Source organism: Myotis yumanensis, unplaced genomic scaffold, assembly GCF_028538775.1.
Source record: "Myotis yumanensis isolate MYYU_CA2020_CCGP unplaced genomic scaffold, mMyoYum1.0.hap1 SCAF_7, whole genome shotgun sequence".
Classification (NCBI taxonomy): Eukaryota; Metazoa; Chordata; class Mammalia; order Chiroptera; family Vespertilionidae; genus Myotis; species Myotis yumanensis.
The window spans coordinates 41,455,690-41,677,095 of record NW_027223758.1 but is presented as its reverse complement, the minus strand read 5'-3'; the positions used below and the strand labels follow the sequence as shown (position 1 = coordinate 41,677,095).

At 43.2% G+C, this 221,406-nt stretch overlaps 3 protein-coding genes and 1 long non-coding RNA gene across 7 annotated transcripts; 3 read left to right on the top strand and 1 right to left on the bottom strand.

Moving 5' to 3' along the window:
• Nucleotides 1–3,830: 3,830 nt before the first annotated feature.
• Nucleotides 3,831–15,450, bottom strand: LOC139014566 (uncharacterized). Its single transcript, XR_011472244.1, has 3 exons — nucleotides 15,057–15,450; nucleotides 11,064–11,209; nucleotides 3,831–4,229 (listed from the first exon to the last, which is right to left on the bottom strand). It is a non-coding gene; the product is annotated as an uncharacterized lncRNA (long non-coding RNA).
• Nucleotides 15,451–16,089: 639 nt separating this feature from the next.
• On the top strand, nucleotides 16,090–125,996 carry ATP8B1 (ATPase phospholipid transporting 8B1). Of its 2 annotated transcripts, none has more exons than XM_070420361.1 (28): nucleotides 16,090–16,356; nucleotides 70,274–70,476; nucleotides 79,401–79,498; nucleotides 81,043–81,156; nucleotides 83,188–83,286; nucleotides 83,403–83,464; nucleotides 85,461–85,533; nucleotides 85,637–85,707; nucleotides 87,148–87,230; nucleotides 87,346–87,504; nucleotides 87,675–87,763; nucleotides 89,820–90,010; nucleotides 92,884–93,092; nucleotides 94,491–94,534; nucleotides 95,163–95,319; nucleotides 102,505–102,693; nucleotides 104,801–104,913; nucleotides 106,826–106,990; nucleotides 107,951–108,062; nucleotides 109,067–109,142; nucleotides 111,968–112,100; nucleotides 112,744–113,032; nucleotides 117,116–117,339; nucleotides 118,597–118,680; nucleotides 119,690–119,935; nucleotides 120,250–120,388; nucleotides 122,635–122,765; nucleotides 124,302–125,996. In XM_070420361.1, exons 2-28 carry the CDS (start codon nucleotides 70,296–70,298, stop codon nucleotides 124,524–124,526), a joined length of 3,756 nt encoding a protein of 1,251 aa, XP_070276462.1. In that variant the 5' UTR covers nucleotides 16,090–16,356; nucleotides 70,274–70,295; the 3' UTR covers nucleotides 124,527–125,996. The 2 variants fall into 2 exon arrangements, with proteins under 2 accessions (XP_070276462.1, XP_070276464.1); XM_070420363.1 differs by lacking the exon at nucleotides 16,090–16,356 and adding an exon at nucleotides 17,520–17,537.
• A 9,145-nt stretch (nucleotides 125,997–135,141) lies between these two features.
• Nucleotides 135,142–151,853, top strand: NARS1 (asparaginyl-tRNA synthetase 1). 2 transcript variants are annotated; one of them, XM_070420360.1, is made up of 15 exons: nucleotides 135,142–135,304; nucleotides 136,328–136,407; nucleotides 138,665–138,730; nucleotides 138,826–138,918; nucleotides 139,005–139,094; nucleotides 140,077–140,155; nucleotides 141,123–141,193; nucleotides 142,058–142,144; nucleotides 143,897–144,118; nucleotides 144,221–144,420; nucleotides 144,818–144,953; nucleotides 145,731–145,844; nucleotides 149,015–149,146; nucleotides 150,097–150,228; nucleotides 150,758–151,853. In XM_070420360.1, the coding sequence occupies exons 1-15, from the start codon at nucleotides 135,262–135,264 to the stop codon at nucleotides 150,887–150,889; spliced, it is 1,677 nt and encodes a 558-aa protein (XP_070276461.1). In that variant the 5' UTR covers nucleotides 135,142–135,261; the 3' UTR covers nucleotides 150,890–151,853. The 2 variants fall into 2 exon arrangements, with proteins under 2 accessions (XP_070276461.1, XP_070276460.1); XM_070420359.1 differs by having other exon boundaries at nucleotides 136,325–136,407.
• A 7,534-nt stretch (nucleotides 151,854–159,387) lies between these two features.
• On the top strand, nucleotides 159,388–192,456 carry FECH (ferrochelatase). Of its 2 annotated transcripts, none has more exons than XM_070420358.1 (11): nucleotides 159,388–159,612; nucleotides 165,890–166,019; nucleotides 172,494–172,613; nucleotides 173,787–173,932; nucleotides 177,168–177,302; nucleotides 180,023–180,129; nucleotides 183,963–184,061; nucleotides 187,305–187,412; nucleotides 187,824–187,988; nucleotides 190,599–190,658; nucleotides 191,139–192,456. In XM_070420358.1, the coding sequence occupies exons 1-11, from the start codon at nucleotides 159,546–159,548 to the stop codon at nucleotides 191,271–191,273; spliced, it is 1,272 nt and encodes a 423-aa protein (XP_070276459.1). In that variant the 5' UTR covers nucleotides 159,388–159,545; the 3' UTR covers nucleotides 191,274–192,456. The 2 variants fall into 2 exon arrangements, with proteins under 2 accessions (XP_070276459.1, XP_070276458.1); XM_070420357.1 differs by having other exon boundaries at nucleotides 159,389–159,612; nucleotides 173,784–173,932.
• Nucleotides 192,457–221,406: the final 28,950 nt, after the last annotated feature.

Here is a 221,406-nt window from a genome sequence, read left to right as displayed (position 1 = left end):
AGCAGAGCAGGACCAGGAAACTGAATGGCAGGATCAATTTATAAGTAGATACACCTCTCAAAGCAAATTAGTATCTATAATAATAAAAGCGTAATACGCTAATTAGACCGGACAGTCAAAGGACCTTCCAGAAATTATTCTGGATGTCCTTCCGGATGAAGCAGAGAAGGTTAGGGGCGATCAGGCAGGCAGACAGAGTGGTTAGGGGTGATCAGGCAGGCAAAGAGGTTAAGGGTGATCAGGCAGGCAGGCAGAGTGGTTAGGGGTGACCAGGCAGGCAGGTGAGTGGTTACGGGTGATCAGGCAGGCAGGCAGGAGAGCAGTTAGGAGCCAGCAGCCCAGATTGCAAGGGGGATGTCCCTGACTGCAAGAGGGTACAGGCTGGGCTGAGGGGACCCCCCCACCCCCATGCACAATTTTGTGCATTGGGCCTCTAGTTATTTATAAAATATCCTATACAAAAAAAGGCTAATATGCAAATTGACCAAACAGCAGAATGGTCAGTCGCTATGATGTGCACTGACCACCAGGGGGCAGACGCTCAATGCAGGAGCTGCCCCCTGGTGGTCAGTGCACTCCCACAGGGGGAGCACCCCTCAGCCAAAAGCCCAGCTCAGGGGGGGGGGGGGGGGGAGGGGAGAGTGGGCCTAAACTGGCCGTCGGACATCCCCTGAGGGCTCCTGGATTATGAGAGGGCACAGACCCGGCTGAGGGACAACCCCCTCCCAAGTGCATGAATTTGGTGCACCAGACCTCTAGTTCAGCAGTTGCCAACCAGTGGTCCTTGAGGTCCAAAAGGTTGGCGACCACTACTCTAGTTAGTTCTATAAATGTTTATGAATACTCTAAGGTGATTTTAAATTTAAAAATTCTTTTATATCCAAATGCAGTTTTTAATTTTTTTATTTTGAGATAACAATGGATTCACAAGAAGTTACAGGAGAAATAAGTACAGGAAAGCTGGCCAGTGTGGCTCAGTGGTTGAGCATCAACCTATGAACCAGGAGGTCACAGTTTGATTCTCGGTCAGGGCACATGCCCTGGTTGCTGGCTCTATCCCCAATGTGAGTGTGCAGGAGGTAGCTGATCAATGATTCTCATTAATGTATCTGTCTTTTTTCCTCTCCCTTCCTCTCTGAAATCAATAAAAATAAATTTAAAAGTACAGGGAAGTCCAATGTACCCTTTGCCCAGACTCCCCCTGTGGTAACATCTATGATACAATATCAAAACCAGAAAACTGACACTGATATGATCCACAGAGCTTTTTCAGATTTTAGCAATTCTACAAGCACTCGTGTGTGTGTGTTTCCATGCAATTTTATCCCATGTTTAGCTTCATGTAATCACCAATACAACTAAGATACAGAACTGTTCCATCACCACAAGGCTGCCTCATGTTGCCCTTATATATGCCTCCTACTCCTATCCTTAATTTATTCTCCATTTCTATAACTTTGTCACTCTAAGAGTGTAATAGAAATGAAATCATACAGTATATAATCTTTGAGAATGGCTTTTCTCTTGAGATCTATCTAACTTGTGTGTATCAATAACAAAATTCCTTGATATTGCTGGGTAGTGTCCCATAACATGGCCACTCTACAGTTTACTTAACCATTCACCTATTGAAGGGCATCTTGGCTGTTTCCAGTTTGGGGCTATTATGAATAAAGCTGCCTTGAACATTTGTGTACAGGTCTTACATGAACATAAGCTTTCATTTCTTGGGATAAACGCCAGGGAGGAAAATTGCTGAGTCATATGCTAAGTGTATGTTTAGTTTTTTAAGAACCTAACAAACTGTTTTCCAGAGTGGCTGTACCATTTTATATTTCTACCAGCAAGTTATGAGAGAGACAGTGATTCCATATCTTTCCCAGCATTTTGTGTTGGCATTAATTTTTATTTTGTAATAGGTGTGTTGTATGATCTCATAGTAGTTTTAATTTGCATTTCCATACTGGCTAATAATGTTAAGCATCATTTGTGTGCTTTATTTATCATTTGTATATGCTTTCTAGTAAAATGCCTGTTTATTTTCTGATTGGATTGTTTGGGTCATGGTTTTTTAGCTGTTGAGTATTGAGAGCTTTTAATGTATTCTAGATGAAGTCCTTTGTCAGATATGTGGTTTGAAAATACAGGAATGGGCAAAAGTAGGCTTACAATTGTTTGTATGAAAAAGTAATATAATAATTAATAAAAATAATATAAGAATAAGCTCTGTGTTTCGTGTACTCACAACTGTAAACCTACTTTGGCCCACCCCTGCATTTTCTCTCAAGCTTGCCTTTTCATCTTCTTTCACAAAGCAAAAGTTCCTAATTTTGATAAGGTCCAATTTATCAAATTTGCCTTTTATAGACTGTGCTGAGTTTTTTTTTTGTTGTTGTTGTTGTTTTGTTTTATTTTTGGAGTTGTTGTTTTGCTAATCCTCACCTGAGAACATTTTTCTCCAATGAATTTTAGAGAGAATGGAGAGAAGTGGCAGGGGAGGGGGGGAGGAGAGAAGGGGTGTGGGAGGAGAAACATTGATGTGAAAGAGACACATTGATTGGTTGCCTCTGGGGATCGAACCTGCAACCCAGGTATGTGCCCTTGACTGGGAATCAAACCCATGGCCCTTCGGTGTGTGGGACGACATTCTAACCATGGAGCCACCCTGACAAGGGCCTGGTTGGATTTTTTTAATGGTAATTAACATGACAAATGTTATGCTTCTATTTTCATGACTGAGTACACTGAAGTAAAAGAAATGGAACAATGCACTGTAGGTCACTATGAGAAATGCCCTGCTTTTGAACTTGTGATTTCTCTCAGGGAGACTTTTTCTGGCACTTGTTGGGAGGAAACGTACAACTCCTTTCTTTCCTATCCCACACGCAGAAAGATGCTCCTGGACTTAGGTAAAAGAGCATGAGTCATCATTTTTCTTTATCACTTACGTGGTTAAAGGAGCAACCCACACAGACACCGTGGGGCCAAATGATGGAAACGGAGACCCCCTTCCCCCATGCAGCCCATTTATCTGAATAAAGTAACTTTTAAGTCGTGAGAACATGTTTAAAACACCCAGTGAGAAAGTACTCTTTAAATTATGTAGTTTCATCAAACTAAATCTTTTGATTTATTTGTTTGGTAACTTCTGGAGGGCGGGGTGTGTTTGTTTAATTTTTTAAACTATATTTTTATTGACTTTAGCAAGAGAGGAAGAGACAGAGATAGAAAAATTGATGAGAGCCAAACCAGTTTGGCTCAGTGGATAGAGCGTCGGCCTGCAGACTGAAAGGTCCCAGGTTCGATTCCGGTCAAGGGCATGTGCCTGGGTTGCGGGCACATCCCCAGTGGGAGATGTGCAGGAGGCAGCTGATCGATGTTTCTCTCTCATCGATGTTTCTAACTCTCTATCTCTCTCCCTTCCTCTCTGTAAAAAATCAATAAAATATATTTTTTTTAAAAAAAAGGAAAAAAAAAGAAAAAAAAAAAAAGAAAAATTGATGAGAGAGAAATATTGATTGGCTGCCTCCTGCAAGCCCCCCCCCCCACCCCCCCCGCCCCTGGGGATTGAGGCTGCAACCCGGGCATGTGCCCTGACCGGGAATTGAACCTGTGATCTTTAGATTCATGGGTCAATGCTCAACCTCTGAGCGACACTAGCTGGGTACTCCTGTGTTTTGTTTTGTTTTTGTCTACTGGGTTTCTCTATAGTGGAATATAACTGTGTTTATGCACAAACTTTTCAATCATATTTGGTGTTTACATTATCCTCCATGTTTTTAAGTGCTTATACCTTCAATCATACCGCCTTCAATCCATTAAACCTTCAATCATATTCCTTTAATACACTTAGGAATCCCATCTCTTTTTAATACACTGGAATTATGAGAGGGCAGTACAAAGAACTGACCTTCTTGCCAATATCACATCAAACAAATTGTGTGACTTGAACACAGGGAAAAGGAAGATTACTATTTTTGTCTCAAATGTTCTTGTGAATAAAACTGATGATCCCAGACTCCAGAGGATGGTGGACTAATGGTTTAGTGGGTGGAAGAAGGTTCCAATCACTGCAAATTCCAATCATGTAAGTGTAGGTGAGCCTGAGCGGCCCTGGTTCTTACAAGCTTCCTGACGATGCTGCTGCTGCTGGTTCAGGGACCACTCTTGGAGTAACATGGCTGAAGACAGTAGGCAGCACGCTCCATGACAGTGCAACAAACGAGCAACTGAAAGAAAAATAGGTAAGACTTTTTAAAAAAATCTTCAAACACATTATATTTTTACTAGAGGCCCTGTGCACAAAATTTGTGCATGGGAGGGGGATGGGTGTCCCTCAGCCCAGCCTGCACCCTCTCCTATCTGGGACTGCTGGCTCCTAACCACTCGCCTGCCTGCCTGCCTGGTCACCCCCTTACCACTCCCCTGCCAGCCTAATCACCCCCAACTGCCCTCCTCTGCTGGCCTGGTTGCCCCCAACTGACCTGCCCTGTCAGCCTGATTGCCCACAACTGCCCTCCTTGCTGGTCATTTTGTGGTGACCATCTTGTGGTGGTCATCTTCTGGTAGCCATCTTGTAGTGGCCATCTTGTTGCAATGTGGGGGCAGCCATCTTGTGATGACGTAGCGGTGGCCATATTGTGACAATGTTGCGTGACGCCATCTAGGTTTTATTATATAGGATTGTAGTAAAATAAATAAATCTAAATTTATGATTTTAACTATTTTCAGGTGTGCAATTCAGTGGCATTAAGTACATTCACATTGTTTTTGCAACTATCACTACCATTCATTTTCAGAACTTTTCCATCTTCCCAAACTGAGACTGTATCGATTAAATACTCACTTCTCTTTCCCCCTTCTCCCCTTAGCCCTGGCAACCTCCATTCTATTTTCTGTCTCTATGAATTTGACTACTCTGGGAATGTCCATAAGTGGAATCATATAATAATCATCCATTGGTGACTGGCTTACTTCACTTAGCATAATGTCCTCAAGGTTCATTCATGAAGCATGTGTCAGAATTTCCTTCCTTTTGAAGGCTGAATATTCTATTGTCTGTACAATAAATGTTGGTAAATGTATCTCTGTGGGAAGCAGACATGTACCAGCAGTTTTGATTACAGGAGAACATATGGAGAGTGCTTCAGGACAAAGGGAAATGTCATTAAGTAAGGCAAACGTCTCCTCCCCTACATGGGCTGTCATTGCGAAATGACAGTGACATACTGCCAGGAGGCCGGACCGACCATTCTTTTCCCATGTATCATTAATTGAGAAATCCCTGGTTTGGAAAAGAATTAGTAATGACCTAACCATGTTAGCAAGAAGTCAGCCACCCTCACTGCGATGACAGAGCTCACGGCTGCTGGACCAGGGCCAGAGGATGAGATCACCAATGAGCCTGGCTCATGTGCTCTGAGGCCACCTCAAAGTGACGGAGAAACTTTCGGTGGAAATGCTTCAGTAACAATTATGCAAAAGCAGCCAACCTCTGGGGACTGCTCTGGTAGCCAGTGTTTCCTGGTAGAGGTACTGCCTCCTAAAAAAAGAAAAGAAATCCCCGCAAAGGAAATGAACAGTTGAGTTCTTTGCTGGACTGAAATGAAAAGGGTAACACCCGAGATTAAAACAATGTAAGAAAATTCCAAAGGAAATACGCTGTCACCATTTAGAGGCATAGGAAGGGACTTTGAGCAAGCCAATTAGAATGAAACTGACCAACAGTGGGGAGGTCCTTCTTAAGAGTCTCAAGTATCAGGAAGCTTCTCTGAAGGCCCCATCCTGATACAGCCTGATACATCTGGTGATCTCTGCAACCCTTGGTTTATGCTTTCCTTGAGCACAGACTTTTGCCCCATTGCTCTTTTTCTGTGTTTAATAGGCATTTGTAAACAGGGGCTTATCTGATCACTGTTGAATGGAAGGCATCTGTGCTATTGATTCCAGAAACAGTCTGGTATTAGTGGAAAGATCTTAGAACTGAGAATTCAATAGGCCCAGGATAAAATCTTCCTCTTGCCGAAATGCCAGTCAGGGCTCCTCTTGTCAGCTTTGGGCAAGTTATGTGTTTATACTGTCCCAGCTTCACTGATCTCATTGGGAAAATGAAGCTGACAGTACCTTCCACACAGGATTATTATAGGGATTTCATGAGCCACTGTTTGTAAGTGCCCGGTTATGGGGGCACTCCATAAATGTTGGTATCTACATGCTTTCTGTATTTATAATATAGATAATATAGATACTATTAGGTAGAAGGGATCTATTGTGAGCAAAACCAGACAATGGCCCACCCTCAAAGAGTTTCAGTCTAGAGGGAAGGCAGATCTTAATCAAACACTCACAGATGTCCAGTTGAACCTGGGTTAAGCTTGGTGACAAAGGAAAGACAGAATGCTATATGAGTTATGAGGGATGTGAACATGACCACCTTGGAACTGGCCTGAGATCTGAAGGATAATCAGGCATTAGTCAGGGGAAGAGATGGAAGACTATGCCAGGCAGAGGCCTCCAGATGGGATAGGGGGTGGGGTTGGGGCGGGCGGGGAGAGAAACCACAACAAGTAAGAGGGCTTGAGAGAAGATGGGGACAGATGGAGCCAAACGGGAGAAGCTGCTGCGATGGGTGTTGGGGAGACCAGACTGGAGGAGTGCTGTTGGCCACACCCAGGAGTTCTGTCTTTATTCGGAGACCAAGGGAAGACATTGAGGGAGGGAGGTCACTGTTGGCTAACATTTCCATTTGGAAATGTTCCCTGGTCCAGGAGGCAGATGATGGTGGTGATGGAGATGGAGACATGGAGATGAGTTAGAAAGTTTTTGGTGACATAAAACCATAGGCATCACATGGCATTTGCTCTATTCATGTTTGTAGCACAAGTTGATAATCAGTGGCATATTTTTATGTATAGGACTGATGGTTAGCCCAGATGCCAACCTGAAGCACATGAAAAATGATAGATGTGTATAACTTGGCTATAAAAAGGAACAAACACATGCACTACAACACAGATAAACCTTGAAAATATTATGCAAACTGGAGAAGCCAGTCATAAAAACTCATATAATATGATTCCATTAAAATTTGATTGATTGATAGATTGATTGATTTTTTAGAGAGAGAGAACTGACGGGTTGATTCCTGCACATGCCCTGACAGAGGATTGAACCTACAACCTGGCACATCAGGACAATGCTCCAACCAAATGAGCCACTCGGCCAGGGCTATGATTCCATATTTCTGAAATGTTAAGAATAGGGAAAAGCTGTGGAGACAAAGTAGGTTAGTGGCTGCAGGGGCTGAGGGGAGCTGGGGAATTGAAGGTGATAGCTAAAGGGTATGGGACTTCTTCCTGAGGTGATGAAAATGTCCTAAAACTGAATGTGGAGATGGTTGAACAACTCTCTGAATACACTAAAACCTATTAAGTTGTACACTTAAAAGGGTGAATTACAGGTTTTTAAATTATATCTCAATAAAGATACACACACACACACACACACACTTAACAGCTGATATCTCAATTGATGCTTTTTCCTTTTCAGATTTAACCCATTGGAATTAGTAATTATTCAAAGTGTGTATCCATGTTTTGGGACATCCTGCATATCCCAGTCATAAACACTGTTGCCAGAGCAGTCCAATGGGCATGACTCCAAGGTGCCAAGGTTGGCATTTCCTGACCCAGCATCCTCAGGGGAGGAAAACAACCCTGGCCCTTAGCCCCTCTCTTGACCCTGGTTTCTGATTTCTTCCAGGGAAAATGAGATGGTATTGACTGCAGACTTCAAGGAAAGGAAGAAAAAAGGCATTTTATTTTTCTAACCACCTCATGGCTACCTACCTCACTCGATGAAACTGGAGTAAAGAAATATCAGGTAACAGCAGTGACTAAGGGGAGGACAGAAACTCCTACTCATCCTCCACATCTCTATTTCGATGTCACCTTCTCCAAGAAGCCTCATGTGACTTCTAAGAATGAGTCAGGGGCCCCTCCTGTCTGCCCATGTGCCTTTCCCCTTGGGGGCACTCACTTCCTAGGTGCTGATTGCTGTTGTACCCCAGCTCTCCTCTGGGGGCTGGCACATTGGGCGTGCTCAGTGAGTCCTTAGTGCATAAATGAGACAAACACCGCCCTGAATGCCTTCACAGAGAAGATGAAATCCCAGCTTTCCAACAATGGCTCATGAAGTCTTAGAAGATTTTGCAGGCGCAGTAGCAGAAACAGAAATTGGTCTGAGGGAGGAACCCGGGAGCCAGGTCCTTCAAGTGCAGAGAGAACATGCATCATCACATACAGATGACCTCATGCTTCCCCAGAGCAGGAACGGTGTTCTCGCTGCTCATGCGTTGGGAATCTCCCTTCCTTCCAAAACAACTCCAGGTTGTAACACGGGTGACATGTGACTGACCACCTTGTCTTCCGCCCTGTGTGGGAGAAGCAATAATCCACCAATGCTGAGGGGAAGGTGTGTCCATTTTTTACCTTTTTCCTTTAGATACACGGTCTGAGTTTCTGGGATTTGGGGTTTAAATGAAGATCTTGAGTAGATCCCAATAAAACATTATCTAGAAAAATGGATATATACTAACCTACTTTGGGCTTCTTTAAAGCTACAAGTGTCTGAAATACCCACTACCAATGACAAAGTGTCATTTGGCATTATTAATAGCTAAAAAGCTATTAATTGAATTGGAACAAGTCACACCTACCTGTACTTTAAAAGGGGGAAGTGGGCTGTGCAGGGCCCATTGAATCTGTCCATTTGTTTGCTCTGCCACACCCTGCCCTCTGGCCTCAGTTTCTTCTGTAAAATAGGTGATTGGTTGAGAGTTTTAAGGTTCATTTTAGTTCTCATAGATTACATTATATTTTTACTTTCTGACTTGACTCTTTAAAAGGTGAAGTCTTATCATTTAGTGTTACCTCAACCACAGTGAGAAACTATATTCAGCCATAAGTGAGAAAACTGAACAGTAGTGGCTTAAACACAAAAAACTTTATTTTTTCACATAAAGTAAGTCCATCAGGAGGCTGGGATGTTAGTGGCCCCAGGGGAAGGTGTGGCAGAGCCAAACAAAATTAGCAGTCTCAATTAACCTAAACCCGTTGGCAAACTGCGGCTTTCGAGTCACATGCGGCTCTTTGGCCCCTTGAGTGTGGCTCTTTCTAAGCCTGAGGAGTACCCTAATTAAGTTAATAACAATGTACCTACCTATATAGTTTAAGTTTAAAAAATTTGGCTCTCAAAAGAAATTTCAATCGTTGTACTGTTGATATTTGGCTCTGTTAACTAATGAGTTTGCCGACCACTGAATTGTGTTAGTACGAATGACATTCCCAGTGAGATGAAGTTCCCGTGTCCAGGTTGACACCGCTCTTGTACCTGGGTTGGTCTATTGCTTCCAGAACAATGGGCAGTGACCCCTTGTGACTTGAGGGGTTTGAAAAAAAACGCCTGCTTCAAAAGTGCAAGGATCTCTCAGCTTGACTGCAGTGACTGCCTAACATTTCACCACTAAGACATTCATTTCTCTTTCTTCTCCCACAGGCCCAGGACAGCTTTCCTTGTTTTGAAACTCTGGGGACCTGGTGGGGTGGGGGGGAGGGGGCAGTGCCTGATAGAAGACAGTGGTTCTTGGTGGGTGCAGCATATTTAGAGCCAGTGATGACAGCAGGAAAGTACTGGGTTGGGGGTGCTCACTCCTGGCTCTTAGGCGACCTGTCTGTGAGCTCCCTCCGGAACTGGCCTCTGGGGATTGCCTGCCTTATGGGAGGAATTTGTGGGAATCATGACACAGGGTTATACAGCAGGGGATGCCTCAAGGTGGGGAGCCAAACTGATAAATTACGGGTTTGCCTCTCCTGAGAGAAGCTTGGGGTTATGTGAGAAATCTGGGGACTGAATTAATGGTAGGAACATGGTATATGGCAGGGGGGAGGAGGGGGGAGAAAAAGGGGCAATTATTAACTTCAGATCCCAAACCTTCTGAGCGATGAAATAGAATTAGAACATTCCACATGACGTAGCTGCAAACAATATTTCCATAGTCAGAATAATGTACCCACTGAATATGATTTAGTCATAAATGGAAACTAATTATGATAAATGGAGGGAGAGTGAGAGTGTGTGGGCATGCACAGGTGGCTGGAGTGGGATGCATAACAGTTAAAGAGTCTTCACCAATAACAGGATGTCACTAGATAAAGTCTAAGACAGCAAAACATAAAAAAAAATGGCAACACAACTATGTTGTTAAAAGTTAAAAAAAAATGATTGTCTGCCCTTGCTGGGTGATCTAGTTGGCTGGAGTAGCTGGTTGGAGCATCATCCAGATGGATGCACCAGGGTTGCAACTTTGGTCCGGGTCAGGGCACATGCAGGAGTCAACCAATGAGTGCATGAATGAGTGAAGCAGCAGATCAGTGTTCTCTCTCTCTCTCTCTCTCTCTCTCTCTCTCTCTCTCTCTCTCTTTCTCTCTCATCACTAAATTTTTAAAAAAGTTTTTTAATGATTGTCTTTGGGGAACAGAGTGTGAGAAGTGGTGGGTGAGGAATTTGTCTTTCATTAGAAACTTTGTATAGCTACTTGAGTTTTTAAACTACATATATGTGTTATTTTGACCAAAATAAGAAATTAAAACTTATACAGAACACAGTAAAAAAAATTCAGCTATATAAAGACATTTGTAAAAATTAGTCTCCTTCCATAGAGATAAGAATTTTTTAAACCAATTTCTTGTGTATCTTTCCAGTTTATCTATCTCATATAAATATACAATACATATTTATTATTTATCTGTTACACAAATGGAATCAATCTATAAACACCACACACATACTTTATACACACACACACTCTTCTGTGCTTTGAATTTTCATGTAATAATATGTCTTGGAAAGGTTCTGAATGACAACATAACTGGATCTCTGTAAATTTTTTTAAATGGCTGAGTATTATCCCATTGTATAGATGTGACCTCTATTAATGGACATGGAGGCCACCACTGATCTTTGTAGTGAAAAACATGCCACATTGAATATTTATGCGCACTTACCTTTGTGTAATACATCTGTAGGATAACTTCTTAGACATGAATTTGTTGGGTACAAGGCATGTGTGTTTAAAATTCTTTTATGTGTTTCTGAATTTTCTTCCAAAGAAGTTGCACAATTTGCACAGCCGCTGACAACAGATGAGTGCCTGTAACACATATAACATATATGAACATTGCCCATGCAGTGTAATACCAGACTTTTTCTCTTTAATAATGTGATAAGTGAAAAATTGTTTCTCATTTTTTAATGCATTTAGCTAGAGGGCCAGTGCATGAAATTCACTGCTGGCTGCTGGCCAGGGCCTCCCTTCCCCTGGCTGCCTACCGCTGGCCAGGGTCTCTTTTCCTGCGGTTGGCTGGCTGGCCCCGCCCCCTGGTCAAATTCCAGGTTGAACTCCAGGTAGAGGAGACAATTTGCATATTAGGCTTTTATTATATAGGATTTGCTTTTCTTTAATTGGGAGAAATGACCATTCATGTTAGCTATCTCACTATGTATCTATAATATATAAATATTTTAACATACACACATATTTATATGTTATACAAATAGAGACATCCTATAAACATCACACAAATATGTTTTATTTATACAAACATATATAAGTCTGAAAGAATTTGGAAAATTATTTGTGCAGAGACAATATATCATCTGTATCTATTTTAAATACCACTTAAAAGAAAGTGGGGCAGACTAGTGGAAGCTTCTAATTTTACTTATGCAAAGACAGGCTCATGTAAGAGGTGCCTCCTTATCATGTTTACAGGTCTGGAGCTAGTCTAGACAATGGCTGTGCAGAATTCACCTTCCAACTGAGTTAATCTTGACTGCCAAACAGGGGTTACAATAACACCTGGTGAGGCGCGACTACCTTTCCATTGGCATTAAATGCTTTAGCTTAAATGACCAGTGACTTTAGCAAAGATCTGAATACAGGCAGTATCACCTCCCTTTAAACATATCTTTTATCCCTTAGCTCTTATCTTGCAGACAATTCTAGAAAATGAATTTTCAGTAAAATTGAGCTAATTCTCTTGGCAAACTCCCCAGCTTTTCTACGCATATCATGGAAATGCACAGGAGTGTTGCCAAAAAAAGGAAAAACAAAAACAAACAAACAAAAAAAAACAGAGGAAATGACAAACTACAAAAGCTGAAAAGCAAGCATTATCACCGTGTGTGTGTGTGTGTATGTGTGTGTGTGTGTGTGTGTGTGTTTAGAGGTAGAGGAAGGGGGAGGGAAAAACATCGATCCTCCTGCATGCACCCATTAGGGATCAAGGCTACAACTGGGGCATGTTCCCTGGCCAGGAATCAAACCAGCAACCTTTCAGTGCACAGGATGACACCCAACAACTCAGCCACACTGGCCAGGACACACTGTCACCCTTTTAGAAATGACTGTTTCTGTTAAGTTTAATTATTTCCTCCAGCAGTGTCTTCTAAACAAAACCAAAGCAATCCCATCTGGGAATGCAGACAGAGTATCTGGGGCCGGTGGGATCAGGGCTGCTGCCTGGGCAAAGCAGCCATCTCTCCAGTGACTCATGTCAGACACATTTCGATATCAATCTTTGCTGCATGCATGAAACACATTCAATGATTGACCTGACAAGTCACCCTGAAATTTGGCACAGTTCTTTCAGAAAGGACAAGGGTCAGAACTTCCAGGTAAACTTCTTCTTTTATCAGCAACATCACCTGACATGCTCTGAGAGTCTCTTTTCAACGACCAAGAAGGTACAGAGGCTTAGGTGAGGTAAACTTGCCAGGACAAGGTTTGAACACGCTCTTTTCTGGTGAGATGGGGTTGCAAAGAATTTCTCTCACCGAGGGTGAAACCCCTTAACTTTCTTGCAAGTCTTTTTCAAATGCAAATTTTCATGAAGACTTCTCTGACCACATAATTTAAAATTGCAACTCAAGCTCTGGACTGTATGGCTCAGTTGGTTGAGCATTGTCCTATACACTGAAAGGTCACCAGTTCGATTCCTGGTCAGGACACATGCCCAGGTTGTGGGTTCAGTCCCCAGAATGGGTGCCTATGGGAGGCAAGTGATCAATGCTTCCTTCTCTCTCTCTCTCTCTCTCTCTCTCTCTCTCTCTCTCTCTCTCTTTCTCTCTCTCTCTCTCTCCCTCCATTCCTCTCTCGCCAAAATCAATAAAAACATTTTTTTTAAAAATGGCAACTCATTCTCCCACTCCTTTTTTTTTTAACCCTGCTCTATTTTTCTTATTTTATAGTCTAGAAATCTCAAGGGTACAGGTTGATGAATCCTCTTATATCCTCACAGAAGCACCACCCAAGTCAAGACAGAGAATTCCTACAGCACCTTGAAGGCTCCCTCAGGGGCTTCCTCCCAGTCAGTCCCGCTTTATTTTTCTCAAAGCATTTGTCACCTTTTAAGATACAATTTGCCTGACCAGTTCACTGATGTATCTAAGCAAGTAGAACAGTGCCTAGCACATAGGAGGCATCTAATAAATACTTGTTAATATTGAAACAATACCCACAGTTTCCCTTTGTCCACATTTCCCCCCTCCAGTGGTCTGTAAGAGAAGCAAACTAGCTTGAAGTCTCAATGTCTACACAGGAGTGTTAAATGGTTGGACCAGGGGCCCTGGCCAGTGTGGCTCAATTGGTTGAGTGTTTGTCCCATGCACTGAAAGGTGGCCAGTTCAATTCCCAGTCAGGGCACATGCTCAGATTGTGAGTTCAATCCCCAGTGCCATGCAGGAGGCAACCAATACTCTCATCACTGTTTCTATCTCTCCCTTCCTCTCTCTCTCTAAAAACAATAAAAACATATCCTCCTATATAATAAAAGCCTAATATGCAAATTGTTTGATGGGGAGTTCGACTGCTCACTATGACGCGCACTGACCACCAGGGGGCGGTGTGCATCATGGCGAGCGTTGGTGATGTGGCAGCGGCAGTAGAGGCACTGCTGCCCAGAGGGGCCCCAATGAGAGCGGGACCACAGCGGGATGGTGGAGCAGGTGAGGGGGTGGCACCAGGCATAGCTATGGGGCTGCGAGGCTGGGGGCATGTGCTGGGGCCCGATCCCCACAGGCCACCCCAAGGAACCCTACCCGTGCATGAATTCATGCCCCGAGGCCTCTAGTTTAAAAATAAAATTTAAAAAATGTGAGGGTAGGTGTGGATTGGATGTGTCTTAGTGTAGTCTCTTATCTAGGCAGTGTTTTCCTGGACAGATTGAGCACTTGCTGGTTGATCTACATGAAGAAGGGATCCTTCCTTTAGTTGAGTCATTGCTTGATTCCTAGGTTTACAGAGCCCTCCTCAATGGCCTCCCTCCTCCTGACTCTGCTGTTCCTACTAATGCCATCACCCAGCCTGCTGAACTTGGCTCACCATCCATGCTTCTGTCTGCCAGTCAGTTGCAAGTTCTGGCCACTCTGTGTCTGCCATTTCTCCCAGGCTGTCCCTGGAAACGCATCTGTCTTTTCATTTCCACTGTCTATTTTTCTCAAAGCATTTGTCATCTTTTCAGATACAATTTGCCTGATTGGTTCACTGATGCATCCAAGCAAGTAGAACAGTACCTAGCACATAGTAGGCACTTAATAAATACTTGTTAATTGTGAAACAATACCCAACTCCTTCAGGCTCACCTTTTGTTACTATATTAGCCCCCTGAGTAGTATTCCCATCTTCAGTCTTATCCTCTTCCAAACTATCCCCACTACTTTCCCTAAACACAACCTTGATCATGTCACTGTCGTGGTCATAAACTTTCAATGGTTTGCAGGTGCTGCCTGCATTCAAGGGTTTCCAAACTCCAATTTCCTCATAAGCCTTATGCAGTGCCATTGCATTGCCAGCCAACTGGTCTACCCCACTGTCATTAAACAGGCCCTGTTTCCAGGTCTCTGTACCTTTGCTCTCTTGTGAGTTAGAAAATAAGCACTGGAGGGAACCATTTCAGATCATCTAGGGTCTAACTGTATCAGTTGAATCTTTCATATACCTTAAGATCACATGGTGGAATACCCTCTTCATGCAACTCTGATCCCTGAAAGTGTTCATCTTTGAGTCCCGCCTCAAGCATAGCCTTCTCAATGAAGTCTTCCTTAAGCCCCAGTTGTGAGTCTGAACCCTCAGGCCAATAACCTAAGCCAGTGACCTGCAGGTAACTAGAGTCCTTACTACAGTTTAAGCAACCTCTGATTCATCTTCGACTTTCCTTCATTCTTATCCCAGAGACTTGCTGAAGGGGAGCTTCTGGCGTGTGGAGGAGCGTAGTGTGCTATGTCCTGCCGGGGAGGTGCGGTTCACATGCCGGGTCACCAGCTGTCAAACACGCCTGCGAGCCCAACTCTTCCAACTACACCGCACCATTCACATGCCGCACCTTGGCTCCTACGGACTCCAAACCTGTAAAGGTGAGGAAGTTTGGTCTCAGCAAGAGCCTACTTGCTGCAATTACAGATTATGTTTCTCGAAATCTTTTGGCACCGTCTCTTTCCCCACCCTCCGCGCGACGCGCATTCAGCGACCTGTCGCGGAACGTGACTTGGCATCGAGAGAGTACAGCTCCCCTTACCGAGGGAGCTCAGGTCCCGGGCGAGCCGTGACCAAGACAGCTTTTCGGGCTGGCGCGGTCACCGACCCCGAGCGGCGGCCAGGGCAGCCGAGGGCAGCGGAAAAGGGACGCGGGGCTGGTGGGCGGGGTGGCGAGCGTGGCCCCCAGGGAGGCGGAAGCATCTGGGAGCCGAGAGCGGCCGCAGCTACCGGGTCGCGGAACTGGCGAGGCGCAGGCCACCGCCAGGGCGCCCGCCTGCCGCCGGGGGGCACCGAGGGCGCGGGGCTCGACCCGGGCCGCGTCTGCCAGCCCTGGGTTTCGCTGTCTAGCTCCTCTCAGCCTCCAGGAGGGACATAGGGAGGGCCGACGGCTGGGCCCGCCCCCAACCCCTGCCCTGCGCGGGGCCGTGGCTGCCGGAGGGAGACGGGAGGCACCAACCCGGAGCGGAGAAACCAGTTTGGCCGGTCGCTGGGAGCGGGGAGAGAAAAGGGCGGCTGCGGAGGGAGGGCGCGCGGACGCGGGGCGGGGATAGGCGAGGAGCCATTGGTGAGCCGCGAGAGCCGGAGGAGCCGCGGCCAACTGGACAAGCTTCCCGGGGCCCCGGGCCAGCCCCGTGCGCCATGAAGCGCTAACTCCGCGGCCAGAGCTGGAGCCGGGCGGGCGGCAGCGGCGGCCAGGTGCGCAGCGATCGCGCGGAGAGGCGCGCACCCGGCGGATGCCCCAACCGGGGCCCAGCGAGCGCCAGGTAAGTAGGGGCGCGGCGTCGGGGGCCTCCGACCTCTCCCCACCCCGTCGCCCCCGTAGGTCTAATGTCTGTCCCGGGGCCGGCGTTCTCTGGGGATCCGGGATGCGGTGGCAGCAGCTGTCCGCGAGCCTCGAGCTCCGGAGTCCTCACGGGTGGGACTTGGGTGAGAGTACGGGAGCCTTCGCGGCCTCGGAGATGGGGAGGCACAGCTGGACGGCAGACAGCGCTGTGGAGAGGTCCACGGGGTGTTCGCCTGTTGGGAAGAGTGGGAACTCGCGGGAAGTGTTTGGGTCCTTCGCTCACTGGTAACACACATGCCCAGGGTTAAGCTCGGAGGGTCAAGCTTGGTGGGGCTTGCGGGTCCCTGGGACGTGCCGCTGGCTTCCCTGCAGTGTCTGTCGCCCCTCTGGAAGTTCCCATGGCCGGGTTCTGCTGGAGGCCCCTTTGGGAACCGATGTCAACGCGTCCAAACACTCCTTGGGGCCCTATGTACCTGGCCGCACCTGCGGAGAAGGATGGTGAGGGCACCTGCACCGCGCCTGCTGCTGGACCAGGCGTCCACCCGACACCTTCCGCGCGCCTTTACGCAGGCTGGGAGGTGGTGGGGAAGAAGTCACATTTTCCCGGTGGTTGTAGGGTGGTATCCGCCGGCTCCCATGACCCCACTACAGCCCATCTACTTTTCCCAGTTTGGTGCCCAGACGCGTCACCTCGTTTTAGGTGTGCGGAGGGACAACTTGTTGGGGGTGGGGGGGTTGCAGAGAATGGCGAGTGTTTCCACTTCCCCGCTCCCCACTCCTCCCCAAGTGAAAGAAAAGCTTGAATGGTCCGGACAACTTATCCTAGGGGGTGTGCGCGCATGGTCCTCGCGGGGGGGGGGGGGCGGGGGGGGGCCTCGGAATGCAGATTCGTGACAGCTGTAGACTAGGGTATAGAACGGGGGGGCGGGGGGGGGAGGAGCGGGGTTGACCAGCGCCAAGTAAGGGGAAGCTGGCCACATTTCCACCCAGTGAGCCCCCCTCGACCCGACCCGACTCTCTCCGCCTGCCCGCGCTGTCCCTGGCGGGCTACAAGCACTTGGGTAGCTCCGGACGCCGCCAAGTTCCCTTCCCCGAAACCGCCCGTCGCCTTGGCTGGAGAAGAGACTGTCTCCCATCTTCCTGGCTCCATTGCCTTCCAAGGTCTGTCTCACTCCTTGAGAATGAAAGCACACAGCACAGGCGAAGTGCTTGCATACCGCCCGCCACGCAGTAGGTTTTGGGCCAAGGGTAGCTGTTTTTAGGAGCAAAAACTAAAAAATGACGTGTGATCAAGTCTGCAGTGGTAGTAAATACAAGCGCATATAAAAAGAGGAAACAACACAAAACGTGAAGTAGAAGTTCTCATTTTCACGGTCTCAAGAGTACTTTTGTGTTAGACCTAAAATGCCATTCATTAACTCTGGGCCTATTGTTGCAGGCCTTATTAAAACCCATTATAACTGTATATACTGTGCAAAGGATGATGAATGGTTATTTGCTGCTTACTGTCTGGGGAGAAGCCAGCCTGCCTGCAATAGCCCCTTTGAATTCTCCTAATGGTTTTCACTGCGTAGGGGAGGCTTTCTTCATTTAGTGGTTGGTGCTTTGGTGAGTTTTAGTGATTCTTTGTGTGTGTTATTAAGGGTCAAACAAGATTCATGTGGCTCAATACCAGTGAACACAAGTGCCATCTGTGTGAGAGCAGGGGTGGCTACCTTCAACGTTCAAGCTTTCCATCTGGTTTTATTTTCAGGAAAATGCATACAGGTGTGTACTTATTACCTGTTAGTTACTGATAGAATTAGAAGGGGGGGGGGTTGTTTTTAAATATATTTTTATTGATTTCAAAGAGGAAGGGAGAGGGAGAGAGAAATAGAAACATCAATGATGAGAGAATCATTCACCGGTTGCTTCCTGCACACCCCGTACTGGGGATAGAAACTGTGACCGCCTGGTTCATAGGTGGACACTCAACCACTGAGCAACACCGGCCGGCCAGGCTTGTTTTGTTTTTAAACCGAGGCTTTAAAATAATGATTTGGTAAAGCAAAAGGCTTAACCAAAAGAAGCCTGCAGGTGTAAGTCAAGTTTAGGATTAGTTCCATGTTTTGCCTGGATTTCAGGCTCTGGGATCTTAGTGATAATGACACTGACCATTACTTTCCCTGTCTGTCTGCAATCCTTTCTTTCCTTTTTCCTTCCTTCCTTCTCAAGCAAAGAATAGTGGAAAACACGTGGATTTAAATTCCCACAGACTTTGATTCTTTTCCTTACTTTAAATTGTATTTAATTTTTACAATTTATTTTTAATATACTTATTTACTTTTAAAATTGTACAGCCTCAGGTGAATTCCTAAATTTTCTGAACCTCAGTTTACTCATTTGCTGAGGTAAAAAAGATAGCAACATGCTTGGGTAATTGAGAAAATTAAATGAGAGAACAGGTGAAAGTCTCTTGTACATGGTAGAGGTTCAAATGTTGTTTTCTTACTTTCTTAATAAACATGTTTTTTTAAGTAGTATGATGCCCAGGCATTTGGAGTATTTTTAATGGTTTATTGCCTTATTAATATGAATTCCATTTTGTTTTTCATGAACAACACTCACGGAACCCAGATGATCCTTATAATCTGCCCCAGAGATATTTTAATCTACTAGTTACCTTTGCTCTCTAGTTTCAATCATTATAAAAGAAGCCTATGCTCTTATGAATGCAGAGGAACTTGCTTTTTAGGCACCAGAACAAGTTTTATGGGGTTCATTCATAACCTGTATCTCTAAAGAGATGTGCCGTTAAAGTTTCTTAAACACTTAATTTTAGAATTTGCTTCTAGATTTGCCTCTAGATTAATCTCCTGGGAAGTTTTAATTTATGGTATCTTTAGGTATCTTGTGAGTTTTAAGGCCTGTTTGTTGGCAACATTCAATTAGATTAATTGTATTCATGCCTGTAGGTGTTATGTTACTTATTAAGATAACTAAAAATTAATTTGCTGCCAGAGGAGTTTTAATAACACAAAAAAGATAGCTTGTCCTTTCTTATTCTGTTAACTGTGTTATTCCTGAATTCCCATCCCTGTCCTAGCTAAAAATAATGCCCAGTCTAAGATCTTTGAGGTCCTGTGTCCCTGAAGACCTGGCATTATGGAGGAGTACACACACACACACACACACACACGTGCATGCTCATGCCTTGTTTCTCATTTTTATTCTTAGAAGACAAAGAAAGTTTTCTCTTGTCATTTAGGAACATATAAGTACTGTTCCTAGTACTTCTAAAATACACTGCACTTTTATTTTTACTTTTTAATTTATTATTATTATTAATCCTCACCTGAGGACATAACTTAGAGAGAGGAGAGGAGAGGAGAGGAGAGGAGAGGAGAGGAGAGGAGAGGAGAGGAGAGGAGAGGAGAGGAGAGGTCAACCGGTTGCCTTCCATGCATACCCCAACTGGGGATTGAACCCACAACCCAGATATGTGCCCTGACCTGGAATGGAACCAGCAACCTTTTGGTGCACAGGATGACGCTCAAGCAACTGAGCCACTCCATCCGGGCAATGCATTGCACTTTTAAATAAATTGTTGCCAAAACCATGCCCAATGGGGGCTAGTATGTTTGATAACTGGTCACAGCGTGTACTGAGCCCAGAGGCAGTGGTAAATACAGATGGTTCACACACTCTGGATTCCTTTGACCTAGCTTGGAATACAGGTCTCATCAAAACCTAGAGTAAGTCACTTAATCCCTCCCTCTGGCTTCAGTTTCCTTACCTGTAACATGGAACAGCAGCAGTTACTGCCTCTCACGGTTGTGTGATGAGTTCCAAATGAAAGAATTAATCAAAAAGGTTTAGCACACCGCTCAATAAAGTGTAGGAATTACTGTTGGGTTGTTAATATCACTCAGTAAATATTTATTGCTCACTTATCAATTCCCTTTCTCCTACACTATGAGGAACCAGAATCACTCTGTTAGTCTTTATTTAGCAAACATAGGTGCCTATTCACACCAGACATTGCTCTCACCCTAGCGTAGGGGTGAGGTTCTGGAGCACGGGTGTCCCAGGGTGACCCAAAGGACCAGGGTGCTCAGTGACCTAAGGACATGCCCCCTCAGTCACAGGCACGTGGTCCCGGGTTGCTCTCATGTGGGTGCTCCTCCTCCACAGTGGAGGCCCTTGGGACTCCTGAGTACTGCTGTGTCTCCTTTATCCCCCACTTCCTATCTGTCTTTCCTCTCCCTCAGCCTCTGTCCTTGTTTAAAAACATATACCTATTCTTCCCTTTCTAAATCTTGAGTGTTTTTTATAGGATCTGTGCTCCCTATGTGGTTTCTTAGTGATGGTGCCTGGTAGGTGTTGCTAATGACAGAGGCCCATTCATTCAGTCATTAGTTTTTAAAATGACTTGAGCATCTTCTCCAGGCACTACACTATGGATTACCTCCCTGCTTCATGGAAGCCTGTGAGGTTTTCAGAAGGTCTGAGTTGTGTGTTCTTGTCCTTCTTCAGCAGGAAAGTGGATCAGATGTTCTCTCTCTCCCTGCTCTGGACTTTGTTCTTCTTGCATGGAGAAAGGGTTGCCTTAAATCCTGGAGGATGGCCCAAGTCACTTCCAGCTCTGAGCTCTATTTCACAATCAGTCTCCAAATCTAGTGAATTTGCATCGACTAAGGGAGAGCTGGGCCTGGAAGCTGTGGAGGGTCAAGGTGGGAAGCCCACTGACTTTGGCGGAGGGGGGGGGGGGCAGGGGGGGGCGCGGAACAGAAGTCCCCCTTGTTCTGGGGCAGTCCTTCAGTGGCCACAGCCACCTGCCCAGCGGGACTGAGAAGCCTGGCACTTCTGCATTGAGTGCTTGTGTCGCCTGACCTTTGGTTGGTAGCTCAGGTCGTTATTTACAGGGCTGTCATTTATGGCTTTGTCTCTTTACTGAGTGGCTTTTGTTCACCCGAGTTGAGGTTTGTTTGATTTAGCGCAGGCCTTGTTTGAAATCAGTTTCTAACCTTTACTCATATTGAGTTGAGCTGGAATATCCTCATTGGAACTTCTCAGGCACCCAGCATTCCCCTCACACAGTCTCCGGAAGCTTCCATGGGTTGGGTGCCTATTGATTTTATAAAGTGCAATGTGACTTGTACACAAACCCTTCCTCTGTCTTCTTGGGACACAGTGAACTCACACTATTCTCTGAGATCTGTATATGATTGGTGGACCCAGAAAAAAATGTTCAGTGTTCTCTATAAGAAAACAGATCACCATTTGAGGTGGGGGGTTTAAAATGAGGGTATGGATGGGTCAGGTTTCATATGGACACAAGCGTGAGGGCCTTTAAGCCAGGCACTAAGAACTTTTGTGGGCCTCTAAGCCTCTAGAATTTGTGATGAACAAGGAGAATAGTGTGTGGGTTATATCAGAGTGCAGAAATTGTGAGAATTAAGTGAAAATCTATCCTCTGTTTTTGGAACTAGAACAACTCTGGGTAGAGAGGAGGTTCCTTATGATCTCCCCTTAGGGCAGAAATTTATTTTCTGGGAGTTGTGTTAATTGTGGTAAAATGTTTATGAAATTTGCCATGTTAAAGTGTGAATTCAGTAGCATTAAGCCCATTCACAATATCATGCAATTATTGCCACTATCCATCTCTAGAACTTTTTCATCATCCCCACCTGAAACTCTGTAACCATTCAACAGTAACTCCCTCATTCTCCTTCCTCACCACCCCTGATAACATCTATTCTGTTTGTCTCTGTGAATTTGGCTATTCTAAGGTACCACATATAAGTGGCATCGTGCAATGCAGATATTTGTCTTTTGTGACTGGCTTATTTCACTCAGCGTCATGTCCTCAAGATTCATCCATGTCATAGCCTATATCAGAATTTCCTTCCACTTTTCCAGGCTAACATTCTACTGTATATACATGATCCGTTTTGTTTACCTGTTCATCTGTCGATGAACACTTGGGGTGTTGTCTACCTTTTGGCTATTGTGAATAGTGCTACTATGAACATGGGCATACAAGTCTCTGCTCACGGTGGTAGTTGAGATCTTATCTGGTTTTGTGAGAATTATCTTTCATAGAAAATGGTTAAGATGGGCAGAGACATGTGGTATACTAGTATAACATCCCATTTCAAAACATCCTGTAGATAAGAACTCAGGAAGCTTCGGGGAGGATGGTGGTGTGAAGACACGTGTAAGGCAACCACTCGCTTCTCCTTTTCCCTGGCAGCTGCTCTTACGAAACCGGTAGTCCTTTGGGCATTCCATCACCCACCTGCCCGCGGTGTGGCTGCCACTGTGCTGGGTGCCAGCGTGGGCATGAAGCTCGGGAGACCTCTGCTGACCACAGCTGCCTTCTAGGAAGGATATTCTGTAGTGGAGGGGAAACAATCCTTCACTTTCCTCCAGAAATAACTTGGATTTTAAAAAACATTATTTTGGTGGGGGGGGGGAGGTTTAGAATGTGAGGAAAACTGATAAATGTTAGAAAAATTGAATCATTAAAAGTCAGTTTTTTCTACCTTAGGGCAGAACCCGTGGTTTTCAAAATCAGCTTTAAGGTGAAAGGTCAGTCGCAGACTATAGGATGGCTGGATGATCGAAGGTTGCATCTGTGTGAGAATGCGCTTGTATGCATAGCAGGATGAAACCAGAGGCCTTTCTGTAATGGGATGTGAGTCTGCGTTAAAGACATCTTTAACTTTCTAGAGAGCAATAGACTCTCGTCTGAGTTTATGCTCAGACTGTGCCCTGAAAATTAGCCAATGTAAGGGTTTACATGTTTAATATTAGCAAACACCACCATCCTTGGCTATTATTCCACCTTCCTATCCTGTGCCAGTAGCAGCCACAAAAAAGGATGTTGGGGCTGGCATGGCTCATCTCTCGGCTTTGATACTTTGTCTAGCTCAACTTGATTAAGAACACTGAGTTTTTTTTTTAGCAGTCTTAGGCTCCTAGAAAAACCATGGCGATAATTCCAATGTGTCTTTGAGATTACTCGGACCAACACTCTTTTGAAAGCTGAAGAAAGTTTGCCCAGCCCCTAACTCTTAGTTAACTATTGGTCTTATTTCCTGAGTTCTGTCTTGAATGGCTAAAGAAATATAAACTCATGGCTTCTCCTAGGGAACTTCATGTCTCCCCAGTCATTCCACATCAGAGACCCTCCTCCCTTAGCCTTATAAATTCTGAAACAAGCAGGCCTCACTTCCCCAGCCAGCTAGACAGCCAGCAGATGCTTAGCACATCCTGTGTGTCAGGCACTTGGTGCCTCTTAGTGAGTCAAGCTTGAAGAGCCTGCCCTAGGGGAGCTCGCATTCTAGAGAGGGGAGAATAAAGATACGTTATAGGTAGATTATATGGTGCTTGAAGTTAAGTGCTTCAGGGATAAAAAGAAGAGGGTAAAGGGGATAGGGAGGAGGCCCAGGGAGCGGGATGTAGTTGTAGAGTGGAGGCGATGGTATGTGAGCAAAGACTGTATGTACCAAGGAGAGGGTGAATCATGAAGGTTTCCAGGAAGGTGTCCCTGGCAGAGGGTAGGGAGCCCCCTCAGCAGGGCTGCCTAGTGAGGAAGGACTTTGGCTTTGACTTTATGCAAAAGGTGGTGGGAGAATCAGTGCAGGACATTGCCCATTGGAGCAGCGTGATCTGTGATCTGACTTGCATTTTCAAAGGGTCCTCCCGGTTGCTAGGTGGAGATCAGGCAGGGGAGGGCTCCCAGGTAGGCGGTCATTCGGGAGGCTTGGACTCACCTGGGTGAGGTGTCTGAGAGGGAAGGTTGTGGATGTATATATTTAAAGGTAGAGCCAACAAAATTTCCAGACAGGTTGGATATGGGATGTGAGAGAAAGAAAAACCAAAGGTAACTTTCTTGGCAGAGCCTGGGCTGTACACAGAAATCTGATTTTGTAAATTCAATGGGCAGCATTCAGATCACTCATAAGTAGGTTACAAAGAGGCTCTTCAGAAATGTGTATATTCATATAAGGTTTTGGTTGGTTCAGAGAACTTTAACTGTTTATCATCTGAGTATGTCTTCCTACTTTGGTGGGGATGATGGTATACATGAAGCAGCGGCCTCTACTTGTATTGGAGGGAAGATGTTTTGGAGGATGGTCTAGCACAGTGGTTCTCAACCTTGGCTGCACATTAGAATCATCTAGGAATCTTTTTAAAATCCTGATTTCTGGGCCTCATCCTCCGGAAATTCTGTTTCCTTGTTACTAATGTTGTGGCCCCACCCCATAACAAAGAAACAGAATTTCCGGAGGATGAGGCCCAGAAATCTGGATTTTAAAAAGATTCCCAGGTGATTCTAATGTGCAGCCAAGATTGAGAACCACTGGTCTAGCAGGTGCTGGCTGGGCCCTGCTCTCTCCCTCGCCTGCTGTGCATGTGTTGAGAAGGCAAACTTCCCAACTATCAAGAAGGTAGCCCCAATATTTACGGAGATATAGTTCCTAGTCCATACAATTCATCTTTTTTTTTTAAAGAGTACAATTCCATGGTTTTTAGTATATTTCAGAGTTGTACAACCATCCCCAGAATCTATTTTGGGAAATTTTCATCACCCCCCAAAAGATAGCCTGGGCCCTTTAGCCATCACCCGTGTTCTTTTCTGCCCTCAGCTCCTGGGAGCCTCTCCTCTGCTCCCTGACTCTGTGGATCTGCCTGTTCTGGACATTTTATGTAAATGGCATCATACAACATGTGGTCTTTTGTGTTTGCCCAGCTTAGCATAATGTTCTCAAGGTTCATTCATGTTGTAGCATTAATCAATACCTCCTCGATTGCTTTATATTGCCGAATATGCAAGTTACTTTTGCACATGATGCATTCTGGAAAAGAACACAGGCAGTGGAGCTGTGTGCCCGTCACAAATAGACTGACTTCCACGTTACAAAGAGAATTAAAGGTGCCAGAGAATTAAAGGTGTCCGTGCATGTGTGTGCACACATTAATTTGTTCTCTTTCATAGTTGAATACAAAGTCCATGGAATTTGCCAGGGAACATAGGCTAGTGGCTTTCTGGTGGCCTAATGATTTTCTTTCATTCAATGATTGAACAATTATTTATTAATCACCTATTACACTCCAGGCCGTGTCGGGAACTGGTGATTAATACAGGGATGAACAAAACAGACATGCTTCTCCCCATTGTGGAACTTACAAGGTTGTTGGGGGTGGGGTGATAGGAGTAGATGATAAAAAAAAATGTTGAACAAAAGAGATGTGAAACAAGCTGATATTAGAATTATGATCTGTGAGAAGCATTGAAAAGAAAATAAGACATGACTAAGATAATAAAGAGAGCTTACTTTAAAATGCTCTGAGAGAAATGAGATGGCCTTTGAGGGGTGAATAGATAAACAAATTATTGGGTATCTATACAATGGAATATCATTTAGACTTTAAAAAGAAGGAAATTCTGACCCAGCATGGATGAACCTTGAAAACAATGCTGAGTGAAATAAGCCAGATACAAAAAGACAGATATTATATGATTCCACTTATGTGAGGTACTTAGAATAGTCAAATTTACAGAGACAACCCTAGCCAGTTTGGCTCAGTGGATAGAGCGTCGGCCTGTGGACTGAAGGATCCCAGGTTTGATTGCGGTCAAGGGCACATGTCCTCATTGCAGGCTCGATCCCCAGTGAGGGGTGTACAGGAGGCAACCAATCAATGATTCTCTCTCATCATTGGTGTTTCTATCTCTCCCTCACCCTTCCTCTCTGAAATCAATAAAAAAATATATTTTTTAAAAATTTACAGAGACAAAAAGTAGAATAGGGGTTACCAGGGGCTGAGAGGAGAAGGTATGGAGAATTAATGTTTTATGGGTACAGAGTTTCAGTTTAGGATGATGAAAAAGTTTTAGAGATGGATGGTGGTGATGGTTGCATGACAATGTGAATTTCTTATTATACTGACTGTATACTTAAAATTGTTTTAAAATGGTAATTTCATGTTATATATAACCACACACACACAAAGCTCAGGAGGGTCTCTTGGAGGAAATTATACTTAAGTTGAGACCTGAAGGATGAGAAGGTGCCAGTCAGGGCTTCCCTGGTGCAGCCAATAGGAACAGCATGTGCAGAGACCCTGTGGTGAGAGCTAGGTGCTGTGTGTGACCTTGGAACTGTGATAAGGAGTGATCATGGGGCCAAGAAGCCTCGGGTGTAGGCAGGGACCAAGCCGATAGGGAGGCATTAATATATTTTTTAAGCAGTGGGACCAGATGTGATTTCTGGTTTCAGTGGGTAACTCAGCAATGATGTGGAATGGACTGGGGGCAGGGCCAAGACCATTAGGTAACTACTGTGCCCATGAGAGATGGTGGGGGTTGGGCCAGGGTGACAGGAGTGGAGTAAGAAATGGAGGGTAGGAGCTGCATTCTAGAATTAGAATGGGAATCTTGGTCTTGGAGATACATCAGATTGAGAACCTCTGAGAAGGGAAGTGTCAAGTGATTTCCAAATTTCTAACACAAGCAGCTAAAGATAATGGTGTCAGAGACGGAGGCCCAGACTGGAAGATTAAGAATTTAGCTTTGGCCGAAACCGGTTTGGCTCAGTGGATAGAGCGTCGGCCTGCGGACCGAAGGGTCCCGGGTTCGATTCCAGTCAAGGGCATGTACCTGGGTTGCGGGCACATCCCCAGTGGGAGATGTGCAGGAGGCAGCTGATCGATGTTTCTCTCTCATCGATGTTTCTAACTCTCTATCTCTCTCCCTTCCTCTCTGTAAAAAATCAATAAAATATATTAAAAAAAAAAAAGAATTTAGCTTTGGTCACATTCAGTTCCAATTGCTGGACACCTAGAAGTGGCCAGAGGTCAAGCTTGACAGATTCAGAAGTCTTGGCTGGAGACATGAAACCTCACAGAGGATGGAATTGGGTTTGAGGAACTCTATAGGGACAGCCTTTAAATTTTGACTATTTTTGTGAAATCACACATTCAACTATTTTTGAGCAATAAAGCACTTACATTTGAACCATAAAAGCACTTGTGCAAATGCACAAGCCCTACTTTCTGGGCAAAGAGGACAATGGAGAGCTAGTTCGGGGTCATTCTGTAGACAAGCCCACCATATACGGAGCAAAATGCTTATCAGATTCAGGAGACGGCCGGTTTGTATTCAATGAGACTCTTGAAAGTTAGGGAATTCCTCGTGGAAAATAGGATATTTGAATTGGCTTGTGTGACCTTACCTAAAAACCAAAGTGTTCTTTCTAATAGTGTGTATAGGGTGATATGACAAAATGGTGTTGCCTTTGTTAGTGGAATACTGTACTTTCCACATGTAGCATTTACCCACTCAGTCCTGTGGTATTTATTGGCCTCTTCTTGTAAGTGAAGGAACTAGAACTTGCGTGAGGTCTCGGAACTAGTAATTAATAAAACCAGAAATTGAACTCAGGTTTCTACAGTCAAGGTGAGGGTTCTTTCCAGGACCTCATAGCTGATGGTTGGAAAAACAGTACAGATGGTACAGAAATAGATTAGCAAATAAAAATATAGGACAGTTAAGTTCGAATCTCAAATAAATACTGTTTTAACATAAGTATGTCCCATGCCATACTTGGGACATACTTACACTGAAATTATGTATTATTTATTGAAAATTCAAATTTACTTGTGTGTCTTATATTTCATTTGGCAACACTGCTCAAGAATGAACTTCTGGAACATAGAGCTGTATGTTTAAGCTCCACTTGACCACTCCTGGATCGTTCATGCAAGGTTTTGAAATTTGGGAATGGGGTGGAAGGAGGATTCATTTTCCTAGTCTCTCAAAATGACTGTGTGGTGTTATTCTCCTGCTCTTGGATTAATATTTATGATTTGTAATAAAAAGCAGCCTGGTATTGGGGAACAGGGCTTGGGTTCAGAGATGTCAAATTTGGCCAACTCATTCTCCAGTTCTCTGGCCTTGGCTGGTAATAACAATGCTTATTGTTGATATGCCACTTCAAAATTTTCTCATTTGGGAGCTATTAGGACAGATATCCCCATGGAACAGACGAGGAACCCAAGGGAAAACAGGGTGTGGGTGGGTGGTCAGTGGTCTGGATTGGGCTCGAACACTCCCGGATTTCACTTCAGTGATCATCTTCAGTTCATTTTCTAAGCTTCCATTTCTTCGTGCTTCAAATCAAGGCCCTGATGTTTTACAGGTTACCCTTCTGATGTAATTCCATGACTTTTTGTGGTGTCGTTGGCCATAAGATTCCAGTTTTAAATGTACGTGATGTAAATTTCAAGCATTGCAGGTTAAGAAGGCAATGAAACATGTGCTTTTCTGATGGCAGATAAATACAATAGGTTCTGTTTGATATACTCACATTTAAAAAGTATTTTTATGTTGACACAATGAATACTACAGGTTCCTTTTGGAGGTTTATAAAATTTCAAATGAGGCCTTTTTACTATAAAGGTTTTCCCCCCTCCATTTTGAGAGATTCTACATCTTTAGAAAAATAAAACCAACATTCATGTTTCTGATCATGGAGGTTTGACAAAATTTAGGGCATTTTTAAGTGACAAGACTCCTTTTATTTAAAGTTGAAAATTTGTAAAGCTATGCAATCAATAAGGCGCTAAAAGCCAGTTTTGGAAAAGAAACTCATGGCAAAGACCAAGGGAGAATAAGAAGAGGAAATCCACAGTGTGCCCCGGGCTGCCCAGCCTTAGTGCTCTGGACTAGCTCTTAATACTCACTTGATGAAGTTATGTCTTCTTCCATGTAAGTTCCTTTGCATGTGACGTAAGGAAACCAGTAAGTATAATATGGCTTTAATTGCACTTGGCACAGGACAAGGCAATATAAAGGTTACAAGAACTGAAGTACATTTTGCTTGCTAGTAAAATTTTGTTTGCTACGTTGTCTTAGGCATTGTGCAATGATCTCCAGTCCAGAGTACCCTTTGAATTTAATATGAATGTCATAACATTTATTGTCTTCAAGTTTTTATATTTGAATGTTTCACATCTTTTAAATAATATTTCTCCTCTAACTTCCTGTTGGCAGCCTTTGTATTCTTTAGAATTTGTCTGACTAAGCTCTAAGTTGTTACATATCATTTTTCTGTTCCAATGTGTTCAAAGGCAATGTTATCGCCCATATCTGGCTGTATTTTAACCTTTCTTACTAGGCAGAGATGATAGTATCTCTCCTTTGTACTCAAGCAACTCTCGATTTTTTAAAACTTCCTTTAACATGTGGGGGGTTCCTATTTCTCATGAACCTTTAGAAGACCACATGTCATTATTGAAAGGAAGGGGCTGAATGAAGAAGATAATCAGCAAAATTCCCAGCTCTAACATTTCTCTTTATGTTCCTTTTGCTGGATCCTTCCCTCTGTCCCAATCAGTTTCTATTTAAAAGAGATTTTTTTTATTTCTTTGTTCATTTTCTGGACTGTTGCAGGCACCATCTTTAGGCTAACTGAGCATCCCACATTTTCGCATATTCTTAGTAGTGATATTCAAATGTCAGGGTTATTATTATTTCATAATCCTGGCTTTGGGATTCACTCTTTTAAGCTTGGGCTATTGTATAAGGAGGCAAGCATTTGGTACAAAAGGAAGAAGAATGACAACGAAATACAGTCATCCTTGATATCTGCAGAGAATTGGTTCCAGGACCCGCAAAACTTGTAGAAGGTCAAGTCCCTTGTATACAATGATATGGTATGTTTGTATAGGTTACAGCAGGGTGTGTCTACACATCACTTCATTCACTTCATTTGAGTGGATTCAAGGTTTGCTTTTTGGAACTTTCTGGAATTTTTTCCCCCCAAATATTTTCAATCAGTGGTTGGTTGAATCTAAGGATACAAAACCTATGGATATGAAGGGTCAACTATCTTTGATCATTAAAATGCTTTCAATAGAAGGAATGTTTTTATTCCTGATGGTGCAGTTGCTTTTGCTAACCTTGCCTGATAGCGAATGTAATTTCTCTTCTTAGAATTCTATTGGGACGGGGCTTGTTCCCTTTGTCTCAGAGCATTGGCTCTCCTTCCCCACCCCCCTCTATCTGCTGACCAGGTGCTGCCTCCTTCTGGAAGATGTCCTGATCTTTTCAGCTTTACTCATCCTCCCTCCCTCAGTCTCTCCCTCCCTCCCTCCCTCCCTCCCTTCTTCCTCCCCTCCCTCCCAGGTCAAAGTGAGGGGCCCCTCCCTTGTTCTGGTGCCTGTCTGTCCCATCCCTGTCCCGGCTCGGATGGTGTCATTCCAGAGACGGTAGCTAGCTTTTATTTCATGTACCACCTTGGCCTAAGTATTAGTAGTGGCCTAGACACTGGTTTTCCTGGACCAGCAGCGTGGGCATAACTGGGCCCCACCGAGACTCACCAAATCAGAAACTGCCGGTAGGACCCAGCAATCTGGGTCTGAATGCACCTTCCAGGGGCATCTGATGCTGGCCCCAGGTTGAGACACTGCCCTAGAGGTTATTTGATGAGAAGGATTCCAAGGTAGTGTCCGGCCACCGCAGAGAAAGGCGTGTTAGGATTCCTTAGTGACCTCACCCTAAGAAGGTGAGAAGCCGGACAGATGTGGGTCCAGGGGGTGTCATTCCTAAACTGCATTGTCATTGCTCGTCTGTCTGTCTGTTTGGACTAGACTAGACTGTGACCTTGGTGAGAAGAGTAGCTTTTCAAGGTTTGCTAAAACAACCCAGGCCCCAGGCAGTGCTTAAATTGTAGTAGCTGTTCTACAGAGTAAACCAGGGAGCCAGAAGCATGCCTTCCCCACACTTCCAGGCACTGGTTTTAGCTGCCATTATTAAAAGACTAGAGGCCGGGTGCATGGGATTTGTGCACTGGTGGAGGGTGTGGCATGCGGGGATGGCCCGCTGTGGGAGTACCGCTCATCCCGGTCAGCCAAACGGCTGTGGACCTGCCCTCTGAGCAGCTGCTCCCTGGTCTGGCATCTTCCTTGGAGCCAGAGCACTCGCCTGTCCAGGAGACCCGATAGGGGCTGGGCCCAGGGACAACAGCACTGAGAGGCAGAGGAGTAGACCTCAGTCCCGCGGCAGCCATGAACCCACCTCCCAGCCTCCAGGGTCAGCTCTGCGAGCTCAGCGGCACTGCGTGGCCTGTGGGCATCTGGAGGAGGCGGCAGGGAGCGAGGAGGAGGAGGAGCCTGGGGTGAGGAGGCCATGATCACAGCCCGGTTCCTGCCCGTTGGCCCGGGGTTCACAGCGGGAGCAGCCGCTCATCCTGGTCAGCCAAGTGGCACTTCCACTGTGGTAATGCACTGACCACCAGGGGGCAGCTCCTGCGTTGAGCATATGCCCCCTGGTGGTCACTGTGTGACATAGCGACTGGTCAATTGGTCGTTCTTGTTGTTCTCCCTTTCCGTCACTGGGCTTTTATTATATAGAACTAGAAGGCCCGTGCACAAAAATTTGTGCACTGGCAGGGGAGGGGGGGTCCCTCAGCCCAACCTGTGCTCTCTCACAGTCTGGGACCCCCTCGGGAGATAACCACCTGCTGGCTTAGGGCCGTTCCCCAGGTGGCAGATGGCACGCCCAATCCCTCAGTGTCTGCCCCATCTCCCCTGGTCGCAGATGGCAGGCCCAGATCCCACGCTGGGGCAAGCGGCCACTCAGATTGTGCTGCCGCCCGCTCCGCCCACCCCACCCAAGACACGGCAGGCCAGGATCCCATGCTGGGGTGGGTGGCAGTTCGGATCTTGCTGCCGCCCACCCCGCCCACCCTGCTTGCCCCTCCCTGCACATGGCAGGCCAGGATCTTGCGCTGGGGCAGCGCAGTGGGATCTGCCTGCAGTATGCAAATTAGCCACCATCTTTGTTGGTGGTTAATTTGCATATCTCCCTGATTAGCCAATGGGAAGCATAGCGAAGGTACAGTCAATTACCCCTTTTTGTCTTTTATTAGATAGGATGATCTATAAGAGGAGGCTTCGAAGTTGGCTATATTTGATAAAAAGAACCCACCTTGGCCTGATCACATAAACTCTAGGACTTTCGTTCCTTCAGTAAGATTCCAGAGGAGAATAAGCAAGTTCTCGGACCTTGTTACTTAGTAAAAGTGGGTGAGCGAATGAATGGGGACTAGCCTGAAGACATGAGGCTCTGGGAGCACAGAGAAGGAAGTTACTAACTCAGTCAGGGGTGTTCAGGAAGCTTTCCAAGAAGGCATTCCATTGGAGTGCAAGCTTGAAGAATGATTTGGGGTTCTTCAGACTTGGGAAATAATAAGATGTTCCAACTGGGGTGGGGGAAGTACTTGAAATTAAAGAAAATCTGGCCTCTGATCATGCCCCATATGGATGCCAGGGACCTTCCAGAGAGTGGCTCCTTCCACCGTGTACCCCAGTCCCTTCTCAAACAAAATTGCATGGGAATCTCCTGGGGGATCCTATGAAAATGTAGGAAAACCAGTGTCCAGGAAAACCAGTGTCTAGGCCACTCCTGGGTTTGGCAGGTAGTGATGTTATGTAATTCTCAAAAGCTCTCGATGCTGTACATGCTGCTGGTCTGCAGACCTCACTTTGCATAGCCAGGACACAGGACATGGAAGACCAGCTGTGTTGTTGAAAGGACATCAGCTCTGTCATCACTTGCCCTTTGATATGTGGTCAAGGAGACGGCTTCTGTCTTTTCCCCAATATTTAATTTCCTTTTACACCTTCTTTTGTGCATCATGTAAACAAGAATTTTATGACTTCATTTTAGGCAGCACCTACCAGGCATATTTGATATCTTTATTTTTTAAAATAGATTTTTTTTTTTTTATTTTAGAGAGAGGAAGGGAGAAGGATAGAGAAACAGAAACATAGATGAGAGAGAAACATTGATTGGCTGCCTGCTGGGGATCAAGCCCACAACCCAGGCATGTGCCCTGACTGGGAATCAAACCTCAACCTCCTGGTTCATGGGCCAATGCTCAACCACTGAGCCACACCAGCCAGGCTATTTGTTATCTTTAAAGTTCTCATTTTACACTAGAGGCCCAGTGCACAAAATTCATGGGGGAGTGTCCCTCAGCCCACCTGCACCCTCTCACAATCCCGGACCCCTAGGGGGATGTCTGACTGCCAGTTTAGGCCTGATCCTGCAGGGATCCCTGCGGGATCGGGCCTAAACCGTCAGTCAGACATCCCTCTCGAAATCTGGGACTGCTGGCTAACTGCTGGCCTGCCTGCCTGCCTGATCACCCCTAACCACTCTGTCTGTCTGCCTGATCACCCCTAACCACTTGCCTGCCTGCCTGCCTGATCGCCCCTAACCGCCTCTTCCTCAGCTCCCACTGCTGCGGCTTTATCCGGAAGGACGTCTGGATAAAGAATGACATCCAGAAGGTCGTTCTGCTGTCTGGTCTAATTAGCATATTACACTTTTATTATTATAGATGGGCCCTCTTATATTATTAAAGGAAATGGAAACATAAAAAATAGAGTTGTTGCCCTGGCAGGTTTGGCACAATGGTGAGAGTGTTGGCCCACAGACCAATGGAGGGTTTGGTTTTCAGTCAAGGGCATGTACTTCAGTTGCAGACTCCATCCCTGGTCCTGGGCAGGTGGGCATGGGAGGCAACCAATCGATGTGTCTCTCTCACATCAATGTTTCTCTCTCACTCTCCCTCTTCCCTCCACTGTCTCTCAAAAAAAAAAAAAAATCAATGGGAAAAATATTTTTGGGTGAGGATAAAAAAAAAGAATAGTTGTTTTTGAGTCCTCCCTGTTGCGTGCCTGTCATCAGTTTCAAAGGACCACAAGAAGCTGTTAGTATTTTCATTAAATGGAGATCCACCTCAGTATCTATCATCTTAGCCATCCTGCCTGCATTCCTTCAGGTGCATCCTCTCTTCTAGAATCTGCACATTATCTATTTTATGGCCTCTCTGCAGAGCATTTTTAGTCTGGACAGTCTGTTTTCGCCATACTTCTGGGCAACCCCCACTCACTATCAGCCTGAATTTCTTCAGAAAAGACAGCATAATATTCATCCAGGCCAGTCATCATTCAGGGGGTAAATCTGTTTTCCTAAAAGAACCATATTACAGTCCAGACTCAAGGCACATGGATCTCATGTTGCCTGGAGCCTTTTTTAAGATGTATAAATCAGAGGGGACAGAGGAATTTTCTGTATGTGGGAGTCTGTAGCCCCTTCTTGGCTTTGCAATAAATGCGGCTCTCAAGCTGGGCTTCACATGAGAAATACTTGGGCAGCATCAAATATACTCATGCCTGAGCCCCCCACCTGGAAATTCTGTACCCAGGGGTACATCTGGGGTGAGTCAAGGCAGAGAACTGCTGTTTGGAAGGCAGGAATTGGACTTCTTTGGGATGCCTTTAGTGGATCAGAAATTCACTTGGGTTTAGGGAAATGTCTGGATCTGAACATATGAGAGAAGTGATTTAAATGATGAGTGGTGTAACTCAGACATCGGACTGGAGTCTGTAATGCATTGGCTGTAGGTGGCCTTGAACAAGTCACTTAACCTCATAGCTCACATCTGTGCAGGGATTTGCCGATTACAAAGCACCATCACACGAAATATCTTATTGTCACAAGAATTCCAAAGAGAGAGGGCAGGCACCTTTGCCCCTTCTGCCCTTTCTCCAGGGAACACAATTCTTCATTGTTTGGATTTAGCTGCAACATCCTTCTGGCCTGGAGCGCCTCCCCGGCTCTTCCCGTACGGCTTCTCCAAATTTCCACCAAAGCGGGAACACATCACCCTTTCCTGGCATTTACCATATTGAACTGTAATAATCCTGTGTTACGGGTTCTCTCCCCGTCAGAAGAGGGCCATCATATTTTATTCATCCCAAGCCTCTGTTACCTAGTGGGCATTCACTAACTGTTTGATGATTGAATTACTACAATAATCACTGCTTTACAGATGGGGATGCTGAGGCACAGGCCTCACATTCGCCTCCCCTATCCTTTCTGAGCTCCAGATTCTTCTTGTGAAAATGAAGAATTTGGAAATTTTCTTTAACAATCCTCAGAGCTCTCAAATAGGGGCTGTTCTATTCTGTGTGATAGTATTATCAAAACTCAAAAAGCTCGCCCTAACCAGTTTGGCTCAGTGGATGGAGCATTGGTCTGTGGACAGAAGGGTCTCAGGTTTGATTCCGGTCAAGGGCATGTACCTTGGTTGCAGGCACATCCTCAGTGGGGAGTATGCAGGAGGCAGCTGATCAATGTTTCTCTCTCATCTATGTTTCTAACTCTCTATCCCTCTCCCCTTCTCTCTGTAAAATATCAATAAAAAATATATATTTTTAAAAAACTCTCCAGACCGGTGTGGGACAGTCTCAAAAAGAATATGATCCTATTTATTGGCAAGAACAGAAATTCATATTTCCACTTCAGCCTAGACCAGTAAGCCAATTACTGCTGTGCTTCTCATTCACCTCAAGAGAATGAGAAAGTAGAGACTCCTGTGTTCGTCCCTTTGTTTTCTCTGTAGTTCCCCAAGAGATTTTGATGTAGACCGACCAGCAGTTAAGGCCTACTTTCTGACATTCTGGAGATTGCTCACATCTGTCCAGTAGTGGTTCTATTTTTATGAATTTTAAACAGCTGGCTGATGCAAACACAGCCCTGTTTGACAGCTAGTGTTGGCCAGCCAGACATATGCACACATTGAGACGAGGATGTTGTCTTCTGTCCAAATAAAGATGGAATCGGGGACCTTGCTGCTGAGCCTGGATTCCTGACCACTTAGAAACCATTTCCTAATCGGCTAGGGTGAGGAGCAGGCATGGGTGTTCTGGAATACAGAAGGAAAAAGGAAGTGTGAAACCTCATCATCTTTCTCAGGGTAAAACTGTTCACAAAAGAAATACGTTTTTCACAGATTGTGGACTTTATTATTTCCATCAGGCAGCCCCTCAGCCAAAGCCAATTAAGACATTATTAGGGCCCAGCTGGTGTGGCTTAGTGGTTGAGCCTTGACCTATGAACCAGGAGATCATGGGTCAATTCTTGGTGAGGGCATATCCCTGGGTTATGGGTTTGATCCCCAGTGTGGGGCAAGCAGGAGGCAGCCGATCAAAGTTTTACTCTCATCAATATTTCTATCTCTCCCTCTCCCTTCCCCTCTCTAAAATGAATAAGAACTATTTGTTTAAAAAGAAATTTTTTAGGGCTGAAAAATGTAAGGATTAGGCAAGTATATCTGATAATTATTTTTTTGGTTTTGCTTTTTAAAAAAAATTTTTTTTTTTTTTGAGAGAGAGAGACATCTTTGTGTTGTTCTAATTATTTATGCATTCATTGGTTGATTCTTGTATGTACCCTGACCTTGGCATATCAGGACAACACTCTGAACTACTGAGCTGCCCATCAGGCCCAGTGTATCTGAGAATTTAAATTAAGTAATTTCTCTGGCCTTGAGTAGGATTGCCAAACTATTGAAAATCCATATTCAGATGCAATTGTGACCATCACACACGCACACACACACACACACACACACACATTTTCTGAGGAGTTTTCTTTTTCTTGGTCTCCCACCAGCCCAGCCCTGAATTGGAAGCCAGCCTAGCATAGTTCAGCAGATGATAAGATCTGACACTTTTAATTGTTAAGTTCCCGAAGCTGTTATTATATGCAAACGTACAGCAGGATGTCCTTACAGCTGTAGTGATGACTTGGGATCCAGGCCAGAGGGAGGCCTGTACAGGGCGAATCCTTTCAAACCTTCGTCAATGTTCAGAGTAAATGTGAACTCTTGCATTTTTGTTTTCAAAGGACTTTTTAAAGAAACGGACCAGTTGAATACTTCTTAATCCTTTTAAGGATTTACTTACATGAGTAAAAGATGAGAAAAGATCTTGTTCTCTTTAACTTTTCCAACTTCAGATTTTAAAATTTTTCTTCTATGACGTCTCCAAGACAGTTTTACATGCAGTTTTTTATACACTTGTGAATTTGAAATTCATATGGATCAAACAGAAGGATCAGCAATGTGGGCTTCAAGGTCAGTTGATTTATTCAGCTTTCGAACTCTAACATTTATATGCCACAGTGATCTACATGGGCTTAGCAAAAAGAGAATGCTTAATATTATTCCTGGCTGTTTCATTTCTCTCTTATTACATAATACAAGAATTGATATTTAATCATTAAAAAAATAAGATAGAAACATCATGTCTAGTGTTGCTAAAATTTAAAAAGTGGGCATAAGAGATCAACTTTGATTTTAAAAGTTAATTTGGCATTGTCTTTTTGCCTTCCCTGGATGCCTCCATCTCCATCCGAGTGCTCATGATGTCTGGCATCTGCTGATGCTGTGTGTGTGGTTTTTTAAAAATATATAAATATATTTTTTATTGATTTCAGAGAGGAAAGGAGAGGGAGAGAGAGATAGAAACATCAATGATGAGAGAGAATCATCCGTCGGCTGCCTCCTGCATGCTCCATCTTGGGGATCTAGCCCACAACTCGGGCATGTGCCCTGACCGGGAATGGAACTGTGACCTCCTGGTTCACAGGTTGACACTCAACCACTGAGCCACACCGGGTCGATGTTGTTTTGCCTGAAGTCATGTCTCTCTGGTTTTCATTTACCACTAGACCTCTCATGCTTGTTCCATATGACTTTTCAAATGGAACTTTCTCAAATGACTTTTACCATATTTGGGATCCTGTTAAATGTCAGGATTCTTGTTAAGTGTAATTTTTGCCTGCTTCTTTTTTTGGGTATCCTTTCTTCTTGAGTATGGCTGGACCTGGAGATGCGCTTCTAATGAATAGAATGTGGCAAATAGGGGAAGTCACTTCCAAGGCAAGCGTGCTCTAAGGGAAGCCAGCTGCCGTATTATGAGCTGCCCCATGGAGAAACATGCATGGCCAAGAACCCAACAGCCCATGCGAACCGAATCCTGCCCATAGCCCTGTGAGTGAGCTTGGAAGCAGAGCCTTCCTGAGTGAACCTTCCTTCAGATGCTGCAGCCTTTTTTTTTTCTTTTTAAAAAAATATTTTTATTGACTTCAGACAGAGGAAGGGAGAGAGAGAGAGAGAGAGAGAGAGAGAGAGAGAGAGAGAGAACATCCATGATGAGAGATAATCATGGATCGGCTGCCTCCTGCACACCCCCTGCTGGGGATCGAGCCCATAACCCGGGCATGTACCCTTGACAGGAATCAAACCCGGGACCCTTCAGTCCACAGGCTGATGCTCTATCCACTGAGCTAAACCGGTTAGGGCCAGATGCTCCAGCCTTGGCTGACACCGGACTGTAGCCCTGAGAGACACCCTGAGCCACTGAAACTGAGATCACGCTTATGTATTAAACTGCTAAATTTGGGGTAATTTGTTATGCAGTGATACATAACTAATACAAGGACAGAGACTTAAGGCAAGGGTTCCCTGCTTTGGGGAGCTCACCGTCTACCTTGTAAGCTCCATAGTTGTCTAGCATCATGGGTAAACCAAGATGTGGAATCATCAATGGTTATTTTTGTATGAAGGGCTCCAACCAAAATAACTTCCAAGCTTCAGTTTTGTTTCACATATTTTTTCTTTGTTTTCCAGTTTAATTTTATGAATAAGTAGTACATGCAAATGATAAAACCTTCAAAAGCTACAAAAGGATGTAAGTGTACAGTAAATCTAACTGGCCCCTTTCACCCCAGTACCATTTCCCTTTCCAAAGGCAGCAGCCATTACCAGTTTATTGGTTAACCTTCTAGCCTTCAATTTTTCATTTACAAATGTGTACATTCATACATACCACCCCACCCACTGCCAAAACTGAACAAATGGCAGTGGAATTTCACTTTCAAGTTTCACTTTCAAGTTCGACTTGAAATCAGGAGAATGGTTGATACACAGCAGGTTGAAATCTTATATAATTTCTGCCAATGGATTCTACTCTCAACTTAATAGATGATTACCTTGAAGAAACCATTGAAAACCTTTGAGAGAAAGGAAGATAACATGTCACATAGCGGTAGGGCTGGAGTGGCATCTAGAGAAGCCATCTGGTTTGCCTACTTGCCTTGGGGCAGGACAGTATTTACAACATCAAGGAGAGCTGCTTTTGAGAGGGTCCTCAGTGGGGTGCCTTGTTGATCTTTGGGGAAGGAGGTAGGGAGAGATGAACATACACTCCCGATCAGAAAATGTCCTAGACCCGTGGTTGGCAAATCGCGGTTCGAGAGCCAAATGCGGCTCGTTGGCCCCTTGAGTGTGGCTCTTCCTAAGCCTTAGGAGTACCCTAATTAAGTTAATAACAATGTACCTACCTATATAGTTTACGTTTAAAAAATTTGGCTCTCAAAAGAATTTCAATCATTGTACTGTTGATATTTGGCTCTGTTGACTAATGAGTTTGCCGACCACTGTCTATTGTTCCAGCTGATCAACTTCTCCCTAACTTCATACTGTGAAAAGTTAGGGGTGTCTGTGCTTTGCTTCTGATCACTTTAGGGAACTAAGCTGACTTGGTTAGAAGTGGAATGAGCCCTGAGGACAGGTATGAAGAGGGAAGGGAGGACATAATCTTACTGCTTTTCTAGTTCTTTCTATCGCCCCAGTGGTGGAGACTGGGTAACCGTTGGTAACTGTGTGGGTGGCGTCCCAGGCTTGCTGAACAGGACTTGCCTCCTTCCCCGCTGGCCCTGACACCTTGGCCACACATCTTAACCTGTTCATGTCTCCGTTTCCCTCCTGCAAGGTGAAGGCGCTGGAACCAGGTGGCGAAATACTTTCAACAATGGCGGAGGTCTAATTAACATGGTATACCAAGACTAATTAATGCTCTAGAAGAAAGGCTCTGTATGAATATGAGGTGATATTATTATTACAGTCATTACCTTTAAAAATTATAGGCCGCATGCCAAACAAGTCGCAATGGAGGTAAAAGAGTAATTGGCCAGAATTCAACTGAACACAGATGTTAGTTTTGTTTCCTTAATGTGTAGTATCGACTTCAGATTGAACTGAGTCATAGAGTGCGTTCACCTCACTTGTTATGGCAAATCACGAGATTAGCCAGTCCTTTGAATTTATTATTCAGAGAACCACAGAAGAAAGCAGCCAGAAATAATGATAATAATTATTATTCAGTGACTTATGATTCTTTTGATTGGAATCCAGGGTATTGTTTATTCTTTGCCCTGCCATCATGATTAGATATCCCCTCCCCCTTTTTTTTTACTAAAGGAACTTGTGAATGGATCGATTTTAAATGAATGCCTACTTATTTCACTGCTTCCTGACAGAATGTCTTTCATACCAGAAGAACCAATTGTTTCTTTCTTTTAAGCCACTTATCTGTGACCCTGATGATATGTAGTGAGAATTTCTCTCCCCTCTATTCTTCCCTCCTGCCTCTCCCCCCGCCCCAACGTTCCCCCTCCTCCCTCTTTCTTCCTTCCTTCCACTCACTTACCAAACATGTAGATTCTGTTTCCAGAATCTAAAACCTCTCACTACCTACCAACTACCTACTATAGTGCCAGGCACTGTTCTTTCTAGGTGCTCTGGATACAGCCAGGAGAAAAACTGAGTGTGGGGGAGGAACAAACTTTCCTCTACCCAAGGCCCTTCTGGCTGCTCTAATAACCAAATAGACATGAGGCTGATTAGCAAGAGAAAACCAAATTTAATGCATATGTATAGGAACCCCCGAATGCATGAGAGAGTCAGAGGTTCAGAGACAGAAAGGGGGTCGAGATACATCTGACTTCCTGAGCTAGGGATGAGGTCATGTTCCTTGGGGGCTTTACAGGGTCACTGAGGATGATGAGGGCAGATGTGTAGTAAATGAAAGTTTGCCCAGCCCCATAGGTGGGTCAGAAGGGTTATCGCTGACAATCTCTTATTATGGGCAAGGGCCCCTAGTTCTCCCAGGTAGTAAAAGGGAGGCGCAGGGTTTCTCTTGAGCCTGAAGCTAAAATTGCCTTTAGCTTAAAATAATCCACATACCACAGAGGCACATCGTGGGGTGGCTCATTCTGAACCCCACATGACAAACTCCCTGCCCTCCTGGAGCTTACACGCTCGAGTGGAGAGACAGAGAAAGAGGCCTCTAACAAGTGGTGTGTCGGTTGGAGATAAACACAGTAGAAAAAATCAGCCGGTACACAGGGAGGCCTCATTAACAAGGTGACCTGTCATCCAATCACAGTATCTCTGACAAACCTACTGTATGCAGGTCTCTGCTCTCGGATCTGGGAGTATATCTGAACAAAAACCCCAGGAGGCATGCGTGCTGGCGGGAAGAGACAAGTGGTACATGAACACATTTTGGAATCTGTTAGGAGGTGAGGGGTGTGGGACAGTGTAAAGGAGGGTGAGGGGCATGAGGAAGATGGGACTACACAGTTCAAGTACAGAGGTCGTTGGGCAAGTCCCCTAAAACGGTGACATTTGAGATATGGCAAGGACGAGATGAGGGGCTGAGCTTTGCTGTGACTACAGGAGAGTGTTCCAGGCACAGGGAACAGACACTGCCTGCCCCCCAGAGGCTCAGGGCCAGGACGGGCAGTGTGGCTGGAGCAGAGTGGGTGAGGGTGGTGGAGGTGAGGCTGCGAGGTTAAATGGTACATGGATGTTGGGTTTTGCTCTGAGAGAAATGAGAATCCATAGCAGGCTTTTGAGCAGAGAAGTCACACGATCTGAATTACCTTTTGATAGAATCAGTCTGCCTTCTGTGCTGAAATTAGGCTGACACGGAGCAAGGACAGAAGAAGCAGGACAGGATGATGGTGGCTCAGCCAGATGGCCAGCATGGAGGTGGTGAGGTTTTAGATTCTGGAAACATCTGGAAGGCAGCGCCAATAGGGTTTGCTGATGGCTTAGGACAGGATGTGGGGAAAGGGCAGAGTCGAGCACGACTCCAGGTGTTTGTCCTGAGCACCTGGAAGGATGGAGTCGCTTTTTACTGAAATGAGAAGACTGGGCAAGAGTGGGTTTCAGAGAGAAAATGAGGGGTTCCGCTTTGGTTAGGTTTGGTTTAGGTTCTAAATTTAGCTTCCTTTGGTAATGTGGAAACCATCTCCTCTTGAGCAAAATGCTAGGCCCATTAAAATGTTGTTGCTGAAGGGTCTCTCAATGAGAGGGTAAAACTAAGACTGTTTCCCATTTGAGCTGCTTGCTCTGCCTCGGGTTACAGAGCAGCTACCTGAGCTAGAAGCCCCAAGTCTTTCTTGATGTTTGTCCTGCCTGAGCCCTTGCCCCAACCAGGTAAGCTGTGAACCCCTGCTGCCTCTTCCTCTGAGAGGTTCCGTGGCCTCCTCTCTGCCTGCACTGCCTTCGCCCCATCTCTATCATCCAGAGGTCAGAGGACTGAGGAACTTCCTGCAGTCTGTCTTGGCCACAGATTAGCATTGTCTCTCTCTGGAGTGCATGGTCAGGGTCATTTCCAAAATGCAGGTCTGATTAGGCCAGTTCCTGTTGAAGAGGCTCCAGGCCCTTTGCACAGTTCCTACAACTGTGCTCCCTCACTTCTGTCACCCTGCATGTGCTTCAAATTCCAGGGTGATCTCCGTGTCCTTACTTCTGTGGGACACACCCCTGCCCGTGTCTTCCCTTTAAGCTGCAGAAGGACAGGAGCCATGCCTTGCCTACCAGCAGCTACCTGAGTCCCTGTCTTGTGGTCTGGAGACAGTTGTTTTCAAAGCTTAAGCCTCTCGTGGCCTGTGCTTACTTAGCACACAAGTTCCAAATGCCTCTAACCTTTGAGGCTTTAGTCCACATCTCTGCAGCCCCCTCTGCCAACCATCTCCTCCTGCACCCGCCTCCACTTTAATAACTCAATGAATCCCCTGTCCTGTTGTGCTTTAGACCTTTCACTTCCACGGTTTCCTCTCCTGAGATGCCCTTCTCCTCTCTCTTCCAGTCTCCCAACTGGACCTTCAAGGCTCAACTCAAAGAACTTCCCTCTTCCCTCTGCCTTCTCTACAGTCCCAGTCATCAAGTGTAATTGACAGCTGTCTCCTGTGGATTCTCCTCCTAGCATCTGTCACACCGAATTATGGTGGGCATTTGCCAACCATAAGCATTAGAGGACCAGGCCATATTTCATATCTCTCTATACTTATACTATATGTATATACTATATGTCTTTATATATCTCTATACTGTATGATGTTGTCTTTATATACATTATATCTAACTAATAATTTGTTTATTACATTGGTTTTTGAGTTAATAGAAAAAAAAGTGGAATTTCACACTTTAGGAGAAATGTTCCTTATGAGGAATCTTAACTCTTTTGTAAAGCACGGGTGTAAGCAACAGAATCACAGGTCAGACCTCAGAGAGCACAGGAAGGATTGCAGTGGGGACCTGGGCTCTCCATCTGGTTTATTTGTCTCAAAACTAAAGATACAGCCTGTCTATTCCCTGCCAGGTATTTTATCATCAGTTTCCAGCCTCAGGCTGTGTTGCCTCCTGTGTTTTTTCTGGTTGTTTCAAGAAACGTGCTGAGAATGGCCCTTGATATGACTAGAAAACTAACTTGTCTCTTTGATACCATTCAAATCTTCATCATTATTACTTTTTGTTAATCCTCACTGAGGGTATTTTTCCATTGATATTTTAGAGAGATTGGAAGGGAGGGGAATAGACAGAGAGAGAAATATCGATGTGAGAGAGACACATTGATTAGTTGCCTCCCACATGCACCCCAACCAGGGCCAGGGATTGAGCCTGCAACTTAGGACCCTTCAGTCCAAGAGCCAACACTTTATCCACTGAGCCAAACTGGTTAGGACATTCAAATCTTTAGAGACTGCGTTATGATCAGCTCACTGGTTTTCATCAGCAGGGATTCCGGTAAAATTAGACCTGGGAGCCTGAGAGCAGACTGCCTTTAAGGGTGGCCTGAGTGAATCACGAGCCCCTGACAGCTCATCGTCACTTATCACAAAGGAAACTCCACAATCAACTTAAAGTGCTGATGCCTAAAAATGACTTCTCGCTGATTTTCAGAAGCTTCAGTAAGGAAAAGCTGGTTATCTCAGATCATTCAGGAATTACAAAGATGAATTGAAGGGTGGGACGTAAGGCAGAATTAGAACCTGAAGCACATTTTCCTGTAGAAATAAAAAACTTTCATCAGAAGTCTTTTTGAACATGCTCCATGTTTAAATTGGTTCTGTCTGTCCATGTAGAGTTGAGTGTTTCTGAGCAGAGAAGAGTAAAATGCTAGTTTCCCAAGGGGAATGTAGGGCCTTCTTCCTTTGGAACTCAATGAACTGTTCTATCACTTTGTACGCAGGGATGGGGAACCTTCTTTCTGTTAAGGGCCATTTGGATATTTATAACATCATTCATGGGCCAGACAAAATTATCAACTTAATAATTAGCCTGTTATATTTGGTCAAACTTTAATTAACTCATCCCTGATGCCTTGGCAGGGCCAGACCAAATGATTTCCAGGGTCTTATGTGGCTTGCGGGCCAGACATTCCACACCCCTGAGACTAACTTCACCTATGTGTTCCTTAGACACAAAATAAACTTTCAGAGTTTTTGTTTTTTGTTTTTTTAAAAAAAAAAAAAAAAAAAGAAGAAGAAGAAAATGAAGTAAGGCAGAGAACAGAATTGTCTGAAATATGAGATGTGCCCAACCCAGTGCTGAGGAGTGGACTAGATCATGCTCAGTAAAACGTGTGAGTGGGTGAAGGACTGCTAACCTATTCTCTAAAGTAGGTTATAAATAGCTCTATTTTGATTTTATGAGGTGGATGTGCTAAAAGATTGACCATCTAACTCCCCCATCAGTTGTACTAGCACTGAGTCGAAATTTCCTCCTGATAAAAATGAAAGTCCATATCCCTAGTAGAGCAGAGACACTAAATAACCCATGTCTGACATTCCTCTTTCTGTCCTTCTACCTCTTTTTAGCAGCAGGGCATGTCGGGATGTCTTCACCTATAGGTTTAATGCCATGAACTTGAAATCTGCTGCAGCTGGCAGGCTCGATGTACCTGTTTCTTACTCCTGGTTTGCCCTTATGAGCAAGCTGCCCCACTGTCTGAGTGGAAGTCTGCATCTCAGCCTCTCCTCCTCTAGCCCCTCTCACCCCTTGAAGCTCTTGTCTCTGTGGTTTGGCTCTGGGGCACCCTGTTCTCAGAGTGGTCTGGCCAGAGCCAGTGGAAGGAGACTCATGTCTCATGAGGGTCATGGGGTGAGGAAGATGAAGAGTGGAGAGGAGGCTCTGGCATTGCAAACTGAACATTATTGCACCTGGTAACTAAGTTTGATGGTGCCATTAGGTGTAGAACACAGGCCTCTCAAGGCAAAGGAACATTCTGTGTGTTACTCTGGAAATATCCTGTCCAACCCTAAAATCTGGGGTTGCAGTTTCTATTGGCAGCTTGGGTGAGCAGGGCCCCTGGGGAGGCCTCTGGGCTGCGGTCTTTCTGAGGCTGAGAGCAAGCTGAAGGAGTTCCAGGCATGACAGTTTTGTGAGCAGGATGCTGGGACCAGATTGACTAGGTGGGAATCTGGGCTCCACTGTGTACTGGTTGTGAGATCCTGAGCAAGTTTCTTGGCCTTCATTTCTTCATCTGTAAAATGGGAATAACAGAACCTACCTCACTGGGTCTTTGTGAGCGTGAAATGCATGTATATGTATTAAGTGTTTGAAACAGTAACTGGCACAAAGGATTAGCTCCATAAATGCTGGCTAGTGTTACCATTAGTCCATCATTAAATCTGAATTACAAGCAAACAATTCTTGGAGGACCCATGCCATGTACTGTGCATGGGGAATGCACAGATGCCCGCTCCTCCTGAGTTCACTTTCTCCTCCAAATCCTATCTCGACCGTCTACTCCAGGCCCTCCTTGGCTGTTTTCCTGACACTGGAAATAAAGCATATACTACCTGCTTCTTGCTTTATCCTGGCACGCCCAGTGAGTCTTACCATTCCTGATTTTAACCAAGCCAGCAATTGGTAAATACGTGATCTTCCATTCTTGGTGATTTGGAGTATAAAAGCTGATTGTGGGCATTCTTGGAAAGGCTCTCTAGAGAAATAGTTTTAACCTGAGGAAGGATTGTATCCATAGGGCACAGAAGAGGAAGCCAAATAGATCTTGATTTTCATCTCATCAAAGGGCAGATCCAGGCAGAGATGGAGCACAAGAGCAAGGGGTTGCCCTGAGGGTAGGCAGAAAACAGCTGGGGGGAGTGTAGGGGGGGGCGGGTTGGGGAGGAAGCAGGGTGACTAGGCTCTCCTGGGCCTGTCTGTGGTTTTGAGCAATGCAGACACCCAGCTCTTGTTTCTTTCTAAGATGCCCCTCCCTTTAACATGCCTGGACTCTGAGAATGCTGAACAAAGACCACAAGTGGTCTGTGTGGGTACTTCCCAAAGCCACCTGTGCCTTGGCCAACCTGGGAGGGCCATCTAATCATTGGGAACTCACCTACCAGATTCTTCATGGAGGCTTGGGACTGGGCTCTTGGGCGTCGCCTCTCTACTCCTGGCTGGTCAGTTACTCCCTGAGCAGCTGGGAAAATAAAAACACCTCTGGCTTCAGAAATCATCGCCCACCTCTGGCTTCTTGGTTTGTTAGCTAGCTAAAAATGAAGGGTTAAACCTTTCTCCTGGGCGTGGGTCTCATTTCACAGCACAACTCATTTCCTCCCTGCATCAATTTCCATTTCTGTCCTTGGCTTCAGATTTGTTACCCACTTGGAATGCAATATGTCTTGCCTTTTATTTTTAGAACTTAGAGTAAGAATTGGCACTGTAATAATATGAATCCTACCAATTGAGTTACAAGAGAGGGAAAGCCTTGAAAGGTTAGCTTTTTTGGCTCATAAGCAGTCAAAATGGCCTTTTATAATTTTAATCCAGGGTGTATTATCCTTCCTCAATTACTTTGGCCAATTATTTGGAGGATTTAGAAATGGCTTTGGAGAATGAGTGTGATTCTAGAATTCTTCTTAGTGGCTTGAAAAAAAATATGCCTTGTATCTCCTTATGTAAGTGACAGAATATTTGTAGCTTGAATATGTATTGTGGGAGACTGCCAGTTATCTAGGTTTTTACTCTGTAATTTAAAAAATTTATTTAGAGCTGTGTGTGTGTGTGTGTGTGTGTGTGTGTGTGTGTATGTGTGTGTTCATAAATGATGCCCAACCCAGTTGCATGCTGGTTTAATGCAGTAAAGCCAAGATGCCTGGCAAGTCTTAGATCCAATCCTGTTTGTATATCCTGGACCACTGCTGTCCAATAGAACTTTCAGTGGTGAGATAAAGGTGCTCTGTACCTAGCCACCAGCCACATGTAGCTATTGAGCACTTGAATGTGGCTAATGCGATGGAGGAACTGGCTTTTAATTTCATTTTAGTTAATTAAATTGAAATAGCCTCACATGACTAGTGTCTACCTGCACGGGACCTCACAGGGGACTGGACTATTCTTACCTGAAACACCCTGTAACTCAGGCATCAGTTAGCTTTCTGAAGAGCTACAGCTTCTATAGGGGTCAGCTAGGGAGACTAGAATCAGAGGGACATGGGACACAGGCCACTGCCCCCTCCCCAACTCTCCAGGCAGTGTCTCTGCTGGATAGAAGCAGTCCCTGGGGCAGGATGATCTAGCCTTAGTTCTTAGAGTGTAAATCCTTTAATGCTGAAAGCCCTTGGAAGCTTCCTGTTGCTTTGAGGATAAACTCTAGGCTCCTTAATGCTCTTGGTTATCTGCTCACCTCTCACTTCCTTGCTCATTACTTTCGCTGTCACCCTCTGACTTTCCGTCACATGGACAGAGTTGCATTCGGTCGCATGGACAGGCTGTGTGCCTTCTTACCTCGAGTCCTTTGCAGATACTGTGCTCTCTATCGGGAATGACCTTTCCCTTCCCCTCACCTAGCTCACTCCTACATAGCTTACTGGTCTCAGTTTAGATGTCAGTTTTTATGGTATCTCCTTTGGGAAAAGCTTTCTTGACAACTCCTAAGACAGACAGGCGCCCCTACTGATATATATCCTAGGTCTGTGGTCGGCAAACTGCGGCTCCCAAGCCACACACGGCTCTTTGGCCCCTTGAGTGTGGCTCTTCCTAAGCCATAGGACAGGGGTCCTCAAACTTCTTAAACAGGGGGCCAGTTCACTGTCCCTCAGACCGTTGGAGGGCCGGACTATAGTTTTAAAAAAAACTATGAACAAATTCCTATGCACACTGCACATATCTTATTTTGAAGTAAAAAAACAAAACGGGAACAAATACAATATTTGTATTTGCATGTGGCCCGAGGGCCGTAGTTTGAGGACCCTTGCCTTAGGAGTACCCTAATTAGGTTAATAACAATGTACCTACCTATATAGTTTAAGTTTAAAAAATTTGGCTCTCAAAAGAAATTTCAATTGTTGTACTGTTGATATTTGGCTCTGTTGACTAATGAGTTTGCCGACCACTGTCTAGGTGGATCCTCATCATAGCACCCACCACACTTGATTGGAATCATAGAGTATTTGTCCTTTTGTGATTGGCTTCTTTCTTTCTTTTTTTAAAAAAATTGATTTTTAGAGAGAGAGGAAGGGTGAGGGAGCAAGAGAAACACCGATGGGAGGTAAAACATAGATCAGCTGCCTCCTGCATGCCCCCTACTGGAAGTCAAACCTGCAACTCAGGCATGTGCCCTGACCGGGAATTAAACCAGCGACTTGTAGTGTGCACAGAATGATGCCCAACCAACTGAGCCACTCCGGCCAGGGCATGACTTGGTTTTTCACTAAGCATCATGTCCTTGAGGTTCACAGTATTGTAGCATGTGTCAGGATTTCCTTTTAAAGCAAAAATATTCCACTGTGTATATATGTGAGATATCTCTTCATCCATCAATGGACACTTGGGTTGTTCCCACCTTTGGCTATTGTGGATAATGCTGCTTTGAACATGGTGTTCATAGATGGCACAGTTTCCCTAGTCTCTTTAAAAACAGTAACAACAACAAACACAACTGGAGACCATTCAGCCTGCCTTTTTGGCTGGATTAGTCCTCTATTTTCCCTTGTTTCAAGAAAATCCTTTTCTGCAAGCTGCCTATCTGGGAAAGTGAAGATATTTTTATGACATCATCCCCTTTTAGTAATAGAGGTGCTCCATGATTACTGATTCTCGAGCATGTCATTTCAGTCAGACATACTGACCCTTTTAAATAATTTCTGTAGAACAGAAGCAGTTTTTTAATTGGAGAGAAAAAATTAAGTTAGAATCCATTAAATACAACTTTGGGTGTGTGAATTAGGTCTATTTCTATTAGGTATGTTTCTTTTCTTTCTTTCTTTTTTTTTTTTAGGAAGAACTTTGGGCCTTTTAACATTTGTGTTTGAGGGTCCTAACTTATGGTTACAGGAGAAGATTTTACTTTGGGTGGAGGGCACATGGTGCAATATACAGATCTTGTAACATAGAATCCCATACCTGAAACCCATATGTTCATGTGGACCAATATCACCCCAATAAAATTAACTTTTTAAAAGTCTGTTTTTACAAACATCTTGGTGAACAAAAAGGATAGCTAGCATATGACCATCCTTCCTGGTCAGAAATTTCATGAAGGGGAAAAGATTTTGCTGCAGGCCTAGGATTAAACTCCAGGATGTAGTTTCCTCATGGGCTGTATCTTGTGAAAGCCACTGGCTTCTCTTTCCCTCCAGGGTTCAGTTCAGGGAAAGTGAGAGAGAAGAGGTGAAGGTGGAGGTGGGCTAGCCATGGGGGAGGCCTCAGGCACCACTACAGCTGGCTCTGCCCAGTGTCACGTTCCCAGCCATTGGGTTTTGTGGACAGGACTCTGACTCAACCAGATAGGACAGGGACTGAGGCCGAGCCCCTCAGATATTCCATCCATCCAAGGCCTTATCTGACAGTGATTGTGTTTGTGTCATGTTAATCCCCTAAGACTTTTAATTATGATATTAATATACCAACTTCATTTGTGGCTTTCTTCCCTTTATATTTCTCTATGCTCATTAAAATCACTATGGTGGGAATCATGTTTAGTCATTCTTTTTTCTCCTTGACTTTGTGTACTGGAGAGATTGGCCGAGTTGGAAAAGCCAAGTACCACAATACTAATCACCTTCTTGTTGGTGAGTAGAGAGTTTGGAGTGCAAGCCCTCTCCAGGCCTTGGAGTTTGGGTGTGGTGACAAAGTGGGTGAACTCCTAGCAGCTCTCCTTCTTGGTGGGGAGGCTGGGAGGAGTCACAGAACATTAGCCTTGAACTGCAGTTGGCTTGCCAAGGGCAGGGCTGGGAGTGAGTTTTCCAGCAGTGGTGCTGGGTTTGTTTTGAGTCATCCTAATGCCTTCTCTTCTTTCCTGGTTCCTTTTATGGCCATTGGACACAACTGCCAGATTATCTGTCAGGGTTTAAAGGTTCGCAAAGTGATCTTTCCTTTTTATTTCCTATATGTGAATATTTACTTAGTTGCTACTATTGGGGCCACCATTTTAGATAAAAAAAGTAGCCAGTCCTAAGTCCCTGGAAAGTCATGAGTATCTTACCTGGAGATTAAGAAATTCACTATAGCCCTGACCGGTGTGCTCTGTGCACCGCAAGGGCGCCAGTTTGATTTCCCTGTCAGGGCACATACCTAGGTTGTAGGTTCGATCCCCAGTTGGGGCATGTGCAGGAGACAACTGATCGATGTATCTCTCTCACATTGATGTTTCTCTCTTCTTTCCTCCCTCTCTCTACAAAAAAAAAAAAAAAAAAATCACTCTAGCCCTGCTGAAGTTGGGTCCCTAAAGGCAAGCCAGACCTTAGCATGTGGAGTGGTGGATGATGACTCCTGTCTTGGAGAACAGAGAGCAGGAAGGGAGCAAAGCACAGTGGAATCTATACATTTCTTTACAAAGTTTTCCATAACAATGATTTAGACACATATTATAATGTTTCAGTACTTAGTTTGCAATCAGTGTCTGAAAAGTAAATTTTAATGATTTCCAGGAGATTCTAAGTTAGAAAAACAAAGTACAAAGGAGCACATATATTCAACTTCTGTATAAGAAAGATAAAAATAAGAAATACATATATCTGTTTATCTTTATAAAAAGAAACATAAAAAGAATAAACAGAACACAGTGAAGCTGATTACCAACCAGAGGTGGGTGGGGACAAGAAGGGGCTATGTGAGGAATAGCCACTTGGCTAAGTACCTCTTAGCAATGTTTTGACTGAGGAGCATGTTAATATTCTACACATTCAAAAAAATAAATTCGAATCAATAAAACGTGAAGGTGGGGAAAACCCTAAAACTGAAAGCAAAATAAAAGGAATGAACCCAATTGCATTTCAAACGAGTACCACAACCACAATAAAGAGGGGAAGAAGGAGAAACAAAATCCAAGGAATAATGGAATTATTTTACTACAAATGCTCAGTCTTAGACAAAGTTGGGAGAAAGGCAAAAAAAAATCCTAAAATATTTTAGTATGTTTTTCATAGTGATATTGGCAAAGCAATTCTGAAAAAATTCTAGATGTATGTTAGCATTAAGCAAATGAATAAATGTATTGATATGGGGAGCCAGGCTTCTCACTAAGGAAGAAGGGACCTACAGGTAATATGGAATGGGAGAAAGTATGGGGATCAATTAGAATTGGAAGTATTGGTATGAACTCATTTCTGAAATATGTGCATGCAGAAGCATTCTTATGTAACATATATGCATGTACATGTGTTTGTATGTGTAAGATATCTGCATATACATGTCCATCAATGGGCCAAAAATTCAAGCCACTTCAGTAGCAATGAGCACTCTGGTGCCTAGATCTTGGTCTCTAATATCATTCCCCACTAGAAGTAACAGGACTGGGCAGAAGAGATGCAATGAGCCTGGAGCACATTGTTCCTGCTGCAAAGTATATAGAAATGCTCAAAGAATGTTGTGGACCTGTCACAAGCACATATGTGCCAGCTTGAAGGGACTCCCACTGGCCCAACCTGGGACAAGTTGAACAGGAAAGTAATTATGGACAACAAGGTATTAAAAAAAACATTGGGAAAAATAGGGTGTATGCATTCATACTGAGAACCAATGGATAAATAGACAAAGGGAATTAGGGAGACACTCCTTACAGTGAAATGCTCAAGTGACTGATACATGTGGAGGGAATGCTGGAGCTGGGGTGTCATCCTGGCGTAGACATCGTAAAGATGGGATCAGGCAATATCCTCAGTGGATGCCAGTTTTGATAAGGAGCAGGACATTGGCATTGTCTTCAAGTGTCTCCCCACAGATTGTAAGTTAAAAAAAAAATGCAGTGAAGAAATCAGATGACATAGACCAAGTGATGAAAATGAAAACACCAGTGAGGAGTGGAGGACATCTGTGCCTCTAGATGTGATGTCCTGGGAAGGATACAGCATCACCTGTGCAGTTTCCAGCAAGGATGCATCTCCTGGATTTAATCATGAGGAAGCATCAAAGCTCAAATGAGGAACATTCTGTTTTGTCTGTTTCTTTTTAAAAAGGGTGGGGTGGGTGGGGACTGTACTCTTTAAAAATATCAGTGTCATCGATGACAAAAAAAATAGGTTATGGGAATGTTCCAGATTAAAGGAACTGGCCATTTAAAGTAATTCCTGATTCTAGACTGGATTCTGTCTGGGAGGCAAAATCCTATATATAAAAGGTTAATATGCAAATAGACCGAACGGCGGAACAACCAGTCACTATGACGTGCACTGACCACCAGTTGGCAGATGCTCAACGCAGGAGCTGCCCCATGGTGGTCAGTGGGCTCCCACAGGGGGAGTGCCGCTCAGCCAGAAGCCAGGCACACGGCTGGCGAGTGCAGCAGCAGCACTAAGGATGTCTGACTGCCAGCTTAGGCCCGCTCCCTGTGGAGTGGGCCCAAGCGGTCAGTCAGACATCCCCCAAGGGCTCCTGGACTGCGAGAGGGCGCAGGCCGTGCTGAGGGGACCCCCTACCCCTTGAGTGCACAAATTTCATGCACCAGGCCTCTAGTAATACTATAAAAGACATTGTTGGGTCAATGATAAAAGAGTATTAGATAGCCTATTAATGATAAATTGTCTTATGTCACTAACTAATGGTTATGGCTATGTAAGGAAATGTAAGAGACTACCCCTGAAGAATTTTTAAGGGGAAGGAATGTGCTGTAATGTATCCTCAAATACTTTGGAGGGAAATTTGCACACATGCACAAAAGTGACCTAAGAATAAAGCAAATGGTGTAAAATGTTAACAGGTTAATCTGGGTCAACCAAAAAAAGATTCTTATTGTAGAAATGGTCCGTGGTTCCACAGATGGTATTTTTCTTTGACCTTTTTAAGAAGTTTACGACAAATTTGTGGCTATCTTATTCTAATTCAGATCACCCTACAATGATTAACTGAGAGGGTGCCTTTGGCAAATAAAGGATTTGAAAATTACCCAGATCTGTTTATCCTGCCGGTTGACATTCTTTATCCCTTGCTACCAGTAAAAGGGGACAAGAGAGCAAGAGTGTGTGAGTTAAAAACATCAAATGGGAGCAAAACAGACTTTGAATGCAATTTCAGCTTGCCACTTGCTAGTTGTATGATATTGAAGGAAACAGCCTTCTCTAAGCCTCAGTTTCCTTTTCTGCAAAACAGGAATAGTAAGAGTATTTGGGGGGTCCCAATTCCATTCCTGAAAGGGCTGGGGCGGGGGGCGGGGGGGTCCAGGCTGGCTGGGTGGGGAGTGTGGCACTCAACAGGGGCAGTTACTACCCAGCCCCCATAGATAGTTGTCTTGCTCAAGTGTTGCCAGATTTACCAATTTAAGAAAATTTCAGAAATCTGGATTTCATGTGGAATCAACAGATTTTTAAATGCACCGAACTACAGTTTAAGTAAACAAGAAACCCTCAGTGAGCCAAATAGCGCACAGCTGCCGGCTGCCTTCAGTTGCCACGGATTGGTTTCTGCTCCAACTCCAGTGCGCACGGGGCGAGCGCCACGTGTGTCCCGGGAAGTCGGGCTCCCGTGTGATGGTCGGGGGTTGGTGGCATTGGAAGAGCACCGCTGAGGCTTTAGAGGACGGGGGAGAATAGAGAATTTAAGGCCTGGAAATGATTGGGGTAGTGACCACTTCGGCCCATTCTTGCAACAGTTAACAGTGAAAAGCTCCCTGTGGGAGCGTGCCTGTGTAAACAGGTGAGGCCATCAGGTGATCAGGAAGGGAGCCCAGCCTGGGACCCACAGATAGTGAAGCAATCAGTCGTTAAACATGCAGGATTAACTTGATGAAGCAGTCCATGTGAAGTTGCCAAAAACCATAGGAAATTTTTATCAAGGATATTTGTCTCGGTAGGAAAAAAAAAAAAAGAAGATTTCGTCTCTGTTATCATCTTCATTGTCCCAAATGTTGATGTGGTTTTTATAACGCACAGAATTTTACTTTTACATTCCGATGCGACCATAGGAACCATTTAATAAAGCAATTTCGATAGGAGTGTAACGTGTGACTGTCAGAATACGTTCGGCTCGGGTTCTCCAATGTACAATTGCACATTGTTGATAAACAGCCTGAGACTATTTTGGGCTGCCTGGTGTAGCATGTCTCTCGTTGGCGAGACGTACACCGTATATTGTGGCAGAGGTGTCGGATGTAGACAGTTTCTGTTTCTGAAAATAACACTTTCTCTTTCTGGAAAATCCCACTTTTATTCATTCTGCAAAGCTAGGGACTGCGAGGCGTTTGGTGTATACAAATATTTTACGTTCTGGAGTGTGGGTTTTGTAAGGCTTTCCCCCCTTACTCGGGAGATCTGATGAGGAGGTAATGGATACACCCCAAGCTGCTTTGTTGTGAGCAGCTGGGAGAGTAAAATATTTAATGTCTCTCTCACTACTAGGGTGACATTTTCCTGCGGCCCGAGCCTAACAGGTTACGAGCTGGGTATTCCCCTGGCCATCAATGATTCAACAAACGAAGGTACATTTGAGCCTCGGCATGGGCTGGAGTACTTCTCAGCTGTTCCCCAAGTGAAGGTCTGCTCACACATTTCTTCTCCTGGTGTTTGGTCCTCTCCCAGGAGAATAACAATGACCAGTATTTATTGTGCTCTTCCTTTGGGTCTGGTTCTGTTTCAGGAGTTTTCTATATATCGGCTCGTTTCATCCTCACAGCAGCCCTAAGAGGCAGGTGCGATTATTTTACCCATTTTACAGATGAGCAAACCAGGGAACAGCAATGTTATTTAATGAGCTTTCTTGAGGTCTCCCAGCTGGCAGTAAGTGTGGCTCCAGAGCCCACACTCTTTGCCACTAGAATGAACTGCAGGCAGGCTGAGGATGCTGGATCACTGCACAGTGAAATGACCTTGACAATTGGAGAATTGGGACTTGGCTCCAGTTTCAGCCCTATGGCAACCCACTGTGTGACCTTGAGCACTCCATACAACCTTTCTCAGCCTCAGTTTGCTCATTCTTGAAATGGGGATAATGACAATATTTTACTCACATATTGGGGGAGGAAAAAAATGTGATAAAGGATGGGAACAGTATTTGAGCTAAAAAGAATTGGAAAGAAAAGAGTTAAAATGCATGAAAACAAGTTCTTAGTGATCCAAAGAGCAAATATGCCTCCTCAGGTACCATCCAGATGGGGCTGCCCTAATTTAGACAATGTTGTAACTCTGTGACATTTTTACTTCATGAACTATTTAGTGAAATTCCCTTTTTACTTTATTAAATATTAAATATTCAATTTTATTTAAAAAGATTCTCCTTCTAGCTATGAAAAGACTTGTTATTTAATATCTGAGGTCTTAAGATGGGCCAATGGCCACACAAAGCACATGGTACCTTCTGAGCCTATATTGTGAATTAGGGTACATGTGCTGCATAAGGGGTGACTTAGTGTTAATACATTGGTTTAAGTCTAGTTTTTTGTTTCTTATTTTTCAAATATTTTTTATTGATTTCAGAGAAGAAGGGAGAGGGAGCAAGAGATAGAAACATCAATGATGAGAGAGAATCATTGATCAGCTGCCTTCCGTGTGCTACCTACTGGGGATCGAGCTGGCAACCCAGGCATGTGCCCTGACCAAGAATCAAATCATGACCTCTTGGTTCATAGGTAGACACTTAACCACTCAGCCTTGCCGGCTGGGCTTGTTTCCTTTTTTTTTTTTTTTTAAATTGAGGAATATTTTAAACATATATAAAAACAAGCCTGGCCAGTGTGGCTCAGCAGTTGAGTGTAGACCCAGAAATCAAGAGGTCATGGTTCAATTCTGGTCAGGGCACATTTCCCAGTCACTGTTACAGGCTCAATGCCTAGTAGGGGACATGCAGGAGGCAGCTTGATAGATGATGTTTCTCTCTCTCTCCCCCTCCCTCCCTCCCTTCCTCTCTTTAAAATCAATAAAAAATATATATATATTTAAAAAGCATATAAAAACAAACAATTGTATAATGAACCCCTTTTGTTTATGGCCATGGCCAATGTCGCTACTCCTCTACTATACCTCTGTCTCCCTCCCCCATATTATTTCAAAGCAAACACAGCCATTGCATCTTTTCATTCAAACTGGTTTTTCAATTTGAGTTTGTTTCACTTTGTCATACCAGGATAAAGATTCTTTGCTATGCAGACTTGGAGGAAAGAAAAAATCTGCATTGCAGTTTGAGTAATTAAATCACTAGCTATAACTCCCCCAGATGACACACAGTGATAGTTTTGTTAGTTTGTTTTCAGTGGGGTCCACTTTTATGTGGTCTTGGAGCTATTATCATCTAGAAAATATATGATTCTCTGGAACCTGACCCCAGAGGCAAGAGCCGGGGAGGTGGAGGGGAAAGGATGCAGGACTTGGACTCAGATAGTAAGACCTGATTCTAGTCCTCTCCCTGTTGAACTCTGAGAACCTGGATACAACATTGACCTTAAAGCTTGATGCTTCATTTATAATGTTCATTCACTTAGTAATTCTTTATGAAAGGTCTGCTGTGTGTCAGCCACTGTTCTGAGCCTTGAAGATATCACAGAGAACAAAACAAAAAGAATCTACTTTTCAGTGCCATTGTATAGATCAAGTACATTGATCTATATGTGAAAATGTTTTGCAAATTCTGAAATAAAATATCAAGGTTACCATTACCCTTATTTTCTTACTCTGCTTTTCACTTGAAAACTTCAGTTCCCAAGTATTCTAGGCTTATAACAATCTCTATATATAAAAGCCTAAGTGACCATTCGACCGTTCAACCGGTAGCTATGATGCGCATTGACCACCAGGGGGCAGACACTCAACACACAGGCATGGAAACATGGAACAGACTGATGAATCCCAGAGGGAAGGTGGGAGGGAGAAGGGGAAGAGATTAACCAAAGATCTTATATGCATACTAGAGGCCCGGTGCATGGATTCATGCACCAGTGGGGTCCCTTGGCCTGGCCTGTGCCCTCTCACAATCCGGGACCCCTTGGGGGTTGTCAGACTGCCAGTTTTGGCCTGATCCCCGTAGGCCAGGCTGAGGGACCCCACCGGTGCACGAATCTATGCCCCAGGTCTCTAGTTTATAATAAACTACTTAAGTTTCATTGAAGAGAAAGATATCACTCATTCTATCATATCTATGCTGTCTTGCTGCATTTCTGATGAAATAGATCACGAAGTTGCTCACATGGTGGATGGATACGTATCTTGAATCCCAGTACTGATCACTCTGGTTTGACATAATATCAAAACTGAGCTTCACAGGACCCTACAAAGTAGGCATTATCCTCATTTAATAAGTGAAGGGTCTTAGGATATTTGTCCCAATGTCCTGTAGGCTGTAAGTGGTAGAGCTGGGATTTTAGCCCTGTCTATCTTGTTATCTGTCTTCAAACAGGGAGCCCTTACCATTTCCTGGTTCTGCCTCACTTGGGAAATAAGAGAAACAGGGCTTGGTCCTGAGCCTTTGAAATTTACACTCTATTGAAGACAAAAAATTTAAAAAAACACAATACAAGGCAGAATACAGAGAATGGGCAGGGCAGAAAGTAACTTGTTCAAGTGCAAATAAAAAACCATTGCTTGGGGATTTGAGGATCTGGAAAAGAATGAGAGTGCCTGTGGCCTTTGTGTGCCCCTGTGTGGAGGCGGGAGATGGATGGAGGGGGAGGAGCCTGTGGTGGGTGGGGCCAGAGAAGATCTCTGAGCCTCTAATTTCTAATATAGATGCGAAACTCCAATAATTTCCATAATGAAGCACGTCCAAAATCATCTGTCACCAGCTTTTGAAGACAACCGAGTAATCTCACAGATTCCCCACCTGACCTACAACCCCACTTGAGTGTCATTGATTCATTTCCAAATGTATTGAACACTAATTGTATTTTACCTGTTCTAGAGAGCAAAACATATGTCCCATTCAAATAATTCCTCCCTTATTGATAGCCTAAGTATTTAGAACCTGACAAGCTTGAATAATATGTAAATCCTCCTGTGATATCTGCAAACATCCTTAGGACAACATTGTATTCTGTGCATGGGGTTTGGACTTTGGAAAGCTAAGCTGCAAATTCACCATAGTCAGATCTCCTGGGTGAAGGAGGAGGAGAGAGCTGAAGCCTCTGAGCATGGGTTAGGGTTACAGCCAGTGATGAGCCCAGGGACTCCCTTGCTGAGGCAGGTCTGGCTGAGAAAACTTAGACACTCCTGTTAATTGACTTGTTCAAAATCTGACAGCCAGAACAGTTAGCATTTTGACTGTCTGTAGGAAACCCTGGAGACTATCTGAGCCAAATGCCAGGGCTTCCAAGGGACATATACAATATTAATCACATGTTTGCTCTATGGTCTTGGTCCAAAACTTCAGGTGTGAATTCACCTGTCTGGGAAGAGTTTGTAATCTAAGTTGGGTCCTCTAAGCTGACTAAATACAGCAGAGGAGAGTGTTAAGCATCAGATGTGGCCTTTGTTCCTAAACTTCTGGGACCCAGAATTTGTGAAGGTGTTAACTTCCAAATGGAATGAGAAATAAGGCTCTGTGACCAATCAGAGGCGTTTATGAGACCATAGCAGTGTCTAGAAAAGACCTAGAAGTTGTCCTAAGTATACTCGATATGCCAATCAGATATGGTGCCATGTAGACCTTGAAAGGTATTTACCCGTGAGTATTTGGAAAACGCTGTGCTTAGTGCCTGACACACAGAGGTTTAGTGAAAGTCAGTGTTTGGTGTCTGTACGGGCACATAGTACAGGTCAGAGCGGCTCTTAGAGGACAAGACGGATGCAGACTGGATTCCAGGCACCTCGTGATCTTGAGGAGAGAATTGGAATCTGAGGTGTACTAATGGACTGGGAAAGAGCGATGATCAAAGTACCAAAATTGGTATGTTTCATCTCTCCTGCTCTGCCTGACATGCAAACCATCCCATCTCTGTGCTCAGAGATGGCCTCTGGGTGAAACGGACCAGCTTTCATGCTACTGTTTTTGGTTTTGCAGTCACTTGCAAAGAGATAGGGTGATAGCAAATTAAGTGTGGGTGAGCGTGGCAGTAAAGACATTAATACCGCGATACAACTCTTCTGCCCCTTCAAACAGCTCTGTGACAAGTTCTAAGGGAGTTGGGGGCAAACAGAATTGGTTGAAACTTCACTGAATGACCCTGGAGAAGTCACCTGACCTCTATAGGGCCCACCAAATGAGGGTAACCCTTCCTTTTGGGAATGTTGTAAGGATTCCATAAAGTAAGCTCAGCATATAAGTGACTGTTCAGTAGTCTTCAACAAGGGGTGGGGAGTTATCACTAACTGTTGATTATTTTGGAATGAGAAGCACACATTGGATCTCTTCTTTCAGAGCAAACATTCAGTTCTAAGGTATGCATACATATTATCTACAAAGCTGCAGTAAAAGGACCCAATTCTGATTTCTGTCTTTCCCCCTTTTCATATGAATATTGTTTCTATGGCTGTTGCTATATTAACATCATAATTTATAAAACCATTATCCTGTTGGACTTTTGGGTGACTTTTATTCCTGTTTTTTAAGCTAACAATGGCAATCAGACATTTTGCATGAATAGTTATTTCACTGTTTATTTCTGTTGGAAGGATTTCTGAAGATGAGATTGTTGGGTCAGACGTTATAAATATCTGTAGTGTTCTTGGTACATAAAGTGTTGCTCTATTGCTTTTTAAAGGGAAGAGCAGCTTCCATGTCAGCAGCAGAGTGTGTGTGTCTGTGTGTGTGAACACTCATTCACTTGGCCACCGCCAGCATTCGATGCCGTCACTGAATATGGTTAACCTAATAGGCATAAAAGGAGATCGGATGTTTTCATCAGTCTGTCTTTCTTTGATTGCTAGGGAAAGTAATCTTTCCCATATGTGTTCATGGTTTCCATTTACGCATCACATCTGCCCCTCCTACTACCCATTTATTCCAACCAGCCGCTGCTATTGAATCTGAATGGGGCATATAAGTGGTCACTCTGTAGGTTGAACATTTCCAGGTTCACGTTCAGGTCTGGAGAACTATGCTGATTCCTGTGTTTTCCTGTAGTGTCATCTGCGTTAAATGCATCTAGCAATACCTTGGTTACTCTTCAAACATTAAAATTAATTCAATTTGAATTGTTTTACCTTGGGGGTTCTGCTTCTAGGCAGCTGTCCCTTGTAAAACCCCTATGATTTTATATTATTTAAGCATAAATAAAATTTATAAGCCTAACAGGGAGGCAGGAGTGATGAAGTAAAAATGGAGCCATAGTCCCTAACAAGTAAGCATGAAGCTTGAATGTGAAAATAACAATGCTTTTCTCCTGGTAACTTTCAGTGTTTCTTATAAAAAAAATAATTGTGGATTGAGGCTGAGTCTCCAAAATAAACATCTGGGAATTCTGGCATTATTATCCTATGGGAACCAGTTCCAGTCTCTTGTTTACTTCTTTTCTTAGTTTTCCAGACAAAAGAATGGCAGCCCCACCCGGTCTTCATTTTAAACACATTTTCCTGGTTGCCACCACCCCAACTCAGGCCTGTGTTCCTTCTTGCTGCAGCTGCGCCCACTGAGTGTTGTTACTGGCCCCGCTGCAGAGCTGCTAGGTTCTATAGATGACACAATGGTGACTGGGAGACTCTCAGTGTCCACTATGACCTCTGGGCGGTCTCCCTGCCTGACTCTCACCTTCCTGGCCTCCCACACTCCCTTCTCTATCAGGTTCACCTTCCTGAAGCACCTTTCGGATCATATTTCTTTCCTTGCAGACGCCTTCAGTGGTTCCTCTGGCTGCTGGAACAAAGCCTTGCCAAGGCCTCATGGACCAGGGAAAGTGACTCCTGTCAGCCTCCACCAGCTCGTGTATCCATAAATCTCAGCTGAGCGGTTGACTCGTACCCTCCTGCTCCTGTGTCTTGTCTGAAAAGCTCTCTCTCATCCCCTCTGAATTCTTGCTCACACCTGTGACTGCTGTATTAACCAGCTCAAAACACCTAGGAAATGATTATTGACTTATGTAAACTCTATCGTGATAGAAATTGGGAAGCATTTACGATTTGGGCACTCATAGGAGGGACCTGTCTGTAGATTACAAAGGTAACTTTATTTTGCTTGTCAGTTTCTCCATTTCCTTTGCTTGTTTTTCGTGTGACTAATGGGGCTTTAAGTTGGTATGGAGAGGGGACAGCAGTTGACACTAGCAGTTGTGGAGCAGGCCCTGATGCCCCCTGGACAGAGCTTGAGTTCTAGGCTGAATCCAGATGCGTTCACTGTGCCACATCTGGACAGACTCAGCTCTGCGTGAGGTGCCCGCATCCAATCCCAAACAATCTTGGGGCTTACCCCTTCCCTGTTCCCATTGGTAACATGGCCATTATAGTGCTTGGCCACACATCTCAGAATAATTCCATGATAATTGTGTGAGATGATGCGTGTGAAAAATACTTAGAGAACTGTTAAGGGCTGCCTGACATTGATGGGAAATATCATCAGCATTAGTAGGATGTGATGGGGAGCCCACAGCAGAGGTGGACCACATTACCCAGAAATCCCTTCAGTTTAACAGGAAGGTCCAAGTTTGAGACTCCCCTGTGCCTTCCAGTGGTAACCATGGAGGCTGTGAGAAGTGAAATGGTGGTCAGTCTTCTCTGTGGCTGAAGGTTCCGGGGTGGACTTTCAGAGGAACAGAGGATGGAGCTGTGGACCCAGAGGTGCCTTTTCTGTCATGAGTAAAGGTCTGGGCTTAGTTCACGTTAGTTATCCCAGGCTTCTAAGTTTCCTAGGCTTCAGCTTGGGAGGAAATAAAATATATAATCCTCTTTGTCCTGGGAACAGTAATCACGTTGTTTCTATAACAGTATAAAGTTTAAATTTAATCTAGATCCTAGATATGTTTTATTACTGTTGCTTCATGAGATTCTTTGTCTAATTACAACTGTCATCAGGCTTGTCAGATTATGCTCTCAAGAGTATTGGGCAGATTCCAAACAGGGTGTGGCATGTGTCCGGGTAACAGGTTCCCGCTGCTTCTTAGATGGGGCTGTTCTTTAGAATATCTTAGAAACAATAGTGGCCATAGAATTATTATTACCATGGAGTTATTATTATTTATGATTAATGATATGTGTATTAGTTATCTGTTGCTACATAACGAGTTACTTCAAAACATGGCAGCTGAAAACGACCCACATTTGTTATTTCATAGTTTCTGTGGATCAGGAATCTGAGCACTGCTTAATTGAGTTCTCTGCTTCAGGGTCTCTCCCATGGTTACAATTAAGGTGTCAGCCTAGGCTTGGGTCTCATCTGAAGGCTGGAGTGAGGAAGGGCCCATGTGGTTGGTGGCAAAATTCATTTCCTTTTTTTCTTTAAAAAATATTTACTTTTTCCCAGTTTTATTGAGATATAATATATAATTATAAAAGGAAAATATGCTAATTAGACTGGACAGTCAAACGACCTTTCGGACGTCATTCTGGACATCCTTCCGGATGAAGCCACGGCGGCAAGGGCCAAGGCAGAGGCGGTTGGGGACGATCAGGAAGGCAGGCGAGTGGTTAGGGGAGATCAGGCAGGCAAGCGAGTGGTTAGGAGCGATCAGGCAGGCAGGCGAGCAGTTAGGGGCAATCAAGCAGGCAGGCGAGTGGTTAGGGGTGATCAGGCAGGCAGGCCAGTGGTTAGGGGCAATCAGGCAGACAGGCAGAGTGGTTATGGGCGATCAGGCAGGTAGGCGAGTGGTTAGGGGTGATCAGGCAGACAGGTGAGTGGTTAGGGGTGATCAGGCAGGCAGGCAGTTAGGAGCCAGCAGTCCCAGATTGAGAGAGGGATGTCCGGCTGCTGGTTTAGACCCGATCCCTAAACCGGCAGTCGGACATCCCCCAATGGGTCCTGGATTGAGACAGGGTGCAGGCCAGGCTGAGGGACCACCTCCCCTGCACAAATTTCATGCACCAGGCCTCTAGTCTATATGTAAAAGCCTACTATGCAAAGTGTCCCCTCGGGAGTTCAACCAACCGGAAGTTCGATTGCTTGCTATGACATGGAATGACCACCAGGGGTGGCACGGAACGAAGGAAGGCCCCGGCCAGTGGCCGACAACCGCTAGGGACCCTACCCATGCATGAATTTCGTGCACTGAGCCTCTAGTCCAGTGGTTCTCAACCTTCTGGCCCTTTAAATACAGTTCCTCATGTTGTGACCCAACCATAACATTATTTTCGTTGCTATTTCATAACTGTAATGTTGCTACTGTTATGAATCGTAATGTAAATATCTGATATGCAGGATGGTCTTAGGCGACCCCTGTTTAAGGGTCATTCCACTGCCAAAGGGGTTGTAACCCACAGGTTGAGAACCGCTGCTCTAGTCAATATATAAATGTGTATTAGTTTAAGGTGTACAACATAATGATTTGACATCTGTATAAAGTGCAAAATGATCACTATAAGTTTAGTTAACATTCATCACCTCGCATAGTTACACATTTTTTTTCTTGTGAGAACTTTTAAGATCGACTCCCTTAGCAACTTTCAAATGTACACTACAGCATTGCCAGCTATGGTCACCATGCTGTATATGCACAAAGTTCATTTCCTTGAGGGTTGTTGGGCTGAAGAAGATCAGTTCCTTGCTGCCTGTTGGCTGGATGCTCACTCCGTTTCTTGCCATATAAGTCTCTCCATAGAGCAGCTGCTTTCTCAGAGTCAACAAGGGGAGAGAGCTGGCTGCCAAGAAGGGAGTTACAGCCTCCCGTGACCTAATCATGGAGGAGACATCCCCTCTTCTGTTGGATGAAAGCCAGGCATTATGTCCAGCCCCATCTCGTGGGGAGGGGTTACACAGGAAGAGGTGGGATCAGGGGAGGTGTCTTCAATTCTGCCTACTAGAGTTGTAACTTATTATATTTAGTATAGAGCATGTGATAAAAAGCATACAGAGTCTAGAAAATATAAAAATATACAAATGTATTATATCATGTGTGTTATATATTCGTATTATCTTTAATAATAATAAGCAAATGAAAGGAAGAAAAACACATTCCAGCCCTAGCTAGTTTGGCTCAGTGGATAGAGCGTAGGCCTGTGGACTGAAGGGTCCCGGGTTGGATTCCGATCAAGGGCACATGCCTGGGTTGTGGGCTCGATACCCAGTAAGGGGGGCGCGTTCAGGAGGCAGCCAATCAATTATTCTCTCTCATCACTGATGTTTCTGTCTCTCCCTCTTCCTTCCTCTCTGAAATCAATAAAAATATATCTTTTTTTAAAAAGAAAAACACATTTCAGAAATATCCTTTCTTGTTGAGGACTTTAAAAGCTGTTAAAAAAAAAAAAAAAGATGACAAAGAGCGAACAAAAATGAATACTGTGAATCTTACTTGGGTCTCCCTGGACACAAATCAAGTTACACAACAAAGATATCATTGATCAGGGACTCCTGGCCTCTCCCAGCCCAAGTTCTTGTTGTTGCTGTGTATGCACACAGATTATATCCAAAAAACTCAACTATTTTTGTCCCCATTTTCCCTTTATTGGAATCTGGAAACCTGTGTTAGCAATGAAAGTTTGAGCTTTCATTCCTTCTAACTTCAGAGTTTTATTGCAAAGGCAGAAAGTTTATTCCTTTTGCCTGGATTCCCTTTTTCTCTCTCCTTCAGCACCTTCTCCCCCCACAAAGGGGACAGAGGATTTCATAGCCAAGTATTTGAAGATGACAAATGATGGATGTTAGGGGTTCAAGTTTGGAAATCCTGCTGTTTACCCTTCCTGTCATCTGGGGTTCATGACCAAGAGCACTGAACACTATAGGAGGCAGGATGGGAAACAAGGCACTGCTGTATGAAATGCTGGAAAAACCCCTAATCGAGCTCTGGTATAAATAAGGCCTTGTGGTTCCTATTCATCCCTCTCTTTCTTCCCCCACCCCAGACTCGTTTTAGAAAGCCTATAGAAAGGTCTAGAGTCCACTAACCAGACAGCTGCGTGGTTGGGGACAGAACAGAGAAGAGAGGGACACTGGAGTTAGTACTAGAAGGCAGACCCCCTCCTGGGGTGTTGCCCACATGGAGCTGTCAGGTGGAAATAGCCCACACAGCAGCCTGAACAGGTGATAGAGTAACATGACCCCCCTTCGTGCTGCAAGCTCAGGGCCCTCCCTTAGGGAGGAGCAGGTGAGGGGTGGACGGGAGGGGCTGAAAAGTTTTGTCTGCCTTGGGGGATAGAGTTTGAGTCTTTGTCTTGAAAATCTATGTCTTTCATGAGCACTGAGAAGGAGGGGTGGGAACCAGCCTGCAGAGAATGGCAGGGCTCTGGTGGCCTCCTGGAAGGTCATCGCAGGAAGTCCAGTTAAGAGTCCACTTGTACTGTTTTAGGAGAGAGAGGATAGTTGTCTGCATTAGGGTGGTGGCTGTGGAAATAGAAGGGCACGGATCGGAGGTGTGTGTTTGGAGAGAAGTGACTATGTCTCATAGCTGTCAGGCATTGTTCATTTATCTGTACTCCTCCATAGCCTAGAAGTCTCTAGGGCAAGCATGTCAAACTCGCAGCCCATGGGCCGCATGCCTCTTTGATTTGGCCCATGTTAGCCTTTGAGTTTGACATGCTTGCTCCAAGGCAGTGGTTCTCAACCTGTGGGTTGCGACCCCTGTGGCGGTCGAATGACCCTTTTTACAGGGGTCTCCTAAGACCATCCTGCATATCAGATATTTACATTACGATTCATAACAGTAGCAACATTACAGTTATGAAGTAGCAACGAAAATAATTTTATGGTTGGGTCACAACATGAGGAACTGTATTTAAAGGGCCAGAAGGTTGAGAACCACTGCTAAGGGGTCTGTTCCCAGGGCCTAGTCTAGTAGCCTGTGCCAAGCAGGTGCTTAAAGGAGGCTGAGTAAACAAACAGGTATCTGCAGTGTGCTGCAGTGGTGGTGAGAATGTTACCGTTTCCAAAGCCATGGTATACAGCTGCCTGCCTTGTAGGGATCATGGTTTGGACCTGGAAAGCTTTGGCTAGGATTTCAAAGAAATTATTTCTTCCTTATTTTTCTTTCATTGCCCTAAAGTGACACAGCTACAGTAGCCCACATGCGGCTGTGTCTGGACTGCACACACATGCAGACATCGGAGAACTTCCCACGCAGCTTTGAGCTCCCTGCCGTGCTTACCAGGTCGCCTGCACAGGTCTGGCCTGTGTGTGTGTGTGTGCTCGGGTGGGGAGCTGGTTGGTTATGCAAGGCCTTGCTTACTTTGGATTACATACTTGTGGTTGTCAAATCCATTCTTTTTGTGTGTTTGTCTCCTCCCCCTACTTCAAGGACTGGACTCAGTCTTAATATGCGAAATAAGCATGGAGATGCTTAGAAGTGATGATGTGTTCACTTACAAAATGCTTCTATAGAATGCGCTTAATGCCACTGACCTGTGCACTTAACAGTGGTTTAAGTGGTAAATTTTATGTTGTGTGTTTTACTACAATAAAAAATGTTTGTATAAGGTGCTTTCAGACTTTATGATATTTTATATGCCCCTATAATGGAGAGGTTAGATCCTGACCCTGCTATTTACCAGCTGAGCTTCAGTCTACTTATCTGTAAGATGGGATGATAATATCTACCTCCCAGGTTAGTCCTTCTTGACATGGTAAGTGCTTAGTAAGTGGTAACCACCTTATTATTTGTGTTCTAAAAGACTTCTGGTATAAGATTTGCCTCTCAGAGTTTGGGAATTTTAAAAAGAGACTGTTTTAAATTTAAATATCAGCTAAAGCATTGATGCCACTATATTATGAAACCACCAAAAGGCCAATTAAACGCTTGTGAAGTCCCAAGAAATATCCATTTACAAACCCACAGACAGTTGGGAAAGAGGGAAAATGTTTCACTCTGCAATTAAGAGGTTTTATAGCTGAATATGTCTGTGCTTAAGTAGACTCATATTTTATAACTAGAGGCCCAGTGCACGAATTCGTGCATGGGTGGGGTCCCTCAGGGTGGCCTCCTGCGGGGATCTGGCTGAAACCTGCAATCCAACACCACCTGCCACTCCTGCCTGCTGCTCCCGCTCATCCCGGCCCCGCTGCACTTGCCGCAAGCTCAGACCCAGTCAGTCCCAATTGGGAGAGGCTCAAACTGCAGCAGCAGCACGCGCCCATGAGCTGTGCGCCTGGTGCCCATCCTGTGCCAGTCTGGGATCCAGATCCAACCCGCTGATGTTTGTGCCCGTTGTCAGGAGCCACCTGGTGGCCACTTTTATATTGTTTCTTCCTTGCTTATGTCTAGGGAGGGAAGCAACCATGGTCCGCGAGGCCGACTTCCAGGAGGCTGGTAGGGATTGTACCGGTGGCACCGGTCTGGCAGTGCCTGGCCCATTCTCCAGAGATTGGACCTGCAGGACTACTGAGGGAGGGAGTGGCTGCCGTGGGCTGCTGGGCTGCTGGGACAGGTTGGTCAGCTGATCGGTGCTCCCACTGTGGGAGCACACTGACCACCAGGGGACAGCTCCTGCATTGAGCATCTACCCCCTGGTGGTCAGTGTACGTCATAGTGACCAGTCAACTGGTCAGTCACTTAGGCTTTTATATAGATAGATAGCCTAAGATTTTAACCCCCAGTGATGGGCAGGTGCATTTTAGTGATCTTCAGAGATGGAAAAGCCTAAAGGGATAGATCCCCATATGGTCCCATTTATTGTTGTAAATAAATTTTTTTATAATTATGGGAATAATTGTTAACAATAACAATGGCTAACGTTTGAGTACTTACAGTAGGCTAAACCCTGAATCAAGCACTTCATGCATCATCTCACTTAAAATCACACATGTCAGTTGTTGGAAATTCAGAAAATGAGTAAATGTGTGTGTGAATGACTGGGACTGTGCTGTACATAGGGATTGTAACTCACTTTTCAACTTCATGTGTTTGGACGTTTTCAATGTCATTAAAAACTCTTGTGATCACTATCTAAATAACTAGTTTAGATCTGTCCCCATAGTATGAAAAGGCCACAATTTACTTTTTCAAATAACACTGGACAAAAGCCTCATAAATATTTGAACAGTTCCTGGATGTACACTTGGGACTATAAAAATGTACATGCCCAAGAGGCTAGATTTGGTATAAAGCCATGCAGTCAGCTGAATAGTTCCACACGAGGCAACTAACACCCCATTAAAATATATAACAAATTGCAACGTAAAAGTAGAATATAGAAAATCTCTCTTTGGGAAGCAGATGATTTTGCTGCAAATTTTTAATAATTATCATGCAAGTTATTCAACCTCACAGAATTTAGGCTTTCTCCTCTGTTGAGTAGGAATAGCAATAATACCTTCACCAAGGTGTATGGGAAGTTTCAAAGGTCAGTGTCTATAATGCATGTAGGCAGGGCCTGGTGTGCTGGTAACACTAAATAAATGTGAGGTGCTATTGACAATACTGAGTACATAGCAGTGTAATGCTTATGTAAATATTGCCCGGCTGTATGTCTGTCCTGAAGTATTTGTGTCAATATTTTCCTAATATAAATGTAACTAAGGTTGTCTTTGTTACTTGTGGACGGTCATTTTATATAGTGGCATATACACAAATACAAAATCGAGGTACAGGCAGTGGGTGGTGGCAGTTAGGAAAATTGGCTAGGGAGTGCTCCCAGGAAGTCATTAGCAGAATTTGAGGACTTAAGCTTGTATTTAATGTATCGGAGTAAAGACTCAAAATATTAGTGTTAGCAGAAACCAGATATCTTAGGGCAATGGGTTTTAAATTTTGTGAGCAATACACAGTACAAAATTCAATTCCATGAAGACTCACGATGCAAATAAATGTGTATATGCATTGTTTTGTAAAACTGTCTCGCCAGCAGTACTAATTCTTACTGTGTGTGCTGTACTCTGAGATTTTAGAATCGGTTTCACTTTCTTTTAATGTTGGTTGTGAACCAGTTAAGTTGATTTTGCTGGGTAAAGACCCACAATTTGAAATACAACCTTTTTTTTTTTTTTTAAATATACTCTGTTGACTTTTTACAGAGAGGAAGGGAGAGGGATAGAGAGGTAGAAACATCGATGAGAGAGAAACATCGATCAGCTGCCTCCTGCACACCCCCTACTGGGGATGTGCCCACAACCAAGGTACATGCCCTTGCCCCAAATTGAACCTGGGACCCTTCAGTCCGCAGGCTGACGCTCTATCCACTGAGCCAAACCAGTTAGGGCTTGAAATACAACCTTAAAGTTTGACTATCCTTCCTCTTAAAAAAAAAAAAATGCAGTTCCATTTTTGTTGTTGTTAATTCTCACCCAAGCATTTCACCAATAATGAATGGTTTGGTTCTTATTTGCATAAGAATTTGAACTTTGGGGTCATTATTCAGATGTATTTATATGTTAGTCAGATACTAGTCTGTTAAAAGGCATTGTAACCAGAGGTAGACAGAATTCTACCAAAAACTGGGCACGGGTCATAATTCACTCTGGTTTCCCTTTCTCTTAAACCAGGTAGTTCCAGTTTGCCAGCAGAATGAATACAGAAAGAGACTCAGAAACGACATTTGAGGAGGATTCTCAGCCCAATGATGAAGTGGTACCGTACAGTGACGATGAAACAGAAGATGAACTTGAGGACCAGGGGCCTGAGGTTGAACCGACACAGAATCGAGTCAACAGAGAAGTGGAGGAAAGACGGGAGACATTAAAAAAAGGTAACCGCTCTGGGACTGGAGACCAGGTGCCATCCTTGTCATCCTCACATGAGCAGTGGCACTGGCTGCAAAGGACGGATGGCCCGTGTTAGATGGTCCAGGAGTCACCTTCCTTCTCTTATCTCAGGATGCAACTGGGAGAGTGGTTGATGGGCTTGGACAAGTGCACAGTGTCCTCAGTATATAGGCTAGTCTACCTTATCTGACATATACTGCCCAGAAACAGGAGGTCTTCAGTATTCCTTCGTGTCTATATCGTTAGAAGGGGGTTGTATGTGGAAGAATTTGCTTGTTACTGAGCCCAGGGACCTTCGAGTTACCATCCCTTCTGTTCAGTCATTAGTGACTATAAAATGGTTTTGGCTCTCTATTTCTCCAGGAAAATTTTTATGGGTCTCTGACTGCCACGTGGGGCCTGTTATACAGCAGCTTTGAGGTAGGGTCTAGAAGAGGGTTGGCAAATCTCTTCTGATCGTGGCTTTTCTATTTCATTTCCTGCTGGTTCTCCCTTCCAAAGCTGATCCTTTTCTCTTTGGACCCCAGATTTGCTCCAGGTTGAAACTGTTTCCTCCAGGTTCCTAGAATTCCATCTAAATGACTGTGGTTCCCTAGAAATCTCCATGAAATTGATCTGTTTCTGACTCTCCAGACACACCTCTCCACAGCCTCCATCAGAATGACCTCTGGTTTTATCTGGTTTCTCCAAAGTCTCCATCACCACTAGTCTGCCTTTCCAAGGTCTCCCAGAAGCCTGCGTCCCTCATGTCACCCCCTACCCCCTCATCTCTCCTTCCAGCGTTCTGCTACCTGTTAAACTGGTCTTTTTTCAAAGTTTTCACCCAGAGGAAAAAGTGGCACGGCATGAAATCCCTCACACTTCTGCAGTGATTCCTCCTGGTCAGACATTGCCTCTGCTCTTCTGTGTGGGGAGGCTCTCAGTGCTAGGGAGGGCATATGTCCACCAGGGCCCTCCCACCACAGCTCTGAAACCTGCGGAGGCCATCAATATGTGTATATCGCTTGCCTGTTTCTCAGCTTTCCACATCAAACTTGTAGCCCGGCCGGTGTGGCTCAGTGGTTGAGTGCTGACATATGAACCAGTAGGCCACAGTTAGATTCCTGGTCAAGGCTCCATCCCCAGTAGGGGGCATGCAGGAGCCAGCCAATTAATGATTCTCCCTCATCATTGATGTTTCTATCTCTCCCTCTCCCTTCCTCTCTGAAATCAATAAAAATATATATTTTTTTTTAAGTATAGTTTTTAGACTTTCTTTTGGACTTCTGGTTGATATTGAGTATTAAGCTTAAGTGCTTTCTGCCTCTAAGTAGAAGTCATGATAATTGAGCTGAATGAAAATGGAATCACTGCCAAGCTGAACAGGAATGTGGCTTCTGTCATAACAGGTCCAGGCTGGGTAGAGTTCAGATGAGGAAAGTTAGCGAGGAGTTCTAGCTGGTTGCCCAAATAGTGCACAACCTGTTTCTTCCTCATTCCTTTCCCGCTGCCCTTCTAAGTTTCATATCACAACCTCAGAATCTCTACCGTATAGAGATATCTAGTGAGCTGGCTCCGCAGGTGAAGGGTGAACTCGGCTGCTGGTGCTTGGTGTCACGCTATCAGATTTGTGGTTGAGGACACAGCAAAGGGCCTGGGATTGGGTGCCTGCAGAAATGCCAGACAAGCACGTAGTGGGTGGCAACTCTCACCCCTGGTTTTTTCCAACTCTGCCTTCACATTCTGGTGCTCCGGGCTCTTTCCTGATGGTTGAGTTGGCAGGTTTTATTTCTTGTTGATTTCTACCCTCAGAATACAGGCATTGAGGGAGTTCAGGCTTGATCTTGTCTCTTCATAGTCTTTTCCAATGGGGGCTTATATTTCTAGAAGAATTTGGTGGTTCTCATTTCTCAAAACCTCTGTTGAATAACTTTGCTTTTGACTTTTTAAAATATTATTATTCTGACATCTCTGTCTGCCCTTCCAAACACACAGAGGGCATTCAGTAAGTGCTAGACCTCTTCCCCGTTCCTTTCTCCTTCTGCCTGGCATTTGCCCCCAACCAGTCTGCTTCCTCTTCTCCCCTTCTCTCCCTCCCTTCTTCCTCTGCACCCCTCTCTCCCCCTCTCTTAACGTTGCTTCCCTCCCTATTCTCACTTGGAACACTCTCTGTTCATGATGAACAAACATACTAGCACAGAACAGCATTGGCTAGAATGTGTTCCGGGAAACACCAGTCCCACCGAATGCTCCAGGGCACCAAGATTCTGTGGCCCTGTGACCGGAAACTCAGAATTCTTTATCTTTGTCTTGGAGTTTAAAGGTTGTCCATTGGCATAAAGGGATCCAGGAAGGTTGGGCTTTAAAGAAACCAGTTTAATTCTATTCAGCCACAGCTTCCTTAAATTCCTTGATGCTAGAATGCTGGGTCTTTTTGTTTGTTTGTTCTTTAGTTTACCATCCTGGTGTCACTTGGTTAGCTCTGTGGGTGACCCTATGCCAGCTGGGAACCAGCTTAGAGAGGAAGTCCTTGGGAAGAGGTAGTGGTCCGGAGGGGGTCCCTGGATGAGTACAAATCGGCCCTTTCTTCTGAGCCGGGGATGGAATGGAAAGGCTGTCTCCTGCCTCGTTGGCAGCATTGCTTTATTATTGAACCGTCCCATCATCTCGCTCTGGCTGGCTCACAGATACACCCACAGCTTCCCGGCTACAGCAGATTCTTACCTGAATCTTGCTTTCTGCCTCAGGCCGGTGTCCTGTCTCCTGTTCTCTTTTTTTTTTTATTTTTATTTTATTGATTTTTTACAGAGAGGAAGGGAGAGAGATAGAGAGTTAGAAACATCGATTCAGCTGCCTCTTGCACGCCCCCTACTGGGGATGTGCCCGCAACCCAGGTACATGCCCTTGACCGGAATCGAACCTGGGACCTTTCAGTCCGCAGGCCGACGCTCTATCCACTGAGCCAAACCGGTTTCAGCCTGTCTCCTGTTCTCATGGCCACGCTTCTGGAAACCCGTTTATCTACCTCCACATCCTCCTCTTCTCTCAGGTTCTTCCCCTCCGTGGGCTGCCTATGGATAACACTTTCTGAAAGGTCACCAAGAACCCCAGTGCCAAGTCCAGTGAGCTTTTTATCAATCACCTATTCCCAACCTCTGTTTTCTCTGACATGCTTGACCTTTTCAACAGCCTCTCCTTCAGGAAACACAGATCTCCTTGGCAGGTGATACCCTCCTGTCCCGACACTCCTGTTTCTCCTCTCCCCGCATCTTTAAAATGTTCACATTTCTGCTCATCCTCTGTTCTCCCTCTACAGGCCTTCCTTTGGCGAGCTAATCACTTTCATCTGCTTCAGGCACCACACCTCTATGCGTGATTCAAAGATAAAACTTGTGTGATGGTGAGGAGGGAGGACCCTGGATGGAGATTGTGGCATAAAATGATGATTTCATGATGTTCACAGATTCTGAGTCAGGAGTTCAGACTGGGCACAGTGGGGGTGGCTTGTGTCTGCTCTCGGGTATCTGGGACTTCAGCTGTGAAGACTTGAACCATTGGGGTCTGGAATCATCTGGAAGCTTCTTCATTCCTATGTCTGGCCCTTGTGCTGGATAACTCAAATGCTCAACTGGGCCTTTGGAGGAAGCACCCCCAGTGTCTTGGGCTTCTCCCAGCATGGCGCCGGGCTGCCATGGGAGTGTCCTAAGCGGGATCATTGTGCCAAGAGATCAAAGCAGAAGCTGGTTGTAGAATTCAGGCGGCATCATGAGTGCTACGTTCTCTTGGGTGTAAGAGAGCCACTGAGGCCAGCCCTGATTCAAGGGGAGGGACATTAGATGCTACTTCTTGACGAGGGAGTCACAAGGTCACATTGCAGGATGGGAGATACTGCTGTGGCCGCCTTTGGAAAGTGCCTTTAGCCTCAGTGGATAACAGAGACATCTGTGAGGATGAGTAATAGGGGGGCGGGGGCAGGCAAGGAGAGGGTTGTTTTGAACCTGACTACTTGGAGATATTTATGGGACAACCACTTGTGTTGCTAGCTGACAATTAGAAGTATAGGATGAACTAGTAAGAAACGAACAAGAATGGTGCAGCCTTGTACCTGGAGAGTGACAGAATTTTAAACGCTTAACCACAATGTAATAAACAGCACTGAGCTTTAGTTTCCAGAACGCAGTCCTTAGAGGAGTTGGCTGGCTTTTAGATTTTGCTGTACCCATGTAAGTCGCATATTCTTAGGGAGAGGAAAGTCCAGGTAAGGGCGTTAGGACAGGAGCCTTTTCCGTGAGTTCCTTCCATACGTGCTCCCACCCCTACTCCCCATCCACACATTCTTCACATTTGCATACATTCTAAGAGGTGTGACTACTGCATATTAGAACTGACTGATTCTGACTATACAACTTGGAACTGGAGATGATTCACACAAAAGCTTCAACATCATTCATTCATTCATTTTAACCTAAATAATACTGTACAGGGAGTCCCCCAAGTCCCTTCTTCTTGACTGCATTGGGTTGCTCTCTGTACTTGAAAATATAAAACTGCACTTCTTTTAAAGCCTTTTCCAACTCAGAATTTTGTGTAGGGGTGAATTTTGTGTTGTGTTGCTTGACTCTTTAGGATGCAATGTTCAATCATGAGGGTTTAAAGGTATCACCAAGAGCGCATCAGGCCCTAGCTGGTTTGCTCAGTGGGTAGAGCGTTGGCCTGCAGACTGGAGGGTCCTGGGTTCGATTCCAGTCAAGGGCACATGTTCGGGTTGCGGGCTCGATCCCCAGTGGGGAGCATGCAGGAGGCAGCCGATCAATGATTCTCTCTCATCATTGATGTTTCTGTCTCTATCTCCCTCTCCCTTCCTCTCTGAAATCAATAAAAATATATATTTTTAAAAAAGAGAGAGCATCAGGACACAGGGAGGAAGTGTGCTGCCTGTGACTTCAGACTGGGTGTGGCATCAACAGAACAAGAGCAGCTGCAAACCCCGCGGAAATGCTGTCTTCAGAGAAGAATGGGAATGAGGGGTGTGGCTCTCTAGAGCATCTATGAATTCTCTTCTATCTGGAATCAGAAAACAGACTAAGCTAGCCCATTGAAATATGTGAATCCTAGGAAATCCTTGGAGCATGCTGAAGATCAATGTTTTCTACTCAATCAGTTTCTGACACTTACCTAACATGTGGAAATTCCACTCTGATTACTTAATTTCTTTCTCTAATTGGCCGTAAATTGCCTGCCTATTCTTTAGCCTTAAGACACCACAGTAACTGGCAGCTTGTAAAATAAAGGGTGTGTGAGCGAGGGGGTGGGGATCTTCCTGTGCCAATGATTTGTAAGGGGGAGGGGGTGGTGAGACTGTGCCACCTCCTTCTCTGGAGCTTGCTTCTGAGTAGTGTCATTCATGACTGAAGCTTAGGAGAGGAGCTTTTGCTCATGGAGACCTAACATGGCTTGTGCTTTTCTTACTGCCTGCTTGGATCCTGAGTCCCCCCCCCCCCCCCCCATTTCTCCTACTCTCTCCCCCTCTCTCTAACTGGGGGTGCTCAATCTGACTGGTGTATCAGAATCACATTGTGGAGCTTTTAAAACCCTATGGGTGCCTGGGCCCAGTCCCTGGAAATGCCGATAGAGTAGGTCTGGAGTGAGACAAGGGGAGAATCCATATTTTAAAATGAATTCACCAGTTTCTACCTCAAATCAGTAGAATAATGCATCTCATGCCCTACTTAGCACACCTGCTCCTCAAAGCCTAGTGGTCACCAACTAGCATCACTGGGTGCTTATTAAATGCAGAACCTCCAGCTCCTCCCAGACCAGCCAATCAGGATCTGTTAACAAGATCCCCAATGAGGGTGAGGGCCCTTTATTTCAAAAGGCAGTTGAACCCCCAAAGTCCTGCTTTGCTCAAACCCTGCAGTGTGTTGCTTAGTGACAAAGTATATTGCTGGGAGGGGCTGTCACTGTCAGGTGTGCTGGAGGCAGAAGAAAGGCTAAGGAATGCTGCTCTTGAGCAGTGGATCACAACGTCACCTGCAAATCAGGGTCACCTGGGACCTTTGCTGGGCTCACCCAGACTAAACCAGAAGGGGTGGACAGGGCTTTGGGAAGTGATTTTAAAAAACCTTGGGGATTCCATTAGGATCAAGAGCAGCTAATCCCACAGTCATGGTGCATAGGAATCCATCTGAGATCTTGTGAAAATGCCGATTCTGGTGCCCAAGGTCTGGGTGTGGCCTGAGAGTCTGTGTTTCTAACTAGATCTCAGGCGATGCAGCTTGTCCATACTTTGCATAGAAAGGGCCAGGAACAAGGAGTGAAGTTGTTTTTGTTTAGGCAACAGAGGTGAATGCTCCAAAACCACACAATCAAGCAGGTAGACATGATAAATTCTTGACTCCAACCTCTTACCTCCTTTCCCATTTTCTCAAAAGCTGATCAGACCTTCACACTCTCCTGTAGGTGCCCACTTTGAGCCATCTCAGGCTTTATCACTCGAGAAACTCAAGGCCCTACATACCCTCCCTCACTCATCCTTCTCTACCCCTCACCCCAGGGGAGAAGCCCTCCCTCTCGCCTCCTCTACACTCCCCTCCATCAGCCATCCCCTTGTCTTCCTATCTTCTAACCATCACCCCTCCTGGCTCCTTCAGTCTCCCCATCCTAAAAACACTTAATGAAATCCCCCCTTGGTTTCTTATCCAGAAGAAAGTTATCCGCTGCAGGCCCCTAGGACATAACAAAAAGAAACAAGTTTGGAGCAGCCCAAGGGGCAGTAGCCACAGCCCCACCACAAAGGATCCTAGGACATACCACAAATCAAGGAAGGGGCCCTCCCCTGCTACATCAGGTTCTGGAAGTAAGAGACCCACTGTGGGTTATCCCTCTCCAAAAAGCCAACCCTACCACAAAACAGTGGTCGCCATGAGATAGAGAGGTGGGTATTATGTCTAAAGCCAGTGAAGGACACCATAGAGAGGACAGAAGGTGGCCAGGGAACTGTGTGATGTCACTACTGCAAGCTGAGTCCCCAGTCTTCAGTCAGGCAACCCCACCTCACACTCATGCTCATCAGAGCTGTATGAGGGCATTGCCCTGCCTCAGTCCTTCCTGGCTTTGGTTCCCCAAGGCTGTAGCTGAAAGTCACACCACCACCACCTTTCTCTCCTCTTCTTTCTCACCCCCCCCCCCCAATGATGACTGAATTTAGGGGACATTCAAGAGAGGGAGAAAGGGCGCAGCAAGATTCATGGGCAACCAAAAGATGAAAGTCATCATCTAGACTTAGCAATTCCACTCCTAAGTAGATACCTGGGAAAAAAATCTTATGAGTTCCAGGAGACAACCACAGGAATATTTATAGTGAAATAATCTGTAATAGCCAAACACCCCAAGCCCATTAACAGAGATTTGATAAACTGTGGTATGTGCATATGATGGGATAGTAGGGAACAGTGGAAATGAATAGCAGTCTTCACATGAATGAAACCCACATAATGTTGAGGGAGAAAAAGCAACTCACAGAAGAATGCACATGATATAGCTCAAAAACTGGCCTGAATAATATATTGTTTGGGGCTTTTGTTTGGTAAACATGTATGGAAAAACAAGAGAATGAAGAGCACACATGTTGGGAATGTGGTTGGCTGAAGGGTAGAAAGGAGGAAAATGTGGGGGAGGAACACACAAGAGACTTCCACAGAGTTGAGAAATGTTCTGTTAAACAGGAAACATCTTCTGATAATGGGCAAAAACTACCCCCAAGGAGAATCAGGTTAGAAAGAGTTAGTGCAGGGCAGGGTTAGGGAGAAGTGTTTTAAGAGATAACCTGTTGGGTGAGAAATGTTCCCCCCAGTAACAGAGAAGCTGTGGACTTCCTTTTTTAAAAAATATTTTTATTGATTTCAGAGAGGAAGGGAAAGGGATAGAGAGACAGAAACATCAATGATGAGAGAGAACCATTGATTGGCTGCCTCCTGCACACCCCTTACTGGGGGATCGAGCCCGCAACTCGGGCCATGTGCCCTTGGCCGGAATTGAACCTGTAACCCTTCAGTCCACAGGCTGATGCTCTATCCACTGAGCCAAACCGGCTAGGGCTGGACTTTCTGAAGTGCCCTGGAATTTAGATGTGGTGATTGAATGGTAGATGTGACATTAAGTACATAAAATAAACTTATAAAGATGACAGATACTTCAGATAGGGATAAAGCAGTGCATAACATTAACCTATGATCAGAACTCAAAAGTTTGAGTTCGTTGGTTATGCCTTTTTTCTTTGATTTATTCGTTCACTAAATAATGGGTTATAAATGTTATAAATTAGTTTTCTAGGCCTGTTATAACAGAGTACCACAAACTGGGTGGTTTAAAGATAAGTAAATGAGTTCAAAAAAATGATTTAATTTAGCTGTAACCTTCTGGGGCTCTGGGATTTTTGTTTGGGTATTTAAACAAAGTTTGCTCTTTTAGAATCCTGATGTTCTATGGACAAGTTACAATATGTTCATTAGTGTGCCATAAACTGGGGAACTTCAACAGCAGAAGTTTCTTGTCTCACAAGAAGTTTAAGTCCAAAGTGTTGACAATGTTCATTCCTTCAGGGAAGAATCTGTTCCAGGCCTTTTTCCTTGGTTTCTTGGTCTTTCCCCTGTAACTTCACATCATCTTCCCTCTATGTGTATCTCTGTGTCCAAATTTACTTGTTTTTTTTTTTAAGGATATTAGTCATGTTGGGTCAAAGGCCATCCTAATGACCTCACTTAAATTGATTCCATCTGCTATGATCCTATTTCCAAATAAGGTCATATTCTGAGGTAGGGGTGGAGGGTAAGATTTTGGCAAGTGAATCTGAGAAGGACACAAATCAACCCATAACAACATGCTAATTGACTACTTCATGGATCTTTTTCTTCTTTCTTTTTTAAAGATTGTTCATGGCAAGTCAAAGCAAATGACCGAAGCTTCCATGAACAGCCTCATTTTATGAACACCAAGTTCTTTTGTATCAAGGAGAGCAAATATGCGGTAAGTTGATTTTAACTGCCTAAGTTGTCTTCACTAAAAGCCAGTTTTCTCCAATGGCCAACCTGCTTGCCAGCTTCATGTGACACCTGCCTTCTAGATAACCCCTGGCCTGGGGCCATGACAGTCATTGTTAGCTCTATAGAATGTCATTGCAGTAAGTTTGGCTGCCCTGAGGCTGTCTAGGGGTGGCTTGAAACAAAACAAAATTATGTAGATTGAAAATTTCCCTATGTATTTGCAAAATTCTCTTTAACATGTCTTATGACAGAATATACAATCATATCACAAAAGCCTTATGTTCGAAAGTAAGAAAAATTGAAAGGAATCTTAATAACTTTTCTCTCCCTTTCCTGCCTATGATAGATCTAGAGATTTGGGAGATATTTTCACCTCAAAAAAATGCTTATTACCTTTGAAATATGCTAAAGGACACCTGTGCAATGTGGGCTGAAATGTTGTCTGTTAGCTCTCTAGATTTGCTGTAAGAAAGGATCGTAAACTAGTGGTTGAAGACAACAGAAAGGCATTGTCTTACAGTTTCAGAGACCAGAGTCCCAAAGGAGGGTGTTGGCAGGGTTGGTTCCTTTGGGGGGATCTGAAGAATGGTCTGTTGCAAGCACCTGGCCAGCTTCTGGCAGCAGCTGATCGTTCCCACCATTCCTTGGCTTGTAGGAGCATCCCTCTCCTCTGTGTCTGTCTTCACATGGACTTCTCCCTTGTTTCTCTGTGTCCCAGTTCTCCTTCTTCTAAGGCAGTGGTTCTCAACCTTCCTAATGCCGCGACCCTTTAATACAGTTCCTCATGTTGTGGTGACCCCCAATTTCATTGTTACAAATTGAACATAATTAAAGCATAGTGATTAATCACAAAAACAATATGTAATTATATATGTGTTTTCCGATGGTCTTAGGCGACCCCCGTGAAAGGGTCGTTCTACCCCCAAAGGGGTCTCGGCCCACAGGTTGAGAAATGCTGTTCTAAGGCCTTCAGTATTGGATTAGGGCCCACCTTAATCCAGTATGATTCATTGTAACTTGATTATATCTGCAAAGACCCTATTTTCAAATGAGGTGACGGCACAGGTATCAGGGGTAGGACTTGAGTTTAACTTTTGGGGCACACAGTTCAGCCCACAATGGTATCTGTTACTCTTTCTCACATAGCAGCCTCCATCTCCCCTTAAACAGAAAGTGTTCCTTCCCCTCCTGCTTTGCCGCCCATGTTGACATCTCCCTTTGTTCTGTTTTCTAAGAGGCTCTAGGGGTCAAGTATATCTCGGGGCACATTTGGTCACGGTTGGATTTGCCAGAGACTTCTGGATGAAATGTCTGCGTCTTGATACCATCTCTGATTTAGGCTTCCAAGGAGTCATTTTGAGGCCTGATTAGAATTAGAAGCTTAAAGGAAATCTCAGTATCTTCCTTAGGGATAAATGACGTCTCTGTGTCACTGCTGGCTATAGGACTTACTGCCTTCGCAGATGTGTGTACATTGTGATAAATGTGTGGCGTGATTTAGAATGACTTTCTTCTTTTTTCCAACAGAGCAATGCAATTAAAACGTACAAGTATAATGCCTTTACCTTTCTACCAATGAATTTGTTTGAGCAGTTTAAGAGAGCAGCCAATTTCTATTTCCTGGTCCTTCTTATCTTACAGGTAATGCCCTTTGATATCTTAAAATCTGTTTTGAATTATGGTGACTCAGTAACCTTTATGTTGTGGACGCATATATCTCGACTAACCTTGAAAGTTTTTATATTAACGTCAGGGCGATGCTCGTACAGGAATATGCTTTATGCACAGAACTGGCTCCATTGGTGCTAAATGAATAGGGAAAAGGAGCAAATGGAAATGTTATTTTAATTCTGTATTTTTAAACATTCTATTTTATACTGATGAGAATGTTAAAACTGGCTTCCCTAATATGAATCCAGTTAAAATCTTCACGTTGTAAAATTATTATTTGTACCTTAAAATTAAATCTATTGTTTATGCTTCCCCTTTATTTTTTACTTAAATGCCTAATTTCCCCAAGTATATTATTGATTTCCATTCATATTTTAGTCATAAATCTCAATAAATTATTTTTGTGAAGTTGTTTTACTCTGGAAAAGGCCAATTTTTTCCTGAGTTTTAATTTTTTTTTATTGTGACCAAAAAAAAAAAACCCACCCTTATCTGGAGAGCATTAATTTTATTTGTTTAGGAGCTGTTATAATCACAGGAACTCTACCACTGGGAGTGTCACCCATTAGCATCTCATATACAGGTTACAGAGGAAGGCACATCTTCTTGGTTTTATCACATTCTTTATACCAACCATGGGATCTCGAAAATAGTCTCATCTGCTGGGATTCACCCAGGAAGGTTTTGTGAGAATGGTGTGTCTGGGTGGGGATGGAGGATGCATGGAGTGGAGAGGAGAGAGAGAGAATGGGGGAGAGAGAAACTGAGAGAGAGAAACACACACACACACACACACACACACGAGAGAGAGAGAGAGAGAGAGAGAGAGAGAGAGAAACACACACACAGAGAAATAGATACTCATCAGATTTAGGGGAATGTAAGACCTGCTGATTCTACAGTGCAGGATGGTCACGTTATCACGAAGGACCTTTGAGATAGGCTTGGAGAGATAAACTATAATTATAAAGTCCCACTGTGATGAGTGGGTGACTTTCCTCTTACTTCCTTCTAGCAGGAAAAGGCTAGTTACACATATTGACAATAATGTGGAAAATGATCTTCGTCTCCTCCAATGGCTCCAATTTCTTTCAAGTACAGCAATCCAATGTAGGTGATAGGAACAGCCTGAGACAGCCCTTTCCTTGCACTGTTACCTCACTTGATTCTTGTGCTCTGAGTTGAATACTGTAACGTGCATTTTGCAGAGAACTGAGGCCTGGCAAGACAAAGGAACTCGCTCCAAGTCTGGTGGCCCATAAGTGGTAAAACTGGGCAGGACTTGGGTCCAGGAGCTTGACTGTAAGGCCTGCCATTTTAACCAGTACGTATGGCCCAGAGATCAATTAGTTGGTAACAAAAGATCTTCACTAAATTTTGTTTCCAATCTGTTATTCCAATGTATGCCATCTTGATGGATGACTGGCTTCCTGCAAGGCCAGCCTCTTTTTTGCCTGGACCAATAGCAATGCCACTGAAGGAAGTGCTTTCTTCTAGTGCCGCCAGAGATGCCCCATCCAATCACTAGCTTTCAGAGCCAGCCACTACCCGCTGCCATCTGTGCCTGCTTCCGAGCCCCCAGGCTCAGCCCCCAGCAGTGAAGAGCCTGCTTTATGCATTCCCTCAAAGTGAAAGGATTCCTTCCACCCACACCCCATGCTACCCTCCCAATTAATTGGGATTTTCACACAAAAAGTGGAGCACTTCTCCTCTAGGGTCATGTTACAAAGCCTCCTTGGTGTTCAGTTAAGGTCACAATGGGAGAATTTCAGGAGCCACTGTTCTCTGAGCTCTGTTCTGGGAGGCCAGAGGGTAGAGAGAGGGCAGGTGGTAAGAGGAAGATTGGCTGGACGCGTAGATGCCTTTTCTCTGTTTTCTGCAGGATGCAGGCTTGGGTAGGTGATGATGAAGATTAGACTTCAAATCAGTAAGCTTAGAATTAGCAGTTACCTGTGTGTTTGCCTTCATGGGCACACATGTATGCCTTTTTGTCTCTTCCAGGCCATCCCTCAGATCACAACCCTGGCGTGGTACACCACCCTGGTGCCCTTGCTTTTGGTCCTGGGCATCACGGCGATAAAAGACCTGGTGGATGATGTGGTAAGGATTTCCCGTGAGACTCTCCCCTCATGGCTGCAAGCTTATTTTTCAGTTTGGCATTAACACTTTACATTTTGAGATTATTAATATAACCTTTCTCCATCTCTCTTCTAAAGGCTCGCCATAAAATGGATAACGAAGTCAACAACAGGACATGTGAAGTCATTAAGGATGGCAGGTACTGTCTGTCAATGGTAACCTAGTTACAAGGCTCTAATGTGTAAATACGTCTAGAAACATAGTTGGAGATAACCATTAGAAAAGTCTAGCGGTGTCTTCACCCTCTAAAATTTCTACGACTTTGTACTCCCTTTGTGACCTGGAGGCTCTACCCAAATTGCATTATGGGAGGTTGCCGATTGGGCTGCGTGGCTCTATGTTTACACAACTTCATCAGTCTGGAATGTGCTGCTCCCGTCTCTGCTGGGGACAAAAGATGAGATGCCCACACAAATAATTCAAATGAGATTCAGATCATAATGAGAAAGATGAAAACAAGATGTTCTGAGAGTTCAGTGAAGGAAGGAGTCGCTTTAGCTGGAAAACTGGGGATGGTGTCGGGCATCTGAGCAAAGCCCTGCACAGCAGAAGTTAGGGAACAGCAGCAGAGATGGGGCAGGGCAACAAGGGCCTCCTAAGGGGACCCGAACATCCTAGTGGAAAAGTCCAATGGAATTGCCTCTATCCCTGCAAAGAGCTGTGGCAAGAAGGTGCTAACTTGTTTAGCTATCATTTGAGACCCATGTGCAAATTGCTAATTCACAGTTTTAGAGATATTGAAATGTAAACTAATTACAATTTTATTTATTGAAAGCCAATTTTAAAAAATCCTGGGCTTACGAATTGTGTGATAAATTCTTATAAAACTGGGGAAACAAGCATGTTAGCATGTATCTAAAATGTATTTTAAATCTCTAGGTCTTTTTAATCCATAAATTCATGGAGGACAAACATAGTAATTGAATTCCTGCCTCCAAAAAGTTAAGTTTATTCATTGTGTAGGTTCATAATATCTGTTGGGAATATCTTTTTCTATGTATGAAAAACCTTTAAAACAGACTATATTCTAAAACTTTTTAAATTTTTATTTGTTAGAAATTTAAATGAGTATTGCCTATGGAGTTTGTTGCTGAAGGTAGTCATCACTTTATTTATTTTACATTTTATCAATACCCTTATTAGACTTACTGTAAAAGTGATATAGACTCATTAAAAAGGTAGTTTAAACTTTAAAGTTCCATGAGGATTCCAGGTGGCCCTATGTGGGAGCCATAATATGTTGTTGTCCTGGGACTACCCAGACCTGCAGCTGAGGAGGTAATGGATAATGGAGAAGACAGGAGAGCCCTGGCCAGGTGGCTCAGTTGGTTGTCCCATGCACCAAAAGGTGGTGTGTTTGATTCCTGGTCAGGACACATACCTAGGTTGTAGGTTCAATCCCCGGTAGGGGTGTATACAGGAGGCATCCAATCAATGTTTCTCTCGCACATCGATGTTTTTTTCTCTCTCTGTCTCCCTCCCTCTCTCAAATATCAGTAATAAAAAAAAATAGTCCCCCCCCCCCCCCCCCCAAGCCAGTTTGGCTCAGTAGATAGAGTGTTGGCCTGTGGACCAAAGGTCCCGGGTTCGATTCTGGTCAAGGGCATGTACCTTGGTTACAGGTTCCTCCCCAGCCTGGGCCCTGGTCAGTGTGTTTCTCTCACATCGATGTTTCTGTCTTTCCCTCTCTCTTCCACTCTCCCTAAAAATCAATGGAAAAATATCCTCGGGTGAGGATTAACAACAACAACAAAAAAAAATAGTTTCCCTTAAAAAAAAAGAGAGAGAGGACAGGAGTGGTGGGAACACAGGACATGAGCAAAACAAAAAATGGGTGGCATGTGTCTCCTGGCCACACACTTAAGTAGCCCCCTTTAAGCCTTAATTATATGACGGACGAGGGAGGGAAGACAATCACCATCATCACCATCATTGTTGCTTCCTTCAGAGGATTACATGGTTCTCATGACCATTTAATGGGGCTATGTCATGAAATGGCTGAACTTTTTGCCAAACTTTTCCTGTGATTTTCATGTTCTCCCAGAACCTTTGGCTTCCTGAAAGAATAATGCCAGGTCTCTTACCAGTAGCTCTTTTTAAAACACCCATAACCTATCTGTATTTTTAATGTTTAGATTCAAAGTTACCAAGTGGAAGGACATTCAAGTTGGAGATGTCATTCGTCTGAGGAAAAATGATTTTATTCCAGTAAGTGAACAAGCTCGCATCTCATTCCTGTTCTCCCAGATCTGACTTGGCGCTCGGTCTGGTCTGGGGTCTCTGTGTCACTGGTGTGTTTGGTTTCGAACAGGCTGACATCTTACTGCTGTCCAGCTCCGAACCGAACAGCCTCTGCTATGTCGAAACGGCCGAACTGGATGGGTAAGTGGGTCTCAGGTGGGCCTGTGCTAAAGCTCCCCTTGGAAGGCTCAGTCCGCTACGTTGAAAGCCGTGCCTGGAATGGAAGCCCTGAGAGCTGGCCTGGCCTCTACCACATCCTCTCTGGCCAGCAGTGTCCCTAATCGACCAGCCTCCCTGTCTGATTCCGTTTATAAAGTGGTGCTGTCACGCCTGCCTTTCCCCACCTTTCAGGGAAGGTGAAAGGGTCAAATGCGCGCCCAGCACTTTGTGAACTGCTGAGCAGGGTTCAGATACCTCTGAATGATGATTAACGCAATCTACTTTAGAAAAAAAGAACAGATTGTTAAAGTCTTTGCCAGTAGATAGTTTTGAATTCTCCCTTTGTTAGTCTTGATTATTATGCTTCCACTTGAGAGTAAAGGCCTGTTTTTCAGTACATTTATTGAGGGCCTACTAGGTTACATTAGATTAATGGTTTAGCTCATTTAATCTCCTCAACAACTGCCTGAGACAAGTAATATTATTACCTTGACATTACCCATGAGGACACTGAGGCCAGGAGGTGAAGTAGCCTGTCCGAGGTCACACAGTAAGTGGCAGAGTTGGGACGCCGCTGGTGTAAACCCCTTTCCTTACAGTCCAGCCGTGTATATGCCTCTTTAAGGAGAGCTGAAATCGCAGAGTAAACCTAGATCTTCCTCTGTTCTATAAGCCAGTCGGAGGATGTTCCATCTTAACTATAAAACAGCTGTTGTTCCCATGAGTGAGAATAGTGAGCGGGTAGAACATGCCAAGATTTGGGAATGGAAAGAGAGGATTATTTTTCAAAGACATGGGATCCACTTCTTTACTCTGGAAAACAATAAGTTGACAGTCTAGACCAGCGGATCTCAACCTGTGGGTCGAGACCCCTTTGGCAGTCGAACGACCCTTTTCACAGGGGTCGCCTAAGACCATCCTGCATATCAGATATTTACATTACGATTCATAACAGTAGCAACATTACAGTTAATGAAGTAGCAACGAAAATGATTTTATGGTTGGGTCACAACATGAGGAACTGTATTTAAAGGGCCAGAAGGTTGAGAACCACTAATCTAGACACTTTCTGTAAAAAATATGTTTTGTAGAATCACCTTAGTCTGATTAAATATTAGAAGCTAAGTTGTTAAACAGCAGTTTGATAGTTTAGTCTGGTGTAAGAGTTTAGTTAGAAGGAGGAAGGAGCATTTCTGGTGCCTCCGTCTGGTAGGAATGTTGGCAACATTTCCCAGGTCAGGAGTTTTTCTGTCCAAATCAGAAGTTCCAAGATGATCAGAAAGTTTGGAAGAAAAAAAAAAAGCTAATTATTTAGCTTTTGCTTCTAGGATTGCCTAATGATACTTTGAACAATTTTCTTTATATTCCCGTTTGAACTTTAAAATTTGTCTGTTTAATTCTTTTTTCCCCCTCTCTCTCTAGAGAAACCAATTTAAAGTTCAAAATGGCACTTGAAACCACACACCAATATCTCCAAAAAGAAAATTCATTGGCAACGTTTGATGGTTTGTGAAAACACGTCTTCCTTTGTTTTAAATTTTAGTTGCTTGATTCGGTCCCTATTCATTAAAGTTAGAAAATGTTGTGTGAGTATTTATGTGAATCATATCTCTTTTAAAGGTTTTATTGAATGCGAAGAACCCAATAACCGACTAGATAAGTTTACAGGAACACTCTTCTGGAGAAACACAAGTTTTTCTTTGGATGCTGATAAAATTTTGTTACGTGGCTGTGTAATTAGGAACACCGATTTCTGTCATGGATTGGTCATTTTTGCAGGTACTTTCGAAGTTTCTTGGGAAATTGATATGATAGGTACTTTCAAGATTTAAAGGAGGGGATTGCTCTTCTGTTCTTTCTCCATGGAAACCAACAGAAGAGTAATTTTATCCACAGGCCAGTGCATTGATTTTTCCAATTATTGATCATATTGAATTTTCCATTTCTAGGTGCCGACACTAAAATAATGAAGAATAGTGGGAAAACCAGATTTAAAAGAACTAAAATTGATTACTTGATGAACTACATGGTTTATACGGTATTTATTTTCTTTTTCTGTGGATGAGGGGCTAGATTGCTGTCTTGTGTTCTAAGTTTGTTGTATGTTTTTCTAATACAAAGAAAGCCTACCTCTGTAGGCCAGGTGGAAAAGGCATGAGTCACTTCAAGGTTGGAGTGGGGAGAGAGGCTTCCCTCACTTTTTCTCAGAAAGGCCATGTTCTAAACCAGGGGGCTAGATAAGTTAGTGGGTCTGGGCTCCTGAAGTCAAGGTAGGGTTGACTTCACGGTTAGTTTCCCATAAGGGTAGTTCTGTTAAAAGCAAACTTCTTTCCAACATACACTGTATAAGTCCAAATATAAGGCAAGCCTAAATCTAAGGTGTGTTGAGAATCCACAAGACATACCCCCAGGTTGGATGACTCACAGAGAGGGCTCCCACAATTCATCGTATAGTTGTACTCCCAGCTCTGACTTATTATAACTTATTACTCTAAGATTAGCAAAGGCAAAAGGCTCCTGGGGCAAAGTCTGGAGGAAGCCAGGCACAAGCTTCCAGAGTCCTCTCCCAGTTGAGTCACACACACGACACAGTTAATTCCCCCAGTGACAATTGGTGACAGCCCATGTTAAATGTTGCCTCCACCAGAGACACTCATTAGAGACTCCGTGCCTGGGGCTTTACTGGGGTCTGGTCACGTAGGCACTGTCAGCCTGGGATCACCAGACTTCCAGGTTCCCCGAAGGAGAGTGGTGGTCAGCATAAAACATACACAAAGAGGCATAATGAGCCATTCTTATCAGAGCATAAAAAATAAGGAATCAGGCCCAGCCAGTGTGGCTCAGTGGCTGAGCATCAACCCATGCACCCAGGAGATCTGGTTCGATTCCCAGTCAGGGCATATGCCTAGATTGTGGGCCCGATCCCCATTAGGGGGCATGCAGGAGGCAGCTGATCGATGTGCTCTCTCATGGATGTTTCTGTCTCTCTCTCCCTCTCCCTTTCTCTCTCTCAAATCAATTTTTTTTAATTAAAAAAAAAGAAACAATTAAGGAATCAGAAAACTTCCCCAATATCCAGGTTCCCAGATGCCAGCTAAGACCAAGCTTGCAAGCAGGCCTGCTCCTTAGGGTGGCCCCAAATACTAAGTGCTCCTCCAGGTTCCCGAAGAGAACTAATTTTTGTAAAGCATTTTGTTTAATTTGAATATATATACTTATAGGGAAGAAATAATACTTATAATACTTTACTTGCATATACATATTTAAAATCATAAAAATAAGATATTAATTTAAGAAAAAATTCTTTTTTTCCCTGCTCTCACATTTCATGAAAACTTGATTTGAATGTTTCATGTGCATCTTCACTATCTTGCCTTGACTAAGGCTGGAGCACTCACAATGAGCTCATCATCTCTCCTCTGTGGCAATTTGTTTTGAGATACAGGACTTTGGGAATCTGTCCAGAAATTTAAATCTGTCCCTGGAAATTTTATTACTACCACAAGTACCCAAATACTACTAAACAGTTGCCTTTTTATTCATCCCTTAGATCTATAATCATAATTTCCACAACAGAATACTTACTATATTGTTTCTTAAATGATCTTAAACATAAAGTGATCATTAAACTTTCAAGAATAATTACCCAAATCTGGGTGAAATTTCCTTGCCTTAAAAAAAAATCATTTCCATTAAATATTAGCTATAAGCATCTAATTAAATGTTTGAAAATCTTTCATACTAAGGTAAGGTATCTTCCCCAAACAGTGTGTTATTGTTTAAAATAAAAGTAACTGAGAGAATGTGGTACAATATGAGGGTGTTTAAGGATTTGACTGTAAGACACTATCTTCTCTTCAGAAATATAATTTTGGAATAAAACCTCACCTCATATATGGAATGTAGGATAAATCAATCATTCATAGAAATCAAATAGACTTTCAAAGCATTCTTATGGCACTGTTTCTATTTTAATTGTGTTGTTTTTGCAGGCTACTAAATTATCATAAATATGTAAAGTAGTTAGTATCTATGAAATGAACCGAGTGGGAAATCCTGCAGAATGCTACACTTCAATGTTGTATTTCTTGTAGATCTTTGTTCTTCTGAGCCTGATTTCTGCTGGTCTTGCCATTGGCCATGCTTACTGGGAAGCTCAAGTTGGCAATCATTCTTGGTACCTTTATGATGGAGAAGACTTTAGCCCCTCCTACCGTGGGTTCCTCAATTTCTGGGGCTACATCATTGTTCTGAACACCATGGTGCCCATCTCTCTCTATGTCAGGTAATGCTGTCTACACTTGGGCGTTTGCTTTTAAGGAAGAACACAGTACGTTTTTGCAACTTGGTGCCTTTCTTTCTAGCAATAGTTGTTTCAAAGGTCATAAGCAACAAGTAAGAAAATAACTTTCATTTCAGAACGGGGGGTAATGCAGGGAAAGGAAGTGAACAGTTGATTGTCTGCTTTGTGCCAGGCTCAGCTTGTATCTCAGCCTGTTTACCGATAAGACTACTAGAGTTCAGAGATCGAACCCTCCTCCTGTAATCACTCGCTTAGTAAGATCCCTTCTCTGTGGACTCCAAAACCCAAGCTTCAGAAAGAGCATGGGAGAAAGTGAAGATTTAGGATGTCATGGGAAAATTTAATTGCTTCCTTTTTAGGAGCCATCCTAAAGTCTCATCTGCCTCTTCCTTATTACCCTCCCCTCCCCTATTGCCCCTGCCACATCCATTCCTTGTAAAACTCATTGGACTTCCGGTCCACGATCTTCCCATGGGAATGCCACTCTCCCTGTCTCTCTTAAGCCTCTCAAAATGTTTTGTTCCTAATCTTGATCCCAGCCACAATAAGGGGCAGACTCATGCCTCTGACAAATGGTAACCTCCTGGTTTTGTGCTATTTCTTCCTTTTTTACTTTTTCTTTCTTTCTTTTGTTTGTTAATCCTCACCCAAGGATATTTTTCCCATTGTTGTCTTGGAGAGAGTGGAAGGGAGGGAGGGACTAGAATGGGGGGAGAGCGAGAGAAGAGAGACAGACAGACAGACAGACAGACATGGATTGGTTGCCTCCTTCATGTGCCCTGACTGGGGTCAGGGATCAAACCTGCAATCCAGGTATATGCCCTTGACCAGGAATGGAACCAGCAACCCTTTGGTGTGTGGGCTGGTGCTCTAACCACTGAGCAATGCCATCGAGGGCTACTTTTTCCTTCTTTAATATCCAAGTTCATTGTCACTGGTCAGTTGGATTTTAGACCTTGGGGAGAGGGATTGTGTCTTGAAATGTACTCAGCAGCGAGAGTCTGCTTTTAGTTCCAGTAGATAATAGCCCAGAGGCACACAGGGTCAGATACACACCTGTAATTAGAAGCATTTATTTTATTTTAATTTTATTACATGTGCATTTGTGTGTTTTTTAATTTTATTACATGTAGTTATTGTCCTTTTAACATGAAGTAAAGCCCAGGGGAGCCATCTGTTTGCAGATGGCTTTAAGAAACTCTGAGATGAGCCCTAACCGGTTTGACTCAGTGGATAAAGTGTCGGCCTGTGGACTGAAGGGTCCCAGGTTCGATTCCGGTCAAGGGCATGTACCTTGGTTGCGGGCACCTCCCCAGTAGGGGGTGTGCAGGAGGCAGCTGATCGATGTTTCTCTCTCATTGATGTTTCTAACTCTCTATCCCTCTCTCTTCCTCTCTGTAAAAAATCAATAAAATATATTTTTTTTAAAAAGAAAGAAACTCTGAGATGAGTTTTACCTTTGTCAAGGGAACTCATACACAGATTATTTTGTCTAAAACTATAAATGTAATTTATAAAAATAAGCTGTATGTGTAGTTATTGGTTTAAAAAAGTCATGTCGTGTGACTACTGGGATTTCTTTATTTCTCTTGGAAATAAAGGTCCTTTTAAGGCATGAGTCAGATCAGGTAATTCCAGATAGTATCTCTGCTTTGTGTTCAACCTGCAGTAGCTCTGTTACCTTCAGAACAAACTCAGTGAGGCCACACCATAACCCACAGGCCCAGCCGATCTGAGGTTCTGCCCTTCTCCACCTCCAACCGAAACCTTCTGGGCTCCCGCCACTCTCGCCTCCTTGATAAGCTCCAGGGTGCCAGCCCCTTCATGCCTGTTCTTATGGAACATCCTTCAGTCCGTATCTACATAATTCCTCTTTCATTTCCTTCAGGTCTCTGCTCTCTTATCACATATGATCACTTGGCCTTTCCACCCACTCTATCTTAAATGTCACTTCTGTTTCCTGTTGGTCTCCATCTCCCCTCACCCTGCTTTGATTTTTCTCCAGAGAAATTTCACCACCTGATATGTGTTTACTTGTCTTTTTATTTATCTGATTCCAGTAGAAGGTAACCTCCTTGAGAGTGGGGAGTTTGTCTGCTTTATTTACTAATGTGTCCCCTGTACCTAGAATGGTGTCTGGTCAGAGCAGGCACTCGGAAAGCATATATGGAAGGAGGAAGGGAGTTATCCTTCCATCTGTTGAACTTGTTATAAGGCATCTTTGCCCACTTAACATTTGCTGGGTATGTAAACAGTTTCCTTATAACTGGGTATATGTAATCATTTAGGGTTTTAGAATTGAGATGATCCTCTTAGAATATCTTATTTTGGACATTCAATAGCCCTATAAGAATTTAGGGGAAAACTGTGCTTTTTCAGAGTGTGGAATCACAGTTTAGGAGTTATTTGCCAAGAGCCCTTTCCCCTTCTGGAGAGAGTGCAGGGTCTATAACTTTGGTGAACTTGCTCTAGAATTGGGGTGATGGTAAACATGGCCATTCCAGTTGTGCCCAAGTACAGTGGAGAATGAGAGTAAAGAGAGTGAGAATAGCCACATGGTGCCCTCTGCATGCCACCATGTCACCCGCCCCACTGGGTTGTGTTGGAACATGGGCACTGTGGCCATGGCTGAATGTGCTCAGGAGTGAGTGGGAATGAGAAGGGCACTTTGGCCCTAAACCTAGAGAAAGGTATGTTTGGTCAGGAGAACCCAGAAGCTGGGCACATGGGCTACCATCTGGCTTGTGTCCTTGTAGGTAAGCAGCTCACTCCTGTACGTACAAGTGAGGATAAAATCCACCATCTGCCAACTCGTGTCTGAGAATTCTATTGAAAGTAATCTTCTGTCTTCCTAGTGTGGAAGTGATCCGTCTTGGACAGAGCTACTTCATAAACTGGGACCTGCAGATGTACTACTTTGAGAAGGACACGCCTGCAAAGGCAAGAACCACTACGCTGAATGAGCAGCTTGGGCAGATTCATTACATTTTCTCTGATAAAACAGGGACTCTCACACAAAATATCATGACCTTTAAAAAGTGCTGCATCAATGGAAAAATATATGGTGAGTGGAAGCCGTTCCTCAGCCCCTCAGAGCCTGCCTTCCCAGCGTTGCTAGTGCCCTCCCAGTGCAGAGCCCAGTGCTCATCCTAGGCTGAATCCTGAAGCCAGAGCATTGGTGGCATCGGGAACACATGGTGGGCGAGGTCAGCAGTCAGAAATAGGCACACATCCCTCAAGAAATTAAACTCAAAATTGCCATGTGATCCAGCAATCCCACTTCTGGATATATACCCAAAAGAATCGAAAGCAGGGATTGATGCAGAGAGACATTTGCACACCAATGTTCATGGGATCATTATTCAATAGTTAAAGCATGGAAGTAACCCAAGTGTCAGTTGATGGATGAAAAGATAAAGAGTGCTATATATATACACAATGGAATATTTAGTTTTAAAAAGGAAGAAATTCTGACACATGCTTCAATATGGATGAACCTTGAGGACATTATACTCAGTGAAAGGAGCCAGTCACGAAAGAACAAATACTATATGATTCCACTTATATGCGGTATCTTATCTAGAGTAGTTAAATTTCTAGAGACAAAAAGTTGAATGGTGGTTGCCGGGGAGAGGGAGTTATCATTCAATGAGAACTGACTTTAAGTTTTACCAGATGAAGAGCTATGCAGATGGATGGTGGTGATGGTTGCACAACAGTGTGTTTACCACGTAATACTCCCAAACTGTACACTTAACAATGGTTAAAATGGTAAATTTTATGTTATGTGTACCGTATTTCACCACAATTATTTTTAAGTTGATTTCCATTTTAATATTTTGAAATGTGCTGTATACTTATAAAAATATTAAGGCTAATACTATATTCAATTAGAGTGCTCTTTTATTTAATGCAGTTTTTTTTTTAAAAAAAAAAAAAAGCTTTAAGAACACTGTGTGCTTTCCACTTGTAGCAAACTTTATACTGGAAATGTGTTCTTACTAACGAGCATCCATAAGAAAGGTGGGACATGGGGGCCGGGGGGCGGGGAGCTAAGGAAGTGATTCTCGTGTGCCCACTGACAGTGCCTTCTGAGCTGGAGGAGGTGAAGAACTTCAAAGGACATGGTCTGGGCCCAGAGGACATTGCAGTGTAGAGGACACAGGCACCCTGTTTGAACTTCCAAGAGTCATCAAACTTTTCCTATAAAGAGCCAGATAGGAGATACCTTAGCCTTTGCAGGCCACATGCAGACTATATCAAATATTCTTCTTTGTTATATTTTGTTTGTTTTTTACAATTCTTGAAAAATATAAATAAAAACCATTTTTGACTCAAGGTTTGTCCAGAAACAGGCTATGAGACCCATAGAACCACCACCAATATAGGCCTAAAGCAAGGTGAAGAGGGAACTCTGGCCACAGGCGGAGACTCAGCTGGTTTTGTTCTGTTTGCTTTTCAGGAGACCATCGGGATGCTTCTCAACACAATCATAGCAAAATAGAGGTGAGTCCTTTAACTTAAGGAATCGGTGATGGTGTGAATTCATTCCTGGGGCTGCTGTAACAAATACCACAAAATGGATAGCTTACAACAACAGAAATGTCTTCTCTCACTGCTCTGGAGGCCAGAAATCTGAAATCAAGGTGTCCACATGGCCACACTCCCTCAGAAGGCTCTAGGGAAGAACCCTTCCTTGCCCCTTCCACCTTCTGATGGTTGCCTACAATCCCTGGTCTTCCTTGGGTTGCAGATGTCTGCCTCTGTCATCAAACGGTGTTCCCCCTGTGTGTGTCCCAATGTCCCTCCTTTGGATTGGGCCCACCATAACTCAGTATAAACTCATTTTAACTAGATTACATCCGCGAAGACCTTCTTTCCAAATAAGGTCATTCCCAGGTAGCAGGGGCTATGACTTCAACATAGCTTTTGGGATCCATAGTTCCAACCCACAAGGTATCTTTTAGCTTTAAGACAGGTGTGAACCTTTGACAGTTAAGATTGTGTTGAAATCCTACAGTGATTTTTGCATAAAGACTTAGCTTCAAATAAAAGCTCATATCATTTGCTAAGCCCAAATTGTGTGTGTTTTTTAAATCACATTTTCTTTTCCTTTTCCACTTCTTTCTTCTAGCAAGTTGATTTTAGCTGGAACACATATGCAGATGGGAAGCTCGCCTTTTATGACCATTATCTCATCGAGCAAATCCAGTCAGGGAAGGAGCCGGAAGTGAGACAATTCTTCTTCCTGCTTGCAATCTGCCACACTGTCATGGTGGATAGAATTGATGGTAGGTGTTTTCTTTGCACCTCAGATATTAAAGACCAGTTTTTTTTAGTTTACAGGTAACTTGTGCTTTTGGGACGCAAATGTGTATGAAGCAGTTTGAGAAGCTTGTCTCACACTCGAGCAGTGAGGACTCAGGGGCACCTGCCGCTAAATGGTAGATGGGGTAGCAAAGCATGAAACAAGGTCGCGGCCTCTGAGAACTGGCATCTTCTCCACAGCTGTAGCTCCAGATGTGCTTATCACTTTGTAAATGAAATCTTATCACTGGAAGAAATGGTTGACTCTTGAATTATTATAGGAGGATCAAAATCCGTCTAGCTGTATTACTACTTACATGGTTTATTGAGAATGAAGAGTCAAATCTTATCTGGATCGTAAGTGGACTTTAAACATGGACAATCTTTTCTACACGATAATTTCAGAGACAGACTTTTCTAGATTCGGATATGTTTAGGGTTTGAAACATAATACCAGTCAGAGCCCCTCTCTAAGGTGCCTGTTTCTCATTTGAAGGAGCATAATGAATGTGCATTTGCCCGGGAACAAGCAAAGCTGACTTATAAGCTCCTTTACAGAAGTCCTTCTTCTTCTTCTTTTTTTTACTTTTATTTTCTGTAGTCTTTTATTTTTGTATGATGATTATATGTTACTATTGTATAGTAACAAAAGAAAAATGTATCCTGTGCTCCCCAAAATATTTAACCAATTTTTGTTTTTTATGCACTAAATTGAAGAAGTAACAGCTTTTTTGTCTACATTAAGAATTCAAACATATACTTAAAGATATTTACCTACAAAATTGTTGCAAATATAGTTATAAAAACAGTTAAACAGTGTCTAAGAGTCTAAACACAATTTCTTAACACTGCTTGTGTTTACATTTTTTAATTAAAAGGCCTGTTTCTACTTAGTATTGGTAAGATCCATACAAAGGAAAAAAGTATTCCAAGTGAATGTTAACTATAATATTCCATCTGTACATCCTTAATGGAATCTATTCTAAGAACAAAAATTACTGCAAAGAAATCTTAAAACTTTACTGGTTAATTTTATTGCTGATAGTAATACTGGTATTAGAATTAATCAGAACCCAAGATTTTCACTTCCGGTAAAAAAGTTCAGAAAGATCCCTGTAATATTAAACATAAATTATAAATCCTTTGCAGAATTCTCAAATGCATGAAATGAAGCTTGTGCCAGCTTTGTTTCAGCAAATTCGTCCAGAGTCTAAGAAAACTAGTCGTTTTCTCACATGTGAATGTATGACAAATTATCTGGAAAGACATGTACCTTATAAAAAGAGCAAAAGGAACCCTTTGGCATGTCCGCCTGTCAACTCTCCACTCTTCATCAGCACAGCATAGGAAGGTCCCTTTTTGTTTTCCGGCCCTGGGGTGTCATAGGTAACAGGTATTAAAACTCCAGAGAAAGACTATGCATTAAAGGCTAAATGTATAGAAGCCATTTGTAGTATCTTTCAGTAAGTTTCTAAGGAACCCATTCTCCAAGGATGAATCTAATAGGGCAATAAAGAGAGATAACAATAGAATTCATATTGGGGTAGATTCATGGAAAGGGCTATTAGCAGGCAAAGTGGGGTAGATAAAGAGGGATGACATCCTGCGACCAAAGCAGAGGTCAAAGTCTGTTTGACTAGCCAAGCACATTTCACTCCTATAATGGGGATCAAGTATGATATTGTTAAGCAGCTTGGTTCTCTGAGGGTTGTTTTTTTTGTTTGTTTGTTTGTTTTTTTGCATGTGTGGTGGTGTCATTTTCAGCGCCAACCAGCCAACTTAGGCAACTGTGCATTAATCTTACTTCTCTATTTTCTTCTCCTCTCCTCCTTCCCCTCCCTCCGGGATATAATGGGAAGAGTCCTGGACTGTGTGCTGGAGATGGGTACTTCCCAGTTTGGGTTCCTGTCATAACACTTAGTACAGAGAGGGTCTCTGTCTGAGCACCAGCTTCCTCTGTGTTGCAGGAAGAAGGCAGGAGTTCAAAGTTTCTTCCCACCTAACACTGTGCAGCTCTGTGTCCCACTTTCTGCTAAGGCAGAGTGTTTTGCATCCTGAGGAATCCTTCCTCACACAGTAGATGATAGGCAAATGCTCTAGCCACTGAGCATGGAAACAAGTTGGATTTCCAGAAGATGAAAAGAATAATTAGTTTGGCATTGATTCCTTGAAAGGTTCCCTTGGAAGGGATCTTGAGGGCACTCCTCCAAATTTTATAGGGAAGGAAATTCAGACCCAGAAAGTATAGGGAACTGCCTGAGCACCTACTCATTATTCTAGTTGAGTCCTCTTTTGAATTTCACTATGCTGGTGTGTCTTTGGTCTTTTGCTGCTGTTTTCTCTCTTTTATAAGAATAATAGAGATTGGTTAGCCTTTATTATACATAACATCAACAAGAGGAAGGAAGAAACCCTTACATGTATGTTACCACAATATCTGACTAGTTCAGCAGAGTTTGTGTGGCCCTAGTGTTGAACACATGTGTGGGCACAACAGAATTGAAGTGTGGAGAGGCTGCATTGGTTTTTTTATTGCTATGTAGCAAATTGCCTTAACTCAACTCGTTAGCTCACAGTTCTTTAGGTGAGAAATCTGGGCATGGCAGAACTGGGTTTTCTGCTCAGGATCTCATTAAAATCAGGTCAGGCCATGTTCTCATCTGGAGCTCAGTGTCCTCTTCCAAGCTGTATGTGACAGGCATTTGCTCTAGTTACTGAGAATGGAGACAAGTTGGATTTCCAAGTGTAGGAGGTTAAAAGAGGTGAGCTTGTGGCAGAATTCCGTTCCTGTGGTTGTAGGACTGAGGTTTCCATTTCCTTGCTGGCTGTCAGTGCTGCTCTCTGCTCCTAGAGGTCTCCCTCCCCCATCTTCAAAGCCAGCAGTGAAGTATCTCCCTTCCCTCAAACCCCTTTATGCTTTGAAGCTCTCTCACTAAGAAAAGCTGTAGTTTATTTTTTTTAATGATGAGAGAGAGAGAGAGAGAGAGATTTATCAGTTGCCTTCCACATGTGCCCAGCCAGGGATGGAACCTGCAACCTGGGTATGTGCCCTGAGCAGGAATCAAACCCGAAACCTTTTGGTATACGGGACAACACTCCAACCAACTGAGCCACATTGGCCAGGTGCCCTGTCACTTGTAATGATTTACCTCATTGGGTCGGGAATACCCAGATAGTCTTCCTATCTTGAGGTCAACTGATTTTATCTTAATTATACCTGCAAAATCCCTTCCCAGCAGTACCTACATTAGTGTTTGCTTAAATCTGTGGTCAGCAAACTACGGCTCGCGAGCCACATGAGGCTCTTTGGCTCCTTGACTGTGGCTCTTCCACAAAATACGTGCGGGCGCACGTACAGTGCGATTGAAACTTCGTGGCCCATGCGCAGAAGTCGGTTTTCGGCCTGGGCAAGTCTATTTTGAAGAAGTACTGTTGATATTTGGCTCTGTTTACTAATGAGTTTGGCGACCACTGGCTTAAATCATTGGAAGAAGGTGTGTGGAACCTTGCGACCATCTTAGATTCCTGCCTCCCTCAGAGGCCACATAAGAGCAGAGAGTGAAAGAATTGGAGGCCTTTCCTTAACCGAAAGTCTTTAAGTTGGGGTGCACCAGGATTTGACAGCTATGTTTTAGGATGTTGGATAGGGAGACATGGGAAGTTGATGCACAAGTTGAAGGCCTGGATTAGTGTGGGGCTTTGAGAAAGATGAGAAAGCCATGACAGTGGGGGACACTTGACAAGTGATTTGAAGAGAGAGGTATGATTGAGGGGAAAGAGTCATCTGAAAGGTGACTGTTTTTAAGGCTGGTGACCAGAATACTGGGAATGCTGTTACTAACCAGAGGAAGCTATGAAATCGGTGTCATGAGAAATGGGATTTGTGTAGTGTGAGCACTTTTTTATTTCCATCAGTTGCATCTTTAAAAGAAAAGTTCTTGCCCTAACCGGTTTGGCTCAGTGGATAGAGCATCAGCCTGCGGACTCAAGGGTCCCAGGTTCGATTCCGGTCAAGGGCACGTACCTTGGTTGCAGGCATATCCCCAGTAGTGGGTGAGGCAGCTGATCGATGTTTCTCTCTCATCAATGTTTCTAACTCTCTATCCCTCTCCCTTCCTCTCTGTAAAAAATCAATAAAAAATATGTTTAAAAAATAAATAAATAAATAAAAAATAAATTTTAAAAAAAGTTCTTGCCCTAACCGGTTTGGCTCAGTGGATAGAGCGTCGGCCTGCGGACTGAAAGGTCCCAGGTTCGATTCCAGTCAAGGGCATGTACCTTGGTTGCAAGCACATCCCCAGTGAGGGTTGAGCAGGAGGCAGTTGTTCAATGTTTCTCTCTCATCGATGTTTCTAACTCTCTATCCCTCTCCCTTCCTCTCTGTAAAATTCAATAAAATATATTTGGAAAAAAAAAGAAAAGAAAAGAAAAGTTCTTACGGTTGGATTCCTGGTCAGGGCACATGCCCAGGTTGCAGGCTCAATCCCAAGCGGGGGCGGTGGGGGAATGCAGGAGGCACCCGATCAATGATTCTCTCTCATGATTGATGTTTCTAACTTTCTCTCCCTCTCCCTTCCTCTCTGAAATCAATAAAAACACTTTTTTTATAAAAAAGAAAAGTTCTTTCTGGTTGACTCTGAGTGTCCAGTAAATAGTTTTCAGAAATGGTTTCAGAGGATCATTTTTTAGTCCTGGTTGCTTCCTGCAAACATAAAATTGGAATTTGGACCAGGCCTCTCTTAGTCTGTAATTCTGTGGTTCCATTGCTAGAACAAAATGGAATGGTTTTCTTTAATGATAAAAATATCAGTGTTTGCTCCAGATATGATTCTTACTCTTGGGAACTTTACCACCTTTTGTCATTGTGTTTCTTTCCTCCGTTGGAAATAAGTTTGCCATCCGTATGATGCAATATTCGTATCTCATTCCTGCTACGCTTGGTGGAGGAGGTGGGGGGCGGTGCTGTGTTCTCGCTACTGCTTGTTTAGCTCTGGTTAAATATGCCCTCTGGCGTGTGTGTATGTTTGTAGAATGGCTGGATTTAGTAAGTGGCATTCGTCACTCCTGCTGTATGACTTTCTGGGTGAACAAATAGAGAGGGAGAGAACCTAAAGTATCATTTTAATTACTAATTGGGAAGTGGTTAATACTGACTTAATTAGAGGGAACCATCTGTGCAGCATTGTGAAGGAAGGAGGGAGGGAAGAGGTGTTCAGCTCTACCTCCAGCCCTTCATGCCCCAGCCTCCTCCCCTTCCATGTGGACTGATGGTGGGGAACGCTGCCCATCTACCCATGGCTTGCATCCTGGGCAAACCTTGGTGGAAGACCAAATGCCTTTTTCTGTAAAATTCATCTGACCACAGAAATACGTTTTTCCTGCTTTGAGGCAGAAGAACTCAAGTAGAAAAATAGGGGGTGGAGGCAGGTGAAGAGGGTATTGAGGGTGGGAAATGGCGATGGAAGGAGGCTTGACTCTGGTGGTGAACACACAATATAATATACAGATGATATATTATAGAATTGTACACCTGAAACCTGTGTAATTTTATTAACCAATGTCACCCCAATAAATTCAAAGAAAAAAAAGCAAAAAAAAAATAGAGTAGAAATTCTTGGATAGGCAGAGTTGTGGAGTTTGTTTTTTTAACTTTTTACTTAAGTGCAACATATATAAGGAGACAAGCATGTATAGCTCAATGAAATTTCACAAACTGAATACTCTTTTGTCACAAATACTCAAGATTTTTAAAAACAGAATGTTATCACTCCCCTAGAAGTTCCTTTTGTGTTCCCTTCCGGTCCTTGCCCCTCCAAGGGTAACTGCTGTCCTGACTCTGAATAGCACAGGTTGGCCTGGTCAGTTTTGTGGTCTGTATACATGGGGCCAGATAGTACGTACTTGCACATCTGGCTTCTTTCACTCCACATGGGGAGACTGACTTCTATTATTAAAATGTATTGTGACTATAAGGCAGTTTTCCATTATGTAACTTAAAAAAAATCCTCACCCAAGGATTTGCTTATTGATTTGAGGGAGAGAGAGAGAAAGAAATATCAATGTGAGAGAGAACATAGATCGTCTGCCTTCCATATGTGCCACGACTGGGGATCGAGCCCACAACTTTTCAGTGTACTAGACGATGCTTCAGCCAACTGAGCCACAGCGGCCAGGGCTCCATTATGTAACTTTTAAAACATAAAGATACTAAAAATATTGGTGAATTGTGAGGTTTGTGTGTTTTTTTTTTAATATGAGAGTATAGCTAAAGTGAAATAAATACACTCTTCTAGAGGGGAAGATAAATGTGAACAACTCTTTTGGAAAACAACTGAGTCATATATACTAATAGGCTTAAAAATTATCAATATTGTCTAGCTCAGTATTTTGCTAAGAAATACTAAGTGTGGCTCAGTTAGAATATAAAGCCAGAGGTTTTATACATACATACAAAAGGTTATTACAGTGTTATTTTTGAGAAGAAAAAATTTTGAAAGTAAACTAAGTACCTGAAATAAGAATATGGTGACATGTTAACTTTCACTAAAATAATGTTTAGAACAAATTTTTAAAACTATGGTAACATACTCGAATATAATGTTAAAATATTCAGGATATAAGTGTATATTCAGAATGATAGAAGCTATTACAGAAATAGGCTTTTTCACCTTGTATGTGTATATGCATAACCCATGGACTCAGACAGTGGGGTGGTGAGGGCCTGGGGCGGGGGGCTGGGGTGAGTTGGAGGGGGTCGATGGAAAAAAGGGGACATATGTAATATTTTCAACAATAAAGATTTTTAAAAATATAATAATAGTAATAATAAAACAAAAAGAAAGAAAAGAAATAAGCTTTTTCAAAAGAACTGGAAAGAATTGTAACAAAATGTCAGTGTTGTTTTTCCTCTAATTTAAGTGGGATGATGGGAATATTTCTCCTATTCTTGGCCAATTTTTTTAAACTTCTAGTTTATGTTACTGCTTATAGTTAGAAATAAACCATGAAAGTTTAACAAGTGTTAATGTTGGCACACTCCTTTCTTGGGGAATGTTGTGCTCTGCAGCTCGTCCTCACCCCCACACAGTACACCTCGGGGTGAACTGTTGGCGGTAAGCTCTGCGTTGGGTCTCATGGCTTATCTGGTTTTCTCCCTGCTCTTCTGTTAGGTCAGCTCAACTACCAGGCAGCCTCTCCTGACGAGGGTGCTCTGGTGAGCGCCGCCAGAGACTTTGGCTTTGCCTTCCTCGCCCGGACCCAGAACACCATCACCATCAGTGAGATGGGCACCGAGAGGACCTACACGGTTCTTGCCATTTTAGACTTCAACAGTGACCGGAAGCGGATGTCTATAATTGGTAGGTCTCTCTCAAGGGTATGTCTGTGAATCTCTCATTCAGATGCTGCCTGTCACACATTTTCTTTAGGGCATCAGGAGAAAGCAGCCAATGAATAAACGACTAGGCTCCCGGAAGATTTCTGCAAACTTACTGAAGCCAGTGTTTTTCCTTCATTCTGCTGATGTCCATTGCCCAAGACACAATGCAGTAGATCTGAATCTTGCAAGTGCTGATTGACACTCTTTGACGATGCGAGCTGGCAGCTGCTATGTCTGGGGTGGCAGATGCAGCGTGCTCAGGGTGGCAGCTGCACAGCTGGCAGCATGGCCCACGTGTGCTTTTACCGTGTGAGCCTCTCCAAACCCCTCTGGTCTGCACTTGATGTCAGAGGAGGAAGAACTCAGCAGGAGAGGAGTTCTGAGTACAGCAAGGATGTGCTTAGGAATAAAAAAAATCATACCTCCAATCCAGGCACATTACAATAGGCTGTCAAATGGAGATGATGCTTGCTTTCTAATAGTGAAATTTTTTAAGCCATGATTTGAAATAATTTCAAACTTATAGGAAAATTGTAAGAATGGTTGAAGAACTCCTTTATGCGCTTCCATATTCACCAACTGCTAGCATTGGCCACATTTTCCCTGTCATTTGCATTTTACAGAGGTTCTTGTTTTCTGAACCATTTGAGAGCAAATTGCAGCTCTAATGCCTTTTCCCCTAAATACTTACGTAGGTATCTCCTAAGGACAAGAACAGTCACTCATATATACAGTAGTGATCAGAATCAGAAAATTTCATGTAATACCATGTTATTATCTAATCTATGGAATGTTTTCAAATTTTACCAGAAATGTTCCTCATTCCATCACCCTTATCCCCTTTTTCCTCCCTCCCTTTCTTCCTTCCTTTCTTTTGTCTTTCTGTCTTTTGTATTCAAGATCCAACCCAAAAATCACACATTACCTTAGATGATTGTTACTCTGGTTTCCTTTCACCTAGAACAGTTGCTCTCCCTTTTTTTGATCTTTCCTACACTGACAGTTTTGAAAAGTACAGGCTCGTTATTTGTAGAAAGCCCCTCAATTTGGGTTTGTTCGATGCTGCCCCATGATTGAATTCAGCTTACACATAGTTGGTAGGATGAATATATAGATGATGCTGTGTCCTTCCCGGCATATCATATCAGAAGGCACATAGTTATTGGTGATGTTAGCTTTCAATCACTCTGTAAGGTGGTGCCACAAGATTTCTCCATTATGAGACTGAATTTGCAACCAAGAAAAGACACAGAACTGCCTACTGAACTCTGCCTAGGCATATGTTGCTGAGTACTTCCTGTGTGGCTAGCACTGATTTGGGCTGATTAACATGCTTGGCATCTACCTTGGAGAACTTAAAATCTAGTTAACTGTGAGGCACATTCTATAGTTAAATTACTGCATAGATTAAAAAAATTTTTTAAATAGTCACAGCCCTAGCTGGTGTGCTAAGTGCTTAGAGCATCTACCCACACATTGAAGGGTCCCAGGTTCGATTCCTGGTCAAGGGCACGTACTTGGGTTACAGGTTTGATCCCCAATCTGTTTGGGGTGTATGCAGGAGGCAACCAATCAATGTTTCTCTCTCACATCGATGTTTCTCTCTCTCTCTTTCTCTCTTTCCCCTCCTTTTCTCTCTTCCACTCTAAAAATCAATGGAAAAAAAATATCCTTGGGTGAGGATTAACAACAAAAAAAGGGTCATGAGGAGTAATGTCATGGTCTGAGTATCGAAGGCAATAAGAATTTACAGGCAAGAAAGAGTCCTATTGGTTGGCATGGACAAAGAAGCTTCAATGGAAGAAACTAGCACAGGGCATGGAGTCAGTAAGTATTTGCTGAAAGAATAAGGATATGGAAAGCTAAGTGACCAAAGAAATCTTTTCATATTTACTTCACTAGTACATTCCATGTAGGTAGTGGTTTACCCACTTTGTTGAGAGCAACATTTTTCCAGGTACATTGATGAGTTTAAACTAATAGTGCATTATTAGCAGAGTGATAGTTAAATTAACTTTATCAATGTAGTTTTCTATTAAGAAATCAAACCTAACTTTATTCTTTGCTTTTCCTTTCCTCGCTGCTAGTAAGAACCCCTGAAGGCAATATCAGGCTTTACTGTAAAGGTGCTGACACTGTGATTTACGAGCGGTTACATCGAATGAATCCTACCAAACAGGAGACACAGGATGCCCTGGATGTAAGTCTCACCTTCACTCTTTATGCCACAGGTTCCAAACCCACTCTCTGCTACTATTTCTTAAGCGCAAGTGAAAGCTGTATGTTAACTGTTGATCCTTCCCTAGTCTTGGTGTGGTTGAGTGGAAAGAACAGCAAAGTAGGAACCTTTGGTGGCTCTTGTTCTGCCCCTGCTGCTGACTTCCTGGAAATGACCATGGACCATGCCCTTTCCCAATATTCAGGTCAGCAGGAACGGCAAGATTGGCCCACAGGAATGACTGGTCTCTCTTCCAGTGGCCTTGAGCAAGCTGCACAACCACACTGAGCTGTAGTCTTAATATCTGTGTGGATCCTAAGAACTCCACCAGCCTCCTCGTTTATACCGAAGGGAAGAAAGCATTCATGTGTGACAAAGCATGACAAAGCCATGTGTTGGATAACTGAGTTCTGATACCTTGGTTAGGGAATCGGTTTGGTTCTCATTCCTTCAAACTTGTTATCTAAGAGGACTATGAACTTAGTCCAGTGATAATGCAATTATTCAGAATGCTTCTGCAAATTTCTCTTGTGGAATTGCCTACCAATCCTCATGTTTGTTTGATTCTATATAAGGAAGGCAATGAAGTATGGAGGATTTCCGTCAGACCTGGTGTTCCAATTCTTTCTCTTTACTTGTTTTATGTCCTCGGGGAAGGAAGGTGGTTGATGTCTCAGATGAATCATTAATTGTCGAGTGAAAGAGGAAGAGGATAATTCCTATCATGGAGGGTTGTTGCAAGGGAAAGTATCTTGCGCAGTTCCCAGCACTTAGTAAGTGCTTAATAAAGAGTAGTTTATTCCCTTTACTTTAAGGGTCTGGTCCAGTTTGAAAGCCACCCAGAGATCCTTCAGAAAGAAGCCTAATGAATATGTTGTTTACTAATTGGGGTCACATTTTAAGATTAGATATGCTGTTGCCTGGCCAGCATGGCTCAGTAGTTGAGTGTCGACCTATGAACCAGGAGGTCACGGTTCGATTCCCGGTCAGGTCACATGCCCGGGTTGTGGGCTCGATCCCCATTGGGGGGCATGCAGGAGGCAACCAGTCAATGATTCTCTCTCATCATTGATGTTTCTATCTCTCTCTCCCTCTCCCTTCCTCTCTGAAATTAATAAAAATAAGGGGGGGGGGCGGATTAGATATGCTATTAAAGCAGTTACAGTGGGTAATTATTTCTCATGAGGATATAAATTTAATCAAACAAATGCAAAACCTTCCAAAGAACCTTAGAAAGCAGACACTTAATTGGGTGAACCAGTTCTGCTATCTTGGCTAGACCCATGTTAGTGTGAAATAATGAAACATTTTTACTGCTCATATATAAACCATTTAAAATAGCTTAAATCTGCTCTCTATGATTACATTTTCAGACACTCCTTTTCATTAAAATGTTTCATGTCAGCTTTAACAGTGGCTCGTGTATTTCAGAATTGGTTTGAGGTAATAACACTTACTTGAGAGCGCATAGTTGGTTGGGCTTGTAACACAGTTTGTGGGAACAGATTATAAAGTTGTCAGTCCTGTGTTTACAACCTCATTAACACCCGCAAGGCATCTTTCTTTGGCTGTTATTAGTCATGAAAAGAAAAAGGTTTTTTTTGTGTGTGTTTTTTTACTCTAGTGACTTGATTTAGAAGAAAGGTTTACATTTCCCTTTAATAATTTGGGAACTAGAAATAAATAACTAATTTAGGGTCCTACAGATACTTGGAAAAACAAAGTATTTGTTTAATCTCCTCTATAAAGTGCATTTGTCCAAATCCATCTTTTTTTTCATGGTCTCTTTTTAAATTCTCTTATTGTATTATTTTAAGTAAGATCTCAAATTTGATCTTGAATTACACAAAGTTAACTATTCTTTGTGTGGATGGTTGTCTTCTAAATAAAACAGGTCTTTGCAAATGAGACTCTTAGAACCCTGTGCCTTTGCTACAAGGAAATTGAAGAAAACGAATTTGAAGAATGGAATAAAAAGTTCATGGCTGCCAGTGTGGCCTCAACCAACCGGGATGAAGCTCTGGATAAAGTGTATGAGGAGATTGAAAAAGACTTAATTGTGAGTTTTAACCTTAATAATTTTTCCCCTTGGTATTCTAAACAAAATTGGAAATTTTAATTAAGTTTTGATTTCATTCTTGAAAGATAATTCTAACTTCAGCATTTGAAACTGGTACAATGAAATTAGGTCATTTGAGTGTTTTTTTTTCCTCAGCAAGCAAAATACAAGTTGCCATTATGAGAAACAGAAAGCATTAAAACAGGTTCTATTCTGATTATTTTTCTTAAAATATATTTTATTGATTTTTTACAACGAGGAAGGGAGAGAGATAGAGAGTTAGAAACATCGATGAGAGAGAAACATCGACCAGCTGCCTCCTGCACATCTCCCACTGGGGATGTGCCCGCAACCCAGGTACATGCCCTTGACCGGAATCGAACCTGGGACCTTTCAGTCCGCAGGCTGACGCTCTATCCACTGAGCCAAACCGGTTTCGGCCTATTCTGATTATTATATCACTTATTAAAATTGTGATTTTTACACAGTAACAAGCCAGACTATACTTAGTACATAGTGAGAATTGCTGAAATAATTTCTATTTTGCAAACCCTTGAAACAAGAAAAAAAATACCATTTGTAAATTAAATTTTCAGAGTTAAACACTGCCTGTACAGTTTAGATTAATGGAAACTGTTCAGCAAATAGTAATGACCTTTAGCAAGAACTGACTTATGTCTGTTTAAAGTTATACATAATGAAAGTGTGTTTTTATTGTCCTTGATTTTGTTCTTGCATTGTTGACTTGGTCAATTACTTTAGGAAAAACTATTTTCGTTATTTTGGTTTGGGGTATGAAACACAGCAACCCTCCCTGTTAATGCCAGCCATCCACTCAAGTAGAGAACCGACTAGGGTACATAATTAGCCCTTCTTCTCTATGTAGGTTGGCAAATTGTTATTACAGAACATATTGCTTATTTGCTAATTCATTGTTGTTGTTTTTAATGTTCATTGCAGCTATTGGGAGCTACAGCTATTGAAGACAAGCTACAGGACGGAGTCCCAGAAACCATTTCAAAACTTGCAAAAGCAGACATTAAGATCTGGGTGCTTACTGGAGACAAAAAGGGTAATTCATTGTGTAGGGAAGCATGTCTGTTTACTCGCAAATATTCAGAGTTCCTGTTTCCGTGCCCGAGATGACCTTCTCAGACTTTCCATCCTGCACAAACACTGGCCTTTCTTTGGGACATGAACACTTTCCCTAAGAAACTTTTCTCTGTTATACCAGCCCACCCTGTGTCCTTCCCCATATTCCTTCATTTATTCCTTGTACTTGAGCTCCTGATTGAATCTTGCTGATTGTGGTCAGTCTTATCTCTCCAGCCAGACATGGCTTGCTGTCCTGAGGGGCCGTCCTTCGTGTCCCTTCTGTCCGTCCCAGCACTGCCATTTGTTGGCATGGGTTAGAATAACAAACAGTGAACAACTATTATTTTCTTGCTTGTTTTATTGCTTGAAAATAAATTATAATTAAAATTTCATACACAAGGGAAGATTTTAAATTTAGAAATGAACAGAGTTGGTTGGGGTTGATACTTTAATCCCCAGCATTCCACGGGAAACCAGATAATTTCTCTTGCTTTGATTTACATCAGCAGTGGGTCCCACACTCTGCTAGGCTCCAGGAAACACAGTCCCAACCTTAAAAAAATACCAATGGATGGTAATACAAAAGGGGAAAAAGCCTTCAATAGGAGCCTTGTGTGAATGAAGGTTGATGGAACTGGTTATCTCCTCACCCCCCATAACAGAATGATTAAACCACATGAACTGAATGTGTTTAGGATTTCAGTGAACAATGATTTATTAAATAATCAGTTAATAAATGTATTTGATGCTATAGCACATTTTATTATTGAAAAGATTTCAAACCAGACTGAGTTATACTTACTTTATTACAGAAAGAGGGATTTTTTTAAACTGTGATTTCTATACATTGTTATGGAAAAACAGCATAGTTGATTGAATCTGCCTATTTTATTAATTGAAAAAAATCATTATTACTAGATAAAGTTGATTATTAAGTTCATCAGTAGGAATGACATCTGACTTCATTTTTTTCTGCTGTAGAAACTGCTGAAAATATAGGATTTGCCTGTGAACTTCTTACTGAAGAAACTACTATCTGCTATGGGGAAGATATAAAGTAAGTAACGAGACTACAGGATGAGAATAATGTCTCGTTTTTATAAACACAGGACTAGATGTAGAAGACACAGATACGGAGATGGGAGCTAGATTGTCACTTCAGGCAGCTTTCTCTGTTTACATGAAGCAAGAAAACAACAGGCAGCTCCGCGTTACCACGGTTGTACCACAGGGCCTTATGTTGCAGGGAAACTTGGGGCCTTTATTTGCCCTTCCAGGGCCCATCGTTCCCCATTCCTTAGAAGTCCTCGGGACTTGTCTGCTGATACAAATTAATGTGAATTACATTCATGTATTGTCTTTTCTAGGAATTGTACCTTTCTGAGGGAAAATAGAAGAAAGCGCCCCCAATCCTGCCTGGAGGGAAATTTTGGGGTTGGTTACATCTGTAGTCTTGTCTAGTTGGGCAGGCCTGATAGTTCAAAGTTGAAGTATCTCATTGGCCCTAAATAAGAGTGCAGCGGACCTGGAAATGTATAAGGAAAAAGCCCTGACTTGTTATGAAGCTACACATGTGCTGTACACAGTTACCAGGATGTGTTTGCCTCTGGCTTGAGAGTTAGTTCCTTTTATTCCTCAAGACTTTTCCTTACGATGCCTCAAGGCCAATTAACTAAGCTCTTAACATACAGCCTAGTCCGTTAAGATGATGAGGGAGTTGATGGTTGTCATTAGTCTTCCTTCTAATGATGATGATAGAGTTTCTGAGTTCTTTCAGTGTATTAGGCACACTGCTAAATTAGACAAACAAAACCGGTAGCCTTATAATCTTAAGTAGATCAGTTGTTTGAATAGAGCTATATAAATCATGCCTCTTTGTGCTTTTAGGTCTTGAAAAATAGCAATGGACAAATAAATACTAATATGTTGACTTAAGTAGTTTCTTGGTTTCAAGTAATCTGACTAAATTACCATATGGTTTTGTTTATTTCTTATAGATAGGAGACTTAATATATTTCTGTTCTCTTTTTTAAAAGTGTTGAAAGTTGGGCTCTGAGCTAAATTAGAAGATAAAGTGAATGCAAGTAGCAGATTTTATGATCATGTTCTTAGCTCAATTTACCTTTACAGAAATGAATCATCTTTCTAGAATCTAGATGCACCATCCTATAGAATAGTTTGAATGGGTAACTTCATATTTTTCTCTTCCAGCCTTTTAGGGATCACTCCTTATTTCAACTTGAAAATAAAAATTAAATTAATGTGGAAAATGGATAGATAACTAATCCCCTAGTGCAGTGGTTCTCAGTGGGAGGCAAGTTTGCCTTCCATGGAACATCTGGCGATGTCTGGAGTCAGGTTATCACAATGGGGTGCTCGAAACATCCTACAGTCCGATGAATAGCCACATTCAACAAAGAATGATCTGGCCTGAGACTGCAATAGTGTCAAGGCTGAGAAAGCTGTTCTTGAAGGTGAAAATAATGGCTCAGTGTATGTAATGAGGAAAGCCCTGGGCTGAGAGTTAGGAGACCTGCGTCTTCATTCCTGTTTTCCCATCAACCTGCTGCAGGCAAATCATATCATCTCTGCCAGGCTTCATTTTCTTATTTGTAACATGAAGAGATTGGATAAGATAATTACAGTCTCTTCCACTCCAAAATCCTGTGCTCATTTTGCTATCACATGAATGTGCTATATGTGGTCTTCTCAATAATGTGTTGATAGAAAGCACTGAGCATTTCTCTAAACCAGACTTTATGTGGAAATCAGTTTCTTTCTGCCAAACAGCCCCCATTCATAATACAGTAGGGTTCACCCCAGTATTATAATTCAGATTAAGATTGTGTTCCTTCTGTGTTTTTGTGAATATATTTTCAATTGTATCTTTCTTGTGCTGTTTTTGGCAAATAATGAAGCACCAAGAACATGGTGCCCCCATAATGGAGGAATTAAAACTTAGTTAGGTTGTATATCACTCATTAAAAAATGGGCAAAGGACTTGAATAGACATTTCTCCAAAGAGGATATAAAAATGGCCAACAAGCATATGAAATATGTTCAACATCGCTAATTATGAGGGAAATACAAATTAAAAGTACAATAAGATATCACTTCATACCATTTGGACAGCTATTATATATATTGAGTGTGGGCAAGGATATGGAGCCATTGGGACTCTTTGTTCACTGCTGGTAGGAATGTAAAATGGTGCAGTCACTATGGAAATGGTAGGATGGTTCCTCAAAAAAATTAAAAATGAAGTTACCATATGATCCAGCAATCCCACCTCTGGGTATTATCCCAAAGAACTAAAAGCAGGGACTCAAAGAGAATATTTGCACACCCATATTTATAGCAGCACTATTTGCAATTGCTAAGAGTAGAAGCAAGCCAAATGTCCATCAATGTATGAATGGATACACAAAATTTTGTTCACCCTTAAAAAAGAAAGGAAATTCTGACAAATGCTACAACATAGATGAACCTTGAGGACATTATGCTAAGTGAAATAAGCCAGTCACAAAATGAGAAATACTGTGTGATTTCATTTATATGAGTTATCTAGAGTGGTCAAATTTATAGAAACAGAAAGTAGAGTGGTGAGTAGCAGGGGTTGGGGGAAGGAGGATTGGGGAGTTGTTTAATGGGTATAGAGTTTCAGTTTTGAGAGATGAAGAATTCTGGATATTGGTTCTACAACAATGTGAATATACTTAACACTATTGAACTGTACACTTAGAAATAGTTAATGATAAATTTTATGTTATGTTTTTTTACCAAAATGTTAAAAAGAGATTATATTAGTATGCCAAAATTATCTCACAGTGAAGGGCCTGTTTACAGCCTTGTACTTTAAACACTTAAATTTCTTTCCCCCAGTGCTCTTCTTAACACAAGAATAGAAAACCAGAGGAATAAAGGTGGAGTATATGCAAAATTTGTACCCCAGGTGCAGGAACCTTTTTTTCCACCCGGCGGAAACCGTGCCTTAATAATCACTGGCTCTTGGTTGGTACGTATATCATTAGGGTGTCTGTGCCTTTGGCTCAAACTAAAGCAGTTCATTATGGACCAATTTTAGATGGTTTGCCATATTAACTACCAGCCCATAAATCTTTTAGCCAATAAATGAAAATGCAATTTCCCAAGTTTGAAACTTAATGTTCTATGGTACATGAAAGGAATTACAGCAAACTGGTAATAGTGGTTATACCTGATTTATCAATCAATGGTTATGGTTATTTTAAATTTTCTTCTTTGTACATTTTTCTATTTACTAATTTTTTGTAGTAGATTTTTAATAAATAGAACAATGTAATCAATTATATCAGCCAAGAATTATCCTTTCCCATCATCAAAACCTTGGGAAATGGGACTCTTTTTTTTTTGTAAGAATAGTTTATTGATTTTTAGAGAGAGTGGGAGAGAGAGAAACATCCATGTGAGAGAGAACCATCGATTGGCTACCTCCTGCATGCCCCTTAACAGGGACCAAGCCTGCAACCCAGGCATGTACCCTGACCGGAATCAAATCGGCGACCTTTTGGTGCATGGGATAATGCCCAACAAACTGAGCTACCTGTCCAGGGCAGGAAATGGGACTCTTGATATAAAAACTAAAATGGTAGTAATTCTTTCCCTATGTGATTTCACAGAATGAAATTCTTCTAGAGAAAAAGACCAAGACAAGTAAGATTCTGAAGCTGAAGTTCCCAAGGACAGAAGAAGAAAGACGAATGCGGACGCAAAGCAAAAGGAGGCTGGAAGCCAAAAAAGAACAGAGGCAGAAGAACTTTGTTGACCTGGCCTGCGAGTGCAGTGCGGTCATCTGCTGCCGGGTCACCCCCAAGCAGAAGGCCATGGTGGTGGACCTGGTGAAGAGGTACAAGAAAGCCATCACGTTGGCGATTGGAGACGGAGCCAATGATGTAAACATGATCAAAAGTGAGTCTTACACAGACAGCCAATGCAACCCGAATTACTAAATTGATGGCAGAAACAGATTTGAGGGTAGTTTTTTCCAATCTTATTGCTCGGGCTTTCCTAAAGCAAATATTTAATAAAGGTGCCCTATCGGGATGGCTACACCTGTGACCGTGCCCTCAGGTAGTTTACAGCCCATCGAGTAGGAGAGAGCAGGCATGACAATGCTCCTTGCAGAATGCCAAGTAGAAGACAAGTTCCATATGGGTGAATTTATCCTTGTTTCCTTTTATGTGTTTGGATTCTTTTTCCTCTCCTTTAACTTCTCCCATGTTTCTTTGGGGCTTATTAAAAGTCCTGCTATTTAATCAGTTTTGTTAAAAATTCTGCTAAGCTTGGTATACATTGTTGAACTCTTTCTGGTATTTGTTTTGAGATTATTCTCCCTCCCCTAAGCTTTCTTCTTGCCTTTAATAAATCTGTTAGAACTTCACCACTGGGAGACCTGCAGTGAGCTCAGAGTAACACATTTGGCATTGAAGCAAAGCTCCAAAATGGTCTCACCGGCTTCTTGACCTCCCTGAAAGACTGCCAAGGGTCCTCCTGCTGTTGGAGGACCCTAGGTTCCCACAAATTAAAGGATTCATACAGAGAAACACAGTTGTGTGGGTATTAAAGGATGTGGAACCAAACCTCATCAACATGTCTGAATCCTGGTCCTTTTTCCCCTCCCTATATTACTTCAGGGTGATCTTATAATTAAAATACCCAAACTAGGGAGACTTGAATACTTCTCATCCTACTGCCAACATGCTCATCTGAAAACAAGAAAATGATCTCTGATGTCACCTCCAGCTTTGATGTTATTAGGATGAACGATTATATGACTACACTAGAGGCCCGATGCACGAAATTCGTGCAAGAGTAGGCCTTCCTTCCCCCATCTGCTGGCACCAGCTTCCCTCTGGCACCCAGGACCTGGGCTTTCCTCCAGCCACTGGCAGGCACCCGGGACCCAGGCTTCCCTTGCAGCCCCGGCTTCATCCAGAAAGACGTCCAGTCTAATTAGCATATTACATTTTTATTATTATAGATGTGTATATGCACATCCTGCTGTGCTGGGTATCTTAATGCATTATGTATAACTAGATTTTATATTCAGCCTGTGTTGTGACTCATGAATCTGTCTTTCTTTTCTTAGAGTCTCTTCTCCTCCTTGACATATACTAAGGGTATTCCAACTTTATCTTCTTCAACAGGAGTCAGCTGTATGATGTATGTCTTCTTGCTTTTTTATTATGTGTCTGTCACCACTACCAGTTTAATTCCTCTGTACTGTGTTTTGCATGTGCTTGTGCTACCATGCAAATGGCATTTCTTGCTCTGAATTAGATCTATTTCCTCTGCACCTAGCTCTTTCTCTTCCATTATGTATCAGTAACTCAACTAGCTGTGCCAAAAAGAGCAAGAAACTCAAACATGATTTGTATTCAGTTATACTGCAGACTCCTAGATGTTTGGGGAGGCGGGAAGGGTTACCTTACAGATTTACCCTCTGGTTTACGATTTAGACTTGAAAATGTTTTGTTCCTCTGAGTTCACCAACTGATAGCAAAGGGATCACAGAAGTCAACACAGATTTTATGGAGACTTGTTTTTCTTAAGTTGTCTTACCAATTTTATTAAGCTGTTATATGGCAGGTGCTTTTATATATAACCTATGGAGCATCCATTTGCAACAAAAATCAAGGAAACTCTGAGGTCTCCTTGGAAGTCAGTAGCTTTATCCAAGTATTTTTAGTGCCTTTTTGTACTTTGCAGAAAACTAATTTCTTTCAACTGCATCAAGAACAATATACAGTGGTGAGGGGGATATTTGTTGTTTATAAAAAAAGTAGAGTGAAATTTAAGTGTCAGAAAAAATCTGACCATTGGCTAACAGATTTCATGTTTAGCAGTAAGTGCAGTAGAAGCAGAGGAAATTGCAACCCACCATGTTTCTTCCCCTAGCAAGGATCCTAGGACTCTCATATGCTGCCCTCTCCTCTTGTGCCAAAAGATGTCTACTGACTGGTGGGTGGTTTTTCTTGGTCTAAGACCCTGAGAATGAACAAGCTTGAGGAAATGATCTGTTTGTTAAGGAATCATGGAGTCTTTTGAAGAGGCATTTAAAACCATATTTGGAACTTCAGAAAAGTCTATATTTAGATTTTAGGGGAAAAGCCAGTGTGGCCTTACGAAGTGCATCTGTTCAGTTGCCTCAAATCACCCTGTGAATCATTTCACACACTGTCTTGGTCTGCTCAGAAGATAAAGTTTGGCAGGCGTTCCTCGGCCTCAGCTCCAGCATAATCTCAACATTTCCCTCTGTGGCTTGTTCAGGAAAGAAAGCCGTGGTTGGTTAGGAAAGAGTAGTTGGTAATCATGATCAGTCAAGTGAACTATTTGCATGCGTTGAAAGAGGTCATAAATATTGAATGAGATGCAATTTATTCTATTTTTTAGAATTGCATAATATTGTTGAAAACCTTGGTTTGCACAAATGACTCCATTTTGAATTTGCCAGACCTTGTGTTCTGCAAATGGGGAAGGATTTTTTGGAGCTTCTTTTAGTTGGAAACCCTGCTGGGTTGGCAGTCACTTCTCGGGGTCTGAGTAATAGGTTGTGTTCTCCAAACACATGTTCTCTTGAATGATCTCACTGTCTGTCTTTCCTCTCATGACTTCTGAGACCTAGAAAAAATGTGTAATTCTCTACATTGAATACACAATTTAAAGACTATTGGAACGATGGATAAAATTGTGACTCATTTTTTATCTATTCCGGAAACCTTCCCCACTACATTTTTTAAAAAAAGAGTGTCTTAAGGTAATGATAGGCTATAAATAAGTTTTTGAAAGTTTAATAGTAACTTAGTTAAAACTCTTTTGATTACTTGTGTTGGGGAATAACTAACACTAGCTTAAGACAAAAGAAATTTATTTTAAAAGATACAAAGATGTCTCATGCTGCCCAAGAAGGCCAGGCCTCAGAAGATGTTGGAGCCAGGACCCCAGGCTTCACCAGGAACCCCATGTCTGTCTGTCTCTCCCTCTCTCCAAATGACATTTCTCTGCCTTCAGAACCCCTCAGAAATATATCCATCCCACACCTCAAGAATTTACATGTTAAAGTTTTAAACACAAACACATCCTAATCCTAATTCCAAATGCCCAGAGACAGATGGGCCCAGCTTGGGTTTTCCGTCAGCCAGGGCGCAGGACAGGAAACAGACACCTTGAGGTCCTTTAAGCAGAAAGTGATTAATACAGGGGCCAGAGTACTCAAAAAAGCTCTGGATGGACTGAAAAGGCTGGGTTTAGGCTGCGTGTCTAACATCTAGTATTCCTCACTAGAGGAGATTCTACTGTGAGGATCCTCTGCAGAGCTTTTCAAATAAGAAGCCTCTGCAGCTTTCAATGAACCTAAGAGGTCTCTAATTGCCCAAACCTCTTTCAGTAAACATCTGACAGCCGGAGAATGGACACGACCTCTGTTGTAGAAATGCCCAACTAGGAAGTGATGCTGGGCTTTGATTCACTTCTTCCATGTATCAAGGGGGTCGAAACAGTGGAACTTAATTCACAAAGAACCTAGCGGTAAGGGAGTCTGGGCAATGTAGGGTTTTTTATTGGCATTCCCATCTTCAGTTAGAACAGGATAGAATGAAGGTTGAGAATCAATTCATAGTATCCACCTCAGATTATGTGTCTGCCCGTGGCTGACTCAGCTGTGGCTGGGGAGTCAGAGACACATTAGGGCTCACCCTTTGGGTGAGAAGGATGGTTTATGAGCTGGGCAGATAATCTGACTGGAATTCCGCATTCACCTGAGATCCTTTCACAAATGTTCATGAAGGCCCAACCATGTGCACTATTTGATAACTACTACCTCTGACTTTGAAATTAGTTCAGAAGGTGGAGTGGAGGCTAGAGAGCAAGAATTTTCATATTTATTATTCCATGAATGTCAGTTTTTTGTTTTGCCATGGAAACATTATCACCTCAACGTTTTGCCTTCAAATAGGTTTATGACTAACAGTGTCTTCTCCCTCTGCCCCATAGCTGCTCACATCGGTGTTGGAATAAGTGGACAAGAAGGCATGCAAGCTGTCATGTCCAGTGACTATTCCTTTGCTCAGTTCAGATACCTGCAGAGACTGCTATTGGTGCATGGCCGGTGGTCTTACATCAGGATGTGCAAGTTCCTACGATACTTCTTTTATAAAAACTTTGCATTTACTTTGGTTCATTTCTGGTACTCCTTCTTCAACGGGTACTCTGCACAGGTAATATCATTATTATTTATATGATTGGCAGTTTTTGGTGTTCTGTCTCTTAATAGCTGAGGCACAGATTAAGATATGGATTACTTTTCTAAAGTGTTTCTGGTGCTTTAACAATGTCTTATTTTGCCATTAAAGGGGCAGAATTTGTTCCTGGTCTGTTGGCTTTTTTTTCTGTCAGTCAGGGTGCAGGACAGGAAAAAGACCCTTTGAGGTCCTTTAAGCAGGAAGTGATTAATACAGGGAACAGGGACTATGCCTTCACCCTAAATGTTTTTCTAAGTTACTTTGCCATTAAAGAACAGTGATAACAATTTGTTCAACTTTGCAAGTATAAAATTATATCATGACCAAGGCTAAAGGCATTATGCAAATTTTAGATGACCATAGATCTATTATGTCTCCATTTGTTTGGAGTTTTAGTTTTTGCTGTAACAGGAATGGTGGGCATATGTAATATGTCAAAATAGTGATACAGCAGTTAACACGTTAAGTGCCCAGTCAGTCACTGGTGACTGACACTATACCTTCCGTCCAGAAGACAAAACAGGCTGGGCGCTTAACGTGTTAAATATCATTAGTGAAAAATGAACCTAAGCCAGTGTCTCTGATTGTCCAAACCTCTTTGATGCTATGTCACAGACAAATGGTTATCAGAACAGCCTCAGGAACCCGGGCCAGGAGTGACCTTGAGCAGGGCTGGGGCCTTCTTCCTGTTTCCATGCAGGACGGTATATACAACTGCTGGTGCTGACTAAGGTTTCCTCTGTCCCACCCTGAGGATGGGTGTGTGCACAGCCCTACTTATCCCTTTCAGAAGCATAGTTCTTATATTCAGCCGAATTCTGTTTTAGAAAGTGTTTGAATGGCAATACTGGACTTGCAAGATAAGAGTAAAGAAGATTTGTATGGTATTTATGTGCTTTTGAACGGGTTTTATGTATTCTCATTCATTAAGGAACATAAAAAGAATTCAAACACTGACTTGGTTTCCAACTTTATTAAAATAGAATAGACTCCTTTCCCAAAATTTGTTGGGGTACATCTCCCCACTTATTTAGGGGGAAGTTAGTGTCTGTGGAATGGTTTTTTATTCTGCCCATTACATAGAAACAGACTTATGCCATCTGCAGGTGTAGATGTAGGGCAGAAGTCCCACTCAACCTGGGAATATCCCTGCTTTGACAGAGCAGATGTATACATGTTGACTAGGCTGCCAATGTTTCCTGGTTGGTAACACACTCTGTAATCTCCCCACAGACTGCGTATGAAGACTGGTTCATCACCCTCTACAACGTGCTGTACTCCAGCCTGCCCGTGCTCCTCATGGGGCTGCTCGACCAGGTAGGGGCCTTGTGCTGACAGGGACACTCTGTACGCCTCTTAAAGAAGGTCAATGCAAATATTTTTTTTAAATATATTTTTATTGATTTCAGAGAGGAAGGGTGGGAGAGAGAGATAGAAACATCAATGATGAGAGAGAATCAAAGCAAATATTTTGGTGCATTCTTTTGGTTTTCACTTGGTTCTGAGTAAACCCTATTATAGTTCTGGTGTCCAGCAACAAGAGTAACTGCTATGCTTCTTGCTGAGTGGTAAGAAAAGAGAAGTTTTGCGCCTGGGTTGAATCACTGACTGGAGTTGATAATTTTCCTTTGGACACTAAGACTTTCTCGATAAGACACTTGACAGTATACTAGTAGTATATCTCTATAATAACCTATTCATTTTAAAATAAATTATTTTAAAACTTTCTAGATCTTGTGTGTTTAATTCCCAGATTACTACATTGTACATTTTATCTAGTAGTAATTCTTAGAGAAAGTACTTTAACTAATAAAAAGAATAATTGGGAATGAGCTCATCAGCTTTTATTTGAAAATACTTTCCCAAATAATTAGAAACAATATATTCTCTGAGGAGGTAAAAATAGCCTCCCTACATTTTTTGACATTACTGATTTTTTTCTTTCCATAAATAGCAAATTAATATACTTCCTTAGACTAATGTAATGATGTTGATCTCTGTACAGTGAAACTATTCATGACTTATCTTGTTTAGTTTTTGCCTTCAGAAAACCTAAGTTGGTTAGAGTGTTGTCCCCATATGCCAAGGTTATGGGTGGATCTCCAGTCACAGGGCACATACAAGAAGCAACCAATGAATGCATAGATTAGTGAAACAAATCGATGTTTCTTTCTCTCTCCCCCCCTTCCTCTCTCTAATTCAATTAAATAAATAAATAAATAAATAAATAAATAAATACCTTGTGACATGTAAGCATGTAAGCTTTCTCTGAGCTCTTTGATTCTTGATGGACAGTACACAACTCTTCTTGTATTTCCCCCTTAAGGATGTGAGTGACAAACTGAGTCTCCGATTCCCTGGATTATATGTAGTGGGACAAAGAGATTTATTATTCAACTATAAGAGATTCTTCGTAAGCTTATTGCATGGGGTTTTAACATCGATGATCCTCTTCTTCATACCTCTGGGAGCTTATCTACAAACCGTGGGACAGGATGGAGAGGCGCCTTCCGATTACCAATCTTTTGCTGTCACAATTGCCTCTGCTCTCGTGATAACAGTCAATTTCCAGGTACGTGGTTTTAGTCACCTGTTTTCAGTATCTGTTGGTACCTGTGTTTCTACAGACCAGTGTGCACGTCCAGCTAGCTCCCACTCTCCCTCCAACTGAGCCTCTGCCATTCTACACAATATGAATGCTGTTTTCACTCCTGATAACCAAACACATTTCCTACTTCTTGCTTGAGCCAAGGATAGTTCAATTGGTCAGTATTCCAGTCAAATCATGCCTAAGTTGCTGAATTCTGTTTTTCAGAATCCTTAGATCCTTTATTTCTTGTTAACTCCGCAAAGTGAATGCTCTGTTTTTCTCTGGTTTCCCAACAGATTGGCTTGGATACTTCTTACTGGACTTTTGTGAATGCTTTTTCAATTTTTGGAAGCATTGCACTTTATTTTGGCATCATGTTTGACTTACATAGTGCTGGAATACATGTTCTCTTTCCATCTGCATTTAAATTTACAGGTTGGTATTTTCTTTCTAAATTCCAAAAATAAGTGTACAGAAAAATATCAAATTGTAAGTTATTACTAGGGAAAAATTAATGTCCTGAGAAGAAATTGAATGGTGATAGTTTGGAAGGGTGGTAATGTGTTGTGAGGAAAGCAAATTAAAATAAACTTAAGATATAATTGTGTATCTGCTAAGTTAGATAAACCTTCCCGCCCCCAGTAAAACCTAATATTGGTAGCTTATTGGGGAACAGAATACATGTATTGCTGGTAGCACAATAATACAGTTTAATTATTCCAAAACACTATCTGGGGAAAAAATGAACTATTCAATTTTTTGTACACTTTAACAAGTATTTCCACTTGGGGAAAATACTCTAAGGTAAAACACATCAAATTTTGGAAAGGTAATCTGTACAAACATTGTATCGCAACATTTCTAATTATGTTTTGAAAATGGAAATAACCCAAAGACCTAAGAATATAAAATCAGCTAATCCAAGTACAAATCCCATATGATAGAATTCCAGAACTCAAAAGTGGGCTACATTGCCCAGCTGGTATGGCTCAGTGGTTGAGTGTCGACCTATGAACCAGGAGGTCACAGTTCAACTCCCAGTCAGGGCACATGCCCAGGTTTCGGGCTCGGTCCCTAGTGAGGGGTGTGCAGGAGGCAGCCAATTGGTGATTCTCTTTCATCATTGATGTTTCTATCTCTCCCTCTCCTTTCCTCGCTGAAAAAAATTTTTTTAAATTATTTTTTAATATATTTTTATTTATTTCAGAGAGGAATGGAAAGGGAGAGAGAGATAGAAACATCAATGATGAGAGAGAATCATTGATCGGCTTCCTCCTGCATGTCCCCCACTGCGAATCAAGCCCACAACCCAGGCATGTGCCCTTGACCAGAATCGAACCTGGGACCTTTCTGTCCACAGGCCAACGCTCCATCCACTGAGCCAAACCGGCTAAAGCTAAAAAAAAAAAATTTTTTTAAGTGGGCTACATTGGAGATATGTATTCAGAGCAATAAATACAGTTACAGAAAATACAATAGTTTACAACTGTATAAAATATAGGACAAATTGACAAATGCTGGAATGAATTTGAGTTTATAAATATAAATATTATAAATAAATATCATGAATTGGAAATTATGAACTTCTTATTTTGAATAGAGTAGCTTGGATTTACAATGGCAAAAAAATCCCCATAAACTCAGTTTCCTGTAAAAGATTAGTTGTTTCTTTTTTTACAATCAGTTTTGGCTTGTAAAAGACGGTTGCTGTGGTAACCCTTTTCTTCTTGGAATTGAGATCATTTTTAAGATTACATTTTTCTTTAGTGACTTGGTTTTAAAATGTTAGTATCTAGTGACTTAGACTATTCCCATGGGGATTAGTTTTTAAAGCCAGACACATTTTTCAGTGTAGAAACCACATTTAAAAAACTATACCTGAAACCTATATAATTTTATTAACTAATGTCACCCCAATACGTATATTCAATAAAAAATAAATTTTAAAAAAAGACCATTATTTTTAGAAACTTACAGTGTAAGTACAATGTTGTGTGAAAAATTTGGCTCTAGTTTTAAAATTGAGTAGTATCTGTGATGATCTGGTTGTATTATAGAAATGAATTGTTACTTCCTCTGACATCAACTAGAAGCCAAATTGCAGTGGAAAATGCCTGGATCTCGTCAGTCGGATGTGGGTCTTAATTCGGGAGTTGCCATAGCTAGTTCTCTTATCTTGGGCAAGGTACTTCTTCATGACTCAATTCCCTTCCATGGCAAAGAGGGAATATTCATCTCTCAGAACTGATTACATGGCATGATCTGTGTCATACACCTAAGATAAAGCCTAGCACACAAGTGGCAATATTAGTTAGTATTTGGAGTTTCAAACCAAAACTGTAAATAGGAAAGTGCTGTTTTAAGTTCCTGAAAAAATTCAGAAGTGTAGATTGCCTAATTCTGTATTTTTAATCAATGCACCCTGTCAACAAATGCACTTTTTTCCCCCTTATTTGTTCACTTATGCACATTTGTCTTGTTCCAGAGACTCTAAGCAAAGCAAAATTTGGTAGGTAATCTGATTTTAAAATGTTGATTCCGTAAGCAGTGATGGGACGTTTTGGAAGGGTAATCTGCTTCTTGTAAAATTTCAACAGGGGATCCATTTATGGACTATGGAACAGGACCTGTGTCCTTAGGATGGGAGGACCCCTGTGACTCTTTCTCCACATTTCTTACAGGCACAGCTTCAAATGCTCTGAGACAGCCATACATTTGGTTGACCATCATTTTGACCGTGGCAGTGTGCTTACTGCCCGTCGTTGCCATCCGCTTCCTGTCCATGACCATTTGGCCATCAGAGAGTGATAAGGTATAGAAAAAATACTCTTTGTCCGAGCTCTGAGTGCCCCTCACAAAAATCAAAAGAGCATTTCCTACCCTGGCTGGTTTTCTGAGTGGTTAGAGCATTCGCCTGCAGACAGAAGGGTCTTGGGTTCAATTCCTTCAATTCCAGGTCAAGGGCACATACATCAGTTGCAGGTTAGATCTCAGGCCCCAGTCGGGGCACGAGCAGGAGGCAACCAAGAGATGTGTCTCTCTCACATCGATGTTTCTCTCTCTCCTCTGCTCCCTCTCTTCCACTCCCTCTAAAAAAAAAATCAATGGAAAAAATATTATTGGGTGAGGATTAAAAGAAAAAAGCATTACTTAAAAACAGCTTTCCTACACAAGTCTAAGCTTTTCTGAAGTTTGGTATGAACATTTTTTTATGACTACTATTTCTTTAACACCATCTTGCAAATAAGTCCTTTGGGGTAGGCATTTTTGTTTGCTCGCTTTTTGTTACAAAAATCAAACCTGAAAGGGAAAATGGCATAGAACCCCCATAGATCTATCGTCTCAGTTTAACAATTACACTACTAACATTCTGCCATGCAAATAGGTTCGGGTTTCTTTCTTCATTTAAAGAAAAATGTCACCTTGTAGCTAGATCCTTTGAGATACAAGAAAGCTGTGGCTGAACAATAATGTGGCTGAACAACTCGCATAATAATTAGCAGGCTTTGGGCTCTGTTGATGAGCAATTTGATGCCATCAAAAAGTACTGGGGTTCTTTTAACCTCTCCCCTCTGCTATTTTCATCTTGAAGTGAAAGGATGGATCTACAGCAGTTCCAGCATCGCTGCATCCTGACATGTCTATATCCAGGGAATTACTCTATCATTTTCCCTTTAGGAGCCTGGAGACTTTTCCTGGAAGGGCCGGCCCACTTTTCTCCAGTCTCATTAGTCAGAATTAAGCCACATGCTCATTTCTGGCCTGTACCGAGCAAGGGAGATCAGTCAGTCCCAGCCCTGGGGGTGGCACAGGTCCCAGGAGAAATGTGGCTGTATGGAGCACAGGGTACCTGAATGAATTCAGTTTCCATCAGAGAGTAGGTGCTAGGTAGGCAACCTGCATAACCCCTGGATCTCCCTTTTCCACAAGTGTGTGCAGTAGCAATGAGGGAAAGAATTTCCTCCTGAACCCGAATCAGTCTAATTTAGGAATTGAAAAGAGCACGAGCTTAGGAGCTTAGGTTACCCATCTTCTAGCTCCAAGATCTAAACCTCACATCCTCACGTAACACTTCTAATCTATCTATCTATCTATCTATCTATCTATCTCTATCCCTTCCCCCCCTCCCTTTTTCCCTCCTTCCCTCCCTTCCTCCCCTCCTCCCCATTTTCTCATCTATAAAGTGAGGGTGGTGATGCCCGCCTCAGAATGTTGTGGGAAAGCCTGTTACAGGTCCTCCATTAACATTTGATCCTGTCCCTGTCCTGTTGGCCCGGCTTCTTCTGCCTTCATCTCCATTCCGTCAGCCTGTTCCGTTTAGCCTTGACCCATCTCTCTCCCTCTGTAGATTCAGAAGCATCGCAAACGATTAAAAGCAGAAGAGCAGTGGAAGCGGCGGCCGTATGTGTTCCGTCGTGGCATGTCCTCTAGGCGCTCGGCCTACGCCTTCTCCCACCAGCGGGGTTACGCGGACCTCATCTCCACGGGGCGCAGCATCCGCAAGAAGCGCTCGCCCCTGGACGCAATAATCGCTGATGGGACGGCAGAGTACAGGCGAACTGTGGAGAGTTGATGCACGGGCCTCAAACTGCCTGGAGCAAAACCATCACCCAGAGGAAATGTCTTGTTTTTTGTTTTTGTATGAAACTCTCAGGACTAGTTTTTAAAAACTGAACTTGTCACAAGGATTTTGAAGACATAATCTTGTTGACAAACTACTTGGGTTGGACTATTAAGCAATAGCAAAGCCAAGAATACCTTTTTAAAAGTCCTATTGTTCAACTGTTTATGTTCATTAGGGTTCAAAGGGAAATTTGTAAGCCAGTCTCAATCTAGAACAGAATTAGAAAACGGTCTTGTATTTCAATTCAAATGGTATTGCATCATAAAATTTGATTCGCTATTTCAGTCTGGGATCTTCAACGAGAATTTCCCTGAGGCATATATATATGCCACTTTTTAACCAAGATCTTTCATTTATGATGGTAGTGACAAAAGATTCATGAATGCTCATCACCTGGAGCTCAGTGGTCCAAGGCTTTTTCAGAATTGTCAAAGGGCTAATGGTTTCATGTTCTCAAATTGGTTTAATAATTCAATCAAAGAAAATTACTTCAGATTTCATAAGTACAAGGTTTTAGTCTGTTTTAGTTTACTACCAGGTTAAAATAGCACATTGCATACCTTTACTCTTACTATTCCATATTACTTTAGCCACTTCCTGTAGTTCTGGGTGAGTTTGTCCCCTACTTTCTTTAAAAAAAAAAAAAAAAAAAAGGATTCAAATATGTATGAGCTTTAAAAAAAAAAAGTTTAAAAAAACTGAGGATATCAGTGATAAATTGCAAAATATTTTGCAAAGCTTTCTTTTGAAAAGCAAACTTTGTGCCTACCTATATGTAAAGTATTTTATAAGAGACTTTACTATATGTAAAGTATTTAACAGAGACCTCATTCTTTTACACTTGTTAGATCTTGAGAGAAAAGGGCTGTTGGTAGCTACATTTCTAAGACTGCGAGGCAAAAGTTATTTTTCCAGAAGCTTTTCTCATTCTGTTTTTCAGTTTCCATATTTTCACAAAGATGCAGAAGTGTTTTCAATGATTCTGTTTGTTAGGCTGTGAACATTCACAGTACCTGTCCCATTGAATTCCTATGAGGAAATCTCAGCATGTACAATCGCTCATTTTCTAGGTTTGATAAAAGAATGTATGGCTCTTTATGGAAGCAAATTTCTGAAAGTTTACAACTTCTCTTTATCTTGTAAATTTTTAAAAAATTGTAAGTGGTTTTGTGTGTGTGTGTGTGTTTGTAAAGAAAAGTTAGCTTGTGTAATTCTGTTTCAGATTTCTCCCCCATTTTGTGAATTGTGGGAAAGGTTGAGAATGCAAATGTGTCAAAGACTTATGTTGCGGGGTGCAATATTAACAATTTTAAAATTGCTTTGGATAAATTATTTCTACATTCTGTAAATCTGAGATTTAATGTATATTTTTGTTTAAAAAATAAATGATTTAGTAAAATCTTTGGAAAATATAATCTTTTAAAATATCTTTTAAGTTGGGTTCTTTTACAGTTGTATAGATGACATAAGAATCTAAGCCTGAAAAATTTCTACAGGAACTAAGGGGTCCTCAGGTGGTGAGAAATAAAGGTAGGGGCAGAGAACTAGGTGTTAGGGGACAAGTGACTGAGAAAAGGTGATCAGACTTTGAAGTCTCAGGGTATGGGTTCATAAACATAGTTGATAAAACAATGGCAGAGTTGAGAGAATTAACTCCAATTTTTTTAAAAAATTTACTGTGGGTCTCATGCTATTAGCATCACTTGATAAGGAGAAATCTCTCATGAAAGGAAGAGTCAATAGATGTGGTACCCAACCTTCAGCAACCACCCTGATCACTCAGCAGCCCTCATCCTGGAGGCAAGAGCTCCACCACAAGCAACTCACTGAAGGCTCAGGTGATGGTAAGCCTTCTTTTAGCAACATTTTTAAGTTTAGGTATGTATATTATTTTGTTTTATTTTAGATATAATGCTACCGCACACTTAATGGACTACATTATAGTGTAAACATAACTTTTATATGCACTGGGAAACCAATAAATTAGTGTGACTTGCTTTATTGTAACACTCTCTTATGACAGTGCTCTGGAACCAATCCTGCACTATCAACAAGGGAGGCCTGTGTATTATTTATACTTCAAATGAAGCTGAGAGAGAGAGAGAGAGAGAGAGAGAGAGATGTGGGTAATGAGACTTTTAAAAATTGAATTTTCTTTTTAAACTTTTTAAGTTTTGAACCATATGAATATATTATCAACTCCAAAAATTAAATAAAAATAAAAATGGTTATTAAGCCAAAAAAAAATATGGTAATTTGAGTTGGTATTTTTCCCACTTAATATTACAAATCCTCTCAAACTTAGAATCTCCCTAGCCCACGAATTTCTAGAGCAGCAACCCATAGCTCTCTACTTTGCCCCTTTGGGTGACCTGGGTAGCATCCTGTTCATGGTTATAGACTGAGCAGTGGGCTTTGTTAGGCCATTTATATGCAAATAGGTTTTCTTTGCCTTCAGAAAAGCCTGGGTAACATTTTTTTAAAATATATTTTTATTGATTTCAGAGAGGAAGGGAGAGTGAGAGATAGAAACAACAATGATGAGGGAGAATCTGATTGCCTGCCTCCTGCAGGCCCCCTACTGGGGATGGAGCCCCACAACCCCAGCATATGCCCTGACCAGGAATTGAACCATGACCTTCTGAGCCACCCCAGCTGGGCCTTTATATATATACTAGAGGCCTGATACACAGATTCGTGCAGGAGAGAGGGGTGCCCTCAGCCTGGTCTGTGCCCTCTCACAATCTGGGACCCCTCGGGGTATGTAGAGTACGCCAAGTGGCAGGCCGCCAGGGAGGAGCCAAGCCCGGGCTGGGCGCCATGCTGCTAGCCCTCATCCCAGCCTGCTGCGCCTGCTGCAGCCACTGCTCAGAAGTGCTACCAGGGAGTCAGGAGAGGCTCCCACCGTTGCAGCTGCACTAGCCAGCCATAAGCCCGGCTTCTGGCTGAGGGTCGCTCCCCCTGTGGGAGCACACTGACCAACACAGGGCAGCTCCTGCATTGAGCATCTTGCCCCCTGGTGGTCAGTGTGCATCGTAGCAACTGGTCATTCCGGTTGTTCTGGTTGTTTGGTCATAATGGTTGCTTAGGCTTTTATATATATAGATAGATAGATAGATAGATAAATAGATAGAGATAGAGATAGATATATAGATATATTTTATATTTGTTATATATTTTATATATATCTAGATAAATAAATAGATTTTTTTTATTGATTTCTGAGGGAAAAGCCTGGGAAACACATCTTAAGGCCATGTCACAGAAGTGGAAACTCCAACAGTATTTGAGAGAATGTTCCAGCTTGAAAGACCAGTACAGATTTGTCTTTATGCTGTCCAAACATCAGCTAAGATTACCCAGGTAGTAGTAAGTTGCACAGGAAGAAATCACTGTTTAAAAATTATCAGGAATTTGACCTCAAAACGAACAAAATCCTAATGCAGCTGTTTACAATAAATGTAAGACGAAGAGAAATTCTAACATGGAGAGAAATCCAAACCGCTCAATCAAGGATGGTGGTTAAAACTTAGGATGCTCCTGCCAAATTCAGGATATGGGTTACTCACTCCAGATAACCCATTCAGGATCTCCAGTTGGAGAGATTACCAATGTTCCTTTTGGCCCTGGTACTGTTAAGCAGTATCACCCTGGAAGTGCTGTCATAAACCCTGGAATGTCTCCCTGTGTCTTTTCCCCCCGGGGGATTAAAAATATTGGATCTGGCTTGTGAGGCCAACATGGGAGAGTTCTTTAGTCTAGCATTTCTCATCAGGAATCAATTCTCCTAGGTGCTCAACCTTTAGAAAAGAGGTTGATTTGCCCACTGGGAGTCATCTTGCAGTTTCATTCTAAAGTGGTTCTGCTGAGCCAAGGTGCATAATGAATAAGCCAGTCTATGGAAATCCTATAGGAGGTTTCGGGTTACCATGTGCTTTGGGATTCCACCTGCCTTCAGCTTCCTTCGTTAAACTTTGTGTGACCAACATGAAGATATATGCTTATTGAAGTGTAATAAAGTATCACTAAGGACTATTTCTAAAGGTAGAGTTTTGGTTCAAGTTTCTGGGAAAACTTGCATCAAGATTTTATCATTGCAAACGTCTTGAATAAATTCGGACCAAGAAGAGCTCTTTTCAATTATCTGCGTATGTTTAAGACTGGGACATTCCTTAGGATTTTGTGACTTGGGGTGAAAATACTTTAATGACCTGCTCCAACAGCAAAAAGTCTCTTAAATCAAGAAATCAGCAGCAGGGCCTCGGAGACCCTCGGGCCTCATCTCTTGCTAAACTGATGCAATGATTGTGCTCTTCAAACTAAGCTGGGTGAGTTCTTCCTCTTTGCTCAGAGGACACAACTCCTCCATTTGAATGCCCTCAACTTTCTTGAAGGTAATCCCAAAACCCACATTGTAACCAGGATAATGCAGTACAGAAATTAGCTCAGGCTGATGGTAATTGTGTCTTCAGAAAGCAATGACTTGCCAGGGCACATGCAGCCTGCTGAGCATGTAGGGAAATTGGGGTGGGTCCAGAGAGCAAAAGGAAGTCATGGAGGTTGCCAGCTGGAGGATGGAATGGTTGGGTTTGTGTTTGTAAGTGTTCGCCCCGGTTGGAGTGTAGAGATTAGACTGGAGAGGAGAGGGATCCGGAACACAGGAGGGAGGGTACTACTTGCATTGTAGTAGAAGGAAGGGGATGGGCGTTGAAGCAGGAAAGTTTGAGGGTTTTAAGGGAGGGCTGTCAGAGAGCTCCTATTTAACGGCATGATGGAGGAGACCGGTCACTTGCTGAGAGCTGGAGCAGAGGAGAAGATTGCGGAATCTTAGACATTCTGATTCTGGCCAGAATTCTCCAAGGCGAAGGGGTGGGGTGAGTGTGGGGAATGGGGCGGTGCACCAGCAGCCCTCAGCAGTTCGGTTGAAGGCTTAAAGGTTTGATTCATGCAGGAACAAAAGGATAACAGTAATTAACTATTAATACCATTTATATCCTAATTCAGAAGGCTCACTAGATGCCAAGCACATGCGAGGCATCTTTGCATACCTGATCTCTTATCAACCTCACAACAACCTTTCCAGAGAAGGATTATTATCATTTTACAGTAAAAAAAAAAAGAAAGAAAGAAAGAAAAGTCTGTGGTGCCCTTTCGGCATGGCTCAGTGGTTGAGCATCAACCTATGAGCCAGGAGGTCACCATAAGTTTCCGGTCAGGGCACCTGCTGGGGTTGTGGCTCGATTCCCAGTGTGAGGGGTACAGGAGGCAGCCAATGGATGATTCGCTCTCATCATTGATGTTTCCATCTCTCTCTCCCTCTCCCCTCCACTGAAATCAATAAAAATATATATATTTTTAAAGTCTGTGGCTTAGGTTAAGGAACCCGAGCAGGTCGAGGTGCCCTGTGTCGTATGGTGATATACAGGCATACTTTAGGGATGTTGTGGGTTCTGTTCCAGATCAATACAGTGAGTATCACAATAAAGCTCGCCTTAATCTTTTTGCGGGGGGCGGGTGGGGGGGATGGGGGGATGGGTCTTGCCTTCAATTTGTTTAAAAACCGCAACATCTGTGGCGCGCAATAAAGCCAAACGAAGTAGCTTGAGGATAAGCCCAGCTGAGAAGAATTATTATTCAACCTCCCTAATGGGGGACGGGCGGGGGGGCATGTAGCAGCACCTGAACATCTCATTCATCTTTGTTTCTTAGGAAAAGATTCTAGAAAAAGAGCTTACAAGCAAGCAGTGCACACACATAAAGGAGCCCGGAATCACTGAAATAAATCAACCAGCAAACCTAGGTGCTTGCAATGACCTCTACAACAGGGAAGAAAGTTACGTTTTCAAGTCCTTAAATTAATAGTTACCTCGTAACTATAAGTCCCACTTTCGTTTGCTGCCTCCAGCCGGGTTTAAATATTACTGAGATTTCTGGACATGTGGAAGTCTTCGCTAATTAAGCGAACACTAGGCTGCCCCCCACCCACCCCCGTTCCCGGCCCGGGGGATACGATACAGAGGAGCGAGCCCTCGAGGCACTTAGTGATTTTTGCCTCTTCTGTCTCCAAAGACTGTTTTGAGGTGCAAATAACTGGAAAAAGCTCTAAAGACACCGGTTGACTTGCTAGGCGATGGGCCCGGAGAGCCGTGTCCCGGAGACCCGCGCAGCCTGGGGGTCCCCTCCTCACCGGCAGGGGGACCAGGCAGCCGGAAAGGCAGGACCGGGAGGGGAGCGCGGAAGCGGCCCAGAGAAAACATGGCGGTGGCAGCGTCGCGTCACCTGAGCTCAAGCCGGCGGCCGCTACGGTGGCCCCTGGGAGTCAATACGCTTCTAGGACGGCGATTCGCATCCAGCGCCAGCTGGAGCCAAAGGGGCGTCAACCCCGAGACTGGGGCAACCCTGAGTGGGCGGGGAGGTGGAGCGCAAAGGAGCGCGGGAAGAGGGCGCCCCGCGCTGGCCAGAGTCGGAGGAGCAGACAGAAGAGCAATAGCTATTCATGCAATTCATTCCATGTATGCATGCATTCATCCGCACCTACAAACTTCAGTTTGTTCTTGGAAGTGACCCTGTCAACGACGCTGTAGGGAAAGTTCTGCTTCCAGAGGGAGGTTGGACTAAAGGAGACTAAAAGATAGTTATCAGTCGCTTGCTGAGGGCGAGGCTCTGTGCTAAATGCCCTGGAAGGATGCCAGGAACGCATTTTACCTACAATCCAGTGGGGACATGTAAGGGCCTGGGAGACCCAGTGAGCACAGGCAAGTAGATGCGGGATGTGGGCAGATAAGGAGAGAATCCCACTGGGAAAGAGGCGGTGCAACCCCACCACTTTTTATTTATTACGGAAGGAGTGGGGAGGGTAAAGGCTGAGGTTGGTGAGTAGAGAGGATGGTCTGCAGGAGCTGTGTTCCCTAAAGATTCCTGCCTATTAGTTTCAGGGCAGGTCAAAGACATCGCAGTTATTTTATGTAAATGAAATACCTGGAGACTTCTTTGAAACCAATAAACATACTAAAAAATAACAATATGCATCCCACTATGGGGGAGATTGCACCTTGCATTGGCTACTGGTTTAAGGCACTCATTGAATGTCATAACTAAAAATAATAGCAGCTGTTCTCTATTAAGCCAACTGCTTCTGGGTAATGGGGCATGCATCAGTCTATTGTTGCAACAATAAAGCTGTGTAACAAAATGCTGCAAAACTCAGAGGCAGCACAGCAATCATTTTTTCTCACATCTAGGGGTCAGTTGATCTGGCCTGAGTTCAGTTGGGCTTGCCTCCAAGCTGCAGATTCTCACCTTCTTGGACCAGTGGGTCGATTGGGGTATGTTCTCGTGATGATGGCAGAAGCAGGAAAATAAGCTCAACTGTACAAGCACAGTTGAAAGCTTTCATTGCATCACATATCCTACTGTCAAAGAAAATCCACATGGCCAGACACTACATAAATGAAGCAGGGAAGTATATTTCTCCCATGTTAGAAAGGGGAGCATGTGTGAACATTTAAAACAATAACCTAATTTAACACAAGGCCCATGATTAGACCATTGAACCATCGTCACACTTCCCTCCCTGAAATGTGTTCCCTGGCTAGAGAAAGTAGTATGTACATGGAGATGGACTCAGCATTCTGTAAGTCCACAGGTGCTGGTGCTGCAGGCAGGAGGGCACACCTCTACGTGGACTATGACTATACTCAAGAGGCATATTGTTGCCTTCTCCTCTAGGGGTCTAATGTAAAAAATCCACCCCCACCAGGTGGCCACCTGGTTCCTCCAAAGATTGGTGTCCTATCAGGTCCTCAAAGTTGGCTTCTGCTGTTGGCCAGTTAGGTGCTCTGCAGTGGCAGCAGCCAGACAGATCAGCCTGATGAAGGGCAGTCCATGAGGTCAGAGCCATGCATAACCTCCATCCTGTTACTATAGCCACTTTGCACATGGTTTCTTTGAGCAAACACTGGGGTGTTTGGGGACAGAGACCAATGTCCACAGATTACAGAGACCTGCTCCATGTTGAATGCCTTCTAATGGACATTTACCTGGGACGATACATCCAATTTTATGGATCAGGTAAAACTAAATTCATGAAGGGCCATTTGAATGCCAGTCTTTTATTGCTACCTGACAGGAGCTGCAGCCAGCCTGCCACGAGGGAGCTGGGGTAATGAGTACCAACTTCCCCACCTCCCTCTACTCTTCCACCAGTGCTCCCCATGGGTTGTATGGGACCAGACCCAGAGAGCCCACTGATGTGGTCCACAGAAGTCAGCCTCTAGAGGCACAGAACAGGATGAAGAGGAGAAATTCATCTGAATGGGCTGTGGTAGGCAGCCCCGAAGATGATTCCCCCTGAGCTCCACCTCCCGCTATTCACCCCCTGTGTAGTCCTTGGTCATGTTGCACTAGGGTTGGTCTTTGTGGCGAGTAGACTATAGCAGAAATGATGAAATGCCACTCTACCTATTAGGTTGCTATAGTAGGCAGCTAAGGTGGCCTCCATGAGCCCTGCCTCCTAATATGCATGCCCTGGTTTAAAACCCTTTCTTGGAGTGTTGGCTGGACCGAGTGACTCAATTCTAATGAAGAGGACATGGTAAAGTGATGGACTGTCACTTCTAAGAGTTGGCTGCAAGAGACTCTTGCCGTCTTGCTTGCTCTGATGCGCAAGCTGCCCTGTGGAGAAATCCACATAGCAAGGGACAGAGGGAGACCTCTGGCTAACAGCCCATAAGGTACTGATTCCTGTCAACACCCTCTTGAGTGCGCATGGAAAAGGACCTAGCCCAGGTGAGACTTAAGAATCTTAAATTTCAATGACTGCAACCCCTGCTGACACCTTGATCACAGTATTTAGAGAGACCCTGAGCCAGAACCTCTAGCTGAGCCACTCCTGAATTCCTGACTCTCTGAAAGTATGTGAGGTCATAAATGTTTGTTGTTTTAAGGTCCTAAAGTTTGGGGTAATTGCTTTGTAGTTATAGATAACTAATATGTGAGCAAGCAAAAAAAAAAAAAAACATTCAGGAAGGATGGAAGGGAAAATCTATGAAATCAAGTGAAATATTATTGAAGAAAAATATTTGGTTCATATTCTTGATAGACTCTGAACCTGTGTATAGAGTTATTTTTAGACTTTTTTATGAGAAAAATATGTTTTCCTTTGACTCAAGGACAAACTCTGGTATTTCACTAAGTTGAGAATATTAAAAGGCAGAACAAGAATTCCAACCAGGTTTGAAGCCCTAGTTCTTTTCACAACATTATTATGCCTCCCTATAGTGATCCTTATAACTTTAAATAAAAATATACCACAGCCCTGGCCAGTGTGGCTCAGTTGGTTGGGTGTCATCCTGTGCCTTTTGGATTCCCTGTCAGGGCACATGCAGGCATGGGGGTGCAGGAGGCCACCGGTCAATGTTCTGTTCTCACATCGACATTTCTCCCTTTCTCTCCCTCTCCCTTCCTCTCTCTCTAAAAATCAATTTAAAATTATAATTATATATACCATTGTCCAAGTCATAAATAAGTTCATTAATTTAAGTTAGAAAGTCAAAGTGTTATATTTCAAAACAGGAAATGCATGTGAGCAAGGACTACTCTTATCTATGTTCCTCATGCTCACCCCCCACTCCACCTTATTGCTGGTGCTCAATACATCTAATGAGGAAGAAACTGAGGGTCCCTGTGATTTTGATTAAATTCAGTTTTAAATCCTAACTCTAAAAATCCTCTCTCCCCCTCAGAGACCCAGACTTTCCCCCAGATAATCAGCAATCCGGAGGCAGCAGAAGACAGTGGCTGGGACTTGAGCTTTGGTCCCACAGTCCGGACCTCTGGCAGCCTGAAGATAACATCTCGCTTCAGGTCCGGAGCCCTAAGGCGAAACAACCCCTGGCTCCTTTCCCATGAGACCAGACAGAGGGACCCTGGAAAGGACCTCAGGGATGTCCTCAAGACCCGGAGAAATGACTCATCACCCTTCCTTCACCTCCCACCCATCAGCTCCTAACATGACCCAAAGCCCTGACTCATGGTGTCTTGTGATTTCGCCCTACATAATCTGTACCTACAGCCAGCGAGTGTGGTTTGGAGCATTAGCTTCCCGCCTCCGTACGGGTCAATTCAATATTAAACTATATTTTCCTTCTATACTGCAAACTCCTGCTCGTGCATTTCCTTGGGCCAGTGCGTGCAGGCAGGCAGGCTCGAGGAAAAACCACTGGAGTTCTGGTCACAAAGACACTAATTCCACAAGCAGGCCCACATCTGGGGATATGGACCGGAATCCTGTTTCCCAGAGGGCCCTGGAGCCCACCGCTGGGGGCAGAATTGTAAAATTGGCCAGAGAAAGCAGAAAGTAAGGAGGAGGAGACAGAAGGGAGCGACTTGCTGCCCCGGGCGAGTCCGATGGTTCAGGAGTCCCGCCCCGGATGTCGGAGTACGCGGGGCGGGGCGAGTCAGGGGGCGGGGCGCCGGCCGGGCCGGAAGTTGTCTCTGCCCGGCCCAAAGATGGCGGCCGCAGCCACACTTGCCCTTGTTGCCTAAGCTCCTGTAACCAATGGCGCCGCGTTGCTCGGGTGACTCATTGGGGCGACCTAGGCACGACGTTATATGATGCAACGTTGGAGTCGAGGAAGCCGCCGGTGCACGTTGCGGTGACAAGGCGGCGGCGTGTTGGGAGGTGATGTCCTTGGAGGTGACCCGGGCGACCGCAGGGATGGTACTAGGTGAGTGCGGCTCGGGGACCCCCGGGTGTGTAGGGGAGCGTTGCCTCTGCCCGGGGCGGGAACCTCGCTCAGGCCGATGACCAGCACTTACAGACGGCCTGGCGCAGAGTGGGCGTGCCCCCACCCTTCAGACGGAGACGATCGCAGGAGGGTGTGCAGGGCCTGGGCCCGCCAGGCCGGGCTGCTGGTCTCGCCCCGGCCTCCCTCCAGCCCTCGGGGCCCCGGGCCGGGTGTGGCGGCCGCTCCCGCCCTGCCCCCCGAAAATCCCGTGATGCGGCTGAGGGAGGCACTGGCGAACCTCACAGGGAACCCCCTCATCGACATCACTCTTCCAAATGATCGCCAGGAAGGCCTTTAGAATTCGAACCGTCTTTCCCAGCCCCCGTTTGTGCTGAAGTTTCCCGGCCCTCCATACGGAGCGGCAGCAAAGGGAAAAGCAGACCTGCTTCCCCGTCAGACTTCTGGCCGCGAGGCCTTCTGCACCGTGTTTCACCCCAAAACTTCGGGTTCCCTGAGAGACCAGAAGGAACTGGTACCTATTTGACATCTGGGCGCCGACTCTGGGGGACCGGACTTGTCTGTGTGCCTTGATTTCGTCCTCAGTGCAGCCGTCAAGGCGGGCGTTGTTTCCTCCCCTATTTTACAGTCAAGGGAATGGGCTTGGGAAGTGAAGGTGCAACATCCCAGGACCCCAGGCTGGTCTGGCCCGCTTCAAAGCCCGTCCTCATGACTGGGAACCCGGGGAGATGGAAGCAGGCGCACAGGTTACTCACAGGATCAAAGTTCACTTTGAAAAGCTACATGTGCAACCCGTATGTTTTTATGAGGCGGATGTTATGGGAACGGGGGCCTGGGAAAAGAATTGCGATCCATCTTCTTTTGGGCTGTGGCAGTTTTTCACTGTAGTAACTCAGCTGCCTGTTCTGTTCACAGAAATAAAGAATGGATGAAGTAGTTGCAGTATGAGATGACTGATAATTATTGTCCAAATGTGTAACTCATTCTCACTTTGTGAAACAGCAGAGCTCTACGTCTCGGATCGAGAGGGAAATGATGCGACAGGTGACGGAACCAAGGAGAAGCCTTTTAAAACCGGTCTGAAGGTAGTGTCTCCTCTCCTAGCAGAGCAGCTTTGCGTGTATGAGTGACTTATGTCAATTATTACGTGACTTGTCAATAATTCATTTCAAGCACTGGGTTTTGAAGAGAGTGTTCAGAAAAAGGAAAGTAAAGATTGTGTATAGAAATGTAGCTTTAACAGATCTAAGTCTAAGCTTATTTGAACATTTTTAAAATGTGGTCTTTTTTCCTTATGTGGCATTGCATCTTGTAATGTGTCTCTCCAGTGATTCAGATGGCCAGTTTTTTCAGTTCTTGTTGAAATAATATTCAGCTCCAGGTTAAGGTGTGGGTCGAGAGATCCCTCCGTAGGTAGCCATGGGTTTGCCTGTTGAACTGCAATGTCTGCACCTGCCAGGTAACGAAATGTTAAAGCTCCCTCCTTGGGCAGCCCTAGGAAAAACTGCCCTGACACTTTGTTCTGTGTCCTTACCTGGCCAATCCCCCTTCGTGTTAGCTATGTTGCAACACTTATTTAGGTTATGATCAAGTGTTCCTCTCCCGGGAGCATTCTCACTAGTTATGCTTTGGTGTGTCGTACATAGTTCTTACTTTTTAACTCTTAGGGGGAAATATTTCTCTCATTTCTGGGCTGTTGGGGTGACTTGAGCTCCCCAAACTGACAACACTGTTTAGGTGAATGTTTGCAGAATGTCCCTGTTAGCAAAAGCATGCCATTCTGATTTGGGGAATTACAGTTTGGCTCCTTCAATTTCAGTGATACAAAAGGAGTGATCAGTAGAGAGTGTCAGGTATTAAGTGAATTCCTAATGATTTGCAAACATCCCTACAAAGTCTGATGGTTAAAAACATGAGTTCTTGGGTGTTTTTTAAAAGGTCCAGGTTTCCCCCTCCTCTGTACCAATCATTGGGTTGGAACTGCTGTTAAAACAGGAGGAAAGGTGTTTTTTAGGTTTGGAAACTATACTTTTAGAAAGCTTTTTGTAAGCTTTAGATCTTATGATTGGAGAGAGTAATTCCTTATAATTATTTCTTGGTTGACTTAACAACTTGGAAGAAATTTGAAGTAGTTAATAAAACATTTATCTTTTACATACTTTCAACTATTTTTTTAAAAAAAGAATGTGAGCTCTAACCGGTTTGGCTCAGTGGATGGAGCGTCGGCCTGTGGACTCAAGGGTCCCAGGTTAGATTCTGGTCAAGGGCATGTACCTTGGTTGCGGGCACATACCCAGTAGGGAGTGTGCAGGAGGCAACTGATCGATGTTTCTCTCTCATCGATGTTTCTAATTCTCTATCCCTCTCCCTTCTTCTCTGTAAAAATCAATAAAAATATAAAAAAAAAAGAATATGAATTATAAAATCCTGTATAATAAAAGGCTAATATGCAAATTGTCCCCTCTACTGGGAGTCAACCGGAGTTCAACTAGGGGGCTGAACTGTCGCCAACGGCCAGCAGCCCCTCCCCCCGGCCGGCCCCTACCCGTGCATGAATTCGTGCACCAGGCCTCTATTATTCAATAACCTCAAAGCTGATGTGTTCCAGTATTAATGAAAGAGGTATTCTACATAAGAGTAATTTTTAAAATTAAATGAAACTTAGCCCTTTGTGTTCTTAGCCATTATTTTGTTGCTAGAGTTTCAGAATTGGCTTATCTGTTCCTTAGCCAGGATTAATCATTTAGATGTGATCTGTAACTGGCTTTTGCTATCATCTGTCTCCTCTATTGTCAGCATAACTTCCTCTGGCCCCTGCGCCACTTAAAATCTGTTGCTTCTAGTCTACTGGCTGGGAAACTCTAACTATGTCACTGAACTTGCTGGAATTGTTGCAAAAGGACCCGAGAGCTAAAAAAAAAAATGTTCTTAGTACTTCAACCAGTCAATCTATCAATATTGACTTTCAACTCTTGGGTCTCTTCTTGGCTCTTGATTATGTTCTAGACCAGTGATGGTGAACCTATGACACGCGTGTCAGAGGTGACACGCGAACTCATTTTTTTGGTTGATTTTTCTTTGTTAAATGGCATTTAAATATATAAAATAAATATCAAAAATATAAGTCTTCATTTTACTATGGTTGCAAAGATAAAAACATTTCTATATGTGACACGGCACCAGAGTTAAGTTAGGGTTTTTCAAAATGCTGACACGCGGAGCTCAAAAGGTTCGCCATCACTGTTCTAGACAGTTGAAGTTGCCTCATAATTACCGTGTTATTTTGATCTCAAATATTGTACAATGTTAAGGATATTTTCTTTTTCTCTCTCCCCATCCAAGGCTTTGATGACAGTGGGAAAAGAACCATTTCCTACCATTTACGTAGATTCACAAAAAGAAAATGAGGTAGGGTGAACGAAAACCTTTGCAGAATTTTATTTTCTGAGTATTCATCAGAACATAGAGGTCTTGAAAAACTAAATATCTGTTCTTCTCTCTAGCGGTGGGATGTTATTTCTAAATCACAGATGAAGAACATTAGGAAAATGTGGCATAGGGAACAAATGAAGAGTGAATCCCGGGAAAAGAAAGAGGTGAGCAATGAATTCACAACTGAGAACATTTGAAAAGTTAGAACACTAGGAACCGTGTTAACAAATTGCTTTATCATTAAAATTAGGCAGAAGACAATTTGAGAAGAGAAAAGAACCTGGAAGAAGCAAAGAAGATTACCATTGAAAACGATCCAAGTCTTCCAGAGCCAAAATGTGTAAGTGTGACGTGTGTTGTCACAAACACGGCAAACTGTTATTTGTGTCTGAGGGCCCTGCCGCGAGGTTTGTTCCTTTGCATTGTCCGTCTTTCCTTTCCTTGTACAAGAAGGGATAGAGAGAAGTAATGTTCTACAGTTTTGCGGCTGGTGGTTCTTTTGGCGTTCATTTTCTCTTGTTTTAAATATTTTTATTGATTTCAGAGAGGAAGGGAGAGGGAGAGAGAGAGAGAAACATCAATGATGAGAGAGAATTATTGATTGGCTGAGTCCTGCAAGTCCTACACTGGGAATCGAGCCCACAACCTGGGCATGTGCCCTGACCAGGAATTGAACTGTGACCTCCTGTTTCATAGGTTGATGTTCAACCACTGATCCATGCCAGTCAGACAGGATTTTTTAAATACAAAGTTTTGTGGTTTTATGAAATTGGATTCTTTCTCTATTCTTTCTAGAACAGGATGCTGGCCTCTGGGCATGCATAGATTTCAGACAGTTCTGATTGCTGATGAACTGCCATATTTTCCCTGTTTTCTTAGTGAGGAAGCTGTTTTCTTGGCTGTATTCACCATCCCCTTTAATCATCTCTCTATTCTCCTTCATCCCCCAAACAGAAAGCTAGCTAGCCTTTGTTAACTTCTACCTCCCAGAATGTCTGGAGGGTCTGTGAGGTCAGGGAAAGGGCTCTGTGTGGATTTGGGTTATTGCTATTGTGAATTCATGTACTCGCTGATTTTCTGTAGCCATAGCTGAAATTCTGGGTGTTTCTCACAGTTGGTTTTGCACTAAGAGAAAGAGGTTTTTTTTAACCATGCAGTATGGTGAAGTTTTCTGGTTCTAACCTGCAGTAAAGTTACTAATCTGTAGTTTTGCACCATTTTTGAAATGTTAACGCTTTACTGTCATCCATCTAATATTAGGGAAAAATTGATATGTGATAAATGACACAGTTAGTGAAATGTTATTTATTTTAATTTGACAGGTGAAGATTCATGCATTAGAAGGATATAGAGGCCAAAGAGTTAAAGTGTTTGGCTGGGTCCATAGGCTGCGAAGGCAAGGTAAATGGCATAGCTTTCCTTTTCTCTCTTTTATTTTTAAATATCCCTGGTCTTAGATGAAGAGTAATGTAAAAACATTTACTTGGAAATATTTCAATTTTTGGATGCTAGTTTTTTAAAGGAGATAGTGACTTATATCCTAAATTTGTTCTTATTCAATATGACTATTAAAAGTTTTTAAAAAATTTAAATGCTCTTTAACTGTAAGCAATCACAGTGATCAGAAGGTGTCCAATAAATATTTGTGTAGTTGAACTTAGTTTTTTAATGAAAAGCAGGAAGTGGAGAGCCAAATCTGAAACTTACTGATGGTAGAACTCGTGACACTTATGATTAGTATATTTGCATTCTGCTTCTGCTGATATTTTGTTTTCTCTTTCTATTTTTATAACTTTATAACATGTGTTTTATTGTAAGTGGTTATCAAATCCTTCGTAAAAAGAAATGGGACATTTGCCCTGGCTGGGTGGCTCAATTGGTTGACCGTCGTCCTGAAAACCAAAAGGTTGCGGGTTGATTCCTGATCAGCACATACCTGGGTTGCAAGTTCGATCCCTAGTCTGAGCGTGTAGGGGAGGCAACCGATCAATGTTCTCACATCGATGTTTCTCTCTCTTTTTCTCTAAAAACATATCCTCGGGTGAAGGTTCGTTTAGAAAGGGCGAGATGTAAATAAGAAAAAATGATTCTTTACCACGGTGTTTCTGCACCTCGCACCTAATGCACAGTCCATTAGGCATTGCTGGGGCTTCAGCGGCTAATAGGACTAATCCCTCATCTCATGTTGCTTACTGTCTGCTTTCCCTTGGTTGCGTGGGTCATGAGGATCACATGGGATTTGAAAGTACAATTAAGAAGATAATGTGCTTTACAAATACTGAGCAGTGTTATAACCAGGGACACTTCAGAGGAAGGGCAGCCCCTGGGAGGTCTGAACTTTCAATACATTTCTCTTTCTCACTTTCAGGAAAGAACTTAATGTTTCTGGTGTTGCGGGATGGTACAGGGTATCTTCAGTGTGTCTTGTCAGATGATTTGGTAAATATTTTCTCTAACTTGTGGTTAAAATTTCGATTTTTTTCAGTAGCTTCCTTTATTGTTAGTTTTTGGAATTTTAACTGTTATTATGGAAAACATTTATTTGTTGGGGAAAAACTGGTTGTTTGTCCTGTGGAATTTCTCTGGATTTGGTCAATTGCATACGCTGGATGTTAAGTCTAATCATATGTATCTATCTATATAATTTTTATATATATATGTGTATATATATATAAATTATATAGGTATAATATATATAAAAATATAATTTATATATATTATATATTAATTTATATATAAATTATATATATATGTTATGTATATAGATATATAGATATTTTGCACCACTATTTCATGGGCAAAGCTCTTCCAATTGCATATTGTGAAACACATAATGTCTGGTTGGTTTTTTGTTTTTATGTTTTTGTGTGTTTGTTTTTTTTATGAATTGTGGGCTTAGGTGTTGGTAGCCTGGTCCCTCTCTCCATTACAAAGTTCCCCATCACTTTTCTTCTAATGATTTTAACAAGTATTGGTGATCATAGCTCATATTGACTGTGTATTATTTTAACAGTCTGAATTTCAAATAAAAATGAATTTTTCAAATATTTTTAAGAGATGTGGGCTAATGTCATTTATGCCTATGTATGTATGTAAAGTATCTATTTACATAAATGTGTATATTTATATAGAGATAAATCTTTTATAAAAATACCTATTCTTTATTAATATTAAAAATTGATGGCCATCTTATTTTACTAGTTTTGGACCAGATAATTTGTAAATAATCCCCTTTGTTTTCTATATGTTAGAATATTTTAATGTAAATGTGAATAACTAAGTTTGAACTTGATCTTTTTATAGTGTCAGTGTTACAATGGAGTAGTCTTGTCCACTGAGAGTAGTGTTGCAGTGTACGGAATGCTAAATCTTACCCCAAAGGGCAAACAGGTGAGTGGATTGACTTTCTCACTGGGTGAATAGCTGTTTGCTTGTATTCCAATTCATACTTTTGGTATTTGGCATATAAACACACAAATATGATGCAGTTGCTAAATTTAGTATGCCTTTTCCTTTTCCTGTGAAATCCCACTGTACAGCTCGGAAGATGTAACAAACTTGGGGATATCCAACCTTGTAGAATTCCTGAATAATCCTCATGGACCATAATATAGCCACTTTGCTGTGGGTATGTGAATAACTTTTCAGCTAGGTGGAAATAAAAACTTAATCCAAGAAATTTCAGGAAAGAACAGTAATCTAAATCGAAAATTTTTGGTTAGAATTTGAGAACCTCTTTAAAAAGTTAAATATAACTGATATGCAGAAAGATGTTTGCTCCCTAGCCAACAGGCACATAACCTGTACCAGTTACAGTTACTTGTTAGTAATTATTGCTCAAGTAACTACTACTGCGGTTATATTCCTTGGCTGGGAAAGAAAACAAAGGTGACATACTAACCACCAGAGGGAGCCCCTAGATTCTACCTACTAGACTAGAAATACTGATGAAAGAGTCAGAGCTCATGTAAAAGAAGAACCTGTATTTAGAGTGAATATCTGATCCAAGTTCCCTGGATTTTCCTTGGAATTAATGTGATTGGGAAATGGAGTGATTGTTGTGATGCTACTTGCTGTCCAATGTTTGGCACGAAGAAAATTATGTATTCCTTAATCTGTGGCTTCTAAAATGAATTGTTTTTAATGGAATTATCAGGGAGAATTTGAACTTTTACTATATATATGTTCCAAGGAGAAACAGCTTGTAGTAAAATCTTTGCATTTAAAGAGCTTTTCAATGTGAGTATTGTGTTACTTTCAATTATTGGTAAAGGCTAGAAAGATATACCAAAATGTTAATAGTAGTTAGTAGTTACTCCAAGTTGTGGGATTATAGTTTTATTTTTTACTTTGTGCTTTCTAATTTTTCAAAAACTTATATGTGAATTAACTCTGAAAGGAATATTAAATATATCAATATAAAATTGAATTATTGGGTCTGTTAGAAGGGTAGGCTAATAATGATGAGATTTTTAGAAATAGCTTACCAAAAATTTTGTAATCAAGTAAAAACTCAAAAGTGCTCGCTGCAGGACAACCAGTAAGTCGAGTGACAAGGAATTGGGGTAAGGAAAGCAACTTTATTCGGAAGCCAGTAAGCAGAGGAGAAGGCAGACTAGCGTCCTCAAGAACCATCTTGAGAAAGTACAGAGTTCAGTCATCTTATTCTGGGGACAGGGGAAAACAGGAGGGCCTTAAAAGTCAAGAGGTGGTTGATGACTGCAGACGTCTGGATGCCAGGAAGGGCCCAAGGGGGTGGTGAAAATTCTTTGCTTTTGTTCGGCAAACTTCAGTTGTCTTAGTCCCACTCACAAGATTCCTGTAAATTTTTTTATAAACTTTTTTATTTTTTTTTACATACCTTCCTTATCTCTTTGGGGAAGTTGTGGCGAGCAGGGAGGTTGAGTAATTTCTAGGCTACAGGTTAGATCCTTGAATGATTAGCATATCTGTGTGCAGGACTAAGCAGAAGATTCTAACCCACATGTCATGGGACCTGGCAGGTTCGAGCAATGTGGTGTCAGAAAGATCATTAGAATCTATTACATTTTGACATAAATTAAAATCTTTACTACGACTGTAAATTTTTTGTTTCATTCTCCTTCCCTTTCATTCCTCCCCTCCTTTTTTAAAAAAATGTAGGCTCCTGGGGGCCATGAGCTGAGTTGTGACTTCTGGGAACTGGTTGGCTTGGCCCCTGCTGGAGGAGCTGATAACTTGATCAACGAAGAGTCTGACGTTGACGTCCAGCTCAACAACAGACACATGATGATCCGAGGAGAAAACATGTCCAAAATCCTGAAAGCTCGCTCCATGGTCACCAGGTGCTTTAGAGATCACTTCTTTGATAGGGGGTACTGTGAAGTAAGTGTGCACTCATCTCTTGCAAATGATACCTTTGGCCATTCTTCAACTTGAATAGAGGTGCTCACAGTGGGCTTTCTTTACTCCTTTCCGTTTGAACAGGTTACTCCTCCAACATTAGTGCAAACTCAAGTGGAAGGTGGTGCTACACTCTTCAAGCTTGACTATTTTGGAGAAGAGGCATTTTTGACTCAGTCCTCTCAGTTGTACCTGGAGACCTGCATTCCAGCTCTGGGGGATGTTTTTTGTATTGCACAGTCATACAGGGCAGAACAATCCAGAACAAGAAGGCACCTGGCTGAGTATGAATTGTCTTTTTATTTTAAAAATTTTAAAAATAATTGTTTAGAAAAGCAATTTTTATGTAGTCAAAGGATGCCTATGTAAATGTGGTGGTATGTTAAGAGGATATATGAAGAACAGTTAAATAAGTTAATTGAAACCATGTAAAAAGTTTTGCCTCTTAGGCCATAGCTAGCTAAGGCCTTCCTTTTACTTGGCCTTGATCCTTTATGTGTTAAGGAATAAACAAACATTAATTATTTAAAGGGGAAAGGTAGGTGTGTGCTAAAACTAATTTTCAGATTTAGCAAGGATGGAATTTTACTTTTCTGGACAGTTTCCCAATGTTAAAATCCTTGTATGAGAGAAACTTAGTAGAAACGAAGAGCAGCTCTGAGCTAGTGTCTCGTTCTTCAGATACACTCACGTGGAGGCAGAGTGCCCTTTCCTGACCTTTGAGGAGCTCCTGAACCGGTTGGAAGACTTGGTTTGTGACGTGGTAGATAGAGTCTTGAAATCACCCGCAGCAAGCATAGTGTATGACCTCAATCCGGTAGGTCTAGTGTTTTATGGAAATACAAAATTATGATTTCTTTTCTGGAAGGCAATATTGTTTTCACCCTCAGTATTTATAGATTAAATGGGTTGGCGAGCTTTGAAGTAAATGGCTAATAATTGCTATTTCTCCACACCACTTCAAAAGGTAACTAACCAAGAATGTGCAAACAGCTTCAAACATACAGGTACATACACAAAGAAGCGATAAGATCATCTGTGGCTTTGTTTTTGTTACGGACACAGTAACTGGACTGCGTAATAAAGCAACATAGTTGGTGCTCAGTGACTGCTGCATTTCAATAAAAGTAGAATCACCTTTGGAAATAACAGCAATATATAACTTTACACCAATGGTTTCAGGGAATAATGAATTTGCTGGAGTTAGTTTATACTCTCATGTGTATTACCACAAAGATTCCAATTAGGTAATCACCAGTAGTCAGTTCCACTCATCTCCCCCTCAATCAGAGCCCTGCAGAAGTTTGAAACCTCTTTTATCTAATGCTTTTTTGACATCCCTTTCAGAGAGTACTTTAAAAGTGGAAGCATTTAAAATTAAAGTGTTTTTATATTCATGCATTAAAAAAATAATTGCCAATAATTTAATAACATTTTAACTTAGGAGGAAGTTCATATGTTTTTCTTTTTAGGAATGTCCACATTGATTTTTAGTCTGAAATAATATTTTACAATGATACTAAGTAGTTTTTCTTAAAATGGGAATTTTAGTGTTAATGGTTTCTTTCTATACACTGTATTTTTCCTTCTGTAGAACTTCAAGCCCCCCAAGCGGCCTTTCAAACGGATGAACTATTCGGATGCTATTGTGTGGCTCAAAGAACACAATATAAAGAAAGAAGATGGAACTTTCTATGAGTTTGGAGAGGTTTGTATTCCTTTCTAATCATTGTTTCAAAGGCAGCATTGTGCTTAAGTGGATTGCTACTTCTGCTTAATTAACCAGTGATGCCGGAGGCATCTGCTTGCCATCAAATCAATGGTAACTGAACCTTCTAGGATGGCTGATGATTCATTGACTTAATAGATGTAGAGTAAGCCTTAGAACAGTGCCTTCTCTGTAGCGTTCAATAAATATTAGCAAGTTTTTAGCCTTCACACCTCATCCGTTGCCTCTCTTCTCTTCTTCCATGATCAGTCATGAGCTTGGTTGTAATTCTCTAGGATGGCAGGATGCCTCAGAAAGTTGTAAACTGTAAATTTACTGCAAAATGTTAGCATCTATACTAATAATAGAGGAATATGCAAGTTGTCCAGGATGCTGTCACAGCAACGACCGAACAGCAGGCTGCATTGGGTGACCAGGCTGGCAGGGTTAGTGAGGGATGACCAAATGACTGAATAGCAGGCTGTGTAGGGCGACCAGGCCGGCAGCGGGATTAGTGAGGGATGACCAAATGACTGAATAGCAGGCTGCGTGGGGTGACCGGGCCAGCAGCGGGGGCAGTTGGGGGTGACCAGATCGGCAGGGGGACAGTTGGGGGTGACCAGGCAGGCAGAGGTGGTTAGGGGTGATCAGGCTTGCAGGGGGTGCAGTTAGAGGCGATCAGGCAGGCAGGCAGGTAAGCAGTTAGGAGCCAGTGGTCCCAGATTGTGAGGGATGTTGGACACCCCCCACCCCAGGGGTCCCAGATTGGAGAAGATACAGGCTAGGCTGAGGGGACACCCCTCCCCCTCCCCCTATGCACGAATTTCGGGCGCTGGGTCTCTAGTGTATATATATTTGTTTTGTTTGTCTGGAGAAAGTATCTGGCTTTGCAAAAAGGATCCCTCCCCTCAAAACAGTAAATCAAAACTCCTTAATGTGGAGGGGATTCAAAGAAGAAAATAGCCGCTGGTTAAAATGCAAAACCAAGAGAAGCCTTGATAAGGAAGGTGGCCTGGGGCCCCAGGTAAACTGAGTGGGTATCGGCTTGGGGTGTAAATTATTTGTTTGTTAAATTTTTTATTTATTGATTTGAGAGAGAAATAAAGAGAGAGACATCGATTTGTTTTTCCACTTATTTATGAATTCATTGGTTGATTCTTGTATGTGCCCTGACTGGGGATTGAACCCACAACTTTGGCATATCAGGATAGTGCTCTAACCAACTGAGCTGCCAGGGTGAGGGTATAAATTGTTAAAATGATTCTAAGCCCTCTTTCCTGTGCATTTAACCATTCCTTGCATAATATTTGCAAATCCAACTGTTCTACAGAGGAAATGTAACTACTGCTAGCTAGAGGTTTGTTTGTTTTTAGAAGGAATTTATAGAGAGGACAGACAGTAGACTTGACCTATGTAAATTACTCTTAATGCTTCATGAATTCAATTGATGATGTATAATAGAATTTTGTACTGAAGACTTTAGAACTGTTAGCCAAGCGGTGTGACTGAGTGGAGAGAATACAAGTTTTGGAGTAAGAAGGCTTCCCAGGTGGGCTTAGCTCCCACCTCTGTCCTCACTGCTGTATAACTGCAGGCCAGTGACCCTGCTCCCTGGTTCCTTACCTCTGATGTGGAGGTAACATCCACTTTGCAAAGTCATGAAGACTCAGTGAGCAAAAATGCCTAGAGCAGTGGTTCTCAACCTTCCTAATGCCGCGACCCTTTAATACAGTTCCTCACGTTGTGGTGACCCCCGATTTCATTGTTACAAATTGAACATAATTATAGCATAGTGATTAATCACAAAAACAATATGTAATTATATATGTGTTTTCCAATGGTCTTAGGCGACCCCTGTGAAAGGGTCGTTTGACCCCCAAAGGGGTCGCGACCCACAGGTTGAGAACCTCTGGCCTAGAGGGTCCCTGGCACAGGAAGTGCTAAGGACATGCCAGTCCTTACTCTACACCCATACACATGAGGATGCTACAGTAGATAAACATTCTAAAGACTTTTGGAAAAGACTCCTTTTCCTTCAAATAAATCTTATGCAGAACTCTAGGGTGTAAAGTAGCTAAAAGCTGAGAAACCAGAGCTCTCCCACTCACCTCCCATCTCTCTGTACTTTAGAGGGCACAGGGCTCGAGGGACTAGAGCTTGGAAACAGGTGGGCCAGGTGATTGCTAAGCTCCACTTCAGTTCCTACACTAAACAAATCAGTGCATCTTGTCCAGTTCTTTCTTCAGTTTTTATTGGGACAGGAGTTTTCAGTGGAATTTATGTGTGGTTTACTGAAGGATGTTTGAGAGAGAAAGTGATTCATCATCATCTAACAAATCTTGCCTAACTATTCCAGGTGTGGTTACACTTAAAATTTGACATTGGCTATTTGTCTTATGACGGTGTCTTACTATCATTGAAGGTACACAGGTTTATTATTATAGGAAAGAAATGCAGATACTAGGAGAGTTTAAAGATTATTATTGTTTTTGTTTGTTTGTTTTCATTGATTTCAGAGAGGAAGGGAGAGGGAGAGAGAGGATAAGAATATCAATGATGAGAGAGAATCATTGATTGGCTGCCTCCTGCACGCCCCCACACTGGGGATCAAGCCCACAACCTGGGCAGGTGCCCTGACCGGGAATCAAATGTGACCTCCGGTTCATAGGTCGACGCTCAACCACTGAGCCTCTCCAGCCAGGCAAAAGATTGTTCTTATTAATAACATACACTGTGTGTATATCGGTGATATTCTGGAACATTCACTAATCATCATGTGTCTTATGGGACGAAATGGACCATGTCTGCTTCAGAGCTAGATAAAACTAGCCATTGACAAAATGAGCAATATCTAGTCACAGTGATAATGACTTGGGTGGGGGTTTTTTGCTTGTTTTTGGGGGGGTTCATTCCTCAAGCAGCATGGCACATGAGCTGTATTGTAGAAGGATGCAGATCATTTTATAGTTTATTTAATAACTGGGTTTTTAAAATATATTTATATGTTTTTTAAAGAAATTGTCCCTTACCCTGTGTGTCTGGGTGATGGTGGGTATGTATTCTTCCTGTGTTGCATTAAGAAGAGGAAGGGTAGCTACTAGGTGAAAGAGCTGCTTCTGTCTTGTTGCATTTAGAGCTATAAATGTTAATAAAGTCTTGTTCAACCTCAGGATATCCCTGAAGCTCCTGAGAGACTGATGACGGACACCATTAATGAGCCCATCCTGCTGTGTCGATTTCCTGTGGAGATCAAGTCCTTCTATATGCAGCGCTGTCCTGAGGATTCCCGCCTCACTGAATCTGTCAGTTGTGATTCGAACAGTATTAATAATTTTGTTTTTTAAGGGGGTGGAGACTGTTATTGGGATAATATACAGTTCATGGCAAATACTTCATTATAAATCTAGAATGACATTTTTTAAAGAAGTTTTTTTTGTCCTCTAATAAATTTACTTTGTTAAATTACAGAATTTGAATATTTGCATTTTACATGATCATAGTACTCCTTCAGCTATAGGACAGGGGTGGGCAACCCCTGGCACACGTGCCAAACATGGCATGCCAGTAACTTTTGCTGCCACGCGAAACCCTCTCTTATAATCTTCCATTTATAATTTTTTTCTTAATATCGACTTTTTTATTTTTCAGATAAATTCAGTGTACGTGCATCTTAGATAAATAAATAATGTATACATGTTTACATAACATGTATACATTCAAAAATAAATGTATTTTTCATCATCACATACTGTGTTTTTGTCGCTTGAATGAATTTTATTATTTCTTCAAGGTTCTTCACATACGTACACCTTAAGAGATATCAAGTAGGCGTAACATGTTCTCAAAAAATTAGGGTTGGCACGCAGAAGAATTTTGAGTCAGATTTTGCTGGTTTTGGCACCCACTCACAAAAAGGTTGCCCACCCCTGCTATAGGAGCTTAATTGTGATTTTCCTTTTCTTTTTTCTTAATATATTTTTATTGATTTCAGAGAGGAAGAGAGAGAGAACATCAATGATGAGAGAGAATCATTGATCAGCTGCCTCCTGCACACCCTTTACTGGGGATCAAGCCCGCAAACGGGCATGTACCCTTGACCAGAATCGAACCTGGGACCCTTCAGTCCACAGGCCAACACTCCATTCACTGAGCCAAACCTGCTAGGGCTTAATTGTGATTTTCATTTAAACTGTAGAGCAGTGTCATGACTGATAGCCTGTCGTAACTGCATTTGATTTACTTGTTGTTAAAGGTCGACGTGTTGATGCCCAATGTTGGCGAGATTGTGGGAGGCTCCATGCGTATCTGGGATAGTGAAGAAATCCTGGCAGGTTATAAAAGGGAAGGAATTGACCCCACACCCTATTACTGGTACACAGATCAGGTAGAAACAATTTTTCAAATACTCTTTACCTTTTTTTATTGTAGTAGTTTTGTATAAATTGAAATTTAAAAGGTGATGATTCAGGATGGAACTTTAGGATTTAAAGAACTTTATTCAGTTTCATGATTATAACAATGTGTCATGTGAATATTGCTAGTTTTGGTTTTGGCTAATAATATGTTAACTTCATTTGAAACCCTATTTAACTGCTGGCCTTGCTCATCGCTACTGAGCTTTTAAACATTTGTCATTGGATCTGACCAATATCTAGTGCTATCTTTCATTTTCCTCTTATAACCAAAAGACATTGACTTGGCTTTAAAGTTTGAAATCTCTTCTTTCCAAGGTAGCACTTAATCCCTGTTTTATTTTCCATACCAAATTATTTCTTCACATGTGTTCCATGAAGGTATTTAGATTAAGGGTTGAATTCTTAACCACAATAAGCTAACTCATTTCACAGTAGAAAATTTTAACTATTTTAGGGAAAACTATAAATTAAGCATATTCCTCTCTCTTTTTTAAACAGAGAAAATATGGCACCTGCCCTCATGGAGGCTATGGCTTGGGCTTGGAACGATTCTTGACCTGGATTCTGAATAGGTATCACATCCGAGATGTATGCTTATACCCTCGCTTTGTCCAGCGCTGCAAGCCGTAACCAGTGCCTCCTGAAGCACAAAGGCCAGCCCACGGTTCCTGAGAGCAACAGACTGCCTCGTCCAAAAGAACAAAAAGCCAAGATCTTCCCTTTTTTATTCTATAGGGATATATCTGGTTCTGTTTTCCCCTTTTGTTTTTTGTTTTCCTGCTACCACAGAAAGCAATCCAAAACACTGGAACATACAGTAAAGTGACATTGATGTTGCCATCTTAAGAAAAAATATCCATTACAAAATTGAGAAATACGTGGCATGTAACTGCTATTATGAATATATTTCAGCATTTTATGTAATTATAGGTTATAATCTTTGCACCTATATACCATATATATAATTAAACAGTTTTTAATTATGGTCTAAGACATTCCAGTTACTTAAGATTTTTGTCCTTTTAATTATAACTGAAATTCTTTAAATTGTATCATTTTATTGTATCAATGGGTTAAACATCTTGGGAAGATTGACACTATGGTGTAAAAATTTGCTAGTATTAGAACAGAGTATAATTAAACAATAGATGCTGGAATCAAATGAATAGCCTCTTGCATCATTATTAATCTTTTCTAAATCCGTGTACTGCTTATAATTCTGAGGCATACGGATTGATATGGAAGAACTTGTAAAAATGGAACTGTCTTAATTTGAAGAGCAAAATTTTTTTTCAATGCTTCAGTGAACAGCATCCTTCCTAGCATTAATTTAAATTAAGGGAGACTGGTCTTCCCTCTTTCCTGGTAGTTCCTAAATAACTAAGAATAAGTTCCCAAAGAATTTGCACATAGAATCTTACAACTGTTAAGTGACTGAGTCATCCCCATATCTCATCTGTACTCCCTTATTAACTCTCAGCAGGCTTTTTGAATGGCTTTGTTTCAGATTTGGTTAATTTCTCCCCCAAAATGCATGTCATGTATTCTCAGGTTGTATTCTCAGCAGTCAATAAATGGATACACATAAAAACTCTTTGCTGGCTTAATTTTTTTAAAGCTGAACATTTCTGTCTCATTAGTTCATGTGTTTGCATTTTTTTATCTTTTAGTAGAGGCCCAATGCATGAAAATTCGTGCACTCGAGGGGGTCCCTCAGCCCGGCCTGCACCCTCTCACAATCCAGGACCCCTCGGGTAGGGTCCCTAAGCCTGCTGAGATCCGGGCCTACTGGGGCTTTCCTTCCCCCGGCTGCAGGCAGCTGACCCTACCCCCACCACTGCCATTGCTTTCCTTCCGTGCAGCGCTGCTCCCCCCACTCCCCTGCCACTGGTGGCCTCCCTCTGTAGGCAACAGGCGTGGGGTGCAATGGCTTGGCAGGCCTGGACCTCCCTCTGTTGGGTGATCGCTGGCCAGCTGCACACCTGCCATAGAGTCACCGCCAGTGGCCTGGGCCTCCCTCTTTGCTGAGGGACGGCGCCAGCTCTGCAAGGGGCCATCTGCCTACCTGATTGCCCCTAACCGCTGGCCTGCCTGTCTGATCCCCCTAACCACTCTGCCTGCCTGCCTGATCGCCCCTAACTGTTTGCTGGGGGCAGGGCCAGCCCTGCAAGGGGCTGTCTGCTTACCTGATTGCCCCTAACTACTGGCCTACCTACCTGATTGCCCTTAACCACTTGCCTGCCTACCTGATCACCCCTCACTGCTGGTCTGCCTACCTGATCACCCCTAACCACTTGCTTGGGGGTGGGGCCAGCCCAGTGAGGGGCCATGCTGGTTCTGGTCTCTGGTCATTCCGGTCATTACGCTTATGGTGGCTGGCCTTTTGTTATATAGGATTTTTCGTGTGTGTATAATTTTATGATACCAAGTTAGATATTACTAAATTTAGTAGGTATTGCTAATATTTGCAGTAATGAAAAGGAATGATTTTTATTTATTTATTTTTAAATATATTTTATTATTTACAGAGAGAAAGGGAGAGGGATAGAGAGTTTGAAATATCGATGAGAGAAACATCGATCAGCTGCCTCCTGCACACGCCCTCCTGGGGATGTGCCTGCAACCAAGGTACATGCCCTTGACGGGAATCGAACCTGGGACCCTTTAGTCCACAGGCCGACGCTCTGTCCACTGAGCCAAACCGGTTAGGGCGAAAAGGAATGATTTTTAAAAATTAGATGTAGGTCCTAGCTACATCTTTTTATAATTTTTTGTCTGCATTATTTTTGAACACATTAAATTGTATCCTGTTCTGCAGTGAAATGACAGAAGGAAATGTGGCATTTGCAGTGTATTTGGCCTATAACGTTAAATAAAAAATACTTGTAAGAATGTGAATGATTGGATTCAAATAGGCAATTCATTTGATCACAATTTAGGTGGAGGGGTAAGATTCAATTGTCCTAAATTTTAATTGTGTAAATTAATTGAGAATTATAAATACTGAGGGAGAGCCGTGGGGTTAGATGAGGTAGGAAGTCAAGGTCATGGTGACATTAGGCCAATGAATTGAGCCCAGTGAGCAGCAAACCTTACAGAGGTGGGCTTTCATTCCTTTCACTGTGTGGCTGTGGTCCAGGTGTCACAACTCCCACATCCCTGCCAAGTGTCCAGCACACAGACACCCTGGTTCTGAGCCCCTGCTCCCGTGGCACTTTCCTCTCACTGGGCTTTTATTTCTCAATTAGAGGCCCGGTGCACGAATTCATGCACGGGTGGGGCCCTTGGCTTGGCCAGGATTGGTGCCGATCGGGGTCGGTGGGAGTGAGGAGGAGGGACCGAGGGAGGTTGGCCAGCCATGGGAGGTTGGCTGTAGGAGTGCACTGACCACCAGGGGGCAGCTCCTGCAGTGAACATCTGCTCCCTGGTGGTCAGTGCACATCATAGCGACAGGTCGTTCAGTTGCTTAGGCTTTTTAAATATATATATATATATATATATATATATATATATATATGTATATTTCTTTATTGATTTCAGAGAGGAAGGGAGAGGGAGAGATAGAAACATGAATAATGAGAGAGAATCATTGATTGGCTGCCTCCTGCACGCCCCCTAGTGGGGATCGAGCATGCAACCCAGGCATGTGCCCTTGGCTGGAATTGAACCTGGGACCCCCCAGTCCACAGGCCGACGCTCTATCCACTGAGCCAAACCAGCTAGGGCTGCTTAGGCTTTTATATATATAGATTCTGCTCCCTGAAGCCTGATGTGGCCCTTTAAGTTGAGGTCACACAAAACCCTCTCTACCTTTGGTGCTTATGTAGCAGACCTGCTCCAAGATTCAGAGATAGACAGGAGGCTAATCTGTAGCAATTCAAGTGACAAGTATTCACTTTCCCTCTGCAGTGTCCTGCAGCCATGGCCACATCCCAGTGTTCTCTATGTTGTTTTTTTCTGTTTGTTTGGTTCTCTGTTCTGCTTGTTAGAGGATTTCTTCTGGTGTCAGGTGGTGCTTGGTTATCTGCTGAGAATGCCAAGTAGGAAATTAAAGTGCTCAAAGTGTGTGGGTAAGAGATGTGTACCTCTTTCCAGTGAGCTGCCTGGGCCATTTCGTCAGGGAGGCCCCACCCGATATCAATGTCCTTAGGTCTCCTTGGGCTGGTTGGGTTCCAGACTCTTCCCAGTTCCTGTGGGGAAAAGGAGAAGAGGGCTGGGTCCCCGCACCTTCATTCTTTTCAGTGGTTCTCTGCTGTGAACTGTGCCTGGTATCTTCAGTCCAGAGTCCTCTGTTTCCTCTCCAGGAAGCAAACCTCCAGGCTGCTGCTGGGTAGGTGGGGGCAGTCACCCACCGCAGTGGGGAAACCTAGGCAATCTGACTACTTTTGTAACAGGCTTTCAATCCATCTCATTCTAGCATCTCCTCTCTCATCCCTACTTCCAGAGGTGCCTGGTGCTGCCAACCACGAACCATGTACCTATCTATCATGTAAATCTGGATGGTTCTTGTCTTAGGATGGCCAGCTTAGCACTCAATTTCTTGTGTCTGCTAAATCATGAACTGTTTAACCAACTCGTTAAAAGCTTCCAAAATTATGTTGCTATGGTTCCCTTCCCCTCCCACCCCGTGCCCCAATTCTTTTAAGTTTGGGGTTGAAAACACCACTGACAACAACAACATTTTTATATTTTTATATTTTTGTCAGGTCTGGGGGAGGGAGTGAAGTTATATTCATGTTTTGGAATCCCTGCCTTTACCCAAAGGTCTTTTCTCTGTATTTGAAGACAACGCAAAAGGGCGTGGACAGAAGCAAAAAGGGGGAAAAAGTGCAATTATTAGCAATTGGGAAGGACAAATTAGTGAGGGGAATGATGACTTCTCTGGAAATTGTTTTGTAAAAGAATGAATACATGGTCAGTTTTGTATAGATGACCCCTCAAACTTCCTGTTGGATAGCTGTACCTCCTGCAAATAAAACACTCAGGTAAAGCTCTAGCTGGGTTGGCTCGGTGGATAGAGCATTGGTCTGTGGACTGAAGGGTCTCGGGTTCAAGTCCGATCAGGGGCACATGCCCAGGTTGCTGGCTTGATTCTGGTTTGGGGGCGTGCAGGAGGCAGCCAATCGATTATTCTCTCTCATCATATTTCTATCTCTTCCTCTCTGAAATAAAAAACATATTTAAAAATAAATAAATAAAAATAAAACACTCAGGTTAAAACAAAACAGTATAAAAAACAACAGATTTTAGAGGGGCATGGCCCTGTTGATACCTTGATTTCAGACTTCACAACTAGAAGACAATAATTTCTGTTGTTTTAAGCCCCCTGGTTTGTGGTACGTTATTCCAGCAGCCCTAGGAAACTAATTCAAGTCTCAAATGTGTGCCCACACTTGGTGGTTCCTTTGCATGCAGAGCCCTTCCACAGAGGGCCTCCCTCACTCCCCACAGGTCCTGCTCAAATCCCACCTTTGCAGAGGCTGCGTCCTACTATGCCACCAAAACTAGCAGTTCCTGCCTCTCTCCACTCCTTGGCCTTATTTACTTTTATTTGTGGTTCCTTAGCCATACCTGATATTATATTGTGTAGCTTTTGTTTATTGTCTGCCTGACCTTCTAGAATGTAAGTGTCATAAAAGTCTAATTCAGCCCAGCCGGTGTGGCTCAGTGGTTGAGTGTCGACCTATGAACCAGGAGGTCACAGTTCAATTCCTGGTCAAGGGCACATGCCCGGGTTTCAGGCTAGATCTCCAGTGTAGGGTGTGCAGGAGGCAGCCCATCAGTGATTCTCTCTCATCATTGGTGTTTCGATCTCCCTCTCCTTACTCTCTGAAATGAATTTAAAAAAAAGAAAGAAAGAAAGTCTAATTCATGGCTGTAAGCTCAGTGCCTACTATGTGCCTGATATAGGTAGGCTCTCCACACACACTGTATTTGTTTCATAAATGAATGAACTACTTGACAGTCTGGTTTATTTATTGCTTTTTTATAGCCTTGACTTTGCTTTGCTCATAGTAGACTCTCAGTAAATATGTGCAGATGCACCAAAAAGCCCATCACCATTAGCGGGCATAAGGCTCTGTAGGGTTAAGGGAGGAGTAAACATGTGTAACACATTGGCCTGGTCAGGTGGCCTCTTTGCTATAAAACAATTGTGGGGACAATCGATCAGATTTCTCCGAGTAATCATTTGTTTGCCTCACACAGCCACTGTTTCTCTTGCATTGAACATCACCCTCACTTGCTCTATTTTTCTGATTAAGGAAACAGAATTGAGTAATCTAAATTTAGTTTGTGTAGCTCAGAGGTGCCAATCACGGCACATAATGAATTAGGCGATTCCTCTCACCCCCCTTCCCTGAAGCATTGAGCTGAAACCAACAAGTTCATTTCATTGAGGACCACGGGCTGAACTGGGAGTGCTGTCTGTGACAGGACAGTGCTTTCCTCACTAATTAAGTCACCAGCTCAGGCAACCTTCACAAGGTGGGGGTGCCGCTTATCTGAGTTGGTCCAGAGACTGCTTTGGCCCTCTGTTTGCGAAGGGAAGTGGTGTATAATTTTGTTACAAATACGTAAGCCAGAAAAAAATGCACTTATGTAACATAAATATGTAAATAAAATGTACACACACACACACACATATATATAAATCTCATATAATTTTGTAAATGTCTTTAGTCTTTCAAGGGCCTTCCTTTCTAGTTTTCTTGGTAAACCCATATTTAAAATTCACAATTTCTGGGTAAAGGGCTGTTTTCTAATCAGTTTTGAAAAGAGCCGATATAAAGCACATTTTATGTGCTTTCATTTCATAAAAACATAAAAAAGTACTCGTGGAAAGCTGTTATATTTGATATTTGTAAGAAATAAATCATAGGTTAGAAATACCAATTGCTATGGTACTCTCTGTAGGGGAAAAATAATGAAGTTCTGTTTCCATTTATAACCTCTGAGTCTTTATATGCACACCAGGTTTTATTTATTTATTTGGAATTTCTCAATATGTACTCATTTGTGTAGAACTTCTCTCCCTGCATAATGATTCATCCACATTTTGCTTGTATCAGTACTTCATTAAAATCATTTATTTCCAATTACAGTTTACATTCAATATCATTTGTATTGGTTTCAGGTGTACAGCATAGTGGTCAGGTTAGACAATCATATACTTTATAAAGTGTTCCCACCAATGGGAACACTTGGTACCCTACATAGTTATTACAATATTATTATTTATATATATTTAATATATTTATTGACTTCAGAGAGGAAGGGAGAGGGAGAGAGAGAGATAGAAACATCAATGATGAGAGGGAATCATTAATTGGCTGCCTCATGCATGCCCTGCACTGGGGATCGAGCTCACAATCCAGCATGTGCCCTGACCAGGAATCAAACTGTGACGTCCAGGTTCATAGGTCGACTCTCAACCACTGGGCCACACCGGCTGGGTTATTACAATATTATTGATTATATTTCCTATGTTGTACTTTACATGGCCATCAACCAGGAGGTTTTACACATGAGGAATTTTGACTGGGCTTTTTAAGTCAGTAAAAATGAAAATGCAAGATGTGAGTAAAATGTATGAAATGGTGCAAATTCACTTTTTAAAATGTTATTATGTTGATATATTTAATAAAGTATGTTTTGTGAGCTTCTTTCTCCTTTCTGGTCAGATACAAAGTTAGCCCCTCCCAACTGTTGATGATGTGAGATGTGGCACCTTCATGCCTTGTCACTAATCACCAGCATTGGCCTGGGAGGGGCCAGAAGACCCTGGTTATCTGCACCTGGCAGAAGGGGCACAGCATCCCCAGGGAGGGGTGGCTTGTCCAGGTGGTTGAGAAGAGCCCATGTAGCTCAGACATCTGAAACCCGTGGCCTTTTCTAGTTCTCTGGTGTTGTCTACAGTTTTATCCAGCACAGCATTTCAAAATGTAGAGTCTTTCTGTGTAGTTTATTGAAAAGAAATAGATTTAGGCTTTAGGTAGAGAAGTATATTATCTATAATTATCACCTCTGTAAAGGGCAAATTAAACTAATGCTTGTTATGGGAGTAGAGCTAGCAGAATGTATATATAGGAAAGCTGTTGATACTTGGAGCAAGTTTCACTGTCTGCTTTTCAAGAAACATCTCTTGCTTGGATTTGAAGGTCATGTAGGTAACAGGAAAGGCAATCTCTGTAATGAGACATTTTACACTGGGCTCATCCATAAAGAGGGCTAACTTCAATAATAAACTAAACCAATCAAGAGCACTCGTTTTAACTACAGGAAATTGGGTTCAACCCAATCTAGACTTCATCTTGTGGAATGTTCCACCTGGCTTGCGGCCTTATTTTGCCCACATGTTATAGAGGACTTTTCTGGCCTATTTCAAATTACATTAGTCTTCCGTCCCCCATCTCCCTATGTCGCTTACTTTTTCTTTCTAATGCTCATCATCACCCAAAATAGTACATATTATTATTATTTTGTCTCTCCCCTAAATCCCATGTAAAGCCCTTGTCTGTTCTGTTCACTGCTGTTTTCTCAGTGCACATAGTAAGTGCTCAATAATGAAGTGCTCAATAATGAAGTGCTCGTTCAATGAATGAATGAATGATGCCCGAGACCTTTCTGTTATAAGGGTTGTTGGTCTCGTTCTACACGATGCGCTGAACATCTGGGCACGGTTGGGGGGGGGGGGGGGGACGGTCGGAGGTGTGGGAATGGCTAGAAATGAGGGAGGTTCCTGTGCTCCCTGCGCAAACCATTCCTCTAATTCCTTTGCCTATTCTGAAAACAAAGCAAAACAAAACAAGGTCGGCACAGTTGTGCTGAAACCGGGCAAGCAAACTGGAGAACTGATTCGAAGCATCCTAATACCTAAGTAACAGTAATGGAAATATCTAGAAAGTCCTTGGCTGTGGCTATGGTTCCTGCCTTAGTGAGGTTGGCACGTGCCTGCAACCAGGGCATTCGTCCAGGACGACCGGGAGTCTAGCGGGACTTTAGGGCACGGACTTGTGGTGGAGGCGGGGGGTGGGCGGGGCCACGAGCGCAGCCCTGAACCTGGGGGCGGGGCTGGACCTGGGCGGGCTCCCTGGGAGGGGCGTGGCTTCTCTTTGCCCCGCCCCCAATGCCGGGCAGTGAAGGTGGCGGCGCGCCTCGGGGGCGCGGGGAAGACGCGAGCGAGATCAAGTGCGGGCGGCGGAGGGGCGCCCTGGGCTCGGTGCTGGGGCCCCGCTGAGCGCGCCGCCGCGGCAGGGATCCAGGGCCGGCGGAGGCCGCCCGGGGCATGCTCTCGCTCCGCCTCAACATGGCTGCGGCCTTGCGAACCGCGGGCGCTCTGCTCCGGGATCGAAGTAAGTGGGGCTGTCTTGGCAGCAGCCGACGCCGGGGTCCCTGCGACGGTGGGACAGCGGGCAGCTCCCCGTCTCCCGTCCTCCGGCCTGGGGGCTTCCGGGAGCGGCGTGCACTGCGCAGGAAGCTGCACGGGTCGGCCGAGGGGCGGAGAAGGGGCTGGAAGGGACCCTCCCCTGGCAGGGTCCAGAAGGGTGCCTGGGTCACCTGGGGGCCCTGGGAGGCTGTGGGGAGGGAGCATGGGGTCCCACCGGTCAGCTGGGTGACTGTCAGTAATGGCAGACCCTTGGAACATTCAACAGCTATTTATTTATTTATTTATTTATTTATTTATTACTTATGTATTATTTATTTATTTAATTTCTTTTTAAAAATCCTCACCGATGATATTTTACCCCCCATTGATCTTAGAGAGAGTGGAGAGAAACATGATATGATCTTAGAGAGAAATATGACAGATTGCCTCCTGATATGCACCCCCGGGATTGAACCTGCAACCAGGGCATGTGCCCTGACCCGGAATCCAGCTGGTGACCTTTCAGTGATCGGAGGATTCTCCACCAACTGAGCCACACTGGCCAGGCCATAGTCTTCGTTCTTATCTGTAGAGTCAGAATAACCACAGTCACAGGATGGTTGTGAGGATTACTGTGGGACATATGTTAAGGGCCTGCCATAGGGAGGACTACTGAAGGCATTGTCCATCCAGCTCAAGAGACTCGGAGTCTAGAAATAAATGACACAGTTTTACTTAAGGAGCTTAGGGTTTGCAAAGAGGAAACACAGTTAGGCAATACCCAGAGTGTTCCAAAGGAGAAAGAAAAGTTTGAGAGTTTTATAGTAAGAAGTACATGTTTGAAAAAAATTCAGCCCTAGCTAGTTTGGCTCAGTATATAGAGCATCAGCCTGTGGACTGAAGGGTCCTGGGTTCGATTCCAGTAAAGGGCACATGCCCGGATTACAGGCTTGATCCCCAGTAGGGGGTGTGCAGAAGGCAGATGATCCATGATTCTCTCTCATTATTGATGTTTCTATCTCTCTGAAATAAAAAATACATTAAAAAAAAAATTCAGTCCTGCATTCTTAGCCTTTGGGTTGGCTCAAGATAGTAATCTCCAGATGTCCAGTACTGTGAATAATGGAGCATTTCCTTCTTGAGGAACCATTACGATGGTTCACTGAATGTTTGATGTATGTTCAGACTGATACATAAAGGACTAATGTGCATCCAGGTATGCTGGGGTCCAACCCCAGCAGGTCCAGGGGTCCCCAAAGGTGTGGACGGAGTTGGCGAAGAAGGAATGACACAGAAACAGCCTTCACTTGATCAGCAGCCTAGCCAGGATCTCTAGCCAGTATCTCCAGCCAACTTCTGGTGTTTATTGTCTTGTTACATCTGTATTTATACCAGTTGATTTTAATCCTGTCAATTTCTATTGCAAAGGTTAGGGCGTTTCTTTTTTTTTTTTTATATATATATTTTATTGATTTTTTACAGAGAGGAGGGGAGAAGGATAGAGAGTTAGAAACATTGATGAGAGAGAAACATCGATCAGCTGCCTCCTGCACACTCCCTACTGGGGATGTGCCCGCAACCAAGGTACATGCCCTTGACTGGAATCGAACCTGGGACCCTTGAGTCTGCAGGCCAACACTCTATCTATTGAGCCAAACCAGTTAGGGCTAGGGCGTTTCTTATCTCCATTCCAGGGAGTAAAGATTATGTAGCTTAAGCGTGATTGTTCGTAGTTAAAGTGATTAACTACCCGCCTGGCACTTAGTTAAGGGGTTGTGTCCCCTCCCTAACTTCAGGGAAAAATCCCTACCTGGGGAAACAACCTTTCTCGGAGAGGTGACCTTGGTTAAAACACATAGCGCTAAGGGGAGCAAACATATTAAGAACAGTATGCTATATACGCCAGGTCCCTTGAAACATATGCTGTGCAGATGTTTCTTTCCTGCAGCGACTGTGTCAAGCAGCAAGGATGGACCAGCTTCCGGCACAGATATTGACGAAGGATTGGAAAAGTCAGAAATTTAAGTTCCCAGGCTAGTTAAGGCAAGAATAGAATTGTTTCCTTATGCCTCAGCTTACTTTCTTTCAATAATTTAGCAGCTTGACCATAGTGACTCCATTTTATTTCTTCATCCTATTCTTCAACATCATCATCATCATCATCATGGGCGTCTACTCTTGGCTTCTCTCCCTGGTGATGGAAGGAAAATGTGCCCACTGCTTTGCTGCACTAGCCCCCTGGCATCATCCGGTGCTCACTTATCCTTGGCAGCAGGACCCACTAGCCTGGGCTAGTGTTTCCTAGAGGTATTTGGAAAACAAATACGACCCATTGACAACTCCACACATTTCTGATGCAAACCCTTTCAGTATAGGTTGTGTCTAAGCATGAACTGATGGGACTCTGGGTCAGAAACACTTGGTTGGGACACAAGCTCTGCACCATTCTTTTTTTTATATATATATTTTATTGATTTTTTACAGAGAGGAAGGGAGAGGGATAGAGAGTCAGAAACATCGATGAGAGAGAAACATTGATCAGCCGCCTCTTGCACACCCCCTACTGGGGATGTGCCCGAAACCAAGGTACATGCCCTTGACCGGAATCGAACCTGGGACCTTTCAGTCCACACGCTGACACTATCCACTGAGCCAAACCAGTCAGGGCTCTGCACCATTCTTTTTTTTTTTTAATTAAATCTTTATTGTTCAGATTACATTTGTTCCTCTTCCCCCCCCCATAACTTCCCTCCTCCCAGTTCCCGCCCCACCCTCCGCCCTCACTCCCCACCCACTGTCCTCATCCATAGGTTCTGCACCATTCTTAACTGTGACCCTTTGAGCAAGACACTGAGCCTGGCATGAGCTTTAGTAAACGTAAAAGGAGTAGGCTTGCCATGAAGATTAGCTGGATACACACTATCCTAGCACGCAACACATACATGGAGACCCTCAAAATGTTCATTATTGTGTAAAAGTCTGCCACATACTAAGATGCTAAATTAATGCATTTGAACCATGACTGGACACAGCTGACTTATTTTTCTAAGAACTTTCCTAATTGGTCAGTCTGGCATCTACTGAGAGGGAATGGAGAGAATCCACTCTGAACCTCCATATCTTATTACAGGTGCCTTTGTTAGGAAAATAGTAAGAACCCAGAAGTACAGTGAGGATCGGGTCACTAAGGGCACTGGGTGACAAAAGGCATGATCTTTTAAGAAGAGGAAGCACAGTGGCAGTAATGGGGCTGAAAGAAGTATTGGGGCGGAAAGATTTGACATCTAAGTTGTATTACAGACTCTGATGTTAAGATGTAGTTATAGCCGAAACCGGTTTGGCTCAGTGGGTAGAGCGTCGGCTTGCAGACTGAAAGGTCCCAGGTTGGATTCCGGTCAAGGGCATGTACCTGGGTTGCGGGCACATCCCCAGTGGGAGATGCGCAGGAGGCAGCTGATCGATGTTCCTCTCTCATCGATGTTTCTAACTCTCTATCTCTCTCCCTTCCTCTCTGTAGAAAATCAATAAAACATATTTAAAAAAAAAAGATGTAGTTATAATACTTGTTTGATATGAAGGGAATAACATTATCTGGATAGAAAAAATTGAGTAGTATTTCTGAAAATGAATTCTGAAAGTAAGGGTGGAAAAGCAAAGTTTTACATTCTGTTTTTAGCATATGGCTCCCTGGTTTCATTATATGTTTCTCTTAGAGTCGTAGGAACTATTGATGTTGTTAAGTGAGGATTTACTGTATTCTTACCTCTTGCTTAACCACATGCAGCGCGCCTGGTACTGTTCTTGGGGCTGGACGGAGAATGCTTCGTTCCCCTAATCTTCATAACAGCTCTGCGCGATTGACCTTATCACCATTTTACAGACAAGAAAAGGGAGGCGTGGAGTAACTCACTGAGTTGCCCAAGCACTGCCCTGCAGCTTGTTGGTCTTATCAGGGGTTTTTGCTCACGTCTCTCTGGCTCCAGAATACATACTCTCTATACACACAGTGCTGCCGGTGCCTATGGATTGCTCTTGTGTGAGCTGTGTATATCCAGGGGCCTCAGTTGGCCCTTCGAATGATCACTTTAAACTCCTTTAGCTAGATGAACACTAATCTTTTAGTAGGAGACACTGTTTCTCTAGAACCTTCAGATCATTAGGGGAGAGGTGTGTTTTAGAGAAGTCTTTGAGAGGTGGGTATAGGAACTCTTAAGTCCTGAGCAGACAGGATCCATGATTAGTAACACCCTCCTCCTCTGAGAATTTGTTCAACCATAGAGAAGAGAATTTGGTAAACAGAGGGCATTACAATAGCCTGGCAGCTCAAATAGCTCCCAGCTCCTAAATTGTTCTAGGTACTAGTTGGAGGCTCTTGTCTCACCCTACCCCTTTTTAAGGTTCACAGGAGGAAGTTTTATTTTATTACCAGCAGTCATATTATGGGATGCCAAAGTTCTGTTCTCATACTCCATGGAATCTGATATAATCTCATTCATATGAGGAATTGCAGACATTGTGGCATGATGGAGAACCTGGTTAAATCTCATCATGCAGTTCAGAATTTAGCGTGTCTAAAATAAGGAGATGTGGGTTGATTTGAGACTTCATTTGAGCAGCATTGAACTGCGTTATGTCAGTTGTTGCACTTCCACTTTGAGTTAGTAAGGATTATTCAGCACAACTCAAGTAATTGGCTCTGCCGGAATGGTCACAATCTGGGTAGCTGGAACTCTCAGGAGCCTGGAGATACCATTCTCCTGTATTTTATAGACATTCTAGGTGATAAAAATCAGCAGGTGTGGTCCCTATGTGCTAGACACTTACAGATGAAACTAACGCCAGCATTAATCACATGTAGCAGACCCCTTGCAGAATGCTTCACTGAACTTAATCTGCTATAATCCTCACAAGGATCCCCATAGCAACGTCAGCATTTTACACCCAGGGAAAGTAAGGCTCGGAAATGTAATCTGGCCCTAGTCACATTACTAAAAAGAGGCAGAACTGGATTCAGAGTCAGATCTGCTGGTCTCCAGCCCAAGTTCCTTACCAGGACACCTATGACTCATAAGTAGAAGGAGGAAGGAGACTGGTCTCAAGCTGGTTTCAAATTTATTGGTTTAAGGATATGAAAGGGAGGTCATGTGTCCAGCGTGGGACTACAGTCGAGTATGGCCCATGGACTCCTCAATTCAGGTGGGTTCTCCAAGCCCACCCCTAACTCTTGTGGGGCCCAGGGCAGGAGTACAGATGGAGAGCCATATATGTGGGACAGCAAGCTAACAAACTGTGCCATATATTCTGTTTTTCTACACTGATAAATGGACCTTCATAACAACCTGGAAGGGTGAACTCCCGAACTCTTCTGAGTTCCTGCAGAAATGTGGAGGCTTTGGGAGACATGCCACTGGCCTGCAGGCCTCCCTGCTCCTCCCACTGCTGGCTCTGTGCGTACACATGTGTGGACTTTCCAGTTTGTATGTTCAAGCTCCCTTCTTGCCCCTGCAAACAGCCACTCCTTGGGTCCCCTTCAAGTCGACATCACGCTTACATTGATTGCATGATCAGCTCTCCAGAGGATGGGCCTAGGAAAGGGACCTGTGCAGACCCTGGAAGCGGGTGTGGGACTTTGGGGGTATGGATTTCCGGGGTTGTGGGGTTTGGACTCTGGGGGTCAGTTAATCATTGGCATGCAGACTACATACCCCATGGAGTGGGGTGCAGCAGGGAGAGTGCCAGAATGGGGCCTCTAAAGTGAGGTCCCCCTTGTCAGGGTCCACAGGCAGTGCTGGGGCCCCCAGCACTGGTGCTTTATTGGAGAAGGCTGTGGGCAGATATGAGATCTGTGCAACTGGTGGAAAACTGGCCCAGCTTCCACTTCTAAGTCAGTGGCTCTTACCCTCTTGTGCAGGCTTCTCAGCTTTCATAGGAGCAGCATGCTGCCATCAGTAACTTTTAGAAGGTGCAGTAATTCTCATGAAGGATCCTATCAAATCTTCAGCCAAGGCAGGGAGGGGAGGTGTGTGGTTTCTAAAAAGGCTCCCTGCAGGTCCTGATAAGCCATCCTAGGGGGCGCCACCATGTCCCCTTGGAGACGCCTTAAGTGCCTTCACCCTCCTTCAGAGAAATAAGGGGAGGGGGGTGGTTCAACTCTGCTATTACATCTCTTTAAATTTTAAATCTAGGAATTATGCTCTGAGGACCACTTCAAAAGAAATTACTTTCCAGCTAGATTTCATGCTTCCACTTTAATTTTGTCACAGTGGTGCCTGGCAGCTCAAGGGCCCGACAGCCATGGAGGTGCCAATCAGATGCAGCAGCCGCAACAGTAGCCACCACAGAAACAGCCCAAAGTGCCAGAAGCCCAAAACCTCAAGTTCAACCGGGGAAGAGGTATGAGTCTAATTTTAGGTACCAATAAGGATTTCTCTTTACTGATGCAAAGACCAGTAGATATAAGCTCCCCAGGAAAAAAGGTGCTGGGAAAACCCAGTATATAAGGAGCAGGATGTTATATTCTTGGCTTCCTTTCAATAGCTGTCAAATTATTAAACAGATTTCACACCCCCTCCCCTTAAGTCTTTAAAATAAAAAAAATTTTTTTACAGATTTTTTAATCATTAATTAATTAATTTATTTAATTTTTCAGCTTTGTTGAGATAATGTTCCCACAGGGCTTTTGTTAAAGGACACAGAGTTGAGTACAAGCAGTCTACAAATCATGTAGGAATTTTGTTCTGGAATATGTCACATAACACAAATTATATGTATGCTGGAAATGTATTTATGAACCTAACATAATTATACCTATGAAATGTATGTCCTGTTCAGGATAAAGAATAACTAATCTACCAAGAATTAGTTATTAGCTGGGTATCCTCTTTCATAACAGAAACCACAGCTGTTCTCAAGTTTTATTTTGGTACAGACTATAAAGACAATTATTTAAATGAGTACATAGATAGAATATGCACTTGAACACTAAGCACAGTAAAAGAAAGTAGTGTGAACTATTTTATTTAACCCCTTGATCTTTCTGGTAGACCTGATATTCTATGAAAGTTATGCAACTATGAAAATATAATAGTCTTTTTTGTGTGTTTTTGTTATTTTTCTTTTTCTTTTTAGATTGTTAAAATTGATTTTTTAAGGAGAGGGAGAGAGTGAGACAATGTGAGAGAGCTAAATATCAATAGGCTGCCTCCTGTATGCCCCCTACTGGGGATTGAGCATGCAAGCCAGGCATGTGCCCTGACCAGGAATTGAACCAGCAACCTTTTGGTGCACAGGATGATGTTCAACCAACTGAACCACACCAGGCAGGGCGTGTTTGTTGTTTTTCTTTGTGTGACCAGAGGTACATTGAGTGCTAAGTAACAGATGTGTAGGGGATAGGGCATTAGGCGTGAGGCCCCAAATCATCTCCTTTCAACTCTCTGGTTTCCTAAAAGTTTGAGTCTGGTGAGGAAGCACAGCTACTCCCCGTTCTGGCGTGCTGATCAGGGTACCATTCTGCCTGGCCACCCATGGTCCTTCTCACCTCAGCCATAGTACAAAGTGCTTTAAGTCCTTAGGGTACTTGGTGTAACCCAAAGAACTGATTCGATGTGGAACCCTGCAAAGAAATTATTTCATTATTGTATTATTTCAGTGGCAAAAGTCAATAATGTAACTGGCCTTAATATGAATTTATTAACATTTAAAAAATATTAACAAATAGAAATTCTATTAAATAATTTGATATCTCATTTATGCTAAAGAAATGGGTTCATTTTAGGAACTACAGACAGGCAAAAAAAAAAAAAAGATAAAAAACAGCGGTAATCTCACCATCAGTATGTTGTCTCTATATCCGTGTCTATTAATATTCACTCAGTATATATTTATAAAAATGGACAATACTGTACATACTTTTATAACTTCTTTTTATTTAACAATATGTCACCATGTAAATATAAACATCCTACATTATTTTAATAATATAGGGTATTAAATAATAATTTATATATCCGGTCCCATATTATGGGGCATGTAGATTATTTCTAGTTTTTAGATATTGGAAATGATGAAGTAATGAATGTCTTTCTGATGCCAGACATTGTGAAGGCATTGTGCTGCTTAGTGCTTAGACTAGACTAGGCTAGACAATCTTAGACTAACACTCTACTAGACCAGGAGTCAGCAACCCTACCTGTAAGGGGCTAGATAGTAAATGTTTTAGGCTTTGTGGGCCATTTGGTCTCTTTTGCTGCTATTCAACTCTCTTGTTGTCATGTGAGAGCAGTCATAGATAACATGTAAATAAATGAACTGCATTCCAATAAAACTTTATTTAAAAAACAAGTGCGGGGGGCGGGGGGGGGGGGGCGGCGCGCCCTGACTAGTTTGGCTCAGTGGATAGAGCATCGGCCTGCGGACTCAAGGGTCCCAGGTTTGATTCCGGTCAAGGGCATGTACCTTGGTTGCGGGCACATACCCCGTAGGGAGTGTGCAAGAGGCAGCTGATGGATGTTTCTCTCTCATCGATGTTTCTAACTCTCTATCCCTCTCCCTTCCTCTCTGGAAAAAAATCAATAAAATATATATTTAAAAAAAAAACAAGCGGGGGGTGGGGTGTGTGTGTGCAGGTTGCAGATTTGGTGCATGGATTTTAGTTTGCCACACCCTGTCCTAGAGGCAGCATGGACCTTCAGGACAGTTACATCTTGTGCGTTGACTACATACAGTAGAGTAGAATTCTATTTGTTAATTGATGAGCTAAGTTTCTGTGATGTACCATTAATAGTTCAAAGGAAAAAGCTCATATTTTGAGAGTCTCAGAATATGAAAATGTCAAAATGTTGATACCTTTTCAAGTGAGAAATTTTAAATATATTTTGCTCCATACATTTTTACATTCAAACAAAGGGAACCTGGCTATTCAGATCTTGGTCTCAAATGTGCTCTGTCTGGAGGGGCAAAGAGACAGAGGCCCTTGACTAAAGCTTCGTACTTCACATTCTGGAAAAGGGGTGTGGGGCCAGGGCTTACTAATGCACCATTCGTTATGCACAACACAGTTTTGAATTAAGTGCATGTGTATTAGGTATTTTCAAATCATGTGCATCTCTTTCATGTATAAGATCAACATGCTTTACAAAACCTGGGTTTGCAGGGCAGGGTAACGGCCCATTTACAGCCACTCTCGTTTCTGAGCTCAGGTGTAGATGAAAAACAGTTCTAAATCCCCTTTGTACATTGACACCCTCCTCGGCTTAGGTAAGTCGCTTAGCCTGGGGTCTCTTAACCACTAATCTGTTAACTGGCAGCAGTCCACGGAAAAATGCACTTAATTTATTGTGAGTCACAGGTTTTGAAAGTGAAAGACAGAATCCCAGGAGGACACTGGTGGTCTAAGTAGAAAGATTAGGGGAATATTACAATTTCACAATATAATGAAGCGGGAATTTTCAGGTATCAAGAAATGAAAACTAAGCACGTTGGTTAATTCGTTGAGAGGACTCCTGGTCAGAGGGGGTGGAAAAGTTATAGAATAATGACGTCTTCAGTGTAGTTGTGCGATTTAATAAGAAGATTAAACCCCCTTCCTCTAATACAGTGGTCTCAAGCAAGGGTTGAGGTATACTTGGTTGTCACAACTGGGACGTGGTAGTGCTGTTGCCATCTACTAAGCAGAGGCCAGGGATGCTGCTACACCTCTACAATGCACAAAATGGCCCTCCACAACCAAGTGATATCTGTTGGGGTCCAGCTCCAGCAGGTCCAGGGGTTCCCAAAGGTGTGGACGGAGTTGGCGAAGAATGAAGGACACGGAGGCAGCGTTCAGTTGATCATCATAGCGAGGTTCTCTCTTTTATTCTCCTGTTACATCTGTATTTATACCATTTGATCCTATAAGCATGCCTCTATAATCACATCATGGTATGTTTTGGGTATCCTTCTACAGTTCCTTGTTTCATTTCCATAGTTTCTTATCTGACCTTTGCCAAAAATCCCGTCTCTATCTAGTTCTGTTGATTTTAATCTTGTCTAGGTTAATCTCTGTGTTCTATTATAAGGGCTATTCCAAGGTCACTATTCTACTGCTCTACTGATTGATAAGCTAGAAGGAAGTGACTGAAAGAGATTATCTTACCCAGTAAAGGTTACATCCTCTCAGCCTCGCTGCTTGCCTTCCCTGGGACTGCCCTGTGTCGGTGGGTCTCCAGGGGTATAGGCTTTGGTGCTTTCCCTGGTGGGCAGACCCCTGGGGATGCGGGCCCAACAAGTCCAAAATTTATTGCTAACAGTCTTAGTCCAAGTTCTTCATAAGTAGTACATGGTAGTCCTGTTAATCCCTAACCTGGGAAAACAACCTTTCTTGGGGAGGTGGTCCTATTTAAAACACATAGCGCTAAGAGGGGGGGGGGGAGCAAACATATGCCATATACTCCAGGTCCCTTGAAATATAAGCAAGACAAGGAAGTGAATTTAGAGAATCTTTATAATGGGGTCTAAGTAGGCAAATCCCTGACTCCATTATGATGCAACGTTTTCCTTTTCCCAGGAATTGGTTCTGATTTTGAAAATTTACTCAGTGAATTTAGATTTCTACCTCATTCACCTATGGCAGTGGTTCTCAACCTTCCTAATGCCACGACCCTTTAATACAGTTCCTCATGTTGTGGTGACCCCCAATTTCATTGTTACAAATTGAACATAATTAAAGCATAGTGATTAATCACAAAAACAATATGTAATTATATATGTGTTTTCCGATGGTCTTAGACGACCCCTGTGAAAGGGTCGTTCAACCCCCAAAGGGGTCGTGACCCACAGGTTGAGAACCTCTGACCTACAGTATGCTTGATCAGGAAAACAGTTTCCACCTGTGTCGATGTGGCACACTCTGCTGTCCACCATGCCAAATGTTGTTAACAGCTGTTTAGCAGTTGCAAATGAAATGTCACCATGACATGATTAGCTGCAGAGCACATCCAGAACAGGCTTCCGAACGAGAGCCCTCTCAGCAGGACTGCGTAGTCACTGTGGTCGCTAGCAGTGGTCCCGATGTAGGCGATGGAGACGGTGCACTCGTAATAATGGTGTTTTGGGTAAACCCAGGACTAGTTATTTCTCAGCTGCTTTATCAAGAGTGACTGGAGAGTGCATCTCCACAATGGAATATTAGGCAGCCATGAAAAGGAAGGAAGTACTGGTGGATGCTACAACATAGATGAATCTTGAAAATTTTATGCAAAGTGAAAGAAGCCAGACACAAAAGGCCACATATTATATGATTCTGTTCCTATGAAATATCCTAAATAGGCAAACCCATAGACCCAGGAAGTAGATTAGTGGGAGTGGCTCCAATGGGTACAAGGATTTTTGGGGGGTGATGAAATGTTCAGAAATTAGGTACTTGTGATAGTCACATAACTTCGTGAATATATTAAAAGCCACTGAATTGTACCAGTTTAAAATGGTAAATTTTATAAAATGTAAATTATATCTAAGTTTTTTAAATGAGAAAAAAGGAATGGAAGATACACTCCTGTGTTTCCTTTAGTTTACCCACTTGCAGACTTTCTTACTGTCATCACATAGCTCCCTGTTCCTGGGGACACACAGGCCTCCAGGTCATGGTCCTGCCTCAGGCCCTGACCTCATAGTTCCCAGTCTCTGTTGTGGTCCCTGGAGGCTTCCAGAAGCCTTCTGGATGCACTGGGCCCTGTTCTGGCTCCACCTTGCCCCTGGCAGGTTTCTGGCCTGGCTCACGTCAGCCTGTGTAGGCTCCAGGCTTGCTCTGGATTTTAGAAGTTTGCATTTTGCATAGGTCTTTTGTGGTTTTGATTTCTCAGATGCTGCTTGACTTAAAACTTAAAAAAAAAAAGTTCTTATTGATTTCAGAGAGAGGAAGGGAGAGGGGGAAGGCGAGAAACATCAATGATGAGAGAGAATCATCGATCAGCTGCCTCTTGCACACCCCCTTCTGGGGATCGAGCCCACAACCCGGGCCTGTGCTCTGATAGGGAATTGAATCTTGACCTGGTTCATGGGTTGATGCTCAACTACTGAGCAACATCTGCTGGATTTGACTTAAAACTTTTATGACAGAGTTTTGCCTTCTTTTTGCTTCTCCTTGCTCATTCAGTGCTTCATTCTTTAGGCTGGACCTGATTTGAATAAATTAGACAGTTTTTTACAGGAATTACTTAAAGCAGTAAAGGTAGGTGCTGGAGAAGGAAGGAGGGTAGCAAGAAATAATTTACGTCAGTAATCATTTCATTTAATAATGGATAAAGGGAAGGTATCAGAGTGAGACATGGGCCAGCATACAGTTGTAGGGGAACCCAAGGCTTCTCTGTGTCTAATAGAACTTTCTGTGTGCACCAGTCATGCTAAGTGACTAAGCACATTCTCCATTTAGTTCTCAAAATATCCATTTGAGGCAGGTGGTAGTCTGTCTGTTTACAGACGAGGAACCTGAAGTTTGGAGAGATCAGGTAACCTGTGTGTTCATAAGGCATTCACTTGAACAGGTGCTTCTGCTCAGGACAATTTTAGATCACACCTTGACTCAGCCCCCAAAGCGTGGGATCTTCGTTCAGGGCTGACAGTTCAACAGAGAAACATGTTGAGCCTGGCGAAGACCAGTGCCATGGATGGAGCTCCGAGATGAAGGTCAGAGTCTGAGCTGGGACCGCACGGACCTGGAGGCCCCGTGCGCTCCCGGACAGGTAGCCGTGGGATGGCAGCGCATAGGTCTGCAGCGTTTTACCTCTGCATCGAACAGATCAGATGAGAGTTTGCTAGCTGAGCCAAGATTCCTCCCTGGAGGGAAATAAGAAGTGTTACAAATCAACCACTGCATTTTCTCTTACGCAGGAAGCCGAAGACTGGGATACTGATGCTAAACATGGGGGGCCCTGAGACCCTCGGAGACGTTCACGACTTCCTCCTGAGGCTCTTCTTGGACCGAGACCTAATGACACTTCCTATTCAAAAGTAAGCTCCCCGTGAACACCTGTGCTTATTCATAACTTGTCCCGTGCGTTTCACCTTATGTGCATCGCAGCTCTATAGTCTCAAAAAGTAAGCGTTTTTAATGCATGTCTGGTAGTGGCTAGAGCAGCAGCACGATTTTCTATTACACATGAGAAGACTGTGATATTGCAGGAGAGAGACAGCAGGTCAGTGAGTGTTCTTGAGCCTGGCCCGCCCAGAGCCCTAGAGAGCAGTTGTCTGACACAGCCGAGGCCCCGGTAAAGATCTGTAGAGATGGGTTTGTTCCTGGTACTGAGCAGCTGGTTATTCATTTGTGCTGCGGGTGTAAAATTTATACATGTGTACAATAAAAATGCTAATAGTGTAAGGATGCTTACAGTAAAAGGCAGGCGTTCCTTTTACCTTGGACTCCAGCCTCCCAGTGAGCCACCCTGGAGGTGAGTGCTGTTACATCCAGAAATAGTCCATGTATATCCAAGCACATGTGTGTATACACATGTATATCCCCCCTTTTCTTTACACAGATGTGAATGTAATTATGTATATTATTAGGTACGTGACTATTTTTCCCTTCAAATTTAATATGTCTTGGAGATTGTTCCCTAACAGCTTATATAGACTTGGCTCATTTTTTTCATTATGTAAGGAATTGGTTGGGCCTTAATTCATTTAGCCAGTGCCTCATGGATGGACATTTAGGTTGTTTACACTGTTAAAATGAACATTCTTTTGCATACGCCTTTGCTCACATATGCAAGTATATCTATAGGATTAATATGCATTTTCTTACATTGAGAGGAATATGTAAGAAAATGCGTATTAATTCTGTCTTATACATCGCAGTCCCTGCTAGGTGCAGGATCGGGAGGTGTTAAGATCGTAGCTAGCGCACATCCAGGGTCTCTGCCCACTTGTTGGGGGTCTGACTGTTCAGGGTGCTAGAACAGCTGCGGGGCAGAGGCGGCTGCTCCTCCGAGAGTGCCCAGTTTTCTCTGTAATCGAGGCCGAGAGAGCTGGCCCTTGTCAGTGACTTCCAGCTCCCGTTTCCAAAGGCTTGGCCTTCTTAGACTCTTTTTAAAATTCTGCTTATCTTTTTTTTATTGAGTAGAAAATGATTCTGAGTTGCTAAGGTGGACTAGAATTCACGTACCCTCATGTAAAATGATTTAGTAGGCTGGCACCGATCATCGCCAAACGTCGAACCCCCAAAATCCAGGAGCAGTACCGCAGGATTGGCGGCGGATCCCCCATCAAGATGTGGACTTCCAAGCAAGGAGAAGGCATGGTGAAGCTGCTGGACAAGATGTCCCCACACACAGGTGCGTGCTTCTTAACGAACATCTCACTAGTAGTTATGAAACTCAGAACACCGCCGCATGCCAAGTGCAGTCTGTGTCCCGGCCCTGCACGCTTTGTGGGGGTTCCTGTGTGATGCACTGTCACTTAGTTCTCGAGGTCTTTTCCCTTGTCCTCGGCTGTAGACCCTTTTCTGTTACCTCCTTATGTGACAGATTAAAAAGCTAAAGATTTGGAACATTAGTTTCAAAAGATAGTGTGAGGTGCACATGAAGTTGGGCTAGATGATAAGGAAGAGACGACATACACTGACTCAGCCAAGGTCCCATTAAAGATCTGTAGAGATGGGTTTGAATAGAAGATGCACATGTCATTGCTCCGGAAAGAAAGCTTTGGGAATGGATTGAGGCTGCTGTGATTGCCTTTCTTCCTGTATGGAGAGCTAATTATCAGATCATCATGTAGAGCCAAATTAGCTCGCTGTCGCGGCAGCCATGAGACTAAGCAGCTTTCAGCAGCTGCTTTCAGCTCTCGGCAGTACCACCATCTTGAGGCCTCTGTGCGCCTCGTCAGGCGTGGCACTAACAAGAGGATGGTGCCTGGCTGGGTGGCACAGTTGGTTGGAGCATTGTCCCCATGCACTGGAAGGTGGCAAGCACGATTTCGGGTCAGTGCACATACCCAGGTTGTAGGTTCCATCCTCGGTTGGGGCATGTACAGGAGGCAACCGGTCAATGTTTCTCTCTCACATCAATGTTTCTCTGTCTCTCTCTCTCTCTCTCTCTCTTTTTTTTTCTCTCTCCCTTCCTCTCTCTAAAATCAATTAAAAATAAAAGGAGGACCACAAACCTCTGGCAACTGTCCTCTGAAACCCTCTACCGGAATAATAATGTACAGCATGAAACACTACTCAAATGAACTATAAGTACCATATTTAATCTCACTTAAGACGCCATTGACTGTAGGATATACCGTTGTTTTTATGTAATACTGAGACACACAAAACAACTCTGCCAGCTCCAGGAGTAGGGAGGGGGAGGAGCCTTATCTGTTCTTTCCAGGGTATTGCACTCTCTCTCACTTCAAAATGCAGCCCCCACCCTGCCTTTATCTGTGAGGGCAGCCTCTCCCTGTCCCTTAGTCTGCAGTATTGAGGAACTCCACACCCTAGGCATTTAGGCTGCAGCGTTTCAGCGGTGGACAGGAAACGTGAGAAGCTGGTGGACCTGCAGCACCGGCATCTTACTATGCCAATCTGATGGTAGTATGTCTCCACATAGGTTAGAAAGCCAGGGCCACTTCCACCGCACCTCAGGTCGCCAGGCACGCCTTAAACATGGACTTGATGATTCTGTGGAGGTTGGCAGTTTTCGGATGAGCCACATAACCTTTGACCAATCAGTCATTTGGAGTTTGCTTACAGGGTCTTGTCCTCTGGTGTGTTTTTAGTCACAGTTCACCATATTTTATGCAAGAGGACATAAGTTTGGTGGCTTAGAAGGACAGACAGCTGAACTCGGTTTCGTTTATACATTTTCCTTCCTCTTTTTGTGGTCCCCAACCAGCGAATATCGGGTCAGACCCTCCTTCCCACACAGACATCCTTCTCCGTTTTTTTGCTCTTTTGCACCTGTTCTTGGTAACATGGTTCCTTGGATCACATTATTGAGGAGTATTTATAATGTGTTTATCTTCTCCTTCAATGTAACCTAAATGTTTCCTATGTTCCAATTTAGTGTCATTCTTTTTTTAAATCCTCACCCAAGGATATCTTTCCTTTGATTTTTAGAGAGAGTGGAAGAGAGAGGGAGAGACAGAGAGAGAAATATTGATATCAATGTGAGAGAAATACACTGATTCGTTGCCTCCCCTCCCGCCCAGACCAGGGCCGGGAGCCTCCAACTAAGGTACGTGCCCTTGACCAGAATCGAACTTGGGACCCTTCGGCCGATGGGCGCTCTATCCACTGAGCCAAACAAGTTAGGGCTAGTGTCATATTCTTAATTTTAGCCCCTGCTATTGGTTGGATAGTAACATTATCTTGGGTTTATTTATTATTACTTAATGTTTATGTGGTATATTCTCATATTATCCCTGAGCATAAATTAGGTGTAATCCTATGAAAAGACAGGGAAATAAGTTAGGAAATTCTGAATTTCATGATTTATAAATGCCTAAGAATTGTGCGGTTGTCAATGCTTTTAAAATGCAGGAAAAAAGATTTAGGAGGACAAGGGAAGATTTAGAAGAGGGAACTGGTAAAGCTATGGAGAAAGGAACACAAAGATATGGCTGATGTGGGCCCTTAGGTGCTTAGGTGCCAAGAACTATGGTTTGAAATCTCATTTGGTACCTCCAATTTACGAATTGCTGTTGGGTGTTTTTCCTGTATGCATACAGAAGAATCATTTCAGTCATTTGTTATCAGTGAACTTGTATTGAGTATCCCAAAGTGTTTCTATAAACTTGGTGACCTTGCGCCTGAGGGCACAGGAGGAGGGAGTTGGGTGGTGGAAGTGGGTGGGGGCAGAGAAGGAAGGAACATGGGCTCTGGGATGGGCAGAGACGGTAAAATTTCAGCTTGAGCATCTGCTGGGTGTGACTTTGGGCAGGTTCATTGACCTTGGAGAGTCTCCGTTTCCCTACCTGAAAGGGGGTTCAAACCAGAGGGAAGGAAAAAGCAAACCGTCTGGTACTTGAGAGGAGATTCCTAGTTCTTTTCTCTCTTCTCTTGAGTCTCTCATCTCAGTAAGGAGAAGAGAACTAGGCACAGGTTTTTTGTAATCCTCACCAGGTCATGCTTAGAGATGGAGAGAGGGAGGGAGGGAGGAGGAGGAGGAGGAGGAGGAGGAGGAGGAGGAGGAGGAGGAGGAGAGAGAGACAGAGAGACAGAGAGACAGAGAGACAGAGAGACATTGATTGCCTTCCCCTGACTGGGAGTCGAACTGGCACCTTTCGATACTCAACCAACTGAGCCACTCCAGTGGGCAAAGCTTGAGTTTTAAAAACCATTGTGCTAAGAAAAGATGTGTGTATATGAGGGGAGAGGTTGGTCCCATGCAGTAGTGATTAAAAGTCCATGTCCTAGCTGAAGACTGGATAAGATCCAAGGAATATTCTAAACTTCCCCCCGTTTATCAGCACCATAGGAAATTAGCGCAACTGTTCTTTGTTCTGGACATTACATTACGTTTGGCGACTCGGAGGAATCTATATAAAGATTAATACTTTCTCCTTTCCACACATGCTTCCTAATAGCCCCTCACAAATACTATATTGGATTCCGGTACGTCCACCCTTTAACAGAAGAAGCAATTGAAGAGATGGAGAGAGATGGGCTTGAAAGGGCTATTGCTTTCACGCAGTACCCACAGTACAGCTGCTCTACCACAGGTAAGGGCTTCTGACAGTGGGAGGGTGGACAGGGCCCTGGCAGAAGTAGCCAGGAAACTGAGTGCGGCAGGAAAGGATAAATCCTTTGTGATTTGAATGGCAAATCCAGCTTGTCTGCTCTAAACTCGAGAGTTCAGGTCAGTCCATTGGAAATCTCATGGTTCGCCTGTCCCTTGAGTTATTGGCTAGTCGGCTCAGAATTACAAATGGTGGTGGAAGGCAGTGGCTGCTAGTGTTCAATGCTTTAATGCAGCGATTTCAACCAGGGTGCCGCAAGGATTTTTAAAACACGCAGCATCTGACTATTTAGTCAAGGGCACTGACCTCTTTTCCCTTAGATTGTAAAACAAACAAACAAACAAACAAACAAAAAACAACAAAAGACAACAGCCAACACAACAGTAGCAGCAGTAGCAGTCTCGTATGAATGAATCAAAATTATACCTTTTTCTTGTCAGATTGGCAAAATATATATTTTTTTGGTGTGCTGCAGAATTTTAGTAATTAGTTTATATGTGCCATGAGATGAAAAAGGTTGAAAATCACTGGTGTAGTGGATCAGGATTAAGCACTTTCTATATTTGTATAATAAACTGATTGTTATGGATATCCTACTATTCTTATTAATGAAGCAAAGGTGATCACTGTTTACATTTTAAAAGCCCATAGAATATTGGGAATAGTGTTATTTTTTTTTATTATGCTTCAGTTATGGGTTGGTTACTGATTAAATCACAACCCAATTTGAGGTTTCCTCTGCAAACCTAGAATTCTAGATTCATGTTATTTCCTATATTTAACAGGAGCAGGAAAGTAATCTGCATTTGCCAATCCCTGTCTCATCAGTTGTGGGTGAAGCTTCTACTGTCACCTACACATACATTTGTTTGTATTCTGTTTCAAGGATTGGGGTCAGCACACTTTTACTCCCAAACTGCTTTTGGATATCAGTGTATATTACTGTATATCTTTAAGGAGAGACAGAAGGCCACTGGAAGACCTGCTGTGTGTAGGGCGCCTATGAAAACGCCTGAGCTCTGACGTCAACAGTTGGCACTGTGATTTCCTTTGGAAATGTACCTCTCCAACTTCAAAATATCCGGTGATATGCTATTGGAGAAGGAATCAGATTTTATAAATACCTAAGCTATACTTTTTTTTTTTGCCTTGTTTTAAAAATATATCTCAACATGTAAATGCTCTCAAAATTAGACAACTTAAGAAGATCGTTACTTATATGCCAAAGGATTGACTGTGGTTTTCATTACACAGCTGGCTCTATTCGTGTGCTTAAAACACCCATGTCTGTGCAGTTTTTCTCCAGTATACCTCATGTGTAAGGGCATGCACCTCTTCACTGCAGAGATGTGAAAGCCTTCGGGAAGCACATTCATTCTTTGAAGCCACTAGAGTGTCGTTTTTCTATTGCATCTTGTAGACACACGTTGTGGCAGAGCCGGTATATTCTGTATATCAATCACAAGTGATTTTTTTAGTTATACTTTCCTCTTAATTACTACTTCTGGTAGTTCATGGATGGTTCTGAGTGACCTAGGGCAACTCATGTGGCTCCCAGAACCTGGAATAGACTCAGTTTGGATTCTCCTGGTTCATTGTATTCTACTCACCAAAGTGAACTCATTTGTCTTTTTAAAGTTGAGTCTTAGCCTAAGAATATTCCTTTGATTTAAATATGGCTCTGTCCCGACTAGCATTATAAGTTGGAAACCTAACTGATGAGTAGTCTCATAGTTAGAAACCAGTGGATTGGTGTTGGGAAGCATGAAATGTTTTGGAACTTCTGCTCTACGTTAAGATTGAGGAAGAGTCCTTGTGTTAGGATCAGTTTCATAGGATTAAGGCTTGGCCCCAGTTCCAGCTCCCCTAGGCCAGGATAAAATTGTATTGGGTTGGTACCATTTACCTCCTGTTAGGCTTTAAATTTTCATGATTTCCATCTCTTCCTTAGAAATACATGTTTTTTTTGGATTACCTGTAAGGTTTTGATACTCATTTAACTTATTCTAGGGGCTGATGATAATGTTATAAAAGCAGATAAAAAGAGAGTGCTCATAGAAACCTCAATAAGCTGCTGTTTTTATCAACAAGCCATTAAAAAAGATGGTTATAAAGCTTTTATTATAATGTGGGAAATACTCTTATCATAGTATTAACTAAAAATGCCCAAAATACTCAGGATGCACAGTTGCATACATATTAAAATTACAACTTTGTAAAACAAGATAGCTAAAAGGAAATATAACTGGAAAGAACTATGCTAGCATAAAACAATGATGTACTAGTAAAATGGGAATAATGGCTGGCTTCTTTCCTTCTCCCCCAACCCCTACATTTGCTGCAATGGGGTTGATTACCTTCATAGTGGGAAAATAATTTCAACATGCTGTTAATTGTAAGACTTGGTCGCTGCAAATAACGACCACTCATATTTCATAAATCCACTGCCATCGTGTTTCTCACTAGAAATGACCTCAATAATCTTTGAAAAGCCGTTGAAATGGATTCCTTTTTAGTGATCTTCATTTGCAGGGCAGTGAAGTCTGTATGCATTTTAGAGCATTGGGATGATTGTAGTTAGACTGACTCAGTATAGAAGCAGTTGCCTATGTTGAACTTATAATTACTGCCTTTACTAGTCCTGTTTTCTTATTTTCACTGTAGTCAGTAGGCATCTACTAAGTGGCCCCTGCCTATTTCAGGTAGCAGCTTAAACGCCATTTACAGATACTATAATAAAGTGGGAAAGAAGCCCATGATGAAGTGGAGCACAATTGACAGGTGGCCCACGCATCCCCTCCTCATTCAGGTAAGCCGGAACCTACCCGCAGCCCATCACAGTTCATTTACAGGTGTCCCTCTGAGCCTCACGGTTCTCCGGCTTAAATTGTATGCTGGGGATTAAAAAAAGGATTATTGTGACAAGAGAAAATACATTTAAAGATTAAAGTTTAGACTCTTTTGTTTCTTCAGGTTAATACTGTTAGTCACAAATCATAGCAGAATTACATTTTGAGTTTTGGGTTTCCCAATGACCAGAAGAACGTTAAAGATTACGCAAGGTGTTTCTGCTAATGTACATTCATAGACTGAATGGCGGACAAATAAACCCTCTGTGTTCTAAATCCTTTAAGATATCAAAAATTTTTAAACTTAAAGGTATTATATCTACATGTTCTCAGACATGAAAAGAAATTTAACATTTCAACCGAAGAAAGTTTTATATATTAGAAGAAATTTCAAAATTCTATGCAATTTATATTTATAATATTTATATTAATAGGTGACATTAGGAGAACAGTGGAAAGTATAATTCTAAAGCCAGTGGCTTTTTGTTTTTAATTTTATTTTTCAGTTACAGTTTACATTCAATATTATTTTATTTTAGTTTCACGTGTGCAGCATAGAGATTAGATAATCATATACTTTACAAAGTGGTCCCCCAATATTTCCAGTACCCACCTGGCACCGTACATAATTATTATACTAGCATTGACTATATTCCCTATACCAGCAGTCGCCAACCGTACGGACCTCATGGACCACCAGTTGGCGACCGCTGCCCTATACTGCACCTTATACCCCTCAGATTATTTTGTGACTAACAATTTATACTTCTTAATCCCTTCACCTTTTTCAGCCAGATCCTCAACCCTCCTCTTCTCTGGCAACCATCAGTCTGCTCTCTGTATCTATGAGTCTGTATCTGTTTTGTTTATTTGCTTATTTTGTTCTTTAGATTCCACATATAAGTAAAATCATACAATATTTCTTTTTCTCTGTCTATTTCACTTAACATAGTACTCTCTAAGTCCATCCATGTTGTCGCAAATGGTAAAATAACTTTAACTAGCTTTCATTCATTCATTAATTCATTTTAATATCCTCTTTTACCCTCTGAATACAAGAGCGTTGCTATAAATGCCTTATATCATGCAGATAGAGTTTTGTTCTGCCAGTGGAAGTTTCTGCCTTGGAGTTGGTTGAGGTAGGAGAAATATTAAGTGATTCAGATTTCACCCAGTTTATGTTTCATTCCTTGGACATTCTCTGACTGGCAAAATACCAACTTACTAGTAACATCTTTTTTAAAAGCCTGGAATCATTTAAAATCTGTAACCGCTAGATGGTGCTAGACATCATTAAAAGCAGCCAGCTCTCCCATGAGCAGACTACGTTCCTTAGGCTTGTAGAAGTCAAGGGTTAGCCCTTAGGTTGAAATTTGGTTTTAAGTCAAAAGTGACAAGAAGGCACCTTCCTAGGGATGGGTGTGGTTTTGCTTCGGTGTCCCCCACTTGTCTGCCGGTCCAGTCAGTACCACCGGAGCCCCAGTGAGCTGCGACTCTTGCTCTTGGAGGCCTGGACTGGAAAAGAGGGGTGTTTCAGGTCAGCACTGACATGTGGTAGAGAACTGCGGGGTCTGCACAGCATCTGCCTGCCCTGATCCAGTGAGTAATTAGATTTGCATTAAAATTCAGCCATTTGAAAAGGGGGGAAGCAGAAAGATGGAAAGGTCTCTTAACTGAGGAAGTCTCCGTTCACAAAATGAAAGGGAATCTCAGAGGCATTTATCTGCCCCCTGGATGCTGTGATTGAAGGCTCTGAGAGCCGCCTGCCTCTTTCATTCTGCTGAGGGAGTGCATGGAGAAAATACCACAGATGGATTCTAGATGATTTAAGTAGCACTTGGGCTTGCCCACGGCTCCTCAGTTTTGACGATGGCTTAGGGTCTGTTGTAAGCTGTAACAAATTGTGTTTGTACTTGCAGGTTTGCAAGAAGAGAAAAGGAAAAATATTAAACTTCTTTGGGAACAAAAAATTGATACATAGATTTTATTTTTAATATTATGTAGATTACATGAGAAGGAGATTGGCTATCTAGCAGAAATAGAAAAAACACACAAACCCAAACCTAGACCCTAAACTAAAACTATAAAAATATAGTTAAAAACTAAAACTAAAAAATTTAAATCAACATTCCCACTTATTATAGGCAGTAATTATGTAAAACGGTCATTTTACTGCTGTTACCCAGCTGTGGAATAATTGGAGTAAGTGGATGTTCCGGGCTCCTACGTGCACTTCGCAGCGGGCCTCCTCATCTAGGCTTTTGTCCAGAAATAATCTTTTGTGAGCATCTTTAGTTTCCAAACACTGCAAAGACTACCAGAAAATCCTGTTTTTGTTTTCATCTACTCCTGTCACAACCTATAAGTCAATAATAAAATTTGTTAAGGGAACTAACTCTCTAGGTGCCATTTTGTGCCCTGGGGCATTTATTTACCAATTTTTGAGGGTTCTGTAAAGATTAATAATATGTCAGTATTTATTGAGGAATAATTTGCTCATCCTAAATTGGTATATATCCACATACCAACAAGTATAAATTTACATGGTTCTGGTAAATTGTCCTTTATAATGTTTTAAAAACCTTTTTATTTGGTGGGCTAGAAGGGGTCAGTGGGAGAAAAAAGTGGGCATATGTAATACTTTCAACAATAAAGATTTAAAACAACAATAAAAAAACCCGTTTTATTTGGAAATAATTTCAAACATGCAGAAAAGTCTACTCTTTACCTAGATTCACATATTATTAATCTCTGTGTATGTATATATCTATACATCATTTTTTCCCTGAACCTTTTGAGAATAAGTTTTAAACATATACAGTCATATATAAAATCACTCTTTATGCCTAAATAGCAGAAAGATTTTCTCCCATAACCATGATACAATATTCAACTTCAGTCAATTTAACATTGATTAATTTATCTAATCCATGTTTATATTAGAATTTTGTCAATTGGCCCGTTAATGTCCTTTGTAGCATTTGCTTTATAAGTGAAATGACAAAGAATGATTAAAGTGTAAGATGAAAGAAAGCCTCCTCAGATCTGGTATTTCAGCACCTATTGATGTGAGTCGGAAAGTGCCAACTAGACGAAGGGAATTAACTGGTCTGGTCGACAGAGGTTTGGGGGAGGAGGTGGGCCTGTGTTCTAGCCCAAGTTCCGCAGATGTGACTGAACGGGCCCCCAAGCCGGCGCATCTTTCCGCCCTCTGTGAATTTAATGGGACTTTTACAACCTCTCATCTGTTGTTGTGAAGGTTGTTATGAAGATTGACTCAGTGAGGATATTGGGCTCAGAAGGAAAAGGTCATAAAAATAGATGATATTTTCTTATTCCTCTACTATTTCTGTCTAATGCATTTTAATGCAATATGCCTGAAAGCCAAACTAAGGAGATTTAGAAAGACCCTGTAAGCTGTTTTCCTGCTAACCGAGCAAATGAGAGGTCTTAAAACAACTTCTCCTTCCCATCTGTGTTTCCTTTCCATCTGGAAGTGTGCCCCGCTCCTCCCGGGGGACAGCAGATCCAGAGCGTTCATTTTCAGTGAGCCATTAGCGAGCGTTAGAAGTTTCCCATCAAATTCCCCAGGCCCCTGAAACCGTTAGGAGCCATTTTGATGATGAACCAAAGCAAGCGAGATCGTACTGTTTGCAGTTTTTTAAAAAGAGAGTTCAGAGTTTTGAGGGTTGCTCCGGCATTTCTGGTGTGGCTCTCATTTTAAAAACACTGTCTTTCCCTCCACCTCTTCCTTCCACTTGCTCCTGACCCTCCTTTCTCCGCATTCCTGCAGTGCTTCGCAGACCACATTCGGAAAGAGCTGGACTGTTTTCCACCGGAGAAGAGGAGCGAGGTGGTCATTCTTTTTTCTGCCCACTCACTGCCGATGTCTGTAAGTAAGAACATTTTGTCGGATGACCTCATGGTAGAGGATTTCTCAGTGTGTAACATGGACCCAGTTTCTACAATGTCCTGAATTCTAAACTCTCAGACTTAATGTGGTGCTCATTTAACTTAATTCACTTCTTGAGACCTAATAATGATTCATTCTGATTATAATATTTACAATTTATAATACTGTGTAGAAATCATAACAACCTGAAGATATAGTCACATATAAGGATTTCTAATAAGTGGCACAGTAGACTGCTCTGACCTGTCTGATGTTTTGGCGGCTTGACCGTAGGCCCTCCATTCAGACGGAGGGCTCTCAGTCTCACTCTTTTGTCCTCAAAACTTGACAGGGGTTTTCTGAATTCCAGGAAGCGAGTACAGGTGGTTGTTGTTTTATAATCCTCACCCGTGGACATGTTTTTATATGTTTTTGTTTTTAAGATTGATTTTAGAAAGAGAGGAAGGAGAGAGAGAGAGAGAGAGAGAGAGAGAGAGAGAGAGAGAGAGAGAGAGAAGAAAGAAAGAAAGAAAGAAAGAAAGAAAGAAAGAAAGAAAGAAAGAAAGAAAGAAAGAAAGAAACATCCATTGGTTGCCTCCCATATGTGCCCCTACTGGGAACTGAAGTGGAAACTTTGGTGTAAGGGATGACACTCCAACCAAATGAGCCACCCTGCTGGGCACCACTAGGGTTTTTAACTTGCTAAGACTAAGGACCACGCTTGGGCCAGCGAATACGAGTGTATAGGAACAAGGATGATCCAGCAGGTATGCCAGCGTGATACATGGAAGTGCTTGGAGTAAGCAGCCAGTTTCATCAGCTCAGAACTAGCATCCTGTCCTACAGACATTGCTTTCAAAGCTGGAGAGGTGGAGAATTTCATCTTCTTGGGTGTTATCAAGGTTTTAATTCCAGGGCTAATGGAGTTAATGAGAGTCTGGGCCACTCTTCTAATTGGTCTTTACTGCCACCTTGTGGTCACCAGGGTCGAGCCCTTTGCAGCTTTTCCCACTCCTACATCTCAGCTAAGCAGTTGCCCTTTCAGCAGTATGTGGCCCTGGAGATCAATTTCTCTCCTCTGGAAGCCTGCCTGTTTCATTTGAACAGGTTCCTAGTCTCTTTTTCTGGCATTATGCAAATCCTCTTCACATGTCCATCTTCCTTCTCCATCCTCATCCTATTTATAACTGTCCCGGTGTGTTGAGGCCACGTCTGAAGTGCCAGAAGGGAGGTACTTGAATTGGGAAAGGAAGAAACACATTTTTACACATGAATGTTTCCAGGTGCTGCCTTCTGTTCTCTCACCCTCGGCCCCACTTCTCCCTCCACCCTCCCACCCCCCAGGTCTGAGCATGCTGCTCCCAGGTTTTTTTTTGCTGCCCAGGGTTCTGTGTGGGACTGAGGAATGCCATGAAGTTATGAGGATAAGAAAGGGGTCGGGGGGAGCGTGGGGTTGCCGAGGAAGAAAATGGATGTAGCAGCTATTCTTACCCCTACACTCCCCTCCCCCGCTTCATGGCTTTTTAAAAAACGTACTATTTGAAAACATTTTAGACTTACAGAATATTTGCAAAAATAGTGCCACATCCCCTTCACGTGGCTATGCCTGAGGTTGACACTTCACATAACCATAGTGCAGTGGTCAGAACAAGACCTGAACCATGGGCAGTACTGCTAACCGAAGGCCAGGCTCTGGGGTTCACCACTTCTTCCACCAGGTCCTTTCTCTTTTCCCGACCCAACCCAGGACCCCTCCTCACATTCAGTGGTCCTGTCTCCTTGTGTCCTCCCATCTGTCTTTGTCTTTCATGACCTTGATAGTTGTGAAGAGTGATTCTGTAGAGCGTCAGCTGTGATGTAGCATGCTCTCCTGTTTGGACGTGTCTGGTGTTTCCTCATGATTACACCGAGGTTGTGCCTTGGAGGGAAGGATACCCCAGGGGTGACCTGTCCTCCTCAGAGTATCATCTCGGGTACGTGATACAGGTGTGCCTTCCTGCTGGTGTTATGATCGTTGGTCATTTGTCAAAGGTGGTGTCTACTGGATTGTCCATGGCGTAGTCATTCTTTTCCTTTTTGTAATTAAAAAATATCTTAGGGGAGAGTCTTTGAGACTACCCAAGTGTCTTATTTCACATATTTTTGCCCCGCAATTTTAGCATCCATCGCTGGATCTTGCCTGTAGCAATTATTTCTGTGCTGCTCTGATGGTGATTTTATATTTCCCTCATTCCGTCTACATTTATCTTTCTAATGGCTTTTTAACTAATTTTTAGTAGATCATAAAATAGTTCATCAGTGTTTCATGTCAGCAGTATTTATTGAGCACCTACTATATTTCAGACACTGTTCTATCCACTGTTCTATCCGGTTCATTCACAGGATCTGGGAATGAACAAAATAGATATAAATCTTTGCCCCCAGCGAGTGGGGGAAACAGATAATAAACATAATACATAAGAAAATATTGTGTTATTTTAGGAGGTAATAAGTGTTACATTGAGGAGAAATACAGCAGGGTAAGAGTGTTAGGGAGTCAGCATGAAACTAAATATTAAAGCAGTAAAAATACAATTTTATTAAACACTTTCAAGGTATTAAGCTGTTCTGACTGTCAGAAGCGTTTATCAGACATTCGCTGTACACAAAGCATTAGTCTGTAGTCCATTGTTGTAGGAAGAGGAATTGGAAGGCATAGGTAAGAAAAAAAAAAGAAGGCACCGGTCATATCCTTCAGGACCTTGGAATCTGAGCCCATGTGCTGCTTCTCTCGTCTCTCTTATTCCACTGGCGTTTACCCTTTTCTTTCCCTGAACCCCATAAGCTCAGTTCTATACACAGTCTTCTTTCAATTCCTTTCCAAAGTCAGCCACTCCAGTGACTACCAAGGTAGAAGTCTCATCCCATATTGACTCCTGTCCAGCTCTGTGTCATTCATTCCCCTGTTTCAGATGGGGGCACGTAGAGACCCATCCTCCATCGTTACACATTGTCAGTTTCCCACGGATAACGTGGGGCATAGAATTTGACCTTTTCTTAGGGTCCTTAGAGATGATTGACCCTTGGCCAATGAAGAAGTGGATCCAAGGAAGTTTGGCGATTGAGCTCAGATTGTGTTGTCTTTAGTGCAAAAGACAGAAGGGGAGGACTCCGGTCCAGGGCTTACCTCCTTCAACTGCGCGTCCCAGGCTCTTGGAACCCTTCACAAGGTTGTGACCGAACACCCATGTGTCTCTGCTGCAGGTGGTCAACAGAGGGGACCCCTACCCTCAGGAGGTGGGCGCCACTGTCCAGAAAGTCATGGAGAAGCTGGGTTACTCCAACCCCTACCGGCTGGTTTGGCAGTCCAAGGTGGGTGGCTTCCGCACGTTGCGGGCAGTCGGCTCTTTCGAGGACACCTATTTTAGGACTTAGTTATGAAACGGTGAGATTTGGCTCTTTCATACACACAGACTGTGTGTAACCTGATGGCTTACCATGGGCAGAAAGAACTCTGCCCGCCAGTCTGATGGGAGGGGAAATCGAATGACTAGCTGAGTTCCAGTGACTCACTGTATTATTTCCAGTTGTAGTGACAGAACTGGTATTTATAGCCTGCCAGTTTCTAGAAGGATTCCAGCTTCAATGTGGAAATACCAAAACCCATTAAAGCAGGTGGAAAGCACAGCCCTTGCTCTCAAGGAAGGTGTGTGTGCCTGGGCAGTGCGGGGCCCGACAGCGGGAGAAGTGGGGCCATTGGGCACGCATCCTCCTTTCTCCTAGGTTGGTCCGATGCCCTGGCTGGGTCCTCAGACAGACGAGACCATCAGAGGGCTTTGCGAGCGGGGGTGGAAGAATATCCTCCTGGTTCCCATTGCGTTCACCAGCGATCACATTGAAACACTGTATGAACTGGACATCGAGTACTCTCAAGTTCTAGCTAACGAGGTAACGCTGCGTCTGCCTTATTAATCCCACTGCGATTGGTTTTAAAGGGAAACTGTCTGTCGGGATCTAATTGTGTCATTCAAAAATACTGCGTGGTGTATGTGTGTGCAGGTACTCTGTCCTCCTTGCTCTGAATAATACTTAATCTGAGCAAGAAATCTGACCACATTCAGTCAGTCCCACTTCCGCGGTGGGGAAGCACTTTTGTGCCGTTCTGAGACTGGGCCCATTGTGGCCAGTGTCACTGTGTTTAATTTGGGTATTGTACCACTTGAAAGTAATAAACACTACATTTCCTTAAGAAAAAATAATTGCACTTCTCACCAATCTGGAGGAAAAAGATTTTATTGTTATGTAATTCCTTTTCTTCACTTACTAGTGTCCCTTGGGTTTCGGAGGCATAGAAGAGCCGTCGTCATTTAGGAAAAGAGCATGTAATTTTCTCGACCCCCTTTTTTTATGCACTTAATTAGCTGTTTACTCCTGTGTTGCTATCAATCTGATTATTGAAATAACAAATACTATGCTTAGTGTCTTGTAATGTAAGATGGATGTGAATTGTTGTTCAGAGTGGAGAAAAACTATGGCTCACCATCTCACGGCTCCTGAGGGTCGGCCTGAAACCTGAGTCCAGTTTATAGCATTGTTTCTGTGGGAATTGTGGAGTCGCTGGGACCAAGAAGCCCTCCCCCCATCTTCTGCCAGAACTCCTGTCCCTGGTCATCCAGTGTGATTGATGGAGGCCTGGCCTCGAAGGATCCTTCACCCTCTCTGGGACGGGGTGGCAGGTGCAGGGCCGGGTGGAGAGTGGGTTGGAGGCGAGCCTCAGCCAGTACCCAACCCCACAGGTTTTTGTGTACATGCAGGCCATCAATCAAGTGCTGATGAAGTTAGAGGGTGCCTAAATTACGTGTCAGTAGTTCTGATAAAGAATTTATGGGGACGTTGTAATTGGCTAAAATGAGGTTTCAGGGCTGTCCATGGATTTCATTTAATGATGCCTTCTGTATGCCACCATGACCTAGGCTAACTGTGAGCTTGCTGAAAAGACTTAAGTGCAGCGTGTACTTTTTTGTTTGTATTGAATGGTAACTCACATTCATTCATTTTACTAAACTGAGGTCATTCCTTAGTAAACACATCTTAGAAATCCATGGATTATTAGTGACCAGTAAATTAGTCCATAGAGAATAAAGACAACCATCTAGCTACAGTTTATTTTATTATTTTGATGGGAGAATATACTGTTTAAAACAACTAACTTTTCTTTAAAAAGTAGTTTGAATTTTTTCCTCAAATAGAAATAACTTTACTGCTTTTTGATAATAAAAATAATAGAGCTCAGACAGTTGAGAGAAGTATAACATTGAGAGTAGAACTCACTCAGAATCCTACCCTTCAAGCATAATATGTTAATTCTTTGGTAAAAATCAGACCCCTTTTTCCTCTATATGTGTGTGTGTATATTTTAATTAAAATGTTATTCTTCTACATGTTTAACAAAATGGCATTTTATACCTAATATTTTGTAGACTTTTTAAAAAAAAATATTGTGGACCCATATCAATAAATAATTATATCTAAGTAATCATTTTTAACAAATTCTTAATTAGTATACATTAAAGATGTTTCTAATTTTTTACCGTCATATACTGCTCTGTGATGAACATTTCCTTTTTTCTTTTTCCCATTATTTTCTGAGGATACATTCCTAGAAATGGAATGTAAATGTTGACATATTTTACCTCATTTCCCTACAGAAATGTGTCCTTTAATGCTCCCATCAGCAGTGTCTGAGACACTTGGCCACCTCTGGTTACCCTGCTGGTACTGGCTTCTCCATGAAGTTTTAGACTACAGTCTCTTGTTGAGAACTGTGTGTTTGCTGAACCTCAGCATTTCCCCATACCAGTCTTCTGATATTAGTGCTGACTCAAAAGATAAAGCCATCAGCATTTTGGAAAGGGAAAGAGAAGATCCTAACTACCTGAATAAATAATAATGAGATATTTTTCACTTATTTAGGGGATAATTAACTAGATATTTTTGGAGAGGAGAGCAGGGATGGCACTGAAACAATGCTCAGATTTTTATTTTAGGTTTTTAAAATGTAAGGGTATAAAATCCCAACTCTAAATTGGATCCCATCTAGGTTCAATTTCATTAAATTAATTTACCTCTTTTGACACTTGGAATCAAAACAGGTATAAAAATATACTTATGTCAACATTCTGCTTAGGTAGAGTCTATAAAGGTGTGCATTAGAAAGATACAATTAAAAAAAGAGTGGTAAGCAGACTAAAATTACTTGGGAATTCTATCAAATACACCCTCAAAAATGGTTTGGAAACAAAGCACCTATGGGAAGGTGCTGGGTAGGGGGAGGAATAGAAATTGAAGAGCCATTTTATGATAATGGTTGAAAATCAGCATATGGCATGGTCCTGTGAATGTTTCATTTCTGAGCAATGTTAGAATTCTTTTGAAGTAAGACTTTGAATTGTGTGTGCGTGCGTGCGTGTGTTCCGTAGCAGTCAGTTTCTTTAAAAAAAACCCACAAAGAAAATAAAACGTGTATGTGTTTTTCCTCCCTTTTCTCATTTGATTCAGTGTGGAGTTGAAAACATCAGAAGATCCGAGTCTCTTAATGGAAATCCATTGTTCTCTGAGGTATCTCTGGAGTTACAAACCTTTTAGTAGAACATATCAGAGAGTAATCCTCTGAGAAACTCGCTCAGAATATTGGTTTTTCTCACATATTAGAACATTTTGAGGTCCAATTAATTACAAAAATAAAATCGAAATCCTTATTCTCTCACTCCTTTTTCCTTTAGATAGCCCCCATTTCCTGACTTCTATCCACCTACCACTGTCTGATTTAAAATCTGCCTTTCAGAGACCAACGAGGTTTAGCGGGCGGGGGAAGAGGATTTCACTCTCTAAAGTCTCTATTTTAAGTTTTCTCCAAGCTGAGGATGCTTGGGAGAGAAAGATATTATAGAATGTGGTTCAAAGGGTTCATAATTCAGATTAAAAGAAACCCCAAGCCATAGTGATTATCAGGACAGATGGGAGAGGAAATGCATGGATGGGGGAGACAGCAGACTTTTTGTTCTGATGAATCTTTGCCTCTTGTCACCCGCCTTGCAGGCCCTGGCCGATTTGGTGCACTCACACATCCAATCAAACGAGCTGTGCTCCAAGCAGCTGGTTCTGAGCTGCCCGCTCTGCGTAAATCCTGTCTGCAGGGAGACTAAATCCTTCTTCACCAACCAGCAGCTGTGACACCCGCCAGAGGACCCCGTGGGATTAGGCAGATGCCAACCTGCAGATACCTCCGACTCGGAGGACGCATTTAGAGCCTGAGGAAGGAGGCCACATTAGAGCACGTGCAGCCTTTGGGCACACATCGTGTGATTTCTTGAGGAACGACTCTGAAATCCTGATTGAGGGTTTTCTACTTTATATGCCAATGTAGTAAACACATATTAGTAAACAAAAGTTTCTCATTTGGAATGGCCACTATGCTATTTAAACACTGAATTTTAAAAATGTATCTTATGAGAGGCACACATATTTTAAATATAGATTTTGGTTTTATTGCCCCAAAAAAACCTGCAAGGGGACGGAGAGTCCCGGCTGTGGGCTGTCAGTGTGAATGAGGTCTGCTTACAGGTCTCATGCATATAGTTGTTTTTGTTTGTTTGTTTTTAAGTGAACATAGTTGAGCAAATGCAATATAATTTGAAAAAGAAATGTTACCTAATCTTTCCTAGGCCCATGGGTTACAGAATGCTGGTGAGGCTGGTGAGGGCCGCTTTTGCCAGTGCTGTGACCTTCCATGGTCATTTGGTTCTAGTGTGTGAACCTCTCTTTCCTCACCATCAAACCAAATCAAGGCAGACTCCAAAAGTGCTCTGAGATTCCGAGGCACACAAGACTAATAAGCGTGTGAAAATCGAGCCTCTGTCATCGGTGGCTGGAGGGAATCTGTGCCGTGGGAACGGGGCTCCCGCTGCCTCTTGTCTCCGAGGACTCGATGCCGGGCAACGCTGGTGGTGCCATTCACTGTTCAAGCTCCTCCCAGGACCGGTTTACCTTTCCCTCAACCATCTTCTTTATCTTGGTTGACTGTCTCCTTTCTGCACATTGTTTGAAGAATTATTTTTATAAAGTTAACTGTGTTTTGTAACCTTGAATTTTCTTAATTTACGATTTTAATTACAAAATTATATTACATGCAATAGGAAATTTGAAAAGTAGAGAAAAGAAAAATAACCACTCTAATGCAACAGCTAGTACATCATATTATCATTCATGTCATTCTTTTCCTGTGGGTGTTTTTAAGGCCATTGTAACCTTGAATTTGAGTGAAAAGTTCTAAAAATGTAGAAATAATATAGGATCAGAGTCTGATCTTCTGTGCTTGGATTTGAATGGATTAAAAAAGTCTCTGATAGATCCATAATGAATTTGTAATGATTACTTTGTCTTTCCTCATTGTCCTAAAACTTTGTTCTTCAAAAGAGCATTGCTTTGATTTTGTAAAAATCCTGTTCATGAAGTGGAAGTATTAATGGAATCATAGATCTTCTATATTCAGGATTTACTATATTAATCAATATTATGACATTATTAAGGTTTTAACCAGTTTGATTCATGCTCTCTGTTAAATCAAAACTAATCCAAATTAGTTAACAATCAAAATTATTGAATAGGGACTTAAATGCTTGTCCACTCTAGTTCATAGTTTGCTCACACTGATAATGGCTCTGAAATTTAAGTAGCATCTATATTTTTTTCAAATTGGTTTTGCTACTCATAGATTGCGTTTCTAGAGAAAGTACAAGGTAGTTCTTTAGAATTTTCCTCATCTGTTTCCATCAGCTTTTTGGGGAGTAGATTCAATGCAGACTTTGAGTGGCTGTCCCACATGAATTGAATTCTCTGGGTTAGTGGCCTGGTGCTGAGGGCAGGTTATACTTGTGGCCATTCTCCCCCCTTCAGGACATTTCCTGAGGGCTTACCTCACTTGGACTGCTTTAGAGTCAAATATATTATTATAGAGATGTTATAGAAAACTCCAATTAAGAGCTCTTGAGAGAGTACCTGAGTTCCCTCATTTGCTAAGGAAGCTTCCAAATTACCCTTGAGCTATCTGTAGTAATATCATTGATTCTGAGTTGGGACCTGACTGGCCTTTGTAGCAAGAGGCTAAGGGGGATTTATTGGGATAACTGTCCAGGCATTAGTTCTAAGAAGTGTTACTTTTCACTTATTGACCAAAGATGGGTAAGGGTCATACGTGAGGGTAGCATTTGGTAGGACAAACTCAGCAATTGTTCTTTTTAAAATATATATATTTTTATTGATTTCAGAGAGGAAGGAAGAAGGAGAGAGAGAGATAGAAGTGGAAACATCAATGTTGAGAGAGAATCATTGATTGGCTGCCTCCTGCACGCCCCACACTGGGGATTGAGCCTGCAACCCGGGCATATGCCCTTGACTGGAATCAGACCCAGAGACCCTTCAGTCTGCAGGCCAACACTCTATCCACTGACCCAAACTGGCTAGGGCAGCAACTGTTCTTTTTAGAGCTAATAGGCTTTGAGAATTGTTATCCTGTTTGTCAACTTTGAAATAAAAATGTTTGTCCTGGTAATTAGCGATGCACTGTTGGCAGTTTCTTCAAGCTGCACTTAGGTGGAGACCTGGCTTTAATTGATGGACCAACTTGTACAGAAAACCTGCAGGAGCTGTGATGATGAGGCAGTTTAGCTTGCCAGGGTTACGGAAGGCCCAGCCATGTGTACAGCACAGAAAGAAGGAATCTTCTGAAGAATATGCAGTCTGGAACTACTTACCTTTTTAAAATTAAAAGAAATGTCAACACTCAAAATTTGCTTCATATCGGGAGAAATGAAACTTGTTAAAAAGCCCTTTAAAGGTGTATCGGTGACATGTTATGCTGACTGAATAGTCAAAATCCAGGACTTTTCCTTGGAGTACACATCCTTGCTCAAGTAATCCCATGCACAGAGTATAACCTTCCTTCAGGATTCTTACACATCTTTCCTTCTGGCTGAAATTATTCAGACAATGATGGCTACGTAGGTATGCAGAGAAAGTGGGCTTTCTGTCATTTACCTGTTTAGCTGCTCTGTAAAAATAGATATTTTTTCCTTGAGGAAAATACACTGACTTGATGTGTCTCAGAATGAAAGTAATTGCATCCCACCACCCTCAGCTAATCTATTCTCGTCAATTGGGTATTTTATTCAAGAAACCCTAACTTAAGGTATGCAAGAGAGTGTTTGCTCAATTTGATGCCGCTGTTTATCCAAAACATACTATTACACCAGGAGAGTGAGCCCACACCACTGAGTAGGGCGGCAGGAAGACCACACCCTCTTGAGCCTAGGTAAGCGCGTGGGTCTGCAGACCTTGGAAATCTTCTGTGTTTGCTTGTCCATGGGGATGGGGTAGGGGTAAGGGGACAACTTGTGTAGCTGTAGCTGGAGGGAAGAATTTAGAGCTGACAACCTTAAGGAAAAACATCTGTGTGCATGCACATGCATGTGCGCGTCTGTGTGTGTGTGCATGTGTGAGCACACAGTGCGTAAGCCTAGCCTGTGACCACGTCTCTGAGCTCTTCACCTTGCCTGAAAGACCCCTCTGTCAGAATCCTGATGGTGGCATTAGAAACAGGTTTCCCAACATTAGGTGGACATGGGAAATCCATTGAGGTGGCACAAGCTGAAAAAGAAAATTCTGAGTCGGCCCTAAAATTAGTGCCCTACATTAAAATCATTCAGGGTCTCAGTCTGACCAGCCATGTGGGCAATCCTCAGAGGAGGGCAAATGCTAATCATTTCTTTGATGATTCATAACAATTATAAAATTAAAACATTTTGTCAAGGTCATGCCCTAGAAAGGCTTTGCAAATATTATTCCAAGGAATTCCATTCTTAGTGCCCACTAATTGAGATCCCTATGGTACCGAGCTGGTGGTGGGTACCAGTGGGCGCTTGAGAAATGAGTTGATGCTGCCAGTATTTGCTGAATGGCACTGAGAGGTAATGAGAGATACCAGGTGGGACCGACCCTCGGTGGGATTCCCCGCCCCCCCCCCCCACCCCCGTGAGATGATTGGCCATGCTCTGGGAAGTGGGTGCCCTCTAGAAAACACAGCCGTAATATTGTAGGGCCCAGGAGAGGAAGAACTGTTGCTTTCACTGTGGGAATCGGATTAAGCCTTTCTACAGGGAAAAGGAAGTGGAAAACAAATGCACCCTGTGATAATCAGTTTCTTACAATAAATATGCTTTGATAGTGCTGGCTTAGTTGTTTTTAGCTGAAATCATTAGCTTCTATTTTTAGTATAACAACTACTGGCTAAATTAGTCTACAGTAAGCCATTAAGATGGATGTTGGAATTAAAAACATTTTTGGAAAAAAGCCTGGTTTGGGCCTTTGTTAGGAGCCCTTGGGCAGGAACTGGGTCCTGTGTGGGGCCTCTTGAATGCTGTCTCTGACCTTCAGGCATTTGGTCTGAGCAACCCGCCTCTGAAACGGGAGCCCACAGGCCAACTTTTCTCCTTCCAGTCCACCCGATGGGTTGAAGTTATACTTTCCTAACACGTTAAGAACGAATATCCCTAGCTGGTTTAGCTCGGAGGTAACCAATTGATGTATCTCTCTCACATTGATGTTTCTCTCTCTCTGTCTCTCCCTCTCCCTTCCACTCTCTCTAAAAAATCAATGAAACATATCCTCGAGTGAGGATTAACAACAACAACTAAAAAACCACACACACACACACACACACACACATAAAAACAAAATAAATTAATTTAAAAAAGAAATTACAGATTTTACCCTGAGAATTTATAAAGTGTTCTGTATTTCCATCTTTTCCTCATTTAAAAAATTATATATATAGGACACAATAGGCTGCACAAACCTACAAGCAGGGATATGCTGGATCATGAGAGTGAATTGTTAAATTTTCTGGTGTGAAACAGCATTCATTAAAAATTCTATAACTTGCAATTAAATTGTATTAAAAACAAAGGTAACATAAATTTCACCACTTTCCAATTACTTTACTATACTTTATCATCTTTGCTGTAGCGGTTACATATGTCTATTGGACCTATATGGTAGAAATCTATATATATGAAAGGCTAATATGCAAAGTGCTCCCTCAGGAGTTCGACCAGGAGACCAGGAGTTCAATCGCTCCCTATGACATTCACTGACCACCAGGGGGTGGCATGGAAAGAAGGAAGGCCCTGGCCAGCAGCTGGAAGGCCCCGATTGGCCCTGATCACTGGCCAGGCCTAGGGACCCTACCCGTGCACAAATTTCGTGCACCAGGCCTCTAGTACTATATAATGACCAGCTTCTGTGCCTCTTTCCAACTTTAGAGACATCCCATTGGTGGCTTGGAATCAGCTGTTATATTGTGGAATTCAGCAAATACTACAAATGAGTACTTGATTTGTTGCTTATCTAGACTTAAGAAAGTGATGGAAAAAATGTTAATAATGCAGATTAAATGTTGTGTCTGTAGACATTACATTATGAATTGCACTAAAACTAGAACCTTCCATTATTTGAAAACTATTATCTGACTTATCCAACTGAAGTTTCCACATACAAAGATGCTGTTTCACGTTTGCATTATCATTAATGTAAACATTGATATTAATGTAAACATTCATGTCAGTACTACATGGTTGATCGACTACAACATAGGCTGGCTACAGATTTGTTGGCTGTAAAAATCAACAAATCATTCTTTGAGAATCCAGTGACTACATGGAATTCATAGTAAAGAGCATTGTGCTTTATTATTATTTGCGAATTGCGTTTCCTACCTCTTTTATACGTAAAATTTATAGCAAACATACACCCACACATACATGCATTGGTGGTTTTCTCAGAGAGCCGGTTGGTGACCATTTCCCAGCACACCACTGCCTTACAGGGACCTTTTCTGGGATGATGGAAATGATATATGTGGACCGCACACTTGTATTGTTCTCCAGATTCATTATAGAGAGAGGGGCAGCTCTCTCTATACATCACTGTCTATTTAGAGTGGAAGCTACCCCACAGTGACTAGATATTTTAATCTTTTTAGTAAGATTCCAATTGTCTCCAACAAAACCCCATGGGCCTGCTGCACTAACAGAATCCCTGAGAAGAACCCTCAGATGGCGAAGGTCTGAAGAGCAGGTTTCCTCCCATTTCTCATCTCACGGGGCCCTGGAGCCTGTCAGCGAGGGCCCAGGCTCACGGGGACACGAGTCTCCCTCCGATGATCAGCTGTGGTTCTCTGGTCTCGCCGGGGTGGTTTCTTCCATCCGTGCCTCCTGTGGGCCAGACCTTAGGACACCCGTGACAGCCAGAGACTGAGGTGGAGCACAGTGCCCAGAGCGACCCAGCATCGGGGTGTCCTCACTGAACCCCGGGGCCCTCTCAGGCCTGCGTGGGCATCATACTCTCCCCACCGCTCCGGTTTCAGGGCTCCTACTGTCCCTGAAGCAGAGCGATCTTTTCCCTGGTCTGGGCTCTGCAGACGAGCAGTTTTCCATTGGTGTCTTTCTCATGTCAAGTCCTTGGCGGAAAGAAAACACACACAACCCAAAACTGTGTCAAACAGTGAATCCCAACCTCTTCCTCTGCCTCAGAATGTGACCAGAACAGAGGCGGCTCCTCTCTGCCGCCACTTCCTCGCTCAGACCCACCTGCGCCCCAGCTTGGCTGCCTCTCCGTGCTTCTGCGCTGCTTTCTTCCGATTGCAGACCCAGGTTATCCTTTGCCTCAATCCTTTGATCCTCAGGAGCTAGGGAAATCTTCAGGGCTTTATGCTGATCCCTCCGTATCCCCCAGGGCCAGGTACCCAGCGGAGCCGGCCTCACCTGCCTAAGAGCGGCATGTCTCACCCTGCCTTTGACTGCGGCTGAGCGAGCGAGGTAGCATTTCCAGGGTGTGTGGCAGCGCGGGTTACCAGTGCTTCTCAAAATAACTGAGCTGGACTTCCCCAGACCAAGGAGACAGGCTGCCCCTGCTTCTGCCTGTTATTTCCGTCCGTTAGCACCATCTGTGCCAGATTATCTCCTGATCAGGTTTCACTCTCAGCTGAGTCATCCACGAGCCAGTGCAGGAGGAGCAGAAGGGGTTCAGGGAGCCTCGGGAGGTGGCTCAGGGAGCCTCTGGAGGTGAGGGGGTTCAGGGAGCCTCTGGAAGGGTTCAGGGAGCCTCTGGAGGTGGCCCACGGGGGCCGGGAGCCAGAGAAGCGGCAAACTAGCCACCTCCCCCAGGGGTCAATCTCAGGGCCAAGGCCCTGGAGTTGTCTGACACGGACATGGCACTTACTTGGTGCCGAGCAGGGCATTCTTGTTCTAATCCTGGTTTGGGCCCATCAAGTTTAGAAAGCAAAGCACTAGGATCTAATGACTAGATGGTCTTTCTTTGGCTCTGAAGAGAACACAGCAAGAAGAAACATTTAAGTGGCCACAAGGAGGGTGAAGAGTAGGCAAATTGTCAAGGTGTGTAAATATTGAAACAGTTTTCTGCGTAATATGTTATCATTTTCAAACAAGATTCACGTCGTGCCTTAGTCTATGCAGGCATAGCCCTGCTTAAAGCTGGGGTCTGGAAAGATTGACCCTCATTTCAATATATGGATTTCTATTTCTGAGAGTATGCGGTGGTGTGCTGGTAACTGTTTAACAACTGGCTCTCTGGGGGAAAGGACCCTGATTTATAGCGTTTGCCGATTTCCATGGTATAAAGACTCTCACCATGGCAGATTCCAGGCTACCATGGTGGTGTCACTGATGGCAGAGCTGGGAAGAGACCCAATAGATGGCTTTCTGGAGCCAGTACAAGCAGCTTCATCACATTCCTGGCTCTTATGTCAGAGACTTTGCTTACCATGTATTCTCGAATGTTCTCTCCCCCAGTTCCTGTCCTGAGCAGAGCAGAATCCTGGAGAACCTAAGCACTCATGCGGGTGGGGAAAGCCAAAGAAAGAGCAAGGCCGATTGTTTTCAGAGCCTCGGGTGCAGCAATGGGAGCTGCAATCAGTGGACAGAGAGCGAGCGAGCTGGGAGCCAGCGCCTGTGAACGCAGCCAGGGCCAGCCCTTCTGCAGAGAGGCCTGCGTGCTGCCTGCTCCAGGGGAGGAGGGCTCTGGGTTCTTTGTACCATCCTCTCTAATTATTTTTGTATATTTGAAGATCTCCAGGATTCTAAAACCTCTGCTCTGTCCACTTGTAAAGGTTGCTGCGGGGATCAGCTAAGACAGTGCATAAAACCATGTTTTAGACAGAAAGGGCTTTGTATCTGTGATGGGCTGTTATTAAGCTAATTAACATCTAGGACTATTTGGACATCGTACCTACGTCAAAATTTTAAAAAATATCTGTCTTATAACAAATTATAAAAAATTAGAAAGTGAGACAAATGAATATAAGGGGAAAATCACCCATAATCTTATGATGCCCATAATCACTCATAATCTTATAATCGTGATGATGCTTGTCTCACACATTTTATGCATGTGCATAACATACTCTGAATTTATAAAAATATCCATATCATTCCTATTCTCAATACTCTAAATTGCTTGCTGAATATCTCGTGGGCATATTTTATTTGTCAATATATATTCTTTTACAGCATAGTTTTAAATGGCTGCACAATATTATATTTTATGGAGCTGTTGTAATTTGTTTACTCCTTTTGATTATTGGAACTTTCTATCATTTTCATTTTTTGCTTGTATTCGATAAACATCCTGTAGACAAAAAAAAAAATCTTTGAATGGCCCAGCTGGTGTGGCTCAGTGGTTGACTGTCGACCATAAACCAGGAGATCACAGTTTGATTCTTGGTCAGGGTACATGCCCGGGTTGTGGTATCGATCCCCAGTAGGGTGCATGCAGGAGGTAGCCGATCAATCATTCTTTCTCATTCTCTCCCATCATTAATGTTTCTCTCTCTCTCTCTCTCTCTCTTTCTCTCTCTCTCTCCCTCCTTCTCCCTTCCTCTCTCTGAAATCAATAAAAAATATATTTTAAAAAATCCTTGAACTTATCTTCCATCATTTCCATAAGAAACATTTTTAGAAGTGGATTTTCTGGATCAAAGGATATTTTTGCAGATTTTAAAAATAAGGATTATATGAGATCACATGCATAATTCATGTAGTACAGTGCTTGTGTGTGTGTGTGTGTTAAAGGTGCTGTATTACTTGTGTTATTCACTGGTTAGCAGACTGTTGCTATACTCTTCTCAGCGGTGGCTTTATTGGAGGTGCTGGAACTTTATGTGTTGTTTTTTCGGGGAGTATTATGAAGCAAGTGCGGTGGCAGAATGGATGTGATAGTAGAAGTTCAGAGCTCTCACAGAGCCTCTAGGAACCAGGGATCAATTCTCCGGTCCTGCCTTTTATGTTCCTTGTTGCTGTTTGCTTTTGGTCACTTGCCCTAAGTGGGCCATGGGTAGAGGGAGGAGAGCCAGACTATAAAGTTGTCAGTCCTGATTCATCAATAACTTTGCAGAGTTTGAATGTTGGGAGAAAGTTGAGTTTCAGGTGAAAACAGCCGGGGGATTATGTGTGGATTTCACTTACTCTTTATGGGTCTGCAGGCACCTGAGCACTTACTTGCCTGTGTGTCCCCCACATTCCCCTGTCCCTGCGTGGCTCTGAGCCGGCTCCCAGAGGGCAGAGCTGTCCATCAGAGCCAGGCAGGCCTCCAGCTCAGGTGACCACTGCATTTGCACAATTGTCCCTTTAAGAAAGGTCAGCGGGGAATGTGTTTCTTCCTGCTTCTACGCTCCTGAAGGTTTTCATGTCCACAGTAATCCACTGCAGGCCTGGGCCAAGGCCAAGTTGCCCATCAATATTTTAAAGTAGTGGTGTTATAAAATTTATGGAAGACGCACAAAAGACAATTCCCTGAAGTGACAAGCCTGCTGAGAAGGGATATTGGCTAAAAGAAGATTTCCCACTTTGAAACAGTGTGAGATCAAGTGCCAAGCTGGGGAGACCCTTTATGTGCATGGACTCGGAGCTCAGTGAAGAGACCATCCAACCTGGTTTCAAATCCCACCTACAATTGTTAATTTATTTGGTTATCTATTAACAGTCTCCTGGCAGCTTACTTTTATGTTTAAAATTAAGTGCTTGATTGATTATTTTCTAGGACAGTGATGGGATGTTGTTCTATACTTAAGCCAATCCATTAGTGGGCTCTCATTACTTCCTTTCTTGGTTCATTGTGCGTGTGCTCGCCTGTGGGCACCCACATGTGTGCCCCTGAAGGTGGGGGCAGTTGGAGGCTGGAGGAAAGGAGCCTTTATTCTGAAAGTGGAGGAAAGTTGGGCTTTTATATACATAGTCCTGAAACTACATTTCCGCAAGGATTTCCCGTCGTGTCCAAGGAGAGGGGGCTAATTCTCAGCACCATCCAAGCAGCGTCCCAGAGAATTTTCATTATGGTGATTTCACTTTGTCAAAAATCTTAGTATAAGCTTTTATTTTTAAAAACCTCTACTCTCCTCTTATCTGCTTTGGAGGTTTCTTCAAATATTTTTATTATTTCCAAGATTTGCTTCTGAGGATTGAGAGTCAATTTGAAAAAAGACTGGGCTTATTAAATATTGAATGGACACAAAGATAACATATATAAGGCAGAGAGAGCCTCCTGACTCTTGGGCTTGGGCAGGTTTTTCATTGTGCTGGTTGCTTATTTGTGGGTTGTCTAGGTGTGGCCTGAGGTGGCCTGACATCCCGGGCAGTTCACATCTGGCCACCCGGAGCAGGGCTCCTCGGAGCAGCATAAACAAAGCAGGATCTGACCTGTGTTCTACCTGGAAAAGGTTGGGAAAGCCTGGGACACAGAGTCTAGGATGACAATCAAAAGAACATCTGTGTCCACAGCACACAGCTTAAGAAGCAGACTGTCATTCCTTTGTTAACCTGCCTTCACCTGGGGTAGGTGGCCTTCCAATTTATAGACGAGAGGAGTAGGTACAGGGAAGGATGGTTCAGTCCATCAGCAGTGAAGTGAGGAGGAACATTCAGTCATGTCATTGGTGTGAGCTGTCCCAGAGCTGGCTTGTAAGGAAGGCCAGCTCCTCTGTCCTTCGTCTCATAACCCAAGAGTTCAACAGGCAATGCATACCATGGACCATGCTTCATGTAAGAGGCATGTTTCTAAACATTTCCATGGAAACAGAAGTTTTGTAAGTCTAATGACATTTAACACACATGTGGGAGGGATGGGGACATAAAGGAAACCTTCACTGAGGGTAAGAGCCCTTCTCCCACACACTCCCGCCCTGCTCATTTGTCAGGCCTGGTTTTTGACTTCAGGCCAGAACACGTCTGGTTTCATTTACCAAGTCTTACTAAGAGAAAGAAATGGGATCCCTTAGGCAAAAGGCAGATGGGATAGCAGTCCAGAACAAACCCCTGGAAGCTTGATTACGATGGTAAAAGAGCATGAAGATGGCGGGTTGAGGTCTGGGCTCGGGATTGGTGCTAACTTTGCAGGTGGCCTTCATGCTGTCATCCTTTCCAGAAGCGTGGAGGTTTCAGTTTCACAGAACCTACCGCTTCGGCCTCAGGCAAAAGGGTAGGTGAGGTGGCAGACAGATGGGCCGGCTCCCTCTGGACCCACACCATCCCAAAGGAACATGACTCTTCATTCCACCAGGTTTTGGTTTCTTAGGGCTGCTGGGACAAATCGCCACCCACTGGGTGGCTTAGAAATAAAGGAAATGTATCCTTTTACAATTCTGGAGGCCAGAAGTCCAACGTCAAGGTGTTGGCAGGGCCATGTTCCCTCTGAAGGTTCTGGGGGTGGATCTTCCCTACCACTTCCAGCTTCCGGTGGCTCCAGGTTCCATGGCTTGTGGCAGCATCACTCCCATCTCTCCTTCATTACGTGGGCTTTTCTACATCTGTGTCTTCTCCTCTTCTATCTCTTATTAGGACACTTGCCATTGGATTTAGGGCCCACACAGAAAATCCAGGATGATCTCACCTTGAGATTCTTCATTATATCTACAAAGACCCTTTTCCCAAAATTGGTCACATCCCCAGGTCCTGGAGGTTAGGGTGTGGACATATTTGGGGGCAGGGTGCACCATCCAACCCCTACACAACCCTTTTTTTCCTTTCCTAGAAACCACTCCACACACTCCTCAGGGTCTGGTAGGCTCACATCTCTCGCTTATGAGGCAGCATTGTGTGATCAGAGCATAGCCATGGGTCTCAGGGCTGAGGTGGTGGTTCTAAAAACAGGCCTGGAATCTGACAGAACCTGGAGCCAATCCTGGTTCCCAGTGTACCACCTGTGACATTAGGAGGGTGGCGTCTACCCACAACTTATTGTAAAGATGAACTGACATGACAGGTGAAAAGCAAATGCTCTGGACCAGAGCAGTCGCTGAGTGTGTAGCCATTATTATGGCTGGGAATGGAGAAACTTGGGCCTCTGTCCTGACCAGTCCCAACCAGCCATGTGACCTCTGGCGGTGCCACCGCTCTGAGCATCTCTGGATATGTAAAGAGGCACTGATCTCACAAACTGACTCCCAGCCTTTTCAGCCACAGTGGCCTTGTACCCTCAACCCGTGGAAACTATGCAGGACACTCGGAGGCTGTGCCAATTCTCACTTTGTTTTTAAAAATCCTCACCTGAGGATATGTTTTTATTGATTTGAAAGAGAGAGAAAGGGAGAGGGAGCGAGAAACATCGATGTGAGAGAAAAACACTGATTGGCTGACTCCTGCATGCCTTTTACTGGGGATCGAGCCAGCAAGCCTGGCAAGTGCCTTGACCCGGAATTGAGCTGGTGACCTTTTGGTGCATGGGAGCTACACCAGCCAACTGAGCCAAACTGGCCAGGGCACTTACACATGTGTTTTTTTTTTGTTTTGTTTTTTGTGTGTGTGTGTGTGTGTGTGTGTGTGTTTTAAAGAAATAATATCTAAAAATAAAAAGAAATTAAAAAAAGAATTAAAACTTCAATAGTCATGAAAAATGAGAGCATCTCTTACCCAGCTCCCTAACTATTTGAATAGTATTACTAATTAAATCAGAAATTAGCCTGTCCTCTGGCCGGGGGCATGTGTGCCAGGTATTAAGGACGGTTGAGGGGCAATCTGTGCAGTAGGGGAGGTGACATCTGTTCTGCAGGATGTGACCTGCTTTGTGGGGCCAACCTTTCACCTATTTGACAAGTCCTCATCTTTTTTTCTCAGCTGCCTGCTCCCCGGACTTTCAGCCTGCCTCTGAGGATGGTTCTAGTGACCACAGGGAAAGCACTAGGCCTTTGACAGGCCTCACATATCTGTCCGTGGCAGCCTCAGCCACTGGGCAAACCTTTGGAGAGGAAAATGCTTGATTTTCAAATGATGGCTTGGTATTGACCAGTGTGTGTGTGTGAGTGTGTGTGCTTGTGTGTGGACAGGGGATGGGGGGAGGAGGGGAGGAAACCAATGTATAAATCACATCTTGCAAATCCTTCCATTCTGGGCCGATTGTAAACTCATCGCTGTGCTTTCCTCGAGCTCTGATTTATGTATTGGGATCGTGGGGTTTGTGTCCCTTCTTCTGGCTGTAAGTTTGGATTTAGCAGGGCGCTCCATAAAAAATGCTTGATGATTTGCATGCTCCGGGCTGATTGAGTTGCATTCTTTATATGACCATTTTTAGATGGATTGTCGCTGTGGGCCTCTGTCCTTTTGTTTTCTGAGGTTCAGAGGTTACATCAAAAACCTCCCTGCCTGCTGCCTGATGCGACCTTTGAACTCCAAAGGGCACAAGATCATGAGGCCATAAAATCAGGCACAAACACTAAAGGTGTCATTCTGATTGTCCTCTGTGGACAGGAGTTTAGGGCTTGATCACATGACTCAGGGGAGAGGACATCCCGAGAGAGCAAAAAGCAGGGGACACCATGCATCTGAATCTCCATCCGTAGCCAGAAGAATATTAAAAAGCCTGGGGGTGGGGCGGGCATCTGCATTCTGCAAATTGCTAAGAATGTCAGCTGTATTTTTCTGCAGCCATTTCTGGTAGGACGGGCCTGGGAATGTCAAACATGCCGCATCTGGAGACCGATCAGGAGGAAGATGCTGTTTTTTATTGTGTCACCCTAATCAGGTTCATTTTGCCGTGTTCTGCCCACCCTGGCCAGCAGGGAGGCAGCAGGAAGTTGTCGGGAATAGGTCTAGCTGCTGGCACACGCTGTTCAAACTCTCAGGAAGGACAGCGGCCGAGATGAAATGTGAGAGCCAGGGCTGGCACAGCTTGGAAGAAAGAGCTCTAGATTAGCTGTTGTTTTTTTTTTAAAAGGGGAAGAAGCCCTGGCTCAGTGTCAAACCTCCCCAGAGTATGTGATCAGAAAAGGGAAAAATCTATTTGGAATAATGATCAAGGTCTCCTTGGTGGCCGGCTAGCATTTCAGGGCAAACCCAAACAAACATGCAGGGGACACGCAGCGGAGCCCTGCAGGGCCCAGGTTGAAAAGTGAAGGCGCAGGCTCCCGATCCTTGACATCAAATAAATTATCCAGAATATTCAAAAACCAGAAATGAGCTTCTCCTGATTCATGCAGAGGTTCCCAAGGTCTTTCAAAAATGCATGTGAGGAGCATTTGCATCCCCAGAGGCAGGGAAATTGCTCCACAGCAGCAGAAAGGAGTGGAGCCGAGCAGAAAGCCTATGGCTGCAAATAAGCTGCCATCGTGGAAAAAAACCCATGAAGGGATCAGGAGGAGGGGGAGGGGTCGCCCTTGGAGAGAGGTCAGGATTGCACCGAGAGGGAACCCAGCCCCATGACGAAGGGGACCCAGAGACGTCTGTCCCCAGATGTTATCTTATGCCTCAACCTATTGGAGGCAAGGGATGTTTTTAAAGAAGTGGGTGTGTAGAAATCTGAGCTCCCCCCTCAAGGTCAAGGAAAGGGGACACTCCTGACCTGAAAGTCCTGCTGGAGGCGATGGGTTTGAAGGCTGTAAAGGGCCAGGCAGGTATTTGAGAATTTTAGGCTAAAAACTCGGGAGTTGACTGTAGCTAAGGAATGAGAGGCCCAGGTAGAGATGGGGAGAGGGAGAATGAGGGGTTGGGGGCAGCCAGAGGGAAGTAGCTCTCACAAGGATGACTGGTTCTTCTCAAGCCGGGGAGGGATGAGATAGAACAGAGGAAGGACGCTTTCTCTGGAATGACTAGGTTTTATACTTACTCCGGGGCCTGGACATTTAGGGATTTGTTCCCCAGAAATGCTGAGCAACTGAAGCAAAACTCTTGTCTGTCTCTACCTGTTAGAGCAGCTATTTTGAAGGGAAAGCAGGGTTCAACTGTGAATTGACTGGGGAGTTCAAGTGCTTGACCAACCAGGGTCTTTGAAAGGTGGCATCTGCCCAGGAGAGCGCCCAGGTCTTCTGTCTTCTCTGATCAGCCGCCTTGTCTCCTGACACCTGCTCTATAGAGGTCGGAGGGTCTGCCTGGGTCCTTGCGCTTTCTTGGATTTGGATCAGGGACAATTTAAGCCCATGAGTTTCTCTGGTTCTCTTAATGGGAAAGAAGTCACCCTGTGGGGGAAGGAGACAAATCCCCAGGCTGGAGGACAGTAATGAACAGAGGACAATGTAGATTGAGGAGGGCTGCTGAGAGTAGGTTGGGGAGAGCCCTGAGAACACCTGGTGGGGCTGGTTTGGCTCAGTGGGAAAGGGAAGATGCTCCTTCAAGCCCCCACACTGCTCGTAACCCTGGTCTGTGGGCCTGCGGTGGGCTGCCTGCCCTTTCCACCTGTTTGAAGCCCACCTTTCCTCAAAAGACTAAGTTAAACCCCCCACCTCCAGGAAGTCTTCCTGGTTCAGATCTTTCCTTTGTGGTCACGTGGTGTACCATTTGTTCCGCACGTATTATACTTGGTTTTCTATTGTCAATCAAACATCCTGCTCATGTGTATATGTATTTATATATATATACTAGAGGCCTGATGCATGAAATTTGTGCAAGAGTAGGCCTTCCTTCTGGCACCCGGGACCCTCTGGCACCTGGGACCCAGGCTTCCCTTGGGCCACTTGTAGGCACCCGGGTCCTGGGTTTCCCATGCAGCCCCAGATTCATCTGGAAAGTTGTCCGGAAGGATGTCTGGAAAAACATCTGGTCTAATTAGCATAATATGCTTTTATTATATATATATGTACATCAACATCTGAACCCTTCCACAGCTTGACTTGAGACTCCTCCAGAGCAGAAACTTCATCTTTCCTCTCCTTCATCCCCCTCTAAAAGTACGATGTCTCGGTTAATTGATGTATTGAGTCTTGGGCCCAGCACACACCTTCCCTTGATGAACATTCATTTTATTAGAAGCTCAGTGGTAGAGCGATGATTAAAAATCCTCCCAGTTCCCAACTGCAATGCCCCATGAGTCCATGATATGTAGAATAGCCACATGAATGACAGTAGAGTCCTATGTCACTTCCACACAGTGGCACTCTCAGAGGGCTATGGACAAGAGTTCAGTTCTGATGGGTGTTTGGTGAGCCTGGTGGGGAACACAGGCTCTGAAACCTGAATCTCCCACCCTGAGAGATTCTGGTGTAAGTGGTCCAAGCTGTGACCTTGGCATAAGTATTCCTTACAAGCTCCCCAGGTGGCTCTATTGTGTAGCCAGGGTTTGAGATCACTGGTCTGTATGATGAAGGAAGACTGTCTCCTGACTCCTGGGTTTACCTGTTACACTTGCACAGATCAGCAGTCTCTGAATCTCAATTCCAATTAGTGGGAGAGGACATTTGATTGGCTAAGCTTGGGACCAGGTGTCCTCTTTGGTCCAATTAGCTATGACTGGGGGTAGGGGCTAGCAATGTCATGAACTACAAACCTGGCTATTGCTACTCCTTTCAATTTGGGGTATAATTCCCAAGAGTGGGAGGCTGTGAGCTGGGCAGACATCCCCAAAGGTGACTGGTACGACTCCTTGTGCCATTATGGTATCAAACTCTACTGCAATGGTTTGTTTTGTGGTCTGTGAGCTCTTTAAGGGCAGAGACTCATTTTGCGAGACCCCCTGTATTAATCATATTTTAAATTTCTATATTTTATGATACTAGCATCTTGGGACTTTGCAGACCTAGGGAGGGACTGCCCCCCCCTCCCCCAGGGTTAGCTGATTCCTGGAGACAATAAACAACTTGTTTGCAAGCCTGATTTTGATATGCAAACTAACCAATCCTGTATCCACACAACCCATTTCTCTTCTTTCATCAGGCTCCGGCAGTCCAGGACATTTTCCTCCTGCCCCTAACCCCCTGAGGGCCTGGTACTGGGCAACTGGATACCAGTCCTAGCGCCCAGAGCCTGCTGAAGTACTTCCAATGATACAATCCCAGGCTGCTTACCCCGCCTCTCCCATTCCTTCCTGTGAGATCAGCAATGCAGACTATGTCCACACGTTCCCCTTGTTCCTTCTACCTCCTGACTGAGCCTAGTGCTTTCCCGTGTGGCCCTGTGAGGAGTGGAATGCTGTGCCCCTCCTCTTAGAAACTGTACGTAACAAATTGTCTTTTCTTATAACAATCATGCAGAACACTTTAGATACCATTTTTAGCCCCAGAAGTTCCCCTTGTACCCCTTCTAAGTCCGAGATAACCACTATTCTGACTTCTGTAAGTTTTAGATGTTCTTGAACTTCATATAAATGGAACTTTTTAAAATATCTGGCTTCTTACACTCCTCATTATGTCTCTGAGATTCGTCCATGTTGCTGCATGTATCTGTAGCTTGTTCTTTTTTATTGCTGTGTAGTATTCCATCACATCAAGACGGACCCTCTAGGACCTGCTGATGGGGTGCAGCAAACTGTCTTTTCAGTGCCATTCATCTCCTGATCTGTTTGTTGGCCTTACCATACTAGAATCAAAACAACATCTCTTATGAATTTTATTTTTTTAAATATATTTTTTGATTTCAGAGAGGAAGGGAGAGGGAGAGAGAGAAACATCAATGATGAGAGAGAATCATTGATTGGTTGCCTCTTGCATGCCCCCCACTGGGGATCGAGCCCGCAATCCAGGCATGTGCCCTTGACTGAAATCGAACCCCAGACCCTTCAGTCCACAGGCCGACGCTCTATCCACTGAGCCAAACCAGCTAGGGCCTCTTATGCATTTTAAAGCACCCCAGCACTTGGCACAGTGCCAGTAGCATAGAAGGCAAATGATAAATATTTGCTGAATAAATTGAATAAATGGATGGATGGATGGATGGATGAGAAGACCCTTGAGCATGTAATGGGGGCCTGGGTGTGACGTTATATGCCTGATCTGGCCCTGGCTGATGGATGCTTGGGCCACTTCTCCCAAGTTCCTTCCTCTTGTCATAAGAAGAACCACAGGCAATTACAGTGGAATGACAGAATGGAGGGGCCAGATGACTCCCTGAAAAATAGCAATGAGACTGAAGTCCCAGGGCAGAAGGAAAGGAATGGTAGTGTCTGTAGGTGGAAATGATGCATTAGCGTGCTGTGACATTAGGTCACTGAGCCAGGCCTTTCTCTCCCCTTCTCCTCACATTCTCTTTCTGGGGCAAAATGTGCCTGGCACCAAGGAACTGTTGTCCCTTCTAGTCAAAACTGGGGGAAACTGACAAACTCCATCCTGGTTCATTAGACCCCTCAATGAATGATGGGAAATGGAGGGAAATCGTGGAGCACACTTAATGAACCCAGGAACTCCAGTGATGGATGGATGGAAGTGAACATTAATCTATTCTTACTCACGGCAATGATGTCATTTTTAACCAACCGTGAACATCACCCAGAAGCCAACCTGGAGACAGAGCCGTGATAATGGGGGCGAGGCTGCCGAGGGACTAATGTTAACCAGATTTCAGAGTCCTGACAGTCAGTCCTGCTATGAGTTCATTTAAATGCTCCGTTTAGCTCTTGAATTAAAACAAGACAGGGCTAAAACTGTAATCAATCCAGTTCAGCCACCACACTCAGGTACGAGCAGAGAATAAAATGAAGGTCACAGGAGAAGTCCAGCGCAGGGAAGCTGACAGTCTGTGCAGATGAATGGGGCTATGCCAAATGGCCTTTGAGATGAAAAGGAGGCCGAGGCCGGCAGTTCATTTAGAACCGGAGTGGCAATCTGTCGCTAGCTGGTGCCAGATTCCTGATCCCTGTTTTTCTAGAGCATGGAGGTGTGTGTGTGTGTGTGTGTGTGTGTGTGTGTGTGTGTGTTCACCTACCCACATGGAAAAATAGGTAAGAAGCTTCTGGGAAAAAACTGTTCTATGTCTAGTTAATTACAGACTTATTTATGTTAAGCTAGCAACTCATTTCCATGGAAACTTAATTCATATTTTAATGTACATGGTATTTCTTCACATAATCAGATTGCTTTAGTCTGAATTCCTGAGCTCAAGGAAAAGGCGGGGGGTTTGAAACTGGCACATATACCTGGTAGGCCAGGCCTAAGGCAGCCTGAGTGTAAGCAGCTAATGAGGGAAAAGCAGGGGAGAAGGGGATGCCAGGGTCCAAAGACCTGCTAGTCCTCTGGACTTTGCTTAGCACCTGCAAGTACCTCCCACAAGATACAGGAGAGGTCAACTGTCTGCTGTGTGCTTATGAGAGGCCCTGGGCAGGGAGAGGACAGTGTGCAAAGAGGCCTGGCGGTGGGAGGCCAGGAGGATGCTATGGAGACTTTGGGGACCATCAGTCACATCTGATGTGACTGCAGCCCAGACAGTCCTCCCCTGTGACACCCCACCCTCATTGCTTTGGCCCGTCCTACCCTGGGAAAGGAGAAGAGAGGCCCTAGTGAAGTAAGGCTGCCTCTGTCCTGGCTGCCCAGGTAGCTCGATCGTGCTACCTCTCACTTCATCTCTCCCACCATCTCTCTCTCTCTTCTCCCTCTCTTACTCTCTCTGCTCTCACCACACTGGTCTCCTTGCAGATCTGTATATGCCAAGACACACTCTGTCTCAGGACCTTTGCACTTGCTGTTCTCACTTTCTAGAATGCTCTAAGCCCGAATATGCTCATGGTTCCCTTTCCACTTCATTGTTTATTTTATTATTATTATTATTTTTTAAATATATTTTATTGATTTTTTACAGACAGGAAGGGAGAGGGATAGAGAGCCAGAAACATCAATGAGAGAGAAACATTGATCAGCTGCCTCCTGCACGCCCCCCACTGGGGATGTGCCCGCAACCAAGGTACATGCCCTTGACAGGAATCGAACCCAGGACCCTTGAGTCCACAGGCCGACGCTCTATCCACTGAGCCAAAACGGTTCTGGCCACTTCATTGTTTAAATGTCATATTTTCAGAGAGGGCTCCCCTGATACCTTATCTTTAAAAAATCATCATCCAGCCCTAGCTGGTTTGGCTCATTGGATAGAGCATTGGCCTGGGGACTGAAGGGTCCTGGGTTCAATTCTAGTCAAGGGCACATGCCTGGGTTTCAGGCTCGATCCCCAATAGGGGATGTGCAGGAAGCAGCCAATCAATGATTCTCTCTCATCATTGATGTTTCTATCTCTCTCTCCCTCTCCCTTCCTCTCTGAAATCAATAAAAATATATTAAAAATAAATAAATAATATTAAAATCATCATCCATTACTCTCTGTCCTGTTTTGTCTTCAGAACATTTATGTGACATTACATATGTGTGTATAAGTGTGTGTATATATATGTACATGTATATATATGCCTCCCACATCTGCATAATATATATTTGTTTATTTTTTCATTTATTGTCTATTTCCCCAGATTAGGATGTCAGCCCCTGAGAGCAAGGAATTGGTCGATTTGTATTCCCGGTGCTCAGAACAGAGCCCTTGAGTGACACTTCCTGAAGGAGTGGGCGAATCCGCACTGCCCTCTGCGCCCTGCTGCTGAGGCACCTGTGCAGCCCCGGGGACTTTGCTTCGATCTGCCCCCCAGGGCTTCTGTGACACACCTCTGCCTGCGGAACCTGCCATTTAAGCCCTCTGTTCCTTCTCCACTTCTTCGCCCCCTCAGCCCAGAGAAACTTTATCTAGCCTGGGGCAGAGCTGTCTGGCTCTGACTGATCACGTATTCTTCCAAATCTATTATTTATGCCTCCACTGTATGCCCTGAGTCCTTCAGGCCTGCGGCTTCTTACGCTCTGAAGTCAGGCTTTGAAACACAGAAAGCTTTCTTCGCCTTTAAAACTATAGTCTCGGCTGTGAGTTTCCAAAAGCCTATTTTGTAACGTAGATGTGAAAGCTTGATTCCTGTTACTGCAGCTTGCTGTGTCCTCATTTCCCTCACGCAGGACGTGTGGCCGTCCCTGTGGCTGCCTGGCTCCGAGGGCAGGCCAAAGGGTCAAGACGGAGGGAGGTTGGCAGAGCAAGATATTCTCTGCCACATGCTCTATAGTAGAGGCACTCCCACTAGTTATTGTCAGTATAAATGACCTCAGCAAAACCCTTTTAAAAGCGCCTTCTAATTGGCACCAAGTAATTAACAAACATAACAAAAAATAATAAAACCCAGTGTTGCTGGGGTGTGGATAAGCATGATGCATTGCGGATGCTGCTCTCATCTGTTCCAATATTTCTAGAGAGAACAGTCTGGCAACAATATAATAAGAGCCATGAAATAGTTAATCCTCTGGTAATGCATTGGTAATGCCCCTGGTAATCCCCTCTGGGGAATATATTCAATGCGTGTAAGCCAGGAGGAGCAAATGAAAAACCATAATTTGTTCAAAGATAATCATAGTGTTATTTAGCAACAGTGATAATACCCAAGACAGGAAAGTGGTTAAGAAGAGTGTAATCTGTTAAGACGATGGGACAGGGTAAGTCTTTGGGGTTCAGGGGAAGATAATGGCTTTATAAAACACCACCAAGCCTGAGTGACTTATCAGAGTAAAAATTCATTTCTTGCCCACATCACAATCAAATGTGAGTCCATTGGGGAAAAGGTTTCTCTACTCCTTACAGTCATTCAGGGATCCAGGCTCCTGCCATTTAGTGGCTCTACCATTTTTTCTCTGAATCTGATAGGTGGGCGAGGAAACAGAGGGATAACAGAATACTGCAAGGGAGAGTTCATGAACCAGATCTTGAGGTCTGGAGGCAACATTACATCTACCCACAATATAGTGGCCAGGATTAGTCATCTGGGCACATTGAACTGCAAGGGAGCCTGGGAAATCTAGTCTCACTATGTGCCAGAGTGAAAGGGCAACAGGGTCTGGTGAACACACAGCAGTCAATGACTGCCACATCATTAAAGTGACATGCATGCTGACACATGGGAATTTAAATATTCAATAATGTTAAACAGAAAAAGCAGAACAAAAGTCTAATTAGGACTAATCACTAATAACTATGTAATTATAATTATATATATTCACCAACTTAGAATGGATGTTAAAGTACTGTGGGCTTTGTCAATTTGTGTGGGGTCTTTTTTCCTCCTGTGACATGAAAAACTGTGATAAGGTGGAAATAAAAGGGGATATGGAACCACGTGACCAGAAGTTGAGTGTCATTATGATGTCTACCTTTATGAGACTTTTTCATGAAAAACACATAGGCTTTTCTCAATTATTTTTTTTCTGGTTCTAAAATAAACCTCATTCATTGTAGACAATTAGAAATATATTTTTAAAGTGTGTAATCATTTTTCAACTCACTGGTAACCACTTCGACATTGCTTTCCAGTCTTTTTTCTAAGCCTGTAATTATATATTTGAGATCACACAGTATATACCATTTTGCAGTACACTTAATACTATCTCATAAATATTTCCCTCGCCACTAAAATTATTCAAACATGTTCATATTTTTATAATATTCCAATTTATAGATTTGCCATTACTTAATCCACTCTCCTATTGTGGGACATTGTCTCCATATTTTACTGGTGCAAATTACTCTCTAAGGAATGTGTTTTCTATACATTTAAACCCACATTTCTGGTTACTTTTTAGGATAGAATCCTTTAAGTGGGATTACCAGGTCAGAAAACATAACTATTGTCAAGGTTCTTGATACACATTGCCAAAATGCCTTCCAGAAAGGTCATATAATTTATATTCCTCTCTCACTTCACCTGTGTAACGTCTGGAACTGTCAGTCTTTCCAATTATTACCAATCTGATAAGCAAGAAGCTATATCTGGTGACTTTGTTTTTAATTTCTTTGATTATCTTTTGTGGCTGAATAGCTTTTCTTGTATGTAGTGGTCAAGCATTTGTATTTTCTCTTTGTAAATTGTCTCTTCATAACCTTTACCCATCTTTCTATTTCTTTTTCTTATTGATTTCTATGGATGCCTGATATAGTAAGAATATTAACCTTTTTCCTGTCATGTATGTGTCTAATATTTTCCCAGTTTATTGTTTGCTTTTATTTCTTTTATCTAGACATTTAAAATATTTGTGTGATATAATCTATTAGTCTTTGTGTGTGTGACTTTCTGCAGTTTTATCTATTGTGGGGATGAGAAAAATAAATATTTACTGATATTTTCTTATAATTAAAAAATAATTTTAGGGTATTATAATTTTATTTTTAATTAATTAATTAATTAATTTTTAGAGAGAGAGGAGAGAGATGGGGAGAGGGAAACATCAACCTACTGGTTGCCTCCTGTATATACCTTGGCCGGAGACTGCACCTGAAACCTGGTTCAGTCCCTGACTGGGTATGTGCCCTGACTGGGAATCAAACCAGCAACCTTTGGGTGCATGGGACAATGCTCAACCCACTGGGCTACACCAACCAGGGTGAGGGTATTATAATTTTAACATGTCTGGCATTTGTTTTATGATGTGAAATGAGGATTGAGATGTTTTCCACCACCCAGAGAGCCAATTTTTCTAAAATTACATTTGAATAATTGTTTCCTCACTGACTTGTAGTACCTCCTTTATTAGCTACAAAGCTCTTAGAAAAGTGCAGGTTTTAGAACCTGTAAAGTGGAAATAATAATCTGTAACTCATCACCCAGAGTTGTCATGAAAATCGAGTGAGATAGTCTATGTGAATGGTTTCTCGAATTCTAAATTATTCTACAAATGCTTTGGTGGCTAATAAAACTTAGAAAGAAAAAATAGGCACCAAAACACCATTTTCCTAAAGAAAATATACATGATGACGAACACTCAACTATTGATTCCCTTGGGTTGAGCCACCCCGAAGGTTCTATATCCCCTTTTCCTAACGTTGTCTCCCTTTACTTGTACTCATATTTTGCCAAAGCTGAGGAGGAGAAAAGACAGACTTTGTTTTACACATGTCTTATAAAGATGAGGAGGGAATTTTTTTGGGGGGGGTGGGGAGTGGGAGGTTACAGTACAAGACAATTAAAACAAAACTACATTCAGGCACTACCTAAAGATTTCAGTTCTCTTTCATTTCCTGTCCCCCATGTCTCAGAAGAGAGCTATCTGAATCCAACAGTTCAGTTGACTGAGCAAGGATTTATTGAGGTTCTGCCATGAGCATTTCACTAGGTCTTGGTGAGAAAGACACTGAAACGAAACAGACAGTTTCATGTTCAAGAGGAAAAGACTGTACCCCACAAAAAAGCCGAGTGGATGGAGGTCACAGAAGAGCCGATGGGAGTTGTAAGTGCTCTTAGTGCTGGGAAATAGGCAACCAAAGACCAATAAATCTACACCCCCTTTTTGGGGTGTGTGACAAGTTTAGAAAAGAAGATGAAAAATGACAGCAGTCGGCAGGTTCAGAATGCAGAGAAAGATGATCTGAAGCCAAGTTTAGGTCTATTCTCATTTCTGGAGGGAGAATAGGCACATGGGAGGGGAGGCAGTGGCAAGCCAGGCACCAATGCTGGCCTGGAGGGCGTGGAAATGGGTAGATTTGTTTGTCAGTCCTAGAAAGCTATTTCCTACGAGCAGAACCTTAGGGGTGGGGATGGGTTTGTGGGGAGAAGGCTGGGAGAAAAGGAGGAGGAGTAATGGAGTTGTGGCTGGACAATTTGGTGGCATTTTATTTCATCATAGAAACTTTTAGATGAGAGTGGTTTGCAAAAGATTGCATGCTCCCAATGTTTAATCAGCTCTGGGCGGTATACTCCTAAGGAGCTTGATCTGTGATTTCCTGGAATTTTTGACAGCGCCTCATGAATGGAAAATGACTCAACCTCTTCCTTTCGTATGGATTTGACCATGTCTGTTCCTGTAGCATCAACCTTGGATCGAGTGCTCCCAGCCTTCCTGCTTTCCTGACGCTCCTCCTTTCATTTCAAAACCAAACAAAGTCATAGCCCTCGGTATTCAGAAAGCTGTGAGTCTAGACAGGAGATTATTAAGTGGGATTTTTTTTTTTCTCATGGAGGACAATGGTGAGAAAGCTAATATCCACTCCACATGGCCCTGGGTAATTTTTTTCTGTCATCTTTAAGGATGATGAACAATGTGTGAATTTGGCCCACAATTGAGGCCTAATTACAGCTCTCCAGTGAGGTGCTGCATTTTGGAGGAAGTCTTAAAAGAGCACTTAAGCAGCAATGCTTCTGAGCACAGGAGCCACCGAGGGTTTGGAGGGAGCTCTGACTCCGGCCCAGGAGCAGCTCCTCCCACGCTGCTCCCACAAGCACTTTTATCACCAAGTTATTAGACCATTATGGTCTACGATGGTCTTTTACCGCCTTTGATTTTTTTTTTCTGTTGTCAGACGGGAGGAAAATGATGTGTAATTTGATCCAAAATGCTCTTGTTTGTTTTCATCTGCTGTTTTAAGATATGATGGCTTCCTGCCATTACCCTTCTCTGGCAGGGGCCTAGGGCTCCTCGGAGACAGGGGGAGCCTGGACTGTGCCAGGCACTTTGGGGCTTTGGTGCAAACTGTGGGCATGTGTCTCTCTACCAGGTGGGGACTCAGCTGGAGTGGACCCTGGAGGTCACCGGAAAGAGGCTCGAACAAAACTCAGAGGAAGAGACGGTGGGAAATATTATAAAAGAAATTCCTCCTCTATCAAAGAGAATGGAAATGACTTGCTATTACCCACTGCTGGTAAACCAAGACAGTGAGAGCTAAGCATATTGTTTACAGTTATGGTAGTAACTGATCCGAAGAATAAAAACAAAAGGTTAAAAAGGGTTTCCTCTGAAGTGGGGGAGGTAAGATGGAGAGTTTCACTTTTCACTTAATCGTAGTCTACAGGGTGTCCCCAAAAATGTACTATATACATTTTGAATGATTATAAAGTCAGTGTTTATTAACGTGTCATTCTTTTTCAAAATTTAAAAGAGTCTACAGAGATGAATGTGCATACATTGTTGGGGGACACCCTGTTTAAATTTTTTAACTATATGCTGTCCAGGGATCTAACCCGCAGCCTTTTGATGTATGAGATGATACTCCAACCAACTGAGCCACCCAGCCACGGCTATTATATAATATTTTGAAAATGTCTTTATAAAAAATTGGTGTTAATGATAGTGTAAAGAAAGCCCTAATTAAAGAATTGTTTTCCCTGCTGGTGACATTTGCTAGCTTGGGTCTTTAGCTAATGCTGTATTACTTGTCCTTTGGGGATCCCTACACTGTGGCTGAGTTCCCGTTCTTTACGTTGACACTCTCCATCATTCTAAATCAACATGTGCACTTAACAGTGCTATTTAAGCCTTAATGAATATTGTATCAACATTAGTGGGGGGTGGTACGGAGAGAAATGGGAGCTCATGATGGAGGAACTTATCTTGTCAGGGCCATTGTGTATATATTTGTCAGAGGTGGACACACAGAGGAAGCAAATTTTCACTGAGCCTTTGGAAAACTTGATGGAGAAACACAGCATCCTTATACATTTCCCCGGGAATGAGAAAAAATGTCAATGGCTCGCTGGGATGCCCGGGGCTTATGGTCCTGGTCCCAAATAAATCTGCCTTAATCTGTCTCCTCCATTTGGCTTGTAGCCCCTGGATGTCCCCAGCAGCATGGTCATTTAGAGGCTACCGTGTCTGAGCAGGTCTCACGGGAAGTAAAGTCCCTGCCTTTCTGCTCTACCAGAAGCTAGCTCTCCCTGACTCCAACCTGAGGCTCAGGGCTCCACTTCTCAGTGCAACAGTGTTCACAGCAACTTTCTGCTTCCATCAGTCCTCAGGAAGAATGTGCTGCTAACACTTGGCTGGTTCCTCACTCCACTTCTCTTGCTTTGTTGTGGGGCTTCTGGCTTTCCTTTCTCCTGAGCCTGAGCCTTCTCATTCTCATTGATTCCATTTGCCTCTAAATCTTATGTCCCATCGTGTGCAAGATAAGATGCTGGTGACACAAAAATGAATAAAATTCAGCCCTTGTTTCCAAGGAGCTCCCAGGGCAGTGAGGAAGGTGGGAAGTTGTGGGGTAGGTCTCAGGCCAGTAGGAACACAGGGCAACATGGCAGTACACAGCTGAGACCACCCCAATCCAGACATATGTCTTAAAAGGTAAGTGGGAGTTCATCAGCCAAAGAAAGGCATTTGGGAAAGAAGGCAGAATTTCCATAAAGGGCTGAGGGCAAAAAATATGTGGAGAGAGCTTTTAGGCCCCTGTGAGTAGCTTTCTAAGATTAGGCTCTAGAGTGAGAGGCTAGATGGTAAGAGGTGAGGCTGAGTCCACACCTTGAATGTATCCCTTATGTTTGGGTGCTGCTTCAACATGTCCTGAAGCTGTCCACTGGGTGAGCTGGCTCTAGGGCCTTTTGGGAGGTATAGGCCAAGATTTAGCTATTGCCTATGTTCTACTTGGGGCCACCTGGCATGAGCTACAAAATGATCTGCAGATAGGTGCTACTAGTGCTGGGCTTGGAGATGCCCTGGTGAAACCAAGATGTGGAACCACAGCTGGCTGCCACTAGTGCTGGACCTAGGGCCACTTGGTGAGAGATACCTGGCACACTAAGGCTAGATGCTGCTTGTTTGAGAGATTTAGGAAAGTCTGAAGCATAATCCAAGACAGGCCATTCCTATGGAAAAGGCACTGGAAACAGCTTGGGCCTGTAAGTTGCATGGGACGGGGTCTCAGGGAGTCAACAGGGTGGGAGAACAGTGATAGCCAGATTGATAGAGATTCAGATATGGCACCAGAAAAAGAGCAATGGCCTCTGCCAGCCCTTTGGTCTGAGAGAAAGTTGCCCCTCCAGGTCTCGTCCTGATGACAGACAATTCAGTTTCTCCTCATATGTCCCTGGTACCCATTGAGATGCTGCTCAGTGAAGGAGCTCAGAAGGAGTGAGTTGTGTGGGCCCTTTAAGAGGAACTGCCTGGCACAGCTTGAGTGGCTCGGTTGGCTGAGCATCATTGTCCTGTGCACTGAAAGGTTGTCGATTCAATTCCCGGTCAGGGCACATACTAGGGTTGCAGGTTTGATCCCTTGGTCAGGGGACATATGGAAGTCAACTGATCAATGTATCTCTCTCTCTGTCTTTCCCTCTCTCTAAGCATGTCTTTGGGTGAGGATTAATAAAACAAAACAAAACAAAGAAATAACAATAAAAAATGAATAGCTGGGACTCTAGCAGCCCTTTATCTTACTCAGCCTTAACCCCTGAGGGTTTTTACAGCCAGAAGTTATGTGGACTTCTCTTCCTAGCACTGGAACCCGAGGCTGGGGGACCTGGTGTGGGGTTGCCTCTCAGGAGGGATCTCTGCAGCTGAGATATCCCTCCCTATTTTTATCTGTTCTTTATATCCACCCCTCCTACCAGCCTCATGGGGCTCCTTTTTTAAATCCTTAGCTGTAGGACTTTCATTTAGCTAAATTTCAGGCAGTTCTGTATGATGGTTGTTCTGTAGTTTAGTTGTAATTTTGATATGAGAATAGATACCATTTTTTATTGTAGTTTCAAGTCATTCTTAGTTGAATCTGCTGAACGTGGTGAGTGATGAAATAGGAAGCTGAAAGGGTGAAAACAACCACCACAACTAGGTTCTAAGGTTGAAGTAGAGAAGTTCGTTTTCTTTTGTGGTAGTTAAAACCAGCCCTGGAATGAGCCCTACAAAAGATCCAAAGACCTTGGCTGTAGCGTTGGAACGAGTGTGTTTGTCTCTCAAGTTGATCACTCTGGATATGTGCGTGTGATATTGCGATTCATGACAAGAAGTACTAGTATGTACAGTGTTTGGTCTTCTTCCCTTACAACAGAGCTCCATGGAATTTCCTAAGTGATGAGAGCTTACTGAGGTGACTGTGTTACTGAGGTGACTTTTGGAAAGCACCTAAGAATGGGGTTAGTTGCCAGGAGAACCAAGCAGGTGATCAGAGGGTTAGAACTTTCCTTTCCATCCCCTGGGAGGACAGAGGGGTAGAGTCCAATCACCAGCGGTTAGTGATTTAATCAATCGCACCTGTGTGAAGAAGCCTTCAGGAAAACCCACAAGGAGAGGCTCCGGGAGCTTCTGGGTGGTGAACTCATGGAGTTTAGGGGGAGCGGCAACCTTGGAGAGGGCGCGGAAGCTCTGCACCCCTACGTACCCCTTGCATCTGCGTCCCTTCCACCTGACTGTTCCCGAGCCCAGTAAGTAAAGTGTTTCTCTAAATTCGGTGAGCCGCTGTAGCAAATTAATCAAACCCAAGGAGGAGGCTGAGACCCTCCAATCTATAGCTGGTCAGTCAGAAGTGGGGTGAGGGGCAGTCTTGTAGACAGAAAGGACTGAACCCTTAACCTGTGGAATCTGATGTTATCTTGAATTCAATTGTAGGACACCTCGCTGATGTCTGAGAATTGTTTGTTTGTCGTTGGATGTGTGGGGAAACCACCCCCACAACCCCCCCCCCACACACACCACACACATACATTGGAATTTGGGTGTAGAATCCCATTAGTATGCCTTAGAGCAGTGATGGCGAACCTATGACATGCGTGTCAGAGGTGACACGCGAACTCATTTTTTTGGTTGATTTTTCTTTATTAAATGGCATTTAAATATATAAAATAAACATCAAAAATATAAGTCTTTGTTTTACTATGGTTGCAAATATCAAAAAATTTCTATATGTGACATGGCACCAGAGTTAAGTTAGGGTTTTTCAAAATGCTGACACGCCAAGCTCAAAAGGTTCGCCATCACTGCCTTAGAGTATTTATTTAAAACACAGGCACATTACTTGATAATGTTATTTAATCATATTATGTATGGGCTTTGACTCCCAATTGAGCTTCTGAAGAAAGTGGCTTGTCTTACCAACAGGAAAGTTCTAGGAGTGGGAATGTTTTATGAATTGCGAATCATTGAACGCAGTCATTGAGATTCAACTGCAGTGTGCCAGCTCGTTCCAAAGTGGTCTGCTAAAAATGCGAACTGTGTGCTGTCTCCAATGACTTCAGCTGAGTAAAAATAAGCCTAGAGGGGAAAATAAACTTATTTTTTCCTAAAACCTCA

Excerpts from the sequence above, each read along its gene's own strand:
- ATP8B1 (XM_070420361.1), top strand. The coding sequence starts at position 70,296 with ATGAATACAGAAAGAGACTCAGAAACGACATTTGAGGAGGATTCTCAG. Across the intron at positions 70,477-79,400 it reads ACGGGAGACATTAAAAAAAG|ATTGTTCATGGCAAGTCAAA; the intron begins GTAACCGCTCTG and ends TCTTTTTTAAAG. Across the intron at positions 109,143-111,967 it reads TGCTATGGGGAAGATATAAA|TGCTCTTCTTAACACAAGAA; the intron begins GTAAGTAACGAG and ends TCTTTCCCCCAG.
- NARS1 (XM_070420359.1), top strand. The coding sequence starts at position 135,262 with ATGTCCTTGGAGGTGACCCGGGCGACCGCAGGGATGGTACTAG. Across the intron at positions 139,095-140,076 it reads GTCTTCCAGAGCCAAAATGT|GTGAAGATTCATGCATTAGA; the intron begins GTAAGTGTGACG and ends TTAATTTGACAG. Across the intron at positions 144,954-145,730 it reads TAGTGTATGACCTCAATCCG|AACTTCAAGCCCCCCAAGCG; the intron begins GTAGGTCTAGTG and ends TTCCTTCTGTAG.
- FECH (XM_070420357.1), top strand. The coding sequence starts at position 159,546 with ATGCTCTCGCTCCGCCTCAACATGGCTGCGGCCTTGCGAACCGCGGGC. Across the intron at positions 159,613-165,889 it reads CGCTCTGCTCCGGGATCGAA|TGGTGCCTGGCAGCTCAAGG; the intron begins GTAAGTGGGGCT and ends ATTTTGTCACAG. Across the intron at positions 180,130-183,962 it reads CGCATCCCCTCCTCATTCAG|TGCTTCGCAGACCACATTCG; the intron begins GTAAGCCGGAAC and ends GCATTCCTGCAG.